Here is a 288,358-nt window from a genome sequence, read left to right as displayed (position 1 = left end):
GTTCTTGTATTTTAAGATAAAATCTTACGCTATTAAAAAAAAACTTCTTGCTCGCTGAAATCTGTTCATTTGCTGAAAACCAACAAAACCACGAAAAGTTCTTGTATTTGAAGATAAAATCTTTTTGCTTTGAAGAAGAAAGATCTCGCTGACTGAAATAAGTTCATTCGATGAAAACCAACAAAAATTGACAAGAACCACGAAAAGTTCTTGTATTTTAAGATAAAATCTTATGCTATTAAAGTAAAAACTTCCAGCTCGCTGAAATATGTTCATTTGCTGAAAACCAACAAAACCACGAAAAGTTCTTGTATTTGAAGATAAAATCTTTTTGCTTTGAAGAAGAAAGATCTAGCTGACTGAAATAAGTTCATTAGATGAAAACCAACAAAAATTGACAAGAACCACGAAAAGTTCTTGTATTTTAAGATAAAATCTTACGCTATTAAAAAAAAACTTCTTGCTCGCTGAAATCTGTTCATTTGCTGAAAACCAACAAAAGCACGAAAAGTTCTTGTATTTGAAGATAAAATCCTTTTGCTTTGAAGAAGAAAGATCTTGCTGACTGAAATAAGTTCATTGGATGAAAACGAACAAAAATTGACAAGAACCACGAAAAGTTCTTGTATTTTAAGATAAAATCTTACGTTGTTAAAGAAAAAACTTCTTGCTCGCTGAAATCTGTTCATTTGCTGAAAACCAACAAAAGCACGTAAAGTTCTTGTATTTGAAGATAAAATCTTTTTGCTTTGAAGAAGAAATATCTAGCTGACTGAAATAAGTTCATTGGATGAAAACGAACAAAAATTGACAAGAACCACGAAAAGTTCTTGTATTTTAAGATAAAATCTTACGCTATGAAAGAAAAAACTCCCAGCTCGCTCAAATATGCTCATTTGCTGAAAACCAACAAAACCACGAAAGGTTCTTGTATTTGAAGATAAAATCTTTTTGCTTTGAAGAAGAAATATCGAGCTGACTGAAATAAGTTCATTAGATGAAAACCAACAAAAATTGACAAGAACCACGAAAAGTTCTTGTATTTTAAGATAAAATCTTACTCTATTAAGGAAAAAACTTCCAGCTGGCTGAAATATGTTCATTTGCTGAAAACCATCAAAATCACGAAAAGTTCTTGTATTTGAAGATAAAATATTTTTGCTTTGAAGAAGAAAGATCGAGCTGACTGAAATAAGTTCATTGGATGAAAACCAACAAAAATTGACAAGAACCACGAAAAGTTCTTGTATTTTAAGATAAAATCTTACGCTATTAAGGAAAAAACTTCCAGCTCGCTGAAATATGTTCATTTGCTGAAAACCATCAAAACCACGAAAAGTTCTTGTATTTGAAGATAAAATCTTTTTGCTTTGAAGAAGAAATATCTAGCTGACTGAAATAAGTTCATTAGATGAAAACCAACAAAAATTGACAAGAACCACGAAAAGTTCTTGTATTTTAAGATAAAATCTTACTCTATTAAGGAAAAAACTTCCAGCTGGCTGAAATATGTTCATTTGCTGAAAACCATCAAAACCACGAAAAGTTCTTGTATTTGAAGATAAAATCTTTTTGCTTTGAAGAAGAAAGATCTAGCTGACTGAAATAAGTTCATTGGATGTAAACCAACAAAAATTGACAAGAACCACGAAAAGTTCTTGTATTTTAAGATAAAATATTACTCTGTTAAGGAAAAAACATCCAGCTCGCTGAAATCTGTTCATTTGCTGAAAACCAACAAAACCATGAAAAGTTCTTTTATTTGAAGATAAAATCCTTTTGCTTTGAAGAAGAAAGATCTTGCTGACTGAAATAAGTTCATTGGATGAAAACCAACAAAAATTGACAAGAAACACGAAAAGTTCTTGTATTTTAAGATAAAATCTTTTTGCTTTGAAGAAGAAAGATCTACCTGACTGAAATAAGTTCATTAGATGAAAACCAACAAAAATTGACAAGAACCACGAAAAGTTCTTGTATTTTAAGATAAAATCTGACGCTATCAAGGAAAAAACTTCCAGCTCGCTGAAATATGTTCATTTGCTGAAAACCATCAAAACCACGAAAAGTTCTTGTATTTGAAGATAAAATCTTTTTGCTTTGAAGAAGAAAGATCTGGCTGACTGAAATAAGTTGATTAGATGAAAACCAACAAAAATTGACAAGAAACACGAAAAGTTCTTGTATTTTAAGATAAAATCTTACGCTATTAAAAAAAAACTTCTTGCTCGCTGAAATCTGTTCATTTGCTGAAAACCAACAAAACCACGAAAAGTTCTTGTATTTGAAGATAAAATCTTTTTGCTTTGAAGAAGAAAGATCTAGCTGACTGAAATAAGTTCATTCGATGAAAACCAACAAAAATTGACAAGAACCACGAAAAGTTCTTGTATTTTAAGATAAAATCTTACGCTATTAAAGTAAAAACTTCCAGCTCGCTGAAATATGTTCATTTGCTGAAAACCAACAAAACCACGAAAAGTTCTTGTATTTGAAGATAAAATCTTTTTGCTTTGAAGAAGAAAGATCTAGCTGACTGAAATAAGTTCATTAGATGAAAACCAACAAAAATTGACAAGAACCACGAAAAGTTCTTGTATTTTAAGATAAAATCTTACGCTATTAAAAAAAAACTTCTTGCTCGCTGAAATCTGTTCATTTGCTGAAAACCAACAAAAGCACGAAAAGTTCTTGTATTTGAAGATAAAATCCTTTTGCTTTGAAGAAGAAAGATCTTGCTGACTGAAATAAGTTCATTGGATGAAAACGAACAAAAATTGACAAGAACCACGAAAAGTTCTTGTATTTTAAGATAAAATCTTACGTTGTTAAAGAAAAAACTTCTTGCTCGCTGAAATCTGTTCATTTGCTGAAAACCAACAAAAGCACGTAAAGTTATTGTATTTGAAGATAAAATCTTTTTGCTTTGAAGAAGAAATATCTAGCTGACTGAAATAAGTTCATTAGATGAAAACCAACAAAAATTGACAAGAACCACGAAAAGTTCTTGTATTTTAAGATAAAATCTTACTCTATTAAGGAAAAAACTTCCAGCTGGCTGAAATATGTTCATTTGCTGAAAACCATCAAAACCACGAAAAGTTCTTGTATTTGAAGATAAAATCTTTTTGCTTTGAAGAAGAAAGATCTAGCTGACTGAAATAAGTTCATTGGATGAAAACCAACAAAAATTGACAAGAACCACGAAAAGTTCTTGTATTTTAAGATAAAATCTGACGCTATCAAGGAAAAAACTTCCAGCTCGCTGAAATATGTTCATTTGCTGAAAACCATCAAAACCACGAAAAGTTCTTGTATTTGAAGATAAAATCTTTTTGCTTTGAAGAAGAAAGATCTGGCTGACTGAAATAAGTTGATTAGATGAAAACCAACAAAAATTGACAAGAAACACGAAAAGTTCTTGTATTTTAAGATAAAATCTTACGCTATTAAAAAAAAACTTCTTGCTCGCTGAAATCTGTTCATTTGCTGAAAACCAACAAAACCACGAAAAGTTCTTGTATTTGAAGATAAAATCTTTTTGCTTTGAAGAAGAAAGATCTAGCTGACTGAAATAAGTTCATTCGATGAAAACCAACAAAAATTGACAAGAACCACGAAAAGTTCTTGTATTTTAAGATAAAATCTTACGCTATTAAAGTAAAAACTTCCAGCTCGCTGAAATATGTTCATTTGCTGAAAACCAACAAAACCACGAAAAGTTCTTGTATTTGAAGATAAAATCTTTTTGCTTTGAAGAAGAAAGATCTAGCTGACTGAAATAAGTTCATTAGATGAAAACCAACAAAAATTGACAAGAACCACGAAAAGTTCTTGTATTTTAAGATAAAATCTTACGCTATTAAAAAAAAACTTCTTGCTCGCTGAAATCTGTACATTTGCTGAAAACCAACAAAAGCACGAAAAGTTCTTGTATTTGAAGATAAAATCCTTTTGCTTTGAAGAAGAAAGATCTTGCTGACTGAAATAAGTTCATTGGATGAAAACGAACAAAAATTGACAAGAACCACGAAAAGTTCTTGTATTTTAAGATAAAATCTTACGTTGTTAAAGAAAAAACTTCTTGCTCGCTGAAATCTGTTCATTTGCTGAAAACCAACAAAAGCACGTAAAGTTATTGTATTTGAAGATAAAATCTTTTTGCTTTGAAGAAGAAATATCTAGCTGACTGAAATAAGTTCATTGGATGAAAACGAACAAAAATTGACAAGAACCACGAAAAGTTCTTGTATTTTAAGATAAAATCTTACGCTATTAAAGAAAAAACTCCCAGCTCGCTCAAATATGCTCATTTGCTGAAAACGAACAAAACCACGAAAGGTTCTTGTATTTGAAGATAAAATCTTTTTGCTTTGAAGAAGAAAGATCTACCTGACTGAAATAAGTTCATTAGATGAAAACCAACAAAAATTGACAAGAACCACGAAAAGTTCTTGTATTTTAAGATAAAATCTTACTCTATTAAGGAAAAAACTTCCAGCTGGCTGAAATATGTTCATTTGCTGAAAACCATCAAAACCACGAAAAGTTCTTGTATTTGAAGATAAAATCTTTTTGCTTTGAAGAAGAAAGATCTGGCTGACTGAAATAAGTTGATTAGATGAAAACCAACAAAAATTGACAAGAAACACGAAAAGTTCTTGTATTTTAAGATAAAATCTTACGCTATTAAAAAAAAACTTCTTGCTCGCTGAAATCTGTTCATTTGCTGAAAACCAACAAAACCACGAAAAGTTCTTGTATTTGAAGATAAAATCTTTTTGCTTTGAAGAAGAAAGATCTAGCTGACAGAAATAAGTTCATTCGATGAAAACCAACAAAAATTGACAAGAACCACGAAAAGTTCTTGTATTTTAAGATAAAATCTTACGCTATTAAAGTAAAAACTTCCAGCTCGCTGAAATATGTTCATTTGCTGAAAACCAACAAAACCACGAAAAGTTCTTGTATTTGAAGATAAAATCTTTTTGCTTTGAAGAAGAAAGATCTAGCTGACTGAAATAAGTTCATTAGATGAAAACCAACAAAAATTGACAAGAACCACGAAAAGTTCTTGTATTTTAAGATAAAATCTTACGCTATTAAAAAAAAACTTCTTGCTCGCTGAAATCTGTTCATTTGCTGAAAACCAACAAAAGCACGAAAAGTTCTTGTATTTGAAGATAAAATCCTTTTGCTTTGAAGAAGAAAGATCTTGCTGACTGAAATAAGTTCATTGGATGAAAACGAACAAAAATTGACAAGAACCACGAAAAGTTCTTGTATTTTAAGATAAAATCTTACGTTGTTAAAGAAAAAACTTCTTGCTCGCTGAAATCTGTTCATTTGCTGAAAACCAACAAAAGCACGTAAAGTTATTGTATTTGAAGATAAAATCTTTTTGCTTTGAAGAAGAAATATCGAGCTGACTGAAATAAGTTCATTAGATGAAAACCAACAAAAATTGACAAGAACCACGAAAAGTTCTTGTATTTTAAGATAAAATCTTACTCTATTAAGGAAAAAACTTCCAGCTGGCTGAAATATGTTCATTTGCTGAAAACCATCAAAATCACGAAAAGTTCTTGTATTTGAAGATAAAATATTTTTGCTTTGAAGAAGAAAGATCGAGCTGACTGAAATAAGTTCATTGGATGAAAACCAACAAAAATTGACAAGAACCACGAAAAGTTCTTGTATTTTAAGATAAAATCTTACGCTATTAAGGAAAAAACTTCCAGCTCGCTGAAATATGTTCATTTGCTGAAAACCATCAAAACCACGAAAAGTTCTTGTATTTGAAGATAAAATCTTTTTGCTTTGAAGAAGAAATATCTAGCTGACTGAAATAAGTTCATTAGATGAAAACCAACAAAAATTGACAAGAACCACGAAAAGTTCTTGTATTTTAAGATAAAATCTTACTCTATCAAGGAAAAAACTTCCAGCTGGCTGAAATATGTTCATTTGCTGAAAACCATCAAAACCACGAAAAGTTCTTGTATTTGAAGATAAAATCTTTTTGCTTTGAAGAAGAAAGATCTAGCTGACTGAAATAAGTTCATTGGATGAAAACCAACAAAAATTGACAAGAACCACGAAAAGTTCTTGTATTTTAAGATAAAATCTGACGCTATCAAGGAAAAAACTTCCAGCTCGCTGAAATATGTTCATTTGCTGAAAACCATCAAAACCACGAAAAGTTCTTGTATTTGAAGATAAAATCTTTTTGCTTTGAAGAAGAAAGATCTGGCTGACTGAAATAAGTTGATTAGATGAAAACCAACAAAAATTGACAAGAAACACGAAAAGTTCTTGTATTTTAAGATAAAATCTTACGCTATTAAAAAAAAACTTCTTGCTCGCTGAAATCTGTTCATTTGCTGAAAACCAACAAAACCACGAAAAGTTCTTGTATTTGAAGATAAAATCTTTTTGCTTTGAAGAAGAAAGATCTAGCTGACTGAAATAAGTTCATTCGATGAAAACCAACAAAAATTGACAAGAACCACGAAAAGTTCTTGTATTTTAAGATAAAATCTTACGCTATTAAAGTAAAAACTTCCAGCTCGCTGAAATATGTTCATTTGCTGAAAACCAACAAAACCACGAAAAGTTCTTGTATTTGAAGATAAAATCTTTTTGCTTTGAAGAAGAAAGATCTAGCTGACTGAAATAAGTTCATTAGATGAAAACCAACAAAAATTGACAAGAACCACGAAAAGTTCTTGTATTTTAAGATAAAATCTTACGCTATTAAAAAAAAACTTCTTGCTCGCTGAAATCTGTACATTTGCTGAAAACCAACAAAAGCACGAAAAGTTCTTGTATTTGAAGATAAAATCCTTTTGCTTTGAAGAAGAAAGATCTTGCTGACTGAAATAAGTTCATTGGATGAAAACGAACAAAAATTGACAAGAACCACGAAAAGTTCTTGTATTTTAAGATAAAATCTTACGTTGTTAAAGAAAAAACTTCTTGCTCGCTGAAATCTGTTCATTTGCTGAAAACCAACAAAAGCACGTAAAGTTATTGTATTTGAAGATAAAATCTTTTTGCTTTGAAGAAGAAATATCTAGCTGACTGAAATAAGTTCATTGGATGAAAACGAACAAAAATTGACAAGAACCACGAAAAGTTCTTGTATTTTAAGATAAAATCTTACGCTATTAAAGAAAAAACTCCCAGCTCGCTCAAATATGCTCATTTGCTGAAAACGAACAAAACCACGAAAGGTTCTTGTATTTGAAGATAAAATCTTTTTGCTTTGAAGAAGAAATATCTAGCTGACTGAAATAAGTTCATTAGATGAAAACCAACAAAAATTGACAAGAACCACGAAAAGTTCTTGTATTTTAAGATAAAATCTTACTCTATTAAGGAAAAAACTTCCAGCTGGCTGAAATATGTTCATTTGCTGAAAACCATCAAAACCACGAAAAGTTCTTGTATTTGAAGATAAAATATTTTTGCTTTGAAGAAGAAAGATCTAGCTGACTGAAATAAGTTCATTGGATGAAAACCAACAAAAATTGACAAGAACCACGAAAAGTTCTTGTATTTCAAGATAAAATCTTACTCTATTAAGGAAAAAACTTCCAGCTGGCTGAAATATGTTCATTTGCTGAAAACCATCAAAACCACGAAAAGTTCTTGTATTTGAAGATAAAATATTTTTGCTTTGAAGAAGAAAGATCTAGCTGACTGAAATAAGTTCATTGGATGAAAACCAACAAAAATTGACAAGAACCACGAAAAGTTCTTGTATTTTAAGATAAAATATTACTCTATTAAGGAAAAAACTTCCAGCTCGCTGAAATCTGTTCATTTGCTGCAAACCAACAAAACCATGAAAAGTTATTTTATTTGAAGATAAAATCCTTTTGCTTTGAAGAAGAAAGATCTTGCTGACTGAAATAAGTTCATTGGATGAAAACCAACAAAAATTGACAAGAAACACGAAAAGTTCTTGTATTTTAAGATAAAATCTTTTTGCTTTGAAGAAGAAAGATCTACCTGACTGAAATAAGTTCATTAGATGAAAACCAACAAAAATTGACAAGAACCACGAAAAGTTCTTGTATTTTAAGATAAAATCTTACGCTATCAAGGAAAAAACTTCCAGCTCGCTGAAATATGTTCATTTGCTGAAAACCATCAAAACCACGAAAAGTTCTTGTATTTGAAGATAAAATCTTTTTGCTTTGAAGAAGAAAGATCTGGCTGACTGAAATAAGTTGATTAGATGAAAACCAACAAAAATTGACAAGAAACACGAAAAGTTCTTGTATTTTAAGATAAAATCTTACGCTATTAAAAAAAAACTTCTTGCTCGCTGAAATCTGTTCATTTGCTGAAAACCAACAAAACCACGAAAAGTTCTTGTATTTGAAGATAAAATCTTTTTGCTTTGAAGAAGAAAGATCCAGCTGACTGAAATAAGTTCATTCGATGAAAACCAACAAAAATTGACAAGAACCACGAAAAGTTCTTGTATTTTAAGATAAAATCTTACGCTATTAAAGTAAAAACTTCCAGCTCGCTGAAATATGTTCATTTGCTGAAAACCAACAAAACCACGAAAAGTTCTTGTATTTGAAGATAAAATCTTTTTGCTTTGAAGAAGAAAGATCTAGCTGACTGAAATAAGTTCATTAGATGAAAACCAACAAAAATTGACAAGAACCACGAAAAGTTCTTGTATTTTAAGATAAAATCTTACGCTATTAAAAAAAAACTTCTTGCTCGCTGAAATCTGTTCATTTGCTGAAAACCAACAAAAGCACGAAAAGTTCTTGTATTTGAAGATAAAATCCTTTTGCTTTGAAGAAGAAAGATCTTGCTGACTGAAATAAGTTCATTGGATGAAAACGAACAAAAATTGACAAGAACCACGAAAAGTTCTTGTATTTTAAGATAAAATCTTACGTTGTTAAAGAAAAAACTTCTTGCTCGCTGAAATCTGTTCATTTGCTGAAAACCAACAAAAGCACGTAAAGTTATTGTATTTGAAGATAAAATCTTTTTGCTTTGAAGAAGAAATATCTAGCTGACTGAAATAAGTTCATTGGATGAAAACGAACAAAAATTGACAAGAACCACGAAAAGTTCTTGTATTTTAAGATAAAATCTTACGCTATTAAAGAAAAAACTCCCAGCTCGCTCAAATATGCTCATTTGCTGAAAACCAACAAAACCACGAAAGGTTCTTGTATTTGAAGATAAAATCTTTTTGCTTTGAAGAAGAAATATCGAGCTGACTGAAATAAGTTCCTTAGATGAAAACCAACAAAAATTGACAAGAACCACGAAAAGTTCTTGTATTTTAAGATAAAATCTTACTCTATTAAGGAAAAAACTTCCAGCTGGCTGAAATATGTTCATTTGCTGAAAACCATCAAAACCACGAAAAGTTCTTGTATTTGAAGATAAAATATTTTTGCTTTGAAGAAGAAAGATCGAGCTGACTGAAATAAGTTCATTGGATGAAAACCAACAAAAATTGACAAGAACCACGAAAAGTTCTTGTATTTTAAGATAAAATCTTACTCTATTCAGGAAAAAACTTCCAGCTGGCTGAAATATGTTCATTTGCTGAAAACCATCAAAACCACGAAAAGTTCTTGTATTTGAAGATAAAATCTTTTTGCTTTGAAGAAGAAAGATCTAGCTGACTGAAATAAGTTCATTGGATGAAAACCAACAAAAATTGACAAGAACCACGAAAAGTTCTTGTATTTTAAGATAAAATATTACTCTATTAAGGAAAAAACTTCCAGCTCGCTGAAATCTGTTCATTTGCTGAAAACCAACAAAACCATGAAAAGTTCTTTTATTTGAAGATAAAATCCTTTTGCTTTGAAGAAGAAAGATCTTGCTGACTGAAATAAGTTCATTGGATGAAAACCAACAAAAATTGACAAGAAACACGAAAAGTTCTTGTATTTTAAGATAAAATCTTTTTGCTTTGAAGAAGAAAGATCTACCTGACTGAAATAAGTTCATTAGATGAAAACCAACAAAAATTGACAAGAACCACGAAAAGTTCTTGTATTTTAAGATAAAATCTGACGCTATCAAGGAAAAAACTTCCAGCTCGCTGAAATATGTTCATTTGCTGAAAACCATCAAAACCACGAAAAGTTCTTGTATTTGAAGATAAAATCTTTTTGCTTTGAAGAAGAAAGATCTGGCTGACTGAAATAAGTTGATTAGATGAAAACCAACAAAAATTGACAAGAAACACGAAAAGTTCTTGTATTTTAAGATAAAATCTTACGCTATTAAAAAAAAACTTCTTGCTCGCTGAAATCTGTTCATTTGCTGAAAACCAACAAAACCACGAAAAGTTCTTGTATTTGAAGATAAAATCTTTTTGCTTTGAAGAAGAAAGATCTAGCTGACTGAAATAAGTTCATTCGATGAAAACCAACAAAAATTGACAAGAACCACGAAAAGTTCTTGTATTTTAAGATAAAATCTTACGCTATTAAAGTAAAAACTTCCAGCTCGCTGAAATATGTTCATTTGCTGAAAACCAACAAAACCACGAAAAGTTCTTGTATTTGAAGATAAAATCTTTTTGCTTTGAAGAAGAAAGATCTAGCTGACTGAAATAAGTTCATTAGATGAAAACCAACAAAAATTGACAAGAACCACGAAAAGTTCTTGTATTTTAAGATAAAATCTTACGCTATTAAAAAAAAACTTCTTGCTCGCTGAAATCTGTTCATTTGCTGAAAACCAACAAAAGCACGAAAAGTTCTTGTATTTGAAGATAAAATCCTTTTGCTTTGAAGAAGAAAGATCTTGCTGACTGAAATAAGTTCATTGGATGAAAACGAACAAAAATTGACAAGAACCACGAAAAGTTCTTGTATTTTAAGATAAAATCTTACGTTGTTAAAGAAAAAACTTCTTGCTCGCTGAAATCTGTTCATTTGCTGAAAACCAACAAAAGCACGTAAAGTTCTTGTATTTGAAGATAAAATCTTTTTGCTTTGAAGAAGAAATATCTAGCTGACTGAAATAAGTTCATTGGATGAAAACGAACAAAAATTGACAAGAACCACGAAAAGTTCTTGTATTTTAAGATAAAATCTTACGCTATTAAAGAAAAAACTCCCAGCTCGCTCAAATATGCTCATTTGCTGAAAACCAACAAAACCACGAAAGGTTCTTGTATTTGAAGATAAAATCTTTTTGCTTTGAAGAAGAAATATCGAGCTGACTGAAATAAGTTCATTAGATGAAAACCAACAAAAATTGACAAGAACCACGAAAAGTTCTTGTATTTTAAGATAAAATCTTACTCTATTAAGGAAAAAACTTCCAGCTGGCTGAAATATGTTCATTTGCTGAAAACCATCAAAACCACGAAAAGTTCTTGTATTTGAAGATAAAATATTTTTGCTTTGAAGAAGAAAGATCGAGCTGACTGAAATAAGTTCATTGGATGAAAACCAACAAAAATTGACAAGAACCACGAAAAGTTCTTGTATTTTAAGATAAAATCTTACGCTATTAAGGAAAAAACTTCCAGCTCGCTGAAATATGTTCATTTGCTGAAAACCATCAAAACCACGAAAAGTTCTTGTATTTGAAGATAAAATCTTTTTGCTTTGAAGAAGAAATATCTAGCTGACTGAAATAAGTTCATTAGATGAAAACCAACAAAAATTGACAAGAACCACGAAAAGTTCTTGTATTTTAAGATAAAATCTTACTCTATTAAGGAAAAAACTTCCAGCTGGCTGAAATATGTTCATTTGCTGAAAACCATCAAAACCACGAAAAGTTCTTGTATTTGAAGATAAAATCTTTTTGCTTTGAAGAAGAAAGATCTAGCTGACTGAAATAAGTTCATTGGATGAAAACCAACAAAAATTGACAAGAACCACGAAAAGTTCTTGTATTTTAAGATAAAATATTACTCTATTAAGGAAAAAACTTCCAGCTCGCTGAAATCTGTTCATTTGCTGAAAACCAACAAAACCATGAAAAGTTCTTTTATTTGAAGATAAAATCCTTTTGCTTTGAAGAAGAAAGATCTTGCTGACTGAAATAAGTTCATTGGATGAAAACCAACAAAAATTGACAAGAAACACGAAAAGTTCTTGCATTTTAAGATAAAATCTTTTTGCTTTGAAGAAGAAAGATCTATCTGACTGAAATAAGTTCATTAGATGAAAACCAACAAAAATTGACAAGAACCACGAAAAGTTCTTGTATTTTAAGATAAAATCTGACGCTATCAAGGAAAAAACTTCCAGCTCGCTGAAATATGTTCATTTGCTGAAAACCATCAAAACCACGAAAAGTTCTTGTATTTGAAGATAAAATCTTTTTGCTTTGAAGAAGAAAGATCTGGCTGACTGAAATAAGTTGATTAGATGAAAACCAACAAAAATTGACAAGAAACACGAAAAGTTCTTGTATTTTAAGATAAAATCTTACGCTATTAAAAAAAACTTCTTGCTCGCTGAAATCCGTTCATTTGCTGAAAACCAACAAAACCACGAAAAGTTCTTGTATTTGAAGATAAAATCTTTTTGCTTTGAAGAAGAAAGATCTAGCTGACTGAAATAAGTTCATTCGATGAAAACCAACAAAAATTGACAAGAACCACGAAAAGTTCTTGTATTTTAAGATAAAATCTTACGCTATTAAAGTAAAAACTTCCAGCTCGCTGAAATATGTTCATTTGCTGAAAACCAACAAAACCACGAAAAGTTCTTGTATTTGAAGATAAAATCTTTTTGCTTTGAAGAAGAAAGATCTAGCTGACTGAAATAAGTTCATTAGATGAAAACCAACAAAAATTGACAAGAACCACGAAAAGTTCTTGTATTTTCAGATAAAATCTTACGCTATTAAAAAAAAACTTCTTGCTCGCTGAAATCTGTTCATTTGCTGAAAACCAACAAAAGCACGTAAAGTTCTTGTATTTGAAGATAAAATCCTTTTGCTTTGAAGAAGAAAGATCTTGCTGACTGAAATAAGTTCATTGGATGAAAACGAACAAAAATTGACAAGAACCACGAAAAGTTCTTGTATTTTAAGATAAAATCTTACGTTGTTAAAGAAAAAACTTCTTGCTCGCTGAAATCTGTTCATTTGCTGAAAACCAACAAAAGCACGTAAAGTTATTGTATTTGAAGATAAAATCTTTTTGCTTTGAAGAAGAAATATCTAGCTGACTGAAATAAGTTCATTGGATGAAAACGAACAAAAATTGACAAGAACCACGAAAAGTTCTTGTATTTTAAGATAAAATCTTACGCTATTAAAGAAAAAACTCCCAGCTCGCTCAAATATGCTCATTTGCTGAAAACCAACAAAACCACGAAAGGTTCTTGTATTTGAAGATAAAATCTTTTTGCTTTGAAGAAGAAATATCTAGCTGACTGAAATAAGTTCATTAGATGAAAACCAACAAAAATTGACAAGAACCACGAAAAGTTCTTGTATTTTAAGATAAAATCTTACTCTATTAAGGAAAAAACTTCCAGCTGGCTGAAATATGTTCATTTGCTGAAAACCATCAAAACCACGAAAAGTTCTTGTATTTGAAGATAAAATATTTTTGCTTTGAAGAAGAAAGATCGAGCTGACTGAAATAAGTTCATTGGATGAAAACCAACAAAAATTGACAAGAACCACGAAAAGTTCTTGTATTTTAAGATAAAATCTTACGCTATTAAGGAAAAAACTTCCAGCTCGCTGAAATATGTTCATTTGCTGAAAACCATCAAAACCACGAAAAGTTCTTGTATTTGAAGATAAAATCTTTTTGCTTTGAAGAAGAAATATCTAGCTGACTGAAATAAGTTCATTAGATGAAAACCAACAAAAATTGACAAGAACCACGAAAAGTTCTTGTATTTTAAGATAAAATCTTACTCTATTAAGGAAAAAACTTCCAGCTGGCTGAAATATGTTCATTTGCTGAAAACCATCAAAACCACGAAAAGTTCTTGTATTTGAAGATAAAATCTTTTTGCTTTGAAGAAGAAAGATCTAGCTGACTGAAATAAGTTCATTGGATGAAAACCAACAAAAATTGACAAGAACCACGAAAAGTTCTTGTATTTTAAGATAAAATATTACTCTATTAAGGAAAAAACTTCCAGCTCGCTGAAATCTGTTCATTTGCTGAAAACCAACAAAACCATGAAAAGTTCTTTTATTTGAAGATAAAATCCTTTTGCTTTGAAGAAGAAAGATCTTGCTGACTGAAATAAGTTCATTGGATGAAAACCAACAAAAATTGACAAGAAACACGAAAAGTTCTTGTATTTTAAGATAAAATCTTTTTGCTTTGAAGAAGAAAGATCTATCTGACTGAAATAAGTTCATTAGATGAAAACCAACAAAAATTGACAAGAACCACGAAAAGTTCTTGTATTTTAAGATAAAATCTGACGCTATCAAGGAAAAAACTTCCAGCTCGCTGAAATATGTTCATTTGCTGAAAACCATCAAAACCACGAAAAGTTCTTGTATTTGAAGATAAAATCTTTTTGCTTTGAAGAAGAAAGATCTGGCTGACTGAAATAAGTTGATTAGATGAAAACCAACAAAAATTGACAAGAAACACGAAAAGTTCTTGTATTTTAAGATAAAATCTTACGCTATTAAAAAAAAACTTCTTGCTCGCTGAAATCCGTTCATTTGCTGAAAACCAACAAAACCACGAAAAGTTCTTGTATTTGAAGATAAAATCTTTTTGCTTTGAAGAAGAAAGATCTAGCTGACTGAAATAAGTTCATTCGATGAAAACCAACAAAAATTGACAAGAACCACGAAAAGTTCTTGTATTTTAAGATAAAATCTTACGCTATTAAAGTAAAAACTTCCAGCTCGCTGAAATATGTTCATTTGCTGAAAACCAACAAAACCACGAAAAGTTCTTGTATTTGAAGATAAAATCTTTTTGCTTTGAAGAAGAAAGATCTAGCTGACTGAAATAAGTTCATTAGATGAAAACCAACAAAAATTGACAAGAACCACGAAAAGTTCTTGTATTTTAAGATAAAATCTTACGCTATCAAAAAAAAACTTCTTGCTCGCTGAAATCTGTTCATTTGCTGAAAACCAACAAAACCACGTAAAGTTCTTGTATTTGAAGATAAAATCCTTTTGCTTTGAAGAAGAAAGATCTTGCTGACTGAAATAAGTTCATTGGATGAAAACGAAAAAAAATTGACAAGAACCACGAAAAGTTCTTGTATTTTAAGATAAAATCTTACGTTGTTAAAGAAAAAACTTCTTGCTCGCTGAAATCTGTTCATTTGCTGAAAACCAACAAAAGCACGTAAAGTTATTGTATTTGAAGATACAATCTTTTTGCTTTGAAGAAGAAATATCTAGCTGACTGAAATAAGTTCATTGGATGAAAACGAACAAAAATTGACAAGAACCACGAAAAGTTCTTGTATTTTAAGATAAAATCTTACGCTATTAAAGAAAAAACTCCCAGCTCGCTCAAATATGCTCATTTGCTGAAAACCAACAAAACCACGAAAGGTTCTTGTATTTGAAGATAAAATCTTTTTGCTTTGAAGAAGAAATATCTAGCTGACTGAAATAAGTTCATTAGATGAAAACCAACAAAAATTGACAAGAACCACGAAAAGTTCTTGTATTTTAAGATAAAATCTTACTCTATTAAGGAAAAAACTTCCAGCTGGCTGAAATATGTTCATTTGCTGAAAACCATCAAAACCACGAAAAGTTCTTGTATTTTAAGATAAAATTTTTTTGCTTTGAAGAAGAAAGATCTAGCTGACTGAAATAAGTTCATTGGATGAAAACCAACAAAAATTGACAAGAACCACGAAAAGTTCTTGTATTTTAAGATAAAATATTACTCTATTAAGGAAAAAACTTCCAGCTCGCTGAAATCTGTTCATTTGCTGAAAACCAACAAAACCATGAAAAGTTCTTTTATTTGAAGATAAAATCCTTTTGCTTTGAAGAAGAAAGATCTTGCTGACTGAAATAAGTTCATTGGATGAAAACCAACAAAAATTGACAAGAAACACGAAAAGTTCTTGTATTTTAAGATAAAATCTTTTTGCTTTGAAGAAGAAAGATCTACCTGACTGAAATAAGTTCATTAGATGAAAACCAACAAAAATTGACAAGAACCACGAAAAGTTCTTGTATTTTAAGATAAAATCTTACGCTATCAAGGAAAAAACTTCCAGCTCGCTGAAATCCGTTCATTTGCTGAAAACCAACAAAACCACGAAAAGTTCTTGTATTTGAAGATAAAATCTTTTTGCTTTGAAGAAGAAAGATCTAGCTGACTGAAATAAGTTCATTCGATGAAAACCAACAAAAATTGACAAGAACCACGAAAAGTTCTTGTATTTTAAGATAAAATCTTACGCTATTAAAGTAAAAACTTCCAGCTCGCTGAAATATGTTCATTTGCTGAAAACCAACAAAACCACGAAAAGTTCTTGTATTTGAAGATAAAATCTTTTTGCTTTGAAGAAGAAAGATCTAGCTGACTGAAATAAGTTCATTAGATGAAAACCAACAAAAATTGACAAGAACCACGAAAAGTTCTTGTATTTTAAGATAAAATCTTACGCTATTAAAAAAAAACTTCTTGCTCGCTGAAATCTGTTCATTTGCTGAAAACCAACAAAAGCACGTAAAGTTCTTGTATTTGAAGATAAAATCCTTTTGCTTTGAAGAAGAAAGATCTTGCAGACTGAAATAAGTTCATTGGATGAAAACGAACAAAAATTGACAAGAACCACGAAAAGTTCTTGTATTTTAAGATAAAATCTTACGTTGTTAAAGAAAAAACTTCTTGCTCGCTGAAATCTGTTCATTTGCTGAAAACCAACAAAAGCACGTAAAGTTATTGTATTTGAAGATAAAATCTTTTTGCTTTGAAGAAGAAATATCTAGCTGACTGAAATAAGTTCATTGGATGAAAACGAACAAAAATTGACAAGAACCACGAAAAGTTCTTGTATTTTAAGATAAAATCTTACGCTATTAAAGAAAAAACTCCCAGCTCGCTCAAATATGCTCATTTGCTGAAAACCAACAAAACCACGAAAGGTTCTTGTATTTGAAGATAAAATCTTTTTGCTTTGAAGAAGAAATATCTAGCTGACTGAAATAAGTTCATTAGATGAAAACCAACAAAAATTGACAAGAACCACGAAAAGTTCTTGTATTTTAAGATAAAATCTTACTCTATTAAGGAAAAAACTTCCAGCTGGCTGAAATATGTTCATTTGCTGAAAACCATCAAAACCACGAAAAGTTCTTGTATTTGAAGATAAAATATTTTTGCTTTGAAGAAGAAAGATCTAGCTGACTGAAATAAGTTCATTGGATGAAAACCAACAAAAATTGACAAGAACCACGAAAAGTTTTTGTATTTTAAGATAAAATATTACTCTATTAAGGAAAAAACTTCCAGCTCGCTGAAATCTGTTCATTTGCTGAAAACCAACAAAACCATGAAAAGTTCTTTTATTTGAAGATAAAATCCTTTTGCTTTGAAGAAGAAAGATCTTGCTGACTGAAATAAGTTCATTGGATGAAAACCAACAAAAATTGACAAGAAACACGAAAAGTTCTTGTATTTTAAGATAAAATCTTTTTGCTTTGAAGAAGAAAGATCTACCTGACTGAAATAAGTTCATTAGATGAAAACCAACAAAAATTGACAAGAACCACGAAAAGTTCTTGTATTTTAAGATAAAATCTTACGCTATCAAGGAAAAAACTTCCAGCTCGCTGAAATATGTTCATTTGCTGAAAACCATCAAAACCACGAAAAGTTCTTGTATTTGAAGATAAAATCTTTTTGCTTTGAAGAAGAAAGATCTGGCTGACTGAAATAAGTTGATTAGATGAAAACCAACAAAAATTGACAAGAAACACGAAAAGTTCTTGTATTTTAAGATAAAATCTTACGCTATTAAAAAAAAACTTCTTGCTCGCTGAAATCTGTTCATTTGCTGAAAACCAACAAAACCACGAAAAGTTCTTGTATTTGAAGATAAAATCTTTTTGCTTTGAAGAAGAAAGATCTAGCTGACTGAAATAAGTTCATTCGATGAAAACCAACAACAATTGACAAGAACCACGAAAAGTTCTTGTATTTTAAGATAAAATCTTACGCTATTAAAGTAAAAACTTCCAGCTCGCTGAAATATGTTCATTTGCTGAAAACCAACAAAACCACGAAAAGTTCTTGTATTTGAAGATAAAATCATTTTGCTTTGAAGAAGAAAGATCTTGCTGACTGAAATAAGTTCATTAGATGAAAACCAACAAAAATTGACAAGAACCACGAAAAGTTCTTGTATTTTAAGATTAAATCTTACGCTATTAAGGAAAAAACTTCCAGCTCGCTGAAATATGTTCATTTGCTGAAAACCATCAAAACCACGAAAAGTTCTTGTATTTGAAGATAAAATCCTTTTGCTTTGAAGAAGAAAGATCTAGCTGACTGAAATAAGTTGATTAGATGAAAACCAACAAAAATTGACAAGAACCACGAAAAGTTCTTGTATTGTAAGATAAAATCTTACGCTATTAAAGAAAAAACTCCCAGCTCGCTCAAATATGCTCATTTGCTGAAAACCAACAAAACCACGAAAAGTTCTTGTATTTGAAGATAAAATCTTTTTGCTTTGAAGAAGAAATATCTAGCTGACTGAAATAAGTTCATTAGATGAAAACCAACAAAAATTGACAAGAACCACGAAAAGTTCTTCTATTTTAAGATAAAATCTTACTCTATTAAGGAAAAAACTTCCAGCTGGCTGAAATATGTTCATTTGCTGAAAACCTTCAAAACCACGAAAAGTTGTTGTATTTGAAGATAAAATATTTTTGCTTTGAAGAAGAAAGATCTAGCTGACTGAAATAAGTTCATTAGATGAAAACCAACAAAAATTGACAAGAACCACGAAAAGTTCTTGTATTTTAAGATAAAATCTTACTCTATTAAGGAAAAAACTTCCAGCTCGCTGAAATCTGTTCATTTGCTGAAAACCAACAAAACCATGAAAAGTTCTTTTATTTGAAGATCAAATCCTTTTGCTTTGAAGAAGAAAGATCTTGCTGACTGAAATAAGTTCATTGGATGAAAACCAACAAAAATTGACAAGAACCACGAAAAGTTCTTGTATTTTAAGATAAAATCTTTTTGCTTTGAAGAAGAAAGATCCAGCTGACTGAAATAAGTTCATTAGATGAAAACCAACAAAAATTGACAAGAACCACGAAAAGTTCTTGTATTTTAAGATAAAATCTTACGTATTATAGAAAAAACTTCTTGCTCGCTGAAATCTGTTCATTTGTTGAAAACCAACAAAACCACGAAAACTTCTTGTATTTGAAGATAAAATCTTTTTGCTTTGAAGAAGAAAGATCTAGCTGACTGAAATAAGTTCATTAGATGAAAACCAACAAAAATTGACAAGAACCACGAAAAGTTCTTGTATTTTAAGATAAAATCTTACGCTATTAAGGAAAAAACTTCCAGCTCGCTGAAATATGTTCATTTGCTGAAAACCATCAAAACCACGAAAAGTTCTTGTATTTGAAGATAAAATCTTTTTGCTTTGAAGAAGAAAGATCTGGCTGACTGAAATAAGTTGATTAGATGAAAACCAACAAAAATTGACAAGAACCACGAAAAGTTCTTGTATTTTAAGAAAAAATCTTACGCTATTAAAGTAAAAACTTCCAGCTCGCTGAAATATGTTCATTTGCTGAAAACCAACAAAACCACGAAAAGTTCTTGTATTTGAAGATAAAATCTTTTTGCTTTGAAGAAGAAAGATCTAGCTGACTGAAATAAGTTCATTAGATGAAAACCAACAAAAATTGACAAGAACCACGAAAAGTTCTTGTATTTTAAGATAAAATCTTACGCTATTAAGGAAAAAACTCCCAGCTCGCTGAAATATGTCCATTTGCTGAAAACCAACAAAACCACGAAAAGTTCTTGTATTTGAAGATAAAATCTTTTTGCTTTGAAGAAGAAAGATCCAGCTGACTGAAATAAGTTCATTAGTTGAAAACCAACAAAAATTGACAAGAACGACGAAAAGTTCTTGTATTTTAAGATTAAATCTTACGCTATTAAGGAAAAAACTTCCAGCTCGCTGAAATATGTTCATTTGCTGAAAACCATCAAAACCACGAAAAGTTCTTGTATTTGAAGATAAAATCCTTTTGCTTTGAAGAAGAAAGATCTAGCTGACTGAAATAAGTTGATTAGATGAAAACCAACAAAAATTGACAAGAACCACGAAAAGTTCTTGTATTTTAAGATAAAATCTTACGCTATTAAAGAAAAAACTTCTTGCTCGCTGAAATCTGTTCATTTGCTGAAAACCAACAAAAGCACGAAAAGTTCTTGTATTTGAAGATAAAATCTCTTTGCTTTGAAGAAGAAAGATCTGGCTGACTGAAATAAGTTGATTAGATGAAAACCAACAAAAATTGACAAGAAACACGAAAAGTTCTTGTATTTTAAGATAAAATCTTACGCTATTAAAAAAAAACTTCTTGCTCGCTGAAATCTGTTCATTTGCTGAAAACCAACAAAACCACGAAAAGTTCTTGTATTTGAAGATAAAATCTTTTTGCTTATAAGAAAGATCTAGCTGACTGAAATAAGTTCATTAGATGAAAACCAACAAAAATTGACAAGAACCACGAAAAGTTCTTGTATTTTAAAATAAAATCTTACGCGATGAAAGTAAAAACTTCCAGCTCGCTGAAATATGTTCATTTGCTGAAAACCAACAAAACCACGAAAAGTTCTTGTATTTTAAGATAAAATCTTTTTGCTTTGAAGAAGAAAGATCTCGCTGACTGAAATAAGTTCATTGGATGAAAACCAACAAAAATTGACAAGAACCACGAAAAGTTCTTGTATTTTAAGATAAAATCTTACGATTTACAGAAAAAACTTCTTGCTCGCTGAAATCTGTTCATTTGTTGAAAACCAACAAAACCACGAAAAGTTCTTGTATTTGAAGATAACATCTTTTTGCTTTGAAGAAGAAAGATCCAGCTGACTGAAATAAGTTCATTAGATGAAAACCAACAAAAATTGACAAGAACCACGAAAAGTTCTTGTATTTTAAGATAAAATCTTACGCTATTAAGGAAAAAACTACCAGCTCGCTGAAATATGTTCATTTGCTGAAAAGCATCAAAACCACGAAAAGTTCTTGTATTTGAAGATAAAATCTCTTTGCTTTGAAGAAGAAAGATCCAGCTGACTGAAATAAGTTCATAAGATGAAAACCAACAAAAATTGACAAGAACCACGAAAAGTTCTTGTATTTTAAGATAAAATCTTACGCTATTAAAGAAAAAACTTCTTGCTCGCTGAAATCTGTTCATTTGTTGAAAACCAACAAAACCACGAAAAGTTCTTGTATTTGAAGATAAAATCTTTTTGCTTTGAAGAAGAAAGATCTGGCTGACTGAAATAAGTTGATTAGATGAAAACCAACAAAAATTGACAAGAAACACGAAAAGTTCTTGTATTTTAAGATAAAATCTTACGCTATTAAAAAAAAACTTCTTGCTCGCTGAAATCTGTTCATTTGCTGAAAACCAACAAAACCACGAAAAGTTCTTGTATTTGAAGATAAAATCTTTTTGCTTTGAAGAAGAAAGATCTGGCTGACTGAAATAAGTTCATTAGATGAAAACCAACAAAAATTGACAAGAACCACGAAAAGTTCTTGTATTTTAAGATAAAATCTTACGCTATTAAAGAAAAAACTTCTTGCTCACTGAAATCTGTTCATTTGCTGAAAACCAACAAAAGCACGAAAAGTTCTTGTATTTGAAGATAAAATCTCTTTGCTTTGAAGAAGAAAGATCCAGCTGACTGAAATAAGTTGATTAGATGAAAACCAACAAAAATTGACAAGAACCACGAAAAGTTCTTGTATTTTAAGATAAAATCTTACGCTATTAAAGAAAAAACTTCTTGCTCGCTGAAATCTGTTCATTTGTTGAAAACCAACAAAACCACGAAAAGTTCTTGTATTTGAAGATAAAATCTTTTTGCTTTGAAGAAGAAAGATCTGGCTGACGGAAATAAGTTGATTAGATGAAAACCAACAAAAATTGACAAGAAACACGAAAAGTTCTTGTATTTTAAGATAAAATCTTACGCTATTAAAAAAAAACTTCTTGCTCGCTGAAATCTGTTCATTTGCTGAAAACCAACAAAACCACGAAAAGTTCTTGTATTTGAAGATAAAATCTTTTTGCTTTGAAGAAGAAAGATCTAGCTGACTGAAATAAGTTCATCAGATGAAAACCAACAAAAATTGACAAGAACCACGAAAAGTTCTTGTATTTTAAGATAAAATCTTACGCGATGAAAGTAAAAACTTCCAGCTCGCTGAAATATGTTCATTTGCTGAAAACCAACAAAACCACGAAAAGTTCTTGTATTTTAAGATAAAATCTTTTTGCTTTGAAGAAGAAAGATCTAGCTGACTGAAAAAAGTTCATTGGATGAAAACCAACAAAAATTGACAAGAACCACGAAAAGTTCTTGTATTTTAAGATAAAATCTTACGCTATTAAAAAAAAACTTCTTGCTCGCTGAAATCTGTTCATTTGCTGAAAACCAACAAAACCACGAAAAGTTCTTGTATTTGAAGATAAAATCTTTTTGCTTATAAGAAGAAAGATCTAGCTGACTGAAATAAGTTCATTAGATGAAAACCAACAAAAATTGACAAGAACCACGAAAAGTTCTTGTATTTTAAAATAAAATCTTACGCGATGAAAGTAAAAACTTCCAGCTCGCTGAAATATGTTCATTTGCTGAAAACCAACAAAACCACGAAAAGTTCTTGTATTTTAAGATAAAATCTTTTTGCTTTGAAGAAGAAAGATCTCGCTGACTGAAATAAGTTCATTGGATGAAAACCAACAAAAATTGACAAGAACCACGAAAAGTTCTTGTATTTTAAGATAAAATCTTACGATTTACAGAAAAAACTTCTTGCTCGCTGAAATCTGTTCATTTGTTGAAAACCAACAAAACCACGAAAAGTTCTTGTATTTGAAGATAACATCTTTTTGCTTTGAAGAAGAAAGATCCAGCTGACTGAAATAAGTTCATTAGATGAAAACCAACAAAAATTGACAAGAACCACGAAAAGTTCTTGTATTTTAAGATAAAATCTTACGCTATTAAGGAAAAAACTACCAGCTCGCTGAAATATGTTCATTTGCTGAAAACCATCAAAACCACGAAAAGTTCTTGTATTTGAAGATAAAATCTCTTTGCTTTGAAGAAGAAAGATCCAGCTGACTGAAATAAGTTCATTAGATGAAAACCAACAAAAATTGACAAGAACCACGAAAAGTTCTTGTATTTTAAGATAAAATCTTACGCTATTAAAGAAAAAACTTCTTGCTCGCTGAAATCTGTTCATTTGTTGAAAACCAACAAAACCACGAAAAGTTCTTGTATTTGAAGATAAAATCTTTTTGCTTTGAAGAAGAAAGATCTGGCTGACTGAAATAAGTTGATTAGATGAAAACCAACAAAAATTGACAAGAAACACGAAAAGTTCTTGTATTTTAAGATAAAATCTTACGCTATTAAAAAAAAACTTCTTGCTCGCTGAAATCTGTTCATTTGCTGAAAACCAACAAAACCACGAAAAGTTCTTGTATTTGAAGATAAAATCTTTTTGCTTTGAAGAAGAAAGATCTGGCTGACTGAAATAAGTTCATGAGATGAAAACCAACAAAAATTGACAAGAACCACGAAAAGTTCTTGTATTTTAAGATAAAATCTTACGCTATTAAAGAAAAAACTTCTTGCTCGCTGAAATCTGTTCATTTGCTGAAAACCAACAAAAGCACGAAAAGTTCTTGTATTTGAAGATAAAATCTCTTTGCTTTGAAGAAGAAAGATCCAGCTGACTGAAATAAGTTGATTAGATGAAAACCAACAAAAATTGACAAGAACCACGAAAAGTTCTTGTATTTTAAGATAAAATCTTACGCTATTAAAGAAAAAACTTCTTGCTCGCTGAAATCTGTTCATTTGTTGAAAACCAACAAAACCACGAAAAGTTCTTGTATTTGAAGATAAAATCTTTTTGCTTTGAAGAAGAAAGATCTGGCTGACGGAAATAAGTTGATTAGATGAAAACCAACAAAAATTGACAAGAAACACGAAAAGTTCTTGTATTTTAAGATAAAATCTTACGCTATTAAAAAAAAACTTCTTGCTCGCTGAAATCTGTTCATTTGCTGAAAACCAACAAAACCACGAAAAGTTCTTGTATTTGAAGATAAAATCTTTTTGCTTTGAAGAAGAAAGATCTAGCTGACTGAAATAAGTTCATTAGATGAAAACCAACAAAAATTGACAAGAACCACGAAAAGTTCTTGTATTTTAAGATAAAATCTTACGCGATGAAAGTAAAAACTTCCAGCTCGCTGAAATATGTTCATTTGCTGAAAACCAACAAAACCACGAAAAGTTCTTGTATTTTAAGATAAAATCTTTTTGCTTTGAAGAAGAAAGATCTAGCTGACTGAAAAAAGTTCATTGGATGAAAACCAACAAAAATTGACAAGAACCACGAAAAGTTCTTGTATTTTAAGATAAAATCTTACGCTATTAAAGAAAAAACTTCTTGCTCGCTGAAATCTGTTCATTTGTTGAAAACCAACAAAACCACGAAAAGTTCTTGTATTTGAAGATAACATCTTTTTGCTTTGAAGAAGAAAGATCCAGCTGACTGAAATAAGTTCATTAGATGAAAACCAACAAAAATTGACAAGAACGACGAAAAGTTCTTGTATTTTATGATAAAATCTTACGCTATTAAGGAAAAAACTTCCAGCTCGCTGAAATATGTTCATTTGCTGGAAACCATCAAAACCACGAAAAGTTCTTGTATTTGAAGATAAAATCTCTTTGCTTTGAAGAAGAAAGATCCAGCTGACTGAAATAAGTTCATGAGATGAAAACCAACAAAAATTGACAAGAACCACGAAAAGTTCTTGTATTTTAAGATAAAATCTTACGCTATATAAGAAAAAACTTCTTGCTCGCTGAAATCTGTTCATTTGTTGAAAACCAACAAAACCACGAAAAGTTCTTGTATTTGAAGATAAAATCTTTTTGCTTTGAAGAAGAAAGATCTGGCTGACTGAAATAAGTTGATGAGATGAAAACCAACAAAAATTGACAAGAAACACGAAAAGTTCTTGTATTTTAAGATAAAATCTTACGCTATTAAAAAAAAACTTCTTGCTCGCTGAAATCTGTTCATTTGCTGAAAACCAACAAAACCACGAAAAGTTCTTGTATTTGAAGATAAAATCTTTTTGCTTTGAAGAAGAAAGATCTGGCTGACTGAAATAAGTTGATTAGATGAAAACCAACAAAAATTGACAAGAACCACGAAAAGTTCTTGTATTTTAAGATAAAATCTTATGCTATTAAAGAAAAAACTTCTTGCTCGCTGAAATCTGTTCATTTGTTGAAAACCAACAACACCACGAAAAGTTCTTGTATTTGAAGATAAAATCTTTTTGCTTTGAAGAAGAAAGATCTGGCTGACTGAAATAAGTTGATTAGATGAAAACCAACAAAAATTGACAAGAACCACGAAAAGTTCTTGTATTTTAAGATAAAATCTTACGCTATTAAAGAAAAAACTTCTTGCTCGCTGAAATCTGTTCATTTGCTGAAAACCAACAAAAGCACGAAAAGTTCTTGTATTTGAAGATAAAATCTCTTTGCTTTGAAGAAGAAAGATCCAGCTGACTGAAATAAGTTGATTAGATGAAAACCAACAAAAATTGACAAGAACCACGAAAAGTTCTTGTATTTTAAGATAAAATCTTATGCTATTAAAGAAAAAACTTCTTGCTCGCTGAAATCTGTTCATTTGTTGAAAACCAACAACACCACGAAAAGTTCTTGTATTTGAAGATAAAATCTTTTTGCTTTGAAGAAGAAAGATCTGGCTGACTGAAATAAGTTGATTAGATGAAAACCAACAAAAATTGACAAGAAACACGAAAAGTTCTTGTATTTTAAGATAAAATCTTACGCTATTAAAAAAAAACTTCTTGCTCGCTGAAATCTGTTCATTTGCTGAAAACCAACAAAACCACGAAAAGTTCTTGTATTTGAAGATAAAATCTTTTTGCTTATAAGAAGAAAGATCTAGCTGACTGAAATAAGTTCATCAGATGAAAACCAACAAAAATTGACAAGAACCACGAAAAGTTCTTGTATTTTAAGATAAAATCTTACGCGATGAAAGTAAAAACTTCCAGCTCGCTGAAATATGTTCATTTGCTGAAAACCAACAAAACCACGAAAAGTTCTTGTATTTTAAGATAAAATCTTTTTGCTTTGAAGAAGAAAGATCTAGCTGACTGAAAAAAGTTCATTGGATGAAAACCAACAAAAATTGACAAGAACCACGAAAAGTTCTTGTATTTTAAGATAAAATCTTACGCTATTAAAGAAAAAACTTCTTGCTCACTGAAATCTGTTCATTTGTTGAAAACCAACAAAACCACGAAAAGTTCTTGTATTTGAAGATAACATCTTTTTGCTTTGAAGAAGAAAGATCCAGCTGACTGAAATAAGTTCATTAGATGAAAACCAACAAAAATTGACAAGAACCACGAAAAGTTCTTGTATTTTAAGATAAAATCTTACGCTATTAAGGAAAAAACTTCCAGCTCGCTGAAATATGTTCATTTGCTGAAAACCATCAAAACCACGAAAAGTTCTTGTATTTGAAGATAAAATCTCTTTGCTTTGAAGAAGAAAGATCCAGCTGACTGAAATAAGTTCATTAGATGAAAACCAACAAAAATTGACAAGAACCACGAAAAGTTCTTGTATTTTAAGATAAAATCTTACGCTATATAAGAAAAAACTTCTTGCTCGCTGAAATCTGTTCATTTGTTGAAAACCAACAAAACCACGAAAAGTTCTTGTATTTGAAGATAAAATCTTTTTGCTTTGAAGAAGAAAGATCTGGCTGACTGAAATAAGTTGATTAGATGAAAACCAACAAAAATTGACAAGAAACACGAAAAGTTCTTGTATTTTAAGATAAAATCTTACGCTATTAAAAAAAAACTTCTTGCTCGCTGAAATCTGTTCATTTGCTGAAAACCAACAAAACCACGAAAAGTTCTTGTATTTGAAGATAAAATCTTTTTGCTTTGAAGAAGAAAGATCTAGCTGACTGAAATAAGTTCATTAGATGAAAACCAACAAAAATTGACAAGAACCACGAAAAGTTCTTGTATTTTAAGATAAAATCTTACGCTATTAAAGAAAAAACTTCTTGCTCGCTGAAATCTGTTCATTTGCTGAAAACCAACAAAAGCACGAAAAGTTCTTGTATTTGAAGATAAAATCTCTTTGCTTTGAAGAAGAAAGATCCAGCTGACTGAAATAAGTTGATTAGATGAAAACCAACAAAAATTGACAAGAACCACGAAAAGTTCTTGTATTTTAAGATAAAATCTTATGCTATTAAAGAAAAAACTTCTTGCTCGCTGAAATCTGTTCATTTGTTGAAAACCAACAACACCACGAAAAGTTCTTGTATTTGAAGATAAAATCTTTTTGCTTTGAAGAAGAAAGATCTGGCTGACTGAAATAAGTTGATTAGATGAAAACCAACAAAAATTGACAAGAAACACGAAAAGTTCTTGTATTTTAAGATAAAATCTTACGCTATTAAAAAAAAACTTCTTGCTCGCTGAAATCTGTTCATTTGCTGAAAACCAACAAAACCACGAAAAGTTCTTGTATTTGAAGATAAAATCTTTTTGCTTATAAGAAGAAAGATCTAGCTGACTGAAATAAGTTCATTAGATGAAAACCAACAAAAATTGACAAGAACCACGAAAAGTTCTTGTATTTTAAGATAAAATCTTACGCTATTAAAGTAAAAACTTCCAGCTCGCTGAAATATGTTCATTTGCTGAAAACCAACAAAACCACGAAAAGTTCTTGTATTTGAAGATAAAATCTTTTTGCTTTGAAGAAGAAAGATCTAGCTGACTGAAATAAGTTCATTGGATGAAAACCAACAAAAATTGACAAGAACCACGAAAAGTTCTTGTATTTTAAGATTAAATCTTACGCTATTAAGGAAAAAACTTCCAGCTCGCTGAAATATGTTCATTTGCTGAAAACCATCAAAACCACGAAAAGTTCTTGTATTTGAAGATAAAATCCTTTTGCTTTGAAGAAGAAAGATCCAGCTGACTGAAATAAGTTCATTAGATGAAAACCAACAAAAATTGACGAGAACCACGAAAAGTTCTTGTATTTTAAGATAAAATCTTACGCTATGAAAGAAAAAACTTCTTGCTCGCTGAAATCTGTTCATTTGTTGAAAACCAACAAAACCACGAAAAGTTCTTGTATTTGAAGATAAAATCTTTTTGCTTTGAAGAAGAAAGATCGAGCTGACTGAAATAAGTTCATTAGATGAAAACCAACAAAAATTGACAAGAACCACGAAAAGTTCTTGTATTTTAAGATAAAATCTTACGCTATTAAGGAAAAAACTTCCAGCTCGCTGAAATATGTTCATTTGCTGAAAACCATCAAAACCACGAAAAGTTCTTGTATTTGAAGATAAAATCTTTTTGCTTTGAAGAAGAAAGATCTGGCTGACTGAAATAAGTTGATTAGATGAAAACCAACAAAAATTGACAAGAAACACGAAAAGTTCTTGTATTTTAAGATAAAATCTTACGCTATTAAAAAAAAACTTCTTGCTCGCTGAAATCTGTTCATTTGCTGAAAACCAACAAAACCACGAAAAGTTCTTGTATTTGAAGATAAAATCTTTTTGCTTTGAAGAAGAAAGATCTAGCTGACTGAAATAAGTTCATTAGATGAAAACCAACAAAAATTGACAAGAACCACGAAAAGTTCTTGTATTTTAAGATAAAATCTTACGCTATTAAAGAAAAAACTTCTTGCTCGCTGAAATCTGTTCATTTGCTGAAAACCAACAAAAGCACGAAAAGTTCTTGTATTTGAAGATAAAATCTCTTTGCTTTGAAGAAGAAAGATCCAGCTGACTGAAATAAGTTGATTAGATGAAAACCAACAAAAATTGACAAGAACCACGAAAAGTTCTTGTATTTTAAGATAAAATCTTATGCTATTAAAGAAAAAACTTCTTGCTCGCTGAAATCTGTTCATTTGTTGAAAACCAACAACACCACGAAAAGTTCTTGTATTTGAAGATAAAATCTTTTTGCTTTGAAGAAGAAAGATCTGGCTGACTGAAATAAGTTGATTCGATGAAAACCAACAAAAATTGACAAGAAACGCGAAAAGTTCTTGTATTTTAAGATAAAATCTTACGCTATTAAAAAAAAACTTCTTGCTCGCTGAAATCTGTTCATTTGCTGAAAACCAACAAAACCACGAAAAGTTCTTGTATTTGAAGATAAAATCTTTTTGCTTATAAGAAGAAAGATCTAGCTGACTGAAATAAGTTCATTAGATGAAAACCAACAAAAATTGACAAGAACCACGAAAAGTTCTTGTATTTTAAGATAAAATCTTACGCTATTAAAGTAAAAACTTCCAGCTCGCTGAAATATGTTCATTTGCTGAAAACCAACAAAACCACGAAAAGTTCTTGTATTTGAAGATAAAATCTTTTTGCTTTGAAGAAGAAAGATCTAGCTGACTGAAATAAGTTCATTGGATGAAAACCAACAAAAATTGACAAGAACCACGAAAAGTTCTTGTATTTTAAGATTAAATCTTACGCTATTAAGGAAAAAACTTCCAGCTCGCTGAAATATGTTCATTTGCTGAAAACCATCAAAACCACGAAAAGTTCTTGTATTTGAAGATAAAATCCTTTTGCTTTGAAGAAGAAAGATCCAGCTGACTGAAATAAGTTCATTAGATGAAAACCAACAAAAATTGACGAGAACCACGAAAAGTTCTTGTATTTTAAGATAAAATCTTACGCTATTAAAGAAAAAACTTCTTGCTCGCTGAAATCTGTTCATTTGTTGAAAACCAACAAAACCACGAAAAGTTCTTGTATTTGAAGATAAAATCTTTTTGCTTTGAAGAAGAAAGATCGAGCTGACTGAAATAAGTTCATTAGATGAAAACCAACAAAAATTGACAAGAACCACGAAAAGTTCTTGTATTTTAAGATAAAATCTTACGCTATTAAGGAAAAAACTTCCAGCTCGCTGAAATATGTTCATTTGCTGAAAACCATCAAAACCACGAAAAGTTCTTGTATTTGAAGATAAAATCTTTTTGCTTTGAAGAAGAAAGATCTGGCTGACTGAAATAAGTTGATTAGATGAAAACCAACAAAAATTGACAAGAAACACGAAAAGTTCTTGTATTTTAAGATAAAATCTTACGCTATTAAAAAAAAACTTCTTGCTCGCTGAAATCTGTTCATTTGCTGAAAACCAACAAAACCACGAAAAGTTCTTGTATTTGAAGATAAAATCTTTTTGCTTTGAAGAAGAAAGATCTAGCTGACTGAAATAAGTTCATTAGATGAAAACCAACAAAAATTGACAAGAACCACGAAAAGTTCTTGTATTTTAAGATAAAATCTTACGCTATTCAAGTAAAAACTTCCAGCTCGCTGAAATATGTTCATTTGCTGAAAACCAACAAAACCACGAAAAGTTCTTGTACTTGAAGATAAAATCTTTTTGCTTTGAAGAAGACAGATCCAGCTGACTGAAATAAGTTCATTGGATGAAAACCAACAAAAATTGACAAGAACCACGAAAAGTTCTTGTATTTGAAGATAAAATCTTACTCTATTAATGAAAAAACTTGCAGCTCGCTGAAATATGTTCATTTGCTGAAAACCATCAAAACCACGAAAAGTTCTTGTATTTTAAGATAAAATCTTACGCTATTAAAGAAAAAACTTCTTGCTCGCTGAAATCTGTTCATTTGCTGAAAATCAACAAAACCACGAAAAGTTCTTGTATTTGAAGATAAAATCTTTTTGCTTTGAAGAAGAAAGATCCAGCTGACTGAAATAATTTCATTCGATGAAAACCAACAAAAATTGACAAGAACCACGAAAACTTCTTGTCTTTGAAGAGAATATCTTACGCTTTTAAAGAAAAAACTTCTGGCTCGCTGAAGTATGTTTATTTGCTGAAAACCAACAAAACCACGAAAAGTTCTTGTAATTTGAAGATAAAATCTTTTTGCTTTGAAGAAGAAAGATCCAGCTGACTGAAATCAGTTCATTAGATGCAAACCAACAAAAATTGACAAGAACCACGAAAAGTTCTTGTATTTTAAGATAAAATCTTACGCTATTAAAGAAAAAACTTCTTGCTCGCTGAAATCTGTTCATTTGCTGAAAACCAACAAAACCACGAAAAGTTCTTGTATTTGAAGATAAAATCTCTTTGCTTTGAAGAAGAAAGATCCAGCTGACTGAAATAAGTTCATTAGATGAAAACCAACAAAAATTGACAAGAACCACGAAAAGTTCTTGTATTTGAAGATAAAATCTTACTCTATTAAGGAAAAAACTTCCAGCTCGCTGAAATATGTTCATTTGCTGAAAACCATCAAAACCACGAAAAGTTCTTGTATTTTAAGATAAAATCTTACGGTATTAAAGAAAAAACTTCTTGCTCGCTGAAATCTGTTCATTTGCTGAAAATCAACAAAACCACGAAAAGTTCTTGTATTTGAAGATAAAATCTTTTTGCTTTGAAGAAGAAAGATCTAGCTGACTGAAATAAGTTCATTGGATGAAAACCAACAAAAATTGACAAGAACCACGAAAAGTTCTTGTATTTTAAGATAAAATCTTACGCTATTAAAGAAAAAACTTCTTGCTCGCTGAAATCTGTTCATTTGCTGAAAACCAACAAAACCACGAAAAGTTCTTGTACTTGAAGATAAAATCTTTTTGCTTTGAAGAAGACAGATCCAGCTGACTGAAATAAGTTCATTGGATGAAAACCAACAAAAATTGACAAGAACCACGAAAATTTCTTGTATTTTAAGATTAAATCTTACGCTATTAAGGAAAAAACTTCCAGCTCGCTGAAATATGTTCATTTGCTGAAAACCATCAAAACCACGAAAAGTTCTTGTATTTGAAGATAAAATCCTTTTGCTTTGAAGAAGAAAGATCTTGCTGACTGAAATAAGTTGATAAGATGAAAACCAACAAAAATTGACAAGAACCACGAAAAGTTCTTGTATTTTAAGATAAAAGCTTACGCTATTAAAGAAAAAACTTCTTGCTCGCTGAAATCTGTTCATTTGCTGAAAACCAACAAAAGCACGAAAAGTTCTTGTATTTGAAGATAAAATCTCTTTGCTTTGAAGAAGAAAGATCCAGCTGACTGAAATAAGTTCATTAGATGAAAACCAACAAAAATTGACAAGAACCACGAAAAGTTCTTGTATTTGAAGATAAAATCTTACTCTATTAAGGAAAAAACTTGCAGCTCGCTGAAATATGTTCATTTGCTGAAAACCATCAAAACCACGAAAAGTTCTTGTATTTTAAGATAAAATCTTACGCTATTAAAGAAAAAACTTCTTGCTCGCTGAAATCTGTTCATTTGCTGAAAATCAACAAAACCACGAAAAGTTCTTGTATTTGAAGATAAAATCTTTTTGCTTTGAAGAAGAAAGATCCAGCTGACTGAAATAATTTCATTCGATGAAAACCAACAAAAATTGACGAGAACCACGAAAACTTCTTGTATTTGAAGAGAATATCTTACGCTTTTAAAGAAAAAACTTCTTGCTCGCTGAAATCTGTTCATTTGCTGAAAACCAACAAAACCACGAAAAGTTCTTGTATTTGAAGATAAAATCTTTTTGCTGTGAAGAAGAAAGATCTAGCTGACTGAAATAAGTTCATGAGATGAAAACCAACAAAAATTGACAAGAACCACGAAAAGTTCTTGTATTTGAAGATAATATCTTACGCTTTTAAAGAAAAAACTTCTGGCTGACTGAAGTATGTTCATTTGCTGAAAACCAACAAAACCACGAAAAGTTCTTGTATTTGAAGATAAAATCTTTTTGCTTTGAAGAAGAAAGATCTAGCTGACTGAAATAAGTTCATTGGATGAAAACCAACAAAAATTGACAAGAACCACGAAAAGTTCTTGTATTTTAAGATAAAATCTTACGATATTAAAGAAAAAACTTCTTGCTCGCTGAAATCTGTTCATTTGCTGAAAACCAACAAAACCACGAAAAGTTCTTGTACTTGAAGATAAAATCTTTTTGCTTTGAAGAAGACAGATCCAGCTGACTGAAATAAGTTCATTGGATGAAAACCAACAAAAATTGACAAGAACCACGAAAATTTCTTGTATTTTAAGATTAAATCTTAAGCTATTAAGGAAAAAACTTCCAGCTCGCTGAAATATGTTCATTTGCTGAAAACCATCAAAACCACGAAAAGTTCTTGTATTTGAAGATAAAATCCTTTTGCTTTGAAGAAGAAAGATCTTGCTGACTGAAATAAGTTGATAAGATGAAAACCAACAAAAATTGACAAGAACCACGAAAAGTTCTTGTATTTTAAGATAAAATCTTACGCTATTAAAGAAAAAACTTCTTGCTCGCTGAAATCTGTTCATTTGCTGAAAACCAACAAAAGCACGAAAAGTTCTTGTATTTGAAGATAAAATCTCTTTGCTTTGAAGAAGAAAGATCCAGCTGACTGAAATAAGTTCATTAGATGAAAACCAACAAAAATTGACAAGAACCACGAAAAGTTCTTGTATTTGAAGATAAAATCTTACTCTATTAAGGAAAAAACTTGCAGCTCGCTGAAATATGTTCATTTGCTGAAAACCATCAAAACCACGAAAAGTTCTTGTATTTTAAGATAAAATCTTACGCTATTAAAGAAAAAACTTCTTGCTCGCTGAAATCTGTTCATTTGCTGAAAATCAACAAAACCACGAAAAGTTCTTGTATTTGAAGATAAAATCTTTTTGCTTTGAAGAAGAAAGATCCAGCTGACTGAAATAATTTCATTCGATGAAAACCAACAAAAATTGACGAGAACCACGAAAACTTCTTGTATTTGAAGAGAATATCTTACGCTTTTAAAGAAAAAACTTCTGGCTCGATCAAGTACGTTTATTTGCTGAAAACCAACAAAACCACGAAAAGTTCTTGTATTTGAAGATAAAATCTTTTTGCTTTGAAGAAGAAAGATCCAGCTGACTGAAATCAGTTCATTCGATGCAAACCAACAAAAATTGACAAGAACCACGAAAAGTTCTTGTATTTTAAGATAAAATCTTACGCTATTAAAGAAAAAACTTCTTGCTCGCTGAAATCTGTTCATTTGCTGAAAACCAACAAAACCACGAAAAGTTCTTGTATTTGAAGATAAAATCTTTTTGCTTTGAAGAAGAAAGATCCAGCTGACTGAAATAAGTTCATTAGATGAAAACCAACAAAAATTGACAAGAACCACAAAAACTTCTTGTATTTGAAGATAATATCTTACGCTTTTAAAGAAAAAACTTCTTGCTCGCTGAAATCTGTTCATTTGCTGAAAACCAACAAAACCACGAAACGTTCTTTTATTTGAAGATCAAATCCTTTTGCTTTGAAGAAGAAAGATCTTGCTGACTGAAATAAGTTCATTGGATGAAAACCAACAAAAATTGACAAGAACCAGGAAAAGTTCTTGTATTTTAAGATAAAATCTTACGCTATTAAAGTAAAAACTTCCAGCTCGCTGAAATATGTTCATTTGCTGAAAACCAACAAAACCACGAAAAGTTCTTGTACTTGAAGATAAAATCTTTTTGCTTTGAAGAAGAAAGATCTGGCTGACTGAAATAAGTTCATTGGATGAAAACCAACAAAAATTGACAAGAACCACGAAAAGTTCTTGTATTTTAAGATTAAATCTTACGCTATTAAGGAAAAAACTTCCAGCTCGCTGAAATATGTTCATTTGCTGAAAACCATCAAAAGCACGAAAAGTTCTTGTATTTGAAGATAAAATCTCTTTGCTTTGAAGAAGAAAGATCCAGCTGACTGAAATAAGTTCATTAGATGAAAACCAACAAAAATTGACAAGAACCACGAAAAGTTCTTGTATTTGAAGATAAAATCTTACTCTATTAAGGAAAAAACTAACAGCTCGCTGAAATATGTTCATTTGCTGAAAACCATCAAAACCACGAAAAGTTCTTGTATTTTAAGATAAAATCTTACGCTATTAAAGAAAAAACTTCTTGCTCGCTGAAATCTGTTCATTTGCTGAAAATCAACAAAACCACGAAAAGTTCTTGTATTTGAAGATAAAATCTTTTTGCTTTGAAGAAGAAAGATCCAGCTGACTGAAATAATTTCATTAGATGAAAACCAACAAAAATTGACAAGAACCACGAAAACTTCTTGTATTTGAAGATAATATCTTACGCTTTTAAAGAAAAAACTTCTGGCTCGCTGAAGTATGTTCATCGGCTGAAAACCAACAAAACCACGAAAAGTTCTTGTATTTGAAGATAAAATCTTTTTGCTTTGAAGAAGAAAGATCTGGCTGACTGAAATAAGTTCATTAGATGAAAACCAACAAAAATTGACAAGAACCACGAAAAGTTCTTGTATTTTAAGATAAAATCTTACGCTATTAAAGAAAAAACTTCTTGCTCGCTGAAATCTGTTCATTTGCTGAAAACCAACAAGACCACGAAAAGTTCTTGTATTTGAAGATAAAATCTTTTTGCTGTGAAGAAGAAAGATCTAGCTGACTGAAATAAGTTCATTAGATGAAAACCAACAAAAATTGACAAGAACCACGAAAAGTTCTTGTATTTGAAGATAATATCTTACGCTTTTAAAGAAAAAACTTCTGGCTCACTGAAGTATGTTCATTTGCTGAAAACCAACAAAACCACGAAAAGTTCTTGTATTTGAAGATAAAATCTTTTTGCTTTGAAGAAGAAAGATCTAGCTGACTGAAATAAGTTCATTGGATGAAAACCAACAAAAATTGACAAGAACCACGAAAAGTTCTTGTATTTTAAGATAAAATCTTACGCTATTAAAGAAAAAACTTCTTGCTCGCTGAAATCTGTTCATTTGCTGAAAACCAACAAAACCACGAAAAGTTCTTGTATTTGAAGATGAAATCTTTTTGCTGTGAAGAAGAAAGATCTAGCTGACTGAAATAAGTTCATTAGATGAAAACCAACAAAAATTGACAAGAACCACGAAAAGTTCTTGTGTTTTAAGATAAAATCTTACGCTATTAAAGAAAAAACTCCCAGCTCGCTGAAATATGTTCATTTGCTGAAAACCAACAAAACCACGAAAAGTTCTTGTATTTGAAGATAAAATCTTTTTGCTTTGAAGAAGAAAGATCTAGCTGACTGAAATCAGTTCATTCGATGAAAACCAACAAAAATTGACAAGAAACACGAAAAGTTCTTGTATTTTAAGATAAAATCTTACGCTATTAAAGAAAAAACTTCTTGCTCGCTGAAATCTGTTCATTTGCTGAAAACCAACAAAACCACGAAACGTTCTTGTATTTGAAGATGAAATCCTTTTGCTTTGAAGAAGAAAGATCTTGCTGACTGAAATAAGTTCATTGGATGAAAACCAACAAAAATTGACAAGAAACACGAAAAGTTCTTGTATTTTAAGATAAAATCTTACGCTATTAAAGAAAAAACTTCTTGCTCGCTGAAATCTGTTCATTTGCTGAAAACCAACAAAACCACGAAACGTTCTTGTATTTGAAGATAAAATCCTTTTGCTTTGAAGAAGAAAGATCTTGCTGACTGAAATAAGTTCATTGGATGAAAACCAACAAAAATTGACAAGAACCACGAAAAGTTCTTGTATTTGAAGATAATATCTTACGCTTTTAAAGAAAAAACTTCTGGCTCACTGAAGTATGTTCATTTGCTGAAAACCAACAAAACCACGAAAAGTTCTTGTATTTGAAGATAAAATCTTTTTGCTTTGAAGAAGAAAGATCTAGCTGACTGAAATAAGTTCATTGGATGAAAACCAACAAAAATTGACAAGAACCACGAAAAGTTCTTGTATTTTAAGATAAAATCTTACGCTATTAAAGAAAAAACTTCTTGCTCGCTGAAATCTGTTCATTTGCTGAAAACCAACAAAACCACGAAAAGTTCTTGTATTTGAAGATGAAATCTTTTTGCTGTGAAGAAGAAAGATCTAGCTGACTGAAATAAGTTCATTAGATGAAAACCAACAAAAATTGACAAGAACCACGAAAAGTTCTTGTGTTTTAAGATAAAATCTTACGCTATTAAAGAAAAAACTCCCAGCTCGCTGAAATATGTTCATTTGCTGAAAACCAAAAAAACCACGAAAAGTTCTTGTATTTGAAGATAAAATCTTTTTGATTTGAAGAAGAAAGATCGAGCTGACTGAAATAAGTTCATTAGATGAAAACCAACAAAAATTGACAAGAACCACGAAAAGTTCTTGTATTTTAAGATAAAATCTTACGCTATTGAGGAAAAAACTCCCAGCTCGCTGAAATATGTTCATTTGCTGAAAACCATCAAAACCACGAAAAGTTCTTGTATTTGAAGATAAAATCTTTTTGCTTTGAAGAAGAAAGATCCAGCTGACTGAAATAAGTTCATTAGATGAAAACCAACAAAAATTGACAAGAACCACGAAAACTTCTTGTATTTGAAGATAATATCTTACGCTTTTAAAGAAAAAACTTCTGGCTCGCTGAAGTATGTTCATTTGCTGAAAACCAACAAAACCACGAAAAGTTCTTGTATTTGAAGATAAAATCTTTTTGCTTTGAAGAAGAAAGATCTAGCTGACTGAGATCAGTTCATTCGATGAAAACCAACAAAAATTGACAAGAAACACGAAAAGTTCTTGTATTTTAAGATAAAATCTTACGCTATTAAAGAAAAAACTTCTTGCTCGCTGAAATCTGTTCATTTGCTGAAAATCAACAAAACCACGAAACGTTCTTGTATTTGAAGATAAAATCCTTTTGCTTTGAAGAAGAAAGATCTTGCTGACTGAAATAAGTTCATTGGATGAAAACCAACAAAAATTGACAAGAAACACGAAAAGTTCTTGTATTTTAAGATAAAATCTTACGCTATTAAAAAAAAACTTCTTGCTCGCTGAAATCTGTTCATTTGCTGAAAACCAACAAAACCACGAAAAGTTCTTGTATTTGAAGATAAAATCTCTTTGCTTTGAAGAAGAAAGATCCAGCTGACTGAAATAAGTTCATTAGATGAAAACCAACAAAAATTGACAAGAACCACGAAAAGTTCTTGTATTTTAAGATAAAATCTTACGCAATTGAAGAAAAAACTCCCAGCTCGCTGAAATATGTTCATTTGCTGAAAACCAACAAAACCACGAAAAGTTCTTGTATTTGAAGATAAAATCTTTTTGCTTTGAAGAAGAAAGATCTAGCTGACTGAAATAAGTTCATCAGATGAAAACCAACAAAAATTGACAAGAACCACGAAAACTTCTTGTATTTCAAGATAAAATCTTACTCTATGAAGGAAAAAACTTCCAGCTCGCTGAAATATGTTCATTTGCTGAAAACCATCAAAACCACGAAAAGTTCTTGTATTTGAAGATAAAATCTTTTTGCTTTGAAGAAGAAAGATCGAGCTGACTGAAACAAGTTCATTCGATGAAAACCAACAAAAATTGACAAGAACCACGAAAAGTTCTTGTATTTTAAGATAAAATCTTACGCTATTAAAGAAAAAACTCCCAGCTCGCTCAAATATGTTCATTTGCTGAAAACCAACAAAACCACGAAAAGTTCTTGTATTTGAAGATAAAATCTTTTTGCTTTGAAGAAGAAAGATCTAGCTGACTGAAATAAGTTCATTAGATGAAAACCAACAAAAATTGACAAGAACCACGAAAAGTTCTTGTATTTTAAGATAAAATCTGACGCCATCAAGGAAAAAACTTCCAGCTCGCTGAAATATGTTCATTTGCTGAAAACCATCAAAACCACGAAAAGTTCTTGTATTTTAAGATAAAATCTTTTTGCTTTGAAGAAGAAAGATCTGGCTGACTGAAATAAGTTGATTAGATGAAAACCAACAAAAATTGACAAGAAACACGAAAAGTTCTTGTATTTTAAGATAAAATCTGACACTATTAAAAAAAAAACTTCTTGCTCGCTGAAATCTGTTCATTTGCTGAAAACCAACAAAACCACGAAAAGTTCTTGTATTTGAAGATAAAATCCTTTTGCTTTGAAGAAGAAAGATCTAGCTGACTGAAATAAGTTCATCAGATGAAAACCAACAAAAATTGACAAGAACCACGAAAAGTTCTTGTATTTTAAGATAAAATCTTACGCTATTAAAGAAAAAACTCCCAGCTCGCTCAAATATGCTCATTTGCTGAAAACCAACAAAACCAAGAAAAGTTCTTGTATTTGAAGATAAAATCTTTTTGCTTTGAAGAAGAAAGATCTTGCTGACTGAAAAAAGTTCATTAGATGAAAACCAACAAAAATTGACAAGAACCACGAAAAGTTCTTGTATTTTAAGATAAAATCTTACTCTATTCAGGAAAAAACTTCCAGCTGGCTTAAATCTGTTCATTTGCTGAAAACCATCAAAGCCACGAAAAGTTCTTGTATTTGAAGATAAAATCTTTTTGCTTTGAAGAAGAAAGATCTAGCTGACTGAAATAAGTTCATTAGATGAAAACCAACAAAAATTGACAAGAACCACGAAAAGTTCTTGTATTTTAAGATAAAATCTTACTCTATTAAGGAAAAAACTTCCAGCTCGCTGAAATATGTTCATTTGCTGAAAACCATCAAAACCACGAAAGTTCTTGTATTTGAAGATAAAATATTTTTGCTTTGAAGAAGAAAGATCTAGCTGACTGAAATAAGTTCATTGGATGAAAACCAACAAAAATTGACAAGAACCACGAAAAGTTCTTGTATTTTAAGATAAAATCTTACGCTATTAAAGAAAAAACTTCTTGCTCGCTGAAGTCTGTTCATTTGCTGAAAACCAACAAAACCACGAAAAGTTCTTTTATTTGAAGATAAAATCCTTTTGCTTTGAAGAAGAAAGATCTTGCTGACTGAAATAAGTTCATTGGATGAAAACCAACAAAAATTGACAAGAACCACGAAAAGTTCTTGTACTTTAAGATAAAATCTTTTTGCTTTGAAGAAGAAAGATCCAGCTGACTGAAATAAGTTCATTAGATGAAAACCAACAAAAATTGACAAGAACCACGAAAAGTTCTTGTATTTTAAGATAAAATCTTACGCTATTAAAGAAAAAACTTCTTGCTCGCTGAAATCTGTTCATTTGTTGAAAACCAACAAAACCACGAAAAGTTCTTGTATTTGAAGATAAAATCTTTTTGCTTTGAAGAAGAAAGATCCAGCTGACTGAAATAAGTTCATTAGATGAAAACCAACAAAAATTGACAAGAACCACGAAAAGTTCTTGTATTTTAAGATAAAATCTTACGCTATGAAGGAAAAAACTTCCAGCTCGCTGAAATATGTTCATTTGCTGAAAACCATCAAAACCACGAAAAGTTCTTGTATTTGAAGATAAAATCTTTTTGCTTTGAAGAAGAAAGATCCAGCTGACTGAAATAAGTTCATTAGATGAAAACCAACAAAAATTGACAAGAACCACGAAAAGTTCTTGTATTTTAAGATTAAATCTTACGCTATTAAGGAAAAAACTTCCAGCTCGCTGAAATATGTTCATTTGCTGAAAACCATCAAAACCACGAAAAGTTGTTGTATTTGAAGATAAAATCCTTTTGCTTTGAAGAAGAAAGATCCAGCTGACTGAAATAAGTTGATCAGATGAAAACCAACAAAAATTGACAAGAACCACGAAAAGTTCTTGTATTTTAAAATAAAATCTTATGCTATTAAAGAAAAAACTTCTTGCTCGCTGAAATCTGTTCATTTGCTGAAAACCAACAAAAGCACGAAAAGTTCTTGTATTTGAAGATAAAATCTCTTTGCTTTGAAGAAGAAAGATCCAGCTGACTGAAATAAGTTCATTCGATGAAAACCAACAAAAATTGACAAGAAACACGAAAAGTTCTTGTATTTTAAGATAAAATCTTACTCTTTTCAGGAAAAAACTTCCAGCTCGCTGAAATATGTTCATTTGCTGAAAACCATCAAAACCACGAAAAATTCTTGTATTTTAAGATAAAATCTTACGCTATTAAAGAAAAAACTTCTTGCTCGCTGAAATCTGTTCATTTGCTGAAAATCAACAAAACCACGAAAAGTTCTTGTATTTGAAGATAAAATCTTTTTGCTTTGAAGAAGAAAGATCCAGCTGACTGAAATAATTTCATTAGATGAAAACCAACAAAAATTGACAAGAACCACGAAAAGTTCTTGTATTTTAAGATAAAATCTTACGCTATATAAGAAAAAACTTCTTGCTCGCTGAAATCTGTTCATTTGCTGAAAACCAACAAAACCACGAAAAGTTCTTTTATTTGAAGATAAAATCCTTTTGCTTTGAAGAAGAAAGATCTAGCTGACTGAAATAAATTCATTAGATGAAAACCAACAAAAATTGACAAGAACCACGAAAAGTTCTTGTATTTTAAGATAAAATCTTACTCTATTTAGGAAAAACTTCCAGCTCGCTGAAATATGTTCATTTGCTGAAAACCATCAAAACCACGAAAGTTCTTGTATTTGAAGATAAAATATTTTTCCTTTGAAGAAGAAAGATCGAGCTGACTGAAATAAGTTCATTGGATGAAAACCAACAAAAATTGACAAGAACCACGAAAAGTTCTTGTACTTTAAGATAAAATCTTTTTGCTTTGAAGAAGAAAGATCGAGCTGACTGAAATAAGTTCATTGGATGAAAACCAACAAAAATTGACAAGAACCACGAAAAGTTCTTGTATTTTAAGATAAAATCTTACGCTATTAAAGAAAAAACTTCTTGCTCGCTGAAATCTGTTCATTTGTTGAAAACCAACAAAACCACGAAAAGTTCTTGTATTTGAAGATAAAATCTTTTTGCTTTGAAGAAGAAAGATCCAGCTGACTGAAATAAGTTCATTAGATGAAAACCAACAAAAATTGACAAGAACCACGAAAAGTTCTTGTATTTGAAGATAAAATCTCTTTGCTTTGAAGAAGAAATATCCAGCTGACTGAAATAAGTTCATTAGATGAAAACCAACAAAAATTGACAAGAACCACGAAAAGTTCTTGTATTTTAAGATAAAATCTTACTCTATTAAGGAAAAAACTTTCAGCTCGCTGAAATATGTTCATTTGCTGAAAACCATCAAAACCACGAAAAGTTCTTGTATTTTAAGATAAAATCTTACGCTATTAAAGAAAAAACTTCTTGCTCGCTGAAATCTGTTCATTTGCTGAAAATCAACAAAACCTCGAAAAGTTCTTGTATTTGAAGATAAAATCTTTTTGCTTTGAAGAAGAAAGATCCAGCTGACTGAAATAATTTCATTCGATGATAACCAACAAAAATTGACAAGAACCACGAAAAGTTCTTGTATTTTAAGATAAAATCTTACGCTATAAAAGAAAAAACTTCTTGCTCGCTGAAATCTGTTCATTTGCTGAAAACCAACAAAACCACGAAAAGTTCTTTTATTTGAAGATAAAATCCTTTTGCTTTGAAGAAGAAAGATCTTGCTGACTGAAATAAGTTCATTGGATGAAAACCAACAAAAATTGACAAGAACCACGAAAAGTTCTTGTATTTTAAGATAAAATCTTACGCTATTAAAGAAAAAACTTCTTGCTCGCTGAAATCTGTTCATTTGTTGAAAACCAACAAAACCACGAAAAGTTCTTGTATTTGAAGATAAAATCTTTTTGCTTTGAAGAAGAAAGATCTAGCTGACTGAAATAAGTTCATGAGATGAAAACCAACAAAAATTGACAAGAACCACGAAAAGTTCTTGTATTTTAAGATAAAATCTTTTTGCTTTGAAGAAGAAAGATCTGGCTGACTGAAATAAGTTCATTTGATGAAAATCAACAAAAATTGACAAGAAACACGAAAAGTTCTTGTATTTTAAGATAAAATCTTACTCTATTAAGGAAAAAACTTTCAGCTCGCTGAAATATGTTCATTTGCTGAAAACCATCAAAACCACGAAAAGTTCTTGTATTTTAAGATAAAATCTTACGCTATTAAAGAAAAAACTTCTTGCTCGCTGAAATCTGTTCATTTGCTGAAAATCAACAAAACCTCGAAAAGTTCTTGTATTTGAAGATAAAATCTTTTTGCTTTGAAGAAGAAAGATCCAGCTGACTGAAATAATTTCATTCGATGAAAACCAACAAAAATTGACAAGAACCACGAAAAGTTCTTGTATTTTAAGATAAAATCTTACGCTATAAAAGAAAAAACTTCTTGCTCGCTGAAATCTGTTCATTTGCTGAAAACCAACAAAACCACTAAAAGTTCTTTTATTTGAAGATAAAATCCTTTTGCTTTGAAGAAGAAAGATCTTGCTGACTGAAATAAGTTCATTGGATGAAAACCAACAAAAATTGACAAGAACCACGAAAAGTTCTTGTATTTTGAGATAAAATCTTTTTGCTTTGAAGAAGAAAGATCTAGCTGACTGAAATAAGTTCATTCGATGAAAACCAACAAAAATTGACAAGAACCACGAAAAGTTCTTGTATTTTAAGATAAAATCTTACGCTATTAAAGAAAAAACTTCTTGCTCGCTGAAATCTGTTCATTTGTTGAAAACCAACAAAACCACGAAAAGTTCTTGTATTTGAAGATAAAATCTTTTTGCTTCGAAGAAGAAAGATCTAGCTGACTGAAATAAATTCATGAGATGAAAACCAACAAAAATTGACAAGAACCACGAAAAGTTCTTGTTTTTTAAGATAAAATCTTTTTGCTTTGAAGAAGAAAGATCTGGCTGACTGAAATAAGTTGATTAGATGAAAACCAACAAAAATTGACAAGAAACACGAAAAGTTCTTGTATTTTAAGATAAAATCTTACGCTATTAAAAAAAAACTTCTTGCTCGCTGAAATCTGTTCATTTGCTGAAAACCAACAAAACCACGAAAAGTTCTTGTATTTGAAGATAAAATCTTTTTGCTTTGAAGAAGAAAGATCTAGCTGACTGAAATAAGTTCATTAGATGAAAACCAACAAAAATTGACAAGAACCACGAAAAGTTCTTGTATTTTAAGATAAAATCTTACGCTATTAAAGTAAAAACTCACAGCTCGCTGAAATATGTTCATTTGCTGAAAACCATCAAAACCACGAAAAGTTCTTGTATTTGAAGATAAAATCCTTTTGCTTTGAAGAAGAAAGATCTGGCTGACTGAAATAAGTTGATTAGATGAAAACCAACAAAAATTGACAAGAAACACGAAAAGTTCTTGTATTTTAAGATAAAATCTTACGCTATTAAAGTAAAAACTCCCAGCTCGCTGAAATATGTTCATTTGCTGAAAACCAACAAAACCACGAAAAGTTCTTGTATTTGAAGATAAAATCTTTTTGCTTTGAAGAAGAAAGATCGAGCTGACTGAAATAAGTTCATTGGATGAAAACCAACAAAAATTGATAAGAACCACGAAAAGTTCTTGCATTTTAAGATAAAATCTTACGCTATTAAAGAAAAAACTCCCAGCTCGCTGAAATATGTTCATTTGCTGAAAACCAACAAAACCACGAAAAGTTCTTGTATTTGAAGATAAAATCTTTTTGCTTTGAAGAAGAAAGATCCAGCTGACTGAAATAAGTTCATTGGATGAAAACCAACAAAAATTGACAAGAACCACGAAAAGTTCTTGTATTTTAAGATAAAATCTTACGCTATTAAGGAAAAAACTTCCAGCTCGCTGAAATATGTTCATTTGCTGAAAACCATCAAAACCACGAAAAGTTCTTGTATTTGAAGATAAAATCTTTTTGCTTTGAAGAAGAAAGATCTGGCTGACTGAAATAAGTTGATTCGATGAAAACCAACAAAAATTGACAAGAAACACGAAAAGTTCTTGTATTTTAAGATAAAATCTTACGCTATTAAAAAAAAACTTCTTGCTCGCTGAAATCTATTCATTTGCTGAAAACCAACAAAACCACGAAAAGTTCTTGTATTTGAAGATAAAATCTTTTTGCTTTGAAGAAGAAAGATCTAGCTGACTGAAATAAGTTCATTAGATGAAAACCAACAAAAATTGACAAGAACCACGAAAAGTTCTTGTATTTTAAGATAAAATCTTACGCTATTAAAGTAAAAACTCCCAGCTCGCTGAAATATGTTCATTTGCTGAAAACCAACAAAACCACGAAAAGTTCTTGTATTTGAAGATAAAATCTTTTTGCTTTGAAGAAGAAAGATCTAGCTGACTGAAATAAGTTCATTGGATGAAAACCAACAAAAATTGACAAGAACCACGAAAAGTTCTTGTATTTTAAGATAAAATCTTACGCTATTAAAGAAAAAACTCCCAGCTCGCTGAAATATGTTCATTTGCTGAAAACCAACAAAACCACGAAAAGTTCTTGTATTTGAAGATAAAATCTTTTTGCTTTGAAGAAGAAAGATCCAGCTGACTGAAATAAGTTCATTAGATGAAAACCAACAAAAATTGACAAGAACCACGAAAAGTTCTTGTATTTTAAGATAAAATCTTACGCTATTAAGGAAAAAACTCCCAGCTCGCTGAAATATGTCCATTTGCTGAAAACCAACAAAACCACGAAAAGTTCTTGTATTTGAAGATAAAATCTTTTTGCTTTGAAGAAGAAAGATCCAGCTGACTGAAATAAGTTCATCAGATGAATACCAACAAAAATTGACAAGAAACACGAAAAGTTCTTGTATTTTAAGATAAAATCTTACGCTATTAAAAAAAAACTTCTTGCTCGCTGAAATCTGTTCATTTGCTGAAAACCAACAAAACCACGAAAAGTTCTTGTATTTGAAGATAAAATCTTTTTGCTTTGAAGAAGAAAGATCTAGCTGACTGAAATAAGTTCATTAGATGAAAACCAACAAAAATTGACAAGAACCACGAAAAGTTCTTGTATTTTAAGATAAAATCTTACGCTATTAAAGTAAAAACTCACAGCTCGCTGAGATATGTTCATTTGCTGAAAACCATCAAAACCACGAAAAGTTCTTGTATTTGAAGATAAAATCCTTTTGCTTTGAAGAAGAAAGATCTGGCTGACTGAAATAAGTTGATTAGATGAAAACCAACAAAAATTGACAAGAAACACGAAAAGTTCTTGTATTTTAAGATAAAATCTTACGCTATTAAAAAAAAACTTCTTGCTCGCTGAAATCTGTTCATTTGCTGAAAACCAACAAAACCACGAAAAGTTCTTGTGTTTGAAGATAAAATCTTTTTGCTTTGAAGAAGAAAGATCTAGCTGACTGAAATAAGTTCATTAGATGAAAACCAACAAAAATTGACAAGAAACACGAAAAGTTCTTGTATTTTAAGATAAAATCTTACGCTATTAAAGTAAAAACTCCCAGCTCGCTGAAATATGTTCATTTGCTGAAAACCAACAAAACCACGAAAAGTTCTTGTATTTGAAGATAAAATCTTTTTGCTTTGAAGAAGAAAGATCGAGCTGACTGAAATAAGTTCATTGGATGAAAACCAACAAAAATTGACAAGAACCACGAAAAGTTCTTGCATTTTAAGATAAAATCTTACGCTATTAAAGAAAAAACTCCCAGCTCGCTGAAATATGTTCATTTGCTGAAAACCAACAAAACCACGAAAAGTTCTTGTATTTGAAGATAAAATCTTTTTGCTTTGAAGAAGAAAGATCCAGCTGACTGAAATAAGTTCATTAGATGAAAACCAACAAAAATTGACAAGAACCACGAAAAGTTCTTGTATTTTAAGATAAAATCTTACGCTATTAAGGAAAAAACTTCCAGCTCGCTGAAATATGTTCATTTGCTGAAAACCATCAAAACCACGAAAAGTTCTTGTATTTGAAGATAAAATCTTTTTGCTTTGAAGAAGAAAGATCTGGCTGACTGAAATAAGTTGATTCGATGAAAACCAACAAAAACTGACAAGAAACACGAAAAGTTCTTGTATTTTAAGATAAAATCTTACGCTATTAAAAAAAAACTTCTTGCTCGCTGAAATCTATTCATTTGCTGAAAACCAACAAAACCACGAAAAGTTCTTGTATTTGAAGATAAAATCTTTTTGCTTTGAAGAAGAAAGATCTAGCTGACTGAAATAAGTTCATTAGATGAAAACCAACAAAAATTGACAAGAACCACGAAAAGTTCTTGTATTTTAAGATAAAATCTTACGCTATTAAAGTAAAAACTCCCAGCTCGCTGAAATATGTTCATTTGCTGAAAACCAACAAAACCACGAAAAGTTCTTGTATTTGAAGATAAAATCTTTTTGCTTTGAAGAAGAAAGATCTAGCTGACTGAAATAAGTTCATTGGATGAAAACCAACAAAAATTGACAAGAACCACGAAAAGTTCTTGTATTTTAAGATAAAATCTTACGCTATTAAAGAAAAAACTCCCAGCTCGCTGAAATATGTTCATTTGCTGAAAACCAACAAAACCACGAAAAGTTCTTGTATTTGAAGATAAAATCTTTTTGCTTTGAAGAAGAAAGATCTAGCTGACTGAAATAAGTTCATTGGATGAAAACCAACAAAAATTGACAAGAACCACGAAAAGTTCTTGTATTTTAAGATAAAATCTTACGCTATTGAGGAAAAAACTCCCAGCTCGCTGAAATATGTCCATTTGCTGAAAACCAACAAAACCACGAAAAGTTCTTGTATTTGAAGATAAAATCTTTTTGCTTTGAAGAAGAAAGATCCAGCTGACTGAAATAAGTTCATTAGATGAAAACCAACAAAAATTGACAAGAAACACGAAAAGTTCTTGTATTTTAAGATAAAATCTTACGCTATTAAAAAAAAACTTCTTGCTCGCTGAAATCTGTTCATTTGCTGAAAACCAACAAAACCACGAAAAGTTCTTGCGTTTGAAGATAAAATCTTTTTGCTTTGAAGAAGAAAGATCTAGCTGACTGAAATAAGTTCATTAGATGAAAACCAACAAAAATTGCCAAGAAACACGAAAAGTTCTTGTATTTTAAGATAAAATCTTACGCTATTAAAGTAAAAACTCCCAGCTCGCTGAAATATGTTCATTTGCTGAAAACCAACAAAACCACGAAAAGTTCTTGTATTTGAAGATAAAATCTTTTTGCTTTGAAGAAGAAAGATCTAGCTGACTGAAATAAGTTCATTGGATGAAAACCAACAAAAATTGACAAGAACCACGAAAAGTTCTTGCATTTTAAGATAAAATCTTACGCTATGAAAGAAAAAACTCCCAGCTCGCTGAAATATGTTCATTTGCTGAAAACCAACAAAACCACGAAAAGTTCTTGTATTTGAAGATAAAATCTTTTTGCTTTGAAGAAGAAAGATCCAGCTGACTGAAATAAGTTCATTAGATGAAAACCAACAAAAATTGACAAGAACCACGAAAAGGTCTTGTATTTTAAGATAAAATCTTACGCTATTAAGGAAAAAACTCCCAGCTCGCTGAAATATGTCCATTTGCTGAAAACCAACAAAACCACGAAAAGTTCTTGTGTTTGAAGATAAAATCTTTTTGCTTTGAAGAAGAAAGATCTAGCTGACTGAAATAAGTTCATTAGATGAAAACCAACAAAAATTGACAAGAAACACGAAAAGTTCTTGTATTTTAAGATAAAATCTTACGCTATTAAGGAAAAAACTCCCAGCTCGCGGAAATATGTCCATTTGCTGAAAACCAACAAAACCACGAAAAGTTCTTGTATTTGAAGATAAAATCTTTTTGCTTTGAAGAAGAAAGATCCAGCTGACTGAAATAAGTTCATTAGATGAAAACCAACAAAAATTGACAAGAAACACGAAAAGTTCTTGTATTTTCAGATAAAATCTTACGCTATTAAAAAAAAACTTCTTGCTCACTGAAATCTGTTCATTTGCTGAAAACCAACAAAACCACGAAAAGTTCTTGTGTTTGAAGATAAAATCTTTTTGCTTTGAAGAAGAAAGATCTAGCTGACTGAAATAAGTTCATTAGATGAAAACCAACAAAAATTGCCAAGAAACACGAAAAGTTCTTGTATTTTAAGATAAAATCTTACGCTATTAAAGTAAAAACTCCCAGCTCGCTGAAATATGTTCATTTGCTGAAAACCAACAAAACCACGAAAAGTTCTTGTATTTGAAGATAAAATCTTTTTGCTTTGAAGAAGAAAGATCTAGCTGACTGAAATAAGTTCATTGGATGAAAACCAACAAAAATTGACAAGAACCACGAAAAGTTCTTGTATTTTAAGATAAAATCTTACGCTATTAAGGAAAAAACTCCCAGCTCGCTGAAATATGTCCATTTGCTGAAAACCAACAAAACCACGAAAAGTTCTTGTATTTGAAGATAAAATCTTTTTGCTTTGAAGAAGAAAGATCCAGCTGACTGAAATAAGTTCATTAGATGAAAACCAACAAAAATTGACAAGAAACACGAAAAGTTCTTGTATTTTAAGATAAAATCTTACGCTATTAAAAAAAAACTTCTTGCTCGCTGAAATCTGTTCATTTGCTGAAAACCAACAAAACCACGAAAAGTTCTTGTGTTTGAAGATAAAATCTTTTTGCTTTGAAGAAGAAAGATCTAGCTGACTGAAATAAGTTCATTAGATGAAAACCAACAAAAATTGCCAAGAAACACGAAAAGTTCTTGTATTTTAAGATAAAATCTTACGCTATTAAAGTAAAAACTCCCAGCTCGCTGAAATATGTTCATTTGCTGAAAACCAACAAAACCACGAAAAGTTCTTGTATTTGAAGATAAAATCTTTTTGCTTTGAAGAAGAAAGATCTAGCTGACTGAAATAAGTTCATTGGATGAAAACCAACAAAAATTGACAAGAACCACGAAAAGTTCTTGCATTTTAAGATAAAATCTTACGCTATTAAAGAAAAAACTCCCAGCTCGCTGAAATATGTTCATTTGCTGAAAACCAACAAAACCACGAAAAGTTCTTGTATTTGAAGATAAAATCTTTTTGCTTTGAAGAAGAAAGATCCAGCTGACTGAAATAAGTTCATTAGATGAAAACCAACAAAAATTGACAAGAACCACGAAAAGTTCTTGTATTTTAAGATAAAATCTTACGCTATTGAGGAAAAAACTTCCAGCTCGCTGAAATATGTTCATTTGCTGAAAACCATCAAAACCACGAAAAGTTCTTGTATTTGAAGATAAAATCTTTTTGCTTTGAAGAAGAAAGATCTGGCTGACTGAAATAAGTTGATTCGATGAAAACCAACAAAAATTGACAAGAAACACGAAAAGTTCTTGTATTTTAAGATAAAATCTTACGCTATTAAAAAAAAACTTCTTGCTCGCTGAAATCTATTCATTTGCTGAAAACCAACAAAACCACGAAAAGTTCTTGTATTTGAAGATAAAATCTTTTTGCTTTGAAGAAGAAAGATCTCGCTGACTGAAATAAGTTCATTAGATGAAAACCAACAAAAATTGACAAGAACCACGAAAAGTTCTTGCATTTTAAGATGAAATCTCACGCTATTAAAGAAAAAACTCCCAGCTCGCTGAAATATGTTCATTTGCTGAAAACCAACAAAACCACGAAAAGTTCTTGTATTTGAAGATAAAATCTTTTTGCTTTGAAGAAGAAAGATCCAGCTGACTGAAATAAGTTCATTAGATGAAAACCAACAAAAATTGACAAGAAACACGAAAAGTTCTTGTATTTTAAGATAAAATCTTACGCTATTAAAAAAAAACTTCTTGCTCGCTGAAATCTGTTCATTTGCTGAAAACCAACAAAAGCACGAAAAGTTCTTGCGTTTGAAGATAAAATCTTTTTGCTTTGAAGAAGAAAGATCTAGCTGACTGAAATAAGTTCATTAGATGAAAACCAACAAAAATTGCCAAGAAACACGAAAAGTTCTTGTATTTTAAGATAAAATCTTACGCTATGAAAGTAAAAACTCCCAGCTCGCTGAAATATGTTCATTTGCTGAAAACCAACAAAACCACGAAAAGTTCTTGTATTTGAAGATAAAATCTTTTTGCTTTGAAGAAGAAAGATCTAGCTGACTGAAATAAGTTCATTGGATGAAAACCAACAAAAATTGACAAGAACCACGAAAAGTTCTTGCATTTTAAGATAAAATCTTACGCTATTAAAGAAAAAACTCCCAGCTCGCTGAAATATGTTCATTTGCTGAAAACCAACAAAACCACGAAAAGTTCTTGTATTTGAAGATAAAATCTTTTTGCTTTGAAGAAGAAAGATCCAGCTGACTGAAATAAGTTCATTAGATGAAAACCAACAAAAATTGACAAGAACCACGAAAAGTTCTTGTATTTTAAGATAAAATCTTACGCTATTAAGGAAAAAACTCCCAGCTCGCTGAAATATGTCCATTTGCTGAAAACCAACAAAACCACGAAAAGTTCTTGTATTTGAAGATAAAATCTTTTTGCTTTGAAGAAGAAAGATCCAGCTGACTGAAATAAGTTCATTAGATGAAAACCAACAAAAATTGACAAGAAACACGAAAAGTTCTTGTATTTTAAGATAAAATCTTACGCTATTAAAAAAAAACTTCTTGCTCGCTGAAATCTGTTCATTTGCTGAAAACCAACAAAACCACGAAAAGTTCTTGTGTTTGAAGATAAAATCTTTTTGCTTTGAAGAAGAAAGATCTAGCTGACTGAAATAAGTTCATTAGATGAAAACCAACAAAAATTGCGAAGAAACACGAAAAGTTCTTGTATTTTAAGATAAAATCTTACGCTATTAAAGTAAAAACTCCCAGCTCGCTGAAATATGTTCATTTGCTGAAAACCAACAAAACCACGAAAAGTTCTTGTATTTGAAGATAAAATCTTTTTGCTTTGAAGAAGAAAGATCTGGCTGACTGAAATAAGTTCATTGGATGAAAACCAACAAAAATTGACAAGAACCACGAAAAGTTCTTGTATTTTAAGATAAAATCTTACGCTATTAAGGAAAAAACTCCCAGCTCGCGGAAATATGTCCATTTGCTGAAAACCAACAAAACCACGAAAAGTTCTTGTATTTGAAGATAAAATCTTTTTGCTTTGAAGAAGAAAGATCCAGCTGACTGAAATAAGTTCATTAGATGAAAACCAACAAAAATTGACAAGAAACACGAAAAGTTCTTGTATTTTAAGATAAAATCTTACGCTATTAAAAAAAAACTTCTTGCTCGCTGAAATCTGTTCATTTGCTGAAAACCAACAAAACCACGAAAAGTTCTTGTGTTTGAAGATAAAATCTTTTTGCTTTGAAGAAGAAAGATCTAGCTGACTGAAATAAGTTCATTAGATGAAAACCAACAAAAATTGCCAAGAAACACGAAAAGTTCTTGTATTTTAAGATAAAATCTTACGCTATTAAAGTAAAAACTCCCAGCTCGCTGAAATATGTTCATTTGCTGAAAACCAACAAAACCACGAAAAGTTCTTGTATTTGAAGATAAAATCTTTTTGCTTTGAAGAAGAAAGATCTAGCTGACTGAAATAAGTTCATTGGATGAAAACCAACAAAAATTGACAAGAACCACGAAAAGTTCTTGTATTTTAAGATAAAATCTTACGCTATTAAGGAAAAAACTCCCAGCTCGCTGAAATATGTCCATTTGCTGAAAACCAACAAAACCACGAAAAGTTCTTGTATTTGAAGATAAAATCTTTTTGCTTTGAAGAAGAAAGATCCAGCTGACTGAAATAAGTTCATTAGATGAAAACCAACAAAAATTGACAAGAAACACGAAAAGTTCTTGTATTTTAAGATAAAATCTTACGCTATTAAAAAAAAACTTCTTGCTCGCTGAAATCTGTTCATTTGCTGAAAACCAACAAAACCACGAAAAGTTCTTGTGTTTGAAGATAAAATCTTTTTGCTTTGAAGAAGAAAGATCTAGCTGACTGAAATAAGTTCATTAGATGAAAACCAACAAAAATTGCCAAGAAACACGAAAAGTTCTTGTATTTTAAGATAAAATCTTACTCTATTAAGGAAAAAACTTCCAGCTCGCTGAAATATGTTCATTTGCTGAAAACCATCAAAACCACGAAAAGTTCTTGTGTTTGAAGATAAAATCTTTTTGCTTTGAAGAAGAAAGATCCAGCTGACTGAAATAATTTCATTAGATGAAAACCAACAAAAATTGACAAGAACCACGAAAAGTTCTTGTATTTTAAGATAAAATCTTACGCTATTAAAGAAAAAACTTCTTGCTCGCTGAAATCTGTTCATTTGCTGAAAACCAACAAAACCACGAAAAGTTCTTTTATTTGAAGATAAAATCCTTTTGCTTTGAAGAAGAAAGATCTTGCTGACTGAAATAAGTTCATTGGATGAAAACCAACAAAAATTGACAAGAACCACGAAAAGTTCTTGTATTTTAAGATAAAATCTTTTTGCTTTGAAGAAGAAAGATCTCGCTGACTGAAATAAGTTCATTGGATGAAAACCAACAAAAATTGACAAAAACCACGAAAAGTTCTTGTATTTTAAGATTAAATCTTACGCTATTAAGGAAAAAACTTCCAGCTCGCTGAAATATGTTCATTTGCTGAAAACCATCAAAACCACGAAAAGTTCTTGTATTTGAAGATAAAATCTTTTTGCTTTGAAGAAGAAAGATCTGGCTGACTGAAATAAGTTGATTCGATGAAAACCAACAAAAATTGACAAGAAACACGAAAAGTTCTTGTATTTTAAGATAAAATCTTACGCTATTAAAAAAAAACTTCTTGCTCGCTGAAATCTGTTCATTTGCTGAAAACCAACAAAACCACGAAAAGTTCTTGTATTTGAAGATAAAATCTTTTTGCTTTGAAGAAGAAAGATCTAGCTGACTGAAATAAGTTCATCAGATGAAAACCAACAAAAATTGACAAGAAGCACGAAAAGTTCTTGTATTTTAAGATAAAATCTTACGCTATTTAAGTAAAAACTCCCAGCTCGCTGAAATATGTTCATTTGCTGAAAACCAACAAAACCACGAAAAGTTCTTGTATTTGAAGATAAAATCTTTTTGCTTTGAAGAAGAAAGATCTCGCTTACTGAAGTAAGTTCATTGGATGAAAACCAACAAAAATTGACAAGAACCACGAAAAGTTCTTGTATTTTAAGATAAAATCTTACGCTATTAAAGAAAAAACTCCCAGCTCGCTGAAATATGTTCATTTGCTGAAAACCAACAAAACCACGAAAAGTTCTTGTATTTGAAGATAAAATCTTTTTGCTTTGAAGAAGAAAGATCCAGCTGACTGAAATAAGTTCATTCGATGAAAACCAACAAAAATTGACAAGAACCACGAAAAGTTCTTGTATTTTAAGATTAAATCTTACGCTATTAAGGAAAAAACTTCCAGCTCGCTGAAATATGTTCATTTGCTGAAAACCATCAAAACCACGAAAAGTTCTTGTATTTGAAGATAAAATCCTTTTGCTTTGAAGAAGAAACATCTAGCTGACTGAAATAAGTTGATGAGATGAAAACCAACAAAAATTGACAAGAACCACGAAAAGTTCTTGTATTTTAAGATAAAATCTTACGCTATTAAAGAAAAAATTTCTTGCTCGCTGAAATCTGTTCATTTGCTGAAAACCAACAAAAGCACGAAAAGTTCTTGTATTTGAAGATAAAATCTCTTTGCTTTGAAGAAGAAAGATCCAGCTGACTGAAATAAGTTCATTAGATGAAAACCAACAAAAATTGACAAGAACCACGAAAAGTTCTTGTATTTTTAGATAAAATCTTACGCTATTAAAGAAAAAACTTCTTGCTCGCTGAAATCTGTTCATTTGCTGAAAACCAACAAAACCACGAAAAGTTCTTTTATTTGAAGATAAAATCCTTTTGCTTTGAAGAAGAAAGATCCAGCTGACTGAAATAAGTTCATTAGATGAAAACCAACAAAAATTGACAAGAACCACGAAAAGTTCTTGTATTTTAAGATAAAATCTTCCGCTATTAAAGAAAAAACTTCTTGCTCGCTGAAATCTGTTCATTTGTTGAAAACCAACAAAACCACGAAAAGTTCTTGTATTTGAAGATAAAATCTTTTTGCTTTGAAGAAGAAAGATCTAGCTGACTGAAATAAGTTCATTAGATGAAAACCAACAAAAATTGACAAGAACCACGAAAAGTTCTTGTATTTTAAGATAAAATCTTACGCTATTAAGGAAAAAACTTCCAGCTCGCTGAAATATGTTCATTTGCTGAAAACCATCAAAACCACGAAAAGTTCTTGTATTTGAAGATAAAATCTTTTTGCTTTGAAGAAGAAAGATCTGGCTGACTGAAATAAGTTGATTCGATGAAAACCAACAAAAATTGACAAGAAACACGAAAAGTTCTTGTATTTTAAGATAAAATCTTACGCTATTAAAGAAAAAACTCCCAGCTCGCTGAAATATGTTCATTTGCTGAAAACCAACAAAACCACGAAAAGTTCTTGTATTTGAAGATAAAATCTTTTTGCTTTGAAGAAGAAAGATCCAGCTGACTGAAATAAGTTCATTAGATGAAAACCAACAAAAATTGACAAGAACCACGAAAAGTTCTTGTATTTTAAGATAAAATCTTACGCTATTAAGGAAAAAACTCCCAGCTCACTGAAATATGTCCATTTGCTGAAAACCAACAAAACCACGAAAAGTTCTTGTATTTGAAGATAAAATCTTTTTGCTTTGAAGAAGAAAGATCCAGCTGACTGAAATAAGTTCATCAGATGGAAACCAACAAAAATTGACAAGAACCACGAAAAGTTCTTGTATTTTAAGATTAAATCTTACGCTATTAAGGAAAAAACTTCCAGCTCGCTGAAATATGTTCATTTGCTGAAAACCATCAAAACCACGAAAAGTTCTTGTATTTGAAGATAAAATCCTTTTGCTTTGAAGAAGAAAGATCTAGCTGACTGAAATAAGTTGATTAGATGAAAACCAACAAAAATTGACAAGAACCACGAAAAGTTCTTGTATTTTAAGATTAAATCTTACGCTATTAAGGAAAAAACTTCCACTCGCTGAAATATGTTCATTTGCTGAAAACCATCAAAACCACGAAAAGTTCTTGTATTTGAAGATAAAATCTTTTTGCTTTGAAGAAGAAAGATCTGGCTGACTGAAATAAGTTGATTAGATGAAAACCAACAAAAATTGACAAGAAACACGAAAAGTTCTTGTATTTTAAGATAAAATCTTACGCTATTAAAAAAAAACTTCTTGCTCACTGAAATCTGTTCATTTGCTGAAAACCAACAAAACCACGAAAAGTTCTTGTATTTGAAGATAAAATCTTTTTGCTTTGAAGAAGAAAGATCTAGCTGACTGAAATAAGTTCATCAGATGAAAACCAACAAAAATTGACAAGAAGCACGAAAAGTTCTTGTATTTTAAGATAAAATCTTACGCTATTAAAGTAAAAACTCCCAGCTCGCTGAAATATGTTCATTTGCTGAAAACCAACAAAACCACGAAAAGTTCTTGTATTTGAAGATAAAATCTTTTTGCTTTGAAGAAGAAAGATCTCGCTTACTGAAGTAAGTTCATTGGATGAAAACCAACAAAAATTGACAAGAACCACGAAAAGTTCTTGTATTTTAAGATAAAATCTTACGCTATTAAAGAAAAAACTCCCAGCTCGCTGAAATATGTTCATTTGCTGAAAACCAACAAAACCACGAAAAGTTCTTGTATTTGAAGATAAAATCTTTTTGCTTTGAAGAAGAAAGATCCAGCTGACTGAAATAAGTTCATTCGATGAAAACCAACAAAAATTGACAAGAACCACGAAAAGTTCTTGTATTTTAAGATTAAATCTTACGCTATTAAGGAAAAAACTTCCAGCTCGCTGAAATATGTTCATTTGCTGAAAACCATCAAAACCACGAAAAGGTCTTGTATTTGAAGATAAAATCCTTTTGCTTTGAAGAAGAAACATCTAGCTGACTGAAATAAGTTGATGAGATGAAAACCAACAAAAATTGACAAGAACCACGAAAAGTTCTTGTATTTTAAGATAAAATCTTACGCTATTAAAGAAAAAACTTCTTGCTCGCTGAAATCTGTTCATTTGCTGAAAACCAACAAAAGCACGAAAAGTTCTTGTATTTGAAGATAAAATCTCTTTGCTTTGAAGAAGAAAGATCCAGCTGACTGAAATAAGTTCATTAGATGAAAACCAACAAAAATTGACAAGAACCACGAAAAGTTCTTGTATTTTTAGATAAAATCTTACGCTATTAAAGAAAAAACTTCTTGCTCGCTGAAATCTGTTCATTTGCTGAAAACCAACAAAACCACGAAAAGTTCTTTTATTTGAAGATAAAATCCTTTTGCTTTGAAGAAGAAAGATCCAGCTGACTGAAATAAGTTCATTAGATGAAAACCAACAAAAATTGACAAGAACCACGAAAAGTTCTTGTATTTTAAGATAAAATCTTCCGCTATTAAAGAAAAAACTTCTTGCTCGCTGAAATCTGTTCATTTGTTGAAAACCAACAAAACCACGAAAAGTTCTTGTATTTGAAGATAAAATCTTTTTGCTTTGAAGAAGAAAGATCTAGCTGACTGAAATAAGTTCATTAGATGAAAACCAACAAAAATTGACAAGAACCACGAAAAGTTCTTGTATTTTAAGATAAAATCTTACGCTATTAAGGAAAAAACTTCCAGCTCGCTGAAATATGTTCATTTGCTGAAAACCATCAAAACCACGAAAAGTTCTTGTATTTGAAGATAAAATCTTTTTGCTTTGAAGAAGAAAGATCTGGCTGACTGAAATAAGTTGATTCGATGAAAACCAACAAAAATTGACAGGAAACACGAAAAGTTCTTGTATTTTAAGATAAAATCTTACGCTATTAAAGAAAAAACTCCCAGCTCGCTGAAATATGTTCATTTGCTGAAAACCAACAAAACCACGAAAAGTTCTTGTATTTGAAGATAAAATCTTTTTGCTTTGAAGAAGAAAGATCCAGCTGACTGAAATAAGTTCATTAGATGAAAACCAACAAAAATTGACAAGAACCACGAAAAGTTCTTGTATTTTAAGATAAAATCTTACGCTATTAAGGAAAAAACTCCCAGCTCACTGAAATATGTCCATTTGCTGAAAACCAACAAAACCACGAAAAGTTCTTGTATTTGAAGATAAAATCTTTTTGCTTTGAAGAAGAAAGATCCAGCTGACTGAAATAAGTTCATCAGATGGAAACCAACAAAAATTGACAAGAACCACGAAAAGTTCTTGTATTTTAAGATTAAATCTTACGCTATTAAGGAAAAAACTTCCAGCTCGCTGAAATATGTTCATTTGCTGAAAACCATCAAAACCACGAAAAGTTCTTGTATTTGAAGATAAAATCCTTTTGCTTTGAAGAAGAAACATCTCGCTGACTGAAATAAGTTGATGAGATGAAAACCAACAAAAATTGACAAGAACCACGAAAAGTTCTTGTATTTTAAGATAAAATCTTACGCTATTAAAGAAAAAACTTCTTGCTCGCTGAAATCTGTTCATTTGCTGAAAACCAACAAAAGCACGAAAAGTTCTTGTATTTGAAGATAAAATCTCTTTGCTTTGAAGAAGAAAGATCCAGCTGACTGAAATAAGTTCATTAGATGAAAACCAACAAAAATTGACAAGAACCACGAAAAGTTCTTGTATTTTTAGATAAAATCTTACGCTATTAAAGAAAAAACTTCTTGCTCGCTGAAATCTGTTCATTTGCTGAAAACCAACAAAACCACGAAAAGTTCTTTTATTTGAAGATAAAATCCTTTTGCTTTGAAGAAGAAAGATCCAGCTGACTGAAATAAGTTCATTAGATGAAAACCAACAAAAATTGACAAGAACCACGAAAAGTTCTTGTATTTTAAGATAAAATCTTCCGCTATTAAAGAAAAAACTTCTTGCTCGCTGAAATCTGTTCATTTGTTGAAAACCAACAAAACCACGAAAAGTTCTTGTATTTGAAGATAAAATCTTTTTGCTTTGAAGAAGAAAGATCTGGCTGACTGAAATAAGTTGATTCGATGAAAACCAACAAAAATTGACAGGAAACACGAAAAGTTCTTGTATTTTAAGATAAAATCTTACGCTATTAAAGAAAAAACTCCCAGCTCGCTGAAATATGTTCATTTGCTGAAAACCAACAAAACCACGAAAAGTTCTTGTATTTGAAGATAAAATCTTTTTGCTTTGAAGAAGAAAGATCCAGCTGACTGAAATAAGTTCATTAGATGAAAACCAACAAAAATTGACAAGAACCACGAAAAGTTCTTGTATTTTAAGATAAAATCTTACGCTATTAAGGAAAAAACTCCCAGCTCACTGAAATATGTCCATTTGCTGAAAACCAACAAAACCACGAAAAGTTCTTGTATTTGAAGATAAAATCTTTTTGCTTTGAAGAAGAAAGATCCAGCTGACTGAAATAAGTTCATCAGATGGAAACCAACAAAAATTGACAATAACCACGAAAAGTTCTTGTATTTTAAGATAAAATCTTACGCTATTAAGGAAAAAACTTCCAGCTCGCTGAAATATGTTCATTTGCTGAAAACCATCAAAACCACGAAAAGTTCTTGTATTTGAAGATAAAATCCTTTTGCTTTGAAGAAGAAAGATCTAGCTGACTGAAATAAGTTGATTAGATGAAAACCAACAAAAATTGACAAGAACCACGAAAAGTTCTTGTATTTTAAGATAAAATCTTACGCTATTAAAGAAAAAACTTCTTGCTCGCTGAAATCTGTTCATTTGCTGAAAACCAACAAAACCACGAAAAGTTCTTGTATTTGAAGATAAAATCTTTTTGCTTTGAAGAAGAAAGATCTTGCTGACTGAAATAAGTTCATTAGATGAAAACCAACAAAAATTGACAAGAACCACGAAAAGTTCTTGTATTTTAAGATAAAATCTTACTCTATTAAGGAAAAAACTTCCAGCTCGCTGAAATATGTTCATTTGCTGAAAACCATCAAAACCACGAAAAGTTCTTGTATTTTAAGATAAAATCTTACGCTAATAAAGAAAAAACTTCTTGCTCACTGAAATATGTCCATTTGCTGAAAACCAACAAAACCACGAAAAGTTCTTGTATTTGAAGATAAAATCTTTTTGCTTTGAAGAAGAAAGATCCAGCTGACTGAAATACGTTCATGAGATGGAAACCAACAAAAATTGACAAGAACCACGAAAAGTTCTTGTATTTTAAGATAAAATCTTACGCTATTCAGGAAAAAACTTCCAGCTCGCTGAAATATGTTCATTTGCTGAAAACCATCAAAACCACGAAAAGTTCTTGTATTTGAAGATAAAATCTTTTTGCTTTGAAGAAGAAAGATCTGGCTGACTGAAATAAGTTGATTAGATGAAAACCAACAAAAATTGACAAGAAGCACGAAAAGTTCTTGTATTTTAAGATAAAATCTTACGCTATTAAAGTAAAAACTCCCAGCTCGCTGAAATATGTTCATTTGCTGAAAACCATCAAAACCACGAAAAGTTCTTGTATTTGAAGATAAAATCTTTTTGCTTTGAAGAAGAAAGATCTAGCTGACTGAAATAAGTTCATCAGATGAAAACCAACAAAAATTGACAAGAAGCACGAAAAGTTCTTGTATTTTAAGATAAAATCTTACGCTATTAAAGTAAAAACTCCCAGCTCGCTGAAATATGTTCATTTGCTGAAAACCAACAAAACCACGAAAAGTTCTTGTATTTGAAGATAAAATCTTTTTGCTTTGAAGAAGAAAGATCTCGCTTACTGAAGTAAGTTCATTGGATGAAAACCAACAAAAATTGACAAGAACCACGAAAAGTTCTTGTATTTTAAGATAAAATCTTACGCTATTAAAGAAAAAACTCCCAGCTCGCTGAAATATGTTCATTTGCTGAAAACCAACAAAACCACGAAAAGTTCTTGTATTTGAAGATAAAATCTTTTTGCTTTGAAGAAGAAAGATCCAGCTGACTGAAATAAGTTCATTCGATGAAAACCAACAAAAATTGACAAGAACCACGAAAAGTTCTTGTATTTTAAGATTAAATCTTACGCTATTAAGGAAAAAACTTCCAGCTCGCTGAAATATGTTCATTTGCTGAAAACCATCAAAACCACGAAAAGTTCTTGTATTTGAAGATAAAATCCTTTTGCTTTGAAGAAGAAACATCTAGCTGACCGAAATAAGTTGATGAGATGAAAACCAACAAAAATTGACAAGAACCACGAAAAGTTCTTGTATTTTAAGATAAAATCTTACGCTATTAAAGAAAAAACTTCTTGCTCGCTGAAATCTGTTCATTTGCTGAAAACCAACAAAAGCACGAAAAGTTCTTGTATTTGAAGATAAAATCTCTTTGCTTTGAAGAAGAAAGATCCAGCTGACTGAAATAAGTTCATTAGATGAAAACCAACAAAAATTGACAAGAACCACGAAAAGTTCTTGTATTTTTAGATAAAATCTTACGCTATTAAAGAAAAAACTTCTTGCTCGCTGAAATCTGTTCATTTGCTGAAAACCAACAAAACCACGAAAAGTTCTTTTATTTGAAGATAAAATCCTTTTGCTTTGAAGAAGAAAGATCCAGCTGACTGAAATAAGTTCATTAGATGAAAACCAACAAAAATTGACAAGAACCACGAAAAGTTCTTGTATTTTAAGATAAAATCTTCCGCTATTAAAGAAAAAACTTCTTGCTCGCTGAAATCTGTTCATTTGTTGAAAACCAACAAAACCACGAAAAGTTCTTGTATTTGAAGATAAAATCTTTTTGCTTTGAAGAAGAAAGATCTAGCTGACTGAAATAAGTTCATTAGATGAAAACCAACAAAAATTGACAAGAACCACGAAAAGTTCTTGTATTTTAAGATAAAATCTTACGCTATTAAGGAAAAAACTTCCAGCTCGCTGAAATATGTTCATTTGCTGAAAACCATCAAAACCACGAAAAGTTCTTGTATTTGAAGATAAAATCTTTTTGCTTTGAAGAAGAAAGATCTGGCTGACTGAAATAAGTTGATTCGATGAAAACCAACAAAAATTGACAGGAAACACGAAAAGTTCTTGTATTTTAAGATAAAATCTTACGCTATTAAAGAAAAAACTCCCAGCTCGCTGAAATATGTTCATTTGCTGAAAACCAACAAAACCACGAAAAGTTCTTGTATTTGAAGATAAAATCTTTTTGCTTTGAAGAAGAAAGATCCAGCTGACTGAAATAAGTTCATTAGATGAAAACCAACAAAAATTGACAAGAACCACGAAAAGTTCTTGTATTTTAAGATAAAATCTTACGCTATTAAGGAAAAAACTCCCAGCTCACTGAAATATGTCCATTTGCTGAAAACCAACAAAACCACGAAAAGTTCTTGTATTTGAAGATAAAATCTTTTTGCTTTGAAGAAGAAAGATCCAGCTGACTGAAATAAGTTCATCAGATGGAAACCAACAAAAATTGACAAGAACCACGAAAAGTTCTTGTATTTTAAGATTAAATCTTACGCTATTAAGGAAAAAACTTCCAGCTCGCTGAAATATGTTCATTTGCTGAAAACCATCAAAACCACGAAAAGTTCTTGTATTTGAAGATAAAATCCTTTTGCTTTGAAGAAGAAACATCTCGCTGACTGAAATAAGTTGATGAGATGAAAACCAACAAAAATTGACAAGAACCACGAAAAGTTCTTGTATTTTAAGATAAAATCTTACGCTATTAAAGAAAAAACTTCTTGCTCGCTGAAATCTGTTCATTTGCTGAAAACCAACAAAAGCACGAAAAGTTCTTGTATTTGAAGATAAAATCTCTTTGCTTTGAAGAAGAAAGATCCAGCTGACTGAAATAAGTTCATTAGATGAAAACCAACAAAAATTGACAAGAACCACGAAAAGTTCTTGTATTTTTAGATAAAATCTTACGCTATTAAAGAAAAAACTTCTTGCTCGCTGAAATCTGTTCATTTGCTGAAAACCAACAAAACCACGAAAAGTTCTTTTATTTGAAGATAAAATCCTTTTGCTTTGAAGAAGAAAGATCCAGCTGACTGAAATAAGTTCATTAGATGAAAACCAACAAAAATTGACAAGAACCACGAAAAGTTCTTGTATTTTAAGATAAAATCTTCCGCTATTAAAGAAAAAACTTCTTGCTCGCTGAAATCTGTTCATTTGTTGAAAACCAACAAAACCACGAAAAGTTCTTGTATTTGAAGATAAAATCTTTTTGCTTTGAAGAAGAAAGATCTGGCTGACTGAAATAAGTTGATTCGATGAAAACCAACAAAAATTGACAGGAAACACGAAAAGTTCTTGTATTTTAAGATAAAATCTTACGCTATTAAAGAAAAAACTCCCAGCTCGCTGAAATATGTTCATTTGCTGAAAACCAACAAAACCACGAAAAGTTCTTGTATTTGAAGATAAAATCTTTTTGCTTTGAAGAAGAAAGATCCAGCTGACTGAAATAAGTTCATTAGATGAAAACCAACAAAAATTGACAAGAACCACGAAAAGTTCTTGTATTTTAAGATAAAATCTTACGCTATTAAGGAAAAAACTCCCAGCTCACTGAAATATGTCCATTTGCTGAAAACCAACAAAACCACGAAAAGTTCTTGTATTTGAAGATAAAATCTTTTTGCTTTGAAGAAGAAAGATCCAGCTGACTGAAATAAGTTCATCAGATGGAAACCAACAAAAATTGACAAGAACCACGAAAAGTTCTTGTATTTTAAGATTAAATCTTACGCTATTAAGGAAAAAACTTCCAGCTCGCTGAAATATGTTCATTTGCTGAAAACCATCAAAACCACGAAAAGTTCTTGTATTTGAAGATAAAATCCTTTTGCTTTGAAGAAGAAAGATCTAGCTGACTGAAATAAGTTGATTAGATGAAAACCAACAAAAATTGACAAGAACCACGAAAAGTTCTTGTATTTTAAGATAAAATCTTACGCTATTAAAGAAAAAACTTCTTGCTCGCTGAAATCTGTTCATTTGCTGAAAACCAACAAAACCACGAAAAGTTCTTGTATTTGAAGATAAAATCTTTTTGCTTTGAAGAAGAAAGATCTTGCTGACTGAAATAAGTTCATTAGATGAAAACCAACAAAAATTGACAAGAACCACGAAAAGTTCTTGTATTTTAAGATAAAATCTTACTCTATTAAGGAAAAAACTTCCAGCTCGCTGAAATATGTTCATTTGCTGAAAACCATCAAAACCACGAAAAGTTCTTGTATTTTAAGATAAAATCTTACGCTAATAAAGAAAAAACTTCTTGCTCACTGAAATATGTCCATTTGCTGAAAACCAACAAAACCACGAAAAGTTCTTGTATTTGAAGATAAAATCTTTTTGCTTTGAAGAAGAAAGATCCAGCTGACTGAAATACGTTCATGAGATGGAAACCAACAAAAATTGACAAGAACCACGAAAAGTTCTTGTATTTTAAGATAAAATCTTACGCTATTCAGGAAAAAACTTCCAGCTCGCTGAAATATGTTCATTTGCTGAAAACCATCAAAACCACGAAAAGTTCTTGTATTTGAAGATAAAATCTTTTTGCTTTGAAGAAGAAAGATCTGGCTGACTGAAATAAGTTGATTAGATGAAAACCAACAAAAATTGACAAGAAACACGAAAAGTTCTTGTATTTTAAGATAAAATCTTACGCTATTAAAGAAAAAACTCCCAGCTCGCTGAAATATGTTCATTTGCTGAAAACCAACAAAACCACGAAAAGTTCTTGTATTTGAAGATAAAATCTTTTTGCTTTGAAGAAGAAAGATCCAGCTGACTGAAATAAGTTCATTAGATGAAAACCAACAAAAATTGACAAGAACCACGAAAAGTTCTTGTATTTTATGATAAAATCTTACGCTATTAAGGAAAAAACTCCCAGCTCACTGAAATATGTCCATTTGCTGAAAACCAACAAAACCACGAAAAGTTCTTGTATTTGAAGATAAAATCTTTTTGCTTTGAAGAAGAAAGATCCAGCTGACTGAAATAAGTTCATTAGATGGAAACCAACAAAAATTGACAAGAACCACGAAAAGTTCTTGTATTTTAAGATTAAATCTTACGCTAATAAAGAAAAAACTTCTTGCTCGCTGAAATCTGTTCATTTGCTGAAAATCAACAAAACCACGAAAACTTCTTGTATTTGAAGATAAAATCTTTTTGCTTTGAAGAAGAAAGATCCAGCTGACTGAAATAATTTCATTAGATGAAAACCAACAAAAATTGATAAGAACCACGAAAACTTCTTGTATTTGAAGATAATATCTTACGCTTTTAAAGAAAAAACTTCTGGCTCGCTGAAGTATGTTCATTTGCTGAAAACCAACAAAACCACGAAAAGTTATTGTATTTGAAGATAAAATCTTTTTGCTTTGAAGAAGAAAGATCTAGCTGACTGAAATAAGTTGATTAGATGAAAACCAACAAAAATTGACAAGAACCACGAAAAGTTCTTGTATTTTAAGATAAAATCTTACGCTATGAAAGAAAAAACTTCTTGCTCGCTGAAATCTGTTCATTTGCTGAAAACCAACAAAACCACGAAAAGTTCTTGTATTTGAAGATAAAATCTTTTTGCTTTGAAGAAGAAAGATCTAGCTGACTGAAATAAGTTCATTAGATGAAAACCAACAAAAATTGACAAGAACCACGAAAAGTTCTTGTATTTTAAGATAAAATCTTACTCTATTAAGGAAAAAACTTCCAGCTCGCTGAAATATGTTCATTTGCTGAAAACCATCAAAACCACGAAACGTTCTTGTATTTTAAGATAAAATCTTACGCTAATAAAGAAAAAACTTCTTGCTCGCTGAAATCTGTTCATTTGCTGAAAATCAACAAAACCACGAAAAGTTCTTGTATTTGAAGATAAAATCTTTTTGCTTTGAAGAAGAAAGATCCAGCTGACTGAAATAATTTCATTAGATGAAAACCAACAAAAATTGATAAGAACCACGAAAACTTCTTGTATTTGAAGATATTATCTTACGCTTTTAAAGAAAAAACTTCTGGCTCGCTGAAGTATGTTCATTTGCTGAAAACCAACAAAACCACGAAAAGTTATTGTATTTGAAGATAAAATCTTTTTGCTTTGAAGAAGAAAGATCTAGCTGACTGAAATCAGTTCATTAGATGTAAACCAACAAAAATTGACAAGAACCACGAAAAGTTCTTGTATTTTAAGTTAAAATCTTACGCTATTAAAGAAAAAACTTCTTGCTCGCTGAAATCTGTTCATTTGCTGAAAACCAACAAAACCACGAAAAGTTCTTGTATTTGAAGATAAAATCTTTTTGCTTTGAAGAAGAAAGATCCAGCTGACTGAAATCAGTTCATGAGATGAAAACCAACAAAAATTGACAAGAACCACGAAAACTTCTTGTATTTGAAGATAATATCTTACGCTTTTAAAGAAAAAACTTCTGGCTCGCTGAAGTATGTTCATTTGCTGAAAACCAACAAAACCACGAAAAGTTCTTGTATTTGAAGATAAAATCTTTTTGCTTTGAAGAAGAAAGATCTAGCTGACTGAAATCAGTTCATTGGATGAAAACCAACAAAAATTGACAAGAACCACGAAAGGTTCTTGTATTTTAAGATTAAATCTTAATCTATTAAGGAAAAAACTTCTGGCTCGCTGAAGTATGTTCATTTGCTGAAAACCAACAAAACCACGAAAAGTTCTTGTATTTGAAGATAAAATCTTTTTGCTTTGAAGAAGAAAGATCTAGCTGACTGAAATAAGTTCATTAGATGAAAACCAACAAAAATTGACAAGAACCACGAAAAGTTCTTGTATTTTAAGATAAAATCTTACTCTATGAAGGAAAAAACTTCCAGCTCGCTGAAATATGTTCATTTGCTGAAAACCATCAAAACCACGAAACGTTCTTGTATTTTAAGATAAAATCTTACGCGAATAAAGAAAAAACTTCTTGCTCGCTGAAATCTGTTCATTTGCTGAAAATCAACAAAACCACGAAAAGTTCTTGTATTTGAAGATAAAATCTTTTTGCTTTGAAGAAGAAAGATCCAGCTGACTGAAATAATTTCATTAGATGAAAACCAACAAAAATTGATAAGAACCACGAAAACTTCTTGTATTTGAAGATAATATCTTACGCTTTTAAAGAAAAAACTTCTGGCTCGCTGAAGTATGTTCATTTGCTGAAAACCAACAAAACCACGAAAAGTTATTGTATTTGAAGATAAAATCTTTTTGCTTTGAAGAAGAAAGATCTAGCTGACTGAAATCAGTTCATTAGATGCAAACCAACAAAAATTGACAAGAACCACGAAAAGTTCTTGTATTTTAAGTTAAAATCTTACGCTATTAAAGAAAAAACTTCTTGCTCGCTGAAATCTGTTCATTTGCTGAAAACTAACAAAACCACGAAAAGTTCTTGTATTTGAAGATAAAATCTTTTTGCTTTGAAGAAGAAAGATCCAGCTGACTGAAATCAGTTCATGAGATGAAAACCAACAAAAATTGACAAGAACCACGAAAACTTCTTGTATTTGAAGATAATATCTTACGCTTTTAAAGAAAAAACTTCTGGCTCGCTGAAATATGTTCATTTGCTGAAAACCATCAAAACCACGAAAAGTTCTTGTATTTGAAGATAAAATCTTTTTGCTTTGAAGAAGAAAGATCTGGCTGACTGAAATAAGTTGATTCGATGAAAACCAACAAAAATTGACAAGAAACACGAAAAGTTCTTGCATTTTAAGATAAAATCTTACGCTATTAAAGAAAAAACTCCCAGCTCGCTGAAATATGTTCATTTGCTGAAAACCAACAAAACCACGAAAAGTTCTTGTATTTGAAGATAAAATCTTTTTGCTTTGAAGAAGAAAGATCCAGCTGACTGAAATAAGTTCATTAGATGAAAACCAACAAAAATTGACAAGAACCACGAAAAGTTCTTGTATTTTATGATAAAATCTTACGCTATTAAGGAAAAAACTCCCAGCTCACTGAAATATGTCCATTTGCTGAAAACCAACAAAACCACGAAAAGTTCTTGTATTTGAAGATAAAATCTTTTTGCTTTGAAGAAGAAAGATCCAGCTGACTGAAATAAGTTCATTAGATGGAAACCAACAAAAATTGACAAGAACCACGAAAAGTTCTTGTATTTTAAGATTAAATCTTACGCTATTAAGGAAAAAACTTCCAGCTCGCTGAAATATGTTCATTTGCTGAAAACCATCAAAACCACGAAAAGTTCTTGTATTTGAAGATAAAATCCTTTTGCTTTGAAGAAGAAAGATCTAGCTGACTGAAATAAGTTGATTAGATGAAAACCAACAAAAATTGACAAGAACCACGAAAAGTTCTTGTATTTTAAGATAAAATCTTACGCTATGAAAGAAAAAACTTCTTGCTCGCTGAAATCTGTTCATTTGCTGAAAACCAACAAAACCACGAAAAGTTCTTGTATTTGAAGATAAAATCTTTTTGCTTTGAAGAAGAAAGATCTAGCTGACTGAAATAAGTTCATTAGATGAAAACCAACAAAAATTGACAAGAACCACGAAAAGTTCTTGTATTTTAAGATAAAATCTTACTCTATTAAGGAAAAAACTTCCAGCTCGCTGAAATATGTTCATTTGCTGAAAACCATCAAAACCACGAAACGTTCTTGTATTTTAAGATAAAATCTTACGCTAATAAAGAAAAAACTTCTTGCTCGCTGAAATCTGTTCATTTGCTGAAAATCAACAAAACCACGAAAAGTTCTTGTATTTGAAGATAAAATCTTTTTGCTTTGAAGAAGAAAGATCCAGCTGACTGAAATAATTTCATTAGATGAAAACCAACAAAAATTGATAAGAACCACGAAAACTTCTTGTATTTGAAGATATTATCTTACGCTTTTAAAGAAAAAACTTCTGGCTCGCTGAAGTATGTTCATTTGCTGAAAACCAACAAAACCACGAAAAGTTATTGTATTTGAAGATAAAATCTTTTTGCTTTGAAGAAGAAAGATCTAGCTGACTGAAATCAGTTCATTAGATGTAAACCAACAAAAATTGACAAGAACCACGAAAAGTTCTTGTATTTTAAGTTAAAATCTTACGCTATTAAAGAAAAAACTTCTTGCTCGCTGAAATCTGTTCATTTGCTGAAAACCAACAAAACCACGAAAAGTTCTTGTATTTGAAGATAAAATCTTTTTGCTTTGAAGAAGAAAGATCCAGCTGACTGAAATCAGTTCATGAGATGAAAACCAACAAAAATTGACAAGAACCACGAAAACTTCTTGTATTTTAAGATTAAATCTTAATCTATTAAGGAAAAAACTTCTGGCTCGCTGAAGTATGTTCATTTGCTGAAAACCAACAAAACCACGAAAAGTTCTTGTATTTGAAGATAAAATCTTTTTGCTTTGAAGAAGAAAGATCTAGCTGACTGAAATAAGTTCATTAGATGAAAACCAACAAAAATTGACAAGAACCACGAAAAGTTCTTGTATTTGAAGATAAAATCTTACTCTATGAAGGAAAAAACTTCCAGCTCGCTGAAATGTGTTCATTTGCTGAAAACCATCAAAACCACGAAAAGTTCTTGTATTTTAAGATAAAATCTTACGCTAATAAAGAAAAAACTTCTTGCTCGCTGAAATCTGTTCATTTGCTGAAAATCAACAAAACCACGAAAAGTTCTTGTATTTGAAGATAAAATCTTTTTGCTTTGAAGAAGAAAGATCCAGCTGACTGAAATAATTTCATTAGATGAAAACCAACAAAAATTGATAAGAACCACGAAAACTTCTTGTATTTGAAGATAATATCTTACGCTTTTAAAGAAAAAACTTCTGGCTCGCTGAAGTATGTTCATTTGCTGAAAACCAACAAAACCACGAAAAGTTATTGTATTTGAAGATAAAATCTTTTTGCTTTGAAGAAGAAAGATCCAGCTGACTGAAATCAGTTCATTAGATGTAAACCAACAAAAATTGACAAGAACCACGAAAAGTTCTTGTATTTTAAGTTAAAATCTTACGCTATTAAAGAAAAAACTTCTTGCTCGCTGAAATCTGTTCATTTGCTGAAAACCAACAAAACCACGAAAAGTTCTTGTATTTGAAGATAAAATCTTTTTGCTTTGAAGAAGAAAGATCCAGCTGACTGAAATAAGTTCATTAGATGAAAACCAACAAAAATTGACAAGAACCACGAAAACTTCTTGTATTTGAAGATAATATCTTACGCTTTTAAAGAAAAAACTTCTGGCTCGCTGAAGTATGTTCATTTGCTGAAAACCAACAAAACCACGAAAAGTTCTTGTATTTGAAGATAAAATCTTTTTGCTTTGAAGAAGAAAGATCTAGCTGACTGAAATCAGTTCATTAGATGAAAACCAACAAAAATTGACACGAACCACGAAAGGTTCTTGTATTTTAAGATAAAATCTTACGCTATTAAGGAAAAAACTTCCAGCTCGCTGAAATATGTTCATTTGCTGAAAAACAACAAAACCACGAAAAGTTCTTGTATTTGAAGATAAAATCTTTTTGCTTTGAAGAAGAAAGATCTGGCTGACTGAAATAAGTTGATTAGATGAAAACCAACAAAAATTGACCAGAAACACGAAAAGTTCTTGTATTTTAAGATAAAATCTTACGCTATTAAAAAAAAACTTCTTGCTCGCTGAAATCTGTTCATTTGCTGAAAATCAACAAAACCACGAAAAGTTCTTGTATTTGAAGATAAAATCTTTTTGCTTTGAAGAAGAAAGATCTAGCTGACTGAAATAAGTTCATTAGATGAAAACCAACAAAAATTGACAAGAACCACGAAAAGTTCTTGTATTTTAAGATAAAATCTTACGCTATTAAAGTAAAAACTCCCAGCTCGCTGAAATATGTTCATTTGCTGAAAACCAACAAAACCACGAAAAGTTCTTGTATTTGAAGATAAAATCTTTTTGCTTTGAAGAAGAAAGATCTAGCTGACTGAAATAAGTTCATTGGATGAAAACCAACAAAAATTGACAAGAACCACGAAAAGTTCTTGTATTTTAAGATAAAATCTTACGCTATTAAAGAAAAAACTCCCAGCTCGCTGAAATATGTTCATTTGCTGAAAACCAACAAAACCACGAAAAGTTCTTGGATTTGAAGATAAAATCTTTTTGCTTTGAAGAAGAAAGATCCAGCTGACTGAAATAAGTTCATTAGATGGAAACCAACAAAAATTGACAAGAACCACGAAAAGTTCTTGTATTTTAAGATTAAATCTTACGCTATTAAGGAAAAAACTTCCAGCTCGCTGAAATATGTTCATTTGCTGAAAACCATCAAAACCACGAAAAGTTCTTTTATTTGAAGATAAAATCCTTTTGCTTTGAAGAAGAAAGATCCAGCTGACTGAAATAAGTTGATGAGATGAAAACCAACAAAAATTGACAAGAACCACGAAAAGTTCTTGTATTTTAAGATAAAATCTTACGCTATTAAAGAAAAAACTTCTTGCTCGCTGAAATCTGTTCATTTGCTGAAAACCAACAAAACCACGAAAAGTTCTTGTATTTGAAGATAAAATCTTTTTGCTTTGAAGAAGAAAGATCTCGCTGACTGAAATAAGTTCATGAGATGAAAACCAACAAAAATTGACAAGAACCACGAAAAGTTCTTGTATTTTAAGATAAAATCTTACTCTATTGAGGAAAAAACTTCCAGCTCGCTGAAATATGTTCATTTGCTGAAAACCATCAAAACCACGAAAAGTTCTTGTATTTTAAGATAAAATCTTACGCTAATAAAGAAAAAACTTCTTGCTCGCTGAAATCTGTTCATTTGCTGAAAATCAACAAAACCACGAAAAGTTCTTGTATTTGAAGATAAAATCTCTTTGCTTTGAAGAAGAAAGATCCAGCTGACTGAAATAAGTTCATTAGATGAAAACCAACAAAAATTGACAAGAACCACGAAAAGTTCTTGTATTTTTAGATAAAATCTTACGCTATTAAAGAAAAAACTTCTTGCTCGCTGAAATCTGTTCATTTGCTGAAAACCAACAAAACCACGAAAAGTTCTTGTATTTGAAGATAAAATCTTTTTGCTTTGAAGAAGAAAGATCTCGCTGACTGAAATAAGTTCATGAGATGAAAACCAACAAAAATTGACAAGAACCACGAAAAGTTCTTGTATTTTAAGATAAAATCTTACTCTATTGAGGAAAAAACTTCCAGCTCGCTGAAATATGTTCATTTGCTGAAAACCATCAAAACCACGAAAAGTTCTTGTATTTTAAGATAAAATCTTACGCTAATAAAGAAAAAACTTCTTGCTCGCTGAAATCTGTTCATTTGCTGAAAATCAACAAAACCACGAAAAGTTCTTGTATTTGAAGATAAAATCTCTTTGCTTTGAAGAAGAAAGATCCAGCTGACTGAAATAAGTTCATTAGATGAAAACCAACAAAAATTGACAAGAACCACGAAAAGTTCTTGTATTTTTAGATAAAATCTTACGCTATTAAAGAAAAAACTTCTTGCTCGCTGAAATCTGTTCATTTGCTGAAAACCAACAAAACCACGAAAAGTTCTTTTATTTGAAGTTAAAATCCTTTTGCTTTGAAGAAGAAAGATCCAGCTGACTGAAATAAGTTCATTAGATGAAAACCAACAAAAATTGACAAGAACCACGAAAAGTTCTTGTATTTTAAGATAAAATCTTCCGCTATTAAAGAAAAAACTTCTTGCTCGCTGAAATCTGTTCACTTGTTGAAAACCAACAAAACCACGAAAAGTTCTTGTATTTGAAGATAAAATCTTTTTGCTTTGAAGAAGAAAGATCGAGCTGACTGAAATAAGTTCATTAGATGAAAACCAACAAAAATTGACAAGAACCACGAAAAGTTCTTGTATTTTAAGATAAAATCTTACGCTATTAAGGAAAAAACTTCCAGCTCGCTGAAATATGTTCATTTGCTGAAAACCATCAAAACCACGAAAAGTTCTTGTATTTGAAGATAAAATCTTTTTGCTTTGAAGAAGAAAGATCTGGCTGACTGAAATAAGTTGATTCGATGAAAACCAACAAAAATTGACAAGAAACACGAAAAGTTCTTGTATTTTAAGATAAAATCTTACGCTATTAAAAAAAAACTTCTTGCTCGCTGAAATCTGTTCATTTGCTGAAAACCAACAAAACCACGAAAAGTTCTTGTATTTGAAGATAAAATCTTTTTGCTTCGAAGAAGAAAGATCCAGCTGACTGAAATAAGTTCATTAGATGAAAACCAACAAAAATTGACAAGAACCACGAAAAGTTCTTGTATTTTAAGATAAAATCTTACTCTATGAAGGAAAAAACTTCCAGCTCGCTGAAATATGTTCATTTGCTGAAAACCATCAAAACCACGAAAAGTTCTTGTATTTTAAGATAAAATCTTACGCTAATAAAGAAAAAACTTCTTGCTCGCTGAAATCTGTTCATTTGCTGAAAATCAACAAAACCACGAAAAGTTCTTGTATTTGAAGATAAAATCTTTTTGCTTTGAAGAAGAAAGATCCAGCTGACTGAAATAATTTCATTAGATGAAAACCAACAAAAATTGACAAGAACCACGAAAAGTTCTTGTATTTTAAGATAAAATCTTACTCTATGAAGGAAAAAACTTCCAGCTCGCTGAAATATGTTCATTTGCTGAAAACCATTAAAACCACGAAAAGTTCTTGTATTTTAAGATAAAATCTTACGCTAATAAAGAAAAAACTTCTTGCTCGCTGAAATCTGTTCATTTGCTGAAAATCAACAAAACCACGAAAAGTTCTTGTATTTGAAGATAAAATCTTTTTGCTTTGAAGAAGAAAGATCCAGCTGACTGAAATAAGTTCATTAGATGAAAACCAACAAAAATTGACAAGAACCACGAAAACTTCTTGTATTTGAAGATAATATCTTACGCTTTTAAAGAAAAAACTTCTGGCTCGCTGAAGTATGTTCATTTGCTGAAAACCAACAAAACCACGAAAAGTTCTTGTATTTGAAGATAAAATCTTTTTGCTTTGAAGAAGAAAGATCTAGCTGACTGAAATCAGTTCATTAGATGAAAACCAACAAAAATTGACAAGAACCACGAAAGGTTCTTGTATTTTAAGATAAAATCTTACGCTATTAAGGAAAAAACTTCCAGCTCGCTGAAATATGTTCATTTGCTGAAAACCATCAAAACCACGAAAAGTTCTTGTATTTGAAGATAAAATCTTTTTGCTTTGAAGAAGAAAGATCTGGCTGACTGAAATAAGTTGATTAGATGAAAACCAACAAAAATTGACCAGAAACACGAAAAGTTCTTGTATTTTAAGATAAAATCTTACGCTATTAAAAAAAAACTTCTTGCTCGCTGAAATCTGTTCATTTGCTGAAAACCAACAAAACTACGAAAAGTTCTTGTATTTGAAGATAAAATCTTTTTGCTTTGAAGAAGAAAGATCTAGCTGACTGAAATAAGTTCATTAGATGAAAACCAACAAAAATTGACGAGAACCACGAAAAGCTCTTGTATTTTAAGGTAAAATCTTACGCTATTAAGGAAAAAACTTCCAGCTCGCTGAAATATGTTCATTTGCTGAAAACCATCAAAACCACGAAAAGTTCTTGTATTTGAAGATAAAATCCTTTTGCTTTGAAGAAGAAAGATCTAGCTGACTGAAATAAGTTGATGAGATGAAAACCAACAAAAATTGACAAGAACCACGAAAAGTTCTTGTATTTTAAGATAAAATCTTACGCTATTAAAGAAAAAACTTCTTGCTCGCTGAAATCTGTTCATTTGCTGAAAACCAACAAAACCACGAAAAGTTCTTGTATTTGAAGATAAAATCTTTTTGCTTTGAAGAAGAAAGATCTCGCTGACTGAAATAAGTTCATTGGATGAAAACCAACAAAAATTGACAAGAACCACGAAAAGTTCTTGTATTTTAAGATAAAATCTTACTCTATTGAGGAAAAAACTTCCAGCTCGCTGAAATATGTTCATTTGCTGAAAACCATCAAAACCACGAAATGTTCTTGTATTTTAAGATAAAATCTTACGCTAATAAAGAAAAAACTTCTTGCTCGCTGAAATCTGTTCATTTGCTGAAAATCAACAAAACCACGAAAAGTTCTTGTATTTGAAGATAAAATCTCTTTGCTTTGAAGAAGAAAGATCCAGCTGACTGAAATAAGTTCATTAGATGAAAACCAACAAAAATTGACAAGAACCACGAAAAGTTCTTGTATTTTTAGATAAAATCTTACGCTATTAAAGAAAAAACTTCTTGCTCGCTGAAATCTGTTCATTTGTTGAAAACCAACAAAACCACGAAAAGTTCTTGTATTTGAAGATAAAATCTTTTTGCTTTGAAGAAGAAAGATCTAGCTGACTGAAATAAGTTCATTAGATGAAAACCAACAAAAATTGACAATAACCACGAAAAGTTCTTGTATTTTAAGATAAAATCTTACGCTATTAAGGAAAAAACTTCCAGCTCGCTGAAATATGTTCATTTGCTGAAAACCATCAAAACCACGAAATGTTCTTGTATTTTAAGATAAAATCTTACGCTAATAAAGAAAAAACTTCTTGCTCGCTGAAATCTGTTCATTTGCTGAAAACCAACAAAACCACGAAAAGTTCTTGTATTTGAAGATAAAATCTTTTTGCTTTGAAGAAGAAAGATCTAGCTGACTGAAATAAGTTCATTGGATGAAAACCAACAAAAATTGACAAGAACCACGAAAAGTTCTTGTATTTTAAGATAAAATCTTACTCTATGAAGGAAAAAACTTCCAGCTCGCTGAAATATGTTCATTTGCTGAAAACCATCAAAACCACGAAATGTTCTTGTATTTTAAGATAAAATCTTACGCTAATAAAGAAAAAACTTCTTGCTCGCTGAAATCTGTTCATTTGCTGAAAATCAACAAAACCACGAAAAGTTCTTGTATTTGAAGATAAAATCTCTTTGCTTTGAAGAAGAAAGATCCAGCTGACTGAAATAAGTTCATTAGATGAAAACCAACAAAAATTGACAAGAATCACGAAAAGTTCTTGTATTTTTAGATAAAATCTTACGCTATTAAAGAAAAAACGTCTTGCTCGCTGAAATCTGTTCATTTGTTGAAAACCAACAAAACCACGAAAAGTTCTTGTATTTGAAGATAAAATCTTTTTGCTTTGAAGAAGAAAGATCTAGCTGACTGAAATAAGTTCATTAGATGAAAACCAACAAAAATTGACAATAACCACGAAAAGTTCTTGTATTTTAAGATAAAATCTTACGCTATTAAGGAAAAAACTTCCAGCTCGCTGAAATATGTTCATTTGCTGAAAACCATCAAAACCACGAAATGTTCTTGTATTTTAAGATAAAATCTTACGCTAATAAAGAAAAAACTTCTTGCTCGCTGAAATCTGTTCATTTGCTGAAAACCAACAAAACCACGAAAAGTTCTTTTATTTGAAGATAAAATCCTTTTGCTTTGAAGAAGAAAGATCTAGCTGACTGAAATAAGTTCATTAGATGAAAACCAACAAAAATTGACAAGAACCACGAAAAGTTCTTGTATTTTAAGATAAAATCTTCCGCTATTAAAGAAAAAACTTCTTGCTCGCTGAAATCTGTTCATTTGTTGAAAACCAACAAAACCACGAAAAGTTCTTGTATTTGAAGATAAAATCTTTTTGCTTTGAAGAAGAAAGATCTAGCTGACTGAAATAAGTTCATTAGATGAAAACCAACAAAAATTGACAATAACCACGAAAAGTTCTTGTATTTTAAGATAAAATCTTACGCTATTAAGGAAAAAACTTCCAGCTCGCTGAAATATGTTCATTTGCTGAAAACCATCAAAACCACGAAAAGTTCTTGTATTTGAAGATAAAATCTTTTTGCTTTGAAGAAGAAAGATCTGGCTGACTGAAATAAGTTGATGAGATGAAAACCAACAAAAATTGACAAGAAACACGAAAAGTTCTTGTATTTTAAGATAAAATCTTACTCTATGAAGGAAAAAACTTCCAGCTCGCTGAAATATGTTCATTTGCTGAAAACCATCAAAACCACGAAAAGTTCTTGTGTTTTAAGATAAAATCTTACGCTAATAAAGAAAAAACTGATTGCTCGCTGAAATCTGTTCATTTGCTGAAAATCAACAAAACCACGAAAAGTTCTTGTATTTGAAGATAAAATCTTTTTGCTTTGAAGAAGAAAGATCCAGCTGACTGAAATAATTTCATTAGATGAAAACCAACAAAAATTGATAAGAACCACGAAAACTTCTTGTATTTGAAGATAATATCTTTCGCTTTTAAAGAAAAAACTTCTGGCTCGCTGAAGTATGTTCATTTGCTGAAAACCAACAAAACCACGAAAAGTTATTGTATTTGAAGATAAAATCTTTTTGCTTTGAAGAAGAAAGATCTAGCTGACTGAAATCAGTTCATTAGATGAAAACCAACAAAAATTGACAAGAACCACGAAAAGATCTTGTATTTTAAGTTAAAATCTTACGCTATTAAAGAAAAAACTTCTTGCTCGCTGAAATCTGTTCATTTGCTGAAAACCAACAAAACCACGAAAAGTTCTTGTATTTGAAGATAAAATCTTTTTGCTTTGAAGAAGAAAGATCCAGCTGACTGAAATAAGTTCATTGGATGAAAACCAACAAAAATTGACAAGAACCACGAAAAGTTCTTGTGTTTTAAGATAAAATCTTACTCTATTGAGGAAAAAACTTCCAGCTCGCTGAAATATGTTCATTTGCTGAAAACCATCAAAACCACGAAAAGTTCTTGTATTTTAAGATAAAATCTTACGCTAATAAAGAAAAAACTTCTTGCTCGCTGAAATCTGTTCATTTGCTGAAAACCAACAAAACCACGAAAAGTTCTTGTATTTGAAGATAAAATCTTTTTGCTTTGAAGAAGAAAGATCTAGCTGACTGAAATAAGTTCATTAGATGAAAACCAACAAAAATTGACAAGAACCACGAAAAGTTCTTGTATTTTAAGATAAAATCTTACTCTATGAAAGAAAAAACTTCTTGCTCGCTGAAATCTGTTCATTTGCTGAAAACCAACAAAACCACGAAAAGTTCTTTTATTTGAAGATAAAATCCTTTTGCTTTGAAGAAGAAAGATCCAGCTGACTGAAATAAGTTCATTAGATGAAAACCAACAAAAATTGACAAGAACCACGAAAAGTTCTTGTATTTTAAGATAAAATCTTCCGCTATTAAAGAAAAAACTTCTTGCTCGCTGAAATCTGTTCATTTGTTGAAAACCAACAAAACCACGAAAAGTTCTTGTATTTGAAGATAAAATCTTTTTGCTTTGAAGAAGAAAGATCTAGCTGACTGAAATAAGTTCATTAGATGAAAACCAACAAAAATTGACAAGAACCACGAAAAGTTCTTGTATTTTAAGATAAAATCTTACGCTATTAAGGAAAAAACTTCCAGCTCGCTGAAATATGTTCATTTGCTGAAAACCATCAAAACCACGAAAAGTTCTTGTATTTGAAGATAAAATCTTTTTGTTTTGAAGAAGAAAGATCTGGCTGACTGAAATAAGTTGATGAGATGAAAACCAACAAAAATTGACAAGAACCACGAAAAGTTCTTGTATTTTAAGATAAAATCTTACGCTATTAAAGAAAAAACTTCTTGCTCGCTGAAATCTGTTCATTTGCTGAAAACCAACAAAACCACGAAAAGTTCTTGTATTTGAAGATAAAATCTTTTTGCTTTGAAGAAGAAAGATCCAGCTGACTGAAATAAGTTCATTAGATGAAAACCAACAAAAATTGACAAGAACCACGAAAAGTTCTTGTATTTTAAGATAAAATCTTACGCTATTAAGGAAAAAACTCCCAGCTCGCTGAAATATGTCCATTTGCTGAAAACCAACAAAACCACGAAAAGTTCTTGTATTTGAAGATAAAATCTTTTTGCTTTGAAGAAGAAAGATCTGGCTGACTGAAATAAGTTGATTCGATGGAAACCAACAACAATTGACAAGAACCACGAAAAGTTCTTGTATTTTAAGATAAAATCTTACGCTATTAAGGAAAAAACTTCCAGCTCGCTGAAATATGTTCATTTGCTGAAAACCATCAAAACCACGAAAAGTTCTTGTATTTGAAGATAAAATCTTTTTGCTTTGAAGAAGAAAGATCTGGCTGACTGAAATAAGTTGATTAGATGAAAACCAACAAAAATTGACCAGAAACACGAAAAGTTCTTGTATTTTAAGATAAAATCTTACGCTATTAAAAAAAAACTTCTTGCTCGCTGAAATCTGTTCATTTGCTGAAAACCAACAAAACCACGAAAAGTTCTTGTATTTGAAGATAAAATCTTTTTGCTTTGAAGAAGAAAGATCTAGCTGACTGAAATAAGTTCATTAGATGAAAACCAACAAAAATTGACAAGAACCACTAAAAGTTCTTGTATTTTAAGATAAAATCTTACGCTATTAAAGTAAAAACTCCCAGCTCGCTGAAATATGTTCATTTGCTGAAAACCAACAAAACCACGAAAAGTTCTTGTATTTGAAGATAAAATCTTTTTGCTTTGAAGAAGAAAGATCTAGCTGACTGAAATAAGTTCATTGGATGAAAACCAACAAAAATTGACAAGAACCACGAAAAGTTCTTGTATTTTAAGATAAAATCTTACGCTATTAAAGAAAAAACTCCCAGCTCGCTGAAATATGTTCATTTGCTGAAAACCAACAAAACCACGAAAAGTTCTTGGATTTGAAGATAAAATCTTTTTGCTTTGAAGAAGAAAGATCCAGCTGACTGAAATAAGTTCATTAGATGGAAACCAACAAAAATTGACAAGAACCACGAAAAGTTCTTGTATTTTAAGATTAAATCTTACTCTATTAAGGAAAAAACTTCCAGCTCGCTGAAATATGTTCATTTGCTGAAAACCATCAAAACCACGAAAAGTTCTTGTATTTGAAGATAAAATCCTTTTGCTTTGAAGAAGAAAGATCTAGCTGACTGAAATAAGTTGATGAGATGAAAACCAACAAAAATTGACAAGAACCACGAAAAGTTCTTGTATTTTAAGATAAAATCTTACGCTATTAAAGAAAAAACTTCTTGCTCGCTGAAATCTGTTCATTTGCTGAAAACCAACAAAACCACGAAAAGTTCTTGTATTTGAAGATAAAATCTTTTTGCTTTGAAGAAGAAAGATCTCGCTGACTGAAATAAGTTCATTGGATGAAAACCAACAAAAATTGACAAGAACCACGAAAAGTTCTTGTATTTTAAGATAAAATCTTACTCTATTGAGGAAAAAACTTCCAGCTCGCTGAAATATGTTCATTTGCTGAAAACCATCAAAACCACGAAAAGTTCTTGTATTTTAAGATAAAATCTTACACTAATAAAGAAAAAACTTCTTGCTCGCTGAAATCTGTTCATTTGCTGAAAATCAACAAAACCACGAAAAGTTCTTGTATTTGAAGATAAAATCTCTTTGCTTTGAAGAAGAAAGATCCAGCTGACTGAAATAAGTTCATTAGATGAAAACCAACAAAAATTGACAAGAACCACGAAAAGTTCTTGTATTTTTAGATAAAATCTTACGCTATTAAAGAAAAAACTTCTTGCTCGCTGAAATCTGTTCATTTGCTGAAAACCAACAAAACCACGAAAAGTTCTTTTATTTGAAGATAAAATCCTTTTGCTTTGAAGAAGAAAGATCTAGCTGACTGAAATAAGTTCATTAGATGAAAACCAACAAAAATTGACAAGAACCACGAAAAGTTCTTGTATTTTAAGATAAAATCTTACTCTATGAAGGAAAAAACTTCCAGCTCGCTGAAATATGTTCATTTGCTGAAAACCATCAAAACCACGAAAAGTTCTTGTATTTTAAGATAAAATCTTACGCTAATAAAGAAAAAACTTCTTGCTCGCTGAAATCTGTTCATTTGCTGAAAATCAACATAACCACGAAAAGTTCTTGTATTTGAAGATAAAATCTTTTTGCTTTGAAGAAGAAAGATCCAGCTGACTGAAATAATTTCATTAGATGAAAACCAACAAAAATTGATAAGAACCACGAAAACTTCTTGTATTTGAAGATAATATCTTACGCTTTTAAAGAAAAAACTTCTGGCTCGCTGAAGTATGTTCATTTGCTGAAAACCAACAAAACCACGAAAAGTTCTTGTATTTGAAGATAAAATCTTCTTGCTTTGAAGAAGAAAGATCTAGCTGACTGCAATAAGTTGATTCGATGAAAACCAACAAAAATTGACAAGAAACACGAAAGGTTCCTGTATTTTAAGATTAAATCTTACTCTATTAAGGAAAAAACTTCTGGCTCGCTGAAGTATGTTCATTTGCTGAAAACCAACAAAACCACGAAAAGTTCTTGTATTTGAAGATAAAATCTTTTTGCTTTGAAGAAGAAAGATCTAGCTGACTGAAATCAGTTCATTAGATGAAAACCAACAAAAATTGACAAGAACCACGAAAAGTTCTTGTATTTGAAGATAAAATCTTTTTGCTTTGAAGAAGAAAGATCTAGCTGACTGAAATAAGTTCATGAGATGAAAACCAACAAAAATTGACAAGAACCACGAAAAGTTCTTGTATTTGAAGATAAAATCTTTTTGCTTTGAAGAAGAAAGATCGAGCTGACTGAAATCAGTTCATTAGATGAAAACCAACAAAAATTGACAAGAACCACGAAAACTTCTTGTATTTGAAGATAATATCTTACGCTTTTAAAGAAAAAACTTCTGGCTCGCTGAAGTATGTTCATTTGCTGAAAACCAACAAAACCACGAAAAGTTCTTGTATTTGAAGATAAAATCTTTTTGCTTTGAAGAAGAAAGATCTAGCTGACTGAAATCAGTTCATTAGATGAAAACCAACAAAAATTGACAAGAACCACGAAAGGTTCTTGTATTTTAAGATAAAATCTTACGCTATTAAGGAAAAAACTTCCAGCTCGCTGAAATATGTTCATTTGCTGAAAACCATCAAAACCACGAAAAGTTCTTGTATTTGAAGATAAAATCTTTTTGCTTTGAAGAAGAAAGATCTGGCTGACTGAAATAAGTTGATTAGATGAAAACCAACAAAAATTGACCAGAAACACGAAAAGTTGTTGTATTTTAAGATAAAATCTGACGCTATTAAAAAAAAACTTCTAGCTCGCTGAAATATGTTCATTTGCTGAAAACCAACAAAACCACGAAAAGTTCTTGTATTTGAAGATAAAATCTTTTTGCTTTGAAGAAGAAAGATCTCGCTGACTGAAATAAGTTCATTGGATGAAAACCAACAAAAATTGACAAGAACCACGAAAAGTTCTTGTATTTTAAGATAAAGTCTTAATCTATTGAGGAAAAAACTTCCAGCTCGCTGAAATATGTTCATTTGCTGAAAACCATCAAAACCACGAAAAGTTCTTGTATTTTAAGATAAAATCTTACGCTAATGAAGAAAAAACTTCTTGCTCGCTGAAATCTGTTCATTTGCTGAAAATCAACAAAACCACGAAAAGTTCTTGTATTTGAAGATAAAATCTTTTTGCTTTGAAGAAGAAAGATCCAGCTGACTGAAATAATTTCATGAGATGAAAACCAACAAAAATTGATAAGAACCACGAAAACTTCTTGTATTTTAAGTTAAAATCTTACGCTATTAAAGAAAAAACTTCTTGCTCGCTGAAATCTGTTCATTTGCTGAAAACCAACAAAAGCACGAAAAGTTCTTGTATTTGAAGATAAAATCTCTTTGCTTTGAAGAAGAAAGATCCAGCTGACTGAAATAAGTTCATTAGATGAAAACCAACAAAAATTGACAAGAACCACGAAAAGTTCTTGTATTTTTAGATAAAATCTTACGCTATTAAAGAAAAAACTTCTTGCTCGCTGAAATCTGTTCATTTGCTGAAAACCAACAAAACCACGAAAAGTTCTTTTATTTGAAGATAAAATCCTTTTGCTTTGAAGAAGAAAGATCTAGCTGACTGAAATCAGTTCATTAGATGAAAACCAACAAAAATTGACAAGAACCACGAAAAGTTCTTGTATTTTAAGATAAAATCTTCCGCTATTAAAGAAAAAACTTCTTGCTCGCTGAAATCTGTTCATTTTTTGAAAACCAACAAAACCACGAAAAGTTCTTGTATTTGAAGATAAAATCTTTTTGTTTTGAAGAAGAAAGATCTCGCTGACTGAAATAAGTTCATGAGATGAAAACCAACAAAAATTGACAAGAACCACGAAAAGTTCTTGTATTTTAAGATAAAATCTTACGCTATTAAAGAAAAAACTCCCAGCTCGCTGAAATATGTTCATTTGCTGAAAACCAACAAAACCACGAAAAGTTCTTGTATTTGAAGATAAAATCTTTTTGCTTTGAAGAAGAAAGATCCAGCTGACTGAAATAAGTTCATTAGATGAAAACCAACAAAAATTGACAAGAACCACGAAAAGTTCTTGTATTTTAAGATAAAATCTTACGCTATTAAGGAAAAAACTCCCAGCTCGCTGAAATATGTCCATTTGCTGAAAACCAACAAAACCACGAAAAGTTCTTGTATTTGAAGATAAAATCTTTTTGCTTTGAAGAAGAAAGATCCAGCTGACTGAAATAAGTTCATTAGATGAAAACCAACAAAAATTGACAAGAACCACGAAAAGTTCTTGTATTTTAAGATTAAATCTTACGCTATTAAGGAAAAAACTTCCAGCTCGCTGAAATATGTTCATTTGCTGAAAACCATCAAAACCACGAAAAGTTCTTGTATTTGAAGATAAAATCCTTTTGCTTTGAAGAAGAAAGATCTAGCTGACTGAAATATGTTGATTAGATGAAAACCAACAAAAATTGACAAGAACCACGAAAAGTTCTTGTATTTTAAGATAAAATCTTACGCTATTAAAGAAAAAACTTCTTGCTCGCTGAAATCTGTTCATTTGCTGAAAACCAACAAAACCACGAAAAGTTCTTGTATTTGAAGATAAAATCTTTTTGCTTTGAAGAAGAAAGATCTAGCTGAGTGAAATAAGTTCATTAGATGAAAACCAACAAAAATTGACAAGAACCACGAAAAGTTCTTGTATTTTAAGATAAAATCTTACTCTATTAAGGAAAAAACTTCCAGCTCGCTGAAATATGTTCATTTGCTGAAAACCATCAAAACCACGAAAAGTTCTTGTATTTTAAGATAAAATCTTATGCTAATAAAGAAAAAACTTCTTGCTCGCTGAAATCTGTTCATTTGCTGAAAATCAACAAAACCACGAAAAGTTCTTGTATTTGAAGATAAAATCTTTTTGCTTTGAAGAAGAAAGATCCAGCTGACTGAAATAATTTCATTAGATGAAAACCAACAAAAATTGATAAGAACCACGAAAACTTCTTGTATTTGAAGATAATATCTTACGCTTTTAAAGAAAAAACTTCTGGCTCGCTGAAGTATGTTCATTTGCTGAAAACCAACAAAACCACGAAAAGTTCTTGTATTTGAAGATAAAATCTTTTTGCTTTGAAGAAGAAAGATCTAGCTGACTGAAATCAGTTCATTGGATGAAAACCAACAAAAATTGACAAGAACCACGAAAGGTTCTTGTATTTTAAGATTAAATCTTACTCTATTAAGGAAAAAACTTCTGGCTCGCTGAAGTATGTTCATTTGCTGAAAACCAACAAAACCACGAAAAGTTCTTGTATTTGAAGATAAAATCTTTTTGCTTTGAAGAAGAAAGATCTAGCTGACTGAAATAAGTTCATTAGATGAAAACCAACAAAAATTGACAAGAACCACGAAAAGTTCTTGTATTTTAAGATAAAATCTTACTCTATGAAGGAAAAAACTTCCAGCTCGCTGAAATATGTTCATTTGCTGAAAACCATCAAAACCACGATAAGTTATTGTATTTGAAGATAAAATCTTTTTGCTTTGAAGAAGAAAGATCTAGCTGACTGAAATCAGTTCATTAGATGAAAACCAACAAAAATTGACAAGAACCACGAAAAGTTCTTGTATTTTAAGTTAAAATCTTACGCTATTAAAGAAAAAACTTCTTGCTCGCTGAAATCTGTTCATTTGCTGAAAACCAACAAAACCACGAAAAGTTCTTGTATTTGAAGATAAAATCTTTTTGCTTTGAAGAAGAAAGATCCAGCTGACTGAAATAAGTTCATTCGATGAAAACCAACAAAAATTGACAAGAACCACGAAAACTTCTTGTATTTGAAGATAATATCTTACGCTTTTAAAGAAAAAACTTCTGGCTCGCTGAAGTATGTTCATTTGCTGAAAACCAACAAAACCACGAAATGTTCTTGTATTTGAAGATAAAATCTTTTTGCTTTGAAGAAGAAAGATCTAGCTGACTGAAATCAGTTCATTAGATGAAAACCAACAAAAATTGACAAGAAACACGAAAGGTTCTTGTATTTTAAGATAAAATCTTACGCTATTAAGGAAAAAACTTCCAGCTCGCTGAAATATGTTCATTTGCTGAAAACCATCAAAACCACGAAAAGTTCTTGTATTTGAAGATAAAATCTTTTTGCTTTGAAGAAGAAAGATCTGGCTGACTGAAATAAGTTGATGAGATGAAAACCAACAAAAATTGACCAGAAACACGAAAAGTTCTTGTATTTTAAGATAAAATCTTACGCTATTAAAAAAAAACTTCTTGCTCGCTGAAATCTGTTCATTTGCTGAAAACCAACAAAACCACGAAAAGTTCTTGTATTTGAAGATAAAATCTTTTTGCTTTGAAGAAGAAAGATCTAGCTGACTGAAATAAGTTCATTAGATGAAAACCAACAAAAATTGACAAGAACCACGAAAAGTTCTTGTATTTTAAGATAAAATCTTACGCTATTAAAGTAAAAACTCCCAGCTCGCTGAAATATGTTCATTTGCTGAAAACCAACAAAACCACGAAAAGTTCTTGTATTTGAAGATAAAATCTTTTTGCTTTGAAGAAGAAAGATCTAGCTGACTGAAATAAGTTCATTGGATGAAAACCAACAAAAATTGACAAGAACCACGAAAAGTTCTTGTATTTTAAGATAAAATCTTACGCTATTAAAGAAAAAACTCCCAGCTCGCTGAAATATGTTCATTTGCTGAAAACCAACAAAACCACGAAAAGTTCTTGTATTTGAAGATAAAATCTTTTTGCTTTGAAGAAGAAAGATCCAGCTGACTGAAATAAGTTCATTAGATGGAAACCAACAAAAATTGACAAGAACCACGAAAAGTTCTTGTATTTTAAGATTAAATCTTACGCTATTAAGGAAAAAACTTCCAGCTCGCTGAAATATGTTCATTTGCTGAAAACCATCAAAACCACGAAAAGTTCTTGTATTTGAAGATAAAATCCTTTTGCTTTGAAGAAGAAAGATCTCGCTGACTGAAATAAGTTGATTAGATGAAAACCAACAAAAATTGACAAGAACCACGAAAAGTTCTTGTATTTTAAGATAAAATCTTACGCTATTAAAGAAAAAACTTCTTGCTCGCTGAAATCTGTTCATTTGCTGAAAACCAACAAAACCACGAAAAGTTCTTGTATTTGAAGATAAAATCTTTTTGCTTTGAAGAAGAAAGATCTCGCTGACTGAAATAAGTTCATTGGATGAAAACCAACAAAAATTGACAAGAACCACGAAAAGTTCTTGTATTTTAAGATAAAGTCTTACTCTATTGAGGAAAAAACTTCCAGCTCGCTGAAATATGTTCATTTGCTGAAAACCATCAAAACCACGAAAACTTCTTGTATTTTAAGTTAAAATCTTACGCTATTAAAGAAAAAACTTCTTGCTCGCTGAAATCTGTTCATTTGCTGAAAACCAACAAAACCACGAAAAGTTCTTGTATTTGAAGATAAAATATTTTTGCTTTGAAGAAGAAAGATCCAGCTGACTGAAATAAGTTCATTAGATGAAAACCAACAAAAATTGACAAGAACCACGAAAACTTCTTGTATTTTAAGATTAAATCTTACTCTATTAAGGAAAAAACTTCTGGCTCGCTGAAGTATGTTCATTTGCTGAAAACCAACAAAACCATGAAAAGTTCTTGTATTTGAAGATAAAATCTTTTTGCTTTGAAGAAGAAAGATCGAGCTGACCGAAATAAGTTCATTCGATGAAAACCAACAAAAATTGACAAGAAACACGAAAAGTTCTTGTATTTTAAGATAAAATCTTACGCTATTAAAGAAAAAACTTCTTGCTCGCTGAAATCTGTTCATTTGCTGAAAACCAACAAAACCACGAAACGTTCTTGTATTTGAAGATAAAATCCTTTTGCTTTGAAGAAGAAAGATCTTGCTGACTGAAATAAGTTCATTGGATGAAAACCAACAAAAATTGACAAGAACCACGAAAAGTTCTTGTATTTTAAGATAAAACCTGACGCTATTAAAGAAAAAACTTCCAGCTCGCTGAAATATGTTCATTTGCTGAAAACCAACAAAACCACGAAAAGTTCTTGTATTTGAAGATAAAATCTTCATGCTTTGAAGAAGAAAGATCCAGCTGACTGAAATAAGTTCATTGGATGAAAACCAACAATAATTGACAAGAACCACGAAAAGTTCTTGTATTTTAAGATAAAATCTGAAGCTATTGAAGAAAAAACTTCCAGCTCGCTGAAATATGTTCATTTGCTGAAAACCAACAAAACCACGAAAAGTTCTTGTATTTTGAGATAAAATTTTACGCTATTAAAGAAAAAACTTCTCGCTCGCTGAAATATGTTCATTTGCTGAAAACCAACAAAACCACGAATCGTTCTTGCATTTGAAGATAAAATCTTTTTGCTTTGAAGAAGAAAGATCGAGCTGACTGAAATAAGTTCATTGGATGAAAACCAACAATAATTGACAAGAACCACGAAAAGTTCTTGTATTTTAAGATAAAATCTGACGCTATTAAAGAAAAAACTTCCAGCTCGCTGAAATATGTTCATTTGCTGAAAACCAACAAAACCACGAAAAGTTCTTGTATTTGAAGATAAAATCTTTATGCTTTGAAGAAGAAAGATCCAGCTGACTGAAATAAGTTCATTGGATGAAAACCAACAAAAATTGACAAGAACCACGAAAGGTTCTTGTATTTTAAGATAAAATCTTATGCTATTAAAGAAAAAACTTCTCGCTCGCTGAAATATGTTCCTTTGCTGAAAACCGCAAAACCACGAAAAGATCTTGTATTTGAAGATAAAATCTTTTTGCATTGAAGAAGAAAGATCTCGCTGACTGAAATAAGCTCATTAGATGAAAACCAACAAAAGTTGACAAGAACTACGAAAAGTTCTTGTATTTTAAGATAAAATCTTGCTCTATTAAAGAAAAAACTTCGACCTCGCTGAAATATGTTCATTTGCTGAAAACCAACAAAACCACGAAAAGTTCTTGTATTTGTTGATAAAATCTTTTTGCTTTGAAGAAGAAAGATCCAGCTGACTGAAATAAGTTCCTCAGATGAAAACCAACAATAATTGACAAGAACCACGAAATGTTCTTGTATTTTGAGATAAAATCTGACGCTATTAAAGAAAAAACTTCTCGCTCGCTGAAATATGATCATTTGCTGAAAACCAACAAAACCACGAAAAGTTCTTGTATTTGAAGATAAAATCTTTTTGCTTTGAAGAAGAAAAATCTCGCTGACTGAAATAAGTTCATTAGATGAAAACCAACAAAAATTGACAAGAACTACGAAAAGTTCTTGTATTTTGATATAAAATCTTACGCTATTAAAGAAAAAACTTCCAGCTCGCTGAAATATGTTCATTTGCTGAAAACCAACAAAACCACGAAAAGTTCTTGTATTTGAAGACAAAGGGCCCGATTTTACCAGGCCTGCGGGTTCCCAGCGGGTGGTCCTCCGGGAGCGTGGAGAACGCGGCCGGTTAATTGAGGGCGCCCCCCGCGCGATCGCGGGATAATTGATCCAGTTGAGCCGTGGTTCCGGGTTCGCCGCAGGCCAGCTGTGCGACAGCCGCCCGCGCATGCGCAGTGACGCCAGCGTGATGTTGGATCCGCACTTAAAGGGGCAGTCCCACAGAGCCCCCCCTGCATCCAGCACCAGGAAGCGGACCATGGCGCAACCCAGGGGTAAGGCTGCGCCCCACTTTTCCGACCACGCGCTGCAGCTCCTCCTGGACGGTGTGCGGAGGAGGAGGGACACCCTCTTCCCGAGGGATGGACGGAAGTGCCCTGGCTCGGTCACCAGGAGGGCATGGGGAGAGGTGGCCGCGGAGGTGAGCAGCAGCTCGAACACAAGCACGTCTTGGGAGCAGTGCCGCAAGCACTTCAATGACCTCACGAGGTCCGGCAAAGTGAGTACACGAAGGCCCCCCACCACCAGAACCCGTCTCGACCATCACGCCAAACACACCACAACCCCTTCCGCACAGCCACCACAGCGCTCCCACAGCAATCCTCACAGCCACTCACTCACCATCCTCACTGTGCCTGCACTCACCCACCATCCCCGTCCCCACTGAAACACCACCACACGCCCCAACCCCAATGCAATGGGACGGGCATGTGGCACACGCATCCTTCCATTCATCCGCCCCACGCGCAACCCACCCACACCGATGCTCCAGGCTTCTCGCTATGCAATCTGCACGTACTCACGCATCTGTGTTTTGCCCTCACAGGAGAAGAGATCCAAGAATGCGCGGGAAAGGGACCGCACTGGAGGGGGCCCAGCGCACGTGCTCGAGCTCACGGACGCCGAGGCGGAGGCGCTGGAGCTGAGCGGAATGCCACTGTGCCTGTCGGTGGGCGATGGCGAGTCTGGCGCTACAGCATCGGCCGGTAAGGGACAGCCGACACTCCACACTCATGATCGCGAATGACCTTAGCATCACCTGCCATCTGGTGCACCGCGACCTCTGTGCACATGCCTCATAGTGCGCTCTGTTCCCTTCCAGGGCCGTCTGCGAGCGCTTCGTGCGAGGAGGGCGATTCCTCAGAGGACATGGCGGTCTCTGAGGGTGCATCGTCACATCAGAGCCAACCATCCACCAGCGCAGAGACACGCAACTCGGTGGGTCCTCCTCGCCAACTAGTTGGGGTTGCACTTGGTGAATCACCGCACACGTGTGAGCATGAGCAGACCCTGGTGGCAGGGGCAGCCGCGGAGGGTCCGCGTCGGTGGGAGCACTCATCTCCAGGCTCTGCTCAGCTGGACCCAGATGCTGAACCCAGGGGGCCACCAGTCAAAAGGAGAGTCTGCGAGGGGCACCAGCTAATTGCCGAGGGACTGGGAGAGGTGCCGCGCGCATTGTCCACAATTGTGCAGGCGATGGAGGATTCCAACTCCTGCATGCAGGCATTGGTGGCGCAGGCACAGGAGGGTACCGGCAACACAGTGTCACGGGTAGGTGCGGGAGCGTCTGTGGTGGAGGACAGGCTGGCCTCCCTCGAGCGTCACGCACAGCTCCACATCGAGTCCGTGCAGGCCCTGACAACGGCTGTACGGATCCAGGGTGAGCAACATTCCGCCGCCATATACAGGCTGACGGATACGCTAGGGGTGGCGTTGCAAGGCCTCACACATGCGATCCAAACTGCCGTCCAGCAGGGTGGAAGGGGTGATGTGGGCCGGGGCCACGAGAGGGATGATGGTGATCGGGGACATGGAAGCGGGGACACTTCTCAAGGTGCCCCCACGTCCCACCCGTTGCCCCCCTCTCAACCAGTACCCGCAATGGTGCCTCCTCTCCAGGTGGCCGAGTCTGCCCCTGCACAGGTGCAGGAGGAGCAGTCTGTGGAGGTGCCCTCACGGGCACCGAAACCCAGGGGCCGTCCGCCAAAAGCATCTACCCGGTCAGGGCAGCAACACGAGCAACCTGCAACGACCTCTGCTGGAGCCACAGGGGTAGCACCACGTATGGGTACCCGGAGAAGAGCTCCAAAGGCGTTATAAGCACAAAGGGTATGCACCAGGGTGTCTGTTAATTTGTACACTTTTTGTTTATCGTATTGAACCCTGTCGACATTAAACACTATCGTTCTCACCAATCCTGCCACCTCTCGTCCATTCTTCGGCGGCCTGTGCAATAGGTGCATTCCGTGCAGCCCATCATGACGGCGAACACCTGCTGCCGTCCATTGGGCACACTGCTGTGGGTGCAGGAGTACTGGCAACACTCTTCAGTGGAGGGGGCTGGTATGGCCCCTCGCATGTGCAGGTGAGGAGATGCGAGCGCCTCGCACTGTCTGACTCTAGGAGAACCGTTGACATATGAGTGCCTCCCTGGCCCGGCGAGCATACCGGTGCACCGGTGTTCGGCGCATGGGTCGTACATCATCCTCTGGCGCGTTCTCCTCCTCCCCCTCCTCCTCCTCCACCTCCTCCTCCACCTCCACCTCCTCGTCCTCATCGCCGTCCTCAATGTGGGTGGCGGGTGTGGATGGGGCCTCCTCCAGCGGCACCCCTCTCTGTTGGGCCATGTTGTGCAGGGCACAGCAGACAACTATGATTCATCCCACTCTGAATGGTGTGTATTGGAGCGCTCCCCCAGAACGATCAAGGCACCTGAAGCGCATCTTGAGCAGCCCTATGGTCTGCTCAATTGTAGACCTGGTAGCAGTGTGGCTGTCATTGTACCGACGCTCCGGCTCGGTGATGGGGTTCCTCAGAGGCGTCATGAGCCACGTGTGGAGGGGATATCCCTTGTCGCCGAGGAGCCAGCCGTTGCCGGTGTTGGGTGCGTGGAAGAGGGGCGGGACGGTGGACTCCCTGAGGACGAAGGCATCGTGGCAGCTGCCAGGGTATCTGGTGCACACGTGTAGGAATCTCTGGCGGTGGTCACAGATGAGCTGCGCATTCATGGAGTGATACCCCTTCCTGTTGATGAACAGCCCTGGCTCATGCGGAGGTGCCCGTATTGCGATGTGGGTGCAGTCGATTACACCCTGTACCCGAGGGAAGCCGGCCATGGCATGGAATCCAACCGCCCTCTCCGTCTGGCTGCGCTCGTCCATGGTGAAGTTGATGTAGTGCGAGGCCCTGTGGAACAACCCATCGGTGACCTGCCTTATGCACTTGTGTACAGACGACTGACAGACCCCAGTGATGTCCCCGGTGGCACCCTGGAAGGATCCGGATGTGAAGAAGTTGAGGGCAGTGGTGACTTTGACGGCGACAGGTAAGAAGATGCTGATTGGTCCATCCGGGAGCAGCTCGTCGTTAAGGAGGCTGCAGATGTCGGCGACTACCTGGCGATTGACTCTGAGCCTCCGTATGCACTGCTCCTCGGAGAGGTCCATGAAGCTGAGCCTCGGTCTGTAGACCCTGTGCGGAGGGTAGTGCCTCCTGCAACGCATCTCTCTCTGCGGTTGCCCTCCCTCCTGCTGTGCAGGTGGGTGTACCACAGCACCGTGTTGGGGGGCTCCACGTCGCTGAGGTGGACGGCGTGGTCTGTGAGGCTGCTGGGGCTGTTCGTCCTCCGAGGATGTCAACGCACCACCCATCTGGCAGGTGTTGGTCTGAGGGGTTGTGCAGGGTAGGTAGGTGTTTCCTCACACTGGGGCTGCGGTTTCACGTCGGTGTTTCCTCTGGCTTGGAGGGGGGTGGGGGGGGGTCAGGGGTTGCCCTATGTGACGGAGTGGCCTCCTGCGTTGGTGAGGGGTCTCCCCCCCTGTGGAGTGCACCTTGGCAGCTGCCACAGGCTGCTGGCTCCAACACGTCCGGTTGGAGTGAGACTGTTTCCCCCAGTGTGTGAAACAGTCTCGGTTGAAGGTAAAATCCCACACTTCCTATTAAGACAGCTAAATCAGCTCATTTAATGACCTCAACAAGCAAGGTAAATACACTCAAGTGGCATCCTGCTGGCTTTAATTGCCTGCGGGATTCCCACCAGCGGGGGCTGCGCACGCACCCCCGCACGTCAGCGCGGAACCCGGAAGTGGGCGGGATCGAGGCGCGATCCGGTGACGCACCTGGATATCGCGATTTTCGACGCCCCCCCGCCGGGAACGCACCGGAAACCCGCTGGTAAAATCGAGCCCAGAGAGTCAGAGAGAGAGAGAAGGAAAGAGGGAGACAGAGAGAAGGAAAGAGACACAGAGCAAGAGAGAGAGAAAAAAGAGAGACATTCAGACATTGAGTGATAAACACACAGAGCGAGAGAAACACAGAGAAAGACACACACACACACACAGAAGAAGAACGAGGCACTGAGAGGAAGAGAGACAGAGAGAGAGAGACAGAGGGAGAGAGAGACAGAGGGAGAGAGTCAGGGAGAGACAGACATAGACAGAGAGACTGAGAGAAAGAGAGAGAGAGACATCGAGAGAGAGTGAGAGAGAGACGTAGAGCGATGAACAGAGAGATACGGAGAGAGAGATAGACAGAGAGAGTGACACGCAGAGACAGAGAGAGTCATAAGGAAGAGAGAGGGAGACTCAAAGAGAGAGAGAGAGGCACAGAGAGATAGTCACAGAGAAGGAAACAAAGAACAGATAAAATAGGAGCAGAAGTAGGCCATTCGGCCCTTCGAGCCTGCTCCGCCATTCAATATGATCATGGCTGATCCTTGATCTTAATACCATATTCCCGCTCTCTCTCCATACCACTTGACGCTTTTTGTGTCTAGAAATCTAGCTCCTTCTTAAATATATTCAGTGACTTGGCCTCCACAGCCTTCTGTGGTAGAGAATTCCACAGATTCATCACCCTCTGAGTGAAGAAATTTCTCCTCATCTCAGTCCTAAATGTCCTACCCTGTATCCTGAGACTGTGACCCCTCGTTCTGGACCCCCCAGACAGGGGAAACATCCTCCCTGCATCCAGTCTGTCTAGCCCTGTCAGAATTTTATATGTTTCAATGAGATCCCTTCTCATTCTTCTAAACTCGAGTGAATACAGGCCGAGTCGACCCAATCTCTCCTCATACGACAGTCCTGCCATCCCAGGGATCAGTCTGGTGAACCTTCGCTGCACTCCCTCTATGGCAAGTATATCCTTTCTTAGGTAAGGAGACCAAAACTGCACACAATACTCCAGGTGTGGTCTCACCAAGGCCCTGTATAACTACAGTAAGACATCCTTGCTCCTGTACTCAAATCCTCTTGCAATGAAGGCCAACATACCATTTGCCTTCCTAACTGCTTGCTGCACCTGCATATTTGCTTTCAGTGACTGGTGTACAAGGACACCCAGGTCCCTTTGTACATCAACATTCCCCAATCTATCACCATTTAAATAATACTCTGTCTTTCTGTTTTTCCTTCTGAAGTGGATAACTTCACATTTATCCACATTATACTGCATCTGCCATGTATTTGCCCACTCACTCAACTTGTCTAAATCGTCTTGAAGCCTCTTTGCATCCTCCTCACAACTCACAATCCCACCTAGTTTTGTGTCATCAGCAAACTTGGAAATATTACATTTGGTTCCCTCATCCAAATCATTGATATATATTGTGAATATCTGGGGCCCAAGCACTGATCCCTGCGGTACCCCACTAGTCACTGCCTGCCACCCCGAAAAAGACCCATTTATTCCTACTCTCTATTTCCTGTCTGTTGACAAATTTTCAATCCATGCCAGTATAATACCACCAATCCCATGTGCTTTAATTTTCTGCACTAACCTCTGATGTGGGACTTGATCAAAGGCCTTCTGAAAATGCAAACGAACTACATCCAGCGGTTCTCCCCTACCAGTTACATCCTCGAAAAACACCAGTAGGTTTGTCAAACATGATTTCCCTTTCATAAATCCATGTTGACTTTGTCTAATCCCATTGATATTTGAAAAATGTCCTGTGATCACATCCTTTATAATAGATTCCATCATTCTCCCTACTACTGATGTTCGGCTAACTGTAGTTCCCTCTTTTCTCTCTCCATCCTTTTTTAAATAGTGGGATTACTTTTGCCATCCTCCAATCTGCAGGAACTGTTCCATAATCTATCGAATTTTGGAAGATGACAAGTAACGCATCCATTATTTCCATGGCTACCTCTTTTATTACTCTGGGATGCAGATTATCAGGCCCTGGGGATTTATCAGCTTTCAGTCCCATTCATTTCTCCAGCACTATTGATTTACTAATACTAATTTCCTTTAACTCCTCCTTCTCAGTAATCCCTTGTCTCCCTAGCTTTTCTGGGAGGTTATTTGTGTCCTCTTCCGTGAAGACAGAACCAAAGTATGTGTTTAATTGCTCTGCCATTTCCTTGTTCCCCATTATAAATTCTCCCATTTCTGATTGTAAGGGACCTACATTTGTCTTCACTAATCTTTTTCTTTTTACATACATGTAGAAGCTTTTACAGTCCACTTTTATGTTCCTTGCAAGACAGAAAGAAATATTTTCTTCCGCAAAGAGCTATTATGATCTGGAATTCAGTGACTGAAAGGGTGGTAGAAGTGAATTCAATAATAACTATCAAAAAGTAATTGGAGAAATATTTGAGGGGAAAACACTTGCAGAGCTATGGAGAAAGAGCAGGGAAGTGGAACTATTTGATAGCTCTTTCAGAGAGCTGGCACAGGCTCGATGGGCCGAAGGGACTCCTTCTGTGCTGTACCATAATATGATGCTATGATATTCAGGCTCCGACCTCTACTTTCCAGGTTTTCCAGGTCAGATTATTGACAGCTTTCTATTTGCTAATTTGGCTCGTTGCCTCGTTCTTTCTTTTTCCCCCTCTGTCTGCATCTATTCCGGTTTCCCCTCATGTAGCATCGCCGCCCACGCTTAATCTGTCTCCGTGTTAAAACTCACAATCTATGCCCCTGCCGAAGTTTTGAAGTACACGTGGCCGACTGCACCAGGCCACGGAGATACCAAATCACTGACCTCACTCAGGAATCAGTTCAAGCGCCTTTCCTTTTTAATCTGTACATAAACTCCCCGAGACCAGATTGCGGAAATTAATTTCTGCTGATGACAGTGTCCTTGATAATGAAATTAGTGAGTTTTCTACCCTGTAAATCACACTCACTAATGATATGAAACGCATGGCAGAGAACTGTCTGAAATGATGTGTTCATCCGAATATCACAAGGACTGTGAGCTCTATCTTTGATTTGCACTCTGTTGTACCTCTTCTGAAATCACGACAAACTCGGGTCAACTTTTGAAAATTGCAAAATTGAAACCCATGGAATAAAAGGAGCAGTGGCAACATGGATACAAAATTGGCTAAGTGACAGGAAGTAGAGAGTAGTGGTGAACGGTTGTATTTTTTGCATGGAGGAAGGTGTACAGTTGTGTTCCCCAGGGATTAGTACTAGGAACACTGTTTTTTTGCGATGTATTAATGACTGGACTTGGGTGTACAGGGTACAATTTCAAAATTTTCAGATGATACAAAAGTTGAAAGTGTAACAACAGTGAGGGGGAGAGAAATAGGCGTCAAGAGGACATAGACAGGCTGGTGGAATGGCCGGACGCAAGGCAGCTGAAATTTAACGCAGAGATGTGCGAGGTGATATATTTAAGCAGGAAGAATGAGAAGAGGCAATATATGGTCAATTGTAAAATTCTAAAGGTGGTGCCGGATCAGAGAGACCTGTGGGTATCTGTGCACAAATCTCTGAAGGTGCCAGGACAGTTTGTGAAAGTGGTTAAAAGTGCATACAGGATCTTAGACTTTATAAATAGAGGCACAGAGTACAAAAGCAAGGAAGTTATGTTGAACCTTTATAAAACACTGCTTCTGCCACAGCTGGAATATTGTGTCCAATTATGGGCACCGCACATGAGGAAGAATGTGAAGGCCTTAGAGATGGCGCAGAAAAGATTATCTAGAATGGTTCCATGCACGAGGGACTTCAGTTACGTGGATCGACTGGAGAAGCTGGAGTTGATCTACTTAGAGCAGGGAAGGTTAAGAGGAGATTTGATAGAAGTTTTTAAAATCATGAAGATTTTAGATAACGTAAATAAAGAGAAACTGTGGACGGGTCGAGAACCAAAGGCCACAGATTTAAGTTGATTGGCAAAAGAACCAAAGGCGACACGAGGAAAAACTTATTTACACAGCGAGTAAGTGTGAACTGGAGTACGTTGCCTGAGAGGGTGCTGGAGGCAGATTCAACCGTGGCTTTCAAAAAGGAATTTGGTAAATCATTTAAGGGAAAACAATTGAAGGACTTACAGGAAAAGAGCGGGTGAATGGGACTAACTGAGTTACTGTTGCAAAAAGCCGGCACAGGCTCGATGGGCCAAATGGCATGCCTATGTGCTGAAAACATTCTATGATTCTATGATAATCTCAAAATGCTTCATGGAATATCGCACATTCTCTTTAACCGTGCTCTACTTGAGATGAGGATGTGTCTTCTCTTTAACCGTGCAGTCCTTGAGGTGAGAGTGTGTCTTCTCTTTAACCGTGCAGTCCTTGAGGTGAGGATGTGTCTTCTCTTTAACCGTGCTGTCCTTGAGGTGAGGATGTGTCTTGTATTTAACCGTGCTGTCCTTGAGGTGAGGGTGTGTCTTCTCTTCAACCGTGCAGTCCTTGAGGTGAGGATGTGTCTTCTCTTTAACCGTGCAGTCCTTGAGGTGAGGATGTGTCTTCTCTTTAACCGTGCAGTCCTTGAGGTGAGAATGTGTCTTCTCTTTAACCGTGCTGTCCTTGAGGTGAGGGTGTGTCTTGTATTTAACCGTGCAGTCCTTGAGGTGAGGATGTGTCTTCTCTTTAACCGTGCTGTCCTTGAGGTGAGGATGTGTCTTGTATTTAACCGTGCTGTCCTTGAGGTGAGGGTGTGTCTTCTCTTTAACCGTGCTGTCCTTGAGGTGAGGATGTGTCTTCTCTTTAACCGTGCTGTCCTTGAGGTGAGAGTGTGTCTTCTCTTTCACTGTGCAGTCCTTGAGGTGAGGATGTGTCTTCTCTTTCACCGTGCAGTCCTTGAGGTGAGAGTGTGTCTTCTCTTTAACCGTGCAGTCCTTGAGGTGAGAGTGTGTCTTCTCTTCAACCGTGCAGTCCTTGAGGTGAGGATGTGTCTTCTCTTTCACCGTGCAGTCCTTGAGGTGAGAGTGTGTCTTCTCTTTAACCGTGCAGTCCTTGAGGTGAGAGTGTGTCTTCTCTTCAACCGTGCAGTCCTTGAGGTGAGGATGTGTCTTCTCTTTAACCGTGCTGTCCTTGAGGTGAGAGTGTGTCTTCTCTTTCACTGTGCAGTCCTTGAGGTGAGGATGTGTCTTGTATTTAACTGTGCAGTCCTTGAGGTGAGGATGTGTCTTCTCTTTCACCGTGCAGTCCTTGAGGTGAGAGTGTGTCTTCTCTTTAACCGTGCAGTCCTTGAGGTGAGGATGTGTCTTCTCTTTAACCGTGCTGTCCTTGAGGTGAGGATGTGTCTTGTATTTAACCGTGCTGTCCTTGAGGTGAGGGTGTGTCTTCTCTTTAACCGTGCTGTCCTTGAGGTGAGGATGTGTCTTCTCTTTAACCGTGCTGTCCTTGAGGTGAGAGTGTGTCTTCTCTTTCACTGTGCAGTCCTTGAGGTGACAGTGTGTCTTCTCTTTAACCGTGCAGTCCTTGAGGTGAGGATGTGTCTTGTATTTAACTGTGCAGTCCTTGAGGTGAGGATGTGTCTTCTCTTTAACCGTGCTGTCCTTGAGGTGAGAGTGTGTCTTCTCTTTCACTGTGCAGTCCTTGAGGTGACAGTGTGTCTTCTCTTTAACCGTGCTGTCCTTGAGGTGAGGATGTGTCTTGTATTTAACTGTGCAGTCCTTGAGGTGAGGATGTGTCTTCTCTTTCACCGTGCAGTCCTTGAGGTGAGGATGTGTCTTCTCTTTCACTGTGCAGTCCTTGAGGTGACAGTGTGTCTTCTCTTTCACCGTGCAGTCCTTGAGGTGAGGATGTGTCTTCTCTTTCACCGTGCAGTCCTTGAGGTGAGGATGTGTCTTCTCTTTAACCGTGCTGTCCTTGAGGTGAGGATGTGTCTTCTCTTTAACCGTGCTGTCCTTGAGGTGAGGGCGTGTCTTCTCTTTCACCGTGCAGTCCTTGAGGTGAGGATGTGTCTTCTCTTTAACCGTGCTGTCCTTGAGGTGAGGGTGTGTCTTGTATTTAACCGTGCAGTCCTTGAGGTGAGAGTGTGTCTTCTCTTTTACCGTGCAGTCCTTGAGGTGAGGGTTTGTCTTGTATTTAACCGTGCAGTCCTTGAGGTGAGAGTGTGTCTTCTCTTTAACCGTGCAGTCCTTGAGGTGAGGGTGTGTCTTCTCTTTAACCGTGCAGTCCTTGAGGTGAGGGTTTGTCTTGTATTTAACCGTGCTGTCCTTGAGGTGAGGATGTGTCTTCTCTTTAACCGTGCAGTCCTTGAGGTGAGAGTGTGTCTTCTCTTTAACCGTGCAGCCCTTGAGGTGAGGGCGTGTCTTGTATTTAACCGTGCAGTCCTTGAGGTGAGGGCGTGTCTTCTCTTTAACCAGCTGAAATTGAATGCAGAGATATGCGAGGTGATTACTTTTTGGCCGGAAGAATGAGGAGAGGCAATGTTATCTAAATTTTACAGGGGGTGCAGGAGCAGAGACTTGGGGGTATATGTAAACAAATCTTTGAAGGTGGCAGGACCGGCTGTGAAAGTGTTTAATAAAGCATACTGGACCCTTGGCTTTATAAATAGAGGCAAAGAGTATAAAACAAGTAAGGTGTGTTGAACCTTTATAAAATAATGGTTCAGCGACAACTTGAGTAATGTGTCCAATTCTGGACACCTTACTTTAGGGAGGATGTGAAGGCCTTAGAGAGGGTGCAGAAATGATTTACTGGAATAGTTCCAGGGATGAGGGACTTCAGTTAAGTGGATAGACTGGAGACACTGAGGTTGTTCTCCTTAGAGCAGAGAAGGTTGAGAGGAGATTTGATAGAAGTATTTAAAATCATAAAGGTTTTTGATAACGTAAATAAAGAGAATCTGTTCCCATTGGTGGACGGGTGGACAATCTGAGTCCACAGATTCATGGTGATTGGCAAAAGAACCAAAGGCAACATGAGGAAGAACTTCTTTCCGCAGTGAGTAATTGTGAACTAGATTACACTGCCTGGTAGGGTGTTGGAAGCAGATTCAATCGTGACATTCAAAAAGGAATGTGTTAAATAATTGAAGGGAACACATTTGAAGGGCTACAGGGAAAGAGCAGGGCAATGGGACGAACTGGATTGGTCTTACAAAGAACTGGCACCGGCTCGATGGATCGAATGGCCTCCTTCTGTGCTGTAACCATTCCATGAGTCCATGATTCGATGACACTATGATAATCCCAAAATTCTTCATGGAATATCGAACATTGTTCATTTGTAATCGCAGAGACCGCAGTGAATGGATTGGACAAACTAACAGACCACATTTGAAAGAAAAGTTCTGCAGAAAATGGATGAAGATGAAAAGGCTCCTTTATTGTCCACGCCTCGTTGCCTGGGTAGATGAAAGTGGACACCTTGTGGGTTTTATATACAGTAACCACAGTGCGTCATTTTGGGAGAATAGATGTTCAGGGGAGAGGATGAATCGAATAGCGTCCAAGTAAGAATCTAATGTCAGGAATTATTCCATTCTGTAAATTATTTAATTAACCTGACAATTACAATAAAGGGATATTTCACCACATTCTTCAACTGTTCTCTGAATTTAGTCTGTGTTATTGCATAAATACAGGTGTTTGTACAACAGCTCAGAAGCTGAAGTATGAATCCCATTTCTTGTACGAATATAGGGAGATTTACAGAGGAATGCCGCATAAGCCACATTCGCTGAGAAATTACAAACACCAGAAACAGCGCCCATAACAGGATAAAATTCCCCGAGAGAACAAACAGTAAAATGATGGATTTCCTGCGGTTCACCATCTCTGGGTCACTGGGACTCTCCCTATTGCTGTGACCCCGGAGTCTCCTGCGGGCTCTGCTGGTCACTAAAATGTGTCTGACAGTTAAAGCATTGAGCAGCAAAATCAGAACAAATGGGACACCCGGAGTTAGAAGATAATGAAGGAATTCAATGCCTGTCCATATCTGCGAATAAAGAGCACCGCTTGTCACACCACAGAACCAGGGGCTATTGGATAACATATAATCACGGGTATAGAAAAAGTAACAAAATATATTCTTTAAACAGCTCAGCACAGTCACTGTTCCTAAAACCACAGCCGCCGTTTTCTCGGTGCAATATTTAGTTTTCAGCTTCTGGCTACAAATGGCCACAAATCGATCAAAGGTGAAAGTGACGGTGAACCAGACAGAACAGTCCGTGACTGCATAAAGCAGGACGGCGTGAATATTACACACAGGAATGTGGTATGTGAACTGTGAATGATAAGTAATGGTGATCTGCCTCAATATCAGATCAGTGATAACGACCAGTAGATCCGCCGCTGCCATGGCCACCAGGTAGCGAGTGACACATTTGGAGAGTCCGCACTTTCCACGAGACAGGACAATGATCGTCATTAAGTTAACTGCAATTCAGCGGAAGACAAGCAAATTACAGTAAACTCTCAGAACAAAGGCGCCCGTGTGACAGAAATAATCATCGAATCACAGAATCATAGAATCGTAAAATCACAGTATTGTAGAATCAGAGAATCTCTGAATCATCGAATCGTAGAATCACTGAAGCACAGAATGAGGCCCTTCGGCTCATCTTGCTCCTGCCGACTCTCTGAAAGAGCCATCCTATTAACCCACTCTCCTGTTTTCTCATAACTCTGCATTTTTTTCTTTTCAAGTATATTTCCAATTGGCTATTGAACTTTCATTAATGTGATAAATACGTGTTCTCTCACTGCTCCAGTAATATGTTTGTTAAATATTGAAAACCAAGTCAATGTCTAGTGTAGTCTGATTCCATGGAGTCCATGCAGGATCATTTGACAGCGCTGATGAAATCAGTAGAAGCAACATTCGAAAGAATCTCTTTATTAGTTTGATGGCCGTGCTTAGAATTAGACTGTGATATTTGGGCAAGAGAAAACTTTGTATGGGAGGAACAGACCAGAGGGTCAATTGTACATCAATCTGAAACAGACAAGGCAAACATTTCTAGAGTAAAAAGGAGCGACGGAACAGTAAACATCGCAACCACACCTAGAGGTAATTATGGGACGTGGAACGGTTGCTATGTAAGGTGTCAGTGCTCACGTGGAACGGACAGGAGAGGAACTATTTAAGACTTTAAGTTGATCGTTTACAGAAACTTCAACCACCAATGGACAAATTAGAGAAATCAGAACCTTCACATCCAGTGTGGGCAAAGTGCAAATTGTAATTCATTTTAAAGACCGACTCTCCAGTTATATTACAAATAACGTTTATAAGAATGATCAGTTATTTCAAACAGTCTGACAACATTAAAACATTAAAGATCTGAACACAGGAGCAGCGCTGGGCTTCTGGGTTTTATCTGTTGGTGATCATCAAATAGTTTCACGAATTGAAACAGGGAATGTGGGAAAATAAAACATGAATTTAGTTTATGATTCATCGCAGTCCAGTAAGAATCGTGTGAATCATAAGAGACTGTTAGCTATGATAGAAGCCCATGGAATCGAGGGGAAAGTACGGACTTGGTTAGGAAGTTGGCTGAGCAAAATGCGACGGAGAGTAGGGATAATGGGAAGGTACTCACATTGGCAGGATGTGACTAGTGGAGTCCCGCAGGGATCTGTCTTGGGGCCTCAATTATTCACAATATTTATTAACGACTTAGATGAAGGCATAGAAAGTCTCATATCTAAGTTTGCCGATGACACAAAGATTGGTGGCATTGTAAGCAATGTAGATGAAAACATAAAATTACAAAGCGATATTGATAGATTAGGTGAATGGGCAAAACTGTGGCAAATGGATAGAACAGGGTACTTTCTAAATGGTAAAAAGTTAAAAACTGTGGATGTCCAAAGGGACTTTGGGGTTCAGGTACATAGATCATTGAAGTGTCATGAACAGGTGCAGAAAATAATCTAGAAGGCAAATGGAATGTTGGCCTTTATATCTAGAGGACTAGAGTACAAGGGGGCAGAAGTTATGCTGCAGCTATACAAAACCCTGGTCAGACCGCACCTGGAGTACTGTGAGCAGTTCTGGGCACCGCACCTTCGGAAGGACATATTGGCCTTGGAGGGAGTGCAGCGTAGATTTACTAGAATGATACCCGGACTTCAAGGGTTAAGTTACGAGGAGAGATTACACAAACTGGGGTTGTATTCTCTGGAGTTTCGAAGGTTAAGGGGTGATCTGATCGAAGTTTATAAGATATTAAGGGGAACAGATAGGGTGGATAGAGAGAAACTATTTCCACTGGTTGGGGATTTTAGGAGTAGGGGGCACAGTCTAAAAATTAGAGCCAGACCTTTCAGGGGCGAGATTAGAAAACATTTCTACACACAAAGGGTTGTAGAAGTTTGGAACTCTCTTCCGCAAACGGCAATTGATACTAGCTCAATTGCTAAATTTAAATCTGAGATAGATAGCTTTTTGGCAACCAAAGGTATTAAGGGATATGGGCCAAAGGCAGGTATATGGAGTTAGATCACAGATCAGCTATGATCTTATCAAATGACGGAGTAGGCACGAGGGGCTGAATGGCCTACTCCTGTTCCTATGTTCCTATGAGTTCCTATGGTCGAAAATCAGCGTGAGACTCGCTGATAGATCCTTTGAACCGTGTCAGACTGGTCTGGGACGAAATGGTTATTTCACAGCAATGATTGGAGATAGATCCACTGCAATATAATAAAATGTAGAATTGATCCTGATATATGTTGCACTTGCATTTCTGTCCTCAGCTTCCGGGGGCAGTGACACTGGTGCAGTGAGGGAGATCGGGAGAAGTGAGACAGCTGATGGGAATTGAATCATTCCTCCCACAAGCTGAACCACATGGAGCTGGAGTTAAAGTTCCCTGGCAAACAAATGCTAAGAATTTGTGAACTCACACAGGGTTCAGTGGAGACTAAAGCCTGGAATCTGATGAAGGCAGGGAATCGTTCACTGAAATTTGTGATTTTCGAACCTCAAAGAGTATCTGAATCACATGGAGCAAACAGCGGTAAATAAGGGCGGACTATTCATTCATATGATTCCAGTGAATGGGTGACCGTCCAAAAATCGAAGCGAGGAGCGCGGTATTATACCAAACACGGGAATGGGAACGCGGTATTATTCCAAAGACTGCAAGAGGAGAGCCGTATTCTGCCAAACACAGTAAGCGGAGCGCTGTATGACACTAAAAACCAAAAAGGAGCGCAGAATTACACCAAACACAGCAAGGGGAGTGTTCTGAATGTAACAGTTAGCTGGATGTCAGGATGTATATTACAAGTCCAGTGTTACAGTGTTACATTGGTCACAGAATAAATAACTGGAAATAGAGGTTTACCAGGGACACCAACAGCGGCGACGAAGGGATATTAAATAACAAGAAGAGTAATACAGTGAAACATGGTTTATAGAATTAATAACTGGATGTAAAGTCTTACCAGGAACACCAACAGCAGCAACGAGGTGACATTAAATAACACGAAGAGTAATACAGTGAAACACGGTATATAGAGTTAATAGCTGTATATAGGGCCTTACCATAGAATCATAGAATCATAGAAGTTACAACATGCAAACAGGCCCTTCGGCCCAACATGTCCATGTCGCCCAGTTTATACCACTAAGCTAGTCCCAATTTCCTGCACTTGGCCCATATCCCTCTATACCCATCTTACCCATGTAACTGTCCAAATGCTTTTTAAAAGACAAAATTGTACCCGCCTCGATTACTGCCTCTGGCAGCTCGTTCCAGACACTCACCACCCTTTGAGTGAAAAAATTGCCCCTCTGGACCCTTTTGTATCTCTCCCCTCTCACCTTAAATCTATGCCCCCTCGTTATAGACTCCCCTACCTTTGGGAAAAGATTTTGACTATCGACCTTATCTATGCCCCTCATTATTTTATAGACTTCTATAAGATCACCCCTTAACCTCCTACTCTGCAGGGAAAAAAGTTCCAGTCTGTCTAACCTCTCCCTATAAGTCAAACCTTCAAGTCCTGGTAGCATCCTAGTAAATCTTTTCTGCACTCTTTCTAGTTTGATAATATCCATTCTATAATAGGGTGACCAGAACTGTACACAGTACTCCAAGTGTGGCCTCACCAATGCCCTGTACAACTTCAACAAGACATCCCAACTCCTGCATTCAATGTTCTGACCAATGAAACCAAGCATGCCGAATGCCTTCTTCACCACCCTATCCACCCGTGACTCCACTTTCAAGGAGCTATGAACCTGTACTCCTAGATCTCTTTGTTCTATAACTCTCCCCAACACCCTACCATTAACGGAGTAGGTCCTGGCCCGATTCGATCGACCAAAATGCATCACCTCACATTTATCTAAATTAAACTCCATCTGCCATTCATCGGCCCACTGGCCCAATTTATCAAGATCCCGTTGCAATCCTAGATAACCTTCTTCACTGTCCACAATGCCACCAATCTTGGTGTCATCTGCAAACTTAGTAACCATGCCTCCTAAATTCTCATCCAAATCATTAATATAAATAACAAATATCAGCGGACCCAGCACCGATCCCTGAGGCACACCGCTGGACACAGGCATCCAGTTTGAAAAACAACCCTCTACAACCACCCTCTGTCTTCTGTCGTCAAGCCAATTTTGTATCCAATTGGCTACCTCACCTTGGATCCCATGAGATTTAACCTTATGTAACAACCTACCATGCGGTACCTTGTCAAAGGCTTTGCTGAAGTCCATGTAGACCACGTCTACTGCACAGCCCTCATCTATCTTCTTGGTTACCCCATCAAAAAACTCAATCAAATTCGTGAGACATGATTTTCCTCTCACAAAACCATGCTGACTGTTCCTAATTAGTCCCTGCCTCTCCAAATGCCTGTAGATCCTGTCTCTCAGAATACCCTCTAACAACTTACCCACTACAGATGTCAGGCTCACCGGTCTGTAGTTCCCAGGCTTTTCCCTGCCGCCCTTCTTAAACAAAGGCACAACATTTGCTACCCTCCAATCTTCAGGCACCTCACCTGTAGCGGTGGATGATTCAAATATCTCTGCTAGGGGACCCGCAATTTCCTCCCTAACCTCCCATAACGTCCTGGGATACATTTCATCAGGTCCCGGAGATTTATCTGCCTTGATGCACGTTAAGACTTCCAGCACCTCCCTCTCTGTAATATGTACACTCCTCAAGACATCACTATTTATTTCCCCAAGTTCCCTAACATCCATGTCTTTCTCAACCGTAAATACCGATGTGAAATATTCATTGAGGATCTCACCCATCTCTTGTGGTTCCGCACATAGATGACCTTGTTGATCCTTAAGAGGCCCTACTCTCTCCCTAGTTACCCTTTTGCCCTTTATGTATTTGTAGAAGCTCTTTGGATTCTCCTTTGCCTTATCTGCCAAAGCAATCTCATGTCCCCTTTTTGCCCTCCTGATTTCTCTCTTGACTCTACTCCGGCAATCTCTATACTCTTCAAGGGATCCACTTGATCCCAGCTGCCTATGCATGTCATATGCCTCCTTCTTCTTTCTGACTAGGGCCTCAATCTCCCGAGTCATCCAAGGTTCCCTACTTCTACCAGCCTTGCCCTTCACTTTATAAAGAATGTGCTTACCCTGAACCCTGGTTAACACACTTTTGAAAGCCCTTGCCTGCAAAGACGTCCCTTTGCCTGCCAACAGACTCTCCCAATCAACTTCTGAAAGTTCCTGTCTAATACCATCAAAATTAGCCTTTCCCCAATTTAGAATTTTAACTTTTGGGCCAGACCTATCCTTTTCCATAGCTATCTTAAAACTAATGGAATTATGATCACTGGTCCCAAAGTGATCCCTCACTAACACTTCTGTCACCTGCCCTTCCTTATTTCCCAAGAGGAGGTCAAGTTTTGCCCCCTCTCTAGTCGGGCCATCCACATACTGAATGAAAAATTCCTCCTGAATACACTCAACAAATTTCTCTCCATCCAAGCCCCTAATGCTATGGCTGTCCCAGTCAATGTTGGGAAAGTTAAAGTCCCCTACTATTACCACCCTATTTTTCTTGCAGCAGTCTGTAATCTCCTTACATATTTGCTCCTCAATTTCCCGTTGACTATTTGGGGGTCTGTAGTACAATCCTATCAAAGTGATCTCTCCCTTCTTATTTTTCAGTTCTACCCATATGGACTCAGTGGGCGAACCCTCGGATATATCCCCTCTCACTACTGCCGTGATGTTCTCCCTAATCAAGAACGCAACTCCCCCTCCTCTCTTACCTCCTGCTCTATCTTTCCTATAGCATCTGTACCCTGGAACATTGAGCTGCCAGTCCTGCCCCTCCCTTAGCCATGTTTCAGTAATAGCTATAACATCCCAGTCCCATGTACCCATCCATGCCCTGAGTTCATCTGCCTTGCCCATCAGACTTCTTGCATTGAAATAAATGCAGTTTAATCTAGACTTCCCTTGGTCTTTGCCCTGCTTTCTCAGACCACCTGTCCGGTCATGTCCCTTACTGCCTTTTGTTTCTGTCACCACTTTATTTCCCACTGACTTCCTGCATCGGTTCCCATCCCCCTGCCATATTAGTTTAAACCCTCCCCAACAGCACGAGCAAACACTCCCCCTAGGACATTGGTTCCAGTCCTGCCCAGATGCAGACTGTCCAATTTTTACTGGTCCCACCTCCCCCAGAACCGGTTCCAATGGCCCAGGAATTTGCACCATCTCTCAAGCCATGTATTCATCCTAGCTATCCTGTCATTCCTACTCTGACTAGCCCGTGGCACTGGTAGCAATCCTGAGATTACTCCCTTTGAGGTCCTACTCTTTAGTTTAACTCCTAACTCCCTAAATTCAGCTTGTAGGACCTCATCCTGTTTTTTTACCTATATCGTTGGTGCCTATATGCACCACGACAACTGGCTGTTCACCCTCCCCCTCCAGAATGATCTGCAGCCGCTCCGAGACATCCTTGACCCTTGCACCAGGGAGGCAACATACCATCCTGGAGTCTCGGTTGCGTCCGCAGAAACGCCTGTCTATCCCCCTTACAATCGAGTCCCCTATCACTATAGCTCTGCCACTCTTTTTCCTGCCCTCCTGTGCAGCAGAGCCAGCCACGGTGCCATGAACCTGGCCACTGCCACCTTCCCCTGGTGAGCCATCTCCCCCAACAGTATCCAAAACGGTATACCTGTTTTGGAGGGAGATGACCACAGGGGACCCCTGCACTGCCTTCCTACTCTTCCTCTGTCTGTTGGTCACCCATTCACTATCTCCCTCAGTAATTTTTATCTGCGGTGTGACGAACTCACTGAACGTGCTATCCACGACTTTCTCAGCATCGCGGATGCTCCAAAGTGAGTCCATCCGCAGCTCCAGAGCCATCAAGCGGTCAAACAATAGCTGCAGCTGGACACACTTCCCGCAGGTGAAGGAATCAGGGATACAGGAAGGATCCCTGAATTCCCACATCCCACAAGAGGAACATGACACGGCTGTGGGATCTCCTGCCATGACTTAACCCTGAAGTTAGCTTAACAACAACGACAATGTCAAGAGAGAAAAAAGGAAAGAAAAACTACTTACCACTCCCTTTAAGGAGTTTACTCCTTTAAATTGTTCTTAATTTAGAGAATGTTAACTACACTAGGGACCTTGATTCACTGAAAAATAAACGCTACTTCCTATAAGACCTGCAGACCTTCCCTTTCCTTTTACTTTAGTTACTGTCCATGAGTAGAAATACTCACCTGAACCTACTCACCAATCAGGTGCCTCCCCTGTGTCGCGTCCCGATCTGATTCCTGACGTCACTTCGAACTCGGTCGCAGCTCCGCTCCGCTCCTCTCAGCTGTTCTCAGCGCTCTGAAATCCCGCCTTTTATCGGACGCTCCCTCCGCTCGGCTCGGCTCCTCTCAGCGCTCTGAAATCCCGCCTTTTATCGGACGCTCCCTCCGCTCGGCTCGGCTCCTCTCAGCGCTCTGAAATCCCGCCTTTTATCGGACGCTCCCTCCGCTCGGCTCGGCTCCTCTCAGCTGTTCTCAGCGCTCTGAAATCCCGCCTTTTATCGGACGCTCCCTCCGCTCGGCTCGGCTCCTCTCAGCGCTCTGAAATCCCGCCTTTTATCGGACGCTCCCTCCGCTCGGCTCGGCTCCTCTCAGCTGTTCTCAGCGCTCTGAAATCCCGCCTTTTATCGGACGCTCCCTCCGCTCGGCTCGGCTCCTCTCAGCGCTCTGAAATCCCGCCTTTTATCGGACGCTCCCTCCGCTCGGCTCGGCTCCTCTCAGCTGTTCTCAGCGCTCTGAAATCCCGCCTTTTATGGGACGCTCCCTCCGCTCGGCTCGGCTCCTCTCAGCTCCTCTCAGCGCTCTGAAATCCCGCCTTTTATCGGACGCTCCCTCCGCTCGGCTCGGCTCCTCTCAGCTGTTCTCAGCGCTCTGAAATCCCGCCTTTTATCGGACGCTCCCTCCGCTCGGCTCGGCTCCTCTCAGCGCTCTGAAATCCCGCCTTTTATCGGACGCTCCCTCCGCTCGGCTCGGCTCCTCTCAGCTGTTCTCAGCGCTCTGAAATCCCGCCTTTTATCGGACGCTCCCTCCGCTCGGCTCGGCTCCTCTCAGCTGTTCTCAGCGCTCTGAAATCCCGCCTTTTATCGGACGCTCCCTCCGCTTGGCTCGGCTCCTCTCAGCTGCAGCGACAAGGGGATAATAAATGACAAGATCAGTAATACAGTGAAACATGGTTTATAGAATTAATAACTGGATATAAAGACTTACCGGGGACACCAACAGCAGCGAGGATGGGATAGTAAATCTTCTGGAAATCGTAAAGTGTCCAGAGTATCAGATATTTTATTATCAGGAACGAATCCATTAGTTTAGTTCGTTGGTGGACTGATGATTCCAGTTGATGCTGAAGGCGATGCTCTCCTGACAGTCTGAAATTAGATGATGAATTAAACACCGTATTTATTGTAGAGAAAACCTCTCCTGGGAGAATTGTATTCCATGGTGACGGACATTAATCACGTCATTGAACAAACAGTTACACTGTTTCAATAATAATTTTCACAGGTATTGCAGAAAGGTGTAATCTAACGCCATGATGACCAGAATATAATCTTAGTAACTTTGGAAAGAACAGAACATGAATGTGAAACACACGGTCTTGCAGTGATGATACAAAGTGAAACGTAAGAATTACTGGACGATAAAAGACCAAGATCGAGTTCACTTTCTACCATCCTGATACAATGATAATGGTGTTGTTGACTAATCATAACAATCAATCTCTATCAATTAGTCCACAACAGACCCAGAAATGATACGAGGTAAACCCCAGTGGTGGAGAGCTTTGGGAACCATCCGTCCAAAGTCACCCTTTCTGCCTAAGTATGCTACACTTACCGCATGTCATATCTCAAATTATTCATGTATAGTACCCCGAAATACTATTTTAAGAAAGAAATGTATCGAGTTTGCAATTGAATAAATCAATACTGACTGTGTCCATTCCAGAGAGATACCACTCGGACACTGAAATATTATTTCTGCAGTTTAGTTTTGAATTCACCACCCTTCAAGTGCAGGTCATGTCCTCTGGTATTATGGTTCTGGAAAGGTGCAATACCTTCTCATGGTCCCTTTAGAATCCTAAAAACTGAAATCATATGAGCTCTCAATCTTTTCATTTCCACTGAGAACATGTCCAATTTACATACGCGGTCCTCATAACCTAATCGCTACATCTCCTCACTGGTTGCTCCCTACTGTATCCATTCAACAGCTGCAGTATCCTTTTCTTACAGTGGCGACCAGTACTGTACACAGTATTCTAATTGAGGTCGCAGCAATGATTTATGAAGTGACAGGGTGACCTCACCATTTCAGCTCAATGTTGACCATTTAATACATCCCAACATATTGTCTTTATTCACTGTCACCGAGCATTGCTGCAACAGCTTCAATTTATTGTTAATCAGGTCGCACAGATCTCTTTCATTTTCCATGCTTATTATTCATCGTAGAATCATAGAATCACAGAATGACACAGCACAGAAGGACGCAATTCGGCCTGTCATACGAACATACGAACATACGAATTCAGAGCAAGAGTAGACCATTCGACCCTTCACTGACATTGATAAGATCATGGCTGTTCTGATTGTGACCTCAACCCTGCATTCCCGTCCACCTACTACATACTTTCACTACCTTGTGCATAACTCCGCTTTAAAAATATTCTATGACCCTGCCTCCACCACACTCTGAGGAAGGGAGTTCCACAGATTCACGACTCTCTGAGAGAAAAAAGTTTTCCTCATCTCCGCCTTAAAGGGAGACCTTTCTTTTTAAATTGTGCCCCTTAGATGTAGTCTCTCCCTCAAGGTGAAACATCCTCTCAGCATGTACACATTCTAATCCCCTCAGGATTTCATATGTTTCAATGAGATCACCTCTCATTCTTCTAAACTCCAATGTATACAGGTCTAACTTGTCCAACCTTTCTTCACAAGATAACCCCCTCATCCCAGGAATCAGTCCAGTGAACCTTCTCTGAACCACCTCCAAAGCAATTATGTCCTTTCTTAAATAAGAAGACCAAATCTGCACACATTATTCTCGATGTTGTCTCACCAATGCCCTGTACAACTGTAGCAAAACATCTCTACTTTTATATTCCATTCCCCTTGCAATAAATGACAACATTCCATTTGCCTTCCTAATCACTTGCTGTACCTGAATGCTAACTTTTTGTGATTCATGTACTAGGACACCCAGATCCCTCTGTACCTCAGAGATCTGCAATCTCTCTCCATTTAAATAATATGCGGTTTTTCTATTCCTGCTGCCAAAGTGGACAAGTTCACATTTTCCCACATTATAATCCATCTGCCAACTTTTTGCCCACTCACTTAACCTATCTCTATCCCTTTGCAGACTCCTTGGGCTCGATTTTAGGGTCGGGTTACCTGCGGGTTTCCAGCGGGGGGGGGGGGGGGGCCCGAAAATCCCGATCTCCGATCACGTGACCGGATTCGGACGAAATCCCGGCCACTTCCAGGTACCGCGCTGACGTGCGGGGCTGCGCGCGAAAGCCCCGCTGGTGGGAATCCCGCAGGCAATTAAAGCCAGCGGGGTTCCACTTGAGAGCACTTAACTTGCTCGTTGTGGTCAGTTAATGAGCTGAAGCAGCTGTCAAAAGAGGAAGTGTGGGATTTTAGGTTCAAGGCAGTCAGTTTCCCACACTGGGGGAAACAGGACCCTTCAAACCAGGCGTGTTGCAGCCAGCAGCCTGTGGCAGGTGCCAAGGTGCGCTCCACGGGGGAGAGCCCTCACCCACGCAGGAGGCCACCGCGTCACATAGGGCAACCCCTGCCCCCCACCACCCCCCGGCCAAGCCAGAGGACAGACCGACACGAAACCGCAGCCCCAGTCCGAGGACCCACACACCTACCCTGCACAACCCCTCAGACCAACACCTGCCAGTTGGGTGGTGTGTGGACACCCTCGGAGGACGAAGAGCATGACCAGCACCAGCAGCCTCGCCTTCCACGCCGTCCGCCGCAAAGACGTGGATCCCCCCAACACGGTGTGGTTGCACGCCCACCTGCACAGCAGGAGGGAGGGCTACCGCAGAGAGAGACGCGTCGCAGAGGGCACTACCCTCGCCACAGGGTCCACAGACCGAGGCGCAGCTCCCCGGACCTCTCCGAGCAGCAGTGCACAGGGAGGCGCAGATTCGCTCGACATGTAGTCGTGGAGATCTGCAGCCTCTTTCATGCCGAGCTGCTCCTGGCTGGCCCCAGCACCAACTGCTTACCTGTCGCTGGCAAAGTCACCACTGTCCTCCACACCTTCTCCTCCGCATCCTTCCAGGGTGCAGCCGGCTACACCGCCGATGTCTCTCAGTCGTCTGCGCGGACGAGCCCTGCAAATACACCTGCACCTACTCTGCAGTAACACGATGGGTGGCATCAGTGGTGGGTCCTCATAGTGATACCCAGGAGCGGGCATTATGGGACACAATGGACAGGATTCGCGGAGACATGGCAGTGGTGGTGTCAATATAATGTGTGCTGTTTGTGGCTCTGAAATTCAATATGGGTAACACCCATGACAAACCCTCAGACACCCTTGTGCACCCCCTTCATGCTGACGAGACGTTTGCCTTACCCTGCCTACTGCACATATGTGATGCATGCCCTGTGGCTGCAGCACAGGTGGTGGCAGGTTGAGTGAGGCTGGCCGTGAGGGAGATGCACGAGAGGGTGAGTATGGGATGGAGCCATGAGATTGTATGAGGATTGGGTCGCGTGTTAGTGGCAGGATGAGTACTGGCGAGGTGAGTAGGTGGAGGTAAGATGAGGATGGGGTGTGAGTGGGCATGAAGGGTGATGTGACAGAATAGTGTTGGCGGTGCCGAAGGAGATTTGGGGTGGGGGCAGTGTTGTGGCAGACGGAGTGTAGTGGAAAGACTTCGTGTTCTCACTGTGGCTGACCTACTGCGGTCATTGCAGCGCCTCCTGCACTGTATGCAGGTGGGCCATATGTTGGTGGCGCAGGTGACCCCCTCTGCCACCTCGAGCCAGGCCTTCTTGGTGGCAGAGGCAGGCCGCTTCCTCCCGCCCGCCGGGGGGAAGATCTGTGTCCTCCCCCTCCTCCTCACCCCATCTGATGATACCTGGGGTGAGGCATCATTAAACTGGGAGCAGCCTTCCCCCTGGGCTGCTCCATGCTGCAATTTGTCCCATTGGTTGCAGCATCTGTCAGTGGAGGACTGCCCCTTTAACTAGAGAGCCTCCAGCTGACAGATCGTACTGCGCATGCGCAGCCCGCCCGACGCGCAGGCCAGCGCCGTGGACCCCGGAGGAGCAGGTAATTGGATCCTATTAGTGGATTGCCTGCTACGATCGCGTGGGCAACTCACTAATTTCGCCGTTCGCGTTTTCGACGCTCCCGGAGGACCACCCGCTGGGAACCCGCAGGCCTGCTAAATTCGAGCCCCTTATGTCCTCTTCACAACTTACTTTCCTACCTACCTTTGTGTCATCAGCAAATTTAGCAACAATACATTCGCTCCCTTCATCCAAGTCATTGATATAGATTGTAAATAGTTGAGGCCCAAGCAATGATCTCTGTGGCACTCCACTCGTTAAATCTTGCCAACCTGAAAATGACCCATTTATGCCTACTCTCTGTTTCCTGTCAGCTAACCAATCCTTTATCCATGCTAATATGTTACCCCCAACACCATGAGCTCTTATTTTGTGTACTAGACTTTAATGTGGCACCTTGTCAAAAGCCTTCTGGAAATCCAAGTACACCACATCCACAGGATCCCCTTTATCCACATTGCTTGTTACTTCCTCTAAAAACATAAATAAATTAGTCAAACACGATTTCCCTTTCACAAAACCGTGTTGACTCTGCTTGAGTGCATTGAGATTTTCTAAGTGCCCTGCTATAACCCCCTTAATAATCGATTCTAGCGTTTTCCCTATGACAGATGTTAAGCTAACTGGACTGCAGTTTCCTGCTTTCTCTCTCCCTACTTTCTTGAATCCAAGAGTTACATTCACTATTTTCCAATCTGATGTGACCCTTCCAGGATCTAGAGAATTTTGGAAAATTAATACCAATGCATCTGCTATCACTGCAGCCACTCCTATTAAAACTCTAGGATGAAGTCCGTCAGGACCTGGGGACTTGTCAGCTTTTAGTTCTAATATTTTTTTCAGAACCCTTTCCCTGGTGATTGTAAATGTTTTAAGTTCCTCCCTCCCTTTCACCTCTTGATTCACAATTATATCTGGCATGTTATTTGTATTCTCTACAGTGAAGACGGACACAAAATATCTGTTCAATTCATCCGCCATTTCCTTATTCTCCATTATTAATTCCCCAGACTCACTCTCTAGAGGACCAGTGCTCACTTTACTTACCCTTTTCCTTTTTAAATACCTGAAGAAACTCTTACTAGCTGTTTTTATATTTCTAGCTAGCTTTCTCTCGTACTCTAATTTCTCCCTCCTTATTATTCTTTTAGTCATTCTGTGCTGTTTGTTTTATATTCTGTCCAATCTTCTGACCTGCCATTAATCTTCACGGAATTGTATGCTTTTTCTTTCAATTTGATACTATCTTTAACTTCCTTAGTTATCCACGGATGGTACGTCCTTCCCCTAGAGTCTTTCTTTCTCACTGGAATGTATCTTTGCTGAGTGTTATGAAATATCTCATTAAATATCTGCCACTGCATCTCTACTGACCTATCCCTTAACCTAATTTCCCAGTTCACTTTAGTCAGTTCTGTCTTCATGCCCTCATAATTGCCCTTATTTAAGTTTAAAACACTAGTCTTACATTTACTCTTCTCTCCCTCAAACTGAATGGGATATTGTGATCACTGCTTCCTAGAGGCTCCTTTACAATAAGGTCATTAATTAATCCTATCTCATACACATTACCATATCTAGAATCGCCTGCTCTCCGATTGGCATTAGAACGTGCTGCTCTAAGAAACTGTCCCGAAAGCACTCATCTTCCAGGCTACCTTTGCCAATGAGGTTCTTCCAATCTACATGTAGATGAAAATCATCCATGATTGTCGCTGTTCCTTTCTCACAAGCCCCCATCATTTCGTCCTGTATACCCTGTCCTACAGTTTGGCTCCTGTTAGAGGGTCTACAGCCTGAAGCTATATTGTTGTCTGCCTCGCCATCCTCATGTTACTCTACAATAAGCATACTTTGCTCAAATTACTGCTTTTTTCACTGTAAGTGCGATGAGACATAAATGTGATAACATTGGCCACGAATTCATCAACTGGGTATTATCACCTTTACTTTTTCTACAGTCTGGGCCTTTCTTTACCCGTTTCTGCTGTTGTTGCAGGTTCGATCAGCCCTGGCCTTTCAACTAAGCCTCGGGCTCCATTAAGGAAAACACAGAGAGACAAGACATAAGGAGAGATAGAAATGCAAAGAGTTTAAATGTCAAGATCTGCGAACGAGCAGAATTTAAGCTGGCGCTGCGGAGAGATTCCAGCTTTCGTTTTGAAATTGTGCTCCTTATTACACGCGTCTGCCTCGCTGGAGTATCTCTCTGAGAGAGGTAATTGCGAGTAGGTTAGTTCCAATTTATTCGAGCTTTAAACAGGACCGCTGCGAGCAGGATTTGAACTGGCGCAGGAAAATCGCAGTAGATCGCACTTTAACGCTTTAATCAATCGGCCATCGCAACTCTTAGTAACAGCACCTCCACGGCTGTAGAGCAGAATGTGTCGGGTTCTCACAAGCGATCTGTCAGACTGTATGTTCTGTCAGACAGGTTTTCAACTGGACACGTGCAACTCGTGACCATGACAGCGTTGGTGGTTCAGTAATAACATGCTTGTGTCCCATGTGGGAAATGTCGTTTTGATTCCCGGCAGGAACATTTTCCATTCTGTACCCTTGGGATCGCCTGAATTGGGATTAATTCACATTCACCTTTAACCTGCACACCATCTTGAGACATTTGATTTGCTCCACGTGTGCTGCGTCGACAAACCCTCTGCATTCTGTCCTCTGGAGCTCAATCATGCTCCTAATATAAGGCAATCCGGCCTCCTGCCCCGCTGAAAAGTTGTGAGAAGCAAATTGACTAAATTTTATTCCGAGCTACATCCAGACCGCCATCTGCGGGATGTTTCTTTTTAATGGTGGTAAAAATGTATAGTCATAGAGTCATAGAGTTATACAGCACGGATAGAGGCCCTTCGGCCTATCGTGTCCGTGCCGGCCATCAAGCCCTGTCTAATCTAATCCCATATTCCAGCATTTGGTCCGTATGGCATTTCAAGTGCTCATCCAAATGCTTCTTGAATGTTGTGAGGGTTCCTGCCTCCACAACCCTCTCAGGCAGTGAGTTCCAGACTCCAACCACCCTCTGGGTGAAGGTTCACTCGGTTAATCCCGGGGATGAGGGGGCGGACATATGAGGAGAGGTTGAGTAGATTGGGACTCTACTCATTGGAGTTCAGAAGAATGAGAGGCGATCTTATTGAAACATATAAGATTGTGAAGGGTCTTGATCGGGTGGATGCAGTAAGGATGTTCCCAAAGATGGGTGAAACTAGAACTAGGGGGCATAATCTTAGAATAAGGGGCTGCTCTTTCAAAACTGAGATGAGGAGAAACTTCTTCACTCAGAGGGTGGTAGGTCTGTGGAATTTGCTGCCCCAGGAAGCTGTGGAAGCTACATCATTAGATAAATTTAAAACAGAAATAGACAGTTTCCTAGAAGTAAAGGGAATTAGGGGTTATGGGGAGCGGGCAGGAAATTGGACATGAAGCTGAGTTCGGATCGGTCAATGCCCTGTGGGTGGCGGAGAGGGCCCAGGGGCTATGTGGCCGGGTCCTGCTCCGACTTCTTGTGTTCTTTAGATTTGTGGTTGGGATCAGATCAGCCATGATCTTATTGAATGGCGGAGCAGGCTCGAGGGGCCGATTGGCCTACTCCTGCTCCAATTTCTTATGTTCTTATGTTCTTATGTTCTAAACCTCCCGCCTTTTACCTTGAATCTATGTCCCCTTGTTATAGAACCCTCAACGAAGGGAAAAAGCTCCTTAGTATCCATCCTATCTATGCCCCTCATAATTTTGTACACCTCAATCATGTCCCCCCTCAGCCTCCTCTGCTCCAAGGAAAACAAACCCAATCTTCCCAGTCTCTCTTCATAGCTGAAGCGCTCCAGCCCTGGTAACATCCTGGTGAATCTCCTCTGCACCCTCTCCAAAGCGATCACATCCTTCCTGTAGTGTGGTGACTAGAACTGCGCACAGTACTCCAGCTGTGGCCTAACCAGTGTTTTATACAGCTCCATCATAACCTCCTTGCTCTTATATTCTATGCCTCGGCTAATAAAGGCAAGTATCCCATATGCCTTCTTTACCACCTTATCTACCTGTTCCGCCGCCTTCAGGGATCTGTGAACTTGCACACCAAGATCCCTCTGACCCTCTGTCTTGCCTAGGGTCTTCCCATTCATTGTGTATTCCCTTGCCTTGTTAGTCCCTCCAAAGTGCATCACCTTGCACTTTTCCGGGTTAAATTCCATTTGCCACTGTTCCGCCCATCTGACCAACCCATCTATATCGTCCTGCAGACTGAGGCTATCCTCCTCGCTATTTACCACCCTACCAATTTTTGTATCATCAGCGAACTTACTGATCATACCTTTTACATTCATATCCAAGTCGTTAATGTAGACCACAAACAGCAAGGGCCCCAGCACAGATCCCTGTGGTACCCCACTGGCCACAGGCTTCCAGTCACAAAAACAACCTTCGACCATCACCCTCTGCCTTCTGCCACTAAGCCAGTTTTGTATCCAAAGTGCCAAGGCACCCTGGACTCCATGGGCTTGTACCTTCTTGACCAGTCTCCTGTGCGGGACTTTATCGAAGGCCTTACTGAAATCCATGTATACCACATCCACTGCGTTACCCTCATCCACACGCCTAGTCACCCCCTCAAAAAATTCAATCAAATTAGTCAGACATGATCTTCCCTTGACAAAGCCATGTTGACTATCCCTGATTAATCCTTGCTTCTCCAAGTGGAGACTAATTTTGTCCTTCAGAATTTTTTCCAATAATTTTCCTACCACTGATGTTAGGCTCACTGGCCTGTAGTTCCCCGGTTTTTCCCTACTCCCCTTCTTGAATAATGGTACTACATTAGCGGTTCTCCAGTCCTCTGGCACATCCCCTGTGGCCAGAGAGGTTCTGAATATATGTGTTAGAGCCCCCGCAATCTCCTCCTTTGCCTCACACAGTAGCCTGGGATACATTTCGTCTGGGCCTGGGGATTTATCCATTTTTAGGCCTGCTAAAACCGCCAATACCTCCTCCCGCTCGATGTTAATATGTTCGAGTATATCACAGTCCCCCTGTCGTATTTCTATGTCTACGTCGTCCTTCTCCATATTGAAAACAGATGCAAAAAATTCATTTAGAACCCCTCCTACATCTTCCGGCTCCACACACAGATTACCATTTTTGTCCCTAACAAAACTATTTTTTCCCGAGTTATCCTCTTACCCCTAATATACTTATAAAACATATTAGGATTTTCCTTTATTTTGCTCACCAGTGTTTTTTCATGGCCCCTCCTTGATCTCCTAATTTCCTTTTTAAGTATCCCCCTGCACTTTTTGTACTCCTCTAGGGCTTCCTCCGTCCTTAGCCTTCTGTATCTGCCAAAAGCCCTCCTTTTTTTCCTAATCCATTCTCGTATATCCCCTGACATCCAAGGTTCCCTGGAGTTCTTGGAACCACCCTTGACCTTTACGGGAACATGTTGCCATTGTATGGTCTCAATCTCCCTTCTGAAAGACTCCCATTGCTCCGATGCGGATTTTCCTACAAGCAGCTGATCCCAGTCCATTTTGGCCAGATCCTGCATTATCCTATTAAAATCGGCCTTCCCCCAATTTAGAACCTTTATTTCCGGCCCCTCCCTGTCCTTTTCCATGACCACCTTAAATCTCACTGAATTATGGTCACTGTCACCAAAGTGCTCACCTACTAGCACTTCTTCCACTTGGCCGGCCACATTCCCTAGAATTAGGTCCAGTACCGCCCCCTCTCTTGTAGGACTTTCTACATGCTGGCTCAAAAAGCTCTCCTGGATGGACTTTAAGAATTTTGTACCCTCTAAGCCTTTTACACTCTGAGTATCCCAGTTAATATTGGGGAAGTTGAAATCCCCCACTATTATTACCCTATTATTTGCACAATTTTCTGAGATTTGCCTACATATCTGTTCCTCTATCTCCCCCTGACTGTTTGGGGGTCTATAGTACACTCCCATCAAAGTGTTTGCCCCCTTTTTGTTTTTAAGCTCCACCCATATGGCCTCATTTGAGGAACCTGCTGATATATCATCCCTCCTTATGGCAGTAATTGATTCTTTAATTAATATTGCGACCCCCCCTCCTCTTATACCTCCCCCTCTGTCTCGCCTGAAGATTCTGTACCCCGGAATATTGAGCTGCCAGTCTTGCCCCTCCCTCAACCATGTCTCTGTGACAGCAACAATATCATACTCCCATGTGTTTATCAACACCTTCAGTTCATCCACCTTATTTGCAAGACTCCTTGCATTAAAATAGATGCCATCCAGCCTTGTTCTTACATATTTGCCCTGTCTTCCAAGCTGACTTGTTTTTTTCTCAATATTTGGCTGCACATCACCCCCTATTGTAGCTCCACTCTGTATCCCATCCCCCTGCCAAGTTAGTTTAAACCCCCCCTAACAGTGCTAGCAAACCTCCCCGCAAGGATATTTGTCCCGCTCTGGTTCAGATGCAACCCGTCCGACTTGTACAAGTCCCACCTTCCCCAGAAGCAGGCCCAGTGATCCAGGAAACTGAAACCCTCCCTCCTGCACCAACTCTTTAGCCACGCATTCATCTGTTCTATCCTCCTAATTCTATACTCACTAGCCCGTGGCACTGGGAGTAATCCAGAGATTACAACCTTTGAGGTCCTGCTCTTTAATCTGCTACCTAGCTCCCTAAATTCTTGATGCAGGACCTCATCTCCCTTCCTACCTATGTCGTTGGTCCCAATGTGGACCACGACCTCTGCCTGCTCACCCTCCCCCTTGAGAATGCCCTGAAGCCGCTCAGTGACATCCATGACCCTGGCACCAGGGAGGTGACAAACCATCCTGGAGTCACGTTTACGGCCACAGAAATGCCTGTCTGTTCCCCTTACGATAGAATCCCCTACCACTATAGCTCTTCCACTCTTTTTCCTCCCAGCCTGTGCAGCAGAGCTACCCCTGGTGCCAGGAAGTTGGCTGCTGCTGCCTTCCCCTGATAAGTCATCCCCCTCAACAATATCCAAAGCGGTATATTTGTTTGAGAGGGGGACGGCCACAGAGGACCCCTGCACTGCCTGCCTGCTCCTCTTACTCTGCCTGGAGGTCACCCACTTACTTCCTGCCTGTACAACCTTTACCTGCAGTGTGACCATCTCACTAAACGTGCTATCCACGACGTTCTCAGCATCGCGAATGCTCCATAATGAATCCATCCGCAGCTCCAGTGCCGCAATGCGGTTTGTCAGTAGCTGCAGCTGGGTACATTTCCCGCACACATGGTCGTCAGGGACACCGGAAGGGTCCCTGATTTCCCACATAGAGCAGGAAGAGCATAACACGAGGCTGGGCTGTCCTGACATGACTTACCCTTTAACTAATTAATTCAAATTAAATGAATCCCACCAATTTCACTTCAATTAAAAGGTATACTCAAGGGCCCTTGCTGAACAGCAGTCCCCCACTACACAACAGAGACCTGAGAATCCACAAACTCTAACCTTAGACAAATTCAGCAGGAAAATACTCACCAACCAATCACTTACCTCTTCCTTGGTGACGTCCCACTTTGGAATAATTGTTTGCTTATTATTTATCTTAGGTCCAGGAGTTAAGTCCCTGAAAACAAAATATAAAAACGAACCTACCCTTTAAATTCCCTCTACCCCCCTAAAGGTTAGAGGAGGTGGGAGTCACTACTAGTGTAGTGTCTCGGGTTTAGCAACCGCTCCACCTATATACGGGTACCAATGAATTGGCCCCGCCCCCTGCCTTTGAAAAAGCCGCGAAGCTCCTTCCCCGCTGGGGAAAAAGACCCATGTAGGTCTCTCCTAGGTCCACTCCCGCCTGTAGCTCCACTCCGAGTGCGGGTAGGCCCTCGAGCCTGGGCCTTTAGTAGTCTCCGAGTCCCGCGCTCTCTCCTAGGTCCGCTCCCACCTGTAGCTCCGCTCCCTTAGTATTGGGGGTCAGCACCACACGACCAGAATTAACTATTACAAAACAGTTTACTGTATTAATTAATCAAAACTCATTAAATGCTGTAAAAAATATGAATACATAAGAAATAGGAGCAGGAGTAGGCTATCAGGCCCCTCGAGCCTGCTCCGCCATTCAACAAGATCATGGCTGATCTTCTACCTCAACGCCATTTTCCTGCACTATCCCCATATCTATTGATGCTTTTAATATCTAGAAATCTATCGATCTCTGTTTTGAATGTACTCAATGACTGAGCCTCCACAGCCCTCTGGGGAGAGAATTCCAAAGATTCACCACCCTCTGAGTGAAGAAATTTCACCTCATCTCAGTCCTAAATGGCTGACTCCTTATTCTGAGACTGTGACCTCTGGTTCTTGATTCTCCAGCCAGGGGAAACGTCTTGCTTGCTTCTACCCTGTCGAGCCCTGTAAGTATTTTGTTTGTTTCAATGGGATCACCTCTCATTCTTCTAAACTCTGGAGAATACAGGTCTCCTCTACTCAATCTCTCTTCATAGACAATCCCGCCGTCCCAGGAATCAGTCTGGTAAACCTTCGTTTCACTCCCCCTGTGGCAAGTATATCCTTTCTTAGGTAAGGAGACCAAAATTGTACACAATACTCCAAGTGCAGTCTCACCAAGGCCCTATATAATTGCAGTAAAACATCTTTACTCCTGTACACAAACCCTTTTGTTATGAAGGCCACATACCATTTGACTTCCTAGTTGTTTGCTCCACCTGCAAGTTAGCTTTCAGGGACGCGTGTACAAGGACACCGAGGTCCCTTTGAACATCAACATTTCCCAGTCTCTTACAATTTAAAAAATACTCTGCATTTTTAATTGTTCTAATCGCCATTAATCAACCGGTAACTTTCTGTTTCAGATTGAAAGAAATTCTAACGTGGTTACCGAGTGACAGTCAAAACTTTAATAAGTTTTTTGTGTTTTGTCTGTGTGGAATTGTCATCCGTTCTCATTTTACAGACGGTATTTTAGGACTGGGTTAAAAATGTTCAGCGCTTATGACACCAGGAATCTGGTGCAGTCTTTGTTAAATTCCCTTCCTCACTAAGACACAAAGGCAACTACTGCTTCACTCTATCATACAACCCCAACTACTGCCGCCTCAATTAAAGAGCCTTAACTAATGCCCCCCACTATTGTACAACCTCAAGTGTGTATATACAAAGTGTAAGTGTGTTTGTTTGACTGTGATATTTACAACAGCAGCCGCCAATTCCTCCATGTCTTTGGAAAAATTGTTCGCGTTGAAAATTGAATCGCACCCTGACAATCCTGGAGCATCAATGTCCGGGCTCAGACCACTCGACCATGCTCTATTCCAGTGTTGGCCAATAGAAATTGTTGACTCGCCGCAGGTGTAGCCATAGCGACACCGTTTTAGCCACATGAACAGATTTTAGTCGAAAACATCTCACACACACACAATACAGGGAGAGGTGCTTCACACGTCTATATTTCATAACAAACATCTCCCACCATTCAGGAATCAAGGAAGTAAAACACTCCCAACGACAAAACAACATTCACACACTCTGCTTCTCATCTCATCATTTTACCAACAACACACAAAAGGCTTAAAGTTCACACGCATACGTCATGCGAATTTACATATTGAGATCACAGGTCCAAAGACTGTGTCAATTACTCATTCTTTATTTTGTAATCACAATTACAACTGGCCACATCTGGATCCCCATTCAGCCATATGAGGCCAGTGACTGAGGTATTGGTCTACACTGGTCAATGTTACAATGGATTGATTCCACGGGCCGTCTTCTGCTGACTCCCAACACTACATTCTGACAACAACTAAAAACAAACCGGCCCTGGACGGGTTGGTTTCCTGGGAGGAGCAAATCAACAAAACAGATAAATCGCCTTCAGCGGAAGGCACGATAAGGGGTTCCGCCTTTGTGAAGGACTAAATGTCAGAAGTAAGATTTGGACCCACACCTCCAGAGGAAACTGCGACCTGAACTAGGCCGCTCGGCCATTCTAACTCAATGATGTCTATTTCACTGAACCTAATTTTCCCACTGAGGCCCAATGACAGTATCACGCTCGAGTTCTCGGTAAATCCGACCAGAAGGACACAAGCTCCCCGGACAAATACGAAAAGTAATTACAATGAACTCTGGGATGTTTCTAGTGGTTGATTCACTCCTTTGATTGGTCAAAGTCGTGGGTTCTGTCCCCGTATGAACTATCATAACTTTACTTTAATTCTTTCCATGTTTTGTAACTCTAAAAATCCAAGCTTTAGGAACAAATCCACACACAAAGTCACGGGGAAATTTTTTCAATAACATCCATTGCATCTTCCCTCTGGGCGGAGAAACAGATCTTTCCTTTCATTTGTCTTTCTCCGATTTGCTGATCAACGTTTAACTGGCGGCCAGTTCCCATTAATGGTCACAAGCAGTAACAGACAGACAGAGCGGGTCTGACCACCTCGAGATGTGGAAAAGGCATCAATTTAGGACAATTGCATCAAATAAAATGTTCACCCGCCGCCGAGAGAGACAAAAACCAGAGGAAAAGGCAACGAAGAAATAGCGGGTGAGTTTGCTGTAGATGTGGAGGGGTGGACCATGGAGTGATTTTAACACAACGATGAGAATTTTAACATGAAGACATGTGGACCTGGGAGCCAGTGTGTGTCAATGAGGCTGAACAGGTTGGACACGGACATCAGAGTTTTGGACGAGCTCCCGTTCATGTAAGGTGGGGGTTGGATGGCCGTCCAGGAGTGCATTGAAGGAATGGAGTCTGGAGGGTACAGAGGCATTGATGAGGGTGTCAATAGCAATGGTGTGCGGAAGGAATGGAGGCGGGTGAGGGAATCACCTGGCCTTTGAGATGGAATTCAAATCAAGTCATGAGCTGAGCTCGGTGTAACACGGAACGAATGTCACTGGAGCCGTAAACCAATGTAGAATAAACGGGTAAACATCTGCTGTAAAATAGCGGAGAGGAATGTGAATGGGCCAAATTCAGTGTCCGACCCCTAATATCACCCACAGTCATTTCTAGACTGCAATCCTCAACCTGCCCGTTTCAGAGACTCAGAACTAATATTTTAACTGGGAACTGCAGGATCAGAGTGAAACGGGTCTGCTTGTGTCCCTGGATTCAATCTAAACTGCGGAGATATCGGTATAAATTATAAATTAATCTCCAGGAGTGAATACGGTCAATACAATTATATGAAAACTGTAAACTGTTCATTGTTGTTGGATTGTTCCTGTATGAGGACAGCTTTCACCTTTATTCCCGAGAGTGGTCTGATTAAGATAATGTCCTGGACTGTGAGGTGTTTGTATTATATCCACCACATTATTTACATCAGAGTTAAAGCTGCTAATGTAATGTGTTTGTTCAAGTGACTGTAACTAACAGCAATGTCCAACCGTGTCAGTGGAGTCTTATCCCCTGTATAAATCAGAGCTCGTTGGAATGGATCACCTCAAAGTGCCTACCGGAGCTGTGGCTTCCAGGCCAACAGAAGGCAGTGCTTCTCACAGAAATGGGATATCCAGTAATGCATCAGGTAGAAGACAGTTATTATCCTGTTCTTGCAGCCGTTGGACTTCTGGGTAAGCAGTTATCTCAGCTGTTAATGGTGTAAATCTGCTGCTGTAATTGGTAAATTATATTTTCTCCCTGCATGTTTCACACCGTCACCTTTTCTATTCTATCGGATCAATGATAGAATGTTTTAAGTCTCTGCTCTTTCTGTCTTGTAGAAATTAACGCACTATATCTGAAATGACTTTGTGTATCGAACCCTCGCATTGTAACTGGATAATTCACTGCACTGAATGTATTGTTGAATAATTGTATCTCCTTAACTGATAAACGTTCGGCCTTGTAGGAGTCACATTATATTTATAGTGACCATTGTATATCCAACGCTGGCATTGTTACTGGATTATTCTCTGTACTGAATGTATTGGAATCGAGTATCTGGGCTAAGAGCAGGCAACAGACCATCAGGAGCTGTGATCAGTTTCTTGTTGTGGAACTAACCTGTCCAGGAATATCTTTTCATCAATGTGTTTTCAGTGATTGATAATGAGACAGCTCACGGTCTCAGTGTTATAAGGAGGCAGCACAACTTTTTCCCTCCGCAAAACATGCTTCAGTTTAACTGGGATTTCAATGTATTTATTGGTTTTCATTGTTATGAACTGACTTTTCTGCTGAATCTTTCACATCTCCTTCTCTGCTTCACTGTGGATCAATTCACTGACTGTCATTGTAAAATGAAATGTTTCGAGGTTATGATGCATCAGTTTGCACTGTATCTGTTGGAATCAGGAGCCCTTCTATTTAACTGTAGATTGTATGTAAGATGTTGGCGTCTTGTTAATTGAACAATCCCGCCATCTATCGCTTTATTTTATAATTACAGGAGAAGCAATCTCAATTAGTGTGAGATTTGTCTGGAAGAAGCATTTGATTCTTTTTATTCCATGATTTGTGGATGAAGTGATCAGTGGATGAAGTGGAGACTTGAATGATGTGTTGAAACATTAAACTATTCACTGAGGCTTCACTATTTAACAAACTGCATTGGAGATTGGGATCGGTCGAACACGGGGCGGGTGAACAGAATGCAGGCTAAGGTTGATAGGATTTAAATGGATGTGAGAATGGACTTGAGAAAGAGAGTAGGTTGAGTGATAGAGACGGCGACTGAGAGGGAAAGCGAGAAACTGTGGTGTGAATAATTCATCCGCATGATCTGATGAAACTTACAGTACAATTAAACAGAGAAAATCTCATTTGAAGGTGATATGGTCGGATTGGGTGAGTTTTTAATGTGGGACCCTCTCCTCGTGTTTATATCCCTGTCAGGTCCTCAGTCTGTTTTTGAGAATGTTCCTTGTTTTCCAACTTAACACTAAATATAATTAAAATTTCCTTAAAGAAGGGAATCAGTAATTTATTGATCGTAATGGATTAATATGATACTGTGTTTTTAAAGCTCGGCAGAATTCAATAAACAACGAGGTTGATTTAATTAACACTTTTCAATTTAAAATTAATTCAATGTACAAAGTAAATTTATTGAACACATTTTACACCCAACACAAGTTCCCCGACACCAATAACCACAGACATGAACTGTTGAATGGATTAGTTGGATTGTATTAGTCGGCCCTATAGATTAGATTTCCTCTAACACTTTCCTGCAGTCTCTCCCTCTGAATCCAGCCTCTCCTCCCACTGCATTGAATCCTCTGTCTCCTCACCCCTTGTTTCAGTGTGTCCGCTTTCCCAAACCATCTGCTCCTCACTGCCCTCCATCTCCTACAAGCCCTTTCCCTTGTCTCCCGCCAAATCTCAATCATTGGCTCGGTCTCCAGCTGCCTTTCCCGTTTAGTAGAAGCTCCTGCCGGCTCTCTTAACCCAGAGCAACAAACCAGCTGCACCACACCCTGTCACCTTCCCGACCGTTCACTGTTTCCAATTCGCCTGGAGCCTAAATCCGGCTTTAATCCGCTGGATTCCCGCTCGTTGAAACCCCTTCTCACTGGCACTGTGTCATCCCTCAGCCCTTCCAGTGGATCCTGTGCTCACTTTATTCACTTTCTTTATCGATCTCACGATTCATTATTGATCATAGTGTTTAAAAACACTTCACTGCCCAAAAACACCACCCAGTTCAATGAATCACCGTTCGATGCAGCAACAAAGCTGGAAAGTTCACCTCAGATCCTCTCAATCTGCTGCTCTGGCTCCAGGTCTGATCAATAATTTCTCTGCTTCATTTTCTCTCTGATAGTTAACTTAGTGGCGATTGTGATCCTGTCCCGAGGAAAGTGCGGTCTCTCCAAATGTACAAATGGGAATGGCAGTGTCCGATCTCCTGGTCGTTATCATTGATGTGATATTGGGCTGGATTGGTGTGATTTATTTCCCAGGTTCATTCCTCAGAATTACTTCCGTGTGCAGTCTCATTAACCTCATGTGTTTTGCAACCGCTGTGGTTTCTGTCTGGTTCACAGTCGCTTTCACCTTTGATCGATTTGTGGCCATTTGTTGTGTGAAGCTGAAAACTAAATATTGCACCGAGAGCGGGGACTGTGGTTCTGGGAACAGTGAGTGTGCTGGGCTGTTCAGTGAGTGTCCCCTGGTGCTTTATATATCAATCTAAGTATATCAGTGATAATGTTCCCTGGTTCTGTATCACGAAACAGAACTTCCGTGCTTCCACATGCGGCCGCATTTGAGATGTTGCACCTCATTTTAACCCCTTGTGTCCCGGTCTGTCTGATTTTGCTGCTCAATATTCTGACCGTTAGACGTATTTTAGTGTCCAGTCGAGTCCGCAGGGAACTCCGGGGCCGCAGCAATGAAGAGAATCACAAGGACCCTGGAGAGTAGGAGGTTAAGGGGTGATCTTATAGAAGTCTATAAAATAATGAGGGGCATAGATAAGGTCGATAGTCAAAATCTTTTCCCAAAGGTAGGGGAGTCTATAACGAGGGGGCACAGATTTAAGGTGAGAGGGGAGAGATACAAAAGGATCCAGAGGGGCAATTTTTTCACTCAAAGGGTGGTGAGTGTCTGGAACGAGCTGCCAGAGGCAGTAGTAGAGGCGGGTACAATTTTGTCTTTTAAAAAGCATTTGGACAGTTACATGGGGAAGATGGGTATCGAGGGATATGGGCCAAGTGCAGGCAATTGGGACTAGCTTAGTGGTATAAACTGGGCGACATGGACATGTTGGGCCGAAGGGCCTGTTTCCATGTTGTAACTTCTATGATTCTATGACCCAGAGATGGAGAACCGAAAGAAATCCATCATTTTACTCTTCAGTATATCGGGCAGTTTTATACTGTTATGGGTGACACAGGTTGTATTTAACATTTATCTGCGAATCGCAGAGATTCGGTATTATTACCCCTATTCTGACCCTGTTTATATCACAGAACGCACAGCAAAGATGCTGCAGCTTCTCAGTTCCTGCACAAACACGTGTATTTATGTCCTGACCCAGACTAAATTCAGAGAGGAGCTGAAGAACGCGGTGAAATACCCAATCAATCTGATTGTTAAATTAGTGAAATCATAGAAAGAGGTGGAGGTTTGAAGCAGTAGAACTAAATCCCATTTCATTGTCCATCCCTGCACTTCCCAGAGGACGGAAAGTAGAAGGTTAGTGTGCAAAATTAAAGCACATGGGATTGGGTATAATATACTGGCATTGATTGATAATTAGTTAACAGACAGGAAACAGAGAGCAGGAATAAATGGGTCTTTTTCATGGTGGGCCCCAGCTATTCAGAATAAATATCAATGAATTGGATGAGGGAACCAAATGTAATATTTCCAAGATTGCTGACGACATGAAACTATTTGGGATTGTGAGTTGTGAGGAGGATGCAAAGAGGCTTCAAGGTGATTTAGACAAGTTGAGTGAGTGGGCAAATACATGGCAGATGCAGTATAATGTGGATAAATGTGAAGTTATCCAGTTCGGAAGGAAAAAACAGTCACAGAAAGCAAACATCCAAGTGCAGCAAGCAGTTCGGAAGGCAAATGGCATGTTGGCCTTCATTGCAAAAGGATTTGAGTATAGAATGTCTTACTGCAGTTGTACAGGGCCTTGGTGAGACCACACCTGGAGTATTTTTTTTTTTTTCTTTTTTACAACATGGAAACAGGCCCTTCGGCCCAACATGTCCATGTCGCCCAGTTTATACCACTAAGCTAGTCCCAATTGCCTGCACTTGGCCCATATCCCTCGATACCCATCTTCCCCATGTAACTGTCCAAATGCTTTTTAAAAGACAAAATTGTACCCGCCTCTACTACTGCCTCTGGCAGCTCGTTCCAGACACTCACCACCCTTTGAGTGAAAAAATTGCCCCTCTGGATACTTTTGTATGTCTCCCCTCTCACCTTAAATCTGTGCCCCCTCGTTATAGACTCCCCTACCTTTGGGAAAAGATTTTGACTATCGACCTTATCTATGCCCCTCATTATTTTATAGACTTCTATAAGATCACCCCTTAACCTCCTACTCTCCAGGGAATAAAGTCCCAGTCTGTCTAACCTCTCCCTGTAAGTCAAACCATCAAGTCCCGGTAGCATCCTAGTAAATCTTTTCTGCACTCTTTCTAGTTTAATAATATCCTTTCTATAATAGGGTGACCAGAACTGTACACAGTACTCCAAGTGTGGCCTCACCAATGCCCTGTACAACTTCAACAAGACATCCCAACTCCTGCATTCAATGTTCTGACCAATGAAACCAAGCATGCTGAATGCCTTCTTCACCACCCTATCCACCTGTGACTCCACTTTCAAGGAGCTATGAATCTGTACTCCTAGATCTCTTTGTTCTATAACTCTCCCCAACGCCCTACCATTAACGGAGTAGGTCCTGGCCCGATTCGATCTACCAAAATGCATCACCTCACATTTATCTAAATTAAACTCCATCTGCCATTCATCGGCCCACTGGCCCAATTTATCAAGATCCCGTTGCAATCCTAGATAACCTTCTTCACTGTCCACAATGCCACCAATCTTGGTGTCATCTGCAAACTTACTAACCATGCCTCCTAAATTCTCATCCAAATCATTAATATAAATAACAAATAACAGCGGACCCAGCACCGATCCCTGAGGCACACCGCTGGACACAGGCATCCAGTTTGAAAAACAACCCTCGACAACCACCCTCTGTCTTCTGTCGTCAAGCCAATTTTGTATCCAATTGGCTACCTCACCTTGGATCCCATGAGATTTAACCTTATGTAACAACCTACCATGCGGTACCTTGTCAAATGCTTTGCTGAAGTCCATGTAGACCACGTCTACTGTACAGCCCTCATCTATCTTCTTGGTTACCCCTTCAAAAAACTCAATCAAATTCGTGAGACATGATTTTCCTCTCACAAAACCATGCTGACTGTTCCTAATTAGTCCCTGCCTCTCCAAATGCCTGTAGATCCTGTCCCTCAGAATACCCTCTAACAACTTACCCACTACAGATGTCAGGCTCACTGGTCTGTAGTTCCCAGGCTTTTCCCTGCCGCCCTTCTTAAACAAAGGCACAACATTTGCTACCCTCCAATCTTCAGGCACCTCACCTGTAGCGGTGGATGATTCAAATATCTCTGCTAGGGGACCCGCAATTTCCTCCCTAACCTCCCATAACGTCCTGGGATACATTTCATCAGGTCCCGGAGATTTATCTACCTTGATGCGCGTTAAGACTTCCAGCACCTCCCTCTCTGTAATATGTACACTCCTCAAGACATCACTATTTATTTCCCCAAGTTCCCTAACATCCATGCCTTTCTCAACCGTAAATACCGATGTGAAATATTCATTCAGGATCTCACCCATCTCTTGTGGTTCCGCACATAGATGACCTTGTTGATCCTTAAGAGGCCCTACTCTCTCCCTAGTTACCCTTTTGCCCTTTATGTATTTGTAGAAGCTCTTTGGATTCACCTTTGCCTGATCTGCCAAAGCAATCTCATATCCCCTTTTTGCCCTCCTGATTTCTCTCTTAACTCTACTCCGGCAATCTCTATACTCTTCAAGGGATCCACTTGATCCCAGCTGCCTATGCATGTCATATGCCTCCTTCTTATTTTTGACTAGTGCCTCAATCTCCCGAGTCATCCAAGGTTCCCTACTTCTACCAGCCTTGCCCTTCACTTTATAAGGAATGTGCTTACCCTGAACCCTGGTTAACACACTTTTGAAAGCCTCCCACTTACCAGACGTCCCTTTGCCTGCCAACAGACTCTCCCAATCAACTTCTGAAAGTTCCTGTCTAATACCATCAAAATTGGCCTTTCCCCAATTTAGAATTTTAACTTTTGGGCCAGACCTATCCTTCTCCATAGCTATCTTAAAACTAATGGAATTATGATCACTGGTCCCAAAGTGATCCCTCACTAACACTTCTGTCACCTGCCCTTCCTTATTTCCCAAGAGGAGGTCAAGTTTTGCCCCCTCTCTAGTCGGGCCATCCACATACTGAATGAGAAATTCCTCCTGAATACACTCAACAAATTTCTCTCCATCCAAGCCCCTTTTTGGTCTCCTTACCTAAGAAAGGATATACTTGCAGTGAAGGTTCACCAGACTGATTCCAGGGATGGCAGGACTGTCGTATGAGGAGAGACTGGGTCGACTAGGCCTGTATTCACTCGAGTTTAGATGCACTGCAGCAACTCGCCAAGGCTTCTTTGACAGCACCTCCCAAACCCGTGACCTCTACCACCTAGAAGGACAAGAGCAGCAGGCACATGGGAACAACACCACCTGCACGTTCCCCTCCAAGTCACACACCATCCCGACTTGGAAATATATCGCCGTTCCTTCATCGTCGCTGGGTCAAAATCCTGGAACTCCCTTCCGAACAGCACTGTGGGAGAACCTTCACCACACGGACTGCAGCGGTTCAAGAAGGCGGCTCACCACCACCTTCTCGAGGTCAATTAGGGATGGGCAATAAATGCTGGCCTTGCCAGCGACGCCCACATCCCATGAACGAATAAAAAAAGAATGAGAGGGGATCTCGTTGAAACATATAAAATTCCGACAGCGCTCGACAGACTGGATGCAGGGAGGATGTTTCCCCTGGCTGGCGGGGGGGTGGGGGGGGGGTCCAGAACGAGGGGTCACAGTCTCAGGATACGGGGTAGGACATTTAGGGCTGAGATGAGGAGAAATTTCTTCACTCAGAGGGTGGTGAACCTGTGACCTGTGGAATTCCAGGCCAAGTCACTGAATATATTTAAGAAGTAGCTCGATAGATTTCCAAAAACAAAAGGCATCAAGGGGTATGGGGAGAGAGCGGGGATATGGTATTGAGATAGAGGATCAGCCATGATCATATTGAATGGCAGAGCAGGCTCGAAGGGCCGAATGGCCTACTCCTGCTCCTATTTTCTATGTTTCTATATTTTATATTAGCAGCACAGAGCCATGAAATGATCTTAAATCCGGTTCTGATATTACATTTTATTGATAATCTGACCGATTGAGGTGGGACTTGCTCTGCAGACAACATTTGAATTGTCGCTCAAAATGGAGGCATTCAAGAGCTCAGCTGGACTTTAACTAAATGGCGCCCTGGAAAAATGGGCAAAGCTGGAAATCAAAGTCACTGCTGTGGGTCTGATCAGAATGGGGGCACTCCAAATAACTGAAGAGGCAGAGACAGAGAGAGAGAGAGAGAGAGAGACAGTGAAAGAGTGAGACCGATAGACAGTCAGACAGAGACAGACAGAGCCCGAGAGAGCGAGGCAGAGAGATAGACAGGTAGAGGGAGAGAGAGCCAGAGAGAGAGATTAACAGAGAGAGGTTGACCGACCGACATACAGGGGGAGAGGAGACAGACAGACAGACAGAGAGAGAGAGAGAGACACCGAGAGAAAGACAGACGGACAGAGGGAGAGAGAGAGAGGGGTGAGGGAGACTGACCCACTCTCTCAGGTGAGGGAGACTGACCCACTCTCTCAGGTGAGTGAGACTGACCCACTCTCTCAGGTGAGGGAGTCTGACTCACTCTCTCAGGTGAGGGAGACTGACCCACTCTCTCTCTCAGGTGAGGGAGACTGACCCACTCTCTCAGGTGAGGGAGACTGACCCACCCTCTCTCAGGTGAGGGAGACTGACTCACTCTCTCTCAGGTGAGGGACACTGACCCACTCTCTCTCAGGTGAGGGAGACTGACCCACTCTCTCTCAGGTGAGGGAGACTGACCCACTCTCTCTCGGATGAGGGAGACTGACGCACTCTCTCTCAGGTAAGGGAGACTGACCCACTCTCTCAGATGAGGGAGACTGACCCACTCTCTCAGATGAGGGAGACTGACCCACTCTCTCAGTTGAGGGAGACTGACCCACCCTCTCAGGTGAGGGAGACTGACCCACTCTCTCTCGGGTGAGGGAGACTGACCCATTCTCTCAGGTGAGGGAGACTGACCCACTCTCTCTCGGGTGAGGGAGACTGACCCACTCTCTCTCAGGTGAGGGAGACTCACCCACTCTCTCTCAGGTGATGGAGACTGACCCACTCTCTCTCAGGTGAGGGAGACTGACCCACCCTCTCAGGTGAGGGAGACTGACCCACTCTCTCTCAGGTGAGGGAGACTGACCCACTCTCTCTCGGGTGAGGGAGACTGACCCACCCTCTCTCAGGTGAGGGAGACTGACCCACTCTCTCTCGGGTGAGGGAGACTGACCCACCCTCTCTCGGGTGAGGGAGACTGACCCACTCTCTCTCAGGTGAGGGAGACTGACCCACTCTCTCTCAGGTGAGGGAGACTGACCCACTCTCTCTCAGGTGAGGGAGACTGACCCACTCTCTCTCGGATGAGGGAGACTGACGCACTCTCTCTTAGGTGAGGGAGACTGACCCACTCTCTCAGATGAGGGAGACTGACCCACTCTCTCTCAGTTGAGGGAGACTGACCCACTCTCTCTCGGGTGAGGGAGACTGACCCACTCTCTCTCGGGTGAGGGAGACTGACCCACCCTCTCTCAGGTAAGGGAGACTGACCCACTCTCTCTCAGGTGAGGGAGACTGACCCACCCTCTCTCGGGTGAGAGAGACTGACCCACTCTCTCTCGGGTGAGGGAGACTGACCCACCCTCTCTCAGGTGAGGGAGACTGACCCACTCTCTCTCAGGTGAGGGAGACTGACCCACGCTCTCTCGGGCGAGGGAGACTGACCCACCCTCTCTCAGGTGAGGGAGACTGACCCACTCTCTCTCAGGTGAGGGAGACTGACCCACTCTCTCTCGGGTGAGGGAGACTGACCCACTCTCTCTCGGGTGAGGGAGACTGACCCACTCTCTCTCGGGTGAGGGAGACTGACCCACTCTCTCTCTTACTCCTGGGATAAGTTACTGCAGTCAGGTCGGAGTTTTTGAAATTAAAAAGAGTGCCTTTGTATCTTGTAACTCTCCGTCTCACTGCACAGGTATTAAAGTGTATCGTCGAATGGGGATTGTGTGTCCATGTACCGTTAAACTTTCTGTGCGATGAAGAATCGCCGACTGGGAGTAGTTTTATTTTCTCTCTCCCCTCTTTATTTCTTAGAATCAGAGAATGATAGAAAGATTATAGCACGGAAGGCGGCCATTTGGCCCATCCAGTAGGCAAAGGCCCTATGCACGAGCAATCCAGCTAGTCCCCCACCCCCACCCACTCCATCCCACTCCCCCGTCCTTTCCCCATGGCCCTGCACACTTTTTCCTTTCAAGTATTTATCCAGTTCCCTTTTGAAGGCCATGATTGAATCTGCCTCCACCACCCCCTCGGGCAGTGCATTCCAGATCCTAACCACTCGCTGTGCAAAAAAGTTTTTCCTCATGTCGCCTTTGGTTCTTTTGCCAATCACCTTAAATCTATGTCCTCTGGTTCTTGACCTTTCCACCAATGGGAACAGTTTCTCTCTATCTACTCTGTCGAGACCCTTCATGATTTTGAATACCTCTATCAAATCTCCTCTCAACCGTCTCTGTTCCAAGGAGAACAATCCCAGCTTCTCCAGTCTATCCACGTAACTAAAGTCCCTCATCCCTGGAATCATTCCAGTAAATCTCCTCTACATACTCTCGAAGGCCTTCAAATTCTTCATAAATTGCGGTGCCCTGAACTGGACACAATACTCCAGTTGTGGTCGGACCTGTGTTTTATAAAGTTGCATCATGACTTCCTAGCTTTTGTACTCAATGCCTCTATTTATAAAGCCCAGGGCCCGAAATGCTTTTTTAATCATTTTCTCAACCTGCCCTGCAACCTTCAGTGATTTGTGCACATATACCCCCAGATCTCTCTGTTCCTGTACCCCTTTTAGAGTTGTGCCCTCCAGTTTATATTGCCTCTCCTCGTTCTTTCTACCAAAATTTATCACTTTGCATTTTTCTGAATTAAATTTCATCTGCCACGTGCCTATATCCTCTTGAAGTCTATCACTATCCTCCTCACTGTTCACTATCCTTTCAAGTTTTGTGTCATCTGCAAATTTGGAAATTGTGCCCTGTCCACCCAAGAGTATTTCAAATCATGAAGGGTCTAGACTTCATGTATAGATAGAGAGAAGCTGATTCCATGTGTGGGAAGTTCAAAAACCAAAGGATATACACTTAAGGTGATTGGCAAAAGAACCAAAAGTGACATGTGAAAAAACGTATATTCCCTTTCTCCCCTCCTACTGTTTCGAGCTCAGGCCAAATGGCCGCCATGAACGTGAGGCAAAATGGCCGCCATGAACGTGAGGCAAAATGGCCGCCATGAACGTGAGGCAAAATGGCCGCCATGAACGTGAGGCAAAATGGCCGCCATGAACGTGAGGCAAAATGGCCGCCATGAACGTGAGGCAAAATGGCCGCCATGAACGTGAGGCAAAATGGCCGCCATGAACGTGAGGCAAAATGGCCACCATGAACGTGAGGCAAAATGGCCACCATGAACGTGAGGCAAAATGGCCGCCGTGAACCTGAGGCAGAATGGCCGCCATGAACGTGAGGCAAAATGGCCGCCATGAACGTGAGGCAAAATGGCCGCCATGAACGTGAGGCAAAATGGCCGCCATGAACGTGAGGCAAAATGGCCACCATGAACGTGAGGCAAAATGGCCGCCGTGAACCTGAGGCAGAATGGCCGCCATGAACGTGAGGCAAAATGGCTGCCATGAACGTGAGGCAAAATGGCCGCCATGAACCTGAGCAGATTGGCCACCATAATTCTAAGATAGAATGGCCATCTTGAAACTGAGGCAAAATGGCCACCAGGAGCATGAAGCAAAAAGGTCGCCATGGATATGAGGCAATTTGTCCGACATGAATTGAGACAAAATGGCCACCATGAATCGGAGAGAAAATGTCCGCCATGAATTGAGACAAAATGGCCACCTGTACCTGAGTCAAAATGGCAGCAATGAATTCTGACAAAATGGCCTCCAAGTAACTGAATCAAAATGGCCGCTATGAACCTAAATGATGCAAAATGGCCACAATGAGCCTGATCTAAAACCGCCGCCCTCTCCCCCCACCACCATAGTTGTCACATTACCATGAAGCAGAAGCATTGTTTTCGAAACTATCACAAACCCCTGAAGCCCGTAGACGGGTTGATGTTCATGACTTTAATTTCATCTCGGGGACCAAGTTTGTCACATGTCGGATGTTGACGTCTTTGTGTAACATTGCAGGCCACACACATCTTAATCCCAGGCTTTAAACTGTTTAAAACTCAAGGAACGCAAATCTAACATGGACATGTTAAACCCAGGAATCTACCATTACCAACCAGCCAGGGGACCAATCCTTTTTCAATAAGGAGTGTGGAAGAGCATGCCAGGAGCAGCACCAGGCAGACTTAAAATGAGGTGCCAACCTGGTGAAGCTACAACTAAAGGACTATGTGTATGCTAAACAGCAGAAGCAACATGCTGTGGACAGAGCTAAGCGATTCCACAACCAACGGATCAGATCAAAGCTCTGCAGTCCTGCCACATCCAGCTGTGAATGGTGGTGAACAATTAAACAACTAACAGGAGGAGGAGGCTCTGTAAACATCCCCATCCTCAATGATGGTGGAGTCCAGCACGTGAGTGCAAAAGACAAGGCTGAAGCGTTTGCAACCATCTTCAGCCAGAAGTGCCAAGTGGATGATCCATCTCAGCCTCCTCCCGATATCCCCACCATCACAGAAGCCAGTCTTCAGCCAATTCGATTCACTCCACGTGATATCAAGAAACGGCTGAGTGCACTGGATACAGCAAAGGCTATGGGCCCCGACAACATCCCAGCTGTAGTGCTGAAGGCTTGTGCTCCAGAACTAGCCGCACCTCTAGCCAAACTGTTCCAGTACAGCTACAATACTGGCATCTACCCGACAACATGGAAAATTGCCCAGGTATGTCCTGTCCACAAAAAGCAGGACAAATCCAATCCGGCTAATTACCGCCCCATCAGTCTACTCTCAATCATCAGCAGTGATGGAAGGTTTTGTCGACAGTGCTATCAAGCGGCACTTACTCACCAATAACCTGCTCACCGATGCTCAGTTTGGGTTTCATCAGGACCAGACCTCATTACAGCCTTGATCCAAACATGGAGAAAAGAGCTGAATTCCAGAGGTGAGGTGAGTGACTGCCCTTGACATCAAGGCAGCATTTGACCGAGTGTGGCACCAAGGAGCCCTAGTAAAATTGAAATCAATGGCAATCAGAGGGAAAACTCTCCAGTGGCTGGAGTCATACCTAGCACAAAGGAAGATGGTAGTGGTTGTTGGAGGCCAATCATCTCAGCCCCAGGACATTGCTGCAGGAGTTCCTCAGGGCAGTGTCCTAGGCCCAACCATCTTCAGCTGCTTCATCGATGAGCTTCCCTCCATCATAAGGTCAGAAATGGGGATGTTCGCTGATTATTGCAGTGTTCAGTTCCATTCTCAACCCCTCAGATAATGAAGCAGTCCATGCCAGCATGCAGCAAGACCTGGACAACATCGAGGCTTGGGGTGATAATTAGCAAGTAACATTCGCGCCAGATAAGTGCAAGACAATGATCATCTCCAACAAGAGAGAGTCTAACCACCTCCCCTTGACATTCAACAGCATTACCATTGCTGAATCCCCCACCATCAACATTCTGGGGGTCACCATTGACCAGAAACTTAACTGGACCAGCCACATAAATACTGTGGCTACAAGAGCAGGTCAGAGGCTGGGTATTCTGCAACGAGTGACTCACCTCCTGACTCCCCAAAGCCTTTCCACCGTCTACAAGGCACAAGTCAGGAGTGTGATGGAATACTCTCCACTTGCCTGGATGAGTGCAGTTCCAACAACACTCAAGAAGCTCGACACCATCCAGGACAAAGCAGCCCACTTGATTGACACCCCATCCACCACCCTAAACATTCACTCCCTTCACCACCGGCGCACTGTGGCTGCAGTGTGTACCATGCACAGGATGCACTGCAGCAACTCACCAAGGCTTCTTCGAAAGCATCTCCCAAACCCGCGACTTCTACCGTCTAGATGGACAAGGGCAGCAGTCACATGGGAAACTTCTTCACTCAGAGGGTAGTAGGTCTGTGGAATTTGCTGCCCCAGGAAGCTGTGGAAGCTACATCATTAAATAAATTTAAAACAGAAATAGACAGTTTCCTGGAAGTAAAGGGAATTATGGGTTACGGGGAGCGGGCAGGAAATTGGACATGAATTTAGATTTGAGGTTAGGATCAGATCAGCCATGATCTTATTGAATGGCGGAGCAGGCTCGAGGGGCCGATTGGCCTACTCCTGCTCCTATTTCTTATGTAACAACACCACCTGCACCACCTGCACGTTCCCCTCCAAGTCACACATCATCCCGACATCGCCGTTCCTTCATCGTCATTGGGTCAAAATCCTGGAACTCCCTCCCTAACAGCACTGTGGGAGAACCTTCACCACACGGACTGCAGCGGTTCAAGAAGGCGGCTCACCACCACCTTCTCAAGGGCAATTAGGGATGGGCAATAAATGCCGGCCTCGCCAGCGACGCCCACATCCCGTGAACAAATAAAAACTTAAAGTGTGTTTGTCAATCCCTCCGATTGGTCCCTCGTGTTTATCAATCCCTCCGATAGGTCCCTCGTGTTTATCAATCCCTCCGATTGGTCCCTCGTGTTTATCAATCCCTCCGATTGGTCCCTCGTGTTTATCAATCCCTCCGATTGGTCCCTCGTGTTTATCAATCCCTCCGATTGGTCCCTCGTGTTTATCAATCCCTCCGATTGGTCCCTTGTGTTTATCAATCCCTCCGATAGGTCCCTCGTGTTTATCAATCCCTCTGATAGGTCCCTCGTGTTTATCAATCCCTCCGATATGTCCCTCGTGTTTATCAATCCCTCCGATTGGTCCCTTGTGTTTATCAATCCGTCCGATAGGTCCCTCGTGTTTATCAATCCCTCCGATTGGTCCCTCGTGTTTATCAATCCCTCCGATAGGTCCCTCGTGTTTATCAATCCCTCCGATTGGTCCCTCGTGTTTATCAATCCCTCCGATTGGTCCCTCGTGTTTATCAATCCCTCCGATTGGTCCCTCGTGTTTATCAATCCCTCCGATATGTCCCTCGTGTTTATCAATCCCTCCGATTGGTCCCTCGTGTTTATCAATCCCTCCGATATGTCCCTCGTGTTTATCAATCCCTCCGATTGGTCCCTCGTGTTTATCAATCCCTCCGATAGGTCCCTCGTGTTTATCAATCCCTCCGATATGTCCCTCGTGTTTATCAATCCCTCCGATTGGTCCCTCATGTTTATCAATCCCTCCGATAGGCCCCTTGTGTTTATCAATCCCTCCGATAGGTCCCAATTTGTTGTTCAATCATTCTGATTGGTCCCAGTGTGTTGATCAATTGAGCAATCGCTCTGACAGCTCCCACGGTGGTTATCAATCGCTCTGATGGGTCCCAGTGTTTTTAACGATCCCTCTGATTAGTTATAGTATGTTTATCAATCCCTCTGATTGGTCAAAGGTTGATTATTCATTCTTCAGATAGGTCCCAGTGTGTTTATCAATCCGTTTGATATTTCCCTGTGTGTTCATCAATCCCTCTGATTGGTCCCACTGTGTTTATCCAACGTTCTGATAGGTCCCAGTTTGTTTATCAAGCCCTCTGATTGGCCCCAGTTTGTTTATCAAGGGTCTGATAGGTCCCATTCTGCTTATCAATCCCTCTGACAGAGCCCAGTGTGTGTATCCATCTCTCTGATTGATAAATAAACTGGGACCTATCACTCTGAAACATCCCAGTGTGTTTATCAAACCCCCTGATAGGTCCCAGTGTGTTTATCAAACCCCCTGATAGGTCCCAGTGTGTTTATCAAACCCCCTGATAGGTCCCAGTGTGTTTATCAAACCCCCTGATAGGTCCCTCTGTGTTTATCAATGTCTCTGTTTGCTCACAGTGCTTTTATTCATTCCTCTGATAGGTCACAGTGATTTCATCAATCCCTCTCATCGGTCCCAGTGTGATTATCAATCCTTCTGATAGGAACCAGTATTTTTATCAATCCCTCTCAACCCCTCATTCTGAGACTGTAACCTCTGGTTCTAGATTCCCCAGTCAGGGGAAACATCTTCCCTGCATCTACCCTGTCGAGCCCTGTAAGAATTTAGTACGTTTCAATGAGATCACCTCTCATTCTTCTAAACTCTAGAGAATACAGGCCTAGTCTACTCAATCTCTCCTCATAGACAATCCCGCCATCCCAGGAATCAGTCTGGTGAACCTTTGTTGCACTCCCTCTATGGCAAGTATATCCTTTCTTAGGTAAGGAGACCAAAACTGTAAACAATATTCCAGGTGGGGTCTCACCAAGGCCCTGTATAATTGCAATAAGATATCTTTACTCCTGTACTCAAATCCTCTTGGAATGAAGGCCAACATACCATTTGCCTTCCTAACTGCTTGCTGCACCTGCATGTTAGCTTTCAGTGACTCATGTACAAGGACACCCAGGTCCCTTTGAACATCAACATTTCCCAATCTGTCACCATTTAAAAAATACCCTGCATTTCTGTTTTTCCTGCCAAAGTGGATAACTTCACATTTTTCCACATTATATTCCATCTGCCATGTTCTTGCCCACTCACTTAGCCTGTCTATAACCCCTTGAAGCCTCTTTGCATCCTCCTCACAACTCACATTCCCACCTAGTTTTGTGTCATCAGCAAACTTGGAAATATTACATATGGTCCCCTCATCCAAATCATTGATATAGATTGTGAATAGCTGGGGCCCAAGCACCGATCCCTGCGATACCCCACTAGTCACAGTCTGCCAACCTGAAAAAGACCCGTTTATTCCTACTCTCTGTTTTCTGTCTGTTAACCAATTCTCAATCCATGCCAGTATATTACCCCCAATTCCATGTGCTCTAACTTTGTTCACCGACCTCCTGTGTGGGACCTTATCAAAAGCCTTCTGAAAATCCAAATACACCACATCCACTGGTTCCCCCTTATCTATTCTACTAGTTACAGCCTCAAAGAACTCCAATAGGTTTGTCAAACATGATTTCCCTTTCATAAATCCATGTTGACTCTGCCAAGTCCTATTATTATTTTCTAAGTGTCCTGTTATCACATCCTTTATAATAGATTCTAGCATTTTCCCTACTACTGATGTCAGGCTAACCGGTCTGTAGTTCCCTGTTTTCTCTCTCCCTCCTTTTTTAAATAGTGGGGTTACATTTGCCACCCTCCAACCTGCAGGAACTGTTCCAGAATCTATAGAATTTTGGAAGATGACCACCAATGCATCCACTATCTCTGTAACCACCTCTTTCAAAACCCTGGGATGTAGATCATCAGGTCCTTGGGATTTATTGACTTTCAGTCCCATTAATTTCTCTAGTACTATTTTTTTTTTTACTAATACTAATTTCTTTCAGTCCCTCATTCTCACCAGACCCTTGGTTCTCTAATATTTCTAGTCAGAGAGGGGAAGGAAGGGGAGAGAGGGGAAGAAACAAATAAAAACAAGTACACTTCCTAAACCCCAGTCAGTTACATTTTGCATTTTATTCAGTGGAAATCAAGCTATTAATTTTATATAAGCAGCAAAAATAGTGCAGATTCCTGACCTGAGGGAGTTTCTCACTGCCCCTTTCAATTTGCTTCATCACAAAAGAATGACTTGCTCACTCCCTTTGATTATTAATTGCATACAGGAGGGGAGAAAGGAACAGAGGGACATGGGGGCAGGGTGGGAAGAGTCGGAGTAGGCTCATGTGAAGTAGGAACACCAGCTTAGACCAGCTGCTCGAATGGTCTCGTTCTGTGTTCTAGATTTAATAATCATTCCCCTCCAGCAGGGACAAAATACCTGTGATCATTGAAACAAAAATGCTGCAGATTAATACACCCTGCCTTTTCTCTGCAGTTCCAAGAGGGAGTGCAACCTGTACTCCAGGACCTGCAGTAAAATAAGCAATGGGTAGTATGTCCCACAAAATGATTCTCCTTCCACCACTTACCCCCTCCCTTCGCAGTTAAACAAAATTAGAACATTTTTACTTCAGAAAAGAACTTGAAATCCAGTTTTCCAAATATTAGCTGTTACAGGATTTCACAAAGTTAAACTGTGTGCAACGAGCGTGCGGTTTCAGTCATCCCAGAGTGCGAGGACTAGTGACTACTCTCACCGGCAAGTGGAAGAAGTTTAAAACTGTCACAAATATTCTCTGTCACACTTCAGGCATTGCACATGGATACCACAAATTAGTGTCACACTTGCACCTCATTGGCTCAAATATCACATTCAAAAATATATTGCCAAATTACAACTAAACAGGCAGCCAACACTCACTCCCAGAGCTCATAACACACCCGGTCAACACTCACTCCCAGAGCTCATAACACACCCGGTCAACACTCACTCCCAGAGCTCATAACACACCCGGTCAACACTCACTCCCAGAGCTCATAACACACCCGGTCAACACTCACTCCCAGAGCTCATAACACACCCGGTCAACACTCACTCCCAGAGCTCATAACACACCCGGTCAACACTCACTCCCAGAGCTCATAATACACCCGGTCAACACTCACTCCCAGAGCTCATAACACACCCGGTCAACACTCACTCCCAGAGCTCATAACACACCCAGTCAACACTCACTCCCAGAGCTCATAACACACCCAGTCAACACTCACTCCCAGAGCTCATAACACACCCGGTCAACACTCACTCCCAGAGCTCATAACACACCAGGTCAACACTCACTCCCTGGGCACATAACACACCCAGTCAACACTCGCTCCCTGTGGTCAACACACCCGGTCAACACTCACTCCCAGAGCTCATAACACACCCAGTCAACACTCGCTCCCTGTGGTCAACACACCAGGTCAACACTCACTCCCAGAGCTCATAACACACCCGGTCAACACTCACTCCCAGAGCACATAACACACCCGGTCAACACTCACTCCCAGAGCACATAACACACCCGGTCAACACTCACTCCCAGAGCACATAACACACCCGGTCAACACTCGCTCCCTGGGCACATAACACACCCGGTCAACACTCACTCCCAGAGCTCATAACAAACCCAGTCAACACTCACTCCCAGAGCACATAACACACCCGGTCAACACTCGCTCCCTGGGCACATAACACACCCGGTCAACACTCGCTCCCTGGGCACATAACACACCCGGTCAATACTCGCTCCCGGAGCACCTAAATGAAGGGTGACCACTTGTGTCCGGTGTGAGTTGCCCACTACTTGTGGGCATGTACATTAATCAAAAGCTGCAGCTTCAGAATAAGGGCACAGAATATTGAACGTGGAGGGAAAAAAAGATTTGAGCTCACCATCTTACCACACAGGTCATTGTCCTGAATTAATAAGCAATAAAGTCACTTTAACTCACCTGTGGTATTGTGACAGAGACCTGGCATCTCATGAGCCTCGAGGCTTGTCCGATGCTGAAGTTTGCCTCCTTGAAAATGTTATTTTACTGCCCTGGCCATTTCCTCAGTCTTGAGAGGTATAGAATAAATTATGTGTTAAGAACATAAGAACATAAGAAATAGGAGCAGGAGTAGGCCAATCGGCCCCTCGAGCCTGCTCCGCCATTCAATAAGATCATGGCTGATCTGATCCTAACCTCAAATCTAAATTCATCTCCAATTTCCTGCCCGCTCCCCGTAACCCCTAATTCCCTTTACTTCTAGGAAGCTGTCGATTTCTGTTTTAAATTTATTTAATGATGTAGCTTCCACAGCTTCCTGGGGCAGCAAATTCCACAGACCTACCACCCTCTGAGTGAAGAAGTTTCTCCTCATCTCAGTTTTGAAAGAGCAGCACCTTATTCTAAGATTATGCCCCCTAGTTCTAGTTTCTCCCATCCTTGGGAACATCCTTACCGCATCCACCCGATCAAGCCCCTTCACAATCTTATATGTTTCAATCAGATCGCCTCTCATTCTTCTGAACTCCAATGAGTAGAGTCCCAATCGACTCAACCTCTCCTCATACGTCCGCCCCCTCATCCCCGGGATTAACCGAGTGAACCTTCTTTGTACTGCCTCGAGAGCAAGTATGTCTTTTCTTAAGTCTGGACACCAAAACTGTATGCAGTATTCCAGGTGCGGTCTCACCAATACCTTATATAACTGCAGCAATACCTCCCTGTTTTTATATTCTATCCCCCTAGCAATAAAAGCCAACATTCCGTTGGCCTTCTTGATCACCTGCTGCACCTGCAAACTAACTTTTTGATTTTCTTGCACTAGGACCCCCAGATCCCTTTGTACTGCAGTACTTTCCAGTTTCTTGCCATTAAGATAATAACTTGCTCTCTGATTTTTCCTGCCAAAGTGCATAACCTCACATTTTCCAATATTGTATTGCATCTGCCAAATCTCCGCCCACTCACCCAGCCTGTCTATATCCCCTTGTAGGTTTTTTATGTCCTCCTCACTCTCTACTTTCCCTCCCATCTTTGTATCATATGCAAACTTTGATGTGTTACACTCGGTCCCCTCCTCCAAATCGTTAATATAGATTGTAAAGAGTTGGGGACCCAGCACTGACCCCTGCGGAACACCACTGGCTACTGGTTGCCAGTCCTAGAATGAACCATTTATCCCAATTCTCTGCTTCCTGTTAGATAACCAATCCTCCACCCATGCCAGAATATTACCCCCAATCCAGTGATTCTTTATCTTGAGCAATAATCTTTTATGTGGCACCTTGTCGAATGCCTTCTGGAAGTCTAAATACACCACGTCCACTGGTTCTCCTTTATCCACCCTGTACGTTATGTCCTCAAAGAACTCAAGCAAATTTGTCAGACATGACTACCCCTTCGTAAAGCTATGCTGACTTTGTCCTATTAAATTATGTTTAACCAAATGTTCTGCTACTGTCTCCTTAATAATAGACTCCACAGATTACCCACCACAGATGTTAGGCTAACTGGTCTATAATTTCCAGCCTTCTGCCTACTACTCTTTTTAAATAAGGGTGTTACATTAGCAGTTTTCCAATCTGCCGGGACCTTTGCCGAGTCCAGAGAATTTTGGAAAATTATTACCAAAGCATCCACAATCCCTACTGCCACTTCCCTCAAGACCCTGGGATGTAAGCCATCAGGTCGAGGGGATTTATCCGCCTTGAGTCCCATTAATTTACTGAGTACCAATTCCTTAGTGATTTTAATCGTATTTAGCTCCTCCCCCCCTAGAGCCCCCTGTTTGTCCAGTGTTAGGATATTCTTAGTGTCCTCTACCTTAAAGACTGAAACAAAATATTCGTTCAGCATTTTTGCCATCTCCATGTTTCCCACCATTAATTTCCCGGTCTCATCCTCTAAGGGACCTACATTTGTCTTAGCCACCCTTTTTCTTTTTATATAACTTTTGAAACTCTTGCAATCTGTTTTTATATTTTTTGCTAATTTATTTTCATAATCTATCTTCCCTTTCTTAATCAATCCTTTAGTTACTTTTTGCTGTCTTTTGAAGACTTCCCAATCTTCTATCCTCCCACTAAGTTTGGCTACCTTATATGTCCTTGTTTTTAGTTGGATACTATCCTTAATTTCTTTACTTAGCTACGGATGGCTGTCATTTCTTTTACACCCTTTTTTCCTCAGTGGGATATATATTTTTTGAAAGTTGTAAAATAACTCCTTGAATGAACACCACTGCTCATGTACTGTCTTACCCTTTAATCTATTTTCCCCGTCTACTTTAATCAATTCCGCTCTCATACCATCATAGTCTCCTTTATTCAAGCTCAGTACGCTTGTTTGAGAACCAACCTTCTCACCCTCTAATTGGATATTGAATGTAGCCATGTTATGGTCACTGATTAAGGGGCATAGATAAGGTAGATAGTCAAAATCTTTTCCCAAAGGTAGGGGAGTCTATAATGAGGGGGCATAGATTTAAGGTGAGAGGGGAGAGATACAAAAAGGTCCAGAGGGGCAATTTTTTCACTCAAAGGGTGGTGAGTGTCTGGAATGAGCTGCCAGAGGCAGTAGTAGAGGCGTGTACAATTTTGTCTTTTAAAAAGCATTTGGACAGTTACATGGGTAAGATGGGTATAGAGGGATATGGGCCAAGTGCAGGAAATTGGGACTAGCTTAGTGGTATAAACTGGGCGACATGAACATGTTGGGCCGAAGGGCCTGTTTCCATGTTGTAAACTTGTATGATTCTATGATTCATTCCAAGGGGATCCTTAACTAGGACATTATTAATTAATCCTGGCTCATTACACAGGACCAGGTCCAAGGTTGCTTGCCCCCTTGTAGGTTCAGTTACATACTGCTCAAGAAATCCATCCCTAATACACTCAATAAACTCTTCCTCAAGGCTGCCCTGCCCAATTTGATTTGTCCAGTTAATATGATAGTTAAATTCTCCCATAATTATAGCTGTTCGCTTATTACATGCCCCGACTATTTCCTGATTAATACTTCTTCCAGCAGAGTTGCAACTATTAAGAGGCCTATATACTACGCCCACTAGTGTTTTTTTCCCCTTATTATTCCTTATCTCTACCCAAACTGTTTCATTATCCTGATCCTTTGTCCCAATATCATTTCTCTGTATTACAGTGATTCCTTCCTTTATTAACATAGCCACCCCACCTCCCCTTCCTTCCTGCCTGTCCTTCCTGATTGTTAAATACCCTGGCATATTTAATTCCCAGTCATTGTCACTCTGCAGCCATGTTTCTGTAATGGCCACAAGATCATACCCATACGTAGTTATTTGTGCCATTAACTCGTCCATTTTGTTACGAATGCTACGTGCATTCAGATAAAGAACTTTCAAATATGTTTTGTGACACTTAGTTCCTGCTTTTTCCTTTATTAACACTTCACCTGTTACTCCATACCTTCTGCCGATTCCTGACACGCTTTCCTCCGTCTCCCTGCTCAGGTTCCCAACCCCCTGCCACAGCTTTGATGCTGGGTTAATTGCCTTATGCCTTGTAGTTTTTATTTTATCTGTCGTGCCTAAAGTACACTTTCTTTCCACTGCTCTACGCTTTTCCCTCTCACTTGTTCTTGAACAACTGTTTGTACTATTTGTATTGTAGATTTCCCCTGGGTCTTCCCCTCTCTTGCTGCTCTCAATTTTATTCCCTTCTGTCTCCCCGCTCAGGTTCCCATCCCCCTGCCACTCTAGTTTAAACCTTCCCCAACAGCACTAGCAAACACCCCCGCAACGACATTGGTCCCAGTCCTGCTCGGGTGTAACCCGTCCCGCTTGTACAGGTCCCACCTTCCCCAGAACCGGTCCCAATGTCCCAGGAATCTAAATCCCTGCAGCCACGCATTCATCCTGTCTATTCTCCTGTTCCTATACTCACTCGCATGTGGCACTGGTAGTAATCCTGAGATCACTACCTTTGAAGTCCTGCTTTTTAATTTATCTCCTAACTCCTTAAATTCGCTTTGCAGGACCTCATCCCTTTTTTTTAACCTATGTCGTTGGTACCGATATGGACCAGCCAACACAGGCAGCTTTTGTCCCATTCTGATCTAGCTTTCCTATATTTGTATAAAACTATTAAATTTTGAAGTTTGACCATTGCTGGTACGGTAGATATTACGTGTCCAACTGAAGTTCTCAATGTCTGGAGTACACGCTGACACTCTGACCGGGTATCCCTCTCATTTTCCACATTCACCTGAGGAAGGAGGAAGCCTCCGAAAGCTTGTGAATTTCAAATAAAATTGCTGGACTATAACTTGGTGTTGTCAAATTGTTTACAAATGTGGAGTGTCAGTGGTTGCCCTGGATTGACAGCACGTAACTCAGCAAAGCACAGAATGAATTACGAGTGCGGCCCTGGGTGTGGTCTTTATTCACTGCACCACTGGGGAAACTCAGCTCCACCAAGTACAGGCTCACTAAATAATTACAGGGCAGTAAAGCTATTCATCTAAATTCAGCAGTCCAAAAAGAATTTGAAGTTCCTTCTTGCAGCATCTAAATATTTCTTCAATCATTCCAGTGTGTTTGTCCCTGCTCTTCTCTCTGGGAGCCCAAACCACGTGTCAATCACTGTGCAGGAACTTCCTGGGATGATTCCTAGATTTACCTTTGACTAGTTTAAACCCATCTCACTCCAGATTGACCTTTTCCACACTGTTAATGATCTTGCCTGTGAGATCACCCCTCAGACATCTCCTCACCTCCTCTCAAGACTGAAGTCAATGGAGAAGGAAGTGTGGCCGGTACAGAACAGGTGGCTGATTCACTACCGCCTGTTTGTGCCCCCACTAAAGTTGAATTTTATCTCCCCGCCCCCCCCCGGCCAAGTCTCCTCAGCCTTTCCCTCTAACTCAGACCCACTAGGAATCAGCCTCGTGACTTTTCACTCTCTCAAAGTAAAGGTACAAAACTCTAGGAAAATATCACAAAAAAGTTCAGTGCCAATTTTCAGTCACTTTTTTTTGTAATTCTGGCAGTTTTCTCTCTGGACCCTTCACTTTTAATTGGAAAATAAATAGGAGTTTTTATAAATGGCAAACGCATACATGGGAACTGGAGGACCGTGGGATATTTGTCTTCTGGTGTAGTTATTTATTGATCTAGTTGCTAACTGAAGACAATATCCAGCTTTCACTGTATTTGAAAGACACTGGTGTGTTGTATATGCAAACACAGCAGCCTCACAGCAAAATCTAGCAATCAGATGAAATCAGCTTTTGGTGCTGGTGGTTGAGGTTGAGGAAAACATAATTGGCCATAAGGCCGGGAGAGCTCCCCTGCTCCTCTTTGAATAGTGCCATGCTTCTTATAACATTCAGCTGAAGCATCAAGGCCGGCTGACGGGGGCCTTGGTCAAACAGCTCAACCAAAGGACAATGAGTCGCCCCTCTCTGACAGCTTGGATTGTGAGCTTCAATCCATTACCTGCTGACCTACAGTCTTACCTCTTGGGCCAAGCTGACACAATGAGTAGTTGGAGTCCATCATATAAAGGATGAGCACATTTAGCAGCTCAACTCTATCTGCCAGACAAGTCGAGTCATTCCAACTAACCCGGAGATGTGGTGCAAGCAGTGAAAAGCAGCCTTGTTAGGGAAGTGTGCTGAAACAATTAAAAAGGCAAGAGATTGTACAAATATTGGTTTAAAGATTTACAGGGTACAAGCCCCTACAAATGGAAAATGCACAGTGCAAGATTTACACCCACCATGCGGCCAGGTTTTCAGCAGTGTAGTGCTCAGCCTTTTCCACATAGCTCTTTGCTTTCTCCAACACCTCCATCAGGCCCTTTCCCCAGCTCTCCACAGGTTTCCCATTCACAGCGTATGCTGTGAACAATGCTGCAGCCACTGAGCCCAGGTAACCAGTGGGGTGGTGGTGAGTCATTCGGCCACTTTCCACAGCTACTTCAATCAGCTTCTCTAACTCATCGGGATGGGGGAATACAGAGTAGGGATAAATGGGTCATTTTCGGGTTGACAGATTGCGGCCAACACAGAGTGAACTGCTGAGAGTTTGGTAAGTGTGGGAGTTTGGTGAAGTGGGGGAAGGAGGTGCTGCTTTGCCTTGCTTTTCCTAACTTTTTCCCCAGACAGCAGTGGACTTGAGCAGTAGAAGACTGAGATTGGGGAATAAAAGCAGCAGCAGACCTGCAACAAGAGACAACTACTGTGCGACGTCACAGGTGAGGCAGGAGAGTCCGAGAGGTGAGCATAGTATAAAAGGAGAGACCAAGAGCGGGAGGAGAGCCTGAGAGTCTAAGGCAAGTCATGGCAGCACAGCTCGCACCCGTGATATGCTCCTCCTGCACTATGTGGGAAGTCATGGACACTACCAGTGTCCCTGGCGACCATGTGTGCAGGAAGTGTGTCCAGCTGCAGCTACTGGCTAACCGCATTTCGGAGCTGGAGCCGCGGGTGGATTCACTGTGGAGCATCCGCGATGCTGAGACTATCGTGGATAGCACGTTCAGTGAGGTGGTCACACCGCAGGTAAAGATTATGCAGGCAGAAATGAAATGGGTGACCGCCAGGCAGAGTAAAAGGACTAGGCAGGTAGAGCAGGAGTCCCCTGGGGCCATCTCCCTCTCAAACAGATATTCTGCTTTGGATACTGTTGGGGAGATGGCTTATCAGGGGAAAGCAGCAAGAGCCAAGTTCGGGGCACCACGGGTGGCTCTGCTGCACAGGAGGGGAGGAAGAAGAGTGGCAGGGCTATAGTGATAGGGGATTCAATTGTAAGGGGAACAGATAGGCGTTTCTGCGGCCGCAAACGTGACTCCAGGATGGTATGTTGCCTCCCTGGTGCTCGGGTCAAGGATGTCACGGAGCGGCTGCAGGGCATTCTGGAGGGGGAGGGTGAACAGCCAGTAGTCGTGGTCCATATCGGTACCAACGACATAGGTAAAAAAAGGGATGAGGTCCTGCAAGGTGAATTTAAGGAGTTAGGAGATAAATTAAAAAACAGGACTTCAAAGGTAGTGATCTCAGGATTACTACCAGTGCCACGTGCTAGTGAGTCTAGAAACAGGAGAATAGACCAGATGAATGTGTGGCTGCAGGGATGGTGTAGGAGGGAGAGATTTAGATTCCTGGGACATTGGGACCTGTACAAGCGTGACGGGTTACACCCGAGCAGGACCGGGACCAATGTCCTCGTGGGGGGGGGTTTGCTAGTGCCGTTGGGGAAGGTTTAAACTAGAGTGGCAGGGGGATGGGAACCTGAGCAGGGAGTCAGAAGGGAGTAAAGTTGAGAGCAGCAAGAGAGGGGAAGACCCAGGGGAAATTTACAATACAAATAGTACAAACAATTCTTCAAGAACAAGTGAAAGGGAAAAGTGTAGAGCAGCGGAAAGAAAGTGTACTTTAGACACTACAGATAAAATAAAAACTAGAAGGCGTAAGGCGATTAACCCAGCATCAAAGCTGAAGGTCAGGCTCGGGTGTGTGGCCCAACTAAGAGTTCTATATACAAATGCACGGAGTATAAGGAATAAATTAAATGAACTACAGGTTCAAATTCAAATTGGAGGGTATGACATGATAGCTATTACTGAGACGTGGCTGCAGGATGGTCAGGATTGGGAACTAAATATACCAGGTTATAAGGTCTACAGGAGAGATAGGGAAAATGGAAGAGGGGGAGGAGTAGCCTTAATGATTAGAGATGAAATCAATTCAATGATAAAGGAGGATATAACGAGAGGTAAGCAGCCAACAGAGACCTTATGGGTTGAATTGAGAAATAGGAAAGGATCTAAGACTGGAGTGGGAGTTGTATATAGGAGCCCTGGCAGCAGCTCTGAAGTGCTAGATTGTATAAATGCAGAGATTAGACAAGCGTGTAAGAAAGGCATAGTGGTCTTAATGGGGGACTTTAATCTTCACATTGATTGGGAAAAGCAGACTAGCAACTGTTAGAAAGGTAGTGAATTTCTTGAGTGTGTCCGGGATAGTTTTCTACAGCAGTATGTCCTAGAGGCAACAAGGGGGCAAGCCATACTAGATTTAGTCATGAGTAATGAACCAGATTTAGTTAACGGCTCAACTGTGCGTGAACATCTATCCAATAGTGATCATAACCTGATTGAGTTCATTGTAGTGTTTGAAAGGGAAAAAAGTGAATCAGCTGCTAAGATTCTAGACTTGGGCAAGGCCAACTTCAATGGGATGAGACAGAGACTGTCCACAGTAAACTGGGCAAATCTGTTAATGGGTAAAACGACTGATGATCAGTGGGAAATGTTTAAAGAAACATTTAACGTGATACAGAACTGGTTTATACCCCTGAGGGGCAAGAACTCTACTTGCCAAAAATAACAGCCATGGACAACTAAAGAGGTAAGGGACAGTATAAAACATAAGGAAAGGGCATACAAAAAGGCAAAAAATGGCACAGATCCTGACGAATGGGAAAGATACAAAGATCAACAAAGGGTCACAAAATAGATAGTAAGGGCTACAAAAAGAGAGTCTGAAAAGAAACTCGCAAGGGATATCAAAACCAATACGAAGAACTTTTATAGTTATATTAGGAAAAAGAGGGTGGTCATGAGCAGTGTTGGCTCCCCTCCTCCCCTCCCCCTTCCCCCCCCCTGTACCTGGTGCTCCTCCCTCTCCCTCTCCCCTCTCCCCCCTGTACCTGGTGCTCTCCCCTCCCTCTCCCTCTCCCCCCTGTACCTGGTGCTCTCTCTCTCCCTCTCCCCTCTCCCCCCTGTACCTGGTGCTCTCCCCTCTCCCTCTCCCCTCTCCCCCCTGTACCTGGTGCTCTCCCTCTCCCTCTCCCCTCTCCCCCCTGTACCTGGTGCTCTCCCCTCCCTCTCCCTCTCTCCCCGCCCCCACGGGCCCAGCCCCACAGAGACTCCCTGCCCCGGGCCCGGACCCCAGACTCCCCGCCCCGGGCCCGGCCCTCGGACACTCCACCCCCGGGCCCGGCCCACAGTCTCCCCGCCTCCCCGGGCCCAGCCCACAGACTCCCCGCCCCCCGGGCCCGGATCAGACACTCCCCGCCCCCGGGCCCGGCCCTCGGACACTCCCCGCCCCGGGATATTGGAGTGTGAGGGAGGGGTTAGAGGGACCTCTCCAGATATTGGAGTGTGAGGGAGGGGTTAGAGGGACCTCTCCAGATATTGGAGTGTGAGGGATGGGTTAGAGGGGCATCTCCAGATATTGGAGTGTGAGAGAGGGGTAAGAGGGGTCTCTCCAGATATTGGAGTGCGAGAGAGGGGTTAGAGGGGTCTCTCCAGATATTGGGGTGTGAGAGAGGGGTTAGAGGGGTCTCTCCAGATATTGGGGTGTGAGGGAGGGGTTAGAGGGGTCTCTCCAGATATTGGAGTGCGAGGGTGGGGTTAGAGGGGCTCTCCAGATATTGGGGTGTGAGAGAGGGGTTAGAGGGGTCTCTCCAGATATTGGGGTGTGAGAGAGGGGTTAGAGGGGCCTCTCCAGATATTGGGGTGTGAAAGAGGGGTTAGAGGGGTCTCTCCAGATATTGGGGTGTGAGAGAGGGGTTAGAGGGGTCTCTCCAGATATTGGGGTGTGAGAGAGGGGTTAGAGGGGTCTCTCCAGATATTGGGGTGTGAGAGAGGGGTTAGAGGGGCTCTCCAGATATTGGAGTGTGAGGGAGGGCTTAGAGGGATCACTCCAGTTATTGGAGAGTGAGAGAGGGGTTAGAGGGGCTCTCCCGATATTGGAGTGTGAGAGAGGGGTTAGAGGGCCTCTCCAGATATTGGAGTGTGAGAGAGGGGTTAGAGGGATCACTCCAGTTATTGGAGTGTGAGGGAGTTGTTAGAGGGGCCTCTCCAGATATCGGAGTGTGAGGGAGGGGTTAGAGGGGCTCTCCAGATATTGGAGTGTGAGAGAGGGGTTAGAGGGGCCTCTCCCGATATTGGAGTGTGAGAGAGGGGTTAGAGGGATCACTCCAGATATTGGAGTGTGAGAGAGTTGTTAGAGGGGCCTCTCCCGATATTGGAGTGTGAGAGAGGGGTTAGAGGGACCTCTCCCGATATTGGAGTGTGAGAGAGGGGTTAGAGGGACCTCTCCCGATATTGGAGTGTGAGAGAGGGGTTAGAGGGATCACTCCAGATATTGGAGTGTGAGAGAGGGGTTAGAGGGGCCTCTCCAGATATTGGAGTGTGAGAGAGGGGTTAGAGGGGCCTCTCCAGATATTGGAGTGTGAGAGAGGGGTTAGACGGGCTCTCCAGATATTGGAGTGTGAGGGCGGGGTTACATGTTGATCGATTAAGTGAGTGGTCAAAACTCTGGCAGATGGAGTTCATTTGGAGAAGTGTGAAGTCATCCATTTCTGACCTGAGAAAGATCGATGTTTCTTCGGTTTGTTTTCTAAATGATGAGAAACTCAGAACTTTGCTGAGCAGAGAGATTTATGGATCCAAGTACAGAAATCACTCAAAGCTGGAGGACAGGTACAAAAAATGATTAGAAATGCGAATGGCATGTTGGCCTTTATCTCGAGGGTGGAATACAAAGGGGAAGAAGTTATGTTCCAGCTGCACAGAGCTCTGGTTAGACCACATCTGGAGACTGGGTTCAGTTCTGGGCACCGCACCTCAGGAAGGATATAAGGGGACATAACCTTAAAATTAGAGCCAGGCCGTTCAGGGGTGATGTCAGGAAGCATTTCTTCACACAAAGGGGAGTGGAAATCAGGAACTCTCTCCCCCAAAAAGCTGTTGAGACTGGGGGTCAATTAGACTGAGACTGAGTTTTTGCCAGGGTGTGGGTTATGTGGTTTAACTGGGCCTGGGTTTGGGCCTGATTGTGTTAAGTCTCTAAATGTTGGCTAGCCGCCAATTGTCTTTCCATTCCGAGCATTGAAAGCAAACTTCCCAATCGCTCGATTTCTGCCAAATGCAACTTATTTAGTTCCACATTTTTCTTTACTAATTCCTTATTTTGTCCTTCCAAAGTTGTGCAATGCTGCCTGCATTTACATCTTATTGTTTATTCAGGCTGACTGAAATTTGTAACATAACCATGACACAGTTACCCTTTGTTTTTTTTTCTTTCTCGTTTCTTGTCTTACAATAGATGGTAAATTCATCATGAGGATTACTGGTTTTGTTATCAGTGGAAGGTCCTGCCTCACAGTTTTACTGTGTATTTTTGGTGGCCCACTACAACCACCCATTAGGATCATCCTTAGAGGAATTGTTGGTGTCTGTTGCACCATCGTGATTTATGTCTGCCTATTTGTAATATTTACAATCCTCCAGTCCTCTGGCACCGCTCCCATATCTAAGGAGGATTGGAAGATTGTGGACAGAGTCTCTGCAATTTCCACCCTTACTTCCCTCAGTAACCCAGGATGCATCTCACCAGGACCAGGTGACTTTTCTACTTTGAGTACTGCCAATCTTTTAAGTACCTCCTCTTTACCTATTTTTATCCTATCCAATATCACTCCTAGCTTCTCCTTTACTGCTCCAATGGCAGCATCTTCTTCTCTAGTGAAGACCGATGTGAAGTATTCATTTAGTGTCTCAGTCAGGCCCTCTGCCTCCACAAGATCATCTCCTATTTTGTCCCTAATCGGTCCCACCCTTCCTTTGACTACACTTTTACTATTTATAGGTTAATAAAAGGCTTTTGGGTTTTATAGAATCATAGAAAGGTTACAGCACAGAAGGAGGCCAGTCGGCCCTTCGAGTCCATGCTGGCTCTATGCAAGAGCAATCCAGCTAGTCCCACTCCCCCGCCCTTTCCCCATAGTCCTGCACATTCTTTTCGTTTCAAGTACTTATCCAGTTCCCTTTTGAAGACTATGATTGAATCTGCCTCCACCACCCCCTCGGGCAGCGCATTCCAGATCCTAACCACTCACTGTGTAAAAAAGTTTTTCCTCATGTCGCCTTTGGTTCTTTTGCCAGTCACCTTAAATCTATGCCCTCTGGATCTTGACCCTTCTGCCAATGGGAACAGTTTCTCTCTATCTACTCTGTCTAGACCCTTCATGATTTTGAATACCTCGATCAAATCTCCTCGCAACCTTCTCTGTTCCAAGGAGAACAACCCCAGCTTCTCCAATCTATCCATGTAACTAAAGTCCCTCATCCCTGGAATCATTCTAGTAAATCTCTTCTGCACCCTCTCTAAGGCCTTCACATCTTTCCTAAAGTGCGGTGCCCAGAACTGGACACAATACTCCAGTTTATAAAGATTGATCATGACTTCCTTACTTTTGTACTTTATGCCTCTATTTATAAAGCCCAGGATCCCGTATGTCTTTTAACCATTTTCTCAACCTGCCCTGCCACCTTCAACGATTTGTGCACATATACCCCCAGATCTCTCTGTTCCTGTACCCCTTTTAGAGTTGTGCCCTCTAGTTTATATTGCCTCTCCTCATTTTTCCTACCAAATTGTATCACTTTGCATTTTTCTGTGTTAAATTTCACCTGCCACGTGTCCGCCCATTCCACCAGCCTGTCCATATCCTCTTGAAGTCTATCACTATCCTCCTCACTGTTCACTACACTTCCAAGTTTTGTGTCATCTGCAAATTTTGAAATTGTGCCCTGTACACCCAAGTCCAAGTCATTAATATATATCAAGAAAAGCAGTGGTCCCAGCACTGACCCCTGGGGAACACCACTGTACACCTCCCTCCAGTCCGAAAAACAACCATTCACCACTACTCTCTCTTTCCTGTCATTTAGCCATTTCTGTATCCACGTTGCTACTGCCCCTTTTATTCCATGGGCCGCAATCTTGATGATAAGCCTACCGTGCACCACTTTATCAAACGCCTTTTGAAAGTCCATATACACCACATCAACTGCATTGCCCTCATCTACCCTCTCTGTTACCTCATCAAAAAACTCTATCAAGTTGGTTAACACAATTTGCCTTTAACAAATCCTTGCTGGCTTTCCCACTATTTGGTTTCCTTTTATGTTAACCGCTAATCTATTCTCATACTCTCTCTTAACCCCTCCTACTCCCATTTTTAGATCTCTTCTGTATTCGGCCTGGTTCTCTACTGTATTATGAACCTTACACTTGTCATAAGCCTCCTTTTACTGATTCATTTTAATCTCTGTATCTTTAGTAATCCAGGGAGCTCTATCTTTGGATGCCCCTCCTTTCCCCCTTGTAGGGATGTGTCTACTCTGTACCCGAACCTTCTCCTCCTTGAAGGCCTCCCATTGTTCAATTACTGTTTTGTCACCACTCTTTGATTCCAGTCACCCTGGGCAAGATCCCTTTTTGTTTCACTGAAATTAGCCCTCCTCCAGTTAAGTATTTTTATGCTTAATTGTTCCTTGTCCTTTTTGATAGCTATTCTAAATCTGATATTATGATCACTGTTCCCCAATTGCTCCCCCATTGAAACACGCTCCACTTGTCCCACTTTATGACCCAGAACGAGTTGCAGCACTGCTTCCTTCCTCCTTGGGCTGGAAACACACTTATCAAGAAAGTTCTCTTGTATACATTTCAGGAATTCATCACCCTCTTTGCCCTTTACACTGTTACTATTGAAGTTTATATATTACTACTCTGTAGTTCTTGCATCTTTCTGTAATTTTCTCCTCTATCTCCTTCCCATTATTTGGCCTATAGTCTACACCCAGTAGTGTAATAGTGCCTCTATTGTTCCTCAATTCTAACAAATAGATTCTGTCTTTGACCCCTCAACTACATCATCCCTTTCCAGTGCTATAATAGTTTCTTTGATCAATACTGCCAACTCCAACCCTCCCCCCTCCTTTCTTTCCTTCCCTATCTTTCCTGAATACCTTGTAGCCAGGAATATTAAATACCCAGTCCTCCCCTCTTTGAGCCAGGTCTCTGGTATTGTCATTGTATCACAGTCCCATGTGGCGACTTGAGCCTGCAGCTCACCAACCTTTTTTACCACATTTACACACATGCACTCCAAACTCATTTTAGTCTGCCTTGCATTTGCCCCGTCTGATCCCTCTTATTTCTGAACTATTCTTTACTCTAGATCTATTGGTCTCTTCAAATCCTCTATGCCCCTTGTTTCTCCTCTCTAATGTTTCATCCTGGTGCCCATCCCCCTCACAAATTAATTTAAACCTCCCTCACAGCACTAGTTTACCTCCCCATGAGACATTGGTCCGAGCTTTGTTGAGGAGCAACCCGTCCGTCTTCAACATAAGAACATAAGAACTAGGAGCAGGAGTAGGCCATTCAGCCCCTCGAACCTGCTCCACCATTCAATCAGACCATGGCTGATCTTCAACCTCAACTCGACTTTCCCGCCCGATCCCCGTATCCCTTGATTCCCCGAGAGTCCAGAAATCTATCAATCTCAGCCTTGAATATATTCAATGACTGACCATCCATAGCCCTCTGGGGTAGAGAATTCGAAAGATTTACAACCCTCTGAGTGAAGAAATTCCTCCTCATCTCAGTTTTAAATGGCTGACTCCTTATCCTGAGACTATGCCTCTAGTTCTAGACTCTCCAGCCAGGGGAAACAGCCTCTCAGCATCTACCCTGTCAAGCCCCCTCATAATCTTATATGTTTCAATGAGATCACCTCTCATTCTTCTAAGCTCCAGAGTATAGGCCCATTCTACTCAACCTCTCCTCATAGGACAACCCTCTCATCCCAGGAATTAATCTAGTGAACCTTAGTGAACTGTAAGATTCTCAAAATTCACAGATCCCCCAAAACTCGGAGAAAAACCCTAAAAAAACCCTGAGTATGGGAAAACTTGACTATAATCCTAAAATGGAAGGATAGTTGAGAGGTCACCAGATGAAATCAACAACACACACACCGTGGAGCTTCAGACATGTCTCTGTTTTAATGCAAAACCGACCGCAGGGGGTCGACAATCACTCCCATTGAAAGAGGCAGCTTTTCCAGACATGGTGGGGCCATGCCTTTGTTTTAAAGCAAAACCATCAACACCTAAAGGGAAAGTTCATGAAATGAAACCCGGCCAGGGTAGGAAGGAGTGGCATCAGGAAGGGAATAACCCTTCCAGCACAAAGCTCAACTGTTATGGGTGTGGGAAGGATGGACACTGGAGGAAGGAGTGTAAGAATCCTTGGAAAGATAACAAGGGAAAGAATTCCTCAACTCCAGCCCAAAAGGCAGAGACAGGAATCCCTCCCGCCACGGTCGAGTCATTTTTGGACACCATGAGAACCCTATTGACTGGCCCAGGGAAGGTCGCAGCCACCACCGGCGCTCTGGCCCCATCAGCCCCATCTAACCCACAACCCTGACTAGAGCCAGTGCAGCCTGTTTACCTGTGTTCCCTTACCTACGACTTATGGAAGAGACCCCTCGTTGAGATGGAGGTAGAAGAGGTAAAGGGGACCTATCTGTTGGACACGGGAGCATCATGTACCGTGATCCATTCAGCTAACCCCACCACCTCACCTCTATCTAACGGGGTCCCAGACAGTCTGTCGGGATTCACAGGTAAAGAACAGGCTGGCTCATTTTCCATCCCGCTGACCATTCGTTTAGGAACACTCCGCTCTCAGTGGACCTGTGTCCTAATGAAGTGGGAAGTGGAGGGTGGAAAAGGGATCCTGGGAGCCGACTTTATTGTAGGCCACGGGATCCTAGTGGATTTGAGGAATCACTGCCTGTGGGGGTAAATACAGGAAAGGAAGGCGGAGTAGTCGTCATCCCAGGGAAACAGGGGAAGGGGACCCTGTGCACCATGAAGCCTAAAGAGGGTTATAACCTCAAACTCATGGTCAGCAATACCCCAAGGGAGTTCCAGGCATTTGTGCGAGCCCACCGAGCCACATTTGCCACACACAAACACGACTGTGGGAGGGTCAACGGGTTCGAGGTCAGTGTAGACGGGGACCCTATGGCCCGAGCACAAAAGCAATATAACTTCCCCAGGGAAGAGGAGCCAGACATGGAAGCAGCCATGTCCTCTTTAGTGCAACAGGGGGTCCTGAGACCGATAGCCACCCACGTGAACTCTCCACTGTGGCCGGTTAGAAAACCGGACAACTCCTGGAGGGCCACAGTGGACTGTCGGGTGCTCAACAGTAACATCCCAGCCTGTGCACCCACGGTAGCAGCAGTTGCCGACCTGATAGGAAGTATCCCAGCATCCGCGACCACTTTCACGGTGCTGGATATCTCCAACGGGTTTTGGTCCATCCCTTTAAGGAGAGAGGATCAGTACAAGTTTGCCTTTAAATTTAAAGGGCAACAGTACACCTGGAACTGTCTGCCTCAGGGCTTCCACAATAGCCCCAGCATTTTCCACCAATGCATGGCAAACAGTTTAAAGGGCTTCAGCCAGCCCAGGCAGCTGGTACAATACGTGGATGACCTGCTCCTATTCACCGATGCGAGAGAGGAGCATGGCCCACTTCTGGCCGAACTGCTGGAACTGCTCGGGCAGGAAGGTTTTAAAGTGAACCCAAAGAAAGCACAGATTGGCCAGCAGGAGGTGAAATTCCTGGGCCTGACAATACGTGCTGGGGAAAGGGCCATAGATAAAGCTAGAAGGGAAGCAGTACAGGAGTTACCAGTCCCCAACACAGTCATGGGAGTGAGATCGTTTCTAGGGCTAACCGGGTACTGCAGAGACTTCATTGAGGACTATGCGGCCACAGCAGCCCCTCTGCTCCGACTCCTGCATAAGGGAGTGGAGTGGGTTTGGGATGAGGGTTGCCAGGCAGCATTTGTCAGGCTCAAGAAAGATCTGCAGACCGCACCAGCTCTAGGGGCCATAGATGGAGGGAAAGAGTTCTTCCTGGAGGTAGCAGCCAGCGGGGACAGCCTGAGTGCTGTGCTGCTCCAAGAGCGGCATGGCAAGCTGAGACCGGTGGTCTGCTCCTCCAGGATACTCACAGATGTGGAGAAGAGCTACTCCAATTGTGAAAGGCACCTCTTGGCCACACATTGGGCTGTGAAAAGATCGCTGATCTTCACAGGCACCTCTCCCATCACCCTCCTCACCCATCACACGCCCACCCAGATGCTCCTGGACGGGAGAATCAAGGATGGGACAGTGAGCAGTGCCCGCATTGCTTGCTGGACCCTGCTTCTCTCACAGATGGACCTGAAAGTAAAAGGGCTCTGCGAGCCAAAGCTCGCAGCTAACCTGGTATATCCTGGAACAGCCCACCGGTGTTCCATAAAAGGGGTTTGGGAAGTAAACATAGGTTTATGGACCCGGATACACCCACAGGCCGTGAAATCTATGTGGATGGCTCCAGCACAGTATCTGCTGGTGAGCGACTCACGGGGTGTGGAGTTTATGACCCAGCGGCAAACCTTACCTTGGCAATTAAGCTCCCCAGCACCATGAGCGCCCAGCAGGCTGAACTGTCCACGGTAGTGTACGTGGTCACACACCCCGAGATCTTCCCCACCCCATACACGATTTGCTCGGACAACATGTTCACATGCAATTCGTGTACGGAGTACCTAGCCATCTGGTCCCACCGCGGATATACCTCCGCTGACGGGAGACCCCTCACAGTGAAACCCTTGCTGGAGAAAATCTTAGCAGCAGTGGGGAGGAAGGGGAGGTTTTCATCCATAAGGTGAAAGCCCGTTCCTCCGCAGAACCCCGGAGTGAGGGTAACCGGCAGGCCGACGTGCTAGCTAAGGAGGGTGCCCGCACAAGCACTTTCTGGGACCCATATGGGTCCCGTCCTATAGCAGCAGTCACGGGTAGGCTCTGCAAACATCCCCATTCTCAATGATGGCGGAGTCCAGCACGTGAGTGCAAAAGACAAGGCTGAAGCGTTTGCAACCATCTTCAGCCAGAAGTGCCGAGTGGATGATCCATCTCAGCCTCCTCCCGATATCCCCACCATCACAGAAGCCAGTCTTCGGCCAATTCGATTCACTCCACGTGATATCAAGAAACGGCTGAGTGCACTGGATACAGCAAAGGCTATGGGCCCCGACAACATCCCAGCTGTAGTGCTGAAGACTTGTGCTCCAGAACTAGCTGCGCCTCCAGCCAAACTGTTCCAGTACAGCTACAACACTGGCATCCACCCGACAATGTGGAAAATTGCCCAGGTATGTCCTGTCCACAAAAAGCAGGACAAATCCAATCCGGCCAATTACCGCCCCATCAGTCTACTCTCAATCATCAGCAAAGTGATGGAAGGTGTCGTCGACAGTGCTATCAAGCGGCACTTACTCACCAATAACCTGCTCACCGATGCTCAGTTTGGGTTCCGCCAGGACCACTCGGCTCCAGACCTCATTACAGCCTTGGTCCAAACATGGACAAAAGAGCTGAATTCCAGAGGTGAGGTGAGAGTGACTGCCCTTGACATCAAGGCAGCATTTGACCGAGTGTGGCACCAAGGAGCCCTAGTAAAATTGAAGTCCATGGGAATCGGGGGGAAAACTCTCCAGTGGCTGGAGTCATACCTAGCACAAAGGAAGATGGTAGTGGTTGTTGGAGGCCAATCATCTCAGCCCCAGGGCATTGCTGCAGGAGTTCCTCAGGGCAGTGTCCTAGGCCCAACCATCTTCAGCTGCTTCATCAATGACCTTCCCTCCATCATAAGGTCAGAAATGGGGATGTTCGCTGATGACTGCACAGTGTTCAGTTCCATTCGCAACCCCTCAGATAATGAAGCAGTCCGAGCCCGCATGCAGCAAGACCTGGACAACATCCAGGCTTGGGCTCATAAGTGGCAAGTAACATTCGCGCCAGATAAGTGCCAGGCAATGACCATCTCCAACAAGAGAGAGTCTAACCACCTCCCCTTAACATTCAACGGCATTACCATCGCCGAATCCCCCACCATCAACATCCTGGGGGTCACCATTGACCAGAAACTGAACTGGACCAGCCATATAAATACTGTGGCTACGAGAGCAGGTCAGAGGTTGGGTGTTCTGCGGCGAGTGACTCACCTCCTGACTCCCCAAAGCCTTTCCACCATCTACAAGGCACAAGTCAGGAGTGTGATGGAATACTCTCCACTTGCCTGGATGAGTGCAGCTCCAACAACACTCAAGAAGCTCGACACCATCCAAGATAAAGCAGCCCGCTTGATTGGCACCCCATCCACCACCCTAAACATTCACTCCCTTCACCACCGGCGCACTGTGGCTGCAGTGTGCACCATCCACAGGATGCACTGCAGCAACTCGCCAAGGCTTCTTCGACAGCACCTCCCAAACCCGCGACCTCTACCACCTAGAAGGACAAGAGCAGCAGGCGCATGGGAACAACACCACCTGCACGTTCCCCTTCAAGTCACACACCATCCCGACTTGGAAATATATCGGCCGTTCCTTCATCGTCGCTGGGTCAAAATCCTGGAACTCCCTTCCTAACAGCACTGTGGGAGAACCGTCACCACACGGACTGCAGCGGTTCAAGAAGGCGGCTCACCACCACCTTCTCGAGGGCAATTAGGGATGGGCAATAAATGCTGGCCTCACCAGCGACGCCCACATCCCGCGAACGAATAAAAAAAAAAACCCCGGACCTTAAGACGGTCCAAACCCAAGACCCCGTCCTCAAGGCAGTCCTCAGTGCAGTGGTAGAAGTGAAAAGGGTCGAGGGCCCTTACAGCACAGCAGCCCTCTCTGTAAAGGAGGACATGCTGTTTAAGGGAGAGCAATGGGTAGTACCGCAGCAGCACAGGAGGGAATTCCTTCAACTGGCCCATGAGGGTCCAGGAGTGGGGCATCCCGGGCCTGAGACCACCTGGCAGCGGGTGGAACAGGCAGGATGGTGGCCAGGACTCAGGGAAGATGTCCGCGAGTTCTGTGCCAGCTGTCTGGTGTGTGCTGCTAACAACCCTGACCCCTACAAAAGGAAAGTACCTATGGGACACATCAGGAGGGTAGAGGGACCATGGCAGTCGATCCAGGTTGACTACATCGGGCCCCTACCCACCGCCCAGGGAGGCTATAAGTACTGCCTAGTCCTGGTGGATGTGTTTACAAAGTGGGTAGAAGCCTTCCCCTGTCGAACAGCCACGGCTATGAGTACAGCCAGGATCCTGGTCAGGGAGGTGTTCTCATGATGGGGGCTACCACAGTACGTGGAGTCCGACCAAGGGAGTCACTTTACCGGGCAGGTCATGCAGAATGCCCTTATGGTACTTGGCATAGAGGGGAAATGGCACGTTGCACACAACCCACAGTCCTCAGGGATTGTAGAAAGGATGAACAGAACCTTGAAAGAAAGGCTGAGGAAAGAGACGGTAGACTCACCTAGAAAGTGGGTAGAAGTCTTACCGTTGGTCCTAATGGGGATCCGAGCCAGCCAGTCAAAAAGCACGGGGTATTCCCCACACGAGCTCACGACTGGTAGGGTTATGCGGACCCCCACCCATGTGCTAGCCCCGGTGCTCACGGAGGGTCAGCTCAGAGAGGTGAACCGGGACAGCTTCGTCAGGAATCTGTTTGAACACTTTAAACAGGTTCACTGGCAGGCTGCGAGCAACATGGGAAAACAGCATCGGAGTAACCGACTGCTGTTAGAACCCCGTACGCACCACGAGTGGGAGATAGGGGATCAGGTTATGGTTAGGAATTTTGCTCGGGTAGGCAGTCTAGAACCATTATACATGGGGCCCTACAGCATTGTCGATAAGGCAAGCCCCATGGCATGCGCCATAAAGCTGCCTCAGCGCACCAAATGGTTCCACATTAACCAATGTAAGTTGTTTAAATCGGAGAGAAGGGAACAGCCAGTTGGGGCAAGGTCTGAGGATAAAAATCCTCAGCCTGCAGCAGGAGCAAACTCCCAGACTGCACAAGCAGGTGCAATGGCTTGTTTTAAGGGAAGGGCCATCCCACCCACCGTTTGGGACACTCCCCCGCTCATCTGGGACTCAGACGAGGTGGGACCTGAGGGCAGAGAGTTACCTGCCCCTGACACAGGTTTAGAAGAGATAAAGCCTGAGGATAGAAATCCCCAGCCAGCGGCAGTGGAGATTCCACAGACCGCACAAGAGGGGACAGTGGCTCGGGTTAAAGACTCACCAGCCAGAAAACTCCCACCAGCCCTAGAAGGTCCCTACGAACGCCATGGCCAAAGAAACCGTGGTCACCGGCTCCCCGGTTTAAAAGGGCAGCCCCTCAAGTCAGGGATCGATCTGAGGACAGAGGTCCCCAGCCAGCGGCCGCAGGCTGCGAGGGACCAAAGGTACAGGACAGGGCGGCCACACCGAAGGGAGTAGTGTGCTGTAGCCCGAACAGGGATTAGCCTGGCCGCCCGGGGACGGACGGCGGATGTACATAGCTTCTGTTATTTAATTTTGAGATTGTTAAGTTTGGGTGTTTTAGTTAAATTTTATATAAGGTGGTTGGTAGTTTAAGTATTATTGTTTACCGTGTATTATTTTTCTATGTATGAACCGTATTTTCCAAGTGGTGCAGGGGTGTTGGACCCCCTCCGTGCTTGGATATGAATGTAACTGAATTCTTACCTGTGTCTGCATCTGAACCTAAAGGGGAATGTATGTTTTGGGTCTTAGATAGGTAAACTACAGGGGAAGGTTGGCTCTCGAGGATCGAGAATTTTACTCACCTTTGACCAGTATGATACTTGAAGCAAAGTTAAAGTATCACAGGGGGGAGTGTAAGATTCTCAAAATTCACAGATCCCCCAAAACTCGGAGAAAAACCCTAAAAATACCCTGAGTATGGGAAAACTTGACTATAATCCTAAAATGGAAGGATAGTTGAGAGGTCACCAGACGAAATCAACAACACACACACCGTGGAGCTTCAGACATGTCTCTGTTTTAATGCAAAACAGACCACAGGGGATCGATAATCACTCCCATTGAAAGAGGCAACTTTTCCAGACATGGTGGGGCCATGCCTTCGTTTTAAAGCAAAACCATCAACACCTCGGACGTTGGATACAAAAGGAAGCCTTATGTGACAAGCTCAAAATCAGAATTAACAATGACACATTGGGAGAAGCAATTTGCAGCATGATGAGGGACCATCAAAAAGCCATCAAAGATTCTTAAGGGCTTTGTAAGAACTGTTTAAACAGACCATTGTAAGAGAGACATTCACAAGGCGAAACCTCTCGCTCTCTCTCTCTCTCTGGCTTGCTGGCTCTGGTGGGCTGCTTGTGTTGGTTCTGCCTGTGTCTGGAAAGAAGAGCAGTTTCCAGCAAACAACAAGGCGAGGGGAAGGCAGTTCGACAGGGAAGGTCAGCAGCTCTAGAAGCAGGCCGACACACAAGAAGAAACCAGAGCAACAGCCCCAGTGACCGTCAGACACCTCGCGGCAACAAGGGCCTTACGAAACAACCAACCGAATATTACCACCAACCAACCGGGTAATATTGGGCCACCGCGACCAAAGAAAACCAACTTCGGAGAAAACCGAAGATCCGCAAAGTTTCCACTCTACAATCTATTTCTGACCTACCTCTGGGTGAATTACTGTCAAGCATTCATTTGGTGAGCATTATCTCTGGCCCTTTAGAGTCCAACTTAGCTAGTACAGTGGGATTGGGAGGGGTGAGGTATCTTTCTACTGTAATTTCCCTCGTGTGTACCGAAGTGTTCCCCATTTTATTAGAGTGTTAAGATTGTTGTTTTGTATTTTCTCTCTTGAATAAAGGTCAAAGTTTCTTGCACTAAAACCAGTTGTCTGCTGCACTTTGTCACAACCCCCAAATAAGTCCAAGGTCTAGAACCCAGGGAGTGGGAGCGATTCGAACCACTCAGAAGTCAGAGGTGAAGCTGACACACACCACCACCCCCCACACACCGTGTGAATTTGCCGATCATTGCTCTGGATTGGTGTGGAGCCTCATGCGGGAGTACGAATCATGAAACGGTGCAGTGTGGCCCATATTTTCTGTCCCTTAACTGGCTGGAAGATCACGGGCTGTGGGTGCAGATTATTACAGGTTGGGCTCCACACCAGCAGAGTACAATTGGAGAACTCAGCGGGTGAAACAGGTCTTCGACAGTAGAGTAAACCGGGCGACAGCAACCCGAGCCGATTTCCTTTTCCATTGACCTCTGGTGGGAGAGTCCGGAACGAGGGGGAATGATCTCAATATTAGAGCCAAGCCATTCGGGGGTGAAATCCAGAAGCATTTCTTCACACAAAGGGTAGTGGAAATCTGGAACTCTCTCCCCCACAAAGCTGTGGATGCTGGGGGTCAATTGGAACTTTCAAAGCTGAGATAGATGAATTTTTGTTGGGAAAAGGTATCGAGGGATTTGGAGCAAAGACGAGTAAATGGGGTTGAGGTGCAGGTCAGCCATGATCTAATCGAATGGCAGAGCAGGCTCGAGGGGCCTCCTGTTCCTATGATATCAGGCAAGGTGTAGAACGATGATATAATTTAAAATCTGAATGAAATCATCTCTACGTGCACTGGAGATGAAAGAAATGATCAGGTTTGAGATGTCCCTCTGAGTCACAGCCATGAAAACAAGTCCACTTTTCACAAAAACTACCAACCTATTTAGCAAAAATAGGACCAGTTCTGGTGTTTGAAAAATAAGACCAGGGTAGGAAAGCTTTAAGTCAAAGGTGCACTAACAGTTCTTAAAGGGGCATGTCAGGGATTTTACTTAACAGTGACCGAAAATGCATTGAAGAAGCAAAGAGTGGGTCTGAGCTGAATTACACCAAACTATTCCAGTGCTCACTGATGCTCCCTGCTGGTGGTGGTGTTGGCCAGAGGCTGCAGAAGACTGCTGAGCTGAATTCAAAGTGCTAACAAAGACACTGACCTTTTCAACTGAGGTGACCTGGAGTTCAGTCACTCCAGGCTCCAGCTGGATTCGATGAAAAATGCAGGCTTATTACAATAGAATTAATTACAGGCAGTGACCCCGGACACTGCCCACCCCCACCACAGCTCATTTCCCCGTCACTTCCCCCCGGTGAGTTTTGTCTAATTATCTGCTGATCGCTATAATGAGACCGATTAACATAATTGGCACGTTTGTTCCAATTAACTGAAGGAAATTGCTGCACCATCTTTCCAACTTTTAAAATGCAACTTAAGCCAAAGTGCAACTGTCAGCAAGAAAAAAAGTGCAGAGAATGGGCAAACCATCAAAAAGAAAATATATCAATATATTCTTACTGGACTGTGTACTGCCACGGCTGTCGATAGGGCCTGGAAAACACAGCAGGGAGAAAGAGAGGAAGGTAAAGACATTTTGGAGCATTTGAACAAACCCGTAATTTTTTTTTATTCGTTCATGGGATGTGGGCGTCGCTGGCGAGGCCGGCATTTATTGCCCATCCCTAATTGCCCTCGAGAAGGTGGTGGTGAGCCGCCTTCTTGAACCGCTGCAGTCCGTGTGGTGAAGGTTCTCCCACAGTGCTGTTAGGAAGGGAGTTCCAGGATTTTGACCCAGCGACGATGAAGGAACGGCGATATATTTCCAAGTCGGGATGGTGTGTGACTTGGAGGGGAACGTGCAGGTGGTGGTGTTGGCCAGAGGCTGCAGAAGACTGCTGAGCTGAATTCAAAGTGCTAACAAAGACACTGACCTTTTCAACTGAGGTGACCTGGAGTTCAGTCACTGGTCTGAACTGGCCAGAACCGGTTTGAATTCGTTCCGCTTCTTAGAGAGAGAAAGGAGGTGATGCTACCTGGGCCCTTGGAACACAGCCAATCAGGGGATGACATCGGTCACTCCAGCAACTTTGAGCCAACCGGAGAAGACAGCATCGTTCGAAAAGACAGACTTGGGGAATAAAAACTGAGGAGTTGCTGGCTTGGTCTCAGTGTGTGTCTTTGTTTGTTTGTGAGTGTGAGTGTGAGTGTGAGTGTGAGTGTGAGTGTGAGTGTGAGTGTGAGTGTGTTTTTGTTGGTGTGTCTTTGTTTGTGAAGGAGACTCTGGGAGACTCTGGAGACTAACCCTCGTGGAAGTAGGAACCTTGCGTCAGGGACGTAAAGACTGCGTCAAGGACGTGGAGACGACGTTGGGAGTAAGAGGGAGAATTGCCTGGCCAGCAGCGTCTCTCCTTTCCGGGTAATATAATATCCTTTCTATTCTGGGACCACTCTGGGAGTGTCGTCAGGAAACCGAGTGGGTGTGCGTTTAAAGCCTGATACTCGGGGAGTATTAATAGAGAAACCTAGTGGGTGTGCGTTTAAATCCTAGTTTGAGTATAAACCTGTATAACCTGCTGTAAACTACATGCCTATATCTAACCAGACGTATAAGTGGTATGTACATGATCTAATAACGTTAATAAAGCGAATTGAGAATTAAGAGAGAATTGACTCTTCCTTTGTGTACTAAGCTAAAACCGTTAACCGGTGACTTCCTGTCAACATATTTGGCGTCCCTGGGTGGGCTCGAGGATAAATCTCTCTGTTGCGTCAGGGGGAGCCTCGAGGCGAACCGAATTTGGCAAAGTACACAGAGAACAGGAGTTTGGGTTAATTCATAGTTAATAACGTAAGATGACGAATAAAGGGAAATCACCAAGCCCTGGGGACTTGGACTGTTTTGATTGGAAGGGACTCCTTCAAAAATACGTAATAGGGAAGTGGCCTCAATACGGGGATTATGCGGGTCACATTGGAGACAAGGGAACGCCTGTTGGGGAGGTCCTTTGGAAAATTGCGCAAACAAAGATGTCAGATAGGAAATTAAAAAAGATACAAAAGTCCGTAGCGATCGGATGTTTACTTGAGGAATGGATAGAATGCCGACAGCAGGCTAGGAGAGAGAAAGAGGAGATTCAGAAAATCCAAGACGGATTAGGGGAAGAGAATAAAAAACTCCATGAGGAGATCGCCCGCCTTAGTGAGAAGGTAACTGATCTACAGGGACAGAGAAGTGCAGATTTGATGCACATGAACCAATATCAGTTACAGTGCGAAAAATTGACTAATGAAAAGAATAAGAGAGAGGGAGAAGCCCAAGCAGCTAAAGCTGAGGTGGAGAGATGGAAACAACAATGTGGTGATTTAAAAACTGCTATGAATGTGATTCACAGATCAGCTCAGGAGAAGAGGAGTAGTACTGGTGATCACACAACGTGTCAGAAACTGATAGGGAGGCTGCAAGATCAGCTAGCTGCACAGAGGGGCATATTGTGTGCTTTCGCACCCGGGAGAGGTGAAGAAAGTGGTTTTGGGGATGTAGATTGGGATGATTTAGCAGACAAGGCGGATAGATACAGCAGCAGTGATAGGGAACCTCCACTAGGGGACCCACCGCCAGCATTTGCTCCAGAGCAGAAAAAACCGTCTGCCCCAATGGCCCCCCTGGTAACTACTAGAGCACAGGTGGGGGAAGATGGTCAGGATATGACATATTCCACCCCACTTGGGGTACAGGAACTGAGGGTTATTGCAAAAGATATTGGAACGTGTGCACCTGGGGATGATCCTAGGGAGTTGTTCCTAGCGGTCAGGCAACAGAGAGCGATACACGGCTTAGACGATGCTGAGGAAAGGAAATTAATCCTAATGTGCCTCCACCCACATATACACTCCGCCCTACCGGAGGAACAAAAACTTGGTAGAGGCACAAATGAGGCCTTAAAGGACCAGGTATTATCTGTCATGGGCGATAACAGAGGGGAATCCAGTGGAGGCGCTGATGAGATGCTATCAAAGGAAAGGTGAACACCCCACTGTATTTTCGGCTCGCATTTGGGCGGTGTTTCAGGGGGTCTATGGTACAGACTTAGACAGGGATAATTTACAGCGGGAGGTTAGGAACCGATGGCTGAGAACACTAGTGTCGCATGGCAGAGGAGTCGAGGAAGGCACTAGATCAGTTTGACCCCGCTGATGACACACATACGGAACCCTGGATAATTAGGAAGATGGTTAGAGTATGGGAAAGGGAAATACCCAAACGATCCAAGGCATCCGGGGACAGAGCAATGCCTGTTAAAGATCAGGTGATAATTTGGAGAAATGAAGGGAGGGGACCTACTAAGGGGGAACCCCCTCTAGCTTATCAGACAGTGGGAAGAGGTAGAGGCAAAGGAAACTTCTCAGGAACGGGGAGAACTCAAGGCGAGGTGTCCAAATGCTATAACTGTGGCCAAGAGGGACACTTCGCAAGGGACTGCCCGAACCCAAGACGAGAGAGTGCAGGTCGGGGAAGGAATCAGAGCCTACCCGTGGAAGGGCCGAATAGACCAAGTCCTCAGTGTGATACGATAGAAATATCACCGAGTTCCGGGTTGTACCCTGAACTGCAATGACGGTGTCAGGCCTCTCCGTTATGGGTGTGTGACGCGCGGTTGGATGACACGGGGAGACCCCTAGTGAATGGTAGGGTCGGAGGCCGCCCTCTTACAGTCCTTCGGGACACACGGGGATCTCGAACCACCGTTAACACCACTCAGATCAATGACATAGATTGGAAAATTCAAAACAAAATTATTGTAAGTGGATTCACAGGGCATTCACAAGTGGGATATGTGAGTGTACCATTGGAAGTCGGTGTGGGAGATATAGTGATAGAGCATTCAGTGGTCCTTATTAAATTACCCAGAGAACAAGAACATATATTAGGGAGTGACTATATGGCCAAAGCGGGATTCTGCTTCGACCCTGTTAATTGTATGATTTGGAAAATGCCTTTGGGCATGGGCAGTATAAATCACACTCTCATCCCGGTGGGGGAATATCAGGATAGGATATGCACGATCGGGGAAATGTGGATAGAACCAGGAGAAATGAGTGACGATCGTGAAGTGCAACAGATTATTGTACAAAACTCAATAGTATTCGCCCGACATAAACATGATTGTGGGGAAATGACCGGGAGTGTGTGTATACAAGGTCCAGACCCCAAACCACAGAAGCAGTATGGTTTCCCAAAACAAGCAGAAGAAGAGATAGAGAAGGTGATACAGAGTCTGCTGCAGCAAGGGATATTAAGACCAATAGCTTCTACTAATAACGCACCTATTTGGCCAGTAAGGAAACCCGACGGTAGCTGGCGACTAACGATAGACTACAGAGAATTAAATAAAGTCACCCCGCTAACAGCCCCTACAGTAGCAACGAGCCCAGAGACAGTAGTTCGACAAAAGGAGGATGCGCAGTGGTTTACGGTTTTGGACATAAGTAACGGTTTTTGGTCTATTCCACTGGAGAAAGAATGTCAATATAAATTTGCATTTACTTTCCAAGGACAGCAATATACATGGACCGCCCTGCCCCAGGGGTTTCACAATTCCCCGTCCATATTTCACCAACGACTGAGGGAAGGGTTAAAAGGATTCTCAAGGCCTGAATGTTTAGTGCAGTATGTGGACGACTTACTCCTACAAACTGAAACCAAGAAGGAACATTATCAACTGCTAAGTGAATTACTGCAGTTGTTACATGACTTGGGATTAAAGATTAACCCTAAAAAAGCGCAGATCATGAAACAAAAAGTTACTTACTTGGGAGTGATTCTGACGCCGGGACAAAGGGACATTGACAAGCGAAGGATAGAGACAGTTGGCAGACTCCCTGTTCCGCGGGATGTGAAAGGGTTAAGGTCCTTCTTAGGGTTGGTGGGATATTGCAGGGACCATATTGATGGATTCGCCACAAAGGCGGCCCCGCTGATGGAATTATTAAAAAAGAATGTGGCTTGGGAGTGGAAAACAGAACACAGCCAGGCCACGACTGATCTAAAGCAAGCACTAGCTGCCGCGCCTGCTTTAAAAACCCCAAATCCAACGGAGCCGTTTGCATTGGAGGTGGCTACCACACACACCACCCTCTCGGCAGTTCTATTACAGGAGACACACGGGAAATTACGACCAGTAGCGTACGCCTCACGTATGCTCTCACCAGTACAGCAGGGGTATACGGTATGCGAAAGACACTTGCTAGCTGTCTTTTGGGCAGTGCAGCATTTTACCTATATAGTGGGACTAAACCCACTTACAATATTAACAGAACACACCCCAGTACAGTTACTGTTAGATGGAAGGATTAAGGATGGTTCAGTTAGCCAAAATAGAATCGCTAGATGGACATTGTTGCTGCAAGGGAGAAATATAACCGTAAAGGGGGTAAAAACCACCACTATGTTAGCAGACAACTTAGTTTATCAGGGAGAAAAACATGAGTGTCAATTGATGATAGCAAATGACCCCAAGGGCCCATTTGTATCAAAACAAAAAGGAGGGGGTAAGACGGGCCTGAAAGCAGAAAGACAAAGGAAACAGGAAAGGAAGAACCCTCTTTTAAAATTTTTGTGGATGGCTCTTCATCAGTACAGGATGGGGAAAGGAGAACTGGCTGTGGGATATACATATACCAGCCCACCTCATTCTTGAGTCCAAAGTTTGCCGGTCCCTATGAGATAGTAGACAAAGCTAGCCCATCTGTATACAAGATATTAACGGCACCAGATAAGAGTGGCTGGTACCACATTAATCAGCTAAAGTTGGTCGGAGAAAAACAAGATAATCATCATTGGCATGTGCTGCTCGATGCTAACGATGTTCCGAATTCTGAAGGTCAGGGAGATCAAGAACTGGACCAGTTACAGGTCCAAGAGGAGGTGATTGAAAACAAATTTGACACTGTGCATTCGCATGCAGAGGCGAATCCAGGAACAAAACAAAAGGAACATAAAACAAAAAGGGGGAGTAAGTGGGTTCGAAGAAACGGACGGTTAGAATCTGAAACAAATTGGGAACAGGATTTGGATGGTCAGGCTCAGTATATGGAGAGACTGGACTTATGATAGTACCTAAAAGAAACTGTACATAAGAGCAGAAATTACGCTTGTTTATTCCAGGTCCAGCCTAGAATGAAGGGGATGATGCATTTTGTTGCTATCAGATTGATCGTCATCAGGACTGTGGTTGAACCTGCCTTGGAGCCGTCACGACGAATGAACGTGCCTGAAGCAATGTCGACGGCAGAGGGATATCCCGAGACCAGGGACAACTTTGGTCTGCAGAATAAGACAGTCCGAACCAACAAAGGGAAAAGAGGGGATTTAAATTTGTATTATACGGGAGTGAATGGGTTAGCGTGTGTAGGAAAGACTTTGGGTATACCGGAGGGAGCGGGAGTACGGTTTTCATGTAACACAGTTCTAGACGTGACATTTTCGGTAATCCCAGAGGGAAATATTATTAATCAATTTGTGGGTCCATTTATGGAGCGACCATCGGGGAGCAACGGTCGAGGTAAAATTATGGTCCACTGGGACCACACCTATGTAAATATTGACTGGAGTAGTGACTCATAAAGGGACATATTACGTTGGGGTGGTGTTTCATATTCCCCGGCACGAAAGCAATTTGACCTATCCGTTAAAAAGAGTTCATAACGTGGGCAAGTATCATGAGGGTACTTGGATATCTTTGAGCAATCCACCATCTCATGCTATTGTAATGGATGGTGCTGAGAAAGGGGTAGATTTGTCAAAGTGTCACCAAGGAGGGAATCACTGGGCCTGTCCAGAAGAGATAACGAGACAGAGACTGACTAATTGTGGGTTCAGTACTTATGAAAATTGTTCATTGTCCATTTTGCCGGTTAACAACCAGTCCTTTTTACAATACGCCCTTGTGGGACAAACTTATTACATAGCCACAGCGGCTATGAGCTATAACAAAGGATGGAAACAGTGCCCTCTGGAGGGACACAATGTGGCCATTAACAACATGACCTCAGACCTGGTTGTCGGTGGACAAGTTCTGCCTAAGCCAATAATGAGGATGGTAATAAACGAAAACCTCACAGTCCAACGTACCGATATAGACCAAGATCTGTGGAAATATGTTCCTACCGAACTACCACCCATTCCGCACCTGACTGCAGATTGGATGCAAATAGCGGAGGAAGCCAATGAGATAATTCATCAATGGACTAAACACACTAAAATAATTAAAACGCATGCTGATAAAGCAGATGAACTGTTACGGGACCCTGGGTTCTGGAATAAGTTTTGGAATTGGGGATCTAATGTTCAAATACATCCATGGGTCAGGATTTTATCACATGCTGCTGTAATTGTGATTTTATGTGCATTAATACTTGTCATATTTAATGTATATCAGCTTAGAAGGTGGAAAAATGAAATTTTGCAACAATTGAGTGTTAGTGCTATAATGAAACAGAAGAAGCGATTATCAACATAAGGACAGTGTGTGAAGTATATTTTATACGCTTCCTTTTTGTATTGTTTATCTAACCATTTATATTGTTTTTTCTATAATCATATGAAATCGCTGATGTAACATACCCATTGGGGGACAGTGACGGCCTCAGGAGTGGTACACAGAAAGGGAGAATAATGATCCTAAGATAGGCATCTTTGGATCAAAAGGGCCAGAGGCTGCAGAAGACTGCTGAGCTGAATTCAAAGTGCTAACAAAGACACTGACCTTTTGAACTGAGGTGACCTGGAGTTCAGTCACTGGTCTGAACTGGCCAGAACCGGTTTGAATTCGTTCCGCTTCTTAGAGAGAGAAAGGAGGTGATGCTACCTGAGCCCTTGGAACACAGCCAATCAGGGGATGACATCGGTCACTCCAGCAACTTTGAGCCAACCGGAGAAGACAGCATCGTTCGAAAAGACAGACTTGGGGAATAAAAACTGAGGAGTTGCTGGCTTGGAGTGAGAGTGAGAGTGAGAGTGTTTTTGTTGGTGTGTCTTTGTTTGTGAAGGAGACTCTGGGAGACTCTGGAAACTAACCCTCGTGGAAGTAGGAACCTTGCGTCAGGGACGTAAAGACTGCGTCAAGGACGTGGAGACGACGTCGGGAGTAAGAGGGAGAATTGCCTGGCCAGCAGCGTCTCTCCTTTCCGGGTAACATAATATCCTTTCTATTCTGGGACCACTCTGGGAGTGTCGTCAGGAAACCGAGTGGGTGTGCGTTTAAAGCCTGATACTCGGGGAGTATTAATAGAGAAACCTAGTGGGTGTGCGTTTAAATCCTAGTTTGAGTATAAACCTGTATAACCTGCTGTAAACTACATGCCTATATCTAACCAGACGTATAAGCGGTATGTACATGATCTAATAACGTTAATAAAGCGAATTGAGAATTAAGAGAGGATTGTGGGCTCATCCAATAGCCATTAAGGGAGTGGAGCTGGAATCATTCCTCTATATTCCAGGGATAAAGCCCAGGAAACCAAGAGCAAAGTTCAGCCTAGGTATCAGGAGAAGAGTGAATCCCAGCCCTGGGGCCAACAGAGAGCAAAATCTAGCCCAGAGGTCAGCACAGTGCTCGAGATCAGACCAGGGGCTGGCAGATTAGCAGAATTCATGAGACAACTTCAGTTAGCAGAAAGAAGCAAAAAATTAGGAGATTTGGGAAGTTGGGAGTACTGACCGCACGGGGAGGATGCTGCAAGGTGGAAATGTTCTCTGAATTGGGACTACTGCCTAAACGTAGACCCAATCCAGATGAATTTTTAAAGTGTGCACTCTTCACCAGAATGTGCCTGTTTTCCAGGTGCTCTGTGCTGTACCAATTACTGACAGTGTCTGATGGAAATACTGTTTATTGTTCATTTTTTCATTTACTTGCTAACAGCAGACAAGCTTTCATTGTTACATGGCAATGGTGAGAAGTGAATTGTCAGGTAACTTGTTTATTGGTCACCTGTCCAATGTGTAGAATTACAGTGTGAGAAGCTACAAAAGCACTCGAACCACCAAGGTGCAAAACTGGAAGAAATAAAAATAAAATGCTCTGTGTCTGACCCCATTTAACTGTAGAGAGCCTGGTTATTAATTGCAGTTCTGATAGAGAGCGGTGGTGTCGGGGCCCATGGGAAACAGAACAAAGAGTGACTCCAGACTTCAGTGATTGTGGGCTGAGTGTGAACACTGCATCAGGGGAGTGGCACCTTGTCGCTGGGCTGGGATTCTGTCAGACATCTTCAGGCAGAGTCAGCGTGATGCCTCACTCCAAGCTTTGCCAGCAGTGTTCACTTTGACAAGAGCTGAAACATTCCCTCCTTTTGTTGTTTTTGGTGAAATTGTTTCAAAGGAAAATTGAAGCTAAAATTTGTAGTTAGGGTATCAGGTCAGTGGGCTGGAAACCTTCTCAAGTACAAATGGAGGTTACACTTGTTCCTTCACACAACCTCTCACTTCAAAATGGTCTGTGATGGTCAGTGGAAAGAGGCTGTCGGAGTCACCATTGTGTCACCACTGTGCTCAGACACTAGGCCCCATAAAAGTGGAAAGTTTTTCCATATTGCCTCCTCTCCAACTATAACATCTGACAGTGAAATGTCCTGGGAGAGTTCACTGTCATTCTCAGCAGACTTTGAAAACCACGGGTTTTCGAATGGTTTCGGACTTGGAGTTAAGTCATGCAAAAGAGCTTGAGTAGAATCTGATCTGAGGAAGAATGGAGGTGGAGTTTTCTGGCCTTTATAGTGCAGCACAGAGGCATACTGACTTCCCCCAGAAACATTGTGGTACAGTGTGTGAACGAGGCAGGCCGGGGTCTCTGACAAACAATGCAGGCACTCGCCATCACTCGGCCTCTTCCCATCGTCGTTCATGCTTGTCATCTTTTCCTCTCCTACCAAGTGCATTGATTTTATTGCAAAAGCCGTGTTCTTGTCAGAGCCTCTCTCAAGCAGCGTAAAAGAGGAGACAATAGAATCAGGTGCTCCTTCCGAACATTTACAGTCCTTAAAAGAGCAAACATCTCAAATTACCTTACTCTTAATAAACATGAATCATACACAGAGATTCAATACAATCATATTCACAGTATGACAAGAGCTGAGGAATCGAATTCTACCACAAAAAGGATGCCAAATATTGAATAGAATACGATTGAGGACCGCATTTTTTTTATTGAAAGTATAATTGGAAAGTGAAAGGGATTTAGCCCAAGTTCAACCCTGGCCCTAGTGCAGTATCTGACCCTTCACACTAAACCTAGTGTTGTGTCTGACCCTTCACCCTAACCCTAATGCAGTGTCTGACCCTTCACCCTAGCCCTAGTGCAGTGTTTGACCCTTCACCCTAAACCTAGTGCAGTGTCTGACACTTCACCCTAGCCTTTGTGCAGAGTCTGACCCTTCACCAGAACCCTAACGCAGTGTCTGACCCTTCACCCTAGCCCTAGTGCAGTGTCTGAACCTTCACCCTAGCCCTAGTGCAGTGTCTGACCCTTCACCCTAGCCTTAGTGCAGTGTCTGACCCTTCACCCTAGCCCTAGTGCAGTGTCTGACCCTTAACCCTAGCCCTAGTGCAATGTCTGACCCTTCACCCTAGCCCGAGTGCAGTGTCTGACCCTTCACCCTAAACCTAGTGCAGTGTCTGACCCTTCACCCTAAACCTAATGCAGTGTCTGACCCTTCACCCTAGACCTAGTGCAGCATCTGACCCTTCATCCTAGCCCCAGTGCAGTGTCTGACCCTTCACCCTAACTCTAGTGCAGTGTCTGACCCTTCACCCTAGCCCTAATGCAGTGTCTGACCCTTCACCCTAAACCTAGTGCAGTGTCTGACCCTTCACACTAAACCTAGTGCAGTGTCTGACCCTTCACCCTAGCCCTAGTGCAGTGTCTGACCCTTCACCCTAGCCCTAGTGCAGTGTCTGACCCTTCACCCTAGCCCTAGTGCAGTGTCTGACCCTTCACCCTAGCCCTAGTGCAGTGTCTGACCCTTCACCCTAGCCCTAGTGCAGTGTCTGACCCTTCACCCTAGCCCTAGTGCAGTGTCTGACCCTTCACCCTAGCCCTAGTACAGTGTCTGACCCTTCACCCTAAACCTAATGCAGTGTCTGACCCTTCACCCTAAACCTAGTGCAGTGTCTGACCCTTCACCCTAAACCTAATGCAGTGTCTGACCCTTCACCCTAGACCTAGTGCAGCGTCTGACCCTTCATCCTAGCCCCAGTGCAGTGTCTGACCCTTCACCCTAACTCTAGTGCAGTGTCTGACCCTTCACCCTAGCCCTAATGCAGTGTCTGACCCTTCACCCTAAACCTAGTGCAGTGTCTGACCCTTCACCCTAAACCTAATGCAGTGTCTGACCCTTCACCCTAGACCTAGTGCAGCGTCTGACCCTTCATCCTAGCCCCAGTGCAGTGTCTGACCCTTCACCCTAACTCTAGTGCAGTGTCTGACCCTTCACCCTAGCCCTAATGCAGTGTCTGACCCTTCACCCTAAACCTAGTGCAGTGTCTGACCCTTCACCCTAGCCCTAGTGCAGTGTCTGACCCTTCACCCTAGCCCTAGTGCAGTGTCTGACCCTTCACCCTAGCCCTAGTGCAGTGTCTGACCCTTCACCCTAGCCCTAGTGCAGTGTCGGACCGTAACACAACCTTTAAGTCTAACCCTAAATCCTATTTCTAAATCTAAATCCTAAGACTTCAACAGAGCTCAAGCTTTACACCATCGATGCCCCTAAAACCCCAATGTTTAACCTCACTGCAATGACCCGTCACTGACACAGATCCCAACACCATTGCAACATGGTGTGTTATGCAGACAAGATAAATCCAACACCATAACCGTAACCAGTTTTGGCAAAACAAATCTAGACAAGAAGAAGTAAAATAAGTTGAGTCGAGGTGGCAGTACTAATGTAACGAAACCTTCAGCAATAGGATGACAGCATCAAACAAGAAAAGACACTGTCCTACTGCACAAGCATCGATAACTAACATTAACTCAAACCCAATACACCAGATCACCCCAAAACCTAACTGTAGAACCAATGTAAACTGAACCATAACTTTAAACCAAATCATATTATGAAATAAATCCCTACTGCCCAATGGTGACCATAACCATAGCCGAGCCCTAAACAGCCTCATCCCCTTTCGAAAAATAACCAGAACCCAAAACTGAATTGAATTAACTCAAATTCTAAAACGAGCCCACCCCTAATCACTGACCTTAACCTTCACACTAGATTCAGTTCTAAGTAAAGAAACAGTCCACACTACAAACTAGGAAACACTTTCATTATAAATCTCATCTTGTTACATTTTTCAGGGTCATTCGAGAAATGCTGTGTAGAATGAAATTGAGATCCAGCAATGCCTCCTTCCTCGTTGGGCCAGAAACATTCTGATCAAGAAAGTTCTCCTGAACACACTTCAGAAATTCCTCCCCCTCTCTGCCCCTTACACTATTACTATCCCAGTCTATAGTCGGATAGTTGAAGTCCCCCATTATCACTGGTCTATAGTTCTTGCACCTCTCAGTAATTTCCCTGCTAATTTGCTCCTCTATCTCCTTCCCACTATGTGGAGATGCCGGTGATGGACTGGGGTTGACAATTGTAAACAATTTTACAACACCAAGTTATAGTCTAGCAATTTTATTTGAAATTCACAAGCTTTCGGAGGCTTCCTCCTTCCTCAGGTGAATGTGGAAATGAAATCCTCGAACCCTTCGCATTTAATAAATGCAAAGGCACAATAAATGCGAAGGGTTTGAGGATTTCATTTCCACATTCACCTGAGGAAGGAGGAAGCCTCCGAAAGCTTGTGAATTTCAAATAAAATTGCTAGACTATAACTTGGTGTTGTAAAATTGTTTACAATTGTCCTTCCCACTTGTTGGTGGTCTATAGAATACACCCAGTAGTGTAATGGCACCTCTATTGTTTCTTAACTTTAACCAAATAGATTCTGTCCTTGACCCCTGCAGGACATCCTCTCTCTCCAGCACTGCAATATAACTATCATTACGCCAACCCTCTCCTTTTTTTCTTTCCCTATCTTTCCTGAAACCTTGGGCCCCTCGATTCAAATGGCGGTGAGATAGCAGCGGTGGGGGGGGGGGGTCAATGGGCACATGGGTAACCCGACTAATAAAATCTTACCGTTCCCCCGCGATCGCGAGTTAATTGATGGCCCTTTACGTGGCTTCCGGGTTTGCGGTCGGAAAGCTGCGCAGTGGGCGGACTGCGCACCCGCGAGACAGGCTGTCAGCTGGAGAGGCTCTATTTAAAGGGCCATTGCTCCAATGGCTTTTGCTGCAGCAAACACCAAGAACACATAAAATGGAGCAGCCCAGGCGCAAGGCTGCTCCAAGGTTCAGTGATGCCTCACTGCAGCAGCTACTGGTCGGGGTGAGGAGGAGGAGGGAAGTGTTCCACCCCGGGGACGGGAGGAAGTGCCCTGCCTCTGCCACCAAGGAGGCCTGGCACGAGGTGGCAGAGGAGGTCACCAGCAGCAGCAACATCTCCCGCACCTGGATCCAGTGCAGGCAGCGTTTCAATGACCTAACTAGGTCAGCAAAAGTGAGTACACTTACTCATTCTCCTACATTCCGTCTCCCACATCACCGCACCCCCCCAACAACTCATTCTGCACTGCCACGACTATTCCATCACATCACTCCTCACACCCACTTAAGGCTCATCCTCAACTTACCTGCATTTCCTCAGCAGTTCCTCACCTCCGCATTAGCCACCCCACTACTGCCACTCACCCCAATCGTCATCCAATGTCACGGCTCTGTCTCATACTCACCCTCTGATGCATCTCTTTCATGGTCAGCCTCTCTCAAAACAATGCATTCATCGGCTGGCCACTTCACCATCACTCACTCACACGTCTGTACTTTCTCCCCTTATAGGAGAAGAGAGCCCAGAATGCACGGGAGAGGGCGAGGACCAGAGGTGGGCCACAACAAATAGTGGTCCTCACAGACGCAGGGCAGGAGGCCCTGCAGATCAGCCGCACCCTCGAATGCCTGTCTGTCGGGGACACTGAGACTGGCAGCCCGCAAACATCTGGTGAAACAACTCTAACATTCATCACACACAACATGAATTGATGTTAACAATGATTGGCATGTTGAACACCTCAGTATGCTCATCGCAATATGACACATCTGTGATGATGCTTAATATTGCCTTCTGTTCCCTTTCAGGGCCTTCAGCGACCGCAGTGATGGCAGAGGGCAATTCCTCAGAGGAGCTTCTGAGTGCGCACCGTCACATCTGAGCGAGCCATCCACCAGCGCAGATACTCACACCTCGGTGGGTCCCCGTCCTCAGTTAGTTGGGTTGGCACCTGGTGAGTCACCACACACAAGTGAGCACGAGCAGACACTGGTGGCAGGGGCAGCTGTGGAGAGTCCACGTCAGTGGGAGCACTCCTCTCCAGACTCTGCTCAGCTGGACACAGATGCTGAACCCCAGGGACCATCCTTTAAAAGGAGAATGATCAAGGGGCAGCAGCACTGGAACAGGTGCCACGTGCACTCTCCACAATCGCGCAGAGGATGGAGGAGTCCAACTCCTGCATGAGTGGAATGGTGGCACAGGTAAGGGAGGGAATCTCTGAGATACTGTCACAGGGACATGAGGGAATCTCTGAGATACTGTCCCAGGGACATGAGGGAATCTCTGAGATACTGTCACAGGTACAGGAGGGAATCTCTGAGATACTGTCACAGGGACATGAGGGAATCTCTGAGATACTGTCCCAGGGACGTGAGGGCATCTCTGAGATACTGTCCCAGGGACGTGAGGGCATCTCTGAGATACTGTCCCAGGGACGTGAGGGCATGTCTGCAATGGAGAGAAGGCTAGCCTCCATTGAGCTTCAAGCACGGTTCACAAATGAGTCCATCCAGGCCCTGACAACGGTCGTTTGGACTCACAGTGAATAACATTCTGCTGCCTTAAACGGGCAGGCAGATACACTAGCACTGGCCTTACAAGGCTTTGCACATGTCCTCCAAACTGTTGTCCAGCAGGGTGGTAGGAGTGATGTGGCCCTGGTCCAGGGGAGGGATGATGGCGAAAGGGGACATGGAAGTGGAGACGCCACTCAAAGCAATCCCACGTCTCACCCATTGCCCCCTCTCAATCAGTATTCACAATGCTACCTCCTCTCCAGGTGGCCAAGTCTGCCCCAGCACAGAAGCCAGTCTTCAGCCAATTCGATTCACTCCACGTGATATCAAGAAACGGCTGAGTGCACTGGATACAGCAAAGGCTATGGGGCCTGACAACATCCCGGCTGTAGTGCTGAAGACTTGTGTTCCAGAACTAGCTGTGCCTCTAGCCAAGCTGTTCCAGTACAGCTACAACACTGGCATCCACCCGACAATGTGGAAAATTGCCCAGGTTTGTCCTGTCCACAAAAAGCAGGACAAATCCAATCCGGCCAATTACCGCCCCATCAGTCTACTCTCAATCATCAGCAAAGTGATGGAAGGTGTCGTCGACAGTGCTATCAAGCGGCACTTACTCACCAATAACCTGCTCACCGATGCTCAGTTTGGGTTCTGTCAGGGCCACTCGGCTCCAGACCTCATTACAGCCTTGGTCCAAACATGGACAAAAGAGCTGAATTCCAGAGGTGAGGTGAGAGTGACTGCCCTTGACATCAAGGCAGCATTTGACCGAGTGTGGCACCAAGGAACCCTAGTAAAATTGAAGTCAATGAGAATCAGGGGAAAACTCTCCAGTGGCTGGAGTCATACCTAGCACAAAGGAAGATGGTAGTGGTTGTTGGAGGCCAATCATCTCAGCCCCAGGACATTGCTGCAGGAGTTCCTCAGGGCAGTGTCCTCGGCCCAACTATCTTCAGCTGCTTCATCAATGACCTTCCCTCCATCATAAGGTCAGAAATGGGGATGTTCGCTGATGATTGTACAGTGTTCAGTTCCATTCTCAAACCCTCAAATAATGAAGCAGTCCATGCCCGCATGCAGCAAGACCTGGACAACATCCAAGCTTGGGGTCATAAGTGGCAAGTAACATTCGCGCCAGATAAGTGCCAGGCAATGACCATTTCCAACAGGAGAGAGTCTAACCACCTCCCCTTGACATTCAATGGCATTACCATCGCTGAATCCCCCACCATCAACACTCTGGGGGTCACCATTGACCAGAAACTTAACTGGGAGGTCCAGGAAGCTCTTATCTTGTGCAGTAATCTTTTATGTGGCACCTTATCGAATGCCTTTTGGAAATCCAAATATTCTGCATCCATTGGTTCCCCTTTATCTACCCTGCCCGTTACTTCCTCAAAGAACTCTAATAAATTTGTCAGACACGATTTCCCCTTCATAAAACCATGTTGACTCTCCTTGATTGTATTATGAGTCTCCAAATGTCCTGCTACTACTTCCTTAATAATGGATTCTAGCATTTTCCCAATGATAGATGTTAGGCTAACTGGTCGATAGTTACCTGCTTTCTGTCTCACTCCCTTCTTGAATAGGGGTGTTATGTTTGCAGTTTTCCAATCCGCTGGGACCTTTCCAGAATCTAGTGAATTCTGGAAGATTACAACCAATGCATCCACTATCTCTGTAGCCACTTCTTTTAAGACCCTCGGATGCAAGCCATCAGGTCCAGGGGACTTGTCAGCCTTTAGACCCATTAGTTTACCTAGTACTTTTTCTCTAGTGATAGTGATTGTTTTTAGTTCCTCCCTCCCTTTTGCCCCTTGATTTTCTACTATTATTGGTATGTTATTAGTGTCTTCTACTGTGAAGACAGATACAAAATATCTGTTCAATTCCTCTGCCATTTCCTTGTTTTCCATTATTATTTCCCCAGTCTCATCCTCTAAGGGACCAATGTTTACTTTAGCTACCCTCTTCCTTTTGATATACTTGTAGAAGCTTTTACTGTCAGTTTTTATATTTCTTGCTAATTTACTCTCATCATTTATTTTCTCCCTCTTTATTATTCTTTTAGTCATCCTTTGCTGGTTTTTAAAGTTTTCCCAATCTTCGGGCTGACCAGTAATCTTTGCCATGTTGTATGCTTTTTCTTTTAACCTGATACCATCCTTGACTTCCTTAGTTAGCCATGGTTGGTTCACCCTTTTTGTGGAGTCTTTCCTCCTCACAGGGATATATTTTTGTTGCGAGTCATAAAATATCTTTTTAAGTGTTTGCCACTGCTTATCCACCATCATACCATCTAATCTGTTTACCCAGTCCACTTTAGACAATTCCGCCCTCATTCCTTTATAATTGCCCTTATTTAAGTTTAATACTGTAGTTTCAGACCCAAGATCCTCGCTCTCAAACTGGATGTGAAATCTATCATGTTATGATCACTGCTTCCCAAGGGATCCTTTACTTTGAGATCATTAATTAATCCTGTCTCGTTACCCATTACCAGATCCAAAATGGCCTGTTCCCTGGTTGGTTCCCCGACATATTGGTCTAAGAAACAGTCCCTAATACACTCTATGAACTCCTACTCAGGGCTATTTTTGTCAATTTGGTTTGTCCAATCTACGTGAAAGTTAAAATCGCCCATGATTATTGCATTACCTTTTTTACAAGCCCCCCTTATTTCCTGATTAATATTTTGCCCTACAGTGTAGCTACTGTTAGGGGTCCTATATACTACTCCCGCCAGTGATTTCTTTCCCTTGCTATTTCTTACCTCCACCCAAATTGATTCAACATCTTGATCTTCTGAGCCAAGATCATTTCTCACTATTATACCAATTTCATCCTTTATTAACAGAGCTCCCCCACCACCTTTACCTTTTTTCCTATCCTTCCGAAATGTTAAATAACCCTGAATATTTAGCTCCCAACCTTGGTCACCTTGCAACCACGACTCTGTAATGGCCACGAGATCAGACCCATTTGTTTCTATTTGTGCCGTCAGTTCATCTATCTTATTACGAATGCTGCGCTCATTCAGATAAAGAACCTTTAATTTTGTCTTTTTACCATTCTTTCCGACCCCGGCCCCATTTGCTCGTGCACTCTTATGTTTGTACGCTCTGTCCCTTCCTGACACACTCTGTTTATCATTACCCCCATCACTTTCCTGTACTACTTCCTTATCTTTTCTCTTTATCAATCTAAACTTCACCCCACCTGAGCCCTCCCCCCGCTATTTAGTTTAAAGCCTTCTCTACCGCCCCAGTTATTCGGTTTGTCAGAACACTGGTCCCAGCATGGTTCAGGTGAAGCCCCTCCCAACAGAACAGCTCCCTCTTTCCCCAGTACTGGTGTCAGTGCTCCACGAATCGAAACCCACTTCTCCCACACCAATCTTTGAGCCACGCATTCATCTCTCTGATCTGATTTACCCTGTACCTCGTATCTGTTGGACAAGCTCAGGGACTGAGGCTCCTGCAATGCTACCTCCTGGATCCCCGTACCTGCCTCACTCGCAGTCACACCCTCCTGTCCCTGACCATGTGCCAATTCTACAGTATTTAGTCTAAGGGGCGTGACTGCCTCCTGGATCAAAGTGTCCAGGTAACTTTCTCCCTCCCTGATGCATCGCAATGTCTGCAGCCAAAGTTCCTCGAGCTGCAGACACTTACTGCAGATGTAGTTGCCCTGGACAAAACTGTCTTTGGAGGGGCCCTCACAGGCTCCAAAACCCAGAGGGTGAAGGCCCAAAGCATCTAAACAGTCAGGGCATGGACATGAGCAACCTGCCACTCCCTCTGCTGCAGCCACAGGGGATGCACCACGTAGAAGCGGCAGGAAAAGGAAGGCGAAGGTTTTGTGAGCACGAAGGGGATGCACAAGGGTGTCTGACAGACGGTCATGTTTTTCATTTAAATTTAGTTTTTGTTATATTCACATTAAATGTTATCATTCTCACCAATACTGCCACATCTTGCCCATTCTGGACTGGTTTCTGTAATGAGGCCCTTTCATGAGGTTCACCATGAACGCCGACACTTGATGCCACCCATTGGGTCACTCTACAATGGGTCTTTATGCAGTGCAGGACTGTTTTGTGCAGAGTCGGGGCGGGGGAGGGGGCTGGTGTGGCCGCTTCTCTATCCAGGCGGTGAGGACTGGACTCTTCACACTGTCTGATGTTAGGAGAACCGTTCACATATCAGTGACTCCCTGGCCTCACGAGCAGCCAGGTGAGCCACTGCTCTGCCCATGGGTTCACCCTCCTCCTCCTCCTCCTCCTCCTCCTCCAGCGGCCCCCTCTCTGTTGTGCCATGTTGTGCAGGGCACAACTCACGACTATAATGTGTCCCACTCTGTCTGGTGCGTATTGAAGCTCTCCCAGAACGATCAAGGCACCTAAATCGCATCTTGAGCAGCCCTATAACATGTTCAATTGTAGCCCTGGTAGCGATGTGACTGTCGTTATATCGACGCTGTGCTCAGTGATGGGGTTCATCAGAGGTGTCATGAGCCACGTGTGCAGGGGGTATCTCTTGTCCCCGAGGAGTCACACCTTACGGGTGTTCGGTGCGTGGAACAGCCTCAGGATGTTGGATTCCCGAAGGATGAAGGAATCGTGGCAGCTGCCAGGGAATCTGGCGCACACGTCAAGGAATCTCTTGCGGTGGTCACAAACGAGCTGAGTGTTGATGGAGTGAGAGCCCTTCCTGTTGATGAACAGTCCTGGCTCGTGTGGAGGTGCTCGTATTACTATATGGGTGCAATCGATTACACCCTGCACCCGTGGGAAGCCAGCCACAGCATGGAATCCCACTGCCCTCTCCGTCTGGCTGAGGTTGTCCATGGGGAAGTTGACGTAATGCGAGGCCCTGCGAAACAAGCCATCGGTGACCTGCCTTATGCAATTGTGTGCAGACGACTGAGAGACCCCGGCGATGTCCCCGGTGGCACCCTGGAATGATCCGGAGGTAAAGAAGTGACTTTGACAGCGACAGATAAGGAGATGCTGCTTGGCCCAGCCGGGAGCAGTTCGGAATGAAGGAGGCTGCAGATGTCTGCGACTACCTGGCGACTGACTCTGAGCCTCCGTATGCACTGCTCCTCAGAGAGGTCCAGGAAACTGAGCCTCGGTTTGTAGGCCCTGTGGCGAGGGGAGTGCCTCCTACAACATTGCTCCCTCTGTTGTTGCCCTCTGTGCTCTTGTGCGGGTGTCTGATGCAGCACTGTCTTGTGTAGCTCCACGTGGCGGAGGTGGACGCCGTGCCTGGCGAGGCTGGTGATGTTGCTCGTCCTCGGATGAAGTGGTGAATGCAGCCATGACGCCCCCCATCCTGATGGTGTCAGTTTGAGGGGGTCCGAAAAGTTGGTAAATATGTGTAAACAGAAGAATCCTGAGTGGAAACTAAGAATTTTCAGTGTAAACACAAAGATCTCCCAGTGACAAGTTTGTCTGAAAGACCAGGGTGAAATGCTGATTTGTTGCAATAACTCACCTTTTATCCCCATCTGTCAAACAGGCATTTCAATATCCAACTGGCTGCTGCCTGAAACACATCTCCTAAAACATGGGAAACACACTGTGTCTGAATGAAAATCGGTCTCCTGCCTCAATCACCATGAAATTAACTACCTCAAATACTTAAAGAATCTAAATAACTGTGTTAACTATGGGAATCGGGGGAAAACTCTCCAGTGGCTGGAGTCATACCTAGCACAAAGGAAGATGGTAGTGGTTGTTGGAGGCCAATCATCTCAGCCCCAGGATATTGCTGCAGGAGTTCCTCAGGGCAGTGTCCTAGGCCCAACCATCTTCAGCTGCTTCATCAATGACCTTCCCTCCATCATAAGGTCAGAAATGGGGATGTTCGCTGATGATTGCACAGTGTTCAGTTCCATTCTCAACCCCTCAGATAATGAAGCAGTCCATGCCCACATACAGCAAGACCAGGACAACATCCAGGCTTGGGCTCATAAGTGGCAAGTAACATTCACGCCAGACAAGTGCCAGGCAATGACCATCTCCAACAAGAGAGAGTCTAACCACCTCCCCTTGACATTCAACGGCATTACCATCGCCGAATCCCCCACCATCAACATCCTGGGCATCACCGTTGACCAGAAATTTAACTGGACCAGCCATATAAATACTGTGGCTACGAGAGCAGGTCAGAGGCTGGGTATTCTGCGGCGAGTGACTCACCTCCTGACTCCCCTAAGCCTTTCCACCATCTACAAGGCACAAGTCAGGAGTGTGATGGAATACTCTCCACTTGCCTGGATGAGTGCATCTCCAACAACACTCAAGAAGCTCGACACCATCCAGGACAAAACAGCCCGCTTGATTGGCACCCCATCCACCACCCTAAACATTCACTCCCTTCACCACCGACACACAGTGGCTGCAGTGTGTACCATCTACAAGATGCACTGCAGCAACTCGCCAAGGCTTCTTCGACAGCACCTCCCAAACCCGTGACCTCTACCACCTAGAAGGACAAGGGCAGCAGGCACATGGGAACAACACCACCTGCACGTTCCCCTCCAAGTCACACACCATCCCGACTTGGAAATATATCGCTGTTCCTTCATCATCGCCAGGTCAAAATCCTGGAACTCCCTTCCTAACAGCACTGTGGGAGAACCTTCACCACACGGACTGCAGCGGTTCAAGAAGGCGGCTCACCACCACCTTCTCAAGGGCAATTAGGGATGGGCAATAAATGCCGGCCTCGCCAGTGACGCCCACATCCCATGAACGAATTTTAAAATATCCCGCCGGCTTTATTTGCCACTGGCACTTCCACATTCATGAGGCGCGCGCACACACAGACCCGTCGGTGGGTTGGAGCCGGCTTCCTCACCCGCACGGGATTTCCCCGATTTTCAGAGCCCACCCGGCCCAACGCACTCGCACTTCAGCTTGAAAATTGAGCTCATTATATCCAGGAATATTTAATATCCAATCCTGCCCTTTTTTGAGCCAGGTCTCCGTTATCGCCACTACATCATATTCCCATGTGGCTATTTGCGCCTGCAGCTCACCAACCTTGTTTACCACACTTTGTGCGTTTACACACCTGCACTCTAAACCTGTCTTAGACCTTCTCGTATTCTCTCTTAGTCTGATCCCACCTAATAGTGTACTATTTCCTACTCTGGTGCTATCTGTCTCTCCCAATCCTCTGTGCACATTGTTTCTCCTCTCTAATGCGACATCCTGGTGCCCATCCCTCTTCCAAATTAGTTTAAACCCTCCCCCACAGCACTAGTGAACCTCCCCGTGAGATCATTGGTCCCAGCTCTGTTGAGGTGCAACCTGTCCATCTTGAACAGCTCCCTCCTGCCCCAGAACTGGTCCCAAAGCCCCAGGAATCTGAAGCCCTCCCTCCTGCACCATAGCCACAAATTAACCTGTCTTATCTTCCTATTTCTGTACTCACTAGCATGAGTGGAATTGCAGGGAATGTTTGTTGGTGAAATGCTGATTTGTTTGGTGAGTGTGTCTGGGAAGCTCTGGAATTTCAGCTCCAGCTTCCCCTTCATATGACAGTGACATGGAAGTTGTTACCTGGTGTCGGGTCTCTGGGATCCAGCTGCTCAGGCTGCTGTTTGCAGGGTCTGGTATCTTGGGCCAAAGGTTCCCTGTCATCCTGTGAGTCACAACAAACACATTAGCCATAAATATTGGCAACACAGTGACTATGACACCGTGAACAACTTGAAAAGCATCTCGTAAATGAACTGTGTGAAATAGAATGACAGATAGTGTGGGGGAGGGGCAGCTCAAGATGGGAGATCATGTGATCAGACCTCCAGGAATACATCCAACCAGAGTTGGCAACCCTATCACAGCACCAAGACTGTGCCAGGGATATTGGCCACATTCCACTCTCCTGCTCGCTCCCCATACCCGACAATATTCCAACAATTCATGCAATCTGCATCAACAATGTGAGCGAGGATTCCAGTTTCCTGGTCCCATCTATTTACAGAATTTTTCCGAACTTCCCTTTATTTCTTCTGACCAGCATCTGAACTTCATGTCCCGCCATTACTGTCTCACCAACAAGTGGAAGCCTCCATCATAAGGTCAGAAATGGGGATGTTCGCTGATGACTGCACAGTGTTCAGTTCCATTCGCAACGCCTCAAATAATGAAGCAGTCCGAGCCCGCATGCAGCAAGACCTGGACAACATCCAGGCTTGGGCTCATAAGTGGCAAGTAACATTCGCACCAGACAAGTGCCAGGCAATGACCATCTCCAACAAGAGAGAGTCCAACCACCTCCCCTTGACATTCAATGGTATTACCATCGCCGAATCCCCCACCATCAACATCCTGGGGGTCACCATTGACCAGAAACTTAACTGGACCAGCCATATAAATACTGTGGCAACAAGAGCAGGTCAGAGGCTGGGTATTCTGCGGCGAGTGACTCACCTCTTGACTCCCCAGAGCCTTTCCACCATCTACAAGGCACAAGTCAGGAGTGTGATGGAATACTCTCCACTTGCCTGGATGAGTGCAGCTCCAACAACACTCAAGAAGCTCGACACCATCCAGGACAAAGCAGCCCACTTGATTGGCACCCCATCCACCACCCTAAACATTCACTCCCTTCACCACCGGCGCACTGTGGCTGCAGTGTGTACCATCCACAGGATGCACTGCAGCAACTCGCTAAGGCATCTACGACAGCACCTCCCAAACCCGCGACCTCTACCACCTAGAAGGACAAGGGCAGCATAAATACAGAGACACATATCACGGTGTGACAATGACTAATAAATAAAGAGACACACATCACAGTGTGACACTGACGAATAAATAGAGAGACACACATCACGGTGTGACAATGACCAATAAATATAGAGACACACATCACAGTGTGACACTGACTAATAAATACAGAGACACACATCACGGTGTGACACTGACGAATAAATAGAGAGACACACATCACGGTGTGACACTGACGAATAAATAGAGAGACACACATAGAGTCATAGAGTCATAGAGTCATACAGCACGGATAGAGGCCCTTCGGCCCATCGTGTCCGTGCCGGCCATCAGCCCTGTCGACTCTAATCCCATATTCCAGCATTTGGTCCGTAGCCTTGTATGCTATGGCATTTCAAGTGCTCATCCAAATGCTTCTTGAATGTTGTGAGGGTTCCTGCCTCCACAACCCTTTCAGGCAGTGAGTTCTAGACTCCAACCACCCTCTGGGTGAAAAAGTTCTTTCTCAAATCCCCTCTAAACCTCCCGCCTTTTACCTTGAATCTATGTCCCCGTGTTATAGAACCCTCAACGAAGGGAAAAAGCTCCTTAGTATCCATCCTATCTGTGCCCCTCATAATTTTGACACTGACTAATAAATACAGAGACACACATCACAGTGTGACACTGACTAATAAATAAAGAGACACACATCACAGTGTGACACTGACTAATAAATAGAGAGACACACATCACAGTGTGACACTGACTAATAAATAGAGAGACACACATCACGGTGTGACACTGACTAATAAATACAGAGACACACATCACAGGTGCTGCTAGTTGACTCAGATTCCTTGTTCTTCAGAGCACCGTATAAACGATGAATATTCGGGCCGCGATGTCCTGTTGTACTTATTACGGGATTGAGGTCCTTACACGTTTCGCCGAATAAAGCACATCAGCAGCTGAAGTGACATCAGGAAGAGGAAAAGTGTGCAGAGTGAAGCAAGGATGGTCCCCATATCTCCATCTTCTGAAGGAGAACGAAGGATAGTTACTTCAGCAATCTCTTCAAAATCTACTAAATCCCTTCAGACAGCACCTGCCCTGTCCTGTCTGCCTCTCTCTCTGTCTGCCTGTACCTCTCTCTGTCTCTCTGCCAGTCCCTCTCTCCCTCTCTACCTGTCCCCCTGCGGCTATCTCTCTGCCTCTCTCTCTCTGCTTCTCTCTTTCTCTTTCATAAGTACATAAGAAATAGGAGTGGGAGTAGGCCATCCGGCCCCTCAATCAGATCATGGCTGATCTTCCACCTCAACTCCACTTTCCCACCCGAACCCCATATCCCTTGATTCCCTTAGAATTCAACAATTTATCGATCTCAGCCTTGAATATACTCAATGACTGAGTATCCACAGCCCTCTGGGGTGGAGAATTCCAAATATTCACAATTCTCTGAGTGAAGAAAGGTTTTCTCATCTCAGTCCTAAATGGCCGACCCCTTATCCTGAGACTATGCCCCCTTGTTCTAGACTCTCCAGCCAGGGGAAACAGCCTCTCAGCATCTACCCTGTCAAGTCCTCTCAGAATCTTATATGTTTCAATGTGATCTCCTCTCACTCTTCTAAATTCCAGAGAGTATAGGCCCATTCGACTCAATCTCTCCTCACAGGACAATCCTCTCATCCCAGGAATCAATCTAGTGAACCTCTGTTGCACCGCCTCTAAGGCAAGTCTATCCTTCCTTCGATAAGGAAAACTGTACACAGTACTCCAGGTGAGCTCTCACCAAAGCCCTGTACAATTGTAGTCAGATTTCCTTACTTCTGTACTCTAACCCCGTTGCACTAAAGGCCAACATATCATTTGCTTTCCTAATTGCTTGCTGTACCTGCATGTTCACTTTCTGTGTTTCGTTGACAAGGACTTTCAAATCCCTCTGAACACCAACATTTCATAGTTTTCACCATTTCAAAAATATTCTGTTTTTCTATTTTTCCTACCAAGGTCATAGAGTCATAGAGTCATAGAGTTATACAGCACGGATAGAGGCCCTTCGGCCCATCGTGTCCGCGCCGGCCATCAGCCCTGTCTACTCTAATCCCATATTCCAGCATTTGGTCCGTAGCCTTGTATGCTATGGCATTTCAAGTGCTCATCCAAATGCTTCTTGAATGTTGTGAGGGTTCCTGCCTCCACAACCCTTTCAGGCAGTGAGTTCCAGACTCCAACCACCCTCTGGGTGAAAAAGTTCTTTCTCAAATCCCCTCTAAACCTCCCGCCTTTTACCTTGAATCTATGTCCCCTTGTTATAGAACCCTCAACGAAGGGAAAAAGCTCCTTAGTATCCATCCTATCTATGCCCCTCATAATTTTGTACACCTCAATCATGTCCCCCCTCAGCCTCCTCTGCTCCAAGGAAAACAAACCCAATCTTCCCAGTCTCTCTTCATAGCTGAAGCGCTCCAGCCCTGGTAACATCCTGGTGAATCTCCTCTGCACCCTCTCCAAAGCGATCACATCCTTCCTGTAGTGTGGCGACCAGAACTGCACACAGTACTCCAGCTGTGGCCTAACCAGTGTTTTATACAGCTCCATCATAACCTCCTTGCTCTTATATTCTATGCCTCGGCTAATAAAGGCAAGTATCCCATATGCCTTCTTTACCACCTTATCTACCTGTTCCGCCGCCTTCAGGGATCTGTGAACTTGCACACCAAGATCCCTCTGACCCTCTGTCTTGCCTAGGGTCCTCCCATTCATTGTGTATTCCCTTGCCTTGTTAGTCCCTCCAAAGTGCATCACCTCGCACTTTTCCGGGTTAAATTCCATTTGCCACTGTTCCGCCCATCTGACCAACCCATCTATATCGTCCTGCAGACTGAGGCTATCCTCCTCGCTATTTACCACCCTACCAATTTTTGTATCATCAGCGAACTTACTGATCATACCTTTTACATTCATATCCTCACATTTTCCCACACTATATTCTATCTGCCACCGGTGAGAGGGGAGAGATACAAAAGGATCCAGAGGGGCAATTTTTTCACTCAAAGGGTGGTGAGTGTCTGGAACGAGCTGCCAGAGGCAGTAGTAGAGGCGGGTACAATTTTGTCTCTTAAAAAGCATTTGGACAGTTACATGGGGAAGATGGGTATCGAGGGATATGGGCCAAGTGCAGGCAATTGGGACTAGCTTAGTGGTATAAACTGGGCGACATGGACATGTTGGGCCGAAGGGCCTGTTTCCATGTTGTAACTTCTATGATTCTATGATTCTATGATTCTTGCCCACTCACTTAATCTGTCTATATCCCTTTGCAGTTTACTTTCCTCACAGCTTACTTTCCCACCTAGCTTTGTATCATCAGCAAACTTGGATACATTATACTCGGTCCCTTCATCTAAGTCATGAATATCGATTGTGAATAGCTGAGGCCCAAGCACTGATCCTTGCGGCACCCCACTAGTTACAGCCTGCCAACCTGAAAATGACTCGTTTATCCCTACTCTGTTTTCTGTCCGTTAACCAATCCTCAATCCATGCTAATATATTGCCCTTAATTCCATGAGCCTTTAACTTGTGTATCTTATGTGTGGTACCTTATCGAATGCCTTTTGAAAATCCAAATGTATTACATCCACTGGTTCCCCTTTTATCTACTCTGGTAGTTACATCCTCAAAAATCTCCAATAGATTTGTCAAACACAATTTCCCTTTCATAAAATCATTGAAAGTTACAGCGCAGAAGGAGGCCATTCGGCCCATTGTGTCCGTACTGGCCAGAAATGAGCCACCCAGCCTAATCCCACTTTCCAGCACTTGGTCCGTAGCCCTGTAGGTTACGGCACTTCAGGTGCACATCCAGGTACTTTTTAAATGAGTTGAGGGTTTCTGCCTCTCCCACCCTCTCAGGCAGTGAGTTCCAGACCCCCACCACCCTCTGGGTGAAAAGAATTCTCCTCAGCTCCCCTCTAATTCATCTGCCAATCACTTTAAATCTATGCCCCCTGGTCACTGACTCTCTGCTAAGGGAAATAATTCCTTCCTATCCACTCTATCTGGACCCCTCATAATTTTATACACCTGAACTAAATCTCCCCTCAGCCTCCTCTGTTCCAAAGAAAACAACCCCAGTCTATCCAATCTTTTCTCACAGCTAAAATTCTCAAGTCCTGGCAACATCCTCGTAAATCTCCTCTGCACCCTCTCTAGGGCAATCACATCTTTCCTGTAATGTGGTGACCAGAACTGTACGCAGTTCATAAATCCATGTTTACTCTGCCTGATGATATTATGATTTTCTAAATCACCACTTCCTTAATAATGGATTCCAGCGTTTTCCCGACGACTGATGTCAGGCTAACCGGCCTGTAGTTTCCTGTTTTCTCTCTCCCTCCTTTCATGAATAGTGGGGTTACATTTGCTACCTTCCAATCCACTGGGACCGTTCTGGAATCTTGGGAATTCTGGAAGATCACAATCAATGCATCCACTATCTCTGCAGCCACCTCTTTTAGAACCTTAAGATGTAGGCCATCAGGTCCATGGGATCTGTCGGCTTTTGGTCCCATTAATTTCTCCAGTACTTTTTCTTTACTGATCTTAATTACTTTAAGTTCCTCACTCTCATTAGCCCCTTGGTCCCCCACTATTTCTGGTATGTTTTTTGTGTCTTCTACTGTGCAGACAGATACAAAATATTTGTTCAACGTCTCTGCCATTTCCTTATTCCCCATTATAATTTCTCCTGTCTCTGACTCTAAGGGACCCATGTTTACCTTCGCTAATCTCTTCATTTTTACACAGATTTAAAATGATTGGTAGAAGGATTAGAGGGGAGCTGAGGAAAAGTTTTTTCACGCAGTTGGTGGTGGGGGTCTGGAACTCACTGCCTGAGAGGGTGGTAGAGGCAGAAACCCTCAACTCATTTAAAAAGTACCTGGATGTGCACCTGAAGTGCCCCAACCTACAGGGCAAGTGTTGGAAAGTGGGATTAGGCTGGGTGGCTCATTTTCGGCTGGCATGGACACGATGGGCCGAATGGCCTCCTTCTGTGCCATAAATTTTCTCTGATTCTCTGATTCTACATACTTGGAGAAGTTCTTACAACTTGTTTTGATATTTCTTGCTAGTTTACTCTCATTCTATTTTCTCCCTCTATCAATGTTTTGGTCATCCTTTGCTGGTTTCTAAAACTCTCCCAATCCTCAGGCTTAATACTCTACTTGGCAACATTATAAGCCTCTTCTTTGAATCTAATACTATCCTTCTTTAGTTAGCGATGGAGGGATCACTTTACCCATGAAGTTTCTATTTCTCAATGGAATGTATATTCGTTGAAAATTATGAAATATTTCTTTAAATGTTCGGCATTGCTTATCTACTGTCACATCCTTTAATCTAATTTCTCAATCCACCTTAGTCAACTCGCCCCTCATACCTATGTAATTGGCTTTGTTTAAGTTTAAGACTCTAGTTTCGGACTTAAGCACATCACTCTCGAACTCAATGTGAAATTCTATCATATTATGATCACTCTTCCCCAGAGGGTCCCTTACAATGAGATTATTAATTAACCCTGTCTCATTACACAAGACAAGATCTAAAATAGCCTGTTCCCTGATTGGTTCCATGATGTATTGCTCTAGGAAACTGTCTCGAATGCATTCCATGAACTCATCCTCCAGACTACTTTAATTTGATTTGTCCAGTCCATATGAAGATTAAAGTCCCCCACCCATTATTGCATTACCTTTGTTACAAGCTCCTCTTATTTCTTGATAAATACTCTGTCCAACAGTATAACTATTATTAGGGGGCCTGTAAACTACTCCCACCAGTGTTTTCTGTCCCTTGTTGTTTCTTATCGCCACCCAGACTGATTCTAAATCCTCATTTTCTGAGCCGAGATCCTTTCTCACCACTCTCCTTATCTCATTCTTTATTATCAGGGTTACCCTCCCTCCTTTTCCATTTTATCTGTCTTTTCGAAACGTCAAGTACCCTGGCGTATTTTGTTCCCAACCTTGGTCACCTGGCAACGACATCTCAGTAATGGCGATTAGATCAAACCCATTTATCTCTATTTGTGCCATTAATTCATCTATCTTGTTATAAATGCTTCATGCATTCAGATAATTTTAACTTTTTACTATTTATCCCTGATTTGACCTTATTCGCTGATGCACTATTACCGTTAAACTCTGTCCCTTCCTGTCACCCTGCTACTGAAAGAGTCGCAGATACAGACTGGAATGGACTCCTGGAATAAAAGGGGTATTAAGTGATTACTTCACATCAGTCTGTAATCCTGAACACGATGTTCATCTCCCAGCAGGGGGGCCTCTCCCAGCAGGGGGCCTCTCCCAGCAGGAAGCTACACTGCTTTAAATTTAAAAATAGATGGGGAATAACCTTAGAAAGAATTAGAAACCTTAAAAGAGATTATCTGCTGACCCAGAGGGTCCTTAAAGAGATAAAACACATGCTTTATAAACTAAATGGTACAATTCTCAAAGGGGATGCAGGAACAGAGACATCTGGGGATATATGAACACAAATCTTTGAAGGTGGCAGGACAGGTTGAGAAAGTGGTTAAAAAAGCATACGGGATCCTGGGCTTTATAAATAGAGGCATAGAGTACAAAAACAAGGAAGTTATGATGAACCTTTATAAAACACTGGTTCGGCCACAACTAGAGTAATGTGTCCAGTTCTGGGCACTGCACTTTAGGAAAGATGTGAAGGCTTCCTAAAGTGAAGAGGGTGCAGAAAAGATTTACTAGAATGGTTCCAGGGATGAGGGACTTTAGTTACGTGGATAGACTGGAGAAGCTGGGATTGTTCTTAGAACAGAGAAGGTAAGAGGAGATTTGATAGAAGTGTTCAAAATCATGAAGAGTTTAGATAAAGTAAATAAAGAGAAACTGTTCCCATTGGCGGAAGTGTCGAGAATCAGAGGACACAGATTTAAGGTGATTGGTAAAAGAACCAAAGGCGACATGAGGAAAAACTTTTTTACGCAGCGAGTTGTTATGATCTGGAATGCACTGCCTGAAAGGGTGGTGGAAGCAGATTCAATAATAACTTTCAAAAAGGAATTGGTTAAATACTTGAAGGGAAAAAATTTGCAGGGATACGGGGAAAGAGCGGGGGATTGGGACTAACTGGATTACAAAGAGCCGGCACAGGCACGATGGGCAGATTGGCCTTCTTCTATGCTGTAACCATTCTATGATTCTATGGTTCTAAGCTTCTTTGTGAGCCCCTTGTCCATATCTTTAACAGCTCGCTAGAGTCAGAGACTGCTCCCTTGAAGTGGAAGGATGCCCATATAGTTTCAATTTTCAAAAAGGGGGACAGGGCAGGACCAAGGAACTATAGGTTGATTAGTTTGACTTCAGTTATAGGTAAAATGCTCGAAGGGATCATAAGAGATGCTCTGTATAGTCACCCGGGACAAAGAAGTGAGAAGGAGCACCGGACATAGCTTCTGGAAAAGAAGGTTGTGTCTCACTAAATTGAGCGAATTTTTTGAAGAACTTACTCGGTTGGTGGATGAGGGAAACTCAAGGTTCAATCTTGTGGAATTAGTGTGAAGCTGCTACACAGATTGAGAATTCGCAGAAAGTTGTTATCAATGGGTGCGGATCTGCCGGGTGACCAGTTACCAGAGGTGTCCCACAGGGATTGGTGTTAGGGTCTTAGCTCTTTACAATCTATATTAATGACCTGGATAAAGGAGTTGGGGGATGATACAAAGATTTGTGTAAGTGTTAGGACTGTGGAGTGAACAACTGAAGCAAATCTCGGTGTGTTGGGGGAATGGGCCCACATTTAGCAAATGGTATTTAACTGAAGAGTAGTGCAGTGTTACGCATGTGGGCAGGACCAACACTAAGCACACTTACACCTTACAGGGAACTGAACTGAAACATGTGGTGAAAGAAAAAGGTTTTGGTATCATAGTTCATAACTCTCTAAAGGCTCACGACGATGCTCTCAGAGAATAGTGGACTTATGGGACAGGCAGCCAGCTCATGTGATGAGTCCTGATTTACTGTGTATCTTCAAGAGATTTATTAATAGCGGCACAGAGTATAGAGAAGCTATAGCTGAAGGACATAGAGTCCTGGGCTGTAATCACAGGGCTAACCATCACAAAATGAAGCAGACTGTTCTGTCCTTGTACAAGGCTTTGGTCAGGCCCCAGTTAGAATCCTGTGTCCAGTATTGGTCTCCTCACACGGTGGGTGAAATTGAAGCTCAGGGAGAGGGTGCAGAGGAGGGTCATTAGATCAATTCCCAGTTTAAAACAGCTTAATTACACAGATAGACTCAAAGAGCTGGGTCTCTATACTTTAGAGAAGTGTAGATTTGGGCGGTCTGATTGAGGTCTATAAAATAATGAAAGGCCTAGATTGCGTGCATGACAAATCATTTCAATTTGATTGGTTGGGGAAGAGCAGGGGTCATGCTTATAAATGAGACAAAGGCACAAAGAGGTTCGAGGTTTCACAGCCCTCCTGCTCTCAGAGAATAGTGGACTTGTGGGACAGGCAGCCAGCTCATGTGATGAGTCCTGATTTACTGTGCATAGAATCATAGAAGTTACAACATGGAAACAGGCCCGTCGGCCCAACATGTCCATGTCGCCCAGTTTATACCACTAAGCTAGTCCCAATTGCCTGCACTTGGCCCATATCCCTCTATACCCATCTTACCCATGTAACTGTCCAAATGCTTTTTAAAAGACAAAATTGTACCCGCCTCTACTACTGCCTCTGGCAGCTCGTTCCAGACACTCACCACCCTTTGAGTGAAAAAAATGCCCCTCTGGACCCTTTTGTATCTCTCCCCTCTCACCTTAAATCTATGCCCCCTCGTTATAGACTCCCCTACCTTTGGGAAAAGATTTTGACTATCGACCTTATCTATGCCCCTCATTATTTTATAGACTTCTATAAGATCACCCCTTAACCTCCTACTCTCCAGGGAAAAAAGTCCCAGTCTGTCTAACCTCTCCCTGTAAGTCAAACCATCAAGTCCCGGTAGCATCCTTGTAAATCTTTTCTGCACTCTTTCTAGTTTAATAATATCCTTTCTATAATAGGGTGACCAGAACTGTACACAGTACTCCAAGTGTGGCCTCACCAATGCCCTGTACAACTTCAACAAGACATCCCAACTCCTGCATTCAATGTTCTGACCAATGAAACCAAGCATGCCGAATGCCTTCTTCACCACCCTATCCACCTGTGACTCCACTTTCAAGGAGCTATGAATCTGTACTCCTAGATCTCTTTGTTCTATAACTCTCCCCAACGCCCTACCATTAACGGAGTAGGTCCTGGCCCGATTCGATCTACCAAAATGCGTCACCTCACATTTATCTAAATTAAACTCCATCTGCCATTCATCGGCCCACTGGCCCAATTTATCAAGATCCCGTTGCAATCCCAGATAACCTTCTTCACTGTCGACAATGCCACCAATCTTGGTGTCATCTGCAAACTTACTAACCATGCCTCCTAAATTCTCATCCAAATCATTAATATAAATAACAAATAACAGCGGACCCAGCACCGATCCCTGAGGCACACCGCTGGACACAGGCATCCAGTTTGAAAAACAACCCTCTACAACCACCCTCTGTCTTCTGTCGTCAAGCCAATTTTGTATCCAATTGGCTACCTCACCTTGGATCCCATGAGATTTAACCTTATGTAACAACCTACCATGCGGTACCTTGTCAAATGCTTTGCTGAAGTCCATGTAGACCACGTCCACTGCACAGCCCTCATCTATCTTCTTGGTTACCCCTTCAAAAAACTCAATCAAATTCGTGAGACATGATTTTCCTCTCACAAAACCATGCTGACTGTTCCTAATTAGTCCCTGCCTCTCCAAATGCCTGTAGATCCTGTCCCTCAGAATACCCTCTAACAACTTACCCACTACAGATGTCAGGCTCACTGGTCTGTAGTTCCCAGGCTTTTCCCTGCCGCCCTTCTTAAACAAAGGCACAACATTTGCTACCCTCCAATCTTCAGGCACCTCACCTGTAGCGGTGGATGATTCAAATATCTCTGCTAGGGGACCCGCAATTTCCTCCCTAACCTCCCATAACGTCCTGGGATACATTTCATCAGGTCCCGGAGATTTATCTACCTTGATGCGCGTTAAGACTTCCAGCACCTCCCTCTCTGTAATATGTACACTCCTCAAGACATCACTATTTATTTCCCCAAGTTCCCTAACATCCATGCCTTTCTCAACCGTAAATACCGATGTGAAATATTCATTCAGGATCTCACCCATTTCTTGTGGTTCCGCACATAGATGACCTTGTTGATCCTTAAGAGGCCCTACTCTCTCCCTAGTTACCCTTTTGCCCTTTATGTATTTGTAGAAGCTCTTTGGATTCACCTTTGCCTGATCTGCCAAAGCAATCTCATATCCCCTTTTTGCCCTCCTGATTTCTCTCTTAACTCTACTCCGGCAATCTCTATACTCTTCAAGGGATCCACTTGATCCCAGCTGCCTATGCATGTCATATGCCTCCTTCTTCTTTTTGACTAGTTGCTCAATCTCCCGAGTCATCCAAGGTTCCCTACTTCTACCAGCCTTGCCCTTCACTTTATAAGGAATGTGCTTACCCTGAACCCTGGTTAACACACTTTTGAAAGCCTCCCACTTACCAGACGTCCCTTTGCCTGCCAACAGACTCTCCCAATCAACTTCTGAAAGTTCCTGTCTAATACCATCAAAATTGGCCTTTCCCCAATTTAGAATTTTAACTTTTGGGCCAGACCTATCCTTCTCCATAGCTATCTTAAAACTAATGGAATTATGATCACTTGTCCCAAAGTGATCCCTCACCAACACTTCTGTCACCTGCCCTTCCTTATTTCCCAAGAGGAGGTCAAGTTTTGCCCCCTCTCTAGTCGGGCCATCCACATACTGAATGAGAAATTCCTCCTGAATACACTCAACAAATTTCTCTCCATCCAAGCCCCTAATGCTATGGCTGTCCCAGTCAATGTTGGGAAAGTTAAAGTCCCCTACTATTACCACCCTCTTTTTCTTGCAGCAGTCTGTAATCTCCTTACATATTTGATCCTCAATTTCCCGTTGACTATTTGGGGGTCTGTAGTACAATCCTATCAAAGTGATCTCTCCCTTCTTATTTTTCAGTTCTACCCATATGGACTCAGTGGGCGAACCCTCGGATATATCCCCTCTCACTACTGCCGTGATGTTCTCCCTAATCAAGAACGCAACTCCCCCTCCTCTCTTACCTCCTGCTCTATCTTTCCTATAGCATCTGTACCCTGGAACATTGAGCTGCCAGTCCTGCCCCTCCCTTAGCCATGTTTCAGTAATAGCTATAACATCCCAGTCCCATGTACCCATCCATGCCCTGAGTTCATCTGCCTTGCCCATCAGACTTCTTGCATTGAAATAAATGCAGTTTAATCTAGACTTCCCTTGGTCTTTGCCCTGCTTTCTCAGACCATCTGTCCGGTCATGTTCTGTACACTCTCCCTTACTGCCTTTTGTTTCTGTCACCATTTTATTTCCCACTGACTTCCTGCATCGGTTCCCATCCCCCTGCCACATTCGTGCATCTTCAAGAGATTTATTAATAGAGGAAGCTATGGTAATTGTTTATAGGCTAGGCTCCAGCTGGAGTAATTCTGGGCACCGCACTTTAGGAAGGATGTCAAGGCCTTTGAGAGGGTGCAGAAGAGATTTACTAGAATGGTTCCAGGGATGAGGGACTTCAGTTATGTGGAGAGACTGGAGAAGCTGGGGTTGTTCTCCTTAGAGCAGAGAAGGTGAAGGGGAGATTTGATCGAGGTGTTCAAAATCATGAACAGTTTTGATAAAATAAATAAAGAGAAACTGTTTGGCAGGAGGGACTGTAACCAGGGGACACAGATTTAAGGTGATCGGCAAAAGAGCCAGAGGGGAGATGAGGAAACATTTTTTACGCAGTGAGTTGTTATGATCTGGAATTCACTTCCTGAAAGGGCGGTGGAAGCAGATTCAATAATAACTTTCAAAAGGGAATTAGATAAATACTTGAAAGGAAAAACTTACAGGGCAATGGGGAAAGAGCAGGGGAGTGGGACTAATTGGACAGCTCTTTCAACGAGCTGGCACTTGATGGACCGAATGGCCTCCTCCTGTGTTGTACCCAGTTAAGAGAGAGCTGAACCGACTCCTGACTGGAGTAGAGATTGCATCATTCAAGACGTAGGTATGAAATAAGATGATCAGACTAGTTTCAATTACCTGGAGGGATTGGAGAGGAATTTTCCAGATTTATTCTCCGAATTGACCTTGGGCTTTTGATAAGTTTTTTCACCTCTCCCGGGAAACTACATGGTACCTGGAGGTGGGGAGTCTATTGACCACATCTGTATGGGACAGGCTGGATGGTCCAGTTGGTCTTTTCCTGTCTGACATTTTGTATGTTTGTGTCTATCGATATGCATCTATTTTATTATCCAGATTTCTATCTATCTATCGATTTGTCTGCCTGTACCAAGCTATCTAATTCTACCTACATACCTGTCCATATCTGCCCACCTACTTCTCTTATCTGAGAGGGCTGAAGCACAGAGCAGATTCGCAAAGAGAGCAGATCGTGAACCGAGTGGGAACTTGAGAATTTGGTGGGAGTGGGAATTAGGTGTGGAGGGGAAGGAGGTGCTAAATTTTTCAAAAGCGAAAAAAAACAAAACAGACTAGAAAGTAATTATCTATCAATAAATAGATTATTTAGTCGAGAGAAGTGATGCTGAGCACCAGGGGAGGAGCCCCATTCACTAAGAACAGAGAGAGTGACAGTGAACAGAGAGGAGGAGCTCGGAGAGACCTGGAATAAAAGGGTCGGTTAATCAGGTTAAGTAAACAGTAAGTAAATTAATAATAATCGAGTATCTAAAGGGAGTTTAGAAAAATAAGGTTTCTAAATATAATGGATGGGCTGCTGAGACCCATTGCCTGCAATTCCTGCCCCATGTGGGAACTTCAGGACGTTTCATGTGTTCTGGAGGGCCACGTGTGCAGGAAATGCCTCCAGTTGCTCGAGCTCTAGGTGAGGGTTTCTGAGCTTGAGGGGCGACTGGAGTCACTGCAGAGCATGAGGGAGGCTGAAGGTTTCCTGGATCGTCCGTCCCAGGAGGTGGTCACCCCACAGACACAGAGAATTCAGGATAGTAAGTGGGGCCATCGGAAAGGGCAGGAAGAGGCAGGCAGTGCAGGAATCGTCTGGGTGTGTGGCCACTCTCAAACTGGTATTCAGTGAGGGTGACGACACCTCGAAGGAGTGCAGTCCTGAGCATAGCACCGTGGGGCAAAGGACTGCACAGGGGGGCACAGTGAAGTGTAGAGATGCAGTAATCACAGGGGATTCGATAGTCAGGGGGACAGACAGGCGCTTCTCTGACCGCTGACGTGAATCCCACATGGTGTGTTGGCCCCCTGGTGCCGGGGTAAAGGACATCACTGTGAGGGTGCAGAACATTCTGAGGTGGGGGGGGGGAGAGGAATGGCCACAAGTTGTGGTCCATGTGGGAACCAATGACATCGGAAGGAAAAGGGATGAGGTCCTCAGAGTTTCAGGAGCTAGGGAGGAAGTTAAAAAGCAGGACCTCAAAGGTAGTAATCTCTGGATTACTCCCAGTGCCTCGCACTAGTGAGGATAGGAATAGGAAGATAAGGCAGGTTAATGTGTGTCTGGAGAAATGGTGCAGGAGGGAGGGCTTCAGATTCCTGGGGCATTGGGACCAGTTCTGGGGCTGGAGGGATCTGTTCAAGATGGACGGGTTGCACCTCAACAGAGCCGGGACCAATGTCCTCGCGGGGAGGTTCACTGGTGCTGTGGGGGAGGGTTTAAACTAATTTGGCAGGGGGATGGGCACCAGGATGTAGCATTAGAAAGGAGAAACAATGTGAACTAAGGATTGGGAGAGACAGATAGCCCTAGAGTAGGAAATAGTACAGTATTAGGTGGGATCAGACTAAGAGAGAATACGAGAAGGTCTAAGCTAGGTTTTCAGTGCATGTGTGTAAACACACGAAGTGTGGTAAACAAGGTTGGTGAGCTGCAGGCGCAAATAGCCACATGGGAATATGATGTAGTGGCGATAACGGAGACCTGGCTCAAAAAAGGGCAGGATTGGATATTAAATATTCCTGGATACTAGGGCTATAAATGGGGCCACACAGCGTCTGTTTTGTAGGCACTCTGTGACCTTCTAAGGGCTCAAAATGTCATCCAGAATGTGTGGGCACACTTCTGGCGTGAAGTAGACTGGATGCCATATTGGTAAATGGTTTGAGCAGGTGCAAATATCAAACGCCACCAACATGCAAAGTAGGGAGAATATGTGGTAGATCAGAGTGCAATGCAGATTTAAAGGGACAGATGAAATTTTGGAATGCAACACTCCAGCCAACCCACTGTCTTAACCTCGCACAACTGAACAGGTCGTAAACAGTCTGGAGGAGCCCCCACCAGCGCTATTTAAAGGGACTATGCAAGAGTTACAAGTTAGTGGCTGGATTATTGCTTCTGGCTGCTGATACAATTGTACCTGTGTTTGGAGGTCTCCTACACTTGAATGCTAGGATGAGGGGACATAGCCCAAAAATCAGAGCCAGGACTTTCAGGAGTGAAGTTAGGAAACACTTCTACACACAAAGGGTGGGAGAAGTTTGGAACTCTCTTTCACAAATGGCAGTTGATGCTAACTCAATTGTTAATTTTAAATCTGTGATTGATAGATTTTTGTTAACCAGAGGTATTAAGGGATATGGGGCTAAGGCGGGTATATGGAGTTAGTCACAGATCAGCCATGATCTCATTGAATGGCGGAACAGGCTCGAGGGGCTAAATGGCCTCCTCCTGTTCCTATGTTCCTATAATAAAGTTTCAACACTCTATAGGGAGTGGGCTGGCTAGCTGACAGGCAACAGCAAGGGCACTGGCAGAGTGGCAGTGGTGGGAGCAGCGATGCTGTCATCCTGAGAGAGGACAGCAGGTTCATGTTCCATGGAGCCACTGCCACTTGTTCTCTCCTGTTATGTATCACCTTCTCCTACAAGAAAGTGGGACGTGTGTCAGTGAGTGTCCTGCAGGAAGTTTGGGTGATGCGGCTGTCATGGATGAATAGCTGCTAGTTTGTGTTGTGGGTGTGCGGCTTGCAACAATGGTAATGTGTGAGGGTGAGAGGAAGCATCTGATTGGAAGAGTTGAGTACTGATGGAAAGAGTTTATTGGTATGTGGGTGATGGGGGGTGTAGTGTGTGGAGCAGTTGGTAGGAGACACCACTTGACAGTTGACCTCACTCACCTTGACCACTCATGTCAAAGCATTGGGGAGGGTTTAAACTAATGTGGCAGGGGGATGGGAACCGATGCAGGAAGTCAGTGGGAAATAAAGTGGTGACAGAAACAAAACGCAGTAAGGGAGAGTGTACAAAACATGACCGGACAGATGGTCTGAGAAAGCAGGGCAAAGACCAAGGGAAGTCTAGATTAAACTGCATTTATTTCAATGCAAGAAGTCTGATGGGCAAGGCAGATGAACTCAGGGCATGGATGGGTACATGGGACTGGGATGTTATAGCTATTACTGAAACATGGCTAAGGGAGGGGCAGGACTGGCAGCTCAATGTTCCAGGGTACAGATGCTATAGGAAAGATAGAGCAGGAGGTAAGAGAGGAGGGGGAGTTGCGTTCTTGATTAGGGAGAACATCACGGCAGTAGTGAGAGGGGATATATCCGAGGGTTCGCCCACTGAGTCCATATGGGTAGAACTGAAAAATAAGAAGGGAGAGATCACTTTGATAGGATTGTACTACAGACCCCCAAATAGTCAACGGGAAATTGAGGAGCAAATATGTAAGGAGATTACAGACAGCTGCAAGAAAAATAGGGTGGTAATAGTAGGGGACTTTAACTTTCCCAACATTGACTGGGACAGCCATAGCATTAGGGGCTTGGATGGAGAGAAATTTGTTGAGTGTATTCAGGAGGAATTTCTCATTCAGTATGTGGATGGCCCGACTAGAGAGGGGGCAAAACTTGACCTCCTCTTGGGAAATAAGGAAGGGCAGGTGACAGAAGTGTTAGTGAGGGATCACTTTGGGACCAGTGATCATAATTCCATTAGTTTTAAGATAGCTATGGAGAAGGATAGGTCTGGCCCAAAAGTTAAAATTCTAAATTGGGGAAAGGCCAATTTTGATGGTATTAGACAGGAACTTTCAGAAGTTGATTGGGAGAGTCTGTTGGCAGGCAAAGGGACGTCTGGTAAGTGGGAGGCTTTCAAAAGTGTGTTAACCAGGGTTCAGGGTAAGCACATTCCTTATAAAGTGAAGGGCAAGGCTGGTAGAAGTAGGGAACCTTGGATGACTCGGGAGATTGAGGCACTCGTCAAAAAGAAGAAGGAGGCATATGACATGCATAGGCAGCTGGGATCAAGTGGATCCCTTGAAGAGTATAGAGATTGCCGGAGTAGAGTTAAGAGAGAAATCAGGAGGGCAAAAAGGGGATATGAGATTGCTTTGGCAGATCAGGCAAAGGTGAATCCAAAGAGCTTCTACAAATACATAAAGGGCAAAAGGGTAACTAGGGAGAGAGTAGGGCCTCTTAAGGATCAACAAGGTCATCTATGTGCGGAACCACAAGATATGGGTGAGATCCTGAATGAATATTTCACATCGGTATTTACGGTTGAGAAAGGCATGGATGTTAGGGAACTTGGGGAAATAAATAGTGATGTCTTGAGGAGTGTACATATTACAGAGAGGGAGGTGCTGGAAGTCTTAACGCGCATCAAGGTAGATAAATCTCCGGGACCTGATGAAATGTATCCCAGGACGTTAAGGGAGGTTAGGGAGGAAATTGCGGGTCCCCTAGCAGAGATATTTGAATCATCCACCGCTACAGGTGAGGTGCCTGAAGATTGGAGGGTAGCAAATGTTGTACCTTTGTTTAAGAAGGGCGGCAGGGAAAAGCCTGGGAACTACAGACCAGTGAGCCTGACATCTGTAGTGGGTAAGTTGTTAGAGGGTATTCTGAGGGACAGGATCTACAGGCATTTGGAGAGGCAGGGACTAATTAGGAACAGTCAGCATGGTTTTGTGAGAGGAAAATCATGTCTCACGAATTTGATTGAGTTTTTTGAAGGGGTAACCAAGAAGATAGATGAGGGCTGTGCAGTGGACGTGGTCTACATGGACTTCAGCAAAGCATTTGACAAGGTACCGCATGGTAGGTTGTTACATAAGGTTAAATCTCATGGGATCCAAGGTGAGGTAGCCAATTGGATACAAAATTGGCTTGACGACAGAAGACAGAGGGTGGTTGTCGAGGGTTGTTTTTCAAACTGGATGCCTGTGTCCAGCGGTGTGCCTCAGGGATCGGTGCTGGGTCCGCTGTTATTTGTTATTTATATTAATGATTTGGATGAGAATTTAGGAGGCATGGTTAGTAAGTTTGCAGATGACACCAAGATTGGTGGCATTGTGGACAGTGAAGAAGGTTATCTAGGATTGCAACGGGATCTTGATAAATTGGGCCAGTGGGCCGATGAATGGCAGATGGAGTTTAATTTAGATAAATGTGAGGTGATGCATTTTGGTAGATCGAATCGGGCCAGGACCTACTCCGTTAATGGTAGGGCGTTGGGGAGAGTTATAGAACAAAGAGATCTAGGAGTACAGATTCATAGCTCCTTGAAAGTGGAGTCACAGGTGGATAGGGTGGTGAAGAAGGCATTCAGCATGCTTGGTTTCATTGGTCAGAACATTGAATGCAGGAGTTGGGATGTCTTGTTGAAGTTGTACAGGGCATTGGTGAGGCCACACTTGGAGTACTGTGTACAGTTCTGGTCACCCTATTATAGAAAGGATATTATTAAACTAGAAAGAGTGCAGAAAAGATTTACTAGGATGCTACCGGGACTTGATGGTTTGACTTACAGGGAGAGGTTAGACAGACTGGGACTTTTTTCCCTGGAGAGTAGGAGGTTAAGGGGTGATCTTATAGAAGTCTATAAAATAATGAGGGGCATAGATAAGGTCGATAGTCAAAATCTTTTCCCAAAGGTAGGGGAGTCTATAACGAGGGGGCATAGATTTAAGGTGAGAGGGGAGAGATACAAAAGGATCCAGAGGGGCAATTTTTTCACTCAAAGGGTGGTGAGTGTCTGGAACGAGCTGCCAGAGGCAGTAGTAGAGGCGGGTACAATTTTGTCTTTTAAAAAGCATTTGGACAGTTACATGGGGAAGATGGGTATCGAGGGATATGGGCCAAGTGCAGGCAATTGGGACTAGCTTAGTGGTATAAACTGGGCGACATGGACATGTTGGGCCGAAGGGCCTGTTTCCATGTTGTAACTTCTATGATTCTATGATTCTATGATTCTATGATTGAACTCCTTCCTGCACTGCATCCATGTTTGTGGTGCTGTGCGCCTGGCATTGACTTCGACCCCCGCTGTCTCCCACTGCCTTGGGAGCATATGTCTGGAGGGCCTCTTGCCCCCCTTTGGATATAGGATGTCCCTTCTTCTGTCCACCTCTTGAACCAAAGTCTTGAACCTTGGTGATTCTGCTGAGAATCTCTCTCATAGCCCGGTTCCAACTCAGATTGGTGGATGTGGGATTTAGTGGTGCGCAACCTTTATTCAATGTTTTAACATAACTCAGAGTTTATAAACACAGGGACGGGACCTGCTTCAGTGTTTTACGTGTGTGTGTGTGTGTGTGTGATGTCTGATCTCCATTCAGACTCCGTGCGGACCCGTATCTTATATTTTGCAAATAAGAGGTGCAGGCTGCCTTTAAGAGGTGCAGGCTGCCTTTAAGAGGTGCCAGCCACATGCGATATCGGGGCCCCCTGCTGGTGGGCAGCCATTCAACGGCGCAGCTGGGCCTGGCTGCTCACAGATATCAGGTAAATCACCTGGCACCATGAATGTTATGTGCTGCCTGCATCTCAACGACTGGGCTCAAGTTAATCGCGTCCTGCAATCCCCGTGCCTGGTTTAAGGATTTATCCAATTTAACCCCAGATGGTGTTCAGGAAAGATAGGGAAGGAAAAAAAGGAGGTGGGTGGCAGTATTGATTAATGAGAATATTGCAGTGCTGGAGAGAGAGGATGTCCTGGAGGGGTCAAAGACAGAATCTATTTGATTAGAATTAAGAAACAATAGAGGTGCCATTACACTACTGGGTGTATTCTATAGGTCACCAACCAGTGGGAAGGAGATAGAGGAACAAATTAGCAGGGAAATTACAGAGAGGTGCAAGAACTATAGACCAGTGATAATGGGGGACTTCAACTATCCGACTATAGACTGGGATAGTAATAGTGTAAAGGGCAGAGAGGGGGAGGAATTTCTGAAGTGTGTTCAGGAGAACTTTCTTGATCAGTATGTTTCGGCCCAAAAAGAAAGGAGACATTGCTGGATCTGGTTCTGGGGAATGAGGTGGGTCAAGTGGAGCAAGTGTCAGTGGGGGAACATTTAGAGAACAGATTAGATTAGTTATGGAAAAGGACAAGGAGAAATCGAGAGTAAAAATACTTAATTGGTGGAGCGCCAATTTCAGTGGGATGAGAACATATCTGGCCCGGGTAAATTGGAATCAAAGATTGTCAGGCAAATCTGTAATTTGAACAGTGGGCGGTCTTTAAAGAGGAGATGGTTCGGGTACAGTCTAAGTACATTCCCACGAGGGAGAAAGGAGGGCAACTAAAGCCAGAGCTCCCTGGATGACAAAAGAGATGGAGAATAAGATGAAGCAGAAAAAGGGGCGTATGACAGATGTCAGGTTTATAATACAAGTGAGAACCAGGCAGAATATAGGAAGTTCAGAGGGGAAGTGAAAAAGGAAATAAGAGCGGCAAAGAGAGAGTCTGAGAATAGACTGGTGGCCAACATAAAAGGGAATCCAAAAGTCTTCTACAGGCATGTAAACAGTAAACGGGTAGTAACAGGAGGGGTGGGGCCGATTAGTGACCAAAAAGGAGATCTACTCATGGAGGCAGAGGGCATGGCCGAGGTACTAAATGAGTACTTTGTATCCGTCTTTACCAAGGAAGAAGATGCTGCCAAAGTCACAGTAAAAGGGGAGGTAGTTGAGATACTGGATGGGGTAAAAATTGATAAAAAGGAGGTACTAGAAAGGCTAGCTGTATTTAAAGTAGATAAATCACCCGGTCCTGATGGGATGCATCATAGGTTGCTGAGGGTGGAAATTGCGGAGGTACTGGCCATAATCTTCCAAACATCCGTCGATACGGGGGTGGTGCCAGAGGACTGGAGAATTGCAAATGTTACACCCTTGTTCAAAAAGGCAACTACAGGCCAGTCAGTTTAACCTCGGTGGTGGGGAAGCTTTTAGAAAAGATAATCCGGGACAAAATTAATAGTCACTAGGACACGTGTGGATTGATTAGGGAAAGCCAGCACGAATTTGTTAAAGGCAAATCGTATTTAACTAACTTGATAGAATTTTTGATGAGGTAACAGGGAGGGTTGATGAGGGCAATGCAGTTGATGTTGTGTATATGGACTTTCAAAAGGCGTTTGATAAAGTGGTAGTGAACGATTGTTTTTCGGACTGGAGGGAGGTGTACAGTGGTGTTCCCCAGGGGTCAGTACTTTCTGTGGCCAGGACCACTGCTTTTTTTGATATATATTAATTACTTGGACTTGGGTGTACAGGGCACAATTTCAAAATTTGTAGCTGACACAAAACTTGTAAGTGTAGTGAACAGTGAGAAGGATAGTGATAGACTTCAAGAGGATATAGACAGGCTGGTGGAATGGGCAGACACGTGGCAGATGAAATTTAACGCAGAGAAGTGCGAAGTGATACATTTTAGCAGGAAGAACGAGGAGAGGCAATATAAACGAAATGGTACAATTCTAAAGGGGGTGCAGGAACAGATATATGTGCACAAATCTTTGAATGTGGCAGGACAGGTTGAGAAAGTGGTTAAAAAAGCATATGGGATCCTGGGCTTTATAAATAGAGGCATAGAGTACAAAAGCAAGGAAGTTATGATGAACCTTTATAAAACACTGGTTTGGCCACAACTGGAGTATTGTGTCCAATTCTGGGCACCGCACTTTAGGAAGGATGTGAAGGCCTGAGAAAGCGTGCAGAAAAGATTTACTAGAATGGTTCCAGGGATGAGGGACTTAAGTTCCGTGGATAGACTGGAGAAGCTGGGGTTGTTCTCCTTGGAACAGAGACGGTTGCGAGGAGATTTGATCGAGGTATTCAAAATCATGAAGGGTCTAGACAGAGTAGATAGAGAGAAACTGTTCCCATTGGCAGAAGGGTCGAGAACCAGAGGACACAGATTTAAGGTGATTGGTAAAAGAACCAAAGGTGACATGAGGGAAAACGTTTTACAAAGTGGTTAGGATCTGGAATGCGCTGCCTGAAAGGGAGATGGAGGCAAATTCTATCGTGGCTTTCAAAGGGGATAAATACCTGAAGAGAAAAAATTTGCAGGGCTACGGGGAAAGAGCGGGAGAATGGGACTAACGGGATTGCTCCTACAAAGAGCCGGCATGGGATTGTGGGCTGAATGGCCTCCTTCTTTGCTGTAACCATTCTATGATTCGCTCTGCTCTGGTTCATTTCCCATCACTAGATCCAGCAGTGCTTCCTCTCTTGTTGGGCTTTTTACATACTGGGTGAGAAAGGACTCCTGCACACACTGTAAAAACTCCATTCCCTCTACCCCTTTACCTCCCTCTTCTTGCCAGTTTATTTGGGGGTAGTTAAAATCTCCCCTGATTATTATTCTGTGTCCTTTACTCATTTCACATATTTGCTGATATATTTCTTCCTCCACCTCCTTTCCACTATTCGGTGGTCTGTAGTAAACCCCTATTAGTGGGGTTGATCCCTTCTTATCATTTATTTCAATCCATATGAATTCTGCTTCTCTCCTTCTGTTAGTTATGTCCCTTTTTCTACTGCCATTATGTTATCTCTAATTATCTATCCATCTACCTGTGCATGCAGTTCTGGATTTAGTTTTAGGGAATGAGGCTGGGCAGGTGGAAGGAGTATCAGTGGGAGAGCATTTTGGTGGTAGTGATTATAATTCAGTTAGATTTAGCAGAGTTATGGAAAAGGACAAAGATAGAACAGGAGTAAACGTTCTCAATTGGGGAAAGGCCAATTTTACTAAAATGAGAAGTGATTTAGCAAAAGTGGACTGGAAACAGCTACTTGAAGGTAAATCAGTGTCAGAGCAGTGGGAGGCATTCAAGGGGGAGATTCAAGGGGTTCAGAGTAAACATGTTCCCACAAAGAAAAAGGGAGGGACTCCCAAATCTAGAGCCCCCTGGATGACAAGGAGCACACAGGGTAAGATAAGGCAAAAAAGGGAAGCTTATGTCAGACACCGAGAGCTCAATACTGCAGAAAGCCCAGAGGTGTATAGAAAGTGCAGGGGTGAAATTAAAAAGGAAATTAGGAAAGCAAAGAGAGGGCATGAAAAAATATTGGCAAGTAAAATCAAAGAAAACCCAAAGATGTTTTATAAATACATAAAGAGCAAGAGGATAACTAAGGAAAGAGTAGGGCCGATTAGAGACCAAAAAGGTCTATGTGTGGAGGCGGAAGATGTGGGTCTGGTTCTTAATGAATACTTTGTGTCTGTCTTCACAAAAGAGAGGGACGATGCAGAGATTGTAGTTACGGAGGAGGAATATGAAATATTGGATGGGATAAACTCAGTGAGAGAGGAAGTATTAAGGGGATTAGCATCTTTGAAAGTAGATAAATCACCAGGCCCGGATGAAATGTATCCCAGGCTGTTAAGAGAAGCCAGGGAGGAAATAGCGGAGGCTCTGACCATCATTTTCCAATCCTCACTGGATACAGGCGAGGTGCCGGAGGATTGGAGGACTGTTAACATTGTGCCGTTGTTTAAAAAGGGAGAAAGGGATAGACCGAGTAATTACAAGCCAGTCAGCCTAACCTCAATGGTGGGCAAATTATTGGAATCAATTCTGAGGGACAGGATAATTCGTCATTTAGAAAGGCACGGAATAATCAAGGACAATCAGCATGGATTTGTTAAGGGAAGGTCGTGTCTGACTAACTTGATTGAATTTTCTGAGCAGGTAACATGTAGGGTCGATTAGGGTCATGCAATTGATGTAGTGTACATGGATTTTAGCAAGGCTTTTGACAAGGTCCCACATGGCAGACTGGTCAAAAAAGTACAAGCTCATGGGATCCAAGGGAAAGTGGAATCCAAAATTGGCTCAGTGCCAGGAAGCAAAGGGTAAAGGTCGACGGGTGTTTTTGTGACTGGAAGGCTGTTTCCAGTGGGGTTCCACAGGACTCAGTACTAGATCCCTTGCTTTTTGTGATATATATTAATGAATTGGATTTGAATGTGGGGGGCTTGGTCAAGAAGTTTGCAGATGATACAAAAATTGGCCATGTGGTTGATAGTGAGGAGGAAAGCTGTAGACTGCAGGAAGATATCAATGGACTGGTCAGGTGGGCAAAAAAGTGGCAAATGGAATTCAATCCAGAGAAGTGTGAGATAATGCATTTGGGGAGAACAAACAAGGCAAGGAAATACACAATAAATGGGAGGATACTGAGAGGTGTAGAGGAAGTGAGGGACCTTGGAGTGCAGGTCCACAGATCACTGAAGGTATCAGGACAGGTAGATTAGGAAGTTAAAAAGGCATATGGGATACTTTCCTTTATTAGCCGAGGAATAGAATATAAGAGCAGGGAGGTTATGCTAGAACTGTATAAAACACTGGTTAGGCCACAGCTTGAGTACTGTGTACAGTTCTGGTCACTGCATTACAGGAAAGATGTGATTGCACTCGAGAGGGTACAGAGGAGATTTACGAAGATGTTGCCAGGACTGGAGAATTTTAGCAATGAGGAAAGATTGGATAGACTGGGGTTGTTTTCTTTGGAACAGAGGAGGCTGAGGGGAGATTTAATTGAGGTATATAAAATTATGAGGGGCCTCGATAGAGTGGATAGGGAGGACCTATTTCCCTTAGCAGAAAGGTCAGTGACCAGGGGACACAGATTTAAAGTAAAGAAGGATTAGAGGGGAGTCGAGGAGAATTTTTTTCACCCAGAGGGTGGTGGGGGTCTGGAACTCACTGCCTGAAAGGGTGGGAGAGGCAGAAACCCTCAACTCATTTAAAAAGTACCTGGATGTGCACCTGAAGTGCCGTAACCTACAGGGCTACGGACCAAGTGCTGGAAAATGGGATTAGGCTGGGTGGCTCTTTGTCGGCCGGCATGGAAACGATGGGCCAAATGGCCTCCTTCTGTGCCGTAACTTTCTATGATTCTATGATTTATGATCTGGACTGCACTGGCTATATTTATAATCATATGTGTCTACATCTACCTCTCTGTCTGTCCATATTTCCACATCTTTCTGCCTATCTATCTGTCTTTATGATATCTTTATGTATAAAGCAGCATTTAATCTAACTAACCACTTGCAATGATACCTGAAACCCTTTCCTGATGTATTTGCTACATTTAGCGCTGCAGATGTTGTACTTTGTTGCAGTAGCAAGATAATGTTAATCAATTCCAGATTTAGTCCTGGGAAATAAAGATGGGCAAGTGGGTGAAGTGACAGTGGGTGACCATATTGGGGATAGTGACCACAATTCAGTTAGTTTTAGCATTATTATGGAAAAGGACAGAGTTAAATCAGGAGTAAACATTTTAAATTGGGGGAAGGCAAATTTTACAGAACTAAGAGGTGATTGGGCAGAAGTGGACTGGACACAACTACTTGAGGAGAAATCAGTGGCAAGCCAGTGGGAGGCACTAAAAAGTGAAATTCTACAGGTACAATGCAGACACGTCCCCTCAAAGAGAAAGGGTGGCACTGCCAAATTTAGAGCCCCCTGGTTGTCTCGAAGTATACGGGGCAAGATAAAGCAGAAAAAGAAAGCTTATGACTGTCACAGAAAACTAAATACTGCAGAAAGCCTAGAGGAGTATAGAAAGTACAGGGATGACGTAAAAAAGGAAATAAGGAAAGCAAAGAGAGGGCATGAAAATATATTAGCTAGTAAGATTAAAAAAAACCCAAAGATGTTTTATCAGTACATTAAGAACAAGAGGATAGCTAAGGAAAAGGTGGAACCTATCGGGGATGATAAGGGTAACTTGTGTGTAGAAGCAGAGGATGTGGGTAGGGTTTTAAATGAATATTTTGTCTCCGTATTCACAAAGGAAAGGGATGATCCGGACATAGTAGTTAAAGAGGAGAGGTGTGAAATATTGGATAAGGTAAACATAACGAGAGAGGAAGTACTAGAGGGACTGGAATCCTTGAAAGTTGATAAATCACCAGGGCCGGATGGATTGTTTCCTAGGCTATTGAAGGAAGCCAGGGAGGAAATAACGGATGCTCTGAGGATCATTTTCAATCCTCACTAGATACAGGGGAGGTACCAGAGGACTGGAAGACTGCAAACGTAGTGCCATTGTTTAAAAAGGGTACGAGGGAAAGGCTGAACAATTATAGGCCGGTCATTCTTACCTCGGTGGTGGGCAAACTATTAGAATCAATACTGAGAGATAGGATAAACTGTCACTTGGAAAGGCATGGTTTAATCAGGGATAGTCAGCATGGGTTTGTTCAGGGAAGGTCATGCCTTACAAATCTGATTGAATTCTTTGAGGAAGTGACAAGGAGGATTGATGAGGGTAGTGCAGTGGATGTTGTCTACATGGATTTTAGTGAGGCATTTGACAAGGTCCCACATGGCAGACTGGTCAGAAAGGTAAAAAGCCCATGGGATACAGGGAAATGTGGTGAATTGGATCCAAAATTGGCTCAGTAACAGGAAACAAAGGGTAAAAGTCGATGGATGTCTTTGCAAATGGAAATCTGTTTCCAGTGGTGTGCCACAGGGCTCAGTGTTGGGACCCTTGCTGTTTATGATATGTATTAATGATTTGGACTTGAATGTAAGGGGCATGATTGGCAAATTTGCAGACGACACAAAAATTGGCCGTGTAGTTGATAGTGAAGAGGATAGCTGTAGACTCCAAGAGATATCAATGGGTTGGTGGAGTGGGTGGAAAAGTGGCAAATGGAGTTCAACCCGGAGAAGTGTGAGGTAATGCACTTAGGGAGGGCAAACAGTAAAAGGGAATATGCAGTAAACGGGAATATATTGAGAGGGGTAGAGGAAGTGAGAGACCTTGGAGTGCATGTGCACAGGTCCCTGAAGGTGGCAGTACAGGTAGATAAGGTTGTGAAGAAGGCATACGGAATGCTCTCTGTTATTAGCCGAGGTATAGAATACAAAAGCAGGGATGTAATGATGGAACTGTATAAAACGCTGGTAAGGCCACAGTTGGAGTATTGTGCGCAGTTCTGGTCACCACATTACAGGAAGGACGTAATTGCTCTGGAGAGAGTGCAGAGAAGATTTACAAGAATGTTGCCAGGGCTTGAAAATTGCAGCTATGAGGAGAGATTGGATAGGCTGGGGTTGTTTTCCTTGGAGCAGAGGAGGCTGAGGGGAGACTTGATTGAGGTGTACAAAATTATGAGGGGCCCAGATAGAGTAGACAGGAAGTACCGGTTTCCCCTAGCGGGGAGTTCAAGAACTAGAGGACATAGATTTAAGCTGATTGGTGGAAGGATTAGAGGGGACATGAGGAAAAACCTTTTTACCCAGAGGGTGGTGGGTCTATGGAATTCGCTGCCCGAATTGGTGGTAGAGGCAGGGACCCTCAACTCTTTCAAAAAGTACCTGGACCTGCACCTAAAGTGCTGTAAGCTGCAGGGCTACGGACCGGGTGCTGGAAGGTGGGATTAGAATGGGCACCTGGTTGTTCTTCGAGCCGGCGCGGACACAATGGACTGAATGGCTGTGCTGTGTCTTTTCTATGGTTCTAATGTAAAAAGCCGTGTGCTCCTAACCTACAGCCTACAACTCACAAGCACATTCTGTTCTGCAACGTTCTCTCACCAAAGCAATTAAACTCTGATTGGCCTTGGCCTGTGATAAGTAACAATTAACTGTTGTGCATCTTAGCAGCAGAATAATTGTTTGTGCATTGCATGCTGTAATGTACCTGGCATTACAAAACTATACATCAACCAACACCATCACCACAGGTGCTCCAGTAACCGATAACAGATTAGGTGCGAGATTGACTACCTTTAGTTTATAGTCACGAGTTGAAGTAAAATAGTTTGTGCACAATTTTTTAAAAGAGCTGTTCATTTCTTACATAAAATTTATTGATAGTTACCGGATTTCTTTGTGGTGAGATTCATAACCGAACCGTTTGTTCCGCCTGCATCTGTTGTTGCCATGACTTGCACCTGGTAATCGGTGTCAGCGAGCAGCCCTGTCAGTGTGTATCTCCTCTCCAGCGCATTGCTCACAATATCTAAACACAGCAAATGAAGCAAAAACTGTGTGAAAATCACATGGAGTATTCGCAAATCCCACCTGTCTCTGCTGAACGAGCAATGGAGTGTGTCTGAATGAAACATATAACTGATTCACTGGAATCTGGGAAAACTCACTGAATGCTTTATACAGAGTATTAACCCTGGGGCCACTTCCTCAGGATTGGAAAACTCCACCCCAAGTTTGATTGAGGAAAATTAGGAGATTGGCTGATTTTCTATCAGTTCCAATTCTTGTTGAGGAAACCGTTTTGCTGACTGTTTAGCCAATTCTCGAAGGCTGCATCATTCCACTGACTACATCTGCTCCTCCAGTGTGAATGTAGAATTTCAATCTGATATCAAACATGCACAGTCTTTGAAATGTAATGTTATAGTTAACGGTATGAGACATTTTGCAGCTTTTTCAATGAGAAAAAAACACAATAGTGAAACTGTAGACTGTGATATACATTTTAATAAAGTGTCATAATATGAAACCTGTCAGAACAATAAAATCGCTAACAAAGGCCATGTGTGAGAAATGACCATGTAGAGATTTAGAATACAGCATGTCCAAAATGACTGGATTGAAGTGTCACTGACGGGCAGGCTGCTGCCCAGCTGGACCAAGATTTACTTCTGCATCAAAGGCTGTGGTATTGAAGAGAAAGGACACAGAATATTAAAGTGAGGGATGCAAAAATAAAAAAACTTCTGGAATAAGTGAAGACTCAGTGTATAATTTTAACTTTTACACATCAATATCCAAATCAAAACCTTTTGTGGGATAGCTTCTGATGTATTAATGTAGCTTTATCAGTCAACACAAAACATGTAAATAAAATTATACATTAACACAGAATATAGGAACGTTTAACGAATAACTGGTTACATTCTCACTGGTAATTTTTGCAAACTATTTACATAAATGATGTTGATTTAAGCATTGAGGAACTAGTATGGAAACTTGCCAAGTTGGAAGATTAGCAAAATATAACAAGGACTGTCTCAGAGGCAGGGAGAGGGAGGGAGAGGGAGGGGACCCTGGGATCGGGGCCTCGGGGATCGGAGGTTTGGAGCTGAGGCCAGTTTTGTTTTTGATGTACAGGAGTGGAAGGAGTTTCTCAGGGATCAGTAAACTGTTAATGGATAAATCTAGAGACAAACAGTGTGAAGTTTTTGTTACAATACAAACCCAGTACAAACCCCTGAAAGGCAAAACCTCCACTTATCTTGTTAAGTAACCCTGGTCAATAAATCAAGTTAAAAGCAAAGGTTTACCCAAATGGAAGGAAAGGGGGCAATCCAGTGAAGTGGGAGAGATATAAAAAGTGACAAAGGGATACAAAGAAAGTAATAGGAGGGGCTAGAAGGGACTATGAAAAAACAAACTTGCAAGGACTATCAAAGCTAACAGCAACAATATATTGAGAGAGCTCGAAGGGGGGATGTGGGCCCATTCAAGACAGATGTAGGTGAGACTATAATGGATAATAAGGAAATGGCAGACTTGTTAAATGTGTACGTTGTATCCATTTACAGTGCAGAAAGAGGACAAAATACTAGTACAAGAGAACTTAAAAATAAATCAAGTAGATTTAATATGAGTAAAAAATATTGTAATGGAGAAAATAACATGACCTAAGATAGAGAAATCTCCAGGAGCTGATGGTTTCCAACCCAGGGTATTTAAAGGAACAGGTGAGGACGGTGCAGATGCTTTAGTGATCATTTTGCAAAGCTCTCCAGATTCAGGAATTGTGCTTTTAAATTGGCAAATTGCAAATGTCATTCCGTTATTTAAGTGGGAAGAGAGGGAGAAACCAGAAAACAACACACCTGTCTGTTTAACATCAGAATCCAGTAACTTCCCTACAACTGTCATTAAAGACAGACTGACTGAACACTTGGACAAGTATGAACTGATCAAAAGGGAGTCATCATGGATTTGTGAAGGAAAGGTCATGTCTGATTAATTGAGTTGAATTTTTTGAGCTGATCCCTAACTGTCTCTGATTATTGTCTATATGGACTTCCAGAAGGCATCTGATAAAGTCCCACACAGGAGATTATTTGCAAAAATAAAAGATCACAGAATTGATGTTAAACAGACAGGTCTGTCGTTTTCTGATTTCTTCCTCTCTCCCCACTTAATTCGAGGTCACCCTGTGACACAAGTTGGTAATTGGTCAGGAGGTTCGAGTCAGAGAGAGTGGGGATAAAAGGAGTGTACTCTGATTGGGAGAATGTGACTGGGCTGTTCCCCAGGGATCTGTTCTGGGGCCTCAGCTTTTCACCGTGTATAGAAACGACTGAAGGAAGGAATAGGGAGTCGTATATCCAAGTTTACAGATGGTAATGCCGTTGAATGTCAAGGTGGTTAGACTCTCTCTTGTTGGAGATGGTCATTGCCTGGCACTTATCTGGCGCGAATGTTACTTGCCACTTATCAGCCCAAGCCTGGATGTTGTCCAGGTCTTGCTGCATGCGGGCTCGGACTGCTTCATTATCTGAGGGGTTGCGAATGGAACTGAACACTGTACAGTCATCAGCGAACATCCCCATTTCTGACCTTATGATGGAGGGAAGGTCATTGATGAAGCAGCTGAAGATGGTTGGGCCAAGGACACTGCCCTGAGGAACTCCTGCAGCAATGCCCTGGGGCTGAGATGATTGGCCTCCAACAACCACTACCATCTTCCTTTGTGATAGGTATGACTCCAGCCACTAGAGAGTTTTCCCTCTGATTGCCATTGATTTCAATTTTACTAGGGCTCCTTGGTGCCACACTCGGTCAAATGCTGCCTTGATGTCAAGGGCAGTCACTCTCACCTCACCTCTGGAATTCAGCTCTTTTGTCCATGTTTGGACCAAGGCTGTAATGAGGTCTGGAGCCGAGTGGTCCTGGCGGAACCCAAACTGAGCATCGGTGAGCAGGTTATTGGTGAGTAAGTGCCGCTTGATAGCACTGTCGACGACACCTTCCATCACTTTGCTGATGATTGAGAGTAGACTGATGGGGCGGTAATTGGCCGGATTGGATTTGTCCTGCTTTTTGTGGACAGGACATACCTGGGCAATTTTCCACATTGTCGGGTGGATGCCAGTGTTGTAGCTGTACTGGAACAGCTTGGCTAGAGGCGCAGCTAGTTCTGGAGCACAAGACTTCAGCACTACAGCTGGGATGTTGTCGGGGCCCATAGCCTTTGCTGTATCCAGTGCACTCAGCCGTTTCTTGATATCACGTGGAGTGAATCGAATTGGCCGAAGACTGGCTTCCGTGATGGTGGGGATATCGGGAGGAGGCTGAGATGGATTATCCACTCGGCACTTCTGGCTGAAGATGGTTGCAAACGCTTCAGCCTTGTCTTTTGCACTCACGTGCTGGACTCCGCCATCATTGAGAATGGGGATGTTTGCAGAGCCTCCTCCTCCCGTTAGTTGTTTAATTGTCCACCACCATTCACGACTGGATGTGGCAGGACTGCAGAGCTTTGATCTGATCCGTTGGTTGTGGAATCGCTTAGCTCCGTCTATAGCATGTTGCTTCCGCTGTTTAGCATGCATGTAGTCCTGAGTTGTAGCTTCACCAGGTTGGCACCTCATTTTTAGGTACGCCTGGTGCTGCTCCTGGCATGCTCTTCTGCACTCCTCATTGAACCAGGGTTGATCCCCTGGCTTGTTGGTAATGGTAGAGTGAGGAATATGCCGGGCCATGAGGTTACAGATGTGGGTACGGTAGCATAGTGGTTATGTTACTGGGCTAGTAATCCAGAGGCCTGGACTAAAATCCAGAGTCATGAGTTCAAATCCCGCCATGGCAGCTGGCGAATTTAAATTCAATTAATTAATTTCTGGGGCAATGGCAGCGCGATGCACGAACACCCCGGGCCCGACGGACTCTGGGCAGGCAAGATGCAAGTTTGGACCCAAGGGAGCACTTACCTGCGACCAGCGTTCCTCTCCAGGCCATGCCTGGGGAATCAATGCAATTCACACTTTCCTCCACCAGAGGGAGTGCAATCTCTTAAAGGGAGGATGTTTTTTAGAAATCTCTTAAAGGTAGCTGGTACCTGTTATTTGATGAAAATAACAGTCTACTGTCTGCATGAAGTCTGCACAGAAATCAGACATCACACACATAAAACACAGAAGCAGATCCCATCCCTATGTTTACACACTGATGAGTTATGTTAAAACATTGAATAAATGTTGCGCACTACTAAATCCCACATCCTCCAATCTGCACACCAGACCTCACCAATCTGCCGATCTGAGTTGGTACCAGGCCTGCGAGAGTGCGTGCACCAAGGTTCTCTGCTGATGCACTCGAGACCTTGGTGCAAGAGGTGGACAGAAGGAGGGACATCCTATCTCCACAGGGCAAGAGGCCCTCCAGACATATACTCAAAGGCAGTGGGAGGCAGCGGGAGGCAGCGAGGGACGAAGTCAATGCCAGGCACACAGCATGAACATGGATGCAGTGCAGGAAGAAGTTCATTGCTTTGACATGAGTGGTCAAGGTGAGTGAGGTCAACTGTCAAGTGGCGTCTCCCACCAACTGCACCACACACTACACCCCCATCACCCACATACCAACAAACTCTTTCCATTGGTACTCAACTCTGCCAATCAGATGCTTCCTCTCACCCTTACACATTACCACTGTTTCAAACCGCCCACCCACAACTCACAGGCCACAAACACTGGCAGCTATTCAACCATGACAGGCACATCACCCAGACACACGTCCCGCTTTCTTGCAGGAGAAGGTGGCGCATATGAAGAGGCAGCAAGTGGCAGTGGCATTCAGCCCCTCGAGCCTGTTCCACCATTCAATGAGATCATGATGGACCTGTGACCTAACTCCATATACCCGCCTTAGCCCCATATCCCTTAATACCCCTGGTTCACAAAAATCTATCAATCTCAGATTTAACATTCACAATTGAGCTAGCATCAACTGCCATCTGTAGAAGAGCGTTCCAAACGTCTCCCACCCTTTGTGTGTAGAAGCATTTCCTAACTTCACTCCTGCACGTCCTGGCTCTAAATGTTAGGCTATGTCCCCGCGTCCTAGTATTGAAGTTTAGGAGAGTTCCAAAAACAGTTACAAATGTCTGGACACCCAGAGGCAATAATCCAGTCACTAAGCAGTAAATCCTGCACGGTCCCTTTAAATAGCGCCGGTGGGGGGTCCTCCAGATGCTCTAAGACTTGTTGAGATGGTCGGGGTTAAGACTGTGCGTTGAGTTGAGTGTAAGACACCATTTTGGGACTTATCACTTTAAATCAGCATTGTACACTGATTGAAGCCATTTTCTCCCTACTTTACACGATTCCAGCGTTTGATATCTGCGCCTGCGCTAACTCCTATACCAAGATGGCGCCTGGCACACGTCAGGCAGGAAACGTGCGTGCGCATCCAAGACGCCATCTTGGATGTCGGAGAGGCCGTGTAGCGCCGAAACAACGGGCCCCACACGACCCAATTCAGTGCCCGTGATCTCGAAAATTAGAGCCAGGCCATTCAGGGGTGATGTCAGGAAGCACTTTTTCACACAAAGGGGAGTGGAAATCTGGAACTCTCTCCCCCAAAGACTATTGAGAGTGATTAATAGATTTTTATTGTATTTGGGTATTGAGGGATATGGAGCAAAGACGGGGAGATGGAGTTCAGTTACAGATTGGCCAATGATGTGATAGAATGGCTGTCCTTCTGCAGATTATTGAATGCTGAACACCTGGGCCAAACAGGAGAGCTCTGTGTCCAGCGAACAAACAGAGCAAGCCAGGGTTTATCTCTGACTGTGTGGAGACAGTCCTGTGTAATGCTGACTCGGATACTTACATCGAATAGGTCCTGTCTTATCACTGTAGAATATTGTGTAATTCCGAATAAAACCTTGGCGTTTGTTGATAGGAATCTCTTCCCATATCACCTCGGCCTTTGATTCCCAAATATGGTCTCCACTTACCTCCGGCCCAATCAGTGGAGCTGAAACAGGAGAAATGAGAATTAGACGGTCACAGATGAACACTGACCAACCAGGAGCCGAGAACCTGAAAATCAATCTGACCCGCTGGGGCGGCCAATCACTCGAGCTCGACATGTCACTTCCACTCTTGGGACCATTTTGCTGTTTTCAAAATAAATGAATTTGAAAATTGTAAATTCTACAACTGTAAACTAGTTAATCAGGAGGGAACTATAACTGCAGCAGTGTCTGGGTTAGGAGGGGAGGGGGAGGGGGAGGGGGGAGGGGGGAGGGGGAGGGTGAGAGGGGGACAGGGGAGGGTGAGAGGGGGACAGGGGAGGAGGGGACAGGGGAGGAGGGGACAGGGGAGGGAGGGGGAGTGGGGACAGGGGAGAGGGGAGGGAGGGGGAGGGAGGGAGGGGGAGGGAGGGGGAGGGAGGGAGGGGGAGGGAGGGGGAGGGAGGGAGGGGGAGTGGGGACAGGGGAGAGGGGAGGGAGGGGGAGGGAGGGGGAGGGGGAGTGGGGAGGGAGGGGGAGGGGGAGTGGGGAGAGGGGAGGGAGGGGGAGGGGGAGGGAGGGGGAGAGGGGAGGGAGGGGGAGGGGGAGGGGGAGGGGGGAGGGAGGGGGAGTGGGGAGGGAGGGGGGAGTGCAGAGGGAGGGGGAGGGGGAGGGGGAGTGGGGACAGAGGAGGGAGGGGGAGGGTGAGTGGGGACAGAGGAGGGAGGGGGAGGGAGGAGGGAGGAGGGAGGGGAGGGGGAGAGAGGAGGGAGGAGGGAGGGGAGGGAGGAGGGAGGGGAGGGGGAGGGATGGGGAGGGAAAGGGAGGGGGAGGTGGAAGGGAGGGGGGAGGGGAAGAGGGGGGAGGGGAAGGGAGGGGAGAGTGAAGTGAGGGGGAGGGGAGTCGAGAGGGGGGGAGAGTCGAGAGGGGAGGGATGGGGAGGGGAGGGATGGGGAGGGGAGGGGGTATGGGAGACGGGAGAGGGGAGGGGATGGGAGACGGGAGGGGAGGGGAGACGGGAGGGGAGGGGAGACGGGAGGGGAGGGGAGGGGAGACGGGAGGGGAGGGGAGGGGAGATGGGAGGGGAGGGGAGACGGGAGGGGAGGGGGGGAAGAGAGGGAGCTGGGGGGGGAGGGAGTGTCGAAACTTACATTATACCAATGCATTAACACCCAAACAAGTAGTACAAAGAGAAACTTTATTGAGCCCAACTTGTTTACAACTGGAAGAGCACCTCGAACAATGTTCATGTACTTCTACAGGAGGAGAGAAGGGGAGAGGAGGGAGGGGGAGGGGAAAGGGGGTGAGGGAGGGGGAGGGGAAAGGGGGTGAGGGAGGGGGAGGGGAAAGGGGGTGAGGGAGGGGAGGGGAAAGGGGGTGAGGGAGGGGGAGGGGAAAGGGGGTTAGGGTGGGGGAGGGGAGAAAGGGAGGGGGAGGGGGGAGAAAGGGAGGGGGAGGGGGGAGAAAGGGAGGGGGAGGGGGGAGAAAGGGAGGGGGAGGGGGAAGAAGGAGGGGGAGAAAGGGAGGTGGGAGGGGAGGGAGGGGGAGAGGCGGGAGAAGGCAGACAGGGAGAGGGAATGGGGAGGGGAGGTGTTGGGACTTTTGTGAGGTCAATGTTGGGAGGGAGCAGTCTACCATTTGGCCCTCGGTTTAGTCTGGAGAATATTTTGGTTTGGGTTCAGCATTTGTGATGTGGACCTGCTGCTGTTTCTGAGCCTGGTTCCTGAATGACGCGGTGCACCTCGCACTAATAAAGCATTGGATGGCCTGCAGGTAGTCTCTCATGTCTCTCCGCCCACTCTGTGTGAGACTCTCCCCGCCCACTCTGTATGAGACTCCCCGCCCACTCTGTATGAGACTCTCCGCCCACTCTGTGTGAGACTCTCCGCCCACTCTGTGCGAGACTCTCCGCCCACTCTGTGTGAGACTCTCTCCGCCCACTCTGTGCGAGACTCTCTCCGCCCACTCTGTGCGAGACTCTCTCCGCCCACTCTGTGTGAGACTCTCTCCGCCCACTCTGTGTGAGACTCTCCGCCCACTCTGTGTGAGACTCTCTCCGCCCACTCTGTGCGAGACTCTCTCCGCCCACTCTGTGTGAGACTCTCCGCCCACTCTGTGTGAGACTCTCCGCCCACTCTGTGTGAGACTCTCTCCGCCCACTCTGTGTGAGACTCTCCGCCCACTCTGTGTGAGACTCTCCCCGCCCACTCTGTGTGAGACTCTCTCCGCCCACTCTGTGCGAGACTCTCTCCGCCCACTCTGTGTGAGACTCTCCGCCCACGCTGTGCGAGACTCTCCCCGCCCACTCTGTGTGAGACTCTCCGCCCACGCTGTGCGAGACTCTCTCCGCCCACTCTGTGCGAGACTCTCTCCGCCCACTCTGTGCGAGACTCTCTCCGCCCACTCTGTGTGAGACTCTCTCCGCCCACTCTGTGTGAGACTCTCCGCCCACTCTGTGTGAGACTCTCTCCGCCCACTCTGTGCGAGACTCTCTCCGCCCACTCTGTGTGAGACTCTCCGCCCACTCTGTGTGAGACTCTCCGCCCACTCTGTGTGAGACTCTCTCCGCCCACTCTGTGTGAGACTCTCCGCCCACTCTGTGTGAGACTCTCCCCGCCCACTCTGTGTGAGACTCTCCCCGCCCACTCTGTGTGAGACTCTCTCCGCCCACTCTGTGTGAGACTCTCCCCGCCCACTCTGTGTGAGACTCTCTCCGCCCACTCTGTGTGAGACTCTCCGCCCACTCTGTGCGAGACTCTCTCCGCCCACTCTGTGTGAGACTCTCCCCGCCCACTCTGTGCGAGACTCTCTCCGCCCACTCTGTGCGAGACTCTCCGCCCACTCTGTGCGAGACTCTCCGCCCACTCTGTGCGAGACTCTCCCCGCCCACTCTGTGTGAGACTTCACTCCACTTCACTCTGCAATGAGATTGGGGCCAGATTTGTCCTGCACGCACTCTGCACTTTGAAATCAATCAGCGGTTTGAGGAATGACAGAAATCTACACAGTGAAACATTGGTGATGGAGGTGAAGTCAGAGGGTAAAGTTTGGGAGTCACTTACCTCCTTGCTTGGAATATGCTTCCGTCGAAACTGGAATCCCAAGTCCCTTAGAATGCAGAGGGTGGATGGAGATGGCGTAGCGTTTCATGGGCTTGATATTCTCTGCAGGGATGAAAAGCAGGTGTGCAATGTTTTATTCATGTACTAGCAGACATTTGAACTATGCATCAGGACTAATCTATCAATGGCAACATGGGGTATCGTCCCCTTCAGGGATTGAAATAGAAATGTATTGAACAGTGTGAAGTCCCTGCACTGACGTCGTAGATACGGACCAAACTCCCCAACAAAAGTCAAGTCAAGTCATTTCAAGTCTAAGTACCATTTTAACAGCGTGGTAAGTCTTAATTAATGCTAAACAACCTCTCTGGCATAAAAATTAACTTTTACAAGTGTGAAGTCTCATTAATTCAGATTTTAATTATTGTTGGATATTTTTTTTTAAATGTAAATAATTTTTTTTTACTTTTTCTCTCTTTTTTTCTCACTCTCTTAATCCAATCTTTCTTTCCCGCTCTTCATTTCTCTTTCTGTACCTGATCTGATATTGAATTCACTATTCGAACTTACACTTCCTGGTTCAGACTCTGCCTTACTCATTAATGATTCTGCGATCTGATTGGTTAAGGAGATACCCAGTTGCTGGCCCCGTTCACACGGGTCCCAGATGCCCTGTAGGGGGGGCCGCGCCATCTTGGGTTTCTAATTTTCAGGAACTTGCTGTGCAAAAGTTCAAAGAAAGTCAATGGGCAAGGGGCAAACCAAATGAAGGTGGTCGGACAGGTCGAGAAAGTGGTTAAAAAATATACAGGATCCTGGGCTTTATAAATAGAGGCACAGAGTACAAAAGCAAGGAAGTCATGATGAACCTTTATAAACACTGGTTAAGCCACAATTAGAGTATACATAGAAACATAGAAAATAGGAGCAGGAGTAGGCCATTCGGCCCCTCAAGCCTGCTCCGCCATTCAAACTGATCATGGCTGATCCTCTATCTCAATACCATATTCCCGCTCTCTCCCCATACCCCTTGATGCCTTTTGTGTCTAGAAATCTATCTCGCTCCTTCTTAGATATATTCAGTGACTTGGCCTCTACAGCCTTCTATGATAGAGAATTCCACAGGTTCACCACCCTCTGAGTGAAGAAATTTCTCCTCATCTCAGTCCTAAATGTCCTACCCCGTATCCTGAGACTGTGCCCCCTCGTTCTGGACCCCCAGCCAGAGGAAACATTCTCCCTGTATTGTGTCCAATTCTGGGTACTGCACTTTAGGAAGGATGTGTAGGCCTTAGAGAGGGTGCAGAAGAGATTTACTAGAATGGTTCCAGGGATGAGGGACTTCAGTTATGTGGATAGATTGGAGAAGCTGGGGTTGTTCTCCTTAGAGCAGAGACGGTTGAGAGGAGATTTGATCGAGGGATTCAAAATCATGAAAGGTCTAGACAGAGTAGATAGAGAGAAACTATTCCCATTGGCAGAGGGGTCAAGAACCAGAGGGCATAGATTTAAGGTGATTGGCAAAAGAACCAAAGGTGACAAGAGGAAAAACATTTTTACGCAGCGAGTGGTTATGATCTGGAATGCACTGCCCGAGTGGGTTGTGGAGGCAGATTCAATCATGGCCTTCAAAAGGGAACTGGATAAGTACTTGAAGGGAAAAAATGTGCAGGGCTATGGGGATAGGGCGGGGAGTGGGACGAGCTGGCACTGACTCGATGGACCGAATGGCCTCCTTCCATGCTGCAACCATTTTATGATTCTAAGTGCAAGTCTGTGCTGTTTGTTCGCTGCTCACACCAAAATCCAGCCCAAATATGTTTGAGTGCATTTTGTAATGTGCTCCTGCAGTTACTCCGTCTGTGTTAAGGAAAGAAAGAACTTGCATTTATAGGAACATTAAGAACAGGAGTTCACCATTCACCTCAAGCCCTTTCTGCCATTCAATTAAATCATGGCTGATATGTACATCACCCCCATTTATTCACCTTTGACCTATATCCCTTGATTACCCTTACCCAACAAAAATCTTCCAATCTCAGTCTTGAAATTTTCAATTGATCCCCAGCATCCAGAGCCTTTTGGGGGAGAGAGTCGCCTTTGGTTCTTTAGCCAATCACCTTAAATCTATGTCCTCTGGTTCTTGACCCCTCCGCTGATGGGAACAGTTTCTCTCTATCCACTCTGTCGAGACCTTTCATGATTTTGAATACCTCGATCAAATCTCCCCTTAACCTTCACTGCTCTAAGGAGAACAACCCCAGCTTCTCCAGTCTATCCATGTAACTGAAGTCCCTCATCCCTGGAACCATTCTAGTAAATCTCTTCTGCACCCTCTTTTGGGGAGAGAGTTCCAGATTTCCACTAATCTTTGTGTGAAGAAATGCTTCCTGACATCACTCCCGAACGGCCCAGCTCTAATTTTGAGGTCTGAACTCTCCCACTAGAGGAAATAATTCCTCTCTGTCTCCCCTATCAAATCCTTTTAACACTTTAAACACCTCGATTAGATCATTCCTCAATCTTCTATATTCAAGGGAATACAAGCCGAGTCTATGCAACCTGTCCTCATAATTTAACCCTTTTAGTTCCAGGATTATTCTGGTGAATCTGTGTTGCCCCGTCTCCAAGCCCAATATATCCTTCCTGAGGGGCGGTGCCTAAAACTGAGCAGGTAGAGTCTAACCAGAGCTCTGTACAGCCGAAACATAACTTTCACCCTTTGTATTCCAGCCCTCTTGAGATTAGCCATTGGCCTTTTTTTTAATTTTCTGAACCTGTCCACTAGCTTTGAGTGATTTCTGTACTTGGACCCCTAAATCTCTCTGCTCCTCCACAGTTCCGAGCTTCTCCCCATTTAGAAAATACCCTGATTTATCTTTCTTCGGTCCAAAGTGGATGACCTCACACTTCCCCATGTTGAACTCCATCTGCTGCAGTTTTGCCCACTCACTGAATCTATCAATGTCCCTTTGCAACTTCCTGCTCCCATCTACACTATTTACTTTGCCTCCTAACTTATTGTTGTCAGCAAACTTAGATACACGGCTCTCTATTCCTTCACCCAAGTCATTAATAAATATGGTGAAAAGGTAAAACCCCAGGACAGATCCCTGGGGAACACCATTTGTCACATCCCACCAATCAGAGAATGATCCCTCTCTCTCCTACCTCCCAACTAATTACTGACCCAAGTCACAAGATTACCTCCAACTCTGTGCACTCATTTTTTTGCTAATAATCTATTATGCGGAACCTTGTCGAATGTCTTCTGGAAAGTCCATATCAATAACATCCACAGATACTCTCTTATCGACCTTATTAGTGACCTCCTCAAAAAATTTGACTCGATTAGTAAGACGTGACTCACCCTTTACAAATCCCTGCCAACTCTCTCTGATCAGTTGATATTTGTTCAAGTGCTCAGTCACTCGGTCCCTGATGATAGATTCCAGTAACTGCCCCACAGCTGACATTAAACCAACAGGTCTGTAATTACTGGTTTCTCTGAATCTTTTACTGAGGCTAAGAGGCTCCTGTGAAACAGAAATTCACTGCCCCCAACAATATCCCTCAAAGGGATATTCCATATTTGATATGGAAGGTGAGTAGATGAGGTTATTACAAAACTGGTGAATTCTGAAGGAATTTAAACAAATGCTGCATCAGGACGTTTCATAGAATTACAGAATGATACAGCATAGAAGGAGGCCATTCAGCCCCTCGTGCCTGTGCCAGCTCTTTGAAAGAGCTATCCCATTAGTCCCATTCCACTGCTCTTTCCCCTGTAAATTTTTCCCCTTCAAGTATTTATCCAATTCCCTTTTGAAAGTTATTATTGAATCTGCTTCCACCGCCCTTTCAGGCAGTGAATTCCAGATCATAACAACTCGCTGCGTAAAAGAATTTCTCCTCATCTCCCCTCTGGTTCTTTTGCCTATCAGAAGGAATTACTTAATACACACATTAGACAACTCATTTCAGTGAGTTGAAAAGGGATCTGACTCAGGTGAATTGGAATCAAAGAGTGGCAGGTAAAACAGTAAATGAGCAATGGGAGGCTGTCAAAGAAGAAATAGTTCGGGTACAGAGTAGACACATTCCTATGTGGGGGAAAGGAGGGGCATCCAAAGATAGAGCTCCCTGGATGACTAAAGATATAGAGATTAAAATGAAACAGAAAAAGGAGGCTTTTGATAAATGTCAGGTTCATCATTCAATAGAGAACCAGGCTGAATACAGAAAGTACAGAGGAGATCTAAAAAAGGGAATAAGAGGGGCAAAGAGAGAGTCTGAGAATAGATTAGTGAGTAACATAAAAGGGAATCCAAAAGTCTTTTATAAACGCAGTAAAAGGATAGTCAAAGGAAGGGTGGGGCTGATTAGGGATCAAAAAGGAGACCATCTTGGAGGCAGAGGGCCTGACTGAGACACTAAATGAATACTTCACATCGGTCTTCACTAGAGAAGAAGATGCTGCCATTGGAGCAGTAAAGGAGGAGCTAGGAGTGATATTGGATAGGATAAAAATAGATAAAGAGGAGGTACTTAAAAGATTGGCAGTACTCAAAGTAGAAAAGTTACCCGGTCCGGATGGGACGCATCCTGGGTTACTGAGGGAAGTGAGGGGGGAAATTGCAGAGACTCTGTCCACAATCTTCCAATCCTCCTTAGATATGGGAGCGGTGCCAGAGGACTGGAGGATTGTAAATATTACATCCTTGTTCAAAAAAGGGGAGAGGGATAAACCCGGTAATTACAGGCCAGTCAGTCTAACGTCGGTGGTGGGGAAACTTCCAGAGACAATAATCCGGGACAAAATTAATTGGCACTTGGAAAAGTCTGGGCCAATAAATGAAAGTCAGCACGGATTTGTTAAAAATTGTGTTTGTCTAACTTGATGGAGTTCTTTGATGAAGTAACGGAGAGGGTCGATGAGGGGAGTGCGGTTGATGTTGTTTATATGGACTTTCAAAAGGTGTTTGATAAAGTGCCACATAATAGACTTATTAGAAAAATTAAAGGCCATGGGATTAAAGGGACAGTGGCAGCGTGGGTACAAAACTGGCAAATGGACAGAAAGCAGAGAGTAGTGGAGAACGGTTATTTTTCAGACCGGAGGGAAGTTTACAGTGGTGTTCCCCAGGGGTCAGTATTAGGACCACTGCTCTTTTTGATATATATTAATGACCCAGACTTGGGTATAGAGGGTATAATTTTAAAGTTTGTGGATGACATGAAACTCAGAAATGTAATAATGTGGGGGATAGTAACAGACTTCAGGAGGACAGAGACAGACTGGTGAAATGGGCAGACACATGGCAGATGAAATTTAACACAGAGAATTGTGAAGTGATACATTTTGGAAGGAAAAATGAAGGGGAGGCAAAAATAAACTAAATGGTACAATTTTAAAGGGGGTGCAGGAACAGAGAGACCTGGGGGCGCACATACACAAATCTTTGAGGGTGGCAAAACAAGTTGATAAAGCAGTTAAAAAAGCATATGGGATCCTGGGCTTTATTAATAGAGGCATAGAGTACAAAAGCACAGAAGTTATGTTAAACCTTTATAAACACTGGTTAGGCCTCAGCTGGAGTATTGTGTTCAGTTCTGGGCACCGCACTTTAGGAAGGATGTCAAGGCCTTAGAGAGGGTGCAGAGGAGATTTACTAGAATGGTACCAGGGATGCAGTACAACAACAACAGCAACAACTTGCATTTATATAGCACCTTTAAAGTGGTAAAACATCGCAAGGTGCTTCACAGGACCGATTATCAAACAAGATTTCACACCTAGCCGCATAAGGAGATGTTAGGACAGGTGATCAAAAGCTTGGTCAAAGAGGTAGGTTTTAAGAAGCAGACCAGAGAATCTCCTGCAATGGCTTCTCTTCCCACTCCCGCACCATTACCTCTGGAGCTCCCCCAAGGATCTATCCGTGGCCCCTCCTATTTCTCATCTACACGCTGCCCCTCAGCAACATCATCTGAAAACACAATGTCAGGTTCCACATGTACACTGACCACAACCTCCCTCGACACCTCTGCTGCCTCTGATTTGTCACACTGCTTGTCCGACATCCAGTACTGGATGAGCAAAAATTTACTCCAACTAAATATTGTGAAGACCGAAGCCATTGTCTTCAGTCCCCGCCACAAACTCCGCTCCATAGCCACTGACTCCATCCCTCTCCCTGGCCACTGTCTGAAGCTGATCCAGAACGTTCGCAACCTTGGCGCCCTATTTGACCCTGAGATGAGCTTCTGATCACGTATCTGCTCCATCACCAAGACCGCCTACTTCCACCTCCATAACATCGCCCGTCTCCGTCCCTGCCTCAGCTCATCTGCTGCTGAAACCCTCATCCATACCTTTGTTACCTCTAGACACAACTATTCCAATGCCCTCCTGGCCGGCCTCCCATCTTCCACCCTCCATAAACTTCAGCTCATCCAAAACTCTGCTGCCCGTATCCTAACTCGCACCAAGTCCCGTTCTCCCATCACCCCTGTGCTCACTGACCTACATCGGCTCCCGGTCTGGGAACGCCTCAATTTTAAAATTCTCACCCTAGTTTTCGAATCCCTCCATGGCCTCACCCCTCCCTATCTTTGTAACCTCCTCCAGCCCTACAACCCTCTGAGATCCCTGCATTCCTCCAATTCTTGCCTCTTGCGCATCCACGATTTTAAATCGCTCCACCATTGGCAACTTTGCCTTCAGCTGCCCAGGCCTCAAGTTCTGGAATTCCCTCCCTAAATCTCTCCGCCTCTCCCTTTAAGATGCTCCTTAAAACCTACCTCTTTGACCAAGCTTTTGGTCACCTGTCCCTAATATCTCCTTATGTGGCTTGGAATCAAGTTTTGTCTGATTACTCTCCTGTGAAGTGCCTTGGGATGTTTTACTATATTAAAGGCTCTACATAAATGCAGGTTGTTGTTGTTGTCTTAAAGGAGAGAGAGATAGAGAGGCGGAGAGGTTTAGGGAGGGAATTCCAGAGCTTAGGGTCGAGGCAGCTGAAGGCACGGCCGCCAATGGTGGAACGATTAAATCGGGGATGCGCAAGAGACCAGAATTGGAAGAACGCAGTGATCTCGGAGGGTTGTAGGGCTGGAGGAGGTTACAGAGATAGGGAGCGGCGAGGCCATGGATTTGAAAACAAGGATGAGAATTTTAAAATTGAGGCCAATGTAGGTCAGCGAGCACAGGGGTGATGGGTGAAATGGACTTGGTTCGAGTTAGGATACGGGCAGCAGAGTTTTGGATGAGCTCAAGTTTATGGAGGGTGGAAGATGGGAGGCCGGCCAGGAGAGCATTGGAATAGTCCAGTCTGGAGGTAACAAAGGCATGGATGAGGGTTTCAGCAGCAGATGAGCTGGGGCAGGGGCAGAGACGGGCGATGTTACGGGGGTGGAAGTAGGCGGTCTTGGTGATGGAGCGGATATGGGGTCAGAAGCTCATCCCAGGATCAAATAGGATGACGAGGTTGCGAACAGTCTGGTTCAGCCTCAGACAGTGGCCGGGGAGAGGGATGGAGTCGGTGGGTGGGAACAGAATTTGCGGCGGGGACTGAAGACAATGGCTTCTGGCTTCCCAATATTTAGTTGGAGGAAATTTTTGCTCATCCAGTACTGGACATCGGACAAGCAATGTGACAAATGAGAGACAGTGGAGGGGTCGAGGGAGGTGGTGGTGAGGTAGAGCTGGGTATCAGTGTCTGTGTGGAATCTGACGTTGTGTTTCTGGATGATGTCGCCGAGAGGCAGCAATTAGATGAGAAATAGGAGGGGCCACGGATAGATCCTCGGGGAACTCCAGAGGTAACGGTGTGGGAGTGGGAAGAGAAGCCGTTGCAGGAGATTCTCTGGCTACGACTGGATAGATAAGAATGGAACCAGGCGAGGGCAGTCCCACCCAGCTGGACGACGGAGGAGAGGCGGTGGAGGAGGATGGAGTGGTCAATGTGTCAAAGGCTGCAGACAGGTGGAGAAGGATGAGGAGGGATAGTTTACCACGGTCACTGTCGCAGAGGATGTAATTTGTGACTTTGATAAGGGCCGTTTCAGCACTGTGGCAGGAACAGAAACCTGATTGGAGGGATTCAAACATGGAGTTGTGGGAAAGATGGGCACAGATTTGGGAGATGACAAAATGTTCAAGAACTTTGGAGAGGAAAGGGAGGGTGGAGATGGGGCGGGAGTTTACAAGGTCAGAGGGGTCAAGCGTGGGTTTTTTGAGGAGGGGTCAGTAGCCGAGGATTTGAAGGGGAGGGGACAGTACCTGAGGAGAGGGAACCGTTAACAATATCAGCTAACATGGGGGCCAGGAAGGGAAGTTGGGTGGTCAGCAGTTTGGTGGGAATAGGGTTGAGGGAGCAGGAGGTGGGTCTCATGGGCAAGATGAGCTCGGAGAGGACATGAGGGGAGATAGGAGAGAAACTAGAGAAAGATGTGAGTTCAGGGCTAGGGCAGAGGGTACTGTAGAGGAAGGTCAGTTCAGTGGGTGAGGGCAAGGGAGGGAAACGGCAGAGGCAGCTGAACGATGGTCTCAATCTTAGTGACAAAGAAGTCCATGAGCTCCTCTCACTTGTTACTGGAGGTGAGGGTGGAGGGGGCAGGGGAGAGGGGTTTAAGGAGACGGTTTGTAGTGGAGAAGAGAAGCCGGAGGTTACTTTTGCGTTCCAGGATGATCCTGGAATAGTGACCAGTGTTTGGAGAGGAGGGCAGGACCCGATAATGCTTTGTGTGGTCCAGCCCGATCTGGCAATGAATGGATAAACCAGTTACCCGCCATAAACGTTCAAGTCTGTGACCCTTGGACTTAAGGGAGTGGAGATGAGGGCCGTACCGGGGTGAGAGAGAGTAATAGTTTTAATGGGGACAAGGGCATGAAAGGTGAAGGTGAGGGTGTGATTGAGCAGAAATGTGGTGGTGAATGGAGGGCCAAAGGTTAGACAGTTGGGAATTTGAAAGTGCCGTTATCAGTGACTTGGGGGGAAGAGTTTTTTCCAGGGGTGGACACAGAAGGAAGTGGGATGTGGGTGGAGAGGGATACAAGGAAGTGATCAGAGATGGCCTTATCCGTGATTGACACGATGGAGGTAGAGAGGCCACGTGAGATGGCAAGATCGAGGGGGTGGCTGAGAATATGGGTCGGGGAGTTTATATGGAGGAGAGATTAAAGGAGGATAGAAGGGCAGGGAACTCAGAGGGGAGAGAGAGGGCATGATGAGTTGAGATGGAGGTTAAAGTCACTGAGGATGAGAAGTCACTCAGTGCAGAGGCTGAGGGAGGAAAGCAGCGAAGATATCTCGCTGAGAACCTTGGCTTGGTACTTGGGTGGGTGGCAGAGAACGAAGAATCTAAAGGAGAGGTGAGAGGGGTGGGACAAGGTGAGATGCTCAAAGGAAGAGAAGGTACCAGAGGAGTAGGGGCACAGACCAAAGTGTGATTTGGTGATAAGGGCCACACTGCCATCGCGGTGGTCTGGGCGGGGCAGGTGGTGGGAGATATAGCCGGGTGGGGAGGCTTCAGGGGAAGGTGTCATCACCCGTCAGCCAGGTTTCCGTTAAGGCCATGATATCGATGCAATCATCCACAATAAACTTATGGATGGCAAGGACCTTGTTCACAAGTGAACGGACATTCTGGAGGGAGAGGCGGAGAGGGGCGGTGATAGCTGATCTACTGGCAGAGTCCACAGGGTCAGCGCTGGGAGGGGTGAATGGGATGGGAGGAGGTTGGCAAGATTAGCCCCTAGTGGGCACGCTAGGCGGGAAAGTCGGTGAGAGAGTAGGGCGGGGCAGTTGGGGTTGCTGCTCGTAAGGAGAAAATGACGAGTGCCTCGATGTGCCCTTCGGAGGATGCTGAGAGAGGCACAGAGGGCAGGTGTAGAATTATCTAAGAGGGAGTGAAGCCTGGGACAGTGACAGGAAAGTAGGAAGGTCGAGGACTGCTGATTGGTTGGGGTAAGGATTTGGGAGGGCAGAGTATCTGAGAGGGGAAAAACGAAATGAGGCATGATGATAGGGAAGAGGGGCCGAGGAGAGGTGAAGAGAAAGAAGAAAAAAGGGTAAAAAAAGGGGAATTGGAAGCGATGGGCTCAGGTCTGGAGCGGCAGCAAAACACACTCGTGAATGGACACAGGGAAACTCACGTTACATAGACAAGGTCATGTAACAAAATTGGGATATATAGGTCCTGGTAATAAACAGGGAATAGAGAGGAGACAATAGGAGGGAGTCCAAAGTTGAAGTCCGAGGTCCCGTGGTGGGATAAAGTTGATGTAGATAGGGTGGAGTCTGCTTGGAACTGATGTCCAGGTTTGGAGACAGGTGTGGAGGGTGAGTGAGTCCAGAAGCTACTTGGGCAAACCAAATTGGCAAAAGTAGTTTGGAGGACGAGTTCATGGAATGCATTCGAGACAGTTTTCTGGAACAATATGTCGAGGATCCAACTAGGAAACAGGCTATTTTAGATCTAGTATTGTGTAACGAATTTCATATTGAGTTTGAGAGTGATGTAGTTAAGTCCAAAACTAAGATCTTAAATTTAAACAAGGCCAATTATGTAGGTGTGAGGAGCAAGTTGGTGAAGGTAGATTGGGAAATTAGATTAAAAGATATAATGGTAGATAAGCAATGGTGAACATTTAAAGAAATAGTTCATAATTCCCAATGAATATACATTCCCTTGAGGAATAAAAACTTGACAGGAAAAGTGATCCAACTGTGGCTAACTAGGGAAGCTAACGATAGTATTAGAATAAAAGAAGAGGCTTACAATTTTGCCAAAAAGAGTAGTAAGCATAAGAATTGGGAGGGTTTTAGAAACCTACAAAGGATGACCAAGAAATTGATGAAGAGGGAGAAAATTGAATATGAGAGCAAACTGGCAAGAAATATAAAAACAGATTGTAAGAACTTCTACAAGTATGTAAAAGGGAAGAGTTTAGCGAAAGTAAACATGGGTCCCTTAGAGGCTGAGACAGGAGAAATTATAAGGGGGAAAAAGAAAATGGCAGAGACAAATATTTTATATCTGTCTTCATAGATCTATTATTGTTTCCCCTGGCTGGAGAGTCTAGAACTAGGGGACTCTTGGATGAGAAAATGGGCCATGTAGCGGCCATTGTTTAGGCGCTACGCGGCCTCTTGAAGTGCCAAGTGGTGTGTTGGCTGCGCACGCACGTTGCCAGCGTGATGTGCGCCAGACGCCATCTTGGTATAGGTATTAGCGCAAGCACAAAAAACATATTGGAAATAGTGGCAAACCAAGGGTCTAAAGAGAGGGAGGAACTTAACGTAATTAAGATTAGTAAAGAAAAAGTATTGGAAAAATTAATGGGACTAAAGGCCGACAAATCCCCAGGTCACTGTAAGATCCAGAAGTGGCAGAGAAATGGACTCGGGCCCAGCAGAGTGAATTTCTAGCCAGGAACCACGCTGTAAAAAATAAAACTGAAAAACCAGTCAGACCAGTAGGATAATAATGAGCTCAGCAGGTAACAGCAGCGGCGGGGGATGGGCTGTAGACGTGACAAAGTTACCTTAAAACTTGACTTCAGTTACATGGAGAGAATGGAGAAGCTGGGATTGTTCTTCTTGGAGCAAAGAAGGTTAAGGGGAGATTTAACAGAGGTGTTCAAAATTATGAGGGGTTTTGATATAGAAGGAACATAGGAACAGGAGTAGGCCATTCAGCCCCTCGTGCCTGCTCCGCCATTTGATAAGATCATGACTGATCTGTGATCTAACTCCATACACCTGCCATTGGCCCATATCCCTTAATACCTTTGGTTGCCAAAAAGCTATCTATCTCAGATTTAAATTTAGCAATTGAGCTAGTATCAATTGCCGTTTGCGGAAGAGAATTCCAAACTTCCACCACCCTTTGTGTGTAGAAATGTTTTCTAATCTCACTTCTGAAAGGTCTGGCTCTAATTTTTAGACTGTGCCCCCTACTCCTAGAATCCCCAACCAAAGTAGATAGGGAGAAACTGTTTCCAGTGGCAGGAGGGTCAGTAACCAGAGGATACAGATTTAAGATAATTGGTAAAAACGCCAGGGAAGAGATGAGGAGAATTTTTTTAAGTAGCGAGTTGTTATGATGTTATGGAAGCAGATTCAATAATAACTTCTAAAAGGGAATTGGATAAATACTTGGAATGGAAAAATTTGCAAGGCTATGGGGAAAGAGCAGGGGAATGAGACTAACTGGATAGCTCTTCCAAAGAGCTGGCACAGGCACGATTCTACGATTCGAGACACTTGCTTCCTACCTTGCAGCACGGAACTGATGCTGTCAGCAGACTCTTTCTTCCAGTTGATATCACAGGTAACTCCTTCCGATATTTCAAACCATTCCACCACATAGCCTGTCACTGGGGCTCTGGGGGCTGACCACTTGATTTGGAGACTATGTTCATTAATCGGAGTGATGGACACGCTTGGGGAAAGAAGTGCAAAGGCTGAAAAATAAGGAGAAGCAGCAAATAATCCACAGATCAGGGACACAGAATAAACAATAGGCCAATAGCTAGAGAATATTAACGATGAGAAAAGATTGGATAGGCTGGGTTGTTCTCTTTGGAACAGAGGAGGCTGAGGGGAGATTTAATTGAGGTGTATAAAATTATGAGGGGCCTAGATAGAGTGGATAGGGAGGACCTATTTCCCTGAGCAGAGAGGTCAATAACCAGGGGGCATAGATTTAAAGTGATTGGTAGAAGGATTAGAGGGGAGTTGAGGAGAATTTTTTTCACCCAGAGGGTGGTGGGGGTCTGGAACTCACTGCCTGAGAGGGTGGGAGAGGCAGAAACCCTCAACTCATTTAAAAAGTACCTGGACGTGCACCTGAAGTGCTGTAACCTACAGGGCTACGGACCAAGTGCTGGAAAATAGGATTAAACTGGATAGCTCTTTTTCGGCCGGCACGGACACGATGGACCGAACGGCCTCCTTCTGTGCTGTAACTTTCTATGATTCTATGAATTAGAAATACACGGAATTAACTGACTACTGACAGGTATGCGGTTGGATTATTTTCAGATTTCTGGCTGCACGGAGCACAGATATTTAATGCGACAGGGTTGAGCTGAGCACTTTCCACTTGAAGCAAGGATTTACTAACTTGTCTTCTGATAACAATACAAACCAATCCTCAAACACTGGCCTGGACAGGCAGCAGGAAGATCCCAGTGTGTTGGACCCTCTCTAAAGCTGAAGTTTTCAAGATATTAAGAGGAATTGATAGGGTAGATAGAGAGAAACTATTTTCACTGGTTGGGGAGTCTCGGACGAGGGGACAGAGTCTAAAAATTACAGCCAGGACTTTCAGGAGTGAAGTTAGGAAACACTTTTACACGCAAAGGGTGGTAGAAGTTTGGAACTCTCTTCCACAAACTGCAGTTGATGCTAACTCAATTGTTAATTTCAAATCTGAGATTGATAGATTTTTGTGAACCAAAGGTATTAAGGGATATGGGGCTAAGGCGGGTATATGGAGTTAGGTCACAGATCAATCATGATCTCATTGAATGGCAGAACAGACTCGAGGGGCTGAATGGCCTCCTCCTGTTCCTGTGTTCCAAAGCTTCAACATACTTCCTATAATGTGGAGCCCAATATACTGCACACAGTATCTAATTGAGGGCTTATTAAAGTTTTATGTAGGATTATCATTCTCTCTTGGTTTTTAGATTCTAGGTCTCTTGTGACAAAGCCTCGAATTCCAATCACTTTGTCACAGCCTCATCACCCTGAGGTGCTGCCTTTAACATCCTGGAAACCTGTCCCTCAAATCCCTCTGCTCTTCCACACACCGAGCCGATTCCCATTGGATCTGACAGATGAAATGGGGGAAATAACTGATGTGAGAGCAGGAGAGAAATTGGGAAATGGCAAAACACAATACCATAAAAGAGGAAAGGGGAATTGAAGAGCCAGTGATAAGGGGACAGGACAGGGAAATGGCACAGTTCCATGAGATAGGAAGTGATCTGGCCCCAATTCAGCAGACAGAAAACCGAACAAACTGGAAGAAGTGTCCATCACTGCTCCACTTCATTCCCTCCTTGTCTTTGTGCCTTGATTCCTCATCTCACTTTCTCTCACTTTATTAAGTCTACCCTCTCCAGTGGCTGGAGTCATACCTAGCACAAAGGAAGATGGTAGTGGTTGTTGGAGGCCAATCATCTCAGCCCCAGGACATTACTGCAGGAGTTCCTCAGGGCAGTGTCGTAGGCCCAACCATCTTCAGCTGCTTCATCAATGACCTTCCCTCCATCATAAGGTCAGAAATGGGGATGTTCGCTGATGACTGCACAGTGTTCAGTTCCATTCGCAACCCCTCAAATAATGAAGCAGTCCGAGCCCGCATGCAGCAAGACCTGGACAACATCCAGGCTTGGGCTCATAAGTGGCAAGTAACATTCGCGCCAGATAAGTGCCAGGCAATGACCACCTCCCCTTGACATTCAACGGCATTACCATCGCCGAATCCCCCACCATCAACATCCTGGGGGTCACCATTGACCAGAAACTTAACTGGACCAGCTATATAAATACTGTGGCTACGAGAGCAGGTCAGAGGCTGGGTATTCTGCGGCGAGTGACTCACCTCCTGACTCCCCAAAGCCTTTCCACCATCTACAAGGCACAAGTCAGGAGTGTGATGGAATACTCTCCACTTGCTTGGATGAATGCAGCTCCAACAACACTCAAGAAGCTCCACACCATCCAAGATAAAGCAGCCCGCTTGATTGGCACCCCATCCACCACCCTAAACATTCACTCCCTTCACCACCGGCGCACTGTGGCTGCAGTGTGTACCATCCACACGATGCACTGCAGCAACTCACCACGGCTTCTTCGACAGCACCTCCCAAACCCGCGACCTCTACCACCTAGAAGGACAAGAGCAGCAGGCACATGGGAACAACACCACCTACACGTTCCCCTCCAAGTCACACACCATCCCGACTTGGAAATATATCACGGTTCCTTCATTGTCGCTGGGTCAAAATCCTGGAACTCCCTTCCTAACAGCACTGTGGGAGAACCTTCACCACACGGACTGCAGCAGTTCAAGAAGGCAGCTCACCACCACCTTCTCAAGGGCAATTAGGAATGGGCAATAAATGCTGGCCTCCTATATCTCTCTTTCTCTCTGATACCCTTCACTCTCCTATATCTCCATCTCTGCTCCCCTTTACTCTCTTATATCTCTCTCTGATCCCCTTCACTCTCCTATCTCTCTCTCTCTGATCCCCTTCACTCTCCTATATCTCCATCTCTGATCCCCTTCACTCTCCTATATCTCTCTCTCTGATCCCCTTCACTCTCCTATATCTCTCTCTCTTTCTGATACCCTTCACTCTCCTAAAACTCCCTCTCAGCTCCCCTTCACTCTCCTATATCTCTATCTCTGCTCCCCTTCACTCTCCTATATCTCCATCTCTGCTCCTCTTCACTCTCCTATATCTCTCTCTCTCTCTGATACCCTTCATAGAGTCATAGAGTTATACAGCACGGATAGAGGCCCTTCGGCCCATCGTGTCCGCGCCGGCCATCAGCCCTGTCTACTCTAATCCCATATTCCAGCATTTGGTCCGTAGCCTTGTATGCTATGGCATTTCAAGTGCTCATCCAAATGCTTCTTGAATGTTGTGAGGGTTCCTGCCTCCACAACCCTTTCAGGCAGTGAGTTCCAGACTCCAACCACCCTCTGGGTGAAAAAGTTCTTTCTCAAATCCCCTCTAAACCTCCCGCCTTTTACCTTGAATCTATGTCCCCTTGTTATAGAACCCTCAACGAAGGGAAAAAGCTCCATATTATCCATCCTATCTGTGCCCCTCATAATTTTGTACACCTCAATCATGTCCCCCCTCAGCCTCCTCTGCTCCAAGGAAAACAAACCCAATCTTCCCAGTCTCTCTTCATAGCTGAAGCGCTCCAGCCCTGGTAACATCCTGGTGAATCTCCTCTGCACCCTCTCCAAAGCGATCACATCCTTCCTGTAGTGTGGCGACCAGAACTGCACACAGTACTCCAGCTGTGGCCTAACCAGTGTTTTATACAGCTCCATCATAACCTCCTTGCTCTCCTATAACTCCCTCTCTGATCCCCTTCACTCTCCTATATCTCTCTCTGCTCCCCTTCACTCTCCCATATCTCCCTCTCTGATCCCCTTCACTCTCCTATATCTCTCTCTCTCTCTGATCCCCTTCACTCTCCTATTACTCCCTGTCTACTCCCCTTCACTGTCCTATATCTCTCTCTGCTGCCCTTCACTCTCCTATAGAATCATAGAATCATAGAAGTTTACAACATGGAAACAGGCCCTTCGGCCCAACATGTCCATGTCGCCCAGTTTATACCACTAAGCTAGTCCCAATTGCCTGCACTTGGCCCATATCCCTCTATACCCATCTTACCCATGTAACTGTCCGAACGTTTTTAAAAGACAAAATTGTACCCGCCTCTACTACTGCCTCTGGCAGCTCGTTCCAGACACTCACCACTCACACTCCTATATCTCCCACTCTTCCCCTTCACTCTCCTATATCTCTCTCTCTGCTCCCCTTCACTCTCCTCTTTCTCCCTCTCTGCTCCCCTTCACTCTACCAATTTCTCTCTCTCTGCTCCCCTTCAATCTCCTATATCTCCCTCTCCGCTCCCCTTCAATCTCCTTTCTCTCTCTCTCTGCTCCACTTCACTCTTCTATATCTTTCTCTCTCATCCCCTTCACTCTCCTATATCTCCCACTCTGCCCCTTCACTCTACTATATTGCGCTCTCTTGCTCCCTTCACTCTACTATATCCCCCTCTCTCTGCTCCCCTTCACTCTCCTACATCGCTCTCTCTGATCCCCTTCACTCTCCTCCATCTCTCTCTCTCTGATCTCCTTCACTCTCCTACATCTCCCTCTCTGCTCCCCTTCACTCTCCTATATCTCTCTCTGCTCCCCTTCACTCTCCTATATCTCCCTCTCTGCTCCCCTTCACTCTCCTATATCTCCCTCTCTGCTCCCCTTCACTCTCCTATATCTCCCTCTCTGCTCCCCTTCACTCTCCTATATCTCCCTCTCTGCTCCCCTTCACTCTCCTATATCTCCCTCTCTGCTCCCCTTCACTCTCCTATATCTCCCTCTCTGATCCGCATCACTGTCCAATATCTCTCTCTGATCCCCATCACTTCCACCTCCGTAACATCGTCCGTCTCCTCCTCTGCCTCAGCTGATCTGCTGCTAAAACCCTCATCCATGCCTCTAGACTTGAATATTCCAATGCTCTCCTATCCGGCCTCCCATCTTTCACCCTTCATCAACTTGAGCTCATCCAAAACTCTGCTGCCCGTATCCTAACTCGCACCAAGTCCCGTTCACCCATCACCCCTGTGCGCACAGACCTAGATTGGCTCCCGGTCCAGCAATGCCTCGATTTTAAATTTCTCATCCTTGTTTTCTAATCCCTCCATGGCCTCGCCCCTCCCTATCTCTGTAACCTCCTCCAGCTCTACAACCCTCCGCGATCTCTGAGCTCCTCCAATTCTGGCCTCTTGCGCATCCCCGATTTTAATCACTCCACCATTGGAGGCCGTGCCTTCAGCTGCCTGGGCTCTGAGCTCTGGAATTCCCGCCCTAAACCTCTCCGCCTCTCTCCCTCTCTCTCCTCCTTTAAGATGCTCCGTAAAACCCTTCTCTTTGATCAAGCTTTTGGTCACCTGTCCTAATATCTCCGTTGCTCTGTGTCAAATTTTGTTTCATATTTGGCCCCGTTAATCACCATGGGATGTCTTACCACATTGAAGGCACTATAGAAATGCAAATTGTTGTTGCTTCCCATCATTCCCCTCTATCTCTTGTTGCTCCTCATTCACCATCTCTCTCTCCTACCCATTCACCATCTCTCTCTCACTTTCTCTCTCTCTCCTACCCATTCACCATCTCTCTCTCACTTTCTCTCTCTCTCCTACCCATTCACCATCTCTCTCTCACTTTCTCTCTCTCTCCTATCCATTCAACATCTCTCTCTCACTTTCTCTCTCCTACCCATTCACCATCTCTCTCTCACTTTCTCTCTCTCTCTCCTACCCATTCACCATCTCTCTCTCACTTTCTCTCTCTCTCCTATCCATTCACCATCTCTCTCTCACTTTCTCTCTCTCTCCTACCCATTCACCATCTCTCTCTCACTTTCTCTCTCTCTCCTACCCATTCACCATCTCTCTCTCACTTTCTCTCTCTCTCCTACCCATTCACCATCTCTCTCTCACTTTCTCTCTCTCTCCTACCCATTCACCATCTCTCTCTCACTTTCTCTCTCTCTCCTATCCATTCACCATCTCTCTCTCACTTTCTCTCTCTCTTCTACCCATTCACCATCTCTCTCTCACTTTCTCTCTCTCCTATCCATTCACCATCTCTCTCTCACTTTCTCTCTCCTACCCATTCACCATCTCTCTCTCACTTTCTCTCTCTCTCCTTCCCATTCACCATCTCACTTTCTCTCTCTCCTACCCATTCTCCATCTCTCTCTTTTTCTCTCCTCCAAATTCACCAGCTCTCTTTCACTTTCCCTCTCTGTTCCCCAATCACCATCTGTCTCTCTCACATTCTCTCTCTGTTCTCCATTCACCATCTCTCTCTCTCTTCCCCATCTCTCTCTCTCGCTTTCTCTCTCACTCTGCCCAATTAACCATCTCTCTTTCTCACTTTCACGCCTTCTGTTCCTCATTCATGATCTCAAACTTTCTCTCAACTCCCCATTCACCATCTCTCTCTCACTTTCTCACTCTCTCTTCCACATTCACCACCTCTCTCTCACTCTCTCTTCCACATTCACCACCTCTCTCTCTCACTTACTCTCTCTCTGCTCCCCCTCGAATCGTAGAATGAGGCTATTCTATTACAGACTGGGATAATAATAGTGTAAAGGGCAAAGAGGGGGAGGAATTTCTGAAGTGTGGCTCACCACCACCTTCTCAAGGGCAATTAGGGATGGGCAATAAATGCTGACCTCGCCAGCGACGCCCACATCCCATCAACGAATTTTAAAAAAGGAGAACTTTCTGGATCAGTTTGTTTCTGGCCCAATGAGGAAGGAGGCATTGCTGGATCTGGATCTGGGGATTGAGGTGGGTCAAGTGGAGCAAATGTCAGTGGAGGAGCATTTCGGGAATAGCAATCATAGTATCATAAGGTTTAGATTAGTTATGGAAAAGGATAAGGAGCAATCCAGAGTAAAAAATGTTTAATTGGAGGAGGGCCAATTTCAGTGGGTTGAGAACGGATCTGGCCCGGGTAAATTGGAATCAAAGATTGGCAGGCAAATCTGTAATTGAACAGTGGGCAGTCTTTGATGAGATGGTTCGGGTACAGTCTCGGTACATTCCCACAAGGGGGAAAGGGAGGGCAACTAAAGCCAGAGCTCCCTGGATAATGAAAGAGATAGAGAGTAAGATGAAGCAGGAAAAGGGGCGTATGACAGATGTCAGGTTGAAAATATAAGTGAGAACCAGGCTGAGTATTGAAAGTGAGAAGTGAAAAAGGAAATAAAAGGGGCAAAGAGAGAGTTTGAGAATAGACTGGCGGCCAACATAAAAGAGAATCCAAAGTCTTCAATAGTAATATAAATATTAAACAGGTAGTAAGAGGAGGGGTGGAGCTGATTAGGGACCAAAAAGGAGATCTACTCATGGAGGCAGAGGGGATGGCCGAGGTCGTAAATGAATACTTTGCATCTGTCTTTACCAAGGAAGAAAATGCTGCCAAAGTCACAGTAAAAGAGGAGGTGGTTGAGATACTGGTTGGGGTAAAAATTGCTAAAGAGGAGGTACTAGAAAGGCTGGCTGTACTTAAAGTAGATAAATCACCCGGTCCGGATGGGATGCATCATAGGTTGCTGAGGGAATTAAGGATGGAAATTGCGGAGGTACTGGCCATAATCTTCGAAACAGCCTTAGATACGGGGGCAGTGCCAGAGGACTGGAGAATTGCAAATGTTACACCCTTGTTCAAAAAAGGGTGTAAGGATAAACCCAGCAACTATAGGCCAGTCAGTTTAACCTCAGTGGTGGGGAAACTTTTAGAAACGATAATCCGGGACAGAATTAATAGTCACTTGGAGAAGCATGGATTAATAAAGGAAAGCCAGCACGGATTTGTTAAAGGCAAATCGTGTTTAACTAACTTGATTGAGTTTTTTGATGAGGTAACGGAGAGGGTTGATGAGGACAGTGCAGTTGATGTTTTGTATATGAACTTTCAAAAGGTGTTTGATAAAGTGCCGCAAAATAGGCTTGTCAGCAAAATTGAAGCCCATGGAATAAAAGGGGCAGTAGCAACATGGATATAGAATTGTCTAAGGGACAGGAAACAGAGAGTAGTGGTGAACGGTTGTTTTTCGGACTGGAGGGAGGTGTACAATGGTGTTCCCCAGGGGTCAGTATTAGGACCACTGCTTTTCTTGATATATATTAATGACTTGGACTCGGGTGAACAGGGCAGAATTTCAAAATTTGCAGATGACACAAAATTTGGAAGTGTAGTAAACAGTGAGGAGGATAGTGATAGACTTCAAGAGGATATAGACAGGCTGGTGGAATGGGCGGACACGTGGCAGATGAAATTTAATGCAGAGAAGTGCGAAGTGATAGATTTTGGCAGGAAGAACGAGGAGAGGCAATATAAACGAAATGGTACAATTCTAAAGGGGGTGCAGGAACAGAGAGATCTGGGGGTATATGTGCACAAATCTTTGAAGGTGGCAGGACAGGTTGAGAAAGTGGTTATAAAAGTATACGGGATCCTGGGCTTTATAAATAGAGGCATAGAGTACAAAAGTATGGAAGTCATGATGAACCTTTATAAAACACTGATTCGGCCACAACTGGAGTATTGTGTCCAATCCTGGGCACCGCACTTTGGGAAAGATGTGAAGGCCTTAGAGAGGGTGCTGAAGAGATTTACTAGAATGATTCCAGGGATGAGGGACTTTAGTTACGTGGATAGACTGGAGAAGCTGGGGTTGTTCTCCTTCGAGCAGAGAAGGTTGACAGGATATTTGATAGAAGCGTTTAAAATCATGAAGGGTCAAGAACCAGAGGACACAGATTTAAGGTGATTGGCAAAAGAACCAAAGGTGACATGAGGAAAAACTTTTTTACACAGCGAGTAGTTATGATCTGGAATGCGCTGCCTGAGGGGGTGGTGGAGGCAGATTCAATCGTAGCTTTCAAAAAGGAGTTGGATAAATACTTGAAGGGAAAAAATTTGCAGCGATACGGGGAAAGGGCGGGGGAATGGGACTAGCTGGATTGCTCTTACAAAGAACTGGCATGGACTCGATGAGGCAAATGGCCTCCTTCTGTGCAGTAACCATTCTATGATTCCCCATTTTCCATCTGCCTCTCTCACTTTCTCTCCCTCTCCTTTCCATTCACCATCTTTCACTTTCCCTCTCTCCCCTCCCCATTCACCTTCTCTCTCTCACTCTCTCCCCTCCCCATTCACCTTCTCTCTCTCACTCTCTCCCCTCCCCATTCACCTTCTCTCTCTCACTCTCTCCCCTCCCCATTCACCTTCTCTCTCTCACTCTCTCTCCTACCCATTCACCATCTCTCTCTCACTTTCTCTCTCTCTCCTATCCATTCACCATCTCTCTCTCACTTTCTCTCTCTCTCCTACCCATTCACCATCTCTCTCTCACTTTCTCTCTCTCTCCTACCCATTCACCATCTCTCTCTCACTTTCTCTCTCTCTCCTACCCATTCACCATCTCTCTCTCACTTTCTCTCTCTCTCCTACCCATTCACCATCTCTCTCTCACTTTCTCTCTCTCTCCTATCCATTCACCATCTCTCTCTCACTTTCTCTCTCTCTTCTACCCATTCACCATCTCTCTCTCACTTTCTCTCTCTCCTATCCATTCACCATCTCTCTCTCACTTTCTCTCTCCCACCCATTCACCATCTCTCTCTCACTTTCTCTCTCTCTCCTTCCCATTCACCATCTCACTTTCTCTCTCTCCTACCCATTCTCCATCTCTCTCTTTTTCTCTCCTCCAAATTCACCAGCTCTCTTTCACTTTCCCTCTCTGTTCCCCAATCACCATCTGTCTCTCTCACATTCTCTCTCTGTTCTCCATTCACCATCTCTCTCTCTCTTCCCCATCTCTCTCTCTCGCTTTCTCTCTCACTCTGCCCAATTAACCATCTCTCTTTCTCACTTTCACGCCTTCTGTTCCTCATTCATGATCTCAAACTTTCTCTCAACTCCCCATTCACCATCTCTCTCTCACTTTCTCACTCTCTCTTCCACATTCACCACCTCTCTCTCACTCTCTCTTCCACATTCACCACCTCTCTCTCTCACTTACTCTCTCTCTGCTCCCCCTCGAATCGTAGAATGAGGCTATTCTATTACAGACTGGGATAATAATAGTGTAAAGGGCAAAGAGGGGGAGGAATTTCTGAAGTGTGGCTCACCACCACCTTCTCAAGGGCAATTAGGGATGGGCAATAAATGCTGACCTCGCCAGCGACGCCCACATCCCATCAACGAATTTTAAAAAAGGAGAACTTTCTGGATCAGTTTGTTTCTGGCCCAATGAGGAAGGAGGCATTGCTGGATCTGGATCTGGGGATTGAGGTGGGTCAAGTGGAGCAAATGTCAGTGGAGGAGCATTTCGGGAATAGCAATCATAGTATCATAAGGTTTAGATTAGTTATGGAAAAGGATAAGGAGCAATCCAGAGTAAAAAATGTTTAATTGGAGGAGGGCCAATTTCAGTGGGTTGAGAACGGATCTGGCCCGGGTAAATTGGAATCAAAGATTGGCAGGCAAATCTGTAATTGAACAGTGGGCAGTCTTTGATGAGATGGTTCGGGTACAGTCTCGGTACATTCCCACAAGGGGGAAAGGGAGGGCAACTAAAGCCAGAGCTCCCTGGATAATGAAAGAGATAGAGAGTAAGATGAAGCAGGAAAAGGGGCGTATGACAGATGTCAGGTTGAAAATATAAGTGAGAACCAGGCTGAGTATTGAAAGTGAGAAGTGAAAAAGGAAATAAAAGGGGCAAAGAGAGAGTTTGAGAATAGACTGGCGGCCAACATAAAAGAGAATCCAAAGTCTTCAATAGTAATATAAATATTAAACAGGTAGTAAGAGGAGGGGTGGAGCTGATTAGGGACCAAAAAGGAGATCTACTCATGGAGGCAGAGGGGATGGCCGAGGTCGTAAATGAATACTTTGCATCTGTCTTTACCAAGGAAGAAAATGCTGCCAAAGTCACAGTAAAAGAGGAGGTGGTTGAGATACTGGTTGGGGTAAAAATTGCTAAAGAGGAGGTACTAGAAAGGCTGGCTGTACTTAAAGTAGATAAATCACCCGGTCCGGATGGGATGCATCATAGGTTGCTGAGGGAATTAAGGATGGAAATTGCGGAGGTACTGGCCATAATCTTCGAAACAGCCTTAGATACGGGGGCAGTGCCAGAGGACTGGAGAATTGCAAATGTTACACCCTTGTTCAAAAAAGGGTGTAAGGATAAACCCAGCAACTATAGGCCAGTCAGTTTAACCTCAGTGGTGGGGAAACTTTTAGAAACGATAATCCGGGACAGAATTAATAGTCACTTGGAGAAGCATGGATTAATAAAGGAAAGCCAGCACGGATTTGTTAAAGGCAAATCGTGTTTAACTAACTTGATTGAGTTTTTTGATGAGGTAACGGAGAGGGTTGATGAGGACAGTGCAGTTGATGTTTTGTATATGAACTTTCAAAAGGTGTTTGATAAAGTGCCGCAAAATAGGCTTGTCAGCAAAATTGAAGCCCATGGAATAAAAGGGGCAGTAGCAACATGGATATAGAATTGTCTAAGGGACAGGAAACAGAGAGTAGTGGTGAACGGTTGTTTTTCGGACTGGAGGGAGGTGTACAATGGTGTTCCCCAGGGGTCAGTATTAGGACCACTGCTTTTCTTGATATATATTAATGACTTGGACTCGGGTGAACAGGGCAGAATTTCAAAATTTGCAGATGACACAAAATTTGGAAGTGTAGTAAACAGTGAGGAGGATAGTGATAGACTTCAAGAGGATATAGACAGGCTGGTGGAATGGGCGGACACGTGGCAGATGAAATTTAATGCAGAGAAGTGCGAAGTGATAGATTTTGGCAGGAAGAACGAGGAGAGGCAATATAAACGAAATGGTACAATTCTAAAGGGGGTGCAGGAACAGAGAGATCTGGGGGTATATGTGCACAAATCTTTGAAGGTGGCAGGACAGGTTGAGAAAGTGGTTATAAAAGTATACGGGATCCTGGGCTTTATAAATAGAGGCATAGAGTACAAAAGTATGGAAGTTATGATGAACCTTTATAAAACACTGATTCGGCCACAACTGGAGTATTGTGTCCAATCCTGGGCACCGCACTTTGGGAAAGATGTGAAGGCCTTAGAGAGGGTGCTGAAGAGATTTACTAGAATGATTCCAGGGATGAGGGACTTTAGTTACGTGGATAGACTGGAGAAGCTGGGGTTGTTCTCCTTCGAGCAGAGAAGGTTGACAGGATATTTGATAGAAGCGTTTAAAATCATGAAGGGTCAAGAACCAGAGGACACAGATTTAAGGTGATTGGCAAAAGAACCAAAGGTGACATGAGGAAAAACTTTTTTACACAGCGAGTAGTTATGATCTGGAATGCGCTGCCTGAGGGGGTGGTGGAGGCAGATTCAATCGTAGCTTTCAAAAAGGAGTTGGATAAATACTTGAAGGGAAAAAATTTGCAGCGATACGGGGAAAGGGCGGGGGAATGGGACTAGCTGGATTGCTCTTACAAAGAACTGGCATGGACTCGATGAGGCAAATGGCCTCCTTCTGTGCAGTAACCATTCTATGATTCCCCATTTTCCATCTGCCTCTCTCACTTTCTCTCCCTCTCCTTTCCATTCACCATCTTTCACTTTCCCTCTCTCCCCTCCCCATTCACCTTCTCTCTCTCACTCTCTCCCCTCCCCATTCACCTTCTCTCTCTCACTCTCTCCCCTCCCCATTCACCTTCTCTCTCTCACTCTCTCCCCTCCCCATTCACCTTCTCTCTCTCACTCTCTCCCCTCCCCATTCACCTTCTCTCTCTCACTCTCTCCCCTCCCCATTCACCTTCTCTCTCTCACTCTCTCCCCTCCCCATTCACCTTCTCTCTCTCACTCTCTCCCCTCCCCATTCACCTTCTCTCTCTCACTCTCTCCCCTACCCATTCACCATCTCTCTCTCACTCTCTCCCCTCCCCATTCACCTTCTCTCTCTCACTCTCTCTCCTACCCATTCACCATCTCTCTCTCACTTTCTCTCTCTCTCCTATCCATTCACCATCTCTCTCTCACTTTCTCTCTCTCTCCTACCCATTCACCTTCTCTCTCTCACTCTCTCCCCTCCCCATTCACCTTCTCTCTCTCACTCTCTCCCCTCCCCATTCACCTTCTCTCTCTCACTCTCTCCCTTCCCCATTCACCTTCTCTCTCTCACTCTCTCCCCTCCCCATTCACCTTCTCTCTCTCACTCTCCCCCACCCCATTCATCCATCTCCCTCTCTCACTTTCTCTCTCTCTCTGTTCCCCTTTGTTACAAATTCAGTTCTGCCACAGACACCTTTTCGAGTTCAGTGCGCGGCTGCTCCCATGAGTGGCCTGAGTGTCTTAATGTGATGGGAGTTGACCGCACTCCTGCCCTGTGTCTCCTTGATATAATAGCGTGAACCAGGGATGTAACATGAGCTTGCCCTTGTGTTCTGGACCATATGTCTGTGTCTGAAGCAGGACCGAAGGCTGTGCGAGACCAGGGACAATATGAATCGTTGGCTCCTCAAATTCCAGAACAAGTTAGATAGATCATTGAAGTGTCATGAACAAGTGCAGAAAATAATCAAGAAGGCTAATGGACTGCTGGCCTTTATATCTAGAGGGCTGGAGTACAAGGGGGCAGAAGTTATGCTGCAGCTATACAAAACCCTGGTTAGACCGCACCTGGAGTACTGTGAGCAGTTCTGGGCACCGCACCTTCGGAAGGACATATTGGCCTTGGAGGGAGTGCAGCGTAGGTTTACCAGAATGATACCCGGACTTCAAGGGTTAAGTTACGAGGAGAGATTACACAAATTGGGGTTGTATTCTCTGGAGTTTCGAAGGTTAAGGGGTGATCTGATCGAAGTTTATAAGATATTAAGGGGAACAGATAGGGTGGATAGAGAGAAACTATTTCCGCTGGTTGGGGATTTTAGGAGTAGGGGGCACGGTCTAAAAATTAGAGCCAGACCTTTCAGGAGCGAGATTAGAAAACATTTCTACACACAAAGGGTGGTAGAAGTTTGGAACTCTCTTCCGCAAACGGCAATTGATACTAGCTCAATTGCTAAATTTAAATGTGAGATAGATAGCTTTTTGGCAACCAAAGGTATTAAGGGATATGGGCCAAAGGCAGGTATATGGAGTTAGATCACAGATCAGCTATGATCTTATCAAATGGCGGAGCAGGCATGAGGGGCTGAATGGCCTCCTCCTGTTCCTATGTTCCTAAGTTATGCTCAGATTGATCTCTCTCCTCACTCCCTCTCCCACTTTCTCTTTTTTCTCCTATTCTGTCTCACACTCCTTTATGTTTAAAAATTTGATGTCTGTTACTCTTCAAAATAATTACAGCTCCACAGGGGTTTCTAAACATTGCAACTTGCTGCTCCCTCCCTCCCTCCCCCTCCCTCCCTCCCTCCCCCTCCCGGCCCCCCCCCCCCGGACACAGACTCCCCCAGTTCAAAGATGCTGCTGTTTTCACTCTCGATTTTACGAACAGTGTGGAATGCAGCTGAGGTAATCCCCCTTTCCCTCGCCAGTTTACAGACGGCCGTGTCCTGTGTGGAACTTGCCTCTATGGTGGAGTGTTTTCAGTCCCAGCTCTGCTGCGGGTGATTCGCCAGCTCTGTTGTAAGCAGTAATACAAATGTTGCCACTTCCTGTTGGTGCTGGGATTCTGCAGGTTCGATTGGTCGTGTTGCACAAAGTGAGCTCAGTGTGACTGCTCTGTGCCTCCCACCTGTGGCTCACCCTGTAGCCCCTGATCCTCCCGTTCACTTCAGACTGTTTCAGTTCCTGTAGAGACATTAAAAACATACTCAAAATCTCACATGAATTGTCCTGAAGTGACCTTGGCCAAACACAGCCCCAATCACCTGATTCAGACAGGCCCAACTTCCCACCATTATTCCTGCAGTCAGCCCTCGAGTGGGCAGCATATTTATAGAATCATCCAATCATAAGGCAGAATTTCCCGAATCTCAATCCCAGAGGGTCGGGGTCAAAAACACCGGCCAATCCCGGTCAAGGCTCCAGCACAGGTTCCTGGGTTAAGCATCATTTCCCACCGACTCCATCCCTCTCCCCGGCCCCTGTCTGAGGCTATTTGACCCTGAGATGAGCCTCTGACCCCATATCCGCTCCATCACCCAGACCGCCTACTTCCACCTTCGTAACATCGCCCGTCTCCGCCCCTGCCTCAGCTCATCTGCTGCTGAAACCCTCATCCAGGCCTGTGTTACCTCCAGACTCCACTATTCCAATGCTCTCCGATCCGGCCTCCCATCTTCAACCCCCATAAACTCTGCTGCCCGTATCCTAACTCGCACCAAGTCCCGTTCACCCATCACCCCTGTGCTCACTGACTTGCATTGGCTCCTGGTCCGGGAATGCCTCGATTATAAAATTCTCATCCTTGTTTTCGAATCCCTCCAAAGCCTCGACCCTGCCTATCTCTGTAACCTCCTCCAGCCCTACAACCCTCTGAGATCTCTGCCCTCCTCCAATTCTGACCTCTTGTGCCTCCCTGATTTTAATTCCTCCCCCTGCCCACCATTGGGGGCCCTGCCTTCAGCTGCCTAGGCCCTAAACTCTGGAATTCCCTCTCTAAATCTCTCCACCTCTCCGCCTCTCTCTCCTCCTTTAAGACGCTCCTTAAAACCTACCTCTTTGACCAACCTTTTAATCACCTGTCCTAATATCTCCTTACGTGGCTCAGTGTCAAAATTTGTTTGATAATCGCTCCTGTGAAGCGCCTTGGGCCGTTTTACCACGTTAAAGGCGCTATATAAATGCAAATTGTTGTTGTTTTTGTTGTTGTTGATGGCGGCTCCCAACAGAATATCCACCAACAAACAGTCCCTTCCCCTCCAACACAAGAGAGCGAGCGAGAGAGGGAAAGAGCGAGAGAGAACGGGGCAAAGAGAGGGAGAGGAGCAGAGATAGAGAGAGAGAAAGAGAAAGTGAGAGAGATAGAGAGGGAAAGAGCGAGAGAGAACGGGGCAAAGGGAGGGAGAGGAGCAGAGATAGAGAGAGAGAAAGTGAGAGAGATAGAGAGGGAAAGAGCGAGAGAGAACGGGGCAAAGAGAGGGAGAGAAGCAGAGCTAGAGAGAGAGAAAGTGAGAGAGATAGAGAGGGAAAGAGCGAGAGAGAACGGGGCAAAGGGAGGGAGAGGAGCAGAGATAGAGAGAGAGAAAGAAAAAGTGAGAGAGATAGAGAGGGAAAGAGCGAGAGAGAACGGGGCAAAGGGAGGGAGAGGAGCAGAGATAGAGAGAAAGAAAGAGAAAGTGAGAGAGAGAGGGAAAGAGCGAGAGAGAACGGGGCAAAGAGAGGGAGAGGAGCAGAGATAGAGAGAGAGAAAGAAAAAGTGAGAGAGATAGAGAGGGAAAGAGCGAGAGAGAACGGGGCAAAGGGAGGGAGAGGAGCAGAGATAGAGAGAAAGAAAGAGAAAGTGAGAGAGAGAGGGAAAGAGCGAGAGAGAACGGGGCAAAGAGAGGGAGAGGAGCAGAGATAGAGAGAGAGAAAGAAAAAGTGAGAGAGATAGAGAGGGAAAGAGCGAGAGAGAACGGGGCAAAGGGAGGGAGAGGAGCAGAGATAGAGAGAAAGAAAGAGAAAGTGAGAGAGAGAGGGAAAGAGCGAGAGAGAACGGGGCAAAGAGAGGGAGAGGAGCAGAGATAGAGAGAGAGAAAGAGAAAGTGAAAGAGATAGAGAGGGAAAGAGCGAGAGAGAACGGGGCAAAGGGAGGGAGAGGAGCAGAGATAGAGAGAGAGAAAGAGATGGAGAGAGAGAAAGAGAAAGTGAGAGAGCGAGCGAGGGAAAGTGAGCGAAAGAGAGAGCGAGAGAAAGCAAAAGAGAACGAGAACGAGGGAAAGCATGAGAAAGAGAGGGAAAGAGGGAAAGAGAGCACGTGAGTGTAAGAGATAGCGTGAGTGGAAGAGATAGCACGTGGGAAAGAGAGTGAGAAAGAGAGTGACTGAGAGAAAGAGAGAGAATCAGAGAGATAAGAGACTGAACGAAAGGGATTAAAAGAGGGGCCGAGAGAAAGTGAGAAAGAGATAGAGAACAAGGTGAAGAGAGAGAGCGAGAGCGAGGGGGAGAGAGAGGGAGAGAGAGAGCGAGGGGAGAGGGGGGAGAGAGAGAGCAAGCGAGGGAGATAGAGCAAGGGAGAGAGAGAGAGAGAGCACGAGGGAGAGAGCAAGGGAGAGAGAGAGAAAGCGAGTGAGATAGAGAGAACTAGGGAAAGAGAGAGTGAGGTAGAGAGAGCCAGCGAGGGAGGGAGACCGAGGGAGGGAGAAAGAGCAAGGAAGGGAGGGAGAGGGAGGGAGGGAGAGCGAGAGAGGGAGGGAGAGAGAGCGAGAGAGAGAGAGAGAGAGGGAGAGAGAGCGAGAGAGGGAGGGAGAGAGAGAGAGGGAGGGAGAGCGAGCGAGAGAGGGAGGGAGAGCGAGCGAGAGAGGGAGGGAGAGCGAGCGAGAGAGGGAGGGAGAGAGAGCGAGAGAGGGAGGGAGAGAGAGCGAGAGAGGGAGGGAGAGAGAGCGAGAGAGGGAGGGAGAGAGAGAAAGCGCGAGGGGGAGAGAGAAAGCGCGAGGGAGAGAGAGCGCGAGAGGGAGAGAGAGCGCGAGGGAGAGAGAGAGAGCAAGGGAGAGAGCGCATGAGGGAGAGAGAGAGAGAGAGCGAGCCAGGGAGAGCAAGCGCGAGGGAGAGCACGAGAGAGAGAGAGAGAGCGAGGGAGAGAGAGAGTAAGCGAGAGAGAGAGAACGAGGGATAGAGAGCGAGGGAGGGAGACAGCAAGGGGATGGTACGAGGGAGAGAGCGAAGGAAGGAGTGAGGGAGGGAGGGATAGAGGGAGCAGGGGAAAGAGAGAGGGAAAGCGATAGGAGGGGAGAGAGAGAGAGTGAGGGAAAGCACGAAAGAGAGAGAGAACGAGGTGGAGAGAGCGAGCGAGCGAGATAGAGAACTAAGGAGATAGAGAATGACTGAGGGAGAGCGCCAGGGACAGTGAGCTTGAGGGAGAGAGAGCGCGAAGGAGAGAGAGAGCGCGAGGGAGAGAGAGAGAGAGCGAGGGAGAGAGAGAGAGCGAGGGAGGGAGAGAGAGAGAGCGAGGGAGAGAGAGAGCGAGGGAGAGAAACCGAGGGGAATGCGGGGAGTGAGGGAGAGAGCGAGGGGAAAATGGCAGCGAGGGAGAGGGAGAGAATGATGGAGCGATAGTGAGGGGGAGAGACCATGGGAGGGAGAGCAAGAGTGAGGGAGAGAACGCGAGGGAAAGGGAGAGAGAGAATGAGGGAAAGCATGGGATTGAGAGTGCAGGCAAGCGAAATAGAGAGCGCATGGGGACAGAGAGATTGTGCGGGGAGAGAGTGAGTGGCGAGGGAAAGGGAGAGCGTGGAGGGAAAGGGACATTGTGCGGGGGAAAGGGAGAGCGTGCGGGGGAAAGGGAGAGCGCGCGAGGGAATGGGAGAGCGCGCGGGGGAAAGGGAGAGCGCGCGGGGGAAAGGGAGAGCGCGGGGGGGAAGGGAGAGCGCGGAGGAAAGGGAGAGCGCGCGGGAGAAAGGGAGAGCGCGCGGGGGGAAAGGGAGAGCGCGCGGGGGAAAGGGAGAGCGCGCGGGGGAAAGGGAGAGCGCGCGGGGGAAAGGGAGAGCGCGCGGGGGAAAGGGAGAGCGCGCGGGGGAAAGGGAGAGCGCGCGGGGGAAAGGGAGAGCAAGTGGATGAAAGAGAGCGAGAAAGAGAGCAACTGAGAGAAACAGAGAGAATCAGAGAGGTAAGAGAGTGAGCGAAAGGGATGAAGAGAATGTGCGAGGGGCAGAAAGAGCGAGCTCGATCTTGCCATCTCACGTGGCCTCTCTACTCCCATCGTGTCAATCACGGTTAAGGCCATCTCTGATCACTTCCTTTTATCCCTCTCCACCCACATCCCCGTCCCCCTCCCAATCCCACTTCCTTCTGTGTCCACCCTGGAAAAAACTCTTCCCCCCAAGTCACTGACAACGGCACTTTCAAATTCCCAACTGTCTGGTCTTTGGCCCTCCATTCACCACCACATTTCTGCTCAATCACATCCTCACCTTCACCTTTCATGTCCTTGTCCCCATTAAAACTATTACTCTCTCTCACCCCAGTACGGCCCTCATCTCCACTCCCTTAAGTTCAAGGGACACAGACTTGAACGTTAATGGCGGATAACTGGTTCATCCATTCATTCCCCACATAACACATAGGCCCCGATATTACCAGGGAGGTGGGTTGGCAGTGGGGGGGGCCCGATATTACCAGGGAGGTGGGTTGGCAATGGGGGGGCCCCGATATTACCAGGGAGGTGGGTTGGCAGTGGGGGGGCCCCGATATTACCAGGTCGGTGGGTTGGCAGTGGGGGGGGCCCCGATATTACCAGGGAGGTGGGTTGGCAGTGGGGGGGGCCCCGATATTACCAGGTCGGTGGGTTGGCAGTGGGGGGGCCCCGATATTACCAGGGAGGTGGGTTGGCAGTGAGGGGGGCCCCGATATTACCAGGGAGGTGGGTTGGCAGTGGGGGGGCCTCGATATTACCAGGGAGGTGGGTTGGCAGCGGGGGTGCAATTGGGTGCGTGGGTAACCTGCCCAGTAAAATCCATCCGTTCCCCACCCGATCGCGGGTAAATTGGAGCCACTTACCGTGGCTTCCGGGTTTCCCGTTGTCAACCTGCGCAGTGGGCGGACTGTCCACCCGCATCACAGGCTGTCAGCTGGAGGAGCCATATTTAAAGGGGCACTCCTCCAATGGCTGCTCCTGCAGCAAAGAACCAAAAGTACAGCATGGAGCAGACCAGGGGAAAGGCTGCTCCCAGATTTACCGATGCCTCACTCCAGGTTTTACTGGATGGGGTGATGAGGAGGAGGGATATTTTCTACCCAGTGGACAAGAGGAAGTGGCCTGTCTGTGCCACCAAGAAGGCCTGGCTCAAGGTGGCAGAGGAGGTCACCAGCAGCAGCAACATCTCCCGCACCTGGATCCAGTGCAGGAAGCGCTTCAATGACCTAACCAGATCAGTCAAAGTGAGTACACTTACTCATTCTCCTACACTCAATCTTCCACATCACCACCCCCACCCCACAACTCCTTCTGCACTGCCAACACTACTCTATCGCATCACTCCTCACACCCCACTCAAAGCTCATCCTCAACTTACCTGCACTTCCTCACCTCCCCATTACTCACCCCACCACTACCACTTAACCCAATCCTCACACAATCTCATGGCTCTGTCTCATACTCACCCTCTGATGCATCTCTTTCACAGTCAGCCTCACCCAAACCAATGCATTCAGCGGTTGGCCACGTCACCATCCCTCACTCACGCCTCTCTACTTTCCCCCCTTATAGGAGAACTGAGCCCAGAATGCACGGGAGAGGGGCGAGGACCGGAGGGGGCCGCAACATCAGGTCGTCCCTATGGACGCGGAGCAGGAGGCTCTTGAATTGAGCCGCACCCTCGAGTGCCTGTCCGTCGGGGACACTGAGACTGACACCCGACAAACGGCTGGTGACAGAACTTTAATATTCAGCCTCACAATAGCAAATGATGTGAACATGCCTTGTCATCTTCAGCACCTCAACATCTGTCATCGTGCTTAATATTGCCTTCTGTTCTCTTCTCTTACAGGGCCTTCAGCGACCGGCGATGAGGTCTGTCAAGTACCTCAAGTATCTAAATAAGTATTTAAATTGTCATCCCTCCGGCTTTAATTGCCGGTGGGAGTCCCGCATGCGGGAGCTGCATGCACCCGAACATGTCACTAGGGAACCCGGGAGTGAGCGGGTTGGAGCTGGGCTCCGAGCCCGCCCTGAGATTCCGCCATTTTCGGAGCTCCCGCCCCCGACGCACCCGCTCGGCCACCCTAAAATCAGCCCCCATGACTCTCTCTCACCCCGGTACGGCCCTCATCTCCACTCCCTTAAGTCCAAGGGACACAGACTTGAACATTTATGGCGGGTAACTGGTTTATCCATTCATTGCCAGATCGGGCTGGACCACATAAAGCATTATTGGGATCCTGCTCTCCTCTCCCAAAACTGCTCACTATTCCAGGATCATCCTGGAATGCAAAAGATAACCCCCGGATTCTCTCCACTACAAACCGTCTCCTTAAACCCCTCTCCCCTGCCCCCCTCCATCCTCATCTCCAATAACAAGTGAGAGGAGCTCATGGAATTCTTTGTCACTAAGATTGAGACCATCCGTTCAGCTGCCTCTGCCGTTTCCCTCCCTTCCCCTAGCGCACCAAGCCAAACTTTCCCGACAGTTCCCCCCTGCCCTAGCCCTGAACTCACATCTTTCTCTCGTTTCTCTCCTATCTCCCCTCATGCTCTCTCCGAGCTCATCTTGACCATGAGACCCACCTCCTGCTCCCACCAAACTGCTGACCACCCAACTTCCCTTCCTGGCCCCCATGTTAGCTGATATTGTTAACAGTTCCCTCTCCTCAGGTACTGTCCCCTCCCCTTCAAATCTGCCATCATCACCCCCTCCTCAAGAAACCCACCCTTGACCCCTCTGTCCTTGTAAACTCCCGCCCCATCTCCACCCTCCCTTTCCTCTCCAAAGTCCTTGAACGTTTTGTCGTCTCCCAAATCTGTGCCCATCTTTCCCACAACTCCATGTTTGAATCCCTCCAATCAGGTTTCTGTTCCTGCCACAGTGCTGAAACGGCCCTTATCAAAGTCACAAATGACATCCTCTGCGACAGTGACCGTGGTAAACTATCCCTCCTCATCCTTCTCCACCTGTCTGCAGCCTTTGACACATTGACCACTCCATCCTCCTCCACCGCCTCTCCTCCATCGTCCAGCTGGGTGGGACTGCCCTCGCCTGGTTCCATTCTTATCTATCCAGTCGTAGCCAGAGAATCTCCTGCAACGGCTTCTCTTCCCACTCCCACACCGTTACCTCTGGAGTTCCCCGAGGATCTATCCGTGGCCCCTCCTATTTCTCATCTAATTGCTGCCTCTCGGTGACATCATCCAGAAACACCACGTCAGGTTCCACATGTACACTGATGATACCCAGCTCTACCTCACCACCACCTCCCTCGACCCCGACACTGTCTCTCATTTGTCACATTGCTTGTCCGATGTCCAGTACTGGATGAGCAAAAATTTCCTCCAACTAAATATTGGGAAGCCAGAAGCCGTTGTCTTCAGTCCCCACCCCAAACTCCGTTCCCCACCCACCGACTCCATCCCTCTCCCCGGCCACTGTCTGAGGCTGAACCAGACTGTTCGCAACCTCGTCATCCTATTTGACCCTGAGATGAGCTTCTGACCCCATATCCGCTCCATCATCAAGACCGCCTACTTCCACCCCCATAACATCGCCCGTCTCTGCCCCTGCCTCAGCTCATCTGCTGCTGAAACCCTCATCCAGGCCTTTGTTACCTCCAGACTGGGACTATTCCAATGCTCTCCTATCCGGCCTCCCATCTTCCACCCTCTATAAACTTGAGCTCATCCAAAACTCTGCTGCCCGTATCCTAACTCGCACCAAGTCCCGTTCACCCATCACCCCTGTGCTCGCTGACCTACATTGGCTCCTGGTCCGGGAACACCTCGATTATAAAATTCTCATCCTTGTTTTCAAATCCCTCCACGGCCTCATCCCTCCCTATCCCTGTAACCTCCTCCAGCCCTACAACCCTCCGAGATCTCTGCGCTCCTCCAATTCTGGCCTCTTGCGCATCCCCGATTTTCTTCACTCCACCATTGGCGGCCGTGCCTCCCTGGAATTCCCTCTCTAAACCTCTCCCTCTCTCTCCTCCTCTAAGACGCTCCTTAAAACCTACCTCTTTGACCAAGCTTTTAATCACCTGTCCAAATATCTCCTTATGTGGCTCGGTGTCAAATTTTGTTTGCTAATCACTCCTGTGAAGCACCTTGGGACATTTTACTACATTAAAGGCGCTATATAAATGCGGGTTGTTGTTGTCGTCATTGTTGTTGTTGTTGTTTTGAGGGGGAGAGAAAGAGCGCACGAAAGGGAGAGAGAGGGTGAGCAAGCACGGCAAAGAGAAAGAAAGAGAGCACGCAGGAAGAAGAGAGTGAGCACAGGAAAGGCAGAGAGAGAGAGCATGGGAAAGGAGAGCGCGGTGAGGGAAGGAGAGAACGTGCAGGAAAGGCAGAGACAAAGCAAGAGTGGCAAAGTGAGAAAGAAAGCGTGAGCGAGGGAAAGGGGAGAGAAAATGAGAGTGTGGGGGAAGGAGAGAGAGAATGAGGGAAAGAGGGGGAGAAAGCGAGCACGCGCGAGGAAGAGAGAGAGCACGAGGGAAGGAGAGAGCGCACGGGAAAGAGAGAGAGACAGCGAGCGTGGGAAAGGAAGGGAGAGAGACAGTGCGAGGGAAGGAGAGGCAGTGTGAGGGAAGGAGACAGAGAGCACGAGGAATGAGAGAGGGAGTGCGAGGGAAGGAGAGCGCGCAAGTGAAGGCGAGAGAGAAAGCGAGAGGAGAGAGAGCGCGAGAGGAGAGAGAGAGCGCGAGAGGAGAGAGAGAGTGCGAGAGGAGAGAGAGCATGAGAGGCGAGAGTGCGCGAAAGGAGAGAGAGTGCGAGAGAAGGAGAGAGAGCGCAAGGGAAGGAGAAAGAGCGAGGGAAGGAGAAAGAGCGAGGGAAGGAGAAAGAGCGAGGGAAGGAGAGAAAGAGTGGGAGGGAAGGAGAGAGAGCATGAGGGAAGGAGAGAGCGCGAGGGAAGGAGAGATAGAGTGCGAGGGAAGGAGAGAGAGAGTGAGGGAAGGAGAGAGAGAGTGAGGGAAGGAGAGAGAGAGAGCGTGAGGGAAGGAGAGAGAGCGCAAGGGAAGGTGCGAGAGCGAGGGAAGGAGAGAGAGAGTGGGAGGGAAGGAGAGAGAGCATGGGAGGGAAGGAGAGAGCGCGAGGGAAGGAGAGATAGAGTGCGAGGGAAGAAGAGAGAGAGCGAGGGAAGGAGAGAGAGCGAGCGAGGGAAGGAGCGAGAGAGCGAGGGAAGGAGCGAAGAGAGCGAGGGAAGGAGCGAGAGAGCGAGGGAAGGAGCGAGAGAGCGAGGGAAGGAGAGAGAGCGAGCGAGCGAGGGAAGGAGAGAGAGCGAGCGAGGGAAGGAGAGAGAGCGAGCGAGGGAAGGAGAGAGAGCGAGCGAGGGGAAGGAGAGAAAGCGAGCGAGGGAAGGAGAGAAAGCGAGCGAGGGAAGGAGAGAGAGCAAGCGAAGGAACGAGGGAGGGTGCGAGAGCGAGCGAGGGAAGGAGCGAGAGCGAGCGAGGGAAGGAGAGAGAGCGAGCGAGGGAAGGTGCGAGAGCGAGCGAGGGAAGGAGAGAGAGCGAGCGAGGGAAGGAGAGAGAGCGAGCGAGGGAAGGAGAGAGAGCGAGCGAGGGAAGGAGAGAGAGAGCGAGCGAGGGAAGGAGAGAGAGCGAGCGAGGGAAGGAGAGAGAGCGAGCGAGGGAAGGAGAGAGAGCGAGGGAAGGAGAGAGAGAGCGAGGGAAGGAGAGAGAGCGAGCGAGGGCAAGGAGAGAGAGCGAGCGAGGGAAGGAGAGAAAGCGAGCAAGGGAAGGAGAGAGAGCGAGCGAGGGAAGGAGAGAGAGCGAGGGAAGGAGAGAGAGCGAGCGAGGGAAGGAGAGAGAGCGAGCGAGGGAAGGAGAGAGAGAGAGAGCGAGGGAAGGAGAGAGAGAGAGCGAGGGAAGGAGAGAGAGCGAGCGCGAGGGAAGGAGAGAGAGCGAGCGAGGGAAGGAGAGAGAGCGAGCGAGGGAAGGAGAGAGAGCGAGCGAGGGAAGGAGAGAGAGCGAGCGAGGGAAGGAGAGAGAGCGAGCGAGGGAAGGAGAGAGAGAGAGCGAGGGAAGGAGAGAGAGAGAGCGAGGGAAGGAGAGAGAGCACACGCGAGGGAAGGAGAGAGAGAGTGCACACGATGAAAAGAGAGAGGGCCATGCAAGGGAAAGAGAGCGAGCACACAGGAGAGAAAGAGAAAGAGAGAACACTGGCAAGGCAAAGAGAGAGAGTGCACGCGAGTGAGAGAGATAGAGAGCGCCTGTGCAAAGTGAAAGAGACCACGCACGTGAGTGAAGGAGAGAGCGCAAGGGAAAGAGATAGAGCGTGTGAGGGAGAGAGAGAGCGCAGGCAAGGGAGAGAGAGCGCGCACGCACGGGAGGGAGAGAGAGAGCGCGCTTGAGGGGAAAAGAAATCGCGCGCGCGAGGAAGACAAAGAGAGCATGCGTGCAAGGGAGTGAGAGATAGTGCGCGGGGGAGGGAGAGAGAAAGCACCCGAGGGAAAGGAGAGCACGCGAAGGAAAGAGAGAGCGAGCGCACGTGAGTGAGAGAGGACCTGCGCAAAGTGAAGAGAGCACGCACGCGAGGGAGAGAGGGAGAGCGTGCGAGCGAGGGAAGGACAGAGAGTGCGTGCGCGAGGGAGAGAGGGAGAGCACGCACGCGAGGGAGAGAAAGGGAGAGCGTGCGAGCGAGGGAAGGACAGAGAGTGCGTGCGCGAGGGAGAGAGTGAGAGCACGCACGCGAGGGAGAGAGAGGGAGAGCGTGCGAGCGAGGGAAGGACAGAGAGTGCGTGCGCGAGGGAGAGAGTGAGAGCACGCACGCGAGGAAGAGAGAGGGAGAGCATGCGCGAGGGAGAGAGTGCGCCGTGCGCGGGAGAGAGAACGCACGCACGAAGGAGAGAGAGCGCGTGTGAGGGAGAGAGCACGCGCGTGAGGGGAAGAGAGAATGCGCGAGGGAAAGAGAGAGGGCTCAGTCTTAAATGTCCAACCCCTTATCCTGAGACTATGCCCCCAAGTTCTAGACTCTCCAGGAAACAATCTCTCAGCATCTACGCTGTCAAGCCCTTTCAGAATCTTATACGTTTCAATGAGATCACCTCTCATTCTTCTAAACTCCAGAGAGTATCGGCCCATTCTACTCAATCTCTCCTCACAGGACAACCCTCTCATCCCAGGAATCAATCAAGTGAACCTTTGTTGCACCAACTCTAAAACAAGTCTATCCTTCCTTAGGTAAGGAGACCAAACTGTACACAGTACTCCAGGTGAGGTCTCACCAAAACCCTGTACAATTGCAGCAAAACTTCCTTACTCTTGTACTCCAACCCCCTTGCAATAAAGGCCAACATACCATTTGCCTTCCTAATTGCCTGCTGTACCTGCATGTTCACTTTTTGTGTTTCTTGTACCAGGACACCCAAATCTCTCTCAACACCAACATTTAATAGTTTCTCACCTTTTAAAAAATATTCTGTTTTTCTATTCTTCCTACCAAAGTGAATAACCTCACATTTCCCCACATTATACTCCATCTGCCACCTTCTTGCCCACTCACTTAACCTGTCCATATCCCTTTGCAGACTCTTTGCATCCTCCTCACAGCTTACTTTCCCACCTAGCTTTGTACCATCAGCAAACTTGGATACATTACACTCAGTCCCTTCATCTAAGTCATTAATATAGATTGTAAATAGCTGAGGCCCAAGCACCGATCCTTGTGGTACCCCACTAGTTACAGCCTGCCAACCTGAAAATGTCCCGTTTATTCCCACTCTCTGTTTTCTGTCCGTTAACCAATCCTCTATCCATGCTAATATATTACCCCAATCCCATGAGCCCTTATCTTGTGTAACAACTTTCTATGTGGCACCTTATCGAATGCCTTTTGAAAATCCAAATATACAACATCCACTGGTTCCCCTTTATCTACCCTGCTAGTTACATCCTCAAAAAACTCCAATAAATTTGTCAAACACGATTTCCCTTTCATAAAACCATGTTGACTCTGCCTAATCCCCTGTTGCTTCTTCCACAATAATGGATTCCAGCATTTTCCCGACGACTGATGTCAGACTAACTGGCCTGTAGTTCCCTGTTTTCTCTCTCCCTCCTTCCTTGAATAGCGGGGTTACATTTGCCACCTTCCAATCCACTGGATAGTTTTAGAATCTAGGGAATTCTGGAAGATCACAACCACTGTCTCTGCAGCCACCTCTTTTAGAACCCTAGGATGTAGATCATCAGGTCCAGGGAATTTGTCGGCTTTTAGTTTATCAAGTACTTTTTCTTTACTAATCTTAATTACTTTAAGTTCCTCCATCTCATTTGACTCTTGGTTCCCCACTATTTCTGGTATGTTTTTTGTGCCTTCGACTGTGAAGACTGATACAAAATATTTGTTTAATGTCTCTGCCATTTCCTTAATCCCCATTATAATTTCTCCAGTCTCAATGTTTACTTTTGCTACTCTATTCCTTTTTACATACTTGTAGAAGCTCTTACAATCCGTTTTTATATTTCTTGCTTGTTAACTTCTCTATTTTCTCCCTTATCATCAATTTTTTGGTCATCCTTTGCTGGTTTCTAAAACTCTCCCAATCCTCAGGCTCAATACTCTTCTTTTAATCTAATACTATCCTTAACTTCTTTAGTTAGCCACGCGTGGATCACTTTTCCCATGGAGTTTTTATTTCTCAATGGGATGTATATTTGTTGAGAATATTGAAATATTTCTTTAAATGTTTGCCATTGCTGATCTACCGTCAAACCCTTTAATTTAATTTCCCAATCTACCTTCGCCAACTCACCCCTCATTTAATTTTAAGACTCTAGTTTCAGACTTAAGTGTGTCACTCTCAAACTCAATGTGAAATTCTATCATATTATATTATGATTGCTCATCCCCAGAGGATCCTTTACTGTGAAATTACTAATTAACCCTGTCTCATTACACAATACAAGATCTAAAATAGCCTGTTCCCTGGTTGGTTCCTCGACGTATTGTTCCAGGAAACTGTCTCGAATGCATTCCATGAACTCGTCCTCCAGAAAGCTTTTGCCAATTTGATTTGCCCGGTCTATATGAAGATTAAAGTTCCCCACAATTATTGCATTACCTTTGTTACAAGCTCCCGTTATTTCTTGATTAATTCTCTGTCCAACAATATGGCTACTGTTAGGGGGCCTATAAACTACTCCCACCAGTGTTTTCTGCCCCTTGTTATTTCTTTTTTCCACCCAGACTGATTCTATTTCCTGATCTTCTGAGCCGAGATCCTTTCTCACCACTCTCCTTATCTCATCCTTTATTATTAGGGCTGCACCCCCTCCTTTTCCATTCTGCCTGGCTTTTATAAATGTTGAGTACCCTGGAATATTTAGGGGGGAAAATTGGATAGGGCTTTTTTTCAGGCGGGAGTAGCGCGATCCGCTATTACCCCGTGCCCAGTGGTCCCTGCGCAGGCAGGACGAGAGTTTCGTCAGTCCTGTGGACTCACCTGCAATCTGCAATGGAAATCAGCGTGAACGAGGATTTGATGCAATTCACACTTTCCACCAGCAGATGGAGCTCCAATCTCTTAAAGGCAGGCTGTCTGTCAGAAATCTCTTAAAGGTAACTGGTACCTGTTATTTGCTGAATATAACAGCCTGCTGTCTACATGGAGTCTGAATGGAGATCAGACATCGCACACGTAAAGCACAGATGCAAGTCCCATCCCTATGTTTACATACTGATGAGTTATGTTAAAACATTGAATAAGGGTTGCACAACACTAAATCCCACATCCACTAATCTGCATGCCAGACCTCACCAATCTGCCGACCTGAGAGTCTGTGCACCAAGGTTCTGATGCACCAGAGGCCTTGGTGCAAGAGGTGGACAGAAGGAGGGACATCCTATATCTGTGGGGGGGGGGGGGGGGGGGGGGGGGAAGCAAGAGGCCCTCCAGAAGGCAGTGGTTGGCAGTAGGGGATGAAGTCAATGCCAGGCGCACAGCATCATGAACATGGATGCAGTGCAGGAAGATGTTCAATGCTTTGAGGAGTGGTCAAGGTGAGTGAGGTCAACTGTCAAGTGGCGTCTCCTACCAACTGCACCATGAGCTGCATCCACTCCTCCACACACTAAACCCCCCCACCTACCAACAAACTCTTTCCACCCTCACACATTGCTACTGTTGCAAGCCGCCGAGCCACAACTCACAGGCCATCACACTGGCAGCTATTCGCACATGACAGGCACATTGCCCAGACACACGTCCCGCTTTCTTACAGGAGAAGGTAGCGCATATCAGTAGGCAGCAAGTGGCGGTGGCATTCAGCCCCTCGAGCCTGTTCCACCATTCAATGAGATCATGATGGACCTGTGACCTAACTCCATATACCCGCCTTAGCCCCATATCCCTTAATACCCCTGGTTCACAAAAATCTATCAATCTCAGATTTAACATTCACAATTGAGCTAGCATCAACTGCCGTCTGCAGAAGAGCGTTCCAAACGTCTCCCACCCTTTGTGTGTAGAAGCATTTCCTAACTTCACTCCTGCACGTCCTGGCTCTAAATGTTAGGCTATGTCCTCGCGTCCTGGTATTGAAGTTTAGGAGAGTTCCAAAAACAGTTACAAATGTCTCGGCACCCAGAGGCAATAATCCAGTCACTAACCTGTAAATCCTGCACGGTCCCTTTAAATAGCGCCGGTGGGGGGTCCTCCAGACACTCTAAGACTTGTTGAGATGGTCGGGGTTAAGACTGTGCGTTGAGTTGAGCGTTAAGTCCCAAAATGGTGTCTATCACTTTAAATCAGCATTGTACACTGATTGAAGCCATTTTCTCCCTACTTTACATGATTCCAGCGTTTGATATCTGCGCCTGCGCTAACTCCTATACCAAGATGGCGCCTGGCACACGTCAGGCAGGAAACGTGCGTGCGCATCCAAGACGCCATCTTGGATGTCGGAGAGGCCGTGTAGCGCCGAAACAACGGGCCCCACACGACCCAATTCAGTGCCCGTGATCTCGAAAATTAGAGCCAGGCCATTCAGGGGTGATGTCAGGAAGCACTTTTTCACACAAAGGGGAGTGGAAATCTGGAACTCTCTCCCCCAAAGACTATTGAGAGTGATTAATAGATTTTTATTGTATTTGGGTATTGAGGGATATGGAGCAAAGACGGGGAGATGGAGTTCAGTTACAGATTGGCCAATGATGTGATAGAATGGCTGTCCTTCTGCAGATTATTGAATGCTGAACACCTGGGCCAAACAGGAGAGCTCTGTGTCCAGCGAACAGGCTGTAATATTTACAATCCTCCAGTCCTCTGGCACCGCTCCCATAGCGAAGGAGGATTGGAAGATTGTGGACAGAGTCTCTGCAATTTCCACCCTTACTTCCCTCAGTCACCCAGGATGAATCCCATCCGGTCTGGGTGACTTTTCTACTTTGAGTACTGCCAATCTTTTTAGTATCTCCTCTTTATCTATTTTTATCCATAGAATCATAGAGTTTACAACATGGAAACAGGCCCTTCGGCCCAACATGTCCATGTCGCCCAGTTTATACCACTAAGCTAGTCCCAATTGCCTGCACTTGGCCCATATCCCTCTATACCCATCTTACCCATGTAACTGTCCAAATGCTTTTTAAAAGACAAAATTGTACCCGCCTCTACTACTGCCTCTGGCAGCTCGTTCCAGACACTCACCACCCTTTGAGTGAAAAAATTGCCCCTCTGGACCCTTTTGTATCTCTCCCCTCTCACCTTAAATCTATGCCCCCTCGTTATAGACTCCCCTACCTTTGGGAAAAGATTTTGACTATCGACCTTATCTATGCCCCTCATTATTTTATAGACTTGTATAAGATCACCCCTCAACCTCCTACTCTCCAGGGAAAAAAGTCCCAGTCTATCTAACCTCTCCCTATAAGTCAAACCATCAATTCCCGGCAGCATCCTAGTAAATCTTTTCTGCACTCTTTCTCGTTTAATAATATCCTTTCTTAAACAAAGGTACAACATTTGCTACCCTCCAATCTTCAGGCACCTCACCTGTAGCGGTGGATGATTCAAATATCTCTGCTAGGGGACCCGCAATTTCCTCCCTAACCTCCCATAACGTCCTGGGATACATTTCATCAGGTCCCGGAGATTTATCTACCTTGATGCGCGTTAAGACTTCCAGCACCTCCCTCTCTGTAATATGTACACTCCTCAAGACATCACTATTTATTTCCCCAAGTTCCCTAACATCCATGCCTTTCTCAACCGTAAATACCGATGCGAAATATTCATTTAGGATCTCACCCATCTCTTGTGGTTCCGCACATAGATGACCTTGTTGATCCTTCAGAGGCCCTACTCTCTCCCTAGTTACTCTTTTGCCCTTTATGTATTTGTAGATGCTCTTTGGATTCACCTTTGCCTTATCTGCCAAAGCAATCTCATGTCCCCTTTTTGCCCTCCTGATTTCTTTCTTAACTCTACTCCGGCAATCTCTATACTCTTCAAGGGATCCACTTGATCCCAGCAGCCTATGCATGTCATATGCCTCCTTCTTCTTTCTGACTAGGGCCTCAATCTCCCGAGTCATCCAAGGTTCCCTACTTCTACCAGCCTTGCCCTTTACTTTATAAGGAATGTGCTTACCCTGAACCCTGGTTAACACATTTTTGAAGGACTCCCACTTACCAGACGTCCCTTTGCCTGCCAACAGACTCTCCCAATCAACTTCTGAAAGTTCCTGTCTAATACCATCAAAATTGGCCTTTCCCCAATTTAGAATTTTAACTTTTGGGCCAGACCTATCCTTTTCCATAGCTATCTTAAAACTAATGGAATTATGATCACTGGTCCCAAAGTGATCCCTCACCAACACTTCTGTCACCTGCCCTTCCTTATTTCCCAAGAGGAGGTCAAGTTTTGCCCCCTCTCTAGTCGGGCCATCCACATACTGAATGAGAAATTCCTCCTGAATACACTCAACAAATTTCTCTCCATCCAAGCCCCTAATGCTATGGCTGTCCCAGTCAATGTTAGGAAAGTTAAAGTCCCCTACTATTACCACCCTATTTTTCTTGCAGCTGTCTGTAATCTCCTTACATATTTGCTCCTCAATTTCCCGTTGACTCTTTGGGGGTCTGTAGTACAATCCTATCAACGTGATCTCTCCCTTCTTATTTTTCAGTTCTACCCATATAGACTCAGTGGGCGAACCCTCGGATATATCCTCTCTCACTACTGCCGTGATGTTCTCCCTAATCAAGAACGCAACTCCCCCTCCTCTCTTACCTCCTGCTCTATCTTTCCTATAGCATCTGTACCCTGGAATATTTAGCTGTCAGTCCTGCCCCTCCCTTAGCCATGTTTCAGTAATAGCTATAACATCCCAGTCCCATGTACCCATCCATGCCCTGAGTTCATCTGCCTTGCCCATCAGACTTCTTGCATTGAAATAAATGCAGTTTAATCTAGACTTCCCTTGGTCTTTGCCGTGCTTTCTCAGACCATTTGTCCGGTCATGTTTTGTACACTCTCCCTTACTGCCTTTTGTTTCTGTCACCACTTTACTTCCCACTGACTTCCTGCATCGGTTCCCATCCCCCTGCCACTTTAGTTTAAACCCTCCCCAACAGCACTAGCAAACATTCCCCCTAGGACATTGGTTCCAGTCCTGCCAAGATGCAGACCGTCCAATTTGTACTGGTCCCACCTCCCCCAGAACCGGTTCCAATGTCCCAGGGATTTGAATCCCTCCCTCTTGCACCATCTCTCAAGCCACGTATTCATCTTAGCTATCCTGTCATTCCTACTCTGACTAGCCCGTGGCACTGGTAGCAATCCTGAGATTACTACCTTTGAGGTCCTACTTTTTAGTTTAACTCCTAACTCCCTAAATTCAGCTTGTAGGACCTCATCCCGTTTTTTACCTATATCGTTGGTACCAATTCAATAATGCGACTACCTCCTCCTTTACTGATACATTGGCAGCATCCTCTTACTCTCTTACTCTCACTCTCACAAACTCGTTCTATCGCTCTCACTCTTTCTCTCTCTCTTCTCTCTCACTCTATTTGTCTAGCTGTCTTTATCTCACCCTTTCCCTCACTCTCTTACCTGATACTTTCTCTTTCAATCTATCTTGCCTCGTGCTCTTCCCCTCGCACCCTCCCCCTCTTCCCCTCATGCCCTCCAACCCTTCCCCTCACTCCCTCCACCTCTTCCCCTCACGCCCTCCCAAACCAGTCTGACTCACCTTCCAGAAGAGTCGAATATACTTTTTTCCATCTTGATCAGAATTTTCAAAATGCCACCAAACATCAGGAATCCCCACAGGAGCTGCAACAGAAAAAGAGGCCATTAATGAAAGCTTTACTCTGTATCTAACCCGTGCTGTACCTGCCCTGGGAGTGTTTGATGGGACAGTGTAGAGGGAGCTTTACTCTGTATCTAACCCGTGCTGTACCTGCCCTGGGAGTGTTTGATGGGACAGTGTAGAGGGAGCTTTACTCTGTATTTAACCCGTGCTGTACCTGCCCTGGGAGTGTTTGATGGGACAGTGTAGAGGGAGCTTTACTCTGTATCTAACCCGTGCTGTACCTGCCCTGGGAGTGTTTGATGGGACAGTGTAGAGGGAGCTTCACTCTGTATCTAACCCTGTACCTGACCCTGGGAGTGTTTGATGGGACAGTGTAGAGGGAGCTTTACTCTGTATCTAACCCTGTACCTGACCCTGGGAGTGTTTGATGGGACAGTGTAGAAGGAGCTTTACTCTGTATCTAACCCGTGCTGTACCTGCCCTGGGAGTGTTTGATGGGACAGTGTAGAGGGAGCTTTACTCTGTATCTAAAGGAAAACAGATTAAAAAGTAATTATCTATAAATAAATCTAGTTTAAGATATGGGAGAACGGGTTGTGTGTCTGGACTGCAGCATGTGGGAGTTTGTGGACATCGAGACTGTCCCGAGTGGACGCACTTGGAGTCGATGTCTCTGCCTTGAATCTCTGTGAGTTGGAGACACTCTGACACATTAGGGAGTGGGAGGAGTATCTGGACAGTTTGCTCCAGACCTCGGTCACACCTGTACAGAGGTATAGGATCGGAACGGGGTTGGTGTGACCGATAGTGTACAGAGTAAGGGGAACCCAGGTGAGATAGAGAATGAGGATCCACAAAAACTGATCCTATCCAACAGGTACAATGTACTTGCTACCTGTGAGGATAAGGATGTCGGAAGGAAAGCTAGAATGCTGACCATGGCACCCTGGAGCAGGAGGCTGTCCAAAGTGAAGGGGAGGAGGAGGAGGAGAAGCATGATGTGGAAGTTGTAGGGGATTCAATCATTAGGGGGACAGATAGCATCCTTTGTAAGCAGGATCAAGAGTCCCACATGGTTTGTTGCCTACTTGATGCCAGGGTGAGGGACATCTCAAACTGGCTTGAACGATATTGGAGAGGGAGGGGGAGGATCCAGTCATTGTGGTCCATGTTGAGACCAACAACATAGGAAAGAGTAGGCAAAGTGTCCTGTTCAGAGAGTACTAGGAGCTAGGAGCTAAATTTAAAAACAGGACCTCAAGGGTTATAATCTCTGGATTATTACCTGAACCACGTGAAAATTGGTGTAGGGGTAAGCAGATTAGGGAGGTGAACATGTGGCTGAAGGAGTGGTGTGGGAAAGAGGGGTTCCATTTCATGGGACACTGGCACCAGCACTGGGACAGGAAGGAACTGTACCACTGGGACCGACTCCACCTGAACCGGGAAAGGACCAGGGTCTTAGCGGAAAGGATAAATAGGGCGGTCACAGGGACTTCAAACTGGTAAATGTGGGGGAGGGCTCAGGTGGAAAAGGTAGTATAAATAATTATTCTAAAACAAACGAAAAGGAAGAGAGTAAAGTGATAGTCAGAAATTATGCTTTAGGCACCACAGGTAAAGCGAAAACTAAAAGATGTAAAGTAATTAAATCAGGAGAGAGAAAAACAACACTAGAGCAGGACAGGTCAGGGTGTGTGGCCCAAATCAGCGTTCTTTATACAAACATATAAGGAACAAATTGAATGAATTACAGGCGCAATTCAACCTAGACGGTACGACATGGGAGCCATTACTGAGACATGGCTGCAAGATGGTCAGGACTGGGAACTGAATATACCAGGTTATAAGGTCCGTAGGAAGGATACGGAAACTGTTAGAGGGGGAGGAGTAGCCTTAGTAATTAAGGATGAAATTACTTCAATGATAAGAGAGGGTGTAATGAGAGGTAAGCAGGCAGTGGAAACCTAATGGGTAGAATTAAGAAATAGAAAAGGATTTAAGACTGTAGTGGGGGTTGTGTATAGGCCCCCTGGTAGCAGCTGTGAAGTAGCAGAATGTATAAATGCAGAGATTAGACAAGCATGTAGCAAAGGCAGAGTGGTTTTAATGGGGGATTTTAACTTTCATATTGATTGGGATAAGCAGACGAGCTCATGTCAGAAAGATAGTGAATTTCTTGAGTGTGTTCGGGACAGCTTTCTGCAACAATATGTCCTAGAACCAACAAGGGGGCAGGTCATATTAGATTTAATAATGAGTAATGAGCCAGATTTAGTTAACAGCCTAACGGTGCGTGAACATTTATCTAACAGTGATCATAAAATGATCGAGTTCAACGTGTTTGAAAGGGAGAAACTCATAACAGTCACTACGGTTCTAAATTTCAGTAAGGCCGAGTTCAACGGGATGAGACAGAGGCTGTTGACAGTATACTGGGCAAATCTGTTAATGGGTAAAATGACAGAAGATCAGTGGGAGGTGTTCAAAAAAGAATTTAATGTGATACAGAACCAGTTTATACCTCTAAGGGGCGAGAGTTCTACTTTCCTAAAAAACAGCCCTGGAGGACAAAAGAGGTAAGGGACAACATAAAACTAAAAGAAAAAGCAAACAAAAATGCAAAAAATAGCAAAATAGCACAGATCCTGGTGACTGGGAGAGACACAAAGAACAGCAAAGGGTGACAAAACAGATAGTAAGAGCTAAAAGAAGGGAGTATGAAAAGAAACTTGCAAGGGATATCAAAATCAACACAAAAAATGTTTCCAATTATATTCGAATAAAGAGGGTGATCAAGAGCAATGTGGGCCCCTTAAAAACTGATAATGGTGAGATTGTAAATGAAACTAATTTTGAATCAGGGATGGGGACTCACCATAATTACCATAAGCAAATTAACAGTAATGAAGAAAATAATGGCACTAAAGAGTGACAAATCCCCAGGACCAGATGGTTTCCATCCCAGGGTTTTAAAGGAAGTAGGTGAGCACATTGCAGAGGCCCTAACTATAATCTTTCAAACTTCTCTGGATTCAGGAACTGTCCCTCTAGATTGGAAAATTGCACATGTTACTCCGCTTTTTAAGAAAGGAGAGAGAGGGAAACCAGGGAATTATAGACCAGTTAGCCTAACATCTGTTGTGGGGAAAATGCTGGAGTCTATAATTAAGGATAGGGTGACTGAACACCTCGAGAATTTTCAGTTAATCAGAGAGAGCCAGCATGGATTTGTGAAAGGTAGGTCGTGCCTGACAAACCTGACTGAATTTTTTGAAGAGGTGATTAAAGTAGTGGACAGGGGAATGTCAATGGATGTTATTTATATGGACTTCCAGAAGGCATTTGATAAGGTCCCACATAAGAGATTGTTGGCTAAAGTTAAAGCTCATGGAATTGAGGGCAAATTATTGGCCTGGTTCGGAAGTTGGCTGAGTGCCAGGAGACAGAGAGTAGGGATAATGGGCAGGTACTCACATTGGCAGGATGTGACTCGTGGAGTCCCGCAGGGACAGAGAGCCACATATCCAAGTTTGCCGATGACACAAAGATAGGCAGCATTGTAAACAGTGTAAATGGAAGCATAAAATTACAGAGAGATATTAATAGATGGGCAAAACTGTGGCAAATGGATTTCAATGTAGGCAAGTGTGAGGTCATCAATTTTGGACCCAGAAGGATAGAACAGGGTACTTTCTAAATGGTGAAAACCTTCAAACAGTGGAGTTCCAAAGAGACTTAGGGAGTCCATGTACATAGATCATTAAAATGTTATGGACAGGTACAGAAAATAATCAAAAAGGCTAATGGAATGCTGGCCTTTATATCTAGAGGACTAGAGTACAAGGGGGTAGAAGTTATGCTGCAGCTACACAAAACCCTGATGAGACCACACCTGGAGTACTGTGAGCAGTTCTGGGCACCGCACCTTCGGAAGGACATATTGGCCTTGGAGGGAGTGCAGCGTAGATTTACTGGAATGATACCTGGACTCCAAGGGCTAAATTATGATGAGAGATTACACAAACTAGGGTCGTATTCCCTAGAATTTAGAAGATCAAGGGGTGATTTGATCGCAGTTTTCAAGATATTAAGAGGAATTGATAGGGTAGATAGAGAGAAACTATTTTCACTGGTTGGGGAGTCGAGGACTGGGGGACAGAGTCTAAAAATTAGAGCCAGGACTTTCAGGAGTGAAGTTAGGAAACACTTTTACACACAAAGGGTGGTAGAAGTTTGGAACTCTCTTCCACAAACGACAGTTGATGCTAACTCAATTGCTAATTTTAAATCTGAGATTGATAGATTTTTGTTAACCAGAGGTATTAAGGGACATGGAGTTAGGTCACAGATCAGCCATGATCTCATTGAATGGTGGAACAGGCTCGAGGGGCTGAATGGTCGTCTCCTGTTCCTAAGGAGAACACATCAGCTTCTCCAGTCTCTCCACATAAGTAAAGTCCCTCATGCCTGGTACCATTCTAGTAAATCTCTTCTGTACCCTCTCTAAAGCCGACATCCTTCCTAAAATGTGGTGTCCAGAATTGGACACAATACTCCAGCTGGGGCCAATAAGGTTTATAAGAATCCCATATTTTTTACAAAAGTTTACATTTTCACCCCAAAACAAACTAGAAAATTGTCGAAACTGCCTGTGCCAGTGGGCCGGGCCCTGCCTGTGCCAGTGGGCCGGGCCCTGCCTGTGCCAGTGGGCCGGGCCCTGCCTGTGGTACTTACGGCTTTCTGAAGTTTGTCCGCTGCTCTCCGGGCTCCAATCGCTCCAGTGTCCCATGCTGCCAAGTATTGTGCAGCGGAGCCGGACTCTGTACTCAGTCCCACCTGACAACTGGCACAGGCTCTGTTCTCTCAGCCAATCATTTACGAGAACCAGCACCTGTGGATGGAGAATGAGCAGCTGAGAATAAAATCCAGGGTTTATTGTAACTGGTGCTGGTTTGCACCTGAAGTCCTCCCAGAAAGACAAGATGTGACAACAATCAAGACCAACCTGTCTCCAGGCCTGGCCGTGACGAGCTCGGTACCCCAGCTCACACATCATTCCCAGGTTAATGTCCAGGGCCCAGTGTATGATCAGACAGTGGCTGTTCGCAGAGTCTCCCTGTACACGGGAAATCACAGGGTGTTCCAGCTTCACTAATGAGAAAACACACGAGAAACAATACTGTCAGTACAAAACTCACAGGAATCCAGCTACTTTACAACAATATTTCTTAATTCTTTTAATATTCAAATTTAGAGAAGGATCTGGGTCTGGGGTCAGATTCAGCAGCGAGATATACGGAACAAAGAGAAGTTAAGGAATTCACAGGGTTCTCAGTGACTGTAACCCAATCGAGTCGGGTGGCTATAGGTTAATGGAAAAAGGCACATTTGAGGAAGTCAGTGGCACAGGCAGAGAGTGAGGTGAAGTGGGAGGGAGATAGAGCAGATCAAGAGCAGTGTTTTCAGCAGCTCAGTGTCTCGCCCACCTGCATCCATCGGATCGAGGCACAGGGTGTCAGATTCACTGGTTCCGAGTACATTCTGAGCAAGGACTGAGATGTCATCAGTGGAGAAGAGACGCAGCATGTGACGAGGCACGGTACAGGAGTGGGAGTCCAGGGACACGCACTCACTCCACTCTGCATTCCTTTCATGATTGTGACACTTTGCCAGATTCCTAAAAGTTGTGATGAAAACATACCTGTGAGAACCGCAGGCACACGGGGACACACACACGGGCGGGGACACACACGCATACAAGGGTGGACACACACATACGCAAGGGCAGACATACACACGCACACACACGCGAACAGACATACACACACACACACACACACGGGCGGACACACACACGGATGGACAAACGCGCACGGACGGACACACACACGGGCGGACACACATACACGGAAGGACACACACACGGAAGGATACACACATGGGCGGACACACATACACGGAAGGACACACACACGGATGGACACACACACACGGGCGGACACACATACACGGAAGGACACACACACGGATGGATACACACACGGGCGGACACACATACACGGAAGGACACACACACGGATGGACACACACACGGACGGACACACACACGGGCGGACACACATACACGGAAGGACACACACACGGATGGACACACACACACGGGCGGACACACATACACGGAAGGACACACACACGGATGGATACACACACGGGCGGACACACACACGGATGGACACACACACACGGGCGGACACTCACACAGGCGGACACGCACACACACACACACGCACACGGGCGGGCACACATAAATGGAAGGACACACACACACGGGCGGACACACGCACACGGGCGGACACACGCACACACACACCCAGCTCTCTCTTCACCCCTCTTCCCTCGCCTCGCTGGGGCAGCAGCAACAACATTGGTCTGTAAATTGCTCCGAGTGTTGCTCGCTGCTCCATAGATTTACACTCAAGTACAAACTTGGCACGGGCTTTTGTGCAGCAATTTCCTTGAATGGTGAGCCAAAGACAGCCCGGCATTAACTGCCGGGAACCTTGGGCCTGTGCGAGGTGGGAAAGGATCCTTCTCTCCACTCAGATTGCAGCATTCTTGACAAGCCACAAAGAGTCAGTGCAAACGACAACCAGTCAAAACCAGGAAGTGAAAGCTACATCAGTAAAATCAATTGTAAAAACAGTTAGAGGCAGTGAAATAGAGAGAGGGGAAGATTAAAAGACTGAGATAAAATAGACAGAAGGAAAAAGTTTTAAAAAAATTAAATTAAATTTTTTAATTTTAATTTTTTTTAAAGGTCCAAAAACTATTAAAATCAGGAGGAATGAGGCTCCACATATTTAAAATTTTCAGGAAAGATAGGGAAGGAAAGAAAGGAGGGAGGTGGCAGTATTGATTCTCGAGGGCAATTCGGGATGGGCAATAAATGCTGGCCTTGCCAGCGACGCCCACATCCCCGTGAACGAATTTTTAAAAATTTGATTAATGAGAATATTGCAGTGCTGGAGAGAGAGGATGTCCTGGAGGGGTCAAGAACAGAATCTATTTGGTTAGAGTTAAGAAACAATAGAGGTGCCATTACACTACTGGGTGTATTCTATAGGCCACCAACTACTGGGAAGGAGATAGAGGAGCAAATTAGCAGGGAAATTACAGAGAGGTGCAAGAACTATAGACCAGTGATAATGGGGGACTTCAACTATCCGACTATAGACTGGGATAGTAATAGTGTAAAGGGCAGAGAGGGGGAGGAATTTCTGAAGTGTGTTCAGGAGAACTTTCTTGATCAGTATGTTTCCGGCCCAACGAGGAAGGAGGCATTGCTGGATCTGGTTCTGGGGAACGAGGTGGGTCAAGTGGAGCAAGTGTCAGTGGGGGAACATTTAGGGAACAGCGATCATAGTATCATAAGGTTTAGATTAGTTATGGAAAAGGACACGGACCTCTCTAAAGTAAAAATACTCAATTGGAGGAGGGCCAGTTTCAGTGGGATGAGAACAGATCTGGCCCGGGCAAATTGGAATCAAAGATTGTCAGGCAAATCTGTAATTGAACAATGGGCGGCCTTTAAAGAGGAGATGGTTCAGGTACAGTCTAAGTACATTCCCACGAGGGAGAAAGGAAGGGCAACTAAAGCCAGAGCTCCCTGGATGACAAAAGAGATGGAGAATAAGATGGAGCAGAAAAAGGGGCGTATGGCAGATATCAGGTTTATAATACAAGTGAGAACCAGGCTGAATATAGAAAGTTCAGAGGGGAAGTGAAAAAGGAAATAGGAGGGGCAAAGAGAGAGTCTGAGAATAGACTGCTGGCCAACATAAAAGGGAATCCAAAAGGGTGGGTGTCGGGAGAGTGAGAGAGAGAGGGGGATGTGGGGGGAGACAGAGAGAGGGAGGGTGTTGGGAGAGAGAGAGGGGGAGGGTGTGGGGGGGAGAGAGAGAGAGGGAGGGTGTGAGGGGAGAGAGAGAGAGAGGGAGGATGTGGGGGGAGAGAGAGAGGGAGGATGTGGGGGGAGAGAGAGAGGGAGGATGTGGGGGGGAGAGAGAGAGGGAGGGTGTTGGGAGAGAGAGAGAGAGAGAGAGAGGGAGGATGTGGGGGAGAGAGAGAGAGGGAGGGTGTGGGGGAGAGAGAGAAGGAGGGTGTGGGGGGAGAGAGAGAGGGGGTGGGGGAGAGAGAGAGGGAGGCTGTGGGAGAGAGAGAGGGAGGGTGTGGGGGAGAGAGAGAGGGAGCGTATGGGGGGAGAGAGAGGGAGGGTGTAGGGGGAGAGAGAGAGGGGGGGTGGGGGGAGAGAGAGAGAGCGTGTGGGGGGAGAGAGAGGGAGGGTGTAGGGGGAGAGAGAGAGGGGGGGTGGGGGGGAGAGAGAGAGAGCGTGTGGGGGGAGAGAGAGAGAGTGTGGGGGGAGAGAGAGGGAGGGTGTGGGGGAGAGAGAGAAGGAGGGTGTGGGGGGAGAGAGAGAGAGGGAGGGTGTGGGGGGAGAGAGAGAGGGAGGATGTGGGGGGAGAGAGAGAGGGAGGATGTGGGGGGAGAGGGAGGATGTGGGAGAGAGAGAGAGAGGGAGGGAGGGAGGGTGTGGGAGGAGAGAGAGAGAGAGAGGGAGGGATGTGGGGGGAGACAGAGAGAGGGAGGGTGTGGGAGGAGAGAGAGAGAGAGAGGGAGGGTGTGGGAGGAGAGAGAGAGAGAGAGGGAGGTGTGGGAGGAGAGAGAGAGAGGGTGTGGGGGGAGAGACAGAGAGGGAGAGGGAGGGTGTGGGGGGAGAGAGAGAGAGAGAGGGAGGGTGTGGGAGGAGAGAGAGAGAGAGAGGGAGGGTGTGGGAGGAGAGAGAGAGAGGGTGTGGGGGGAGAGACAGAGAGGGAGAGGGAGGGTGTGGGGGGGAGAGAGAGAGAGAGGGAGGGATGTGGGGGGAGACAGAGAGAGGGAGTGGGAGGGTGTGGGGGGGAGAGAGAGAGAGAGAGAGGGAGGGTGTGGGGGGAGAGAGAGAGAGAGGGAGGGATGTGGGGGGAGACAGAGAGAGGGAGTGGGAGGGTGTGGGGGGAGAGAGAGAGAGAGAGGGAGGGTGTGGGAGGAGAGAGAGAGAGAGAGGGAGGGTGTGGGAGGAGAGAGAGAGAGAGGGGGAGGGTGTGGGGGGAGAGAGAGAGAGGGAGTGGGAGGGTGTGGGGGGGAGAGAGAGAGAGAGGGAGGGATGTGGGGGGAGACAGAGAGAGGGAGTGTGTTGGGAGAGAGAGAGGGGGAGGGTGGGGGGGAGAGAGAGAGAGGGAGGGTGTGAGAGGAGAGAGAGAGAGGGAGGATGTGGGGGGAGAGAGAGAGGGAGGGTGTTAGGAGAGAGAGAAGGAGGGAGGGTATGGGGGGAGAGAGAGAGGGAGGGTGTGGGGGGGGGGAGAGAGAGAGAGAGAGGGTGTGGGGGAGAGAGAGAGAGGGAGGGTGTGGGGGGAGAGAGAGAGAGGGAGGGTGTGGGGGAGAGAGAGAGGGAGGGTGTGAGGGGAGAGATAGAGAGGGAGAGGGAGGGTGTAGAAGGAGAGGGAGGGTGTGGGGGGGAGAGAGAGAGAGAGGGAGGGTGTGGGGGGAAAGACAGAGAGGGAGAGGGAGGGTGTAGAAGGAGAGGGAGGATGTGGGGGGAGAGAGAGAGAGAGAGAGGGTGTGGGGGGAGAGAGAGAGGGTGTGGGGGGAGAGAGAGAGAGAGAGAGGGAGGGTGTGGGGGGAGAGAGAGAGAGAGAGGGTTTGGGGGGAGAGAGAGAGAGGGAGAGGGAGGGTGTAGAAGGAGAGGGAGGGTGTGGGGGGAGAGAGGGAGGGTGTGGGGGGAGAGAGAGAGAGAGAGGGAGGGTGTGGGAGGAGAGAGAGAGAGAGAGAGAGAGGGTGTGGGGGAGAGAGAGAGAGAGAGAGGGTGTGGGAGGAGAGAGAGAGAGAGAGGGAGGGTGTGGGAGGAGAGAGAGAGAGGGAGAGGGAGGGTGTAGAAGGAGAGGGAGGGTGTGGGGGGAGAGAGAGAGAGAGGGAGAGAGGGAGGATGTGGGGGGAGAGAGAGAGAGAGAGAGAGGGAGGATGTGGGGGGGGAGAGAGAGAGGGAGGGTGTGGGGAGAGAGAGAGGGAGAGAGAGAGGGAGGATGTGGGGGGGGAGAGAGAGAGGGAGGGTGTGGGGAGAGAGAGAGGGAGGGAGGGTGTGGGGGAGAGAGAGAGGGAGGGTGTGGGGGAGAGAGAGGGAGGGTGTGGGGGAGAGAGAGGGAGGGTGTGGGGGAGAGAGAGGGAGGGTGTGGGGGAGAGAGAGGGAGGATGTGGGTGGAGAGAGAGAGAGAGGGAGGGTGTGGGGGAGAGAGAGAGGGAGGGTGTGGGGGAGAGAGAGAGGGGGGGGTGCGGGGGGAGAGAGAGAGAGAGAGTGTGGGGGGGAGAGAGAGAGAGAGAGTGTGGGGGGGAGAGGGAGGGTGTGGGGGGAGGGAGAGAGAGAGAGAGAGGGAGGATGTGGGGGGAGAGGGAGAGGGAGGGTATGGGGGGAGAGAGAGAGGGGGTGGGGGAGAGAGAGAGGGAGGGTGTGGGGGAGAGAGAGAGAGAGGGAGGGTGTGGGGGAGAGAGAGAGGGAGGGTGTGGGGGAGAGAGAGGGAGGGTGTGGGGGAGAGAGAGAGAGGGAGGGTATGAGGGGAGAGAGAGGGAGGGTATGGGGGGAGAGAGAGGGAGGGTGTAGGGGGAGAGAGAGAGGGGGGGTGCGGGGGGAGAGAGAGAGAGAGAGAGTGTGGGGGGAGAGAGAGAGAGAGAGTGTGGGGGGGAGAGGGAGGGTGTGGGGGGAGGGGAGAGAGAGAGAGAGAGGGAGGATGTGGGGGGAGAGGGAGAGGGGAGGGTATGGGGGGAGAGAGAGAGGGGGTGTGGGAGAGAGAGAGGGAGGGTGTGGGGGAGAGAGAGAGAGAGGGAGGGTGTGGGGGAGAGAGAGAGGGAGGGTGTGGGGGAGAGAGAGGGAGGGTGTGGGGGAGAGAGAGAGAGAGGGAGGGTGTGGGGGAGAGAGAGAGGGAGGGTGTGGGGGAGAGAGAGGGAGGGTGTGGGGGAGAGAGAGGGAGGGTGTGGGGGAGAGAGAGGGAGGATGTGGGGGGAGAGAGAGAGAGAGGGAGGGTGTGGGGGAGAGAGAGAGGGAGGGTGTGGGGGAGAGAGAGGGAGGGTGTGGGGGAGAGAGAGAGAGGGAGGGTATGAGGGGAGAGAGAGGGAGGGTATGGGGGGAGAGAGAGGGAGGGTGTAGGGGGAGAGAGAGAGGGGGGGGTGAGGGGGGAGAGAGAGAGAGAGGGGGGGTGTGGAGGGAGAGAGAGAGAGAGAGAGTGTGGGGGGGAGAGAGAGAGAGAGAGTGTGGGGGGAGAGGGAGGGTGTGGGGGGAGGAGAGAGAGAGAGTGTGGGGGGGAGAGAGAGAGAGAGTGTGGGGGGAGAGGGAGGGTGTGGGGGGAGGGAGAGAGAGAGAGAGAGGGAGGATGTGGGGGGAGAGGGAGAGGGAGGGTATGGGGGGAGAGAGAGAGGGGGTGGGGGAGAGAGAGAGGGAGGGTGTGGGGGGAGAGAGAGAGAGGGTGTGGGGGGAGAGAGCGAGAGAGAGGGGAGGGTGTGCGGGGAGAGAGAGAGAGGAGAGAGGGAGGATGTGGGGGGAGAGAGAGAGGGGGTGGGGGGAGAGAGAGAGGGAGGGTGTGGGAGAGAGAGAGGGAGGGTGTGGGGGGAGAGAGAGAGAGGGAGAGGGAGGGTGTGGGGGGAGAGGGAGGATGTGGGGGAGAGAGAGAGTGGGAGAGTATGGGGGGAGGAGAGAGAGAGAGGGAGGGTGTGGGGGGAGAGAGAGAGGGAGGGTGTGGGGGGAGTGAGAGAGAGAGGGAGAGTGTGGGGGAGAGAGAGAGAGAGGGGTGTGGGGAGAGAGAGAGGGAGGGTGTGGGGGAGAGAGAGAGAGAGGGTGTGGGGGGAAAGACAGAGAGGGAGAGGGAGGGTGTGGAAGGAGAGGGAGGGTGTGGGGGAGAGAGAGAGAGAGAGAGAGAGGGTTTGGGGGGAGAGAGAGAGAGGGTGTGGGGGGAGAGACAGAGAGGGAGAGGGAGGGTGTAGAAGGAGAGGGAGGGTGTGGGGGTGAGAGAGAGAGAGAGGGAGGGTGTGGGGGGAGAGAGAGAGAGAGGGAGGGATGTGGGGGGAGACAGAGAGAGGGAGGGTGTTGGGAGAGAGAGAGGGGGAGGGTCTGGGGGGGAGAGAGGGAGAGAGGTAGGGTGTGAGGGGAGAGAGAGAGAGAGGGAGGGATGTGGGAGGAGAGAGAGAGAGAGAGGGAGGGTGTGGGAGGAGAGAGAGAGAGAGAGGGAGGGTGTGGGGGGAGAGAGAGAGAGAGGGTGTGGGGGGAAAGACAGAGAGGGAGAGGGAGGGTGTGGGGGGAGAGAGAGAGAGAGAGAGGGAGGGTGTGGGGGGAGAGAGAGAGAGAGAGGGAGGGTGTGGGGGGAGAGAGAGAGAGAGGGAGGGATGTGGGGGGAGACAGAGAGAGGGAGTGGGAGGGTGTGGGGGGAGAGAGAGGGAGAGAGGGAGGGTGTGGGAGGAGAGAGAGAGAGAGAGGGAGGGTGTGGGGGGAGAGAGAGAGAGAGAGGGAGGGTGTGGGGGGAGAGAGAGAGAGGGAGTGGGAGGGTGTGGGGGGAGAGAGAGAGAGAGGGAGGGATGTGGGGGGAGACAGAGAGAGGGAGGGTGTTGGGAGAGAGAGAGGGGGAGGGTGTGGGGGGAGAGAGAGAGAGGGAGGATGTGGGGGGAGAGAGAGAGGGAGGGTGTTAGGAGAGAGAGAAGGAGGGAGGGTCTGGGGGGAGAGAGAGAGGGAGGGTGTGGGGGGGGGAGAGAGAGAGGGAGGGTGTGGGGGGGGGAGAGAGAGAGGGAGGGTGTGGGGGAGAGAGAGAGGGAGGGTGTGAGGGGAGAGATAGAGAGGGAGAGGGAGGGTGTAGAAGGAGAGGGAGGGTGTGGGGGGAGAGAGAGAGAGAGGGAGGGTGTGGGGGGAAAGACAGAGAGGGAGAGGGAGGGTGTAGAAGGAGAGGGAGGATGTGGGGGGAGAGAGAGAGAGAGAGAGAGAGAGGGTTTGGGGGGAGAGAGAGAGAGAGAGAGAGGGTGTGGGGGGAGAGAGAGAGAGAGAGAGAGGGAGGGTGTGGGGGGAGAGAGAGAGAGAGAGGGTTTGGGGGAGAGAGAGAGAGGGAGAGGGAGGGTGTAGAAGGAGAGGGAGGGTGTGGGGGGAGAGAGGGAGGGTGTGGGGGGAGAGAGAGAGAGAGAGGGAGGGTGTGGGAGGAGAGAGAGAGAGAGAGAGAGAGGGTGTGGGGGGAGAGAGAGAGAGAGAGAGGGTGTGGGAGGAGAGAGAGAGAGAGAGAGGGAGGGTGTGGGAGGAGAGAGAGAGGGAGAGGGAGGGTGTAGAAGGAGAGGGAGGGTGTGGGGGGAGAGAGAGAGAGAGGGAGGATGTGGGGGGAGAGAGAGAGAGAGAGAGAGGGAGGATGTGGGGGGGGGAGAGAGAGAGAGGGAGGGTGTGGGGGAGAGAGAGAGGGAGGGTGTGGGGGAGAGAGAGAGGGAGGGTGTGGGGGAGAGAGAGGGAGGGTGTGGGGGAGAGAGAGAGAGGGAGGGTATGAGGGGAGAGAGTGGGAGGGTATGGGGGGAGAGAGAGGGAGGGTGTAGGGGGAGAGAGAGAGGGGGGGTGCGGGGGGAGAGAGAGAGAGAGAGAGGTGTGGGGGGAGAGAGAGAGAGAGAGTGTGGGGGGAGAGGAGGGTGTGGGGGGAGGGAGAGAGAGAGGAGAGGGAGGATGTGGGGGGAGAGGGAGAGGGAGGGTATGGGGGGAGAGAGAGAGGGGGTGGGGGAGAGAGAGAGGGAGGGTGTGGGGGAGAGAGAGAGAGGGTGTGGGGGGAGAGAGAGAGAGAGAGAGGGAGGGTGTGGGGGGAGAGGGTGAGGGAGGGTATGGGGGGAGAGAGAGAGGGGGTGGGGGAGAGAGAGAGAGAGGAGGGTGTGGGGGGAGAGAGAGAGGGAGGGTGTGGGGGAGAGAGAGAGAGGGAGAGGGGGGTGTGGGGGAGAGGGAGGTGGGGGAGAGAGAGAGAGGGAGGGTGTGGGGGGAGAGAGAGAGAGGGAGGGGTGTGGGGGGGAGAGTGAGAGGGAGGGTGTGGGGGGAGAGAGAGAGGGAGGGTATGGGGGGGAGAGAGAGAGGGAGGGTGTGGGGGAGAGAGAGAGGGAGGGTGTGGGGAGAGAGAGAGGGAGGGTGTGGGGGGGAGAGAGAGAGAGGGAGAGGGAGTGTGTGGGGGGAGGAGAGAGAGTGGGAGGGTGTGGGGGTGAGAGAGAGAGAGGGAGGGTGTGGGGGGTGAGAGAGAGTGGTGGGAGGGTGTGGGGGCGTGAGTGAGAGAGAGGGTGGGGGTGTGGGGGAGAGTGAGAGTGAGGGAGGGTGTGGGGGGAGAGAGAGAGGAGAGGGTGTGGGTGGGGGAGAGAGAGAGGGAGGGTGTGTGGGGTGAGAGAGAGAGAGAGAGGGTGGTGTGGGGGGAGGAGTGAGAGAGAGAGGGAGGGATGTGGGGGGAGGAGAGATGGAGGGTGTGGTGGTGAGAGGTGGGGGAGGTGTGGAGGTGAGAGATGGAGA

General features: G+C 42.7%; 1 protein-coding gene across 1 annotated transcript; it reads right to left on the bottom strand.

Annotated features, from left to right (window-relative positions):
* Positions 1-177,036: 177,036 nt before the first annotated feature.
* LOC137311462 (granulocyte colony-stimulating factor receptor-like) lies at positions 177,037-279,454 on the bottom strand. Its single transcript, XM_067978656.1, has 12 exons — positions 279,270-279,454; positions 278,789-278,934; positions 278,518-278,674; positions 273,718-273,800; positions 255,300-255,522; positions 240,661-240,849; positions 228,378-228,479; positions 225,192-225,338; positions 219,196-219,336; positions 192,794-192,890; positions 190,700-190,781; positions 177,037-178,198 (listed from the first exon to the last, which is right to left on the bottom strand). Exons 1-12 carry the CDS (start codon positions 279,367-279,369, stop codon positions 177,668-177,670), a joined length of 1,998 nt encoding a protein of 665 aa, XP_067834757.1. The 5' UTR covers positions 279,370-279,454; the 3' UTR covers positions 177,037-177,667.
* Positions 279,455-288,358: the final 8,904 nt, after the last annotated feature.

Source organism: Heptranchias perlo, unplaced genomic scaffold, assembly GCF_035084215.1.
Source record: "Heptranchias perlo isolate sHepPer1 unplaced genomic scaffold, sHepPer1.hap1 HAP1_SCAFFOLD_338, whole genome shotgun sequence".
Taxonomy (NCBI): domain Eukaryota; kingdom Metazoa; phylum Chordata; class Chondrichthyes; order Hexanchiformes; family Hexanchidae; genus Heptranchias; species Heptranchias perlo.
Note: the sequence above shows the minus strand (reverse complement) of the source record. Positions and strands in the feature narration are given on the sequence as shown.

Excerpts from the sequence above, each read along its gene's own strand:
- LOC137311462 (XM_067978656.1), bottom strand. The coding sequence starts at position 279,369 with ATGCTGCGTCTCTTCTCCACTGATGACATCTCAGTCCTTGCTCAGAAT. Across the intron at positions 278,935-279,269 it reads CCTCGATCCGATGGATGCAG|TGAAGCTGGAACACCCTGTG; the intron begins GTGGGCGAGACA and ends TTTTCTCATTAG. Across the intron at positions 190,782-192,793 it reads TGCTTTATTCGGCGAAACGT|GATGACAGGGAACCTTTGGC; the intron begins GTAAGGACCTCA and ends TGTGACTCACAG.